This window comes from Tursiops truncatus, chromosome 3 (assembly GCF_011762595.2).
Source record: "Tursiops truncatus isolate mTurTru1 chromosome 3, mTurTru1.mat.Y, whole genome shotgun sequence".
NCBI lineage: Eukaryota > Metazoa > Chordata > Mammalia > Artiodactyla > Delphinidae > Tursiops > Tursiops truncatus.
In genome coordinates, this window is record NC_047036.1 from 43,305,347 (window position 1) to 43,554,606 (window position 249,260).

The 249,260-nt window shown below is 41.5% G+C and overlaps 1 long non-coding RNA gene and 1 other non-coding gene across 3 annotated transcripts; one reads left to right on the forward strand and one right to left on the reverse strand.

Annotated features, from left to right (window-relative positions):
- Positions 1-18,692: 18,692 nt before the first annotated feature.
- Positions 18,693-230,429, reverse strand: LOC141278184 (uncharacterized). Of its 2 annotated transcripts, XR_012330525.1 has the most exons (4): positions 195,540-195,867; positions 151,137-151,228; positions 62,386-62,481; positions 61,887-62,026 (listed from the first exon to the last, which is right to left on the reverse strand). It is a non-coding gene; the product is annotated as an uncharacterized lncRNA (long non-coding RNA). The 2 variants fall into 2 exon arrangements; XR_012330526.1 differs by lacking the exons at positions 61,887-62,026; positions 62,386-62,481; positions 195,540-195,867 and adding exons at positions 18,693-18,704; positions 230,066-230,429.
- On the forward strand, positions 74,401-74,502 carry LOC117311981 (U6 spliceosomal RNA). Its single transcript, XR_004526170.1, has one exon. It is a non-coding gene; the product is annotated as a U6 spliceosomal RNA (small nuclear RNA).
- Positions 230,430-249,260: the final 18,831 nt, after the last annotated feature.

The window sequence follows — 249,260 nt, forward strand, 5'->3', positions numbered from 1 at the left end:
TATCACGAAAAGACTGTCATCAGTCTATGAGATAAGGTGTGCACATGTGCTTTTTAAAATCTAAAGCTCATTAAGTAACCTCAAAAGGGTTATTGTTATTTGATTATTAAGAGCTTCATCAAGTCCCAGCAGAACTGAAGATTCATGGGAGAAAGAGAAGTCTGTTGGAAAGCACAGCCATTGGCAACAGGGACAAATTCCTTGAACTATTAAGTATGCAACTCTAATTCCCTGGCTTCCCTGAAGAGCCTCTTATGAGGAACTTACCTAAGTTTTTGCACCATATCTTAGGGGTACTATAGTGTTGCTACTATGATGTCAAAAATTATTTTGATTATTTAAACAAAAACAATATTTTTAAATCTTCAAGGGATGTTAGAATATTTAGGTTGATGTTTTCTGGTACAAAGAGGTTTCAACCAGAAGAGAAGAGTTGATATCTCCTGACTTGACTCTGGTCTGGCAAGAACTTTTATTGGCAGGACTTTGAGGCTGCTTCCTATTCTGTATCCACAGGGCTAGAGGTGAAAAAAGGTAATATAAGGATGGGACAACCTACCCAGTCTAAGACCAGGTCAGGCCAATTCTAGCCTTAGGTCCAGACAAATCAGAACTAGGTCACTTAAAGGGCAATGGCATGTATTACTTTGGTCAAATTTATTGACTCAGTTGTCTGAAGCTCATTTAAGAGACTTTGGAGCTACCCATATCTGAAGTTTAGACCTGGAAGATAGTCAGAGATCATTTAATCCAAACCCTCATGTTAGAACCTAGGATACTGAGGCCTAGAAAGGTTTTGTGAGATGCCCTCAGAGTGACTTCAGGCCCAGAGTACAGTATCTCTGAGAAGCAGGTAGTCAACCTGTTTTTCCACCACAGCAACAGACATCTGTTTCTTTTTTTTTTTTAAACATCTTTATTGGAGAATAATTGCTTTACAATGTTGAGTTAGTTTCTGCTTTATAACAAAGTGAATCACCTATACATTACATATATCCCCATATCTCTTCCCTCTTGCGTCTCCCTCCCTCCCACCCCTCTAGGTGGTTACAAAGCATGGAGCTGATCCCCCTGTGCTATGCGGCTGCTTCCCACTAGCTATCTATTTTACATTTGGGAGTATACATAAGTCCATGCTACTTGCTCACTTTGTCCCAGCTTACCCTTCCCCCTCCCCGTGTCCTCAAGTCCATTCTCTAGTAGGTCTGCGTCTTTATTCCCGTCCTGCCTGTAGATTCTCCATAACCACTTTTTTTGTTTGTTTTAGATTCCATATATATGTGTTAGCATGTGGTATTTGTTTTTCTCTTTCTGACTTACTTCACTCTGTATGACAGACTCTAGGTCCATCCACCTCACTACAAATAGTTCAATTTCGTTTCTTTTTATGGCTGAGTAATATTCCATTGTATATATGTGCCACATCTTCTTTATCCATTCATCTGTCGATGGACACTTAGGTTGCTTCCATGTCCTGGCTATTGTAAATAGAGCTGCAATGAACATTGTGGTACATGACTCTTTTTGAATTATGGTTTTTTCAGGGTACATGCCCAGTAGTGGGATTGCTGGGTCATATGGTAGTTCTATTTTTCTTTTTCTAAGGAACCTCCATACTGTTCTCCATAGTGGCTGTATCAATTTACATTCCCACCAACAGTGCAAGAGGGTTCCCTTTTCTCCACACCCTCTCCAGCATTTATTGTTTGTACATTTTTTGATGACGGCCATTCTGACTGGTGTGAGGTGATATCTCATTGAAGTTTTGATTTGCATCTCCCTAATGATTAGTGATGTTGAGCATTCTTTCATGTTTTTGTTGGCAATCTGTATATCTTCTTTGGAGAAATGTCTATTTAGATCTTCTGCCCATTTTTGGATTGGATTGTTTGTATTTTTTGATATTGAGCTGCATGAGCTGCTTGTAAATTTTGGAGATGAATCCTTTGTCAGTTGTTTCATTTGCATATATTTTCTCCCATTCTGAGGGTTGTCTTTTCATTTTGTTTATGGTTTCCTTTGCTGTGCAAAAATCTTTTAAGTTTCACTAGGTCCCATTTCCTTATCTTTGTTTTTATTTCCATTTCTCTAGGAGGTGGGTCAAAAAGGATCTTGCTGTGATTTATGTCATAGAGTGTCCTGCCTATGTTTTCCTCTAAGAGGTTTACAGTGCCTGGCCTTACATTTAGGTCTTTAATCAATTATGAATTTATTTTTGTGTATGGTGTTAGAGAGTGCTCTAATTTCATTCTTTTATATGTAGCTGTCCAGTTTTGTCAGCACCACTTGTTGAAGAGGCTGTCTTTTCTTCATTGTATATTCTTGCCTCCTTTATCAAAGATAAGGTGACCATATGTGCGTGGGTTTATCTCTGGGCTTTCTATCCTGTTACACTGATCTCTATTTCTGTTTTTGTGCCAGTACCAGACTGTCTTATTTACTGTAGCTTTGTAGTATAGTCTGAAGTCAGGGAGCCTGATTCCTCCAGTTCCGTTTTTCTTTCTCAAGATTGCTTTGGCTATTCGGGGTCTTTTGTGTTTCCAAACAAATTGTGAAGTTTTTTGTTCTAGTTCTGTGAAAAATGCCAGTCGTCGTTTGATAGGGATTGCATTGAATCTGTAGATTGCTTTAGGTAGTACAGTCATTTTCACAATGTTGATTCTTCCAATCCAAGAACATGGTGTATCTCTCCATCTGTTTGTATCATCTTTAATTTCTTTCAGCAGTGTCTTATAGTTTTCTTCATACAGGTCTTTTGTCTCCTTAGGTAGGTTTATTCCTAGGTATTTTATTCTTTTTGTTGCAATGGTAAATGGGAGTGTTTCCTTAATTTCTCTTTCAGATTTTTCATCATTAGTGTATAGGAATGCAAGATATTGCTGTGCATTAATTTTGTATCCTGCTACTTTACCAAATTCATTGATTAGCTCTAGTAGTTTTCTGGTAGCATCTTCAGGATTCTCTATGTATAGTATCATGTAATCTGCGAACAGTGACCATTTTACTTCTTCTTTTCCGATTTGTATTCCTTTTATTTCTTTTTCTTCTCTGTTGTGGCTAAAAATTCCAAAACTATGTTGAATAATAGTGGTGAGAGTGGGCAACCTTGTCTTCTTCCTGATCTTAGTGGAAATGGTTTCAGTTTTTCACCATTGAGAATGATGTTGGCTGTGGGTTTGTCGAATATGGCCTTTATTATGTCAAGATAAGTTCCCTCTATGCCTACTTTCTGAAGGATTTTAATCATAAATGGGTGTTGAATTTTGTCCAAAGCTTTTTCTGCATCTATTGATATGACTGTATGGTTTTTATTCTTCAATTTGTTAATATGGTGTATCACATTGATTGATTTGCGTATACTGAAGAATCCTGGCATTCCTGGGATAAACCCCACTTGATCATGGTGTATGATGCTTTTAATGTGCTGTTGGATTCTGTTTGCTAGTAATTTGTTGAGGATTTTTGTGTCTATGTTCATCAGTGATATTGGTCTGTAGTTTTCTTTCTTTCTGACACCTTTCTCTGGTTTTGGTATCAGAGTGATGGTGGCCTCATAGAATGAGTTTGGGAGTGTTCCTCCCTCTGCTACATTTTGGAAGAGTTTGAGAAGGATAGCTCTTCTCTAAATGTTTGATAGAATTCGCCTGTGAAGCCATCTGGTCCTGGGCTTTTGTTTGTTGGACGATTTTTATTTATGTATGTATGTATGTATGTATGTATGTATGTATGTATATTTCTGTACGTGGGCCTCTCACTGTGTGGCCTCTCCCGTTGTGGAGCACAGGCTCCAGACACGCAGGCCCAGTGGCCACGGCTCACGGGTCCAGCCACTCTGCGGCATGTGGGATCCTCCCAGACCGGGGCACGAACCCACGTCCCCTGCATCGGCAGGCGGACTCCCAACCACTGCGCCACCAGGGAAGCCCTCTAATTCTATTTTTTTTTTTTTTAAGAAGATGTTGGGGTAGGAGTTTATTAATTAATTATTTTTGCTGTGTTTCATCTTTGTTTCTGTGCGAGGGCTTTCTCTAGTTGTGGCAACCCGGGGCCACTCTTCATCGCGGTACGCAGGCCTCTCACTATCGCGGCCTCTCTTGTTGTGGAGCACAGGCTCCAGATGCACAGGCTCAATAGTTGTGGCGCACTGGCTTAGTCACTCCACGGCATGTGGGATCCTCCCAGACCAGGGCTCGAACCCATGTCCCCTGCATTAGCAGGCAGATTCTCAACCACTGCACCACCAGGGAAGCCCCCTCTAATTCTATTGATTTGAGTCTTCTCCCTTTTTTTCTTGATGAATCTGGCTACTGGTTTATCAATTTTGTTTATCTTCTGAAAGAACCAGCTTTTAGTTTTACTGATGTTTGCTTTTCTTTCCTTCATTTCTTTTTCATTTATTTCTGATCTGATCTTCATGATTTCTTTCCTTCTGCTAACTTTAGGGTTTTTTTGTTCTTCTTTCTCTAATTGCTTTAGGTGTAAGGTTAAGTTGTTTATTTGAGAGGTTTCTTGTTTCTGAAGGTAGGATTGTATTGCTATAAACCTCCCTCTTAGAAATGCTGTTTCTGCATCCCATAGGCTTTGGGTCGTCGTGTTTTCATTGTCATTTGTTTCTAGGTAATTTTTGATTTCCTCTTTGATTTCTTCAGTGATCACTTGGTTATTAAGTAGTGTATTGTTTAGCCTCCATGTACTTGTACTTTTTACAGATTTTTTCTTGTAACTGGTATCTAGTCTCATAGAGTTATGGTCAGAAAAGATACTTGATATGATTTCAATTTTCTTAAATTTACCAAGGCTTGATTTGTGAACCAAGATATGGTCTATCCTGGAGAATGTTACATGAGCACTTGAGAAGAAAGTGTAATCTGCTGGTTTTGGATGGAAGGTCCTATAAATATCAACTAAATCTATCTGGTCTATTGTGTCATTTAAAGCTTGTGTTTCCTTATTAATTTTCTGTTTGGATGATCTGTCCATTGGTGTAAGTGAGGTGTTAAAGTCCCCCACTATTATTGTGTTACTGTTGATTTCTTCTTTTATAGCCTTTAGCATTTGCCTTATGTATTGAGGTGCTCCTATGTTGGGTGCATAAATATTTACATTTGTTATAACTTCTTCTTGGTGTGATCCTTTGATCATTATGTAGTGTCTTTCTTTTTCTCTTGTGATAGACTTTATTTTAAAGTCTATTTTGTCTGATATGAGAATTGCTACTCCAACTTTCTTTTGATTTCCATTTGCATGGAATATCTTTTTCCATCCCCTCACTTTCAGTCTGTATGTGTCCCTAGGTTAGAAGTGGGTCTCTTGTAGACAGCATATATACGGGTCTTGCTTTTGTATCCATTCAGCCAGTCTATGTCTTATGGTTGTAGCATTTAATCCATTTACATTTAAGGTAATTATTGATATGTATTTTCCTATTACCATTTTCTTAATTGTTTTGGGTTTGTTATTGTAGGTCTTTTCCTTCTCTTGTGTTTCCTGCCTAGAGAAGTTCCTTTAGCATTTGTTGTAAAGCTGGTTTTGTGGTGCTGAATTCCCTTAGCTTTTGCTTGTCTGTAAAGGTTTTAATTTCTCCATTGAATTTGAATGAGAACCTTGCTGGGTAGAGTAATCTTGCTTGCAGGTTTTTCCCTTTCATCATTTAAAATATGTCCTGCCACTCGCTTCTGGCTTGCAGAGTTTCTGCTGAAAGATGAGCTGTTAACCTTATGGGGATTCTCTTGTATGTTATTTGTTGCTTTTCCCTTGCTGCTTTTAATATTTTTTCTTTGTATTTAATTTTTGATAGTTTGATTAATATGTGTCTTGGCAGGTTTCTCCTTGGATTTATCCTGTATGGGACTCTCTGCACTGCCTGGACTTGATTATTTCCTTTCCCATATTAGGGAAGTTTTCAACTATAACCTCTTCAAATATTTTCTCATTCCCTTTCATTTTCTCTTCTTTTGAGACCCTTATAATTCGAATGTTGGTGTGTTTCATGTTGTCCTAGAGGTCTCTGAGACTGTCCTCAATTCTTTTAATTCTTTTTTCTTTATTCTGCTCTGTAGTAGTTATTTCCATTATTTTATCTTCCAGGTCACTTCTCCATTCTTCTGCCTCAGTTATTCTGGTATTGATTCCTTCTAGAGAATTTTTAACTTCATTTATTGTGTTATTCATCATTGTTTCTTTGCTCTGTAGTTCTTCTAGGCCCTTGTTAAACGTTTCTTGTATTTTCTCCATTCTATTTCCAAGATTTGGGTCATCTTTACTATCATTACTCTGAATTCTTTTTCAGGTAGACTGCCTATTTCCTCTTCATTTGTTTGGTCTGGTGGGTTTTTACCTTGCTCCTTCATCTGCTGTGTGTTTCTCTGTCTTCTCATTTTGCTTATCTTACTGTGTTTGGGGTCTCCTTTTTGCAGGCTGCACGTTCGTAGTTCCCGTTGTTTTTGGTGTGTGTCCCCAGTGGCTAAGGTTGGTTCAGTGGGTTGTGTAGGCTTCCTGGTGGAGGGCCCTAGTGCCTGTGTTCTGGTGGACAAGGCTGGATCTTGTCTTTCTGGTGGGCAGGTCCGCATCTGGTGGTGTGTTTTGGGGTGTCTGTGACTTTATTATGATTTTACGCAGCCTTTCTGCTAGTAGGTGGGGTTGTGTTCCTGTCTTGCTAGTTGTTTGGTATAGGGTGTCTAGCACTGTAGCTTGCTGGTCGTTGAGTGGAGCTGGGTCTTGGCGTTTAGATGGAGATCTCTGGGAGATTTTTGCGGTTTGATATTACGTGTAGCCTGGAGGTCTCTGGTGGACCAATGTCCTGACCTTGGCTCTCCCACCTCAGAGGCAGAGGTCTGACACCCAGCTGGGCCACCAAGACCCTGTCATCCACACGCCTCAGAATAAAAGGGTGAAAAGAAGAAAGAAAGGAAATAAAGGAAAGAAAGAAAGAAAGAAAGAAAAGTACATAAATAAAATAAGTTGTTAAAATAAATTTAATTATTAAAAATTTAAAATAATTTTTAAAAAAAGAAAGAAGAGAGCAACCAAACCAAAAAACAAATCCACCAATGATAACAAGCACTAAAAATTATACAAAAACAAAAACAAAACAAAAAAAAAAACGGACAGACAGAACCCTAGGACAAATGGTAAAAGCAAAGCTATACAGACAAAATCACAAACGGAAGCATACACATACACACTCACAAAAAGAGAAAAAGGAAAAAATATATATATATCTTTGCTCCCAAAGTCCACCGCCTCAATTTGGGATGATTTGTTGTCTATTCAGGTATTCCACAGATGCAGGTGCATCAAGTTGATTATGGAGATTTAATCTGCTGCTCCTAAGGCTGCTGGGAGAGATTTCCCTTTCTCTTCTTTGTTCACACAGCTCCCGGGGTTTAGCTTTGGATTTGGCCCCACCTCTGCGTGTAGGGCACCTGAGTGCATCTGTTCTTTGCTCAGACAGAACGGGGTTAAAGGAGCAGCTGATTAGGGGTCTCTGGCTCACTCAGTCTGGGGGGAGGGAGGGGTACGGATGCGGGGTGAGCCTGTGGGGGCAGAGGCCAGCGGGACGTTGCACCAGCCTGAGGCGCGCAGCGCGTTCTCCTGGGGAAGTTGTCCCTGGATCACGGGAACCTGGCAGTGGCGGGCTGCACAGGCTCCTGGGAGGGCAGGTGTGGATACTGACCTGTGCTTGCACACAGGCTTCTTGGTGACTGCAGCAGCAGACTTAGCATGTCATGCCCATCTCTGAGGTCCTCGCTGATAGCCACAGCTCGCACCCGTCTCTGGAGCTCGTTTAGGCGGTGCTCTGAATCCCCTCTCCTCGCGCACCGCGAAACAAAGGTCTCTTGACTCTTCAGCAGTTCCAGACTTTTCCCTGGACACCCTGCTGGTTAGCTGTGGCACACTAGCCCCCTCCAGGCTGTGTTCACGTAGCCAACCCCAGTCCTCTCCCTGGGATCTGACCTCCGAAGCCTGAGCCTCAGCTCCCAGCCACCAAGCGTCCTGGTGGGTGAGCAGAGAAGCCTCTCAGGCTGGTGAGTGCCGGTTGGCACCGATCCTCTGTGCAGGAGTCTCTCCGCTTTGCCCTCTGCACCCCTGTTGCTGCACTCTCCTCCGTGGCTCCGAAGCTTCCCCCCCCACCACCTGCCATCTCCGCCAGTGAAGGGGCTTCCTAGCGTGTGGAAACTTTTACTCCTTCACAGCTCCCTCCCAGAGGTGCAGGTCCTGTTCCTATTCTTGTCTCCGTGTTTTCTTTTTTCTTTTGCCCTACCCAGGTACGTGGGGGAGTTTCTTGCCTTTTGGGAGGTATAAGGTCTTCTGCCAGCGTTCAGTAGGTGTTCTGTAGTTGTTCCATAGATGTATTTCTGATGTATTTGTGGGGAGGAAGGTGATCTCCACATCTTACTCTTCCACCGTCTTGAAGGTCTCTAGACATCTGTTTCTGATATAGCAGAAACACTGCTTTGCAGATTTCCTATAGGCTTTTATAAATAGAGAAACCTACATACTTACTATAAATCATCTTGTTTTAAAAATCATAAAATGGCAGGACTTCCCTGGTGGTCCAGTGGCTAAGACTCCACACTCCCAACACAGGGGTCCCAGGTTTGATCCCTGGTCAGGGAACTAGATTCCACATGCCACAACTAAGAGTTCACATGCCACAACTAAGAGTTCGTATGCTACAACTAAAGACCCTGCATGCTGCAACTAAAGATTCTGCACACCACAAGTAAAAGATCCCGCACGCCGCAACAAAGACCAGTCACAGCCAAATAAATAAATAAATATTTTTTAAAAAATCAGAGAATGGCTTGATGAAGGAAAAATACAGAAAGATACAAAAGGTAGCTTTGGCCAGAGATGCAAACCAGACAGAAGAAAGCTTGAGGTAATACTCTAATCTGTACACAGATAAGATAGCTCCCTGCTGAGAGTAGACAGACTTCTCAAACGAGCCGCCTCTCAGACACCTGGATCACAGAGTGACGTGCCAGTCCAGAACAATCAGTTTAAGTAACAGGCTACTTCTTTTGAGACTTCTGCTTCTGGTCAAGATGTGGAAGGATAGTAAAAACCATCACCCCATTAGTAACAACTAAATAACCCAGACAAAATGAAAGTTTTTCTACAGGGCAGGGGAAGAGAGGTGAATACAGTGATGAACTTACTTCCAAGAGAAATAAGCTTTTCATAGGCAAGCAGGGGGTTGTGACAGCTTCCACACCTTGGGCATGTACCCGTTGTGGGTACAGGCAGAATCTGGGTAGAGACGGAGAGACTTTTCACGGATGGAGGGACATTGGCCAAGCCTTTTAGGACAGTGTGGTCTGGCTAAAAGGACTGGAGTCTGGAAGTGTCCCAAATGTAAGGACAGAGCACTTGGACCAACAATTCTCCTCCCGACACTCCCCTCATTATGAGGCTTGCTGAGAAAAACAGCAGTTGTGGGAATGATTGATAAGCAGAGGGAAACTGTATAACTTTGCACATTCTGGATCTCTGCCAGAGTTTAATACAAAGGCAAACTAAAAACATCTGAAACTTCAGCCAATTCTCATCCAACTCATCTACTGACAAGGTCAAATAGCGATGAGATGAGGGAAGTTGGGCTAAACACAGGTGAACTCAATATAATATTAAACCTTTGCAAACACAACCCAAGAAGAAATCTGAATTACCAACTCATGGTTACCATCAGAGAGGAAATTCTTGCACTCTTTGGGAAATAAAACAAAATTATACTTTGGTATCCACTGTACATTCAAATATAATAGCCAAAAGAATCAATTAGAAAATTACATTACACGGAAAGAAGCAAAAAAATATATATAACGCATATTTAAGAAAAACAGTCATTAGAAACAGATTTGCAGATAACCCAGTTATTAGAATAAGCAATGACTTTAAAACAAATATTATGAATATATTCAACCGTTTACTAAAAAAAGGTGATTATATTGTGTAAAGAGATGGAAAATCTTTAGAAATAGAAATAAAATTCTAAAAAAGAACAAAATGGACTTCTAGAGGGCTTCCCTGGTGGCGCAGTGGTTGAGAATCTGCCTGCCAATGCAGGGGACACGGGTTCGAGCCCTGGTCTGGGAAGATCCCACATGCCGCGGAGCAACTAGGCCCGTGAGCCACAACTACTGAGCCTGCGCGTCTGGAGCTTGTGCTCCGCAACAAGAGAGGCCGCAGATAGTGAGAGGCCCATGCACCACAATGAAGAGTGGCCCCCACTTGCCACAGCTAGAAGAAAGCCCATGCACAGAAACGAAGACCCAACACAGCCAAAAAAAAAAAAAAAAAAAGGACTTTTAGAGTCAAAAACCTACAATCTCTGAAAGTTAAAGATCACTGCATAAAATTAACACTAAATGTGACACTGCCCGAGACAGAATAAACTTGGAAACTTGTCAACAGAAATAATTTTAAGTAAAAATGAAAGAGGAAACCAGTTGGAAAAAAGAATGTCAATAACCTGTGGAATAATATCAAGAGATCTAATATACTGTAATTAGAGTACCAGCAAATATGGAGACAAATAATTGAACAGAAAAGATATTTGAAGAAATAATGGCTGATGGCAGCAACATGGATAGACTTGGAGAGCATTATGCTAAGTGAAATAAGTCAGACAGAGAAAGACAAATATGGTATGATAATACATCACTTATATGTGGAATCTAAAAAGTACACCAAACTAGTGAGTATAACGTAAAATAAGCAGATTCATAGATATAGAGAACAAACCAGTGGTTACCAGTGGGGACAGGGGGAGGGGCAATATAGGGGTAGGGGAGTGGGAGGTACAAACTATTGGGTGTAAGATAGGCTCAAGGATGTATTGTACAACACAGGGGAATATGGCCAATATTTTGTAACAACTGTAAATGGAAAGTGACCTTTAAAATTGTATAAAAATAAAAATTTGTTTAAAAAAGAATGGCTAAAAAGTCTTTACATTTTGAAAAATACCAACCCACAGATCCAAGAATGGAATCCAAGAAATTCAACAACTCTCTAATGGGATGATACAAAGAAAACTATACCGAGGTATGTTATAGCCAGATTGCTGGAAACCAAAGAAAAAGAGAAAACATTAGGAAAAAAAAGATATTATGTACAGGGTAATAGCAATACAAATGACAGTTAATGCCTCATTACAAAAAAATGCAACTCAGAATACAGTGAAAGTATACCTTTAAAGTGCTGAAAAGAAAGAAGCAAAACAAAATCTGTCAACCCAAAATTTTATATCTAGTGAGTATATCGTTTAGATGTGAGGGTAAAATTGAAGATATTTTTGGATAAATGAAATCTGAGATAATTTGTCACAGCGTACCTGCACTATTAAAAAATACTAAATAAAGGTGTTTAGGCTAAAGGGAAATGATACCAGGTAAAAACTCAGATCTATAGAAAGGAGTGAAAATTGCCAGAAATGATGATTATGTGGGTAAATATAAATTATGCTTTTTCTCTTGATCTATTTGAAAGACAATTAACTGTTTTTGAAAGCAAAAATAATAAAAATGTATTGTGGGGTTTATAAAGTATAAGGGAAATATATGACAACAATAGCATAAAGAATGTGAAAGAATAAATAGAAGTAAATTCTTATATGTGAAGTAACATATATTAATTCAAGGCAGACAGATGACACGTTATTTTGTATTCTTAATTTTTTAAAAAATTTATTTTATTTATTTATTTTTGTCTGCGTTGGGTCTTCTTTGCTGCGCGCAGGCTTTCTCCAGTTGTGGCGAGCGGGGGCTACTCTTGGTTACGGTGCACAGGCTTCTCATTGTGGTGGCTTCTCTCGTTGCGGAGCACGGGCTCTAGGCACGTGGGTTTCAGTAGTTGTGGCTCGCAGGCTCTAGAGCGCAGACTCAGTAGTTGTGGCGCATGGGCTTAGTTGCTCCACGGCATGTGGGATCTTCCCGGATCAGGGCTCGAACTCATGTCTCCTGCATTGGCAGGCGGATTCTTAACCACTGCACCACCAGGGAAGCTTGACATGTTATTTTTTCTGTTACATACAAAGGGAAGCTGAAGCTCAAAGAGGCTCTTTGACTTGATCAAGGTAATAAAGCAAGTTAGTGGTCAAGCTTAGGCTAGGAACTTGGTCCTTAGATTCTGGCCTATTGCTCTTAAAGCAAAGTTGGGATTAAGTAAAATATATTGCATGGATGCCTAATGGTTAATCCAAGGCTTTACATAACTAAATGGATCTTATTTCTTAGTCTACAAGGTATTCTTTATGATGAATCATTTTATTTATCTAAGAGTCCCCATTTCCCCCTATGGGTTGGCATATTATTTATAAAGTGTACAAGGGAAAGGGAAACATGCATGATTCTGCTTCATTTACAGCTTCCTTTTTCTGTTGTTTCTCCTGAAATCAATTTATCTCCCTCCACTGACTACATCTGGTTATTAATCAAGAACAAATGAAGAAAAGTAATGTGAGGAGAGGGGAGTTTAAGTAGAGGGTCTTTGGAGGGGTGTGCATTTAACCAGGTGTTATAAAAAGAAATGAAAGTCCATTAAGTATAAGAAAATTGTGTCTCTGTTTTTCACTGACTGTAATATGAGCTTTTCACCTTTTGGTTTGCATCTAGTGTATCTTGACTATGAAGGAGGATTATGTCATCCAGTCTCGTTGAGTCAGATTTTAGCATAGAACAGGATGACCTTCAATAATCATTGGCAAAGAATAATTCATGCCATCCCTGCTGCTATTTCAGAAGCTCTCTGCCTGTCAGTCAGCAAACAGCACTCCATCCGATAGCCCATTTCCAAAACAAAGAACATGGTAGTACCATTCTTATCAGTTCTCAGCTTTGCATGGGCCAAGAGGAATCCTTTGAAACTTAGGCTTTAAGTAAAGGCAACTGGGATCTCTAATCCACCCATATCAAATGGCAACCCGACATAACCAGGGCTTCTAGGGCAGAACAATTGTAAATAGCTGCTGCAAGCTGGAGGAAAAGCAGCTCCATTTTTGTCTTGGCGTACAATGCACTTCCTTTGTGGGTCATTTAGAGGCAGTGCAACCTTGCAAACAGATCAGTCCTTCTGGCTGGACCAACATAAGAATACAGGAGGCAATGGTGGGGAAACATTTCAGACGTGTTAATGGACTGTGCCCAAGAACCGGGGGTTAGGCAACTCCCATGTCTGTAGAAGATCATGGGAAAGAACCATAAAATTTTCCTGGTTCATCTTGATTTAAGAATCAGGGCATCATTCAAAAAAGACTGTGATAGAGTAGTCAGATTCATAGAGACAGAAAGTAGAATGGTGGTTGCCAGGGATTGGGCCAGAGGGAAATGGGAATTATTATTTAACGGGGATGGAGTTTTAGTTTGGGAAGATGAAAAAAGATCTGGAGATAAACGGTGGTGACAGTTGCACAACAATGCAAATGTACTTAATGTCACTGAACTATAACAAAAAGAGTTAAAATGGTAAATTTTATGTTATATGTATTTCACTACAATTTATTTTTTAAAAGGAAAAAAAACTGTAAGTAAGTTCATTAGTAGTTGGCCCCAGTTAGCTTGGAGAAATTGATAGTTCAATATTGTTTTTAGCACCTGGCAAACTTTGTACACTTCCTCACTGCATCTCTCAGATTCTCTCAGCTACTGTAAATATACAGGATCCAGTTCTGTTTCGGAGGGGAGAAGGTAAGATTGGGAGATAAAGATATCCAAAAATAAAACTAAATATGATATTAGCATTAATATTCTGTGCCAGGCATCATGTTGCCAATTTATCTATAGTTTCTTCAACCCAGGACTGAGCAGATACCTATTGGTCTGATTTTAATAAGAATTCTTACATAATACCTGAAGTCCTTGCAATTAACCCGATTAACGTACTTCAGGAGTAGCAGATGTGTTGCTGGTGAGATTGAAGGTCAGCTGGTTGTGAAACAGGTATTAACGTCCTTGTAGGTCACTTTTTCAAAATTTGAACTACAAGATTCTTTTTTAAAGAAATAAAACTTTTCTCCTACCCCTGAGAATAAATCCATAGACCCTTGTTTGAGAAACATTGACTTAAACAACTGAAGCCTTCCTCTATGAAACTGCCTTGCAGTTGTGAATTACCACTGCAGAAAGAAGTTTTGTCCTTCTAATTGCTAAAAAATTTAAGATCATCATTGTAAGAAAAACATCAAATTAAAAATTTTTAATTTTTCTTATAATTTCTGGGCCTCCCTCACCCTTCAAGAACTTGCTCAAGGACCTACCTCTGTTTGAGAAATACTTTCATTAAAAAGTTCTGGGAGCCTCCGACAGCCATTACTAATGGGGAAAAAAAGCAGGGAAAATAAAAAGGTTTTGTTGGTGGTGGCGATTGTTGGCAAAAACATTTTTTAAAATGAATTTACTTCCTAAAATGGGACGTAGGGTTAGGAAATAAATGTGTGTCTATATGGAGGGAGAAATGCTTTGTAAGTAGTTATTTTATTTTCAGTAGATAGTAGGTGGCTTGATTGGGCACGTTCAACTATTTTAGAAAATGGTGCCTAGTGAAAATAGTCTTCTGCAACAAGACTTGGGGTACCTCCATTTCAGCACCCCCATTCTTCTCAAGCAATTTGATAAGGGTGACTTATTTGGAAATTTAGAGAAAACTGCCTTGATAGTATTTGTATGAGTTGATTTGGTTTTTCCCTTGGGCTGTACAGCTGCTAGCCATTTATTGCCTGCTTGGTCTAGGGGTAGGTTTTTTTTTGTTTGTTTTTTTGATTTTTGTTTTTTTTCCCTTTCCTCTCTGTGGTTCCTACAATAGAAATAATCATTTTTTAAAATGGGAAAGAACTCACTCCCTTTTCATAATCTCAGCTACAAATCTGCTTTTGATTCTGCATGTTTCATTTTGTTCCCTGAAGGATAATTTGGAGATTTGAGTAATTATCCCAAGACTCATAGGAGACTCTTTTGAAGGCGGGCAATTCTGCTGTGGTGGAGTCGGCCGCTGTCAAGCATTAACTTCTTAATAATGAAGTCTTTCAGGCCCTCGGCTATCGCACAAAGATGCACTTGAAGCTAGTGGCTGGGCGGAGTGTAAGCGGACCACTTCTATTCTTTCCTTAGACAAAATAGTCCTCTTGATCTCTGGGTTGGAGCTATTTTTATTTTAGTTCACTCCTTTTTTGCTTTTTAACTTGGTGGGCAAGTCTTTCACTTATATTTTGATCCACTGCTTAATCTGTTGCCTTTTTTTCAAACAGACCTGCAAAAAGACACCCACCCTTCCCCATATCCAGCAACTAGCTCCCCCTTTCAGTATATTTAGAATCCTCCCTTTTTGAAAGAGCAGTGACTCAACTTCTGAACTAAATGCGCATTTGCTCCTCTGATCACAGTACACTTCCTGCTATTAACATGTAATGTCCCTGGCACAGCACTGGGGACAATCACACCTGCAATTAACAGCCAAATTAGAGTGTATCTTTTCTTGGCAAGCAGGGTCCACCAGAAGTTCAAGAACAGCTGCTGCCCTCCCCTCCAATTCTCTCTGCTTTTCAAGTTCACAGCAGCAAAATGAACTAGAAATTTTTGTTTCCTGTTTGATAAATCAGCGTATTTTAACTAATTCAGCAAATACTTACTGAGTGCTTAGTATGTAACAGACACAGAGGTAGACAGTGCTCTTTTTCCCACTTGTCACCAGAAGTACTGTGCCTAGGGCCTATGAGTTTGAAAAGGTTTATGAAAATACTAGACCTGATATATTTATATTATAATATAATGTAGCAATTATATACATATGTATATATTACAATCCTGTGTAAGCACAAAACTAATAAATGGTTAATTAAATCAACAGTCAACCAGCAACATATCAACTTAACTAATTGCAGACATTAAAAAAACCTCATTACATTTAGAAGCAATTTATAGGTAGATTTTTCTCACTTTTCAAAGATTCCCAAGTATTCTGCTTGTGAACAAAATTAATTTTTCATAGCCAGATAATTTCAAAAGCAAATTTATTTCATTTTAAAAACTATCTCAATTGCTTTCAAAAATTATACTTAATGGGAGATGTATAAGTATCAAAATGCTTAATATTATAAGAGCCTCTGCAGGCCTTAAAGCATCCCAGTGAGAGCAGATGAGACGTGCAGAGATATCAAAGAGGAGGCCCCTGCCTTCCGGAGCCTTACAATCCCTGGGGACAGATGTGGCTACCTAGAAGGCTAGTACACTAGTAAAGAAAATGCAAAAGATGTGTTTAGGAACCTGCTGTGTTCCTGTTAATACTTTGCTTTTATAAAGCACACATCACTCCCAAATAGGGCTTAGTATGTATAGTCTCTGCAACTTAATGCCCTTTGGAATGTTTGAAGACAACTCTCATGCCAACCCAGAACTCCTTTCTTTTCTGCTTCTTTCTGCTCCTTATATAATATCATTCTAATCATTTTCTTTTGACCATATCTCAGTTTGTGTCTTATAATGTCTGGTGCCCAAAAAGGAAAATTACGCTCCAGATGTGGTGTAACAAGTACAAAATATGTAAGAGTCCTGTCACGCCACTAGAATTTTATTCTTATTATTAATTCAGCTGCATCATGACTATTGGGCATGTCCTCAACCAAAACACAGATTGCCCTCAACAAGTGAAGGTGGCTTTCTAAATATCTTCACATTTATATTTGTTAAAGGTAGTTTTGCAATTCCCCCTCCCCTCAAAAAACAAAAACAAACTTGATTTTGTTATTTGGCTTAGTTATTATCTCTCCCAGTTTTGTGCCACCTTAAATGTGATAAAGCATGCCTTCTGCATTGGGGGTGGGCAGAGATGAGCAAGTACTAAATAGAATGGGGGCCTGCACCCCAGGGATTACCCCCAAATTATGTCAGTCCCTGTGGGTAGCTTGTTCCATCAGGCATAAGAATCCAACAATGGTATGATTTTCTATTTTGTCAATGGAGATATCGTAAATTGTTTCTTTAATACTTTACTGAAACAATGACATTCTGATTTTCAAAAACCACCCAGCAGAAACGATGCTTCTGTAGTTTCCACTTACAGTTTAATATTACATGTCACATATAATTTTAACATTACATGACCCAGGATTCATATGTACTAACTCATTATTACATTTCTTGTAGAGGCAAAATATCTGAGTCTAGGGTGATGAAGTTAAATTTACATGATACTGTAGAATCAGTAAAGATAATGGTAATACACAGGTCGTGGTAAAGCTATAAATTTGGATGGGACCCGAACAGGTCATTTCTTCAACCCTCTGCCTCCAATTAAGTCATGCCTCAAATCTGTCTCAGTTTCCCTTAGGTCTTCCTTTATCTGTCTCCTTTGAAATTCTGCATAAAGGACACAATTTTTTGAGTTGTCATGGACATTTTAATTTTTAAAGTTTCAAGAACAGTGTCCAATTCAATGTTCCTCATCTGGCTTTGCCTTTTGGCCCAGATCTAAAGTAACCGGACCTCTGGTAAGTACGTAATGGCCTAGGGGACGCACGGTGTGGGTCCTGCTCTGGATTAAAGGGCTCAGGAACTCAGCGAAGGCGCCACATTCCCTGGCCCTGTTAATTAGCCATGCCTGTTGCTAATAAGTCTCTGGAGATATTTTATCAGGATCACAGAAGCAATTTGTGATGCCCAGAGTGGAAGAAAAAAAACAACAGCCCGGCTTTATAAATCTCATAGAAAAGAACTTTGCCTTCTTTACAGACTCATTCTCCTTATAATTTGATTTTTTTCAAAACCAGAACAACAGAACATAGAAATAAAACCTCAGTAATTCAAAGTGAATTATGGAAATGTATTTCTCTTTTCCCAGTTGTGTAATTCAATTCAGCGGTCTTATCCTTCAACAAAACCCTTACTATTATTAGCTGAAAGCATGAGTTTATAATCATTTTTTAAAATTCTATGGATCTCATCCATGGAATTTGTTTGCTCTTCAATACTATCTCTCCCCCCAGGGACTCATTACTCATTTACACATCTAGAAAGTAAATAATGTGCCATTAACTGGAAAAAATGCAGCCTCCAATTCAGGGCACCAGGATGTGCTTTTTTTTTTCTTTCTCTCTCTCTCTTTTTAAACAAGACAAGCATTTGGAAACAGAATACTTTAAAAGGAAAAGATCAGAACTTGTTTTTCAATGAGTTGAGAACAACAGGCACCATTGTAGCCCAAAGCAAGGGTCTTACATACAGTTCAGGGACTGAAAATCCATAACGGACTATTATATGTAAGCTCAAGATTTAGATTAAATATTCTTAGGTTCCAGATGGATTCCAATTTCTTTCTTAAAGTGTATATCTATTTCCAAATTTAATTATGGCTGTTTTTTAAAGACCTCTGTATTCTTATAAATGAAAAACATTGGTAGTGATCATTTTAACTAGAAATGGGGGTGTATTTCCACAGCAGCTATTCATCTGTGACCCAGTTGGCACCATAGGGAACCTTCTTCCCGGCATTCTCTGAGCTGGGGGACTAGGACACAATCTGCTTTCATCAAAAGAGTATGGGTCAGGATCTAGCTCATCATAAAGGGCAGCATGAACCCTGTCTGTGTATGGCATCTATATCAAAGGACAGGCATTCCCAGATGTAAACTCACTAATCTTGTAAGCATCTCAGGAGGGCAGATGACTGATTCCATCTGTGTTGACTGAAGCTGGCTACACTGGGCTTCCCTGGAAACAAGAGTAGAAGAAGAGCTACTGAAGCTGTCAAGTTCTTGACTCATAGAAGACTAGGGATGAAGTTACGAAGAGTAACACTAACATTGAGGGAATATTTATTTCATGCTAAGCACTGTTTTCCACACTTTATGTATATGAATGCATTAATTCCTAACAACAATATCAGGGAGGTACATGAATATTCCTATTTTACAGAGGAGAGAACTGAGACACAAAGAAGTTAAGCAATTAGCTTGAACCCAGGTGGTCTGACTTTAGAGCAGCTTTAAGATGAATATAATGTGAGGCACATAAGGAATTTGAAATTATCCATAGCCACATCTAGCAAACTAAACCAAAATAGATGAAATTAATTTTAATCATATATTTTCTTTAGTTCCATGTATCCCAGATATTAGTATTTCAACATGTTAACAACATAAAAATCATGACCTTTTGAAATTAACTCTTTGACTCCACTATGTATTTTACACTTACAGCGCATCTCAGTTTGGACTAGGCATGTTTCAAGTGCTTGATGCCACATGTGGCCAGGGTCTACTGTTCTTAAGTCAACTTTCTAAATATTCTTGTTTTATCAGTGATGTGCCCTGCCCTGCAGTATTATTACTACTCTCTGTGATTGGAGACAACTTCTAAGTGCAGAAATGTAGTGGAGAAGGGGATTGGCGTGTGGTCTCTGGAAGAAGTGGAAGAATCAGACCTATCCCATCCATTTGGAGCTTCGGTGGATGTTAGAATAAAGGCCAGCTCTGGGATGACTCAGCTTGACAGAAGCAGCCCACACCACACGCAGGGGCCCTGCATCTTCTTCTCAAGCACAGAGATGTGGGCTCATTGAGAAGACTATGCATAAGACAGGGGACACAGAAGAGGCTGCCCCTACGGACAGTTCTTGGTGTGGGCACTTGGTGAAGTTAGGCAGGCCCACCCTGGGTGTTTCTGTCGGGAGGGAAGTGAGAACAGGACCTTCAGGAGGCATGTCACAGAGTGTCCCTGTGCCAGTGGGAGACTGTTCTGGACAGAGAAGGATGTTCCATGGGCTCATCACTGATGGCGTGAAAAAGGCAGAGAGGCAGTCTCCAGACCTCAGCTCCCTGGGCCATGTGACTTATGTATATTTACTCTGTCTCTCCCTCTTTCTGAAGACAGTCCTCTCTGGGGCTACAGGCTCAGTTATCTCTCTTATTTTATTAATAAATATCATGAAAAACTCACTCATTACTCTGCCTTCCAGGTGGATTGTAGATGGCCGTCTCTCCTACCTGAAGTCTTAACCTCTGGAAGGAGAGGACTGCAGGGAAGCAGATGCTCTAATGGACCAGGTGGGCTTCAGAAGGCTAAGGTAGTAGCCAGGGGACCATGGTGGTCTCCCTAGTGTCCTGGGTGGCCAAGGGTTGTCTAATGGGGGAAGTGTCACAGGGCTGTTGAGAGGGTTCCTTCCAGTCGTAGAGAGTAGGACCTGTTACTGGGCAACCAGCTGTTTCATAGCCAACAGGCACATTCCTTTTCTGCTCTGAAGTTGTTTCAGAAACTGCAGTCTCTCCCCGCACAGCCCACCTCCTCAGCCTTGCTCAGGTTTATAGATGGAGGGTCAGAGCAGGAAGGAAAAGAGCACCAGGGGGTAGATGTATGCATACATAAACATTTCTGTACTCTGAAGAAAGCATTTTCCCATAGAAATCACAAATCAGTATTTTTCAAACTTCTTTGATCATAATTCACTGCAAGAAAAACATTTAAATTGGTACAACTACTTTGAAAAAAAACGTTTGGTGGTACCTACTAAGGTTGAACTTCTAAGTACCCAATGACCCAGCAATTCCACTCCTCGGTATATACCCAGTGGGTATATGTACGTGTGTCTACCAAAAGACACATAAAAGAAAGTTCATAGCAGTACTATCTGTAAGAGTAAAAAAATGGAAACAGCCCAAATATTATCCACAGGAAACTGGTTTAAAAAGTTATGTGTGGTCATACAACACAGAGTATGTGTATTATATACGATACAATAATAAGAATGAGCAAACTACAGCCACATTGATGGTTCTCTCAAAAATAATGTTGAGTAAAAAAAGCCAGACACAAAGACTCAAAAGAATACATGCTACATCGTTTCATTTACACAAAGTTCAAAAGCAGGCAAAACTAATCTGTGATGGCAGGTATCAGGCTACTACATTTTATGTTGCAACCGACAACATGCGCACATATAACTGAATTGATAAGAAACAATTCTTACTTTTACTATATGTAGTGCACTGATTTTTTTTTTCCTATTCTGTTTTTCTAAAGCCTAGTTGCCACTCACTAAATGGATTTTATAATCTTTTATGGATCCTGACCTGTAGCTGGGAAAACACTGTTATTAATGCAGGTTAGGCTCTCAGAATAGCCCACAGGCTATCTAATCTCTCTAAACCTATTTCCTCCTCCATAAAAAGAGGATAATAATGGTACCCATCTCATAGGGTGGCTGTGAGGATAGGGTGAGTCAATGCACATTAAGCGCTTAATGTAATGCCTGGCACATGTTCACACACATGCACACACACACACACACACACACACACACACGTGCTCATATTAGTATTTTTATTCCCAAATACTGCCAGGTCTTTCCTTGGGCAAATAAACCTTTTAAATCCCTGCTCAATACCTACTGATAATGCGAACTAATCTTCTATCAAAGACATAGAGGTGACTCATTGTTCCAAGGAAGCCAGGTTCCTTGTGATTAGGACTTCTGGCATTTCCACTAGAAGTGAGCTTCTTTAAATTGTTTCTGTGTTGCCGCGCCATGTTCCACCGGGCTGTTCTCTTGTCTGCTGTGGTCCTTTAGGCACAGCCTGAGATCATTTGGGCATGTACAGTGTCACTGTATTTGTACATTCCTTCTTTTTAAAAAGTCATTTTAGCTTGGGAAGTGCTGGCCTCTGCAAAGAGCAACACTCCTATTTGGCCAGGGGGTCTGACCAGCCCCCATCACTTCCTCCAACAACAAAGGCTTTATGCTCTCATGCCAAAGACCAGCTGTCAGCTTAAATTTCCCTAATCCAGCCAGATCTCAACTCGGCCAATCAACAGTCCCTATCTGGGGGAAGCCCATCTGTGAAATGCAGCAGCGCTCTTACTGGAATGACATGTCATAAAAATTAGTTTGGGCACTAATCTAAGGAAGCTTTGTGCTGAGTCGAGGGACTGTGAGGTCCCGGTTGGTGTCCTTCTCTTTGCCAAAGAGCTGGACCAGATGAGCAGTGCAGAGCCTGAAAAGACAGCAAGGACCCCCACCTCCGGCCCTCTCCTATGTGATGCTGTCCTTGGGGATGAGGGAGGAAGTGATCCACTCCCTAGTGTCCTCTCCTCCAGGCAGCTGGTCGCTGTGTCACGCAAGGGGACCAGAAGAACGGGTGCCTGGAAATCTGTCATGTGGCTGGTGGGTTCTGTATGGATGGCTGTTCCGGCTGCTGTTCTCTGCAAGATTACGTTACTCGTGTTGGCTAGATTTGTTTAAAAAGGACACACAAACTCATCTTACTAAGCAAGAATCTTCTGCTGTGAGTTGCCCCCTCACCTCTGGAAGAACAGTAGCTCACAAAACATGTTCTCTGAACTACTGAGAAAAATTTAAAATGCAGACTTTCATTTTGCTTTATTTTAATGGCAGAGGTGACATTCTTTTCCCTTGGCCCTCCCATCCTGGCCTGTTTGCTTCCTCTCATTGTATACCACACTCTCCCCCAAACTTTCTTTTTTTTACCCTAGACTCTTTCCTCCTTTCAGCCCCCATCACAGAACCATGGAGAGACTCAAGATGGGTGGCTAACAGCTGGGCAGGGGACAGAACCAAACCTGGCATGCAGGGGGGTGCCAGCTCTCCTCTCAGGCTTGCTAGGTGTGGGCAGAAATGGGGGGAGACCTGAATACGGACATGCAAGGATCCTGCAAGGTGGGGTAGGAAATTGTTTGCCCAACGTGTAAAAATTGCTAACCATTCACAGCAGAGCATGAACGCACACAGAAAGCACGAGCATAGCAAGGGTGTGGGACTGCCTGCCCAATCCACCTACAGTGTCTGGCAATCTTACTTCCACTACTTCTCCATGTTTGAGTCACATTTATTCAGTTTTCCAATAATTTTTATCGAGGGCGTCCTGTGTACTCTGCATTGTTCCAGGTGCCTAAAGAAATGTTTAATCAGAGACAATTCACGAGTCAGGCTGCCTGAAAGTGTGTACTAGGCTGACTTTGACCAATTAAAATGTAAACTTTAGAGACAGGAGCTCAAAGGATCTGGAGCAGGCCTCTTTACATCCTTAATTGACTGAATAATGTGCTTCATCTGTGCCATTTTAAAAAAATCACCATGCCGTGGATCACAAATTTTGAATTATATTTTCAGACAATCGCATGGGCATTTTCATACTTAACCATTTTTACGTAGTTTAACTCCTGCTTAAAAATATTTTGGAACTTTTCTTGAGAGTATAGATCTTATCCTAGAAGTTTAAATGTGTGAATTCTACAGCAAAGTTGGAAAAAAAAATCCGTCACATTCTTATATTTTAAAAAACTATAGTTTTTTTTTAAAATGTCTTTTTCTCATACTACTTAGGAATATTTTCTGACCTATTATTAATTTTTTTAATTTTAAACTAATCTCTGGGATAAAGGGAACTAATCAATGTTTTGGCTGCGTCTTTCCTCCAAGGCCACGTAATTTATCAGATTGCCAGTTTAGGTTAGCACTGCGCACAGGGCAGCCAGCTTTACAGCTTGAGGGATCTAGAGGGTATTTACTTAGGACTCCGTATACACACTATGTTAGATCAGAAGAAAAGCAATCAATCTGTTAGTTAAACCACATGCTTATGCAATTTTACATGGTGAAATTTGTCTATTATACTATTTAACAGTAAGTCATAAAGACTTGCTGGTAGATGAATACATGAAGAGAGATTATAACATCCCTAAAGCAAGATTGAAATGAATTAAACCCAACAGAAAAGGGGTTGAGGAAGAGGAGAGAGCATGACAGAACGGCACAGTGTTAAATCTCAGGGTGGAAATCATAGTGAGCTTGGGGGGAATTAAAAGAACATTTTCTTCATTCACTCACGTATGTATTTGCTTCTTCGTTAAACACCACTAAGGGCTCATTAATACAGTACCAGGCACTGTAAGACCAAATTAAGTCTAATATTTCTCCCAAGTTCATGTGATCCCTTTAAAACTACCCTTCCACTCTTCTCCACTACATGGAACTCTCTTTCCTTCTCAGTGAACCTTTCCTCCACATTCCACACAGTCACTCCTAATCTCCTCCTTTGCTTTATCTCTCTGCCTTTGCTTCATTAATGTTCAGTCCATTTTTCCAAACCTCATCCTTCTTTTCCTGATATCACAGCCCAGTCCTAGGCTTAAATTAATAAACAATTTGTACTGAGCTCCAACATGGAGCTGTGAGGGTTACTGTACAAAGAAGAAGTACAAGATGCGACAAGGAGCTATTATTCATGCTTACAACATACAGAATGAGGACAGCACGTCACATGAGCCCAGTACCAGCTGGCTGCTCCATGCAATGAGCGCTACAGGAGTTTGTGGGCTGGAAAACCACTGGAAGTTTCTCAAGGAACGGAGACCGAAGTCTTGAAAATAAGATTCAGTGGTTGTAAAAGATAGCAAAGACATCCCCAGGGAGTGTGAAAAGCTGCCCACCCCAAAAAAGTCAACCCCTGTGGCCATCCACTGCTTGCCGCTCTGTGAGCAAGCGCATCCTGGGTTTAAATCTTCTCTCTGCCAGTGACTTGAATGCATATTCTTTAGCACAGGCTTGAAAAAACAAAGGTGGGTCAGTATATCTCTCTGGCTTTTCTACATTTCTTCGTCCTATTTATTTTAAACCCCTTGAGAAGAGGCTCATATCTGATCTTTAGTTTGAAGGGACCAGTGTACTCTGCCTCACTGATAGACCATGAAAGGACTAGCAGCTTATAAGAATTTAAGGTCCCGGGAATATATCTGTGACAATCAGATCAGTCCCTGTGAATAGAGAAATAAAGAGATGAAAGAACTGCGACTGGGCGTTGTATAAAGAAAGTGTTCAAAACACACCGAGTCAATAAGTATTGATTTATTATACTGGCCATAATGTAGTATAATGTAGCCACAAAATGAGAGGGAAACAGCAAAACAGGGTCGGGATATGCAGTGAGGGTAAATCAGGTAATTCAGAAGAAGAAAGCTGACTGGGTCCTAGAAGGAGGGGCTGGAGCCACTGGAGCCTGTGTTGTGACAGGGGCATGAATGGAAGAAGAAACACCAGGAAGGGAGTGTGCTGTCGAGGCAGGACTCCAAATAACAATGAGCGATGTCACCGGCAGGACATCTGAAAAGAGCCTAGGGCTGCAAGGATGGCTGGGTTCAATTTCCTGTTTAATTTTAGGACAGATGACTTTGTGTTAATATCTACATTTAGGCAGCTTCTGTGAAGCCATGGAATTCTCAATGAAATTTTCCTATTTTTATTGTATTTATCCTGAGTCTGAATCTCAATCATGAAAATAAAAATGCCAGCTAAGCCAGCTTAATAAAGATAGAAATACAGGGCTCTTGCTAGGAAATTCTGGGCTTTCCTGAATCTTTCTCTAAGATTCATCAAGAAAAATTATCCAATTTTTAAAAATAAATAAAAAAGATTATTGTGTCTCTTTTTAATATGCTTGCCTAAGAGTCATCTTACACCCTAGGGGAAGGTAACACTATCTGTCATAATTAGGGCCCAGACCCTGTAAAATTAGATGATATAGAAAACTGATACACTGCAAATGGTTTTTGTCTAGAGAAAAAGGTAACCCCCATGGTTATGGGTTTATTGCCCCATAGGACATTAACCAGTTTGGTGTCTAAATTTGCAATCTTATTCCAGAATTTTCCTTTCCACATATCAGTTCTCATATTCCCCTTTGGGTCAGCTTTGTCATTTCTCTACTTCTATCATTAACAAGTTTAATAAATCAAAACATGCTCACAATTTGTATATTTGTAGATTTTTTAAAAAATAAATTTACTTATTTATTTATTTTTGGATGTGTTGGGTCTCTGTTGCTGCACACGCGCTTCCTCTAGTTATAGCGAGCAGGGGCTACTCTTCGTTGGGATGTGCAGGCTTCTCACTATGCTGGCTTCTCTTGTTGCGGAGCACGGGCTCTAGGTGCGTGGGCTTCAGTAGTTGTGGCACGTGGGCTTCAGCAGTTGTGCCTCACAGGCTCTAGAGCGCAGGCGCAGTAGTTGTGGTGCACAGGCTCAGCTGCTCTGCAACATGTGGGATCTTCCTGGACCAGGGATCGAACCCGTGTCCCCTGCATTGGTAGGTGGATTCTTAACCACTGCGCCACCAGGAAAGTCCCAAGAAATATGTTTTTAACTTTTTAAAAATTATAACTCGACAACTCTTAGAAGTCTGAATTGATATCACAGGTTGAATTTATTGATTAACAAACACCTGGATTATGATGTGTCTCTGGTAATATTAAGGACCCCCAAATCTTATAATTAGCATAAATAATTTTATACAGTGTATTTTATCCATGTCTATGAGCAGAACATTGGAAACAGATAGGCAAGAGGAGTAGCACTTGCAAACCACTGAGCAAGTACTGGATAGGGTCAGCAACAGAAGCAAATAATTTTCTAATTTCCAAGAAAGGTTCCTCCACTACTGCAGAACTGATCGTCTGCAGAATCACAAACCCATGAGATTGTGAAATTTTGGCAAGCTGTCAAGTCAGAAAGCATTTCAAATAGAAAGAGGAACTTAAAAAAAAATGTATCCCTGGGGAAAGGTTTCTTCCCTTCCCTTGCTCCAAAAGGACTCATAATTCATTTCAGCTGCTTTGGATTTCCATGGCATCATCTTTTTTAAAAAATGAAAAATTGAGACCTTATGGAGAGGCATCAAATATAGGAACAAATGTAATTTTCTTTTAGTGAGGCCTAGCTTACTACCTTCATTGTTTAAGATATACAAGATTTTATTACTGTGGGAGTCCTGAAACATCTGAATTAGTCTTTTTCTTAAAATTAACTTTAAATCAGCCAAAGGACCAATCCCAACTACTTTAAGAGATCTATGATAGAACTGAGTTAAGCTCCCCAAATGTCCTATTTCCAATTTTTTTAGAACATGGTACATTTCTTATGGTGTGAAATTACTGCATAATACAAATTTGAATTTGCCATGCATACACACACACAAAGATTATTGAGTTCCTACTGTATACAAGACATCAGATAGAAAGGTATAAGTTAGTTTCCACCTGAAAGGAGGTTACAGTTCAGTTGGAGAGGCAATAACCAAGTAGCATCCCTTTGTAAAAGGACATTAAGGTATACTTTTGATATGGTTAGAATTTAATTTCTCTTTTAATAGACCTTGATCATCTTTGGGCTGTTACCAGTTAAACTATGGTATTGCCTCTCTAATTAGAGTAAGGCATAGTATAGTAGTGCATATGCGTGTGTGTGTGTGTGTGTGTGTGTGTGTGTTCTACTGTAGGACTGATTTTTCATAGGGACTATTTGGAAGATAAACAGAAAAAGGGCCAAAGGAAAGAGGCTAAGATTGGTCAATAACCTCACTTGTTTATTCATTTAGTAACCGTATCCCAGGAACTAATAGGTCTTATGAAGGAGGCAAAGCACCAGCCAAGCACCTGGCACACAGTAGGTACTGAATAAACATTCACTGAACTAAGTTAAAGATATATCAGAAGTGAACTTTGACTTCAGTGAGTTTATAATGTAGGAGAGAAGCTGCATTTTCTACCGAGTCAAATAATTATAATACAAAGGAGAAAGTGGATTCCATGAAAGAGATATGGATGAAAAGCCTGGAGTGCACAGGGAAAGCAGAGTCATTTGGTGTACCAGATTACACTTTGGGGACAAAGTGGTATGTAATTTGGACAAGGATGGGTTGGATGCTGACTTACGGTGACAAATGGAGGGACTCTGTAGGTAGAGGAAGAGCATGAGTCAAGGCTCAGGGGTAGAACAGTGTGAGACTGGAATAGGGAAACTCAGTTTGGGCATTAAAAGATGGTAGAAAAAGAGCCTGAGAAGGTGCAATAGGTTTAAATAGTGATGCTGCCTAAAACCACACGAAGAGTTTGAACCTAGAGCTGAGAACAAAGAAACATTACTGAAGATCTTTTCTCGTTTTTGAATAATAGGCTGCTGCTCCTAGCAGAGAAAAAGTTTGTATTCTATGTTGGATTCCTTTAAACATCCCTTTAAGAAATCTCAGTATGCTTGGTGATATTGGTTTATTTTGGAATAATCATGTCTTAGAATCCTGTGGTTTCTTTGTTCGCTTAGAATCACCTTCGGCCCACAGGATTCTCTGCTCCAGAATGCCCTGCCTACGAGGGACCTACCACGTATCCTTACAAGAAAGTTGCTGCTGATGTTTTGACTCTAAAAGATGGGAGTGGGGGGTATCACTCATCATTCCTAGTCTCTCCATGGATGAGACACTTCACCTCTAGCCTGACTCCTCATACTGCGTTCTCTGACCAGAAGCAGTTCTTCAGTGATGAAGGTCAATTGCCTTTCACCATGCCTGGCTCACTGTGGACCTCTGCCAGCAGTGCTATTGGAGAGCCTTTGGTGCCCTTCAGTCGCTGTGCCACTCGATTTACTCTCTTGCTGACTCTCCTCAAACCCACACTAATGAAATGTTGATTAAAAATATCTGATTGAGTGGTGGCAGCAGCTGCATCAATATTAAATAACTACTGTTTACTGAGCACTCACCATGTTCTAGGTTGCTGACAGGATGTAATCACCCAACAAAACTGAGACAAGGATTGTAATCAGAATCCCCAAGTTCTGATTTGGGGAGAAAAGTAAGGCTCTGAGATTGATGAACCTTGCCCACAGTAGTAGAGAGGGAGCAGTAATTGGACCATGGCATTCTGATGTGAGAGCCTGGACAGGTTGCCGCTCTATAGACAGAGAGTTCTTCTAATTGTTGCCTCTAACCTATACTGCCCCCCCAATTTCATTTCACAGGAAAGTATATTGCACAACTAGAACACTGGCCTGGGCCTTGGGTCCCATGTCTTATCTGATGGCCAGTTATCACCTGCTTCTCAGGAATGTCTTTCTAGGCCATTGTTTGCATCATTTCAAAAACAGAGAGCTATGGATTTTCTGTGGGCCTCATTCCCGGGAGCTAGAGATTGCAATTCAAGGCTGAAATATGCCTTGATGGTCACTGTCAACTCATTGTTCCCTTTATTATCTATTAGCTTTGGGGGACTTTTAAATTGTAAGATATATCTTAACCCTCTTTCCAAAGCATTTAATCTTTTCAGATCTTGAATAGTTTTGTTTTTTCCTTGTCCTTGATTATCTAAATTTGTACAACTAGAAATGTTTTCTCACACTAAATCCTTATCCTTCCAGGGATTTCATTGTTTAGTGGTTATTTTCTGATTTCATCTAATCTTTTCATGTATCCCTGGAATTTAGGAGATTGATGCCCAGTAATGACTATAACTATTCTAGTGGAAACTCCAGCAAGTATGTCCAAAGAAGGAGCTCTGTGTTTAGAACTAAATTCCTTAGATATGGCACTACACGGTAAATCCAACTTTTCTTGCAGCCCCTCCTAGCATCATTACCCTTAGGATTCATTGTCATTCTCACCTTTCTTCTTTTGCCAAAATATTTCTCTAGATTTATTCATTGAACTAATTAAATGTATCCATGCCCCTAGAGTAGCACATAACCATACACAAGGAAAAGCCCATTGAATTAGGCATCTATGACTCCACAACTAAAAAAAAAAAGGAAAGAAGGAAGAAAAAATTAGAGGTATTTCCTTTAAGAGAAGGTCAGATGGAAAAGTTGTCTTATATCAGTCCTGAAGGGTTTGCAAGCTCCCAGTCTGTACCATAAAGTCTCTATTTGATGCATAACACATTTGGAGCAGTCAGGATGGGGCTTAGTTTGGTCATGAGATTATAGCCCCAAGAACTCAGGAAAACCACTGCCATGCATATTTATAGTCACTGAAACTCCGCTGCCACAGCCTGCCTTCTTGTATCCCATCCCATCTGTTTATTAGTCAAATTCCTTCCTTCACTCATTTAATAAAATTTTTTGAGTGGATATTATCTTCCAGAAACTGTATGCTAATCTCTGGTACTACGCTAACAATTCAAGCTGGCCACTTTTCCATTGGGTAGACAGACCCTCATAGGATCTCAGTAATCTGAAACCTCTTCTAGATAGCATTAAGGAAAAAGACCAGAAAAAAGTTTTTGATTAATAAAGAGGTTTTTAAAAAATGTCTCATGGTGGTTTTCCATTCATTATAGTATTTTAAATGCCTTAATATTTAGCTAGCATTTTTACAGGTTTCAAAGGACTTTCACAAACACTCTGTAGTTAAAGGTTCACTTCCAGGGTTTGCATAGTTTGAGAAGATCTTCCTCACTATGAACTCCTTGAGTGCAGAGACTGCATTTTAGTATTGCTTATATATCCAGAATCTCACCCAGAGCTAGGTATGGAATTGACAACCAGTAAGTGATTTTTGAATGAATGTCTTCACATTACATGTTTGTAAGTTATTTTCCCTACTGGTTTGTAATGGGAGGCTGTTTCCACTATTTCCTTTTCATGTGCCCAGTACTCTTCTCATCAGATAAGACACTTGGCTGGATCTCACCCAGGAAAAATGTCAAGCTGGACATGCAGCATGAATAGGAAAATGCCATGTTATCTAGCCACATCATTGCTCCTTGAAGCCAAAATCAAGGAGGTTTTTGTGTCATCCATTATGAAAAGTTTGACAAAGACACAAAGTTGCAAGGTGGGGCAAATTGGAGAACTAAGTTCTATATTGAGGGTGGTAGTTTCACAATGGCAATGATTAAGGTTTCAGAAATATGAAGACAGATTTGAACAAACTTAAGACAGATTTGAGCAGTAAGATGGCATCTGAAGCAAGTACATCATTAATATGCCTTCTTCAACTCTCTCCTTTCACAGGGGACTTGGGAATTATTTCCTCATATTATATATGCCAACTGCATGGGCCACTGGTTAAAAACACTAAGCCATCCAATGAGCAGAATGTAAGAAATGACAGGAATAGCTGTCTGGCATTTTGGTCTCTGGAAGAAAGCAAGATAACAAGCCTGTAAAGTAGTCATCTTAGAAAGAAGAGGTAGATATGAATTTCAAGAGGGTTAACATCTTGCTATTTCCATCTTTCCCCATCAGAAATCTTAAGTAGACTAACTTTCAATTTCCCTAATTATCTGTGAAAACATTTTTAGGAGATAACCCAAGACTTAGAGGTTAAAAATATGTTTTGTCAATGGAATGTGTATTAGCAGAAAAATGTTAGGAGATAATTTTAGGTCCTGGAGCTTAGGTATTATCCTGTGTGATCTTGGAAAAGTCATCTAACCTCTCTGGACTTCCATTTTCTAACTTCAATAGTAATATTTTTAAATTGGCCCATTTATCTCTTCATATAGATGACATAGGGGTAGAGTTAATAGAGATAAAATATTTAAAAATTAAGAGACCTATTTAAATGTAAACTATTTTATTTAAATAGTTTATTTTTCCTTTTTTGACCCTAACTCAGCTCTGAGTAGAAAAAGTGGTCAATAAGAAAGGATTGAAAAAGTCAGTTATGGAAAAGTTGGTTCCAGATCTAAGAGAAGTCTGACTCATTCAACAGTTAAGCAGCAAGTCTAAGACAAATTAACCACACATCCCCAGCTTCTTATTCCTTTTTCTGTTTGATTTTGATGGACATCTGTGTGGGTGAGGTAATGTAAGCGTTTGCTGTGGTAAAAACATTGTGAAAATACTGTGTTCTTTTACCCTGCCAACATGAGAACCAGAAGGAGGAAGTGAAGATAAGCTACAATGACTTGTATCAGTAAATGTGAGCTGAGCTACTCAGAATCTCCCCAGTAATTCCTGAAACCTTCAGTACGTTTTACACACACACACACACACACACACACACACACACACTCTACATCTAGCTATCTATGTATCTTCACCTCCCACTATGTGCCAGACACTTTTTGAAGCATTCAGGTTATGTTATTGAATGAGAAATCATGCTTCCTGCTTTCAAAATGCTTACATTCCAATATGTGAATAAAATAGTGAAGTCAGAAAGTAAATTATTAAGATAAATTCAAATAATTATCTTTGCTATAAAAAAATCCATAATAATAAAATGTAGAGTAATAGGCAGGTGAGAACTGGGGCTGAGGTTTGACAACTTTAGATACAATAGTCAGACAAGATCTCTCTGAGAAGCTGACATCTGAACTAAAATGTGAATATGCAGATGATGTACCAGCCAGGGGAAAATCTGGAAGAAGAACTGAGAGAGCAGTTGGAGTGACTTAGATGAGGAAAATCTGCATGAAGATAAAGTTGGAGAGGTAAGCAAGAGCCTGACTATGTACTCTGTGAACTTGGGGTTTATTCTAGAGGGAATAGGAAACTCTTGGATAGTTTTGAGAGCTTCTTTGATGTGTGGGGCAATATCTTTCATCAACTTTGGACAATTCTTACTCCTATCTCTACAAGTGTTTCTTCTGCCCCATTCTCTTCCTCCTATCCAACTGTGACACCAGCTAAATGTATATTAGACCATCTGATACTGTCTCACATATCTAGAACTTTCTATTCAGTGTTGTTTTTTTTTCCCCCCTTCATTTCTTTTCCTCTTTGTGGTTCAGTTTGGATAATCTCTATTGACCTGTCTTCAAATTCACTGATCCTTTCTTCTCCTGTGTCCAGCCATGTAGTTAAACACATTAAATGAATTCTTTATTTCTGATATTGTAGTTTTCAGCTCTATAATTTCCACTTAATCCTTTTATAGAATTTTTATTTCTATGCTGAAGTTTCCCATCTGGCATAAAGTACTTTCCTAAAAAATGTTTGTTGAATGAATGAACTGGTTTTGATGCCCTGTCAATAAGAAGGTATTTTTAAATACAGAAAACAAATTTATATTTTGAACATTCAGTTTATCACAAATTAGGTATCTTTCACTAAGACTTAATAATTTCTGGTATAAGCAGGTGACAGACATTCTCATCTGCATACTTTGCAAATTTAGTCTTATTTTGGGGACAGCTAATGTTACAAATCACTTTCATATTATTGGTATATTTTTTTAAATGGAGTATAGTTAATTTACAATGTTGTGTTAGTTTCAGGTGTACATATATGTGTGTGTGTGTTAGTTTCAGGTGTACATATATGTGTGTGTGTGTATATATGAATATATATATTCTTTCTCAGATTCTTTTCTATTATAGGTTATTACAAGATACTGAATATAGTTCCCTGTGCTATACCATAGGTCCTTCTTTTTTATCTATTTTATGTAAAGTAGTATGTATCTGTTAACCCCAAACTCCTAATTTATCCCTGCCCCACCCCACCCCCCATTCACCTTTGGTAACCATAAGTTTGTTTACTATGTCTGTTAGAAAACAGAGAGCAATCAGAATGGGACTTAGCTTGTTCATGAGATTACAGCCCCAAGAACGCAGGAAAACCTCTGCCATGCATATTTATAGTCACTGAAATTCTGTTGCCACAGCCTGCCTTCTTGATCCCATCACATCTGTTTATTAATCAAATTCTATTTCTATTTTTCAAATTCTATTTCTATTTTTTTAATTTTTATTTTATATTGGAGCATAATTGATTTAGAATGTTGTGTTAGTTTTAGGTGTACAGCAAAGTGATTTATTTATACATACACATATATCTATTCTATTTCAGATTCTTTTCCCATATAGCTTATTACAAAGTATTGAGAAGAGTTCCCTGTTCTATACATAGGTCCTTGTTGATTGCCTATTTTATATTTAGTAGTGTCCATATGTTAATCCCAAACTCCTAATTTATCCCTCCTCACCTTTCCCCTTTGGTAACCATAAGTTTGTTTCCAAAGTCTGTGAGCTTGCTTTGTAAACAAATTCATTTGTATCACGTTGTCCAACATAGAAGTGATATCATATTATACTTATCTTTCTCTGTCTGACTGACTTCACTTAGTATGATAATCTCTAGGTCCATCCATGTTGCTGCAAATGACATTATTTCATTCTTTTTTATGGCTGAGTAATACTCTATTGTACATATGTACCATATCTTCTTTATCCATTCCTCTGTCAATGGACATTTAGGTTGCTTCCATGTCTTGGCTATTGTAAATAGTGCTGCAATGACACTGGGGTCCACGTATCTTTTCGAATTAGAGTTTTTGTCTTTTCTAGATATATGTCCAGGAGTGGGATTGCTGGATCACATGGTAGCTCTTTTTTTAGTTTTTTAAGGAACCTACATACAGTTCTCCATAGTGGCTATACCAATTTACATTCCCACCAATAGTGTAGGAGGGTTACCTTTTCTCCACACCCTCTCCAGCATTTATTATTTATAGACTTTTTGATGATGGCCATTCTGACTGGTGTGAGGTGATACGTTACTGTAGTTTTGATTTGCATTTCTCTAATAATTAGTGACATTGAGTACCTTTTCATGTTCAACATCTGGAGGTCGTTTTTGGAGAAATGTCTGTTTAGGTCTTCTGCCCATTTTTTGACTGGGTTGTTTGATTTTTTGACATTGAGCTGCATGAGCTCTTTGTATATTTTGGAAATTAATCCCTTGTCAGTCACATCATTTGCAAAATTTTCTTCCAGTCTGTAAGTTGTCTTTTAATTTTGTTTATGGTTTCCTTTGCTTTGCAAAACCTTGTAAGTTTAATTAGGTACCATTTGTTTATTTTTGTTTTTATTTCTATTACTCTAGGAGATGGATCCAAAAAAATACTGCTGTGGTTTATGTCAAAGAGTGTTTTACCTATGTTTTCCTCTAGGAGTTTTATAGTATCCGGTTTTACATTTAGGCCTTTAATCCATTTTGAGTTTATTTTTTATATGGTGTTAGAGAAGGTTCTAATTTCATTCTTTTACATGTAGCTGTCCAGTTTTCCCAGCACGACTTACTGAAGAGACTGTCTTTTCTCCACTGTGTTGTATATTCTCACCTCCTTTGTTGAAGATTAATTGACTGTAGGTGTGTGGGTTTATTTCTGGGCTCTCTATTCTGTTCCACTTATCTATATGTCTGTTTCTGTGCCAATACCATGCTGTTTTGATTATTGTAGCTTTGTAGTATTGTCTGAAGTCTGGGACGGTTATGCCTCCAGCTTTGTTCTTTTTCCTCAGGATTGCTTTTGCAATTCTGGGTCTTTTATGGTTCCATATATGTTTTAGGACTATTTATTTTAGTTCTGTGGAAAATTTCATGGGTAATTTGATAGGGATCACATTAAATCTGTAGATTGCTTTGGGTAGTATGGCCATATTAACTATATTAATCCTTCCAATCCAAGAGCATAAGATACCTTTCCATTTCTTTGAATCACCTTTAATTTCCTTTATCGATGTTTTATCGTTCTCAACATATAAGTCTTTCACCTCCTTGGTCAGGTGTATTCTTAGGTCAGGTGTATTCTTATTTTATTTTTTATTGTTTTTAATGTGATTTTAAAAGGGATTTTTTTAACTTTCTCTTTCTGATATTCCATTGTTAGTGTAAAGAAATGCAACATATTTCTGTATGTTACTCTTGTATTCTGTTACCTTGCTGAATTCATTTATTAGTTTTTGTGTGATTAGTATTTTTATGTTTGATCAGCTCCCTCTGGAAGCTCACTAGACCCACAGGTATATGAACTTTGCTTAATAGTGCAGACCTATAGCAACCATAATTAATGTCTCCCTTTTGTGAATGCTTTGAATAAAGCCAGAATGTCTTTGGGTTCAGTTTTATCCCTGGTAAAAAAGACAAGTCATTCTATTGGTAAGACACAGAATATGAACAGATAACTCATGCCTTAAATTGTTTCTCTCTAGAGAAGAGCTATCGCAAGTCTCTCCAAATGCAAAGGTAAAAGGGAGATATGATTTTCACCTGAAAAAGAATTAATTCGAGAAGAATTTCTTAAGGTGAGAGATGCATACTGACATGTATTACAGCTCTGTAACAATGCTCATACGTGCACATGTGCACACATGCACATGCACACATGCATATACACAGACTCACAGGGGTACAGCATTTTATTCTCTCAGTAGAAACTTAGACTCTTTCATATTCATCTGTACTTTCTAGACATTGTATGGAAAGAAAGACAGACATCTGAATTTGGCTGGTGGGAGAGTTGCCCAGTGATTAATTAGATCAGTGCACGGGCTGGGATATGCTGACCTTTTCTGTCCCTGCTAAGCTGAAGACCTCTGCTTCTTAGTGCTTCCCTCTTTGCAAACTGTAACAACAAGCGTTCTTTTCAAAGTATTTCACAAACTTTACTTCTCATTGCCCTGAGGAGAGGCCCTTATTAGTCTCTCCATTTTGCTGACTGCAGTGAACTGACCTGCTTGGGGTCCAGTGGGAATTAGTGCCCAAACTAGAATTACAACTTCAGGGCCTTTGGACCCAGTCCAGAGCAATGGCCACTTAGGACAAGTCTGTCTTGGCTCTTTTTTCCTCCTGCTCTGTCTCTGCAGGGGTAACCCACCCCAAGGATGCATTCTTATCAGTCTGTGAATTTTGGTTTCAACATACTTATGGTATTTTTGATGTTGTCAAGTGTACTTGTGCTATTTATGATGTTGACAAACGCTCACTGTTGATTAAAGTTAAGGAGCTAGTCTGTGCCTGGATTTATACACCCCAGAACTTGTAAAAGTCAGACAGCTGGATAATGCTAGGTGTTAGGGAGTAGGATGTGAAGATTGAAAACATCCTTGTGCATGGCTGGAGAAATACTGTTTCTCCTCACACCTCACTGACTAGAACTTAGTCCCATGGCTACATCTAACTGCAAGGGGGTCTTCGAATGACATCTTTATTCCAGACAGCCACATGTCCAGCTATAATACAGGATACTTTTACTATAGAAGAAGGAGTAAGTAATACTGGAAGATAGCTAGGAATCGCTGTCTCCCAAATTAGTTTTTTTCAAATTATTACTAATAAGGAAGCAAAGAACCAGAGAGAAAAAGCGGGGTGGGGGGGGGCATCAAATGAACCCGTCATCAAATATTTACTTTTTCTGCAGTCCTTAGAATTAAAGGGAACATTTAAGATCTTTCAATGGCTTTGTTTTTACTTATTTTATGTTACTTTATTTTATATTATTTCATTTTACATATTTATGTTTGACCTCAGATATTGAGGGTTGATTGAATCATCAGCCTCATTTCATGACATTAACATCATCACTCACACCATGCCTCAATCTTGTTTCATTTTTAAACATATTCCAAGTGGTCTTTAACAACTACCACCATCCTCTTCCCCATTTTAGGCTACGCCCTGAATGTGTTTGACACCTATCTTTGAAATTGTATGTTTCTTTGTAAATTGTCTGGCATTTTTTACATGTATGTTTTTTCACTTTACATAAATTATAGTGTGCAAAGAAAAACTTTGTCCTTTTCCTCATTTTTCTCATGCATCATTATGATTTTAAGATTTGTGTGTGTATCTAGTTTATTGCTTCTGACTACATCATATTCCACTTTTTCCCTGTCAGTTTCCCTAGTTATGGACTCCTAATTTGCCCTTCAACTTTCCACTGCCAAAAAAAGAAAAAGCAATGATACACATGTGTACCTGTACTCTTAAGGGTCTGTGCAGGAACCCCTCAGGAGTGGTATTACTGCACAAAGTAAGATTCATGCACATTAGTGGACTAAATACTACCACATTGCTCTCCAGAATGTCTATACCCAGTTACAGATCTACCAGGAGCACATACAAGTTTGTTTCACCATCTACTCCCCCTGCCACACACACACTTGACATTATCAAGTTTCTAATTTTATGAATTTGAGGGGAATAAACCCATATGTCATTTCTTTGATTACTATTCATTTTATCATGTCTTCATATATGTGTTAGCCATTTAGATTTCCTCTTATGTAATCTGCCTTTTTATACCTTGCCCATTTTTGCATTGAATATTTTGTCTTTTTTCTCATTGATTTGTAGGAATTCTGTATAAACCCTTTACCAGTTAAGTCATAAATATTTGGTTTGTGGTGGAAATCCTTCCCCCAATCTGCCATCCATCTCTGTCTATCATGGTAGAGGGTTTTGGGTCTTTTCAGAATGCCCTTCCCCACTCTGAGCCATACAAAAAAAATTATTTTACATTTTATTCTACTAGATATAGGGTTTCATCTTCACATTTAGGTCTCTCATCCAACTGGAGTCTCGCTTTGTATTGGTATAAAGAATGGATCCTGTTTTGCTTTTTAATATAGTGACCCCAATTTCCTAACACTGTCACTAAACAGTTTTTCTCCCTATTGATTAATATATAACCATTGTCATAGATCAAGTTCCCTGATATACTCTCTGTGGTCTTTCTCTCTCTCTCTTAGATCTCCATTCCATTCCATTTGCCTATTTGTCCTGAACTCTTGAACTAGTTTCATATTTTTAAGAGTATATAGAGTATACACACACACACACAACATTATATGTGTGCAGTGAAGTGTCGTCTTAATGACTGATTTAACTAGACTGACCTGGGAAATGTGGAATTTGATAAGTGATTCTGTGTGCCATATAAATAGCAAGAAAATGGGAAACCAAAAGTAAACTAGGGCTTCAGCATCTATCTTTGCCCCCAAGGGTGATGTGTACGATGACTACATGCAGCTTCCATGCAGAGAGGGAGTTGCCTCTCTGTCCTTCTATATTTCTTCTTGCTCTTTGTCCACAAATGTATTTTTCTTTCTCATATTTGCTTATTCAAACTTGTTTCATAAAAGATTTAGAATGTCTTACAAAAAATGCAATTAACCAAGCAAAATATAATAACACTGAAAGAGGTGAGAGAAACAAGCCAAGGGAAACATTAAAATTGTGCCTATTTTATTTGGAGCCCAGGTTAGTTTATAGTACCCTCAATTGACCCTGATCTTTCTTCCATTTGTAGTTTCTCTCTTTCTGGGTTTCACAAGGTTATTCAACTTTTGGGTTTTTTCATTGTGGTATTTAGGAAAGGAAAGGAAAACCTCTGGACAAGAGGAAAAAGGAGGTTGGAAAAAGGAGTTCTGTGTGGGGGGATTTCCTAGACCCTGTGCAATTACCTGATACAGGTAGAAAAAGTTTGATAGAAAGAGTAGAGACTGGGACCCAGAAGGCCCAGACTCTTGTCCCTGCTCTGCCACTGACTGCCTATGACCTTGACTCAAACACAAATCTCTCCCTGGTTTACTGTCCTCAGCTGCCAGGGAAGGAGGCTGCCCTAGGTGGTCCCAAGGTTCCATCCATTGCCAACATTCTCTGACCCTGCATGCGTTTTTCCTCTAGGGGCATCAATCATCAGCTCTCTCTGGAGACATTTTACAATATGCATACCGGGCCAGCTGCTAGTCCTGTAACTGAGAAAGGTCACTCCCAGAAGGCTATTAGCCTCCTCCCTTGGTTCAGAATAATTGCTCCACAGCATTCACATCACTTTTTTACACCAGGAATTCCTATCCTGTGGAAGGCCAAACAGATGCTGTCTTCCGCATCAAAGAGAAGAAATAATAAATGCATTCCACAGCTGAGAGGAAATAACTCCTACACACTGTATTTTCCAGCAAATAGCCAAAGAAGCTAGTCACAGAATCAGAGAAAACAAACCGTTGTCATCCAACTGTCCTCTGGTGCTCCAGCCTTCTTGTGTCACCCCTTTTGTCAACAACCGAATTCACTAACTCAGGTCCCCATTCTGCATTGACTGCTGGCATTCAGGCACCTCCCAGTTACATCTGAGACCCATCGGGGAAGAGATTCTGATTATCCCCTAACATTGCTCCAGCTCCTGCCCCTGGCTCCTCATCACCCCACCTACCTCACCACCCACACTCCCACGCGTTCTAGCTTCACTCAAGGTGATCTTCATGCAAGGTGATCTCAGAGTCTTATCATGGCTGGGCTGTGCTAGAAGGGGATTCGTGCCCAGCACACAGGAAATGATTCAAAATCGGGTTTCAGGACTACAACTACTTTGAGAAGCCACTGGCCAGGTACCATCATAGAGATTCACTTACTGGCTGTTAGGGACTGAATTGTGTCCTCTCAAAATTCATATGTTGAAGCCCTAACCCCAAAATGTGACTAGGAGATAGGGCATTTAAGGAAATAATGATAGTTAGTGAGATCATCAGGGTGGGAGTCCTAATCTGATAGGATTAGTGTCTTTATATGAAGAGACAACAGAGAGTTCACTCTCTCTCATTCTCTCTCTTTCACTTCCTCTCTACTTCTATTTCTCTCCTTCTTCAGCAAGAAGGAGGCCATCTGCAAGCCAGGAAGAGGCTCTCACCATAAACCAAATTGGCTGGCACCTTGATCTTGGACTTCCCAACCTCCAGAGCTATGAGGAGATAAATTTCTACTGTTTAAGCCACCAGTCCAAGGTTATTTTGTTCTGGTGGCCTGAACAGACTAAGATACTGGCTTTCTGTCTTCTTGGCCTAGGCCTGTTGAACCCATCCTCAGAGGAGTCCTTTCTCCCATCACTCCTGGTCCTCTGCTTCTCTCAATGTGGCCTCCAAGTCTCATATGGTCTGATCCCTGCTCTCCTCTGCAGCTTCATCTCCCCTCTTCTTTCTCCTCAATCCAGGCCCTGCAAGCCACCCAGGCCTTAGGTAGTTCCTGGAGAAGCACTCTGGCCCCTCCCACCGCAGGATGGGTATTCCCTCTGACTGCAGTGCCCTCCTCCTCCAAGTCACCCATCACCTGCTTAACTCCTCTACTTCCTTTAGATCTTACCTCAGTTACGACTTCCCAGGGAAAGCCTGCCTCGTCCCTGGGTTTAGGTCAGCTTCTTTTGTTACATGCTTGCACAGAATGATGTTCTTTTTCTTTATTCCTTTAGCAACACACAGAACTAGCAGGAAGTGTGTTTTCTTTAATGACCTCACAGGTCTCAGGTGAAATTCTAAACCAGACCTTGGGAGTTGGATTCCTGCACTTCCTCCAACGCGAGCTATCTGAAAGGGTAGTAAATATTTTTGCCATTCTTCTGCCTTATGGTATTTCTCTGCATAACCCACTGCTCCAAATGATCACATTTCAATCAATTTGTAGATTTCTGAATTACTACAGTTCCTAGTTATCTAATATTTATGCTCCTAAAGCTATAAAATAAATGGAAATTATAAGAAAATCTTTGCACATCTGGAGAATTTGTTTTTACTTTCCAGTGCTTCTTTCAAACTCTAAATCTTTCATTTTATATATTGAAGAGTTTGTATACCAGTATGGAAAATGTGCATAAATCATTTAACATTTTTATTACTATCATTAATTTTTTTTTAACATCTTTATTGGGGTATAATTGCTTTACAATGGTGTGTTAGTTTCTGCTATATAACAAAGTGAATCAGTTATACATATACATATGTTCCCATATCTCTTCCCTCTTGCATCTACTATCACTAATTTTTAAAAATCCTTTTTATTTATATTTTTGCTTTTTATATGAAAGATAGACGAATATACTGAATCTCCATATACTGTTACCCCCATGTACCCACCAAAATCAATCAACTCATGGCCAGTGTTGTTTCATCTATACTCCAACAAAATACTGTTTTCAAATAGCCTATTTATCTTTAAAACAGGCTGTTTTGCTATTTTAGAGCATACTGGAGACATTTACATTTGCCATCAGTTTGAGTTCCTTCATCCACATCCTCCTACAGAATTTAGATTGGCATAACAAAATTGTACTGTAAAAACTATAGGCTCAAATATTAAAGATCTGATATCAGTCAAAATGTCACGTACTCCCATGTATATGGATTAAGTATAGCTCAGAGTAAAGTTTGTGTTATTTCTCCTTTACGAGGAGAAGTATATCTGGGTGGGATTTTTAACCTCGTGAAAACATTTAAGACAATTTCCCATAAAATAAAATCACTCTGTGGCAGGGTAGTTTAACTCTCCCTGAAAATTCTGAAAAGGCACGAATTTAAAATAATAATACAGTCCTGGGTCTCTTAAAGTCTCCTCTTTCTCTATTAACTGGTTATCTGCCCTGGGAAGTAGACAACTTAGACTTATATCTGTAGGTCGAAAGCCTGAGCAGACTGTTGTCATGATGGAGATTGAGTCTGGGCTGACACTCTTGGTTGTTTACCAGAGCATTCCCCCTTTGTCCACTCTGCTCAGGTGTTGGGGTCAATGTGGCTAGGGAAGAGAAACTGCTCCCCTGGGTAAGAGACGCCTCAGATTGTGGAAGCCTTTGAGAGTGATTCCACTCCTCTGCACCATGATTAGTGTAAGAGGGACTATGTGATCCACTTTGGGCCGATGAGATGTAAGGGGAAGTATCCTGAGGCTTCTGGAGAAGATTTCCTCTTGATGAAGGATAGAGAGAAAGTCAGAGAGACTACCCTGATCCTTGCTTTCTGCCTTGCATGCAACTGCTGAGGAGGTAGCTCTTGGAGCTGTGGCAGCCATGCTGGGACTAGAAGAGGAGACGACGCTGACCCACTGAGGAATGAGCAGTGGAATAAGGGAAAGACCTGACTCCCCCATGTCCTCATCAGGCCTCAGAACAGACCCTACCTCTGGACTTCTTGTGTGGAGAGAAAATAAACCTCTCTACTTAAGTAACTTTTAGGTAGGTATTCTGCTGCTTGTACTCAAGAGCAAACAAACTGATAATGAACCAACACCAGTCTGTTTTGCTCATGCAGATTCCGGGCAAATACAGCATCTGCTCTAAAGTGAACAAGGGATAGTCATACTGGTATCAATGGAAAAAAATGTTGCCTGCCATATCCGTAAACAAAGGATGTTGCAGCCTTCAAGCCACTACATCTACCCTGGATGGTGAGCCCTGAGGGAACTCAGGATGGAAACGAATGGGCTGCTGGCTGCCAAGCCCTCAGTCCTGCAGCCACCGGCCATGATGCACCCTGAGGAGACTTGGGATGGGAAAGCACAGGATACTGGCCCCAGATAGCTGAGGTGCATATCAAAGGAATAATTTCCGTAAGCCCAGGCTCTTGCATCTTCCCATACAAAGACAAGCACTAAATTCCTTGAGATATCTGGTTTTCTTTAATTAACTGTATCCTTTGAAGTTCTGACTACCTGGTCTTTGTTGCAAAACCTCCTATGTATCCTGCCCTCTCCCTTACCTCTTCGGAGCCATGTCTCAGGGCTATCGGAGAGGCTGTGTCCTGGGCTTAAGTCCTCAGTTTTGTCAGCCAAATAAAATATTTTTAATTCTCAACTTTTAGGTTGTACATTTTTTCCATTAGATACTGGTATGGTTAGAGTCACTTCAACTCAACTTACTAAACATTTACTGAGCACCTAACATGAGCCAGGGACTGTACTCAGTACTGGGAACTTGAATATAAACAAGACATGGTCTCTGCTCTGAAAAACTCTTGTTTAGTAAAAATTCTCAAAAAGGCCCAAAACTTCCAGGGGCTATTGTATTTTCTTGGGGAAATAAGACTGCCCTGCCCCAGACTGCTGGATTTAGGGTTGGGAAGGATGCTTGAGAAGCCATCTGACCCAGAAATAATAAAAATCACACACAGGGACATTCCATAAGGAGAGCTGGTCTCAGGAATAGGCTGATTGACAGATACATACATGGTATGATTTCAGAAACTCTGGAAAAGGCTCTTACCGCAGAAAAATCCCTCCTGGCACCTAAATCCCACACCTTGAGACTCATTCCCTGGGCTTAAAGATTTGTCCCTTTCTAAATTGTAAGTACCCCTAATAACTGACACATTACTTTTTTTCCATCACTTAAGAGGAAAATTAGAGCCATCATGAAGGTTCCAGGGACCTGAAGAAAGAAGAGTGGAAGTGGAGGGAGGAGAAATGGGCCCCTATAAGGAGTTTGGGGAACACTGAGGTGACTCACATTTTAGCTCAGGGTCAGTTCTGAGCCAGCTGAAATAATCCCTGAAAAGGCAGGTGATCTGAGATTTTTCTGACCATTCTTTCTTTGGCTTGGATTTTCATTAGAAAAGCTTTATGGAAAATTGAGACTCCATCCCAGAAAGTATGGAAGTTTTCAGATAAAGATCCCATTGGCCACTCTAGCATGGAAATGAAGTAAGGGAGGGTCAGGAGAGAGAAGGCCTGTCCTGCTATTCATAGCTCTTCCAAACAAACCCCCAGGGAAACAATGGGGAGAAGAGAAGGCCTCTGCATTACTTCCTCTAAACTGGAAATGCCTAATTATGCAAAAAATGTAAACAAAAAGTAGCCAACTGATAGGGAGGCTGAAGAGTGTTTTCTCTGTGGCTTGAAGATTCTGTTTGGACACTTCTAAATGTCTCAAGACTGCTTGTAGAGCACTGCAAGACTGACCCCCCCCATCCCTCCCCCACCCCATTTCTTCCTCCCCGACCCTCCCCCTTGTTTGCAGCCCTCACTTCCTGGCACTTCCCCTTGTTTCCCACAGAAGCTCTGCCCAGTGTCTCTACCGCAACCTCTGGCTTCCTCCTAGACCGTCTGGTCTACAAAGGGGTTCAGTTCTAAAGGCCTCATAATCACGGTCAAACTGAAGTAGAGAGGAGAAGAAATGTCCACATGGGTGGATAAGAACAGCACTGACCTGCCTGTGCAAAAGTGAAGTTTTGTCTTAAATACCTGAATAGTGAATTTTCCTTCTTTTGCTAGTCAGGAAGCTCTAACCCCTGGTTATTTATTTTCTACTGTAAGCATCTCCCCTGGGCTCCTACTATGTGCCAGGCAGCAAGGTGGGCATGGAGGGCACAGTGGTGACCCCTATAGACACAGTTCCCCCTTCTAGAGCAATTTTCATTCTATTGGGGAGGCCACTAAAAAAGAGGAGAGAGTTAGAAATGAAGATCCTTGGGATGTACATCAGGGAAACCCCACAGAATGTGTGATGCGGAGTTCCCCAAAGAAGGAAGAGGTGACATCGTCAGGAGAAGATGGAAAGAGAGATGGGACAGCAGGCAGTAGCTGTCTACTGTACTGAGGGGTTGAGATTGTAAATGTGGACAGATTTAGCTAAGAGCCCATCCAACAGGGGAAATGACCCCAGTGAAGCGGATTGGACCTAAGGCAGGGCTTGGCTTCACCAGAGGGGTAGAGAGAGGATGGGGGTGCTCATTCCAGGTAGGAGGGAGAAGTTAGCATAAGGGAAGGCAGAGATAGGAACTAGTGCATCACAGTGGTGGATAGTGAAGAGGCCTGCACAAGAGAACCCCAGGGCTGGCACTGGGAAGCCGCGGGAAATAATGTGGCCTGGTAAGTGCAGTCTGTAAGAAATGTTTCTAATTCAATTCTCTGTAAAAATTATATTACTCTTCTCAATTGGAAAACAATCTATTTGTGAGCCACAATATCTTAATTGTTGTGTATAGGAGTATTTGCTTTTTACCTATGATGACTGTCTAACAGTATTTATCAATGATTTCATTCCCACCTGCCATAGATTGGCAAATAGATAAATAATCTCACACTTCCTATCCTTCCTCTTTGGGACAGCAGAGGGAGAGAGGGGTGGGCGATCCCAGGAGGAGCAACGGGAGAGCTGCTCCAGCCTGGTCTCTGGCTCTAATTACAAACCCTATCTTCGAGAGATCTGCCTTTTAAAAGAACATAAACAACACTGCCCAAGACCCCTAAAGGCCATTAATGCATTTTTTTAAGCTGAAAACACATAAAATCTGCACATTTTATAAACACTGAGAAAAACATGATGAGAATCAGAATTTTCAGCAAGAAATTCCATTCCAACCCAATGCTAAGCTGCCTAAGAGTTCCTGGATCCCAGCCTCCCCAGTGGAAGTGTCTGTGAAGTCTGAGTGTATTTTCCTGCAATATACCTAGAGGTCTACTCTGGCTGCAGGAGTTCATGAGCTGAAGTGCCTTAACTATGCCTGGGAGGTACCAGGTAAGAGGGGAAAACTGGCTTTCAAAAAAAAGGAATAACCTATCTCTCTGTTTCAGTCACAAAGGGTATTTTTGTAATTAAACTGCACAGAGATGTAACTTTGCTACCTAGAGTGCCAGGTCTATGGGTACTTGGTTTTGTTCCTGCACAGGACTTTTTCATGGCCTAGGGATTTGCTAGGTCTCTTGTTGTGCAGGATTTAAAGTCAGTGGTATTCTTTAATAGGTTGGAAATGGCTTGGGGCATTGCAAGGTGGTGTGGACAGTGGAGGTGATGAGAACCTGAGAGGGAGGACAAGGATTTCTCCAAGACTCAGGATACCTTTCATCCCTGGACACTGGGGACCCAGTATAAGACTGAGTCTACACAGCTATTTCTGAAGCTGACACTTCCAGTGACTAGCTTAGCAAGTCACTTCACCTCTCTGGGCCTTGTTTCCTCATTTAAAAAGTTTTCTTTAGACCAAAGAATGCTATGTTTCCTTCCAGTTCTAACGCTCTGATACTGTGACCTTGAGACAAATCCTAGAGATACTGGTGAGAGAAGGGGCAGGCCATATCCACCACGAGTGTGCTCACAGGGCTTAGAACATGAGGCATTACCAACAGAGAGGCATTTTCAGGCAGTGGGAGTTGATGAGGCTACGAAGCATCTGTAAAGTATTATTAGATGGTAAAGACTTAAGAGGGTACATTGCTCCCCTCCTTAGAATGCCTACCCGAGCCTTTGTGTGCTGAGACCAACCTGGGCACATCCAGGGTCCAAAGCAGACATTCCTGCTGAAGTGGGCATCAGAGGTATCTTTTATAGTGCTAGGACTCCTGAAAGTGTGCCTCTGTTTCCCACCAGCCTGAAGAGCTTGACTTGAAAAGCTCTTTTCAAGGGCCCGTGAACATCTTCTACCTCTCCCTAGGCCTGACATTATTATAATAATAAGCCTCCCTTTTTCTAATTATCTCCTCCTTGTCCTCTCTGAAAACCAGGGAAATGCTGAAGAACAGGGTCTGAAAGGGCAGCTGTCACCTCGCTGTCACTCTAAGACCTCAACCCCATTTAATTTAGACTAGAATAGGGCAATCATTTTCATCAGGCGTCAAGTTGAGGAAAAAGAGAGTCCACTCCCCACTCCACCCACAAATTGCTTAAGAAACACTGCAAGTAGAGGAATTAATCATAAACCCTGGGCAAACTTTCCCACAGCACTCGCGATTTCCTTATTTAATACTTTTAACCTTCTTACCTGATCAAATAAGGCCTCAGGTTAGGTCTTGGCTCTGGGGGGTAGAGAAGGCCCCTTACCCTGGGGTCATGCGTTCCCAGAGTGAAAGCTGGTGAAGGATCTCCAGTTAGCCACACAGACCAGACATGCCTTCATTCAAAGGTATACATGTGTACAGGTTTAACGCAGTAAAGAAACAGTTGTCCTTTGTTCATTCCTCAAAATCACTAGGGTGAGTTTTTATTTTCTATGTGCCTATAATGATTGGGCTTAAAAACAGGCAAATCCATGGCAGCCTGCAGTATCACGGTGGCTGGATGCTGGGGAGACCCTTTTGAGACTTAACGAAAACGCCACTGCCGAAATGGATTAAAGATCTAAATGTAAGGCCAGACACTATAAAACTCTTAGAGGAAAACATAGGCAGAACACTCTATGACATAAATCACAGCAAGATCCTTTCTGACCCACCTCCTAGAGAAAGGGAAATAAAAACAAAAATAAACAAATGGGACCTAATGAAACTTAAAAGCTTTTGCACAGCAAAGGAAACCATAAAGAAGACGAAAAGACAAGTCTCAGAATGGGAGAAAATATTTGCAAACGGAACAACTGACCAAGGATTAATCTCCAAAATTTACAAGCAGCTCATGCAGCTCAATATAAAAAAAACAAACAACCCAATCCAAAAATGGGCAGAAGATCTAAACAGACATTTCTCCAAAGAAGATATACAGATTGCCAACAAACACATGAAAGGATGCTCAACATCACTAATCATTAGAGAAATGCAAATCAAAACTACAATGAGGTATCACCTCACACCAGTCAGAATGGCCATCATCAAAAAATCTACAAACAATAAATGTTGGAGAGGGTTTGGAGAAAAGGGAACCCTCATTGCACTGTTGGTGGGAATGTAAATTGATACAGCCACTATGGAGAACAGTATGGAGGTTCCTTAGAAAAATAAAAATAGAATTACCATATGACCCAGCAATCCCACTACTGGGCATATACCCTGAGAAAACCATAATTCAAAAAGAGTCATGTACCACAATGTTCATTGCAGCTCTATTTACAATAGCCAGGACATGGAAGCAACCTAAGTGTCCATCAACAGATGAATGGATAAAGAAGATGTGGCACATATATACAATGGAATATTACTCAGCCATAAAAAGAAACGAAATTTTTTGTAGAGAGGTGGATGGACCTAGAGTCTGTCACACAGAGTGAAGTCAGAAAGAGAAAAACAAATACTGTATGCTAACACATATATATGGAATCTAAAAAAAAAAAAAAGGTTATGAAGAACCTAGGGGCAGGATGGGAATAAAGACGCACACCTACTAGAGAATGGACTTGAGGACATGGGGAGGGGGAAGGGTAAGCTGTGACAAAGTGAGAGAGTGGCATGGACATATATACACAACCAAATGTAAAACAGATAGCTAGTGGGAAGCAGCCACATAGCACAGGGAGATCAGCTCAGTGCTTTGTGACCACCTAGAGGGGTGGGATAGGGAGGATGGAGGCAGGGAGATGCAAGAGGGAAGAGATATGGGGATATATGTATGCGTATAGCTGATTCACTTTGTTATAAAGCAGAAATTAACACACCATTGTAAAGCAATTATACTCCAATAAAGATGTTAAAAAAAAAAAATAAAGGCCACAGCTCCTGAAAATATTCTGACTGCCTTCAACATGGCTGGGTTGGATGAATCCCCTCCCTTGTAGCCTTTGTTCCTCATTACAACACACAGTTAGGGCAGTGTTGAACAAACCTCTGCACAAGGGCCTATTCAAGGAAAATAAGATGCTTAAGGTACAAATATATTTGTATTTAAAAACACAAACACACAACCGAAACAGAACTTTAAGAAAAATCAGGAAATATAATAGCTGCAACTCTATGTAAGCATTTGAGTTTCATCTCATAGCTAAAATCTTAAGAACCACATGATTAGCCTGCACTACAGAATCTGACTTCAATATTGCACCTTTGAACAAATTTGACTGCTGAGTAAGACATTTTTGGAGCTGGTTTATTTTGTCTTTCTATATTGACTTCATAAACTACTTGCCTCCTCTCTTCGTGCCTGTAAAGTTTGTTGTCTTTATCTGTTAAACCCAAAGCAACGTCTTCATTTTCAAAGAAGTTCTCATGCCCACTTATTCTGAAATGCATAATTTTAATTAGTTGCTTTTCTCTTCTTGTTGGCAGGCATAGCAGGTATTTTAAAAGTTATTCAGAAAAACAATCCTCTCCACGCACATCAACGTACACATCTTCTTTCAATTTCTCAGATTGAGTCAACTGGTTTTCACCACCTGTCTCCTTGTGGACAGGTGGGAGAGACGGTGTGTACCTCTTCAGCTTCATTAGATTCTGCCTAATTTCTCTCCACAATGGTGGTTCCAAAATACGCCTGGCCTGCATGCATAAGTGTTCCTGTTTCCTCACATCCTGTCACCTTTTCTTATTGTTTGTAACTCCCTGAGTACTTGTAAACTGAAGCACCTTTTCATGTTTACTGACCATTTATATTGCCTCTTCTGTGAACTGTTAATATCCTTTTCAATTAGATTGACTATCTTTTTCTTATTAAATTGGAGAGTTTCTTTTTATATAGGGTGCAAGTATCTTCCTCAGACCACATTTTTCTTTTTCCTTTATTAATAGTATCTTTTTTTCCACAGAAGTTTTTCATTTTCATAAAGTTCAAGGGTATCCATATTTTCCTATGGTTTATGATTTTTGTGTCTCATATAAGAAATTTTCCCCTATTTTAATATAATAATACCATTCTCCTATGTTTTCTTCTAAAAGTTTTCCTTTTTCAAATTTAAACCCTAATATAGCTGGTATTTATTTTGTATACAGGGTGAAGTAGGGATCTAATTTTATCTTTTCCATCTTGTTCACTCTTTTTTTTTTTTTAAGTGTCTTTTCTTGTGGTTAGGATTTTTTCTCTTTATGTCCTTAATCACAAAATTATTCATGTTAATCAAGTTATTCATCAAATTATTAAGTTATTTAGAGTTCTTAGGTCTTAATCCTGTCATTTGTTTTGTGTCTAATTCTACCTCTTGGAGGACTGTTTCCTTAACAGTTGGTAATTTTAGATTGTGAGTTCATCTTCAGCAGAACTTTACTTGTGGATCTGTGTAGACTGGCTTTCCTTTTACTTCTATGAGGTACCCCTGGTGTACCACAGGCCCAAGGCTAACCTTTAACATAATTTCTCATCCAGGGTTTCTAAGCCTATATAGATATAAAAATAGTCAGACTCATGCTTGTGAGTGCAAATTATCAGGGAAACTTTTGTCCCTCCACGGAGCTCTGGCAGAGACAGACAAGCTTCCCTATGCTGATTGGTGGGATTTTTTTCTGGTTCATTCTTTCACTGAGGTACAGCCCTTTGGAGTTCAGACAACTCAAAACTGAGAATATACAGGAAAAAGACAACGACTTGGTAAAGTGATGGGCACATAATTAAAGTTACTCAAGGGCAACCTTGATTTACGTGCAATGAACTAAACAAAGATTTTTTGTCTCATAAATTAAGAACTAGTAATTGCACTGTCAACAGCCTCATCCCATGGCTTACTGCTAAATTCAGAGAATGCTTGTCTTTTAGTTTAAAATGATACCAACATCCACTTTATTGCTTGAAGATTATGTATTTTATGGGAAGGGAGACGTTGGCACTTCTTTTGCCATCCTCCAACCTCTCCCCATCCTCCAGGAACCTTCCATCCCACCTGCCTTGCCATGATGCAAATGCTGCAGGAAACACTCAGCAAGAGGCTGCTTAGGATAAACCTGTGTGAGAACATGTGCCCTTGTTTGGGTATGAGAGAGTGTACACAAGCAGGGATACCCATCCAACAGTCTCTTCTGGAGGCACACTCCCTGCTGTTTTAGGAGCATATTAATCACTTTTACACTCTCCTAACTCCTAATCACAGGCGTTTCCAGTGTTGTCAAAATAGTGCCTGCCTACATCTGTTTTGACTATTGGCTTGGGTTCCAGGGAACGTTTGTGAGAGAGGGAGAGAACAAGAGATTGACAGTCTTGTGTTGACACTGTGAGGCTGTTTGGAAATTAGAACGATCCAGGTCTGATGTTGTAATTTCTCCTTTTATGGGCAAAAAAGCAACGTCTCAACATGAATGAGTATAACTAAACACACTGGGACACACCCCAGACACAGTGTGCACTCCTTGGACACTCACCATGCTTTTTGTTGTTGTCATTGTAGGACAAAAGGCAGAAGACAATTTTTGCTTCCTTCTCCCAAATCTACTACCCCTAATGAAATGAATAAAACATAAGACTTAGAGAAAAAAATTCCCAACTTAGGTATATCTTTCTTTCCTTTTTTCCCACTTCTTTTCATGTTATAATCCTAATTAACATTCTTAATAATAATGAATTAATTTTTAATTATATAATAGATTCTCATTGATAAAAATTAAAACAATACAGACAAATCAAAGCTTCTCTTTGTCTATTCGCCTAGTCCTACACTGCTCCCACACTGTGTATCCTTGTTATTTATATACTATGTATCCTTTTAGACTTTTTCTAAAGCATATACATTCACATATATATTCACATGTAAGAAAGCATATATTTTGTTTGGTGGGAGTTTTTGTTTAATGCATAAATTGTGCCATATTCTGTATATTATGCTACCACCAGCTTTTCTCACTTAAGAATATACTGATATGTTGCACACATATTTTAATATCAGTGCCTATTTATTGATCTCATTCTTTTTACTGGAAGCATAATCTTCCACAGAATGGATGTATAGTAGTTTATTTGATTATTTTCAAAAGATGGAAATTTGGATTATTTAAAATTTTTTCACTATTACAAATAATGCTATGAGGAATTCCCTTGTACATATCTTTTTGGGCACATGTGCCAGTGTTTTGTCTAGCACAGGTTCTGAGAAGTGAAATTTCTGGTTTTAAGGGTAACATTTTCTTCTTCAAAGCAATAGTAAAAACTATGTACGCATGCATGTATGCATGCATGTATGTATGTATGTATCTATCTATCTAGTCAGCTTGGGCTGCCATAACCAAGTACCATAGACTGAGTGGCTTAAAAAAAATTTATTTCTCACAGTTCTGAAGGCTGGGAAGTCCAAGATCAAGGTGCTGGTAGATTCAGTTCCTGATGGGGTCCCTCTTTCTGGTTTGCAGACTGCTGTCTTCTTGCTATGTCCTCACACAGTGGAGAAAGAATGATCTCTGGCCTCGCTTCCTCTTCTTATAAGGACATTAATTCCATCATGGATACCCCATCCTCATGACCTCATCTAAACCTAATTATCTCCCCAAGGCCCCACCCTCAAATACCATCACATTGGGGGTTAGAGTTTCAACATAGGAATTGCGGTGGGGGGGACACAAATATTCATTCCATTATCTATCTATCTATCTAGAAAATAAATTCCTATGATAAAAACAATTTCAAAGTCAGGATAAAGTAGAGTTATAAATCCAAAAGCAGCCATATAAAAGACAATGGAGGGCTTCCCTGGTGGCGCAGTGGTTGAGAGTCCGCCTGCTGATGCAGGGGACATGGGTTCGTGCCCCGGTCCGGGAAGATCTCACATGCAGAGGAGCGGCTGGGCCCATGAGCCATGGCTGCTGAGCCTGCGTGTCCGGAGCCTGTGTTCCACAACAAGAGAGGCCACAACAGTGAGAGGCCTGCATACCACAAAAAAAAAAAAGGCAATGGAGTTTAATTCAAACATATCAATAAGAACATTAGATGTGAGTGGTCTAAACACACTACTTAAAAAATAGTGATTGTCAGATTGGATTAAAAGAAAAAAGCAGGACTTCCCTGGTGGCGCAGTGGTTAAGAATCCACCTGCCAACGCAGGGGACACAGGTTCGATCCCTGGTCCAGGAAGATCCCATATGCCGTGGAGCAACTAAGCCCATGTGCCACAACTACTGAGCCTGCTCTCTAGAACCTGAAAGCCACAACTACTGAAGCCCACGTGCTACAACTACTGAAGCCCATGCGCCTAGAGCCTATGCTCCACAACAAGAGAAGCCACCGCAATGAGAAGCCGACGCACCGCAACAGAGTAGCCTCTGCTTGTTGCAACTAGAGAAAGCCCGCATGCAGCAATGAAGACCCAACACAGCCAATAAATAAATTAATTAATTCATTTTTAAAAAAAAGAAAAAAGCAAGATTCAACCATATGCTACCTACAAGAAACCTGTTTTAAATCTAAAGACATGTATAAGTTAAAAGTAAAGGAAGAGAAACAAACATTTATCAAACACTAATAAAAAGAAAGCCAAAGTGCCTATATTAATATCATGCAAAGTAAACCTAAGAACAAGGAATTATTACCAGGGATGAATGGACATTACATTATGAGAAAGAGGTTGATTTGTAAAGAAGATATCACAATCCTAAATGTGTATGCATCTTATAAGACCGCTTCAAAATACATGAAGCAAAAACTGACAAAGCTGAAAGGAGAAATAGACACATCCACAGTTATAGTTGGGATCTTTAGCACTTTTCTCTCAGTAATCAATAGAACAAACAGAGAGAAAATTAGTAAGGATGCCGATGACCTAAGCAATACTATCCACCAATCTGGTCTAATTGACATTTATATAACACTTCACCTAAAACAGCAGTACCTGAAAATGGTTAAAAAATTGAAATCATCCAAGGTATGTTCTCTGACCATGATAGAGAAGAAATCAATTACAGAAAAATATCCTTAGAATCCCCAAATATGTGGAAATTAAACAATATGTTCTAAGTAACACATGAGTCAAAGAAAAAGTTACAAGGGAAACTGAAAAGTATCTTGAATTGAATGAAAATTAAATGCAGTAAATCAAAATTTGTAGGGTGCAGCTAAAGTAGTCTTAGAGGAAAATGTATAGTGTTAAATTCTTGTATCAGAAAGGTTATTGGGAAACTCACAGAAGTGAAAGGAAGACTGGAGAAACACAACAGGCAAGAGCAAGGGAGGAGACAGTATCTAGGCCCAGAGCCAATATCACACCTCCCACCCATCTTGTGAGAGCACCATTGCATGAGTTGTAGGCCACTGACCACCATAGGCTGCCTGGAAGTTTCTATTGGCTCTAGAAATTGGCTCTTATCACCCCAGCTGTTGCCACTCATAACCAGAATGTCTTGTTTCTACTTCTTATTATCACCAACTCTCTCATCATACTCTAGAGCTTGTGGGTCTAACTGGCTGAGCCCAGATCGTATGCCTCTATCCTAGCTGCAAAAGCAGTTGGGAGAGTGAGTGGCTTAAGTGTTCAGTTTCTACGACAGGAGTCAGGCTATATCTGCCATAAAAACTTCTAACCAGAAACTATTAGGATGTTGAGTGAGACTTTTCCTGACACCAAACAGCTAGTCAAAAAGACCCAGACCTGAGAACTAATTGTACCCTGTATTTTCAAGAGGATTTCTAGACACCTCTCTCAGGATTTTTCAAGAGGCTAAAGCACTGGATCTTCTACCCCAGCCATCATCCTAGCTTCACTCTTTCCAGTCTATATGGCACAGTCAGTTAGGAAAGAGGTCAGAGTTATCAGGCGTGCAGTGTTCATGTTGCAAGGGTTATTTCTGGGCCCTACCCAACAACTCCATACCCTTCATCCATCCTCATTCAGGCAGGGCTTCTATCAAACCTTCTAACTAACAAATGAGGGAAGCAGACACTTAGGGAATCATTGGTAGTAGACTTTGAGGGTATCTGCAAGAAAGAGTGACTAACGTCTCACTCCCTGCCTGGCTGCCTGCCTGATGTGGGTAGACAACTGGATATAAGATTTAAAAAGGACACAATGGAAATTCTAAGGTAAATTAGATTTAATTTTTAATTATAACTATGAGACCTGCCCGAGGTATCATTAAATAACGGTGGAGGAGAATCTGACAGAGTAGGGTGAAAGTATTTGTATTGGTGATGGTGCTTAGTTGCAGGTCAACGGAATCAACTCTAGCTGATAAAGGGATTTCTGATAAATCCCTTTGTCAAAAAGGGGTTCATCTGGGGGATACAGCAAATTCATTGAACCTCTGATAGGACTGATGAAACAGACCCCAGGCTGAGCTCCAAGGAACTCACCTCAGGAATTTTATTGTCACGATAAAAAATAAAAACAAAACCCAAAGTCAGAAAGCTACCACAACTTCTGGCTCCAACACACTGCTTCTGCTGAGAGGGGACAGATGGATGCTCCTTTTTAAACAAAAGTTAGTTCTAAGTTAAAATCTTTTGTAAGTATATCTTATTTATGGAACCTAAATTATATGTCCTCAAACTTGGGGCATGCGAAATGGCAGTTAGGGTTGTTGTTGTTTATTCTACATTGGAAAACTGGAATTTAAATTGTGGGAAAGTATTAAAATATGGAAAAGATATATAATAGATCTGGGACAACAAAAATGATAGTATCTACTATAGCTATCATTGGGAAAAATTATTTTATGTTAACTCACATTGAGCTGAGACTGTAAAAAACTTGTTGAAGGGATATATAACATTGATCTACACCTCAATTTTCTCACCTAAAATACATCTACATCAATTACACATAGATCTGCCTCATTTTGTTCATGGCTGTATAATATTTCAATGTGTGGATTAATCCTAATATATTCAGTCCACGGATGATAGAAATTCAAGTTGCTTCCTATATGTTACTATTATTTAAAAAACGCTGCAATGAAGATCCAGGCATATGCCTAACGACTCTCCATGATCAGTCTCTCCCAAATGACAGGCTGAGATCTTTTTGGTTTGTTGGTGTTTTTTCCTGAGTTAAATAGAAGATTCTCTTTTTTCTCCGTCTCAAGTGAATGTACTACATATTTTTAAATTAAATATTAAATAAAAATAACAGCAATACAAGCAGCTCATGGCAGAGGTAGCGCTCACATCAGCTATCTTTCTGACCTCAGGCAATCACAAACACCTTTGGGTTTAATTCCATTATCTGTGAACTGTAAAGTTTGGACAAAGTGGTCTCTAAGGCCCAGCTATTAAACTCTGTGGTCCTGAGTAGTATCCTTGAGATACCTGTTACTGCTTTAACCTTTGAGGGCATTGATAACTGTCTTTCACTTCTCCTGAAAGTCTCAAGAGGGACCATGACTTTGACTTTTTTTTGTATCTCCATTTCTTTTCACCTTCCCAGTACCAAAAGCAGTGTTCCAAATAGAGTAGATGATTAGTAGACTAATTACTGAGTAGCGATGGGACACCACCACTGAATAAAATCTGAACTCACCCATCCATCATCCCCAGTAATCACTGTCAGGTCCTGCCCACATTTAGGTTCTAGAATGTTTATTCCTAAAGAAGCTCTACACATCCTTAGGGTTAAGGAATTGAAGCATCCCTCCTGATTCCATTCTCTCTGAAAGAGTTACGTAATTTTTATTAATCACCTGGACCATTTTGTATTGTAAAGTATGATTTATCAGAATAAGTAATTTTTTCCTTAAATTTTTTTGTTAGTACACAGTCTTTAGTCCTTTAAAAGCTTTGGAACCCTGAAACCCAAACCCCTTCATGGAAATCAGGCAAAACCCACTTTTGTATATTTTTGAAAGTATTTTGTATATAACACACTTTTACTGGGCTCTGTCACTGAGGACAAAATACAGAGCCCAGGGTCGTGACTGGACAATGGGTTATAATGGTGGATAACCCTGAAGTATAGTGAAAACAGCAAAGGCTTTTTCAGGAGGCCCAGGGTGCAAATCACATTCTGCCTCACTAGCTGTGTAGCCTTAGGGTACCTCTTGGGCCTCAAGTTAATAACAGTTTCTTTGCAGGGCTATTAAGAAATTTTAAAAGTGTATGTAACACTTCTGTCATATGGTAGTCTCCCAACGATGGTAGCTGTTAATACTATTGCCCATGTAGAATGATGTTGATGAATACAAAAGACATTCTAGAGTAATTGGTATTCAAACAGGGGGCTGAACACAAAGGCACATTGAAGAAGGCAAGAAAGGCCTGGACTAGGTGTAAGAAACTAGTCTCTGGTTTCCACAAAGCTGACTGAATGGAATCTCCTGGTGTCAGTTCACCAGACACGATCTCCATGGGCTTTTATCAAAGCCAGTCATGCTTTACTGTAGTCCACTAAAAAAACTGTTCACTGCCTCTTGGCATGACCTCTATGCCAAAAATATTATCTGTCTATTCATGCAAAGGTACATGCAATGTGCCAGATCCTCCTGGAATGTCTCCTTGTCTTTTACTCCAAACACACCACTAATTCTGCAGCCCTTCCTCTCTATCCCATCTGCCTTGGCTCAGGTTGTTATCCCCTGTTTCCGGGATTCTTGCTTTGACCTTATCCCCAGTCTTACTCCCTTACAAGCCATCTTTAATCTTGCTGCCAGGATGCGCACTCCACTGCCTCCCTATCACCTAAAGGATACATCATATTCATCTGTAGCACATATGAAACCCTCTATCATCTCTCCTGCCCACATCCTGCCTAAATTCCCATTGCTTCTTGCCATCCTCCTCCAACTCCCCCAGTCAAACTCTACTCTCCCAAGAATACTGACCTATTTACGTGTCCTGGAACACCCCATGTTCCTTCACTTATTCTAGCTCTCACCTTGCTTCCATGATGATACGCATCACTTTGCTCCTCACTAGGTGAGGGCAGTGGCTGTGCACCCATCATCTTTTTGTACCCCTAGCACTTAGCACACTGTCTAGGGTATAGTAGGTGCTCAATAAATGGGCACTGAATGAATGAATGAAAGGTTCTCTGAAAACAGGATGTGACAGAAATGTGGGAGGGAGAGGCCAGAGGGAATCCAATGTACCCTGTGGGTTGCACAATCCTTCTCCATAGCCTTTGCATCACAATCTAAAGGTTTTAACCAACTTCAAAGCTTAAATACTTAGATATTCTTTTCTAATTTTGGTGTCACTGAACAAAAAGAGGGAAAAAGTGCAAGCTTGTCTATGGGATTTAAAAAGTTATCAAATAGTTTAATATCAAGATAGACCACTAACAGCTAAAAAATTCCATGATCTGTGATTCCTCCTCAGCTCTTTAATGTGAGAAATTTACCACCAAAGGGATAACCCTGATCCAAGGAAGTTTGTTAATGTAATCCCCAAATATTTCTCATCGAACATGATTACTTTTAAAAATTAAATGCAACATCTTCAGTAGCTAATCTTCCTCTTATTTAATCAAAATATCTGTCATCTCAGATGTGGCATCCAGAGGCTGAAAGTCCCAAAATGAAAAGAAGGCGGGACTTCCCTGGTGGTCCAGTGGGTAAGACTCCACACTCCCAATGCAGGGGGCCTGGGTTCGATACCTGGTTGGGGAACTAGATCCCACATGCATGCTGCAACAAAGAGTTCGCATGCTGCAACTAAGAAGTCTACATTCTGCAACTAAGAGGTCTGCATGCCGCAAGTAAGAAGTCCGTGTGCTGCAACTAAGAAGTCCACATGCCACAACTGAGTCCACATGCCGCAAGTAAGAAGTTCGCATGCCGCAGCTAAACATGCTGCAACGAAAATCCCACGTGCCGCACCTAAGACACGGAGCAGCCAAAATTAATTAATTAATTAATTAATTTAATTAAGTTACATTAAATTTAAAAAAAAAGAAAGAAGGCATTTTCCCAACATCATGTCCTGGAGTATTTCCAGGGCTTATAATGGTGGAAAAGCAATCCTCTCTTATCTCCTAGGCCAGCCAGCAGCATTCTGTCCAGACTGTTCCCACATACTCCCACCCAGATGAATTGTATTTAAAGAGAATAGGTCCTTAACCTGTACACCATCTGATTTAGAACGCTGGCTTTTCCTGGCCCAAGAATTCAGAAAGGAAAGAAGAAAGAAGAGCTATAATTATAATCCCTCCCCCTGCCCTCAATCGTGAGCATCCATAGGCTTGGGCAGTTTGTCAATGTGGTGGAAGAAGACAGTTGCTTCTCAATAGCTGTCACGTCAGATATCCATGTGGCCACTGTTTCTGCTATTGTTCCTTTCTGCCATAAGGAAGAGGTGCATATGAAATCACTGGCTACACAGGACTGTCCTATATGATGCAATGCCACGATGTGGCCGTCTCTTACAGTGCGGCTTTTCATTCCAGGAGCGTCCATTGTGCCGCTGTTTTGGACGCAGCTTGGCATGAGCACAGAAAGTCCATACAGCCGCCCACAACTTGATCTACTAGTTGTGAACGGAAACTTTTGAATACGTTCCACCAGCTGCACAATGGTACCATTTATTACTTTATTCTCAGGGGAAAACGTTTGCTGTGTGAATAATACCAGGGACTTATGTAAGCCTCTTCATTTTCAGGGAGCTTTACGGGTGTCAGCAAATTCACACAACACCCTGGTAAGGTAGCAAGGCATTGTCGTACCTTCTTTACAGAGAGAGAACCCAGATCACAACATCAGATTTTCCCAAGGCCAAATGGACAATAGTGGCAATGGACTTGTTTCCGGAGAGACCCATACTCCTCTGCTAGAGAGCACAAACAATTTCCCACCTACAGAAAGACTCCACAGGGTTCTGTCCTAGACTTAACACTTGAGGATAACTACCCTGATTGTTGACACACCTAATGTTGCCCTAACTTGGGTTTTGTCCAAATGGATGAAAAGGACAAGAGAGGGTGGGGACACCCATATAGGACAGTGGCGAAGGTTTTGGCATCTCTCACAGGCCTTGCCATTGAGGAATTGTCCCATCTATATTCACAGGATCGTGATGAGAGGAGCTGAGTATTCATTAAGCCCCATGAGAAAAAGCAAAACAATTCTTCCTACTATATAGGACAGATTTATTGATTTTAATTGGTAGTTAGGAAATTGAGAAAAAGTTTTTGCTATCAGCTACAGGAACATGCAAATACTTTCTGTAGTGAGTTGAATTGGGGCCTCCAAAAAGATATACCCAAGTTTTAACCCTCAAGACCTGGATTGTGACCTTATTTGGCAAACCAGTCTTCGTACGTATAATCAAGGATCTCAAGATGAGATCATCCTGCATTTAGGGTCGCCTAAATCCAATGACAGGTGTCCTTAAAAGAGAAAGGCAGAGACAGACTTGAGACGCAGACACAGGAAGAGGAAGACCACGTGAAAATGGAGGCAGAGACTGGAGTTATTCAGCTATAGGCCAACGGAACTCCAAGGATTGCTAGCAGCCATCAGAAGTTAGGAGAGAGGCATGGAATGGATTCTCCCTCAGACCCTCCAGAAGGAGCCAACTCTGAAAACACCTTGATTTCAGTCTTTTGGCCTCCAAAACTGTGAGAGAATAAACGTATGTTGTTTTATGCCACCCAGTTTGTGGTAATTGGTTATCACAGCCTGAGGGTACCAATATAACTCTTCAACTCTTTCTTCCAATCTTCAGAATCATATGAATTTTAATTCAACTTAGCTAAATACATACCATGCCAAATCTTGTGTGTGTGTGTGTGTGTGTGTGTGTGTCTGTGTCTGTGTCTGTGTCTGTGTGTGTGTGTCTAGAGGGCACTGTAACTCTAAAATGGTTGATAATTACTCTTCTAGATAAACAACAATGGTGAATGAAGAATTGCATCACCCTGACTTGTCCCACTACGAAGGTAGAAGGGGCTCCATGAAGGGAGGAAAAGTCAAGAATCAGTGGAGTGAATTCAAGTTCTGATCACAAAGCAATAGGTTTCATACCTTCTCTTCCTCCAGGCCACTGCTCCAAGGAGCACACAGTGGGGCACAATGTACCCTTTAATAAATGTACCCTTTAATAATCATATGGTTATAATTATTATTAATTTAGTACAAATTTGTTACACAAAATTTAACTACTATAAAAATTCATAATGTGGAAAATGACAATCTCCAATATGCAGATGGTACACATCGCTCTGAGTTCTTTCCTCTGAATGTATGAATGAACTCCCTCCCTCTCTCTCTCTCTCTCTCTCCCCCCAGCCTTTTAAAAACTGGAATGGAGAATGGGTCTGCAGGACAGCCTCGTATCTACTAGTTTTTTTGGCCTGTTTCAGTTTGATGAAAGGCATATTTGCTGAGCGTTCCTAGATGTCAGTCCTGTTTCTTGCAGGCCTTGGGTCGGGCATAAAACTCTCACTAAACATATCTGAGGTGAGGTTACGTTTTTGATTAAAGCACAGATTAGTAAACTTTTTCTGTTAAGAGCCAGATAGTAAATATTTTAGGTTTTGCAGGCCACGAGGTCTCCGTTGTTACTACTTAACTCTGCGGGTGTATTGTAAAAGCAGTTACAAATGATACACACATGAATGAGCATGGCGGCTGTATTACTATTCTATTGTTGCACAGCAAATGACCAAAAACTTAGTGGCTTAACACACTCACATATCATTTCCACTTCTACAGGTTAGAAGTCTGAGTGGGCTTAGCTGAGTTCTCCATTTAGGGTCTCACAGGCCAACAGGAAAGTGCTGGCTAGCTGGGCTCTTATCTGCAGGCTCTGGGGAAGAATTCACTTCCAAGCTCATTCAGGGTGCTGGAAGAATCCAGTTCCTTGGGGTTAGAAGACTGAAGTCCCGGTTTCCTTGCTGCACGTTGGCTGGCGCCATGCTCAGCTCCTAGAGCCCTCTCTCAGGCCCATCCTGTTCTGCAGCTTGGTTTCCCCTGGTGCTGCTTGCTATGCGTCCCTAGCATGACAGGGAGGTTATCCTTTCGCCAAAACAGTGTCCCACCAGCTCTTCCACAAAACTGTGTCCCAGTTGTCCTCACCTGCCCCATCTACAGCTGTGGGACGTGGGGAGTTTTGTGGCATTTGGTGCTCACTGGGCTTTCTCTTCTTTTCACCGTTAACTCACTTATTAGATCTGCTTGCTATGATTCTGATGTTGTCCCCTGTGTCGCCACTCTTATCCAACTCACTCTCTTTGTGCCCCAGAGCCATTGCGCATGAAGACTGTGGGACTAACACACCTGGGTAGGTTCAGAAGGCCCTGCAGAAGCGACACCATGAAGTCACCTGCAGAGAGCTGCCTCCCCGCTAAGAATTTCAGGAATTAACTTTGCTGTCTGCTCTGCTCAGGTGGGGCCTCTGCTCCCACCCCCTGCCCAGGGCACCATCAGTGAAGATTAGGAAGGAGCCTCTGTCCCTCTTCCTCCCCATATGCTTCACAAGGAAAGCTACTGCAGCCTCCTGGCTGCCAGCTCTGCAGGCCCCATTCTGAGGCCCCTTGCTGGACTCACTGCCCTCAATCCTCTTTCTCTTTCCATTTGCCTAGGGCAACCATGTCCACGCAATGAAGGCAAAGCCTGTGTTGTTGAAGCCACGGCTGTCTTCACACACAACACTTACCTTTCTCATCGTGATCCTGGACCAAAGGCCCCGAATATGTGGCTCCTACCTTGGCACGGGGACTCCTGTCTCAGTTCAGTCACCTCAAGTTTGATCCTACAGGAAAGATACAGGTGTTTCCTGTTATCTTTGCCTAGAATTGTTTTGAACCTTAAAAATGTTTTTCTTTTCCTATTTTATAAACAAAAATGTTATGCTCGACCACCCAAGAAGATCTTGACGTGACCCACCTAGGAAGATGAGACTGCACCCCCAGCAGGTGCCCCTTTGAAGACTCATGCTGCAGATTCCCTCCAGCAAAGAGAACTTGTCAAACTTTACTTTCTTTGCTTATATTATGAGAACAGTAGTCTTTTATTGGTTCCCAAATTATGGAATTCTGTTATAATATGACATATTTTTTTAAAGTATACATAGAAATGCTGATACACATCCCTAGGAACTTTCTTTCCCCCGTTAGAAAAGCAATGCTATAAAACATAAGGGGGAACAAAAGAGAAGGGGTGGAGGCCACGCAAAGAACAACTCTGTGGGGACTTCCCTGGTGGTACAGTGGATAAGACTCTGTGCTCCCAATGCAGGGGGCCCAGGTTGGATCTCTGGTCAGGGAACTAGATTCCACATGCATGCCACAACCAAGAGTTCACATGCCACAATTAAGGAGCCTGTGAGCCACAACTAAGGACCCCACCTGCCGCAACTAAGGAGACCACGTGCCGCAACTAAGGAGCCTGCCTGCTGCTACTAAGGAGCCGGCGAGCTGCAACTAAGACCCAGCATAAACAAATAAAAAATAAATAAATAAAAAGAACAACTCTGTGGGACCCAGAGAGAAACAGAGAAGAGTCCCACTATGAAGCTGCCTTTTCAGATGCTTTCCAAGCTGAACAATGTTCTCAGAAATGGGTATGTGTTCTGTCTTAACATGTACACGTGCCCATTATATTTGAAACAGCACACCTCTGTGTATTATGCCGTATATTTCGCAAATGAAAAAATGTTCACCTCAACACCAGAAAAGCCCTGCTTTATAAATTTCTTGTTTCTCATGCAAGGAGTTCAATATGACTCTCTCCTGCACCAGCTGGTCAGTTTTGTCATTTGCCATTAGTGGATCCTTGAGAAGCAATGTGAAGACCTCCAGTCCACAGAGCCAATTGCAGGCATGTGTATAAATTCAGATATCCCCAGCCAGGGCCAGGGGACGGCTGAGCGTGTGCATTTTAGGTGTAGGAATGGGGCTGGTGGAATTCTGCTAGCGAAACAGAGATCAGAGCTAGCAGCACTCTCCTTTGAACTTGACCATTTAAAAATTTTGCCCTTCCCTGAGCAGTAATGAGGGCTGATGAGATGTATCATAATCCCAGAGTGTGAACAGACATGAGACTCCGATCACTCCAGCCAGGCAAAGGCAAGGAAAAAAATATCAACATGAGAACCCAACAGACATATGATAACAGGGATCATTTCCCAGGCCAGTCAACTCTGCATGGTCTTGTCTGCCTTGGTCCCGCAAAACACTACTGTCCAGCTTAACACAGCTGGACTGGCCTTTCAGAGGCACAGACAAAAAGGCTGTGCCCACCAGGACTGACCTGAAAGAAAGGGAGGGGAAAAGATGGTATTAATGGCTCCCTTTCATGTCCACAGAGTTCTGTGAAAAAGGAGCGGAGGGCTTAGTCATTGTTTAACGCCCCTGAACATCACTATGTATCCAGGATGTTTTGGGCTCTGCTTAGTATTTGATTTGAGTTTCAAGTATTTTAGCAGTAGACAAAGTAAATGCTGAGCGAATCACATGCATTAAAATCCTGAAAGCCTTTCCAAACCTAAAGATAGCTAATAACTTTTTAGTCTACATTTTATATGAGGAAAAACAAATGTTTCAATAAAGTGTCCAAAATTCTTAGAAGAATCAGAGGTAAGATGTTCCCACCAGCGACTTCAGTGTTGCTGGCCCAATTGAGCAGTTTGGGCCTTGGGAGCAGTCCCACTGACAGGACAGAGGGCTCTTTGGGAAGACAGGCCATTTGAACGGCAAATGTTATTTATAAATTATCTCCAAGTGGTCCAGTTCCTACAATTCCCAAGTTGCTTAGATTTTCAGAGTGGAAATTTAAATCATAGACCATTTGAGGTTGATATGGTCTAAGCTGGGGACAATTTTGAGAATTCAAATGACAAAAAGAAGTCAAAACAGTCTCTCTTGGGACTGCTGAGGAGACTCGTCCTTGCTTGTGATGCCTTAGTTAATCACCATCTGCATTCTGCTTTATAATTCACAAAGCCCTTTTCTCAGACTTGCAGAGAGGCCCCATGCTTTGCACCAGGGAGGAGCTGCTGAAAACATCCTCCAGGGGGAGGGAACCAAATGGAACAGTTAATTTACTGTTAGAGCATATCTATCTACCTGTCTGTCTATCTGTCTGTCTATCTATCTATCTATCTATCTACCTACCTACCTACCTACCTACCTACCTACGTATCTGGCACAGGTTAGGTATTGGAGTTCCAATTCTACCTGTCTCCCATAAGCATTTCCCCACATCAGAAGCTGTGTCTGATCTACCCTTAGCCATCTCCCTGCCTCCTTCTCTCTTCCTTCCTCCCTCCCTCCCTCCTTCCCTTCCTTCCTTCCTTCTCTTTCCGTCCTCCCTCTCTCTCTCTCCCTTTCTTCCTTCTATCCTTCTGTCCATCCATCGTTCCTTCCATTATTTCTTCCATTTATTCAATAGTTGTTTAGTAGGCCTTTACTCTGTGCCAGCCATGGGGTTAGGTGTTGATCAGAGGTCAAAACACACTTCCTTCAGATGGCAGCGGAGAAAAAAGTAGGACCTGAGCCCTCCCTCACCACAGAGCTCTATGGAAGCTCATAAATTCCAGCCCATGAGAGTCCATATATACAAAGGAAAAAACCCTTACCATCTCTACTTCCACCAACGATGAATGTAAGACTCTGGGGAAAGATGATCTTCCCAAGGTCTTAAAACTACAAGTATATTTGGTGGAGGGTTCTCTTGGGCCTTTAGACACACTGGCCATAATTCTTCTGGGTATGTTTTCGGTTTAGCTGAGGAAAAAGGGAGAGATGGAGGGATGGTCCTGTATTACCAGGCCTATTCAATGAACTATGGCTGAAGGAACGGCTTTGAATCATAGACAATGCCTGGCTCAAAGCAGGCATTCAATGATTTTAGAATAAGTGATTCAGAGGATCATTAAGAAAAGGTGTTCATTCTTGCCCTGGTTCATTGACTTGTATGCATAAAATACATTAAAACAGCATAAGAAATACTTACCTAAAGGAAAAATGACTGATATAGCAAGAAAATCATAGGAATACAGGTATGTTATTCATTTGGAAGGCCGATGGCTGGCACAATATATGCTTATAAAATTGATTTACAAATTAATTCTCTAGGAAGAATAATACAGTGGTTATTCTAGCAATGTTGATAGCTACAGATGTAAGAATGCAATAATAAAGAAAGTAGGACAAAGAGAGCTAACCCAGAGCCTCTCAAACACTTGCATATATTGAAATTACCTAGAGGGTTTGTTAACTTATGCGTCTGTAGGCTCACCCCCAGAGTTTCTGATTCAGTAGGTCTAGGATGGGGCCTGAGAATTTGCATTTCTAATAGGATCCTTGGGGAAGCTGAGCTGCTCCTCCATCTGGGAGCACAGTGAGAACCCCTGAGTGAGAAATCATCTTGGGGAAGGGTGTAAAAGGGCATGGCAGAGCAAGAAGTACATGACTGAATGTAGTGGGCATCTGGTGTCAGGGACTTTGAAAAAGAATTTGGACGAGGTAGTGAGAGCTCTGAGTGCGAAAGTTAAAAAAGAAAAGACACTTTCTAAAGCAACAGAAAGACATTAAATGTTTTTGATGAGAAACATGATGGATCTCACAACCTGTGTTTCAGAAAGATTACTGACAAGGTAAGCGTTCTAGGTCTTTTTGAAAGCAGAAGAAATTGGGTAGAATCTGTGACTATTCTGTGTAATTTCATGTTATGGTAAACTAAATGAGATAGAGAAATTAAGTGACATGATACAAATTAAACTGATATTATCTTTAAAAATATTCTAGATTCAGCTTCCGGGAAGATGGCGGAAGAGTAAGACGCAGAGATCACTTTCCTCCCCACAGATACACCAGAAATACATCTACACGTGGAACAACAACTACAGAACACCTACTGAACGCTGGCAGAAGACCTCAGACCTCCCAAAAGGCAAGAAACCCCCCCTACGTACCTGGGTAGGGCAAAAGAAAAAAGAATAAACAGAGACAAAAGGATAGGGACGGGACCTGCACCAGTGGGAGGGAGCTGTGAAGGAGGAAAGGTTTCCACGCACTAGGAAGCCCCTTCGCAGGCGGAGACTGCGGGTGGCGGAGGGGGAAGCTTCGGAGCCGCGAAGGAGAGCACAGCAACAGGGGTGCGGGGGTCAAAGCGGGGAGATTCCTGCACAGAGGATCAGGGGCAACCAACACTCACCAGCCCAACAGGCTTGTCTGCTCACCCGCTGGGGAAGGCAGGGCTGGGAGCTGAGGCTCGGGCTTCGGTCGGAGCACCGGGAGAGGACTGGCGTTGGCTGCGTGAACACAGCCTGCAGGGGGTTAGTGCACCACGGCTAGTCGGGAGGGAGTCCGGGGAAAAGTCTGGACCTGCCGAAGAGGCAAGAGACTTTTTCTTCCCTCTTTGTTTCCTGGTGCGCGAGGAGAGGGGATTAAGAGTGCTGCTTAAAGGAGCTCCAGAAACGGGCACGAGCCGCGGCTAAAAGCGCGGACCCCAGAGACGGGAATGAGACGCTAAGGCTGCTGCTGCCGCCACCAAGAAGCCTGTGTGCGAGCACAGGTCACTATCCACACACCCCCTTCCGGGGAGCCTGTACGGCCCGCCACTGCCAGGGTCCCGGGATCCAGGGACAACTCCCCCGGGAGAACACACAGCGCACCTCACGCTGGTGCAACATCATGGTGGCATCCGCCGCCGCAGGCTCGCCCTGCACTCCTTGCCCCTCCCTCCCCCCAGCCTGAGTGAGCCAGAGCCCCCGAATCAGCGGCTCCTTTAACCCCGTCCTGTCTGAGCAAAGAACAGACGCCCTCCAGCGACCTACATGAAGAGGCGGGGCCAAATCCAAAGCTGAGCCCCTGGGAGCTGTGAGAACAAAGAAGACAAAGGGAAATCTCTCCCAGCAGCCTCAGAAGCAGTGGATTAAAGCTCCACAATCAACTTGATGTACCCTGCATCTGTGGAATACATGAATAGACAGCGAATCATCCCAAATTGAGGAGGTGGACTTTGAGAGCAAGATTTATGATTTTTTCCCCTTTTCCACTTTTTGTGAGTGTGTATGTGTATGCTTCTGTGTGAGATTTTGTCTGTATAGCTTTGCTTTCACCATTTGTCCTAGGGTTCTATCCGTTCCTTTTTTTTTGTTTTTTCTCTTAATAACTATTTTTTATTTTAATAACTTTCTATTTTATCTTACTTTATTTTATTTTACTTTATCTTCTTTCTTTTTTTCCTTCCTTCACTCCTTCCTTCCTTCTTTCCTTCCTCCCTCCCTCCCTCCCTCTCTTTCTTTCTTTCTTTCTACTTCTACTAATTCTTTCTTTCTACTTTTTCTCCCTTTTATTCTGAGCCGTCTGGATGAAAGGTTCTTGGTGCGGCAGCCAGGAGTCAGTGCTGTGCCTCTGAGGTGGGAGAGCCAACTTCAGGACACTGGTCCACAAGAGACCGCCCAGCTCCATATATTATCAAACAGCGAAAATCTACCAGAGATTTACGTCTCAACACCAGCACCCAGCTTCACTCAACGACCAGCAAGCTACAGTGCTGGACATCCTATGCCAAACAACTAGAAAGACAGGAACACAACCCCACCCATTAGCAGAGAGGCTGCCTAAAATCATAATAAGTCCACAGACACCCCAAAACACACCACCAGATGTGGACCTGCCCACCAGAAAGACAAAATCCAGCCTCATCCACCACAACACAGGCACTAGTCCCCTCCACCAGGAAGCCTACACAACCCACTGAACCAACCTTAGCCACTGGGAACAGACACCAAAAACAACAGGAACTACGAACCTGCAGCCTGCAAAAAGGAGACCCCAAACACAGTAAGATAAGCAAAATGAGAAGACAGAAAAACAGACAGCAGTTGAAGGAGCAAGATAAAAACCCACCAGACCAAACAAATGAAGAGGAAATAGGCAGTCTACCTGAAAAAGAATTCAGAATAATGATAGTAAAGATGATCCAAAATCTTGGAAATAGAATAGACACAATGCAAGAAACATTTAACGAGGACCTAGAAAAACTAAAGATGAAACAAACAACAATGAACAATACAATATATGAAATTAAAAATACTCTAGATGGGATCAATAGCAGAATAACTGAGGCAGAAGAACAGATAAGTGACCTGGAAGTTAAAATAGTGGAAATAACTACAGCAGAGCAGAATAAAGAAAAAAGAATGAAAAGAACTGAGGACAGTCTCAGAGACCTCTGGGACAACATTAAACGCAGCAACATTCGAATTATAGGGGTTCCAGAAGAAGAAGAAAAAAGAAAGGGACTGAGAAAATATTTGAAGAGATTATAGTTGAAAGCTTCCCTAATATGGGAAAGGAAATAGTTAATCAAGTCCAGGAAGCACAGAGACTCCCATACAGGATAAATACAAGGAGAAATACACCAAGACACATATTAACCAAACTGTCAAAAATTAATTACAAAGAAAACATATTAAAAGCAGCAAGGGAAAAACAACAAATAACACACAAGGGAGTCCCCATAAGGTTAACAGCTGACCTTTCAGCAGAAACTCTGCAAGCCAGAAGGAACTGGCAGGACATATTTAAAGTGATGAAGGAGAAAAACCTGCAACCAAGATTACTCTACCCAGCAAGGATCTCATTCAGATTTGATGGAGAAATTAAACCTTTAGAGACAAGCAAAAGCTGAGAGAGTTCAGCACCATCAAACCAGCTTTACAACAAATGCTAAAGGAACTCTTCTAGGCAAGAAACACAAGAGAAGGAAAAGACCTACAATAACAAACCCAAAACAATTAAGAAAATGGGAATAGGAACATACATATCGATAATTACCTTAAATGTAAATGGATTAAATCCCCCCACCAAAAGACACAGACTGGCTGAATGGATACAAAAACAAGACACGTATATATGCTGTCTACAAGAGACCCACTTCAGACCTAGGGACACATACAGACTGAAAGTAAGGGGATGGAAAAAGATATTCCATGCAAATGGAAAGCTGGAGTAGCAATTCTCATATCAGACAAAACAGACTTCAAAATAAAGACTATTAGAAGAGACAAAGAAGGACACTACATAATGATCAAGGGATCGATCCAAGAATAAGATATAACAATTGTAAATATTTATGCACCCAACATAGGAGCACCTCAATACATAAGGCAAATACTAACAGCCATAAAAGGGGAAATCGACAATAACACATTCATAGTAGGGAACTTTAAGACCCCACTTTCACCAATGGACACATCATCCAAAATGAAAACAAATAAGGAAACACAAGCTTTAAATGATACATTAAACAAGATGGACTTAATTGATATTTATAGGACATTCCATCCAAAAACAACAGAATACACATTTTTCTCAAGTGCTCATGGAACATTATCCAGGACAGATCATATCTTGGGTCACAAATCAAGCCTTGGTAAATTTAAGAAAATTGAAATTGTATCAACTATCTTTTCCGACCACATTGCTATGAGACTAGATATCAATTACAGGAAGAGATCTGTAAAAAATACAAACACATGGAGGCTAAACAATACACTACTTAATAAAGAAGTGATCACTGAAGAAATCAAAGAGGAAATCAAAAAATACCTAGAAACAAATAACAATGGAGACATGACGACCCAAAATCTATGGGATGCAGCAAAAGCAGTTCTAAGAGGGAAGTTTATAGCAATACAGTCCTACCTTAAGAAACAGGAAACATCTCGAATAAACAACCTAAACTTGCACCTAAAGTAGTTAGAGAAAGAAGAACAAAAAAACCCCAAAGTTAGCAGAAGGAAAGAAATCATAAATATCAGATCATAAATAAATGAAACAGAAATGAAGGAAATGATAGCAAGGATCAATAAAACTAAAAGCTGGTTCTTTGAGAAGATAAACAAAATTGATAAACCATTAGCTAGACTCATCAAGAAAAAAAGGGAGAAGACTCAAATCAATAGAATTAGAAATGAAAAAGGAGAAGTAACAACTGACACTGCAGAAATACAATAGATCATGAGAGATTACTACAAGCAACTCTATGCCAATAAAATGGACAACCTGGAAGAAATGGACAAATTCTTAGAAATGCACAACCTGCCAAGACTGAATCAGGAAGAAATAGAAAATATGAACAGACCAATCACAAGCACTGAAATTGAAACTGTGATTAAAAATCTTCCAACAAACAAAAGCCCAGGACCAGATGGCTTCACAGGCGAATTCTATCAAACATTTAGAGAAGAGCTAACACCTATCATTCTCAAACTCTTCCAAAATATAGCAGAGGGAGGAGCACTCCCAAACTCATTCTACAAGGCCACCATCATCCTGATACCAAAACCAGACAAGGATGTCACAAAGAAAGAAAACTACAGGCCAATATCACTGATGAACATAGATGCAAAAATCCTCAACAAAATACTAGGAAACAGAATCCAACAGCACATTAAACGGATCATACACGTGATCAAGTGGGGTTTATCCCAGGAATGCAAGGATTCTTCAATATACGTAAATCAATCAACGTGATACACCATATTAACAAACTGAAGGAAAAAACCATATGATCATCTCAATAGATGCAGAGAAAGCTTTTGACAAAATTCAACACCCATTTATGACAAAAACCCTCCAGAAAGTAGGCATAGAGGGAACTTTCCTCAACATAATAAAGGCCATATATGACAAACCCACAGCCAACATCGTCCTCAATGGTGAAAAACTGAAAGCATTTCCACTAAGATCAGGAACAAGGCTGCCCACTCTCACCACTCTTATTCAACATAGTTTTGGAAGTTTTAGCCACAGCAATCAGAGAAGAAAAGGAAATAAAAGGAATACAAATCGGAAAAGAAGAAGTAAAGCTGTCACTGTCTGCAGATGACATGAAACTATACATAGAAAATCCTGAAGATGCTACCAGAAAACTACTAGAGCTAATCAATGAATTTGGTAAAGTAGCAGGATACAAAATTAATGCACAGAAATCTCTGGCATTCCTATATACTAATGATGAAAAACCTGAAAGTGAAATCAAGAAAACACTCCCATTTACCACTGCAACAAAAAGAATAAAATATCTAGGAATAAACCTAACTAAGGAGAAAAAGACCTGTATGCAGAAAATTATAAGACACTGATGAAAGAAATTAAAGATGATACAAATAGATGGAGAGATACACCATGTTCTTAGATTGGAAGAATCAACATTGTGAAAATGACTCTACTACCCAAAGCAATCTACAGATTCAATGCAATCCCTATCAAACTACCACTGGCATTTTTCACAGAAGTAGAACAAAAAATTTCACAATTTGTATGGAAACACAAAAGACCCCGAATAGCCAAAGCAATCTTGAGAACGAGAAAAGGAGCTGGAGGAATCAGGCTCCCTGACTTCAGACTATACTACAAAGCTACAGTAGTCAAGACAGTATGGTACTGACACAAAAACAGATAGATCAGTGGAACAGGATAGAAAGCCCAGAGATAAACCCATGCACATATGGTCACCTTATCTTTGATAAAGGCGGCAGGAATGTACAGTGGAGAAAGGACAGCCTCTTCAATAAGTGGTGCTGGGAAAACTGGACAGGTACATGTAAAAGTATGAGATTAGATCTCTCCCTAACACCATACACAAAAATAAGCTCAAAATGGATTAAAGACCTAAATGTAAGGCCAGAAACTATCAAACTCTTAGAGAAAACATAGGCAAAACAGTCTATGACATAAATCACAGCAAGGTCCTTTTTGACCCACCTCCTAGAGAAATGGAAATAAAAACAAAAGTAAACAAATGGGACCTAATGAAACTTAAAAGCTTTTGCGCAGCAAAGGAAACCATAAACAAGACCAAAAGACAACCCTCAGAATGGGAGAAAATATTTGCAAATGAAGCAACTGACAAAGGATTAATCTCCAAAATTTATAAGCAGCCCATGCAGCTTAATAACAAAAAAACAAACAACCCAATCCAAAAATGGGCAGAAGACCTAAACAGACGTTTCTCCAAAGAAGAGATACAGACTGCCAACAAACACATGAAAGAATGCTCAACATCATTAATCATTAGAGAAATGCAAATCAAAACTACAATGAGATATCATCTCACACCGGTCAGAATGGCCATCATCAAAAAATCTACAAACAATAAATGCTGGAGAGGGTGCGGAGAAAAGGGAACCCTCTTGCACTGTTGGTGGGAATGTAAATTGACACAGCCACTGTGGAGAACAGTATGGAGGTTCCTTAAAAAACTACAAATAGAACTACCATATTTCCCAGCAATCCCACTAATGGGCATATACCCTGAGAAAACCATAATTCAAAAAGAGTCATGTACCACAATGTTCATTGCAGCTCTATTTACAATAGCCAGGACATGGAAGCAACCTAAATGTCCATCACTGGATGAATGGATAAAGAAGATGTGGCACACATATACAATGGAATATTACTCAGCCATAAAAAGAAATGAAATTGAGCTATTTGTAATGAGGTGGATAGACCTAGAGTCTGTCATACAGAGTGAAGTAAGTCAGAAAGAGAAAGACAAATACCGTATGCTAACACATATATATGGAATTTAAGGGAAAAAAATGTCATGAAGAACCTAGGGGTAAGACAGGAATAAAGACACAGACCTACTAGAGAACGGACTTGAGGATATGGGGAGGGGGAAGGGTAAGTTAAGCTGTGACAAAGCGAGAGAGAGGCATGGACATATATACACTACCAAACGTAAGGTAGATAGCTTGTGGGAAGCAGCCGCATAGCACAGGGAGATCAGTTCCGTGCTTTGTGACTGCCTGGAGGGGTGGGATAGGGAGGGTGGGAGGGAGGGAGACGCAAGAGGGAAGAGATATGGGAACATATCTATATGTATAACTGATTCACTTTGTTATAAAGGAGAAACTAACACACCATTGTAAAGCAATTATACTCCAATACAGATGTAGAAAACAAATACTCTAGTATTATCATCTAACAATATAATGCTATTGATTTATTATTTTAATTTAAGCAACGTATATACTTTTCATAAACATTTTGGAAAATACAAAAAAGGAGAGAAAAGAAAGTCAATAACCCAAATTCCCACCACCTCCAGAAAACCACTAGTAACTTTTTTAGTGTATTGTCTCCATTTTTTTTATGCACAGGAGTATTTCACTCTCTGTGTTGTGACCATACTATAGATAAAACATTTTTCCTATTACTTTATAAAAATTATTTTCTTAAGTAATTGTGTGCTCTTGCTAAACACAATAGTTGCATACAAGTATGCTATAGCAGATACTGATGTTTGCCTATCTAACAGTCATATTCCAGATTTTTCCATGCCTGCTGAATTTCAACGTTTTTAGGCCGACATCTCCCTTATTTGACTTAAATAAATCTTAATTAATATAAAAAAATCATGGTAGTTCCCTCTTGCTGGTAGTTGATTTAATGGCTGTCTATTACTTTAAAAAAAGTCAAAGTTTTTTACTTTGACAATCAAAGTTCTCCATGACAGTAGCAGGTTGAATAATGGTCCCCAAAGTTATAAGATCCTAACACCCAGACCTGTAAATGTTACATTATTTGGACGATGGCTCTTTCCACGTGTCATTAAGTTAAGCATCTTGAGATAAGTCAGGTACACTGAATTATCTGGGTGAGCCCTAAATGCCATCACAAGTGTCCTTATAAGAGAGAGACATTGCTTGCTTCCACAGCACATGTACTAAAATGGGAACAATAAAGAGAGATTAGCATGGCCCCTGCAGAAGAGTGACATGCAAATTTGTGAAGCATTCCATATTTTAAACAAAAGAGAGAGAGAGAAAGGGAGAGGCAAAGGGAGATTTCACACAGACACACAGAGGAGAAGGTAATATGAAAATAGAACAGAGAGATTTGAGCATTCCGTGGCCACAAGCCAAGGAATGCTAGCAGCCATCAGAAGGTGGAAGAGGCAAGGAATGAATTTTCCCCTAGAACCTCCAGAGGGAGCACGGCCCTACTGACACCTTGATTTTGACCCAGTGATACTACTTTTGGACTTCTGGCCTCCAGAACTACTGTGACAGAATAATTTTCCATTGTTTTATGTCACCATGTTGGTGTCATGGAAGCTGTAGGCAAATACTGTTCAAACCCTTCTTGAAATGTTCTGTCCAATTCTGGTCGATAAGACATGGTCTATGGAATGGAAGGGTCTTCTTGGAAAGACTGTCTTGCTCTTAAAAAGAAATACATGGGGAGAAAGTCTTATTTCTTCTGCCAGATGTTGTTGCACCTACATGTAACATTAGAACTGTGGAAGCCATGTCAGCCTGAGGACAAGCCAATGAGCCAAGGATGGGAGAGGAGAAAGATGAAAGATGGAACAAACTTGGGCCTTGGATGACATCATCAAACTGCTTTAATTAACTAGCCCTGGGACTTCCCTATAATGAGACTTCTTACATGAGATAATCTTCTTATGTGAATTAACATGATTCTTAAGCTGTCTTTAGTTGGGTTTTCCCTTACTTTCAGCTGAAAGCAACATACCAAATGCATGCATCAAATGGATTATACCATAATTCAGAAATTGGCAAACTGTCCCCCGCAAATAGCCGCCTGGTTTTGTAAATAAAGTTTTATTGGATCACAGCCTCACCCACAGACCATTATCTGTGCTTTTTAGCATCACAACAGCAAAGTTAAGTGGTTGTGATAGAGACCAAATGGCTCACGAACCTAAAATTAGGCTATCTGATCCTGAAAGAAAAGGTTCACAAGCTTTTGCCATCCTTGAACACAGCCATTTTTTTTATTGTTGGATATTGTTTTTCTAGTTTCTCCAAAAGTTGTCTTCTTTACACAAGTTTTTAAACCTGTCATTTGGCCATATTCCTACACATAACACAGAGTGCTATCCATTGGGAAAGCGTCCAATAAGAACATAAATAAGCATGCATGGAAACAATTTACAATCATCTCCTAGATCATCTGGGATCTTATCAAAGTCTGCCAAAGATTGTAGTCAATGCATGAGATTGCGTTTTCCACTTATAAATAAGTACAGGTGATTATAACAACTTAATTTAAAACTGCATCCTAGTCTAGAAGAAGAACAAGAAAACAAGCTTTTCTTTCCCTATTTTAAGTTTAAATCAGCCAAACCAAACTTCCTCCCGGGCTGAAAGATGTTGGTGGAACTTACATCACAGTGAATGTTATTACAGCTGAGAGAGAAAGGACCCTGAACGGTTTCCAGTAGGCAAGCTTGAAGCACCCATACTTCACAGTTGAAACCTGTGCTGGGGAGATAACTACTATTCAGTGTAAAAGGCAGGACTCAAAGTGTGTCATGTAAATGGAACCAATTGTGTATTTATTGATGTCTGACTCCATGCCAATTTTCTTTCTCTCTTAAAGAAAAAAAAGGTCAATTCTTCTTAGAAAGTTACCCCAAGCTGAGCTGTGCTCTGAAGGCACCTTCCTTTAAGGGATCTGGGTGGCAGGCAGTCCTATAGTTAGAACTGTGGCCGCACAAAAGCAGGCTTTGGGAGGGAGTCACTGGCCAAATAACCCTTTGAACTTTATAGGAAAGTCGAGGTGCAGCTGACCCAGCCAAACATTTCTACTTGCTTTCCTAGAAGCTGTTCAGGAGTCTCTTTTGGTGCAGAAACAACAAGATGGTTGCATCTCCCAAATTTCTGCAGGCACTTCCAGATTGCCCAGGGACAAAACCCAGATAAACTGATGAGGTTCACAGGGGATCTGAATCATCCTTGAGGATGAGCCGCACCTTGTCCTTTTTTCAGGAAGAGTCATCTAGGACGATCCTGGCAGCCTGGAGAGAGTCCAGAGTTAACAGCCCTGAAGGTAACGCTCCATAAGTGCTTAGGATCTGGTGATGCTCTTCTCACACTCACACACACACACACACACACACACACACACACACATACACAGCCAAAAGCAGCAAAAACATCACCACTAAATCCTCAGAAAAACAGCTAGATAACCACTGACAGCAATGTGTCAGACTCAGAATATGAAAAATAGAGACAGAGATTTTCAACTCCATGAGTACTCAACAAGAATCAATAAAAGTGCTTTGGGAAAGCTCCTGTCTGGAACTTCCAGCCTATTCCGCAGTTACTTTCTTTCCAAAACATCTGATACAGGAGCCTTCTATTTCCTTTCCCAAAGAATGCTAGATGTATGTTAGGTTTTCCATATCAACTCTGCAAAACAATGACTACCGCCCCCCCCCCTTTCTTAACTGAGATAGACGTTAAAATCTGTAAGTGAGGAAGCACTCATTTTATTGCAGGTTTTCAACCCTTGTAATATTTAAAGTAAAAATGATAACTCATAAATAACTGAAGTAGATAAAACTTTCGATTTAAGATGTTAGGAAAAGAGCAGTTAAAACTAACACCTTTCCTTTAATAACACCTTTCCAGTTAACACCTTTCCTTTAATAACTTGGAAGTGTTTTGTACACGTTATCTGCTATCTCACTTTAATTTTGATATACAGCCCTATAAAATGAGCTATCCAATAGCTACAGAGGCTCAGAGTGATTAAATGACTTATTAAGTTTGCATTGTTTTCTTGTTAACCATGATCATTATTAAAGTAGTCTATGCTTCTAAATATTTTAAAACACAGAAACTTAGAAAATTATTCATTAGTTCATAACTTGAAAAAACAACCTCAACCAAATAAAGGAGACTGATTTGGCAAGGAGGCACAGATTTTACTATAAAACAGATGTACAAAAGTAGCTGGAGCTTCAGAAAAGTTACTTGGCCCTCTGAGCCTCATTTTCTCATCTGTAAAATGGGCATAACAATATCTAACAAGCAGGATTGTTATAAGAATTAGAAATAAAATATGCAAAGGTTCTGGAAAATGGTAAAATCACAATAAATGGTAGTTATTCACATTTTCTTCCAGGAAGGCATTTAGATATCAGTTGTTTGCATTTTGTATGTAATTTAAAATATTCATTATATACAATGTTATATCACAGTCACAAATATTTTGACATATACTCTTTATACACGAACTCTTTACAGATATTACTGCTTAATAAAAAGTGTATATAGGGGCTTCCCTGGTGGCGCAGTGGTTGCGAGTCTGCCTGCCGATGCAGGGGACATGGGTTCGTGCCCCGGTCTCGGAAGATCCCACATGCCGCGAAGCGGCTGGGCCCATGAGCCATGGCCACTGAGCCTGCACGTCCGGAGCCTGTGCTCCGCAATGGGAGAGGCCACAACAGTGAGAGGCCCGCATACCGCAAAAAAAAAAAAAAAAGTGTATATACCATCTTCCACATAAAAGTCCCTATTGTTGGGCATATAGGTAGTTTTCCATCTTCACTCTTAAAAATAACACTGTGATGAAAACCTTTACGCAAAAGCTTCATCCACATTGAATGCTCAGGATCAGTCTCCAGAAGTAAAATTACTGGGTTAAAGGTCCATGGTCCTTGTGTTCTAATTGCTTTCTAAAAGGATTATACCAATTCTGACAAGCAAAGCCGTTGAGAAGACAGTCTTCTTACCTCACTATCACTAGTCTCTGTCTCCATCACTCTGGAAATCTGTGACCACAAAGAGAACATCTCTCAGGTTTTGATTTATATTTCCTTGGTTGTGAAGTGAGGCTGAATTTGTCTAAATATTTGTTAAGTTTGTTTGCAAATTGTTTTTTTCTTTTCCCATCTTCGAAGACTTAATGTTTTTCCTATAGATTTGTATGAGTTCATTATTTATGTGAAAAATGTTAACCTTGCTGAGTGACCTGCCACCTAAATCAAACGGGCTGGGACAAACAAGACAGCACTGACTGCAAGGGAAGGACACTGAAGAACCTCCTGGGTTCTCAGAAAAACTGGTCACATGATCTCAACTCCCTGAAAGTGTACAGCTCTGAGAAAGCAAGAAAAGAAAAGAGGAAGAGAATCAGGTCACTAACATTTGTTGAACATTAAACACAACTATTCAACATTTTACACCAAATATTTATTGAGCAACTATTCTATATCAGGCTTTGTTCTAGATGGGATATTACAATGGAGAAAAGTGACAGGGTCTCCACTCTCACAGAGCTTATTTATTGAATGCTTCCTGAATGTCAGGTGCATTTCCAGAGGCCTCCTCGTCTGCTACCTCAAGAACTCTACGTGGTAATTATTATTGTTTCTATGTTTTTCAAATATGAAAACTGAGTCTCGGATAAGTTGGTTTAGTTGGTCAGCAGCAGACAGCAAGCAGTTCAGTGCTGGGGTCAGGACTTGAAACCAGGCACCCAGGCTCCAAAGCCCACATGTTCTTACTATCCTAATAGATAAGGTAAAACTTCAAATACAAGCAGTCTTTGTGCTGTAGTGCAGTACTGTAAAACTAACCATGCAGGCTGAAACTGTACAAAGTGATCTTAATGATCACTGGGAAAAATTACAATTGTTCGGTGACCTTTAGAAATTTTTGTCAAAATAGTAAAAACTCTGTCAGTTATAAATGTATAATGAAAAAAATAATAAAGCAAATATTTATTTAGCACACTGTAGTTTAACATATTATTTAGTATTAAAGTGTTTTATTTCTTTGTAAAAACGTTATCTAGAGTGATTAGGACTGTGCTTGCCTTCTTGTCATATAACTTACAATACAGAGTAAGTATCTTTAATATGCCTTGGTAAATTGTCAGTCTCTTCTCTAAATTTGGATGTTTCCACCATTTTATCCTTTGCACTTTTAATACCATGAAGTACTTGAGAGTCCCTTTAATGTGTGTATGTGGTAGGGGGTGCTGGTGTTATTTCCTCTGAGACATCATCTCTTTGTCATTTTCCACATTTACAGAAATAAATTCCTAAATTCCTTTGGTCGCTTACCTTGAGTCTCTAGAATGGCTCCAGTGTCAACATGCCCATGCTCAGCTGTATTTTCTAAACTCAATTTACATCCAATTTGAATTTTACTTCCTGAATTATCACTTTTGGTTTCTTTCTTCGCTTTCATTTTTGTTGACAGTTCATCCCATTGATTATCCATTTGTGTAAAATGTCACATAGGTTATCACTGCAAGACTAGGAGGCAACCCAACTGCACACTTTGCTGTTTGTGTGTAAACTGAATAACAGACGCACAGAGACCAATCACCAACAGACTTTGAAAGAAGTGGCAATGGTTGTGATGTTGAGGCGCATATTTCAGAAGTGATGAGCTTCCTAAATATGTGCACTGATGAGCAGGTAGCGTTTGTACTTCATGCAAGTACTCACGGTTCATATACCAGGGTGACTGAAATCTAAACCATGTTGCAGGAGGGGACTGGTTTTATTTAACTAAACTAACTAAACTGTGGTGACTGAAATTCACGCATATTGGAATCCTACAAAATGAGGACTACCTGTATTATCTTTGGGTTTCTTGGCACTCGGTCTTGCACACCTGTAACAGTGAAATGATAGCACATTTTAAAGAAGGCAGCATTGATTTTATTTTGCCAGGTTGTTTTTTTCCGTTGTGTAAAATAGTAGGGTGTGGCCACAGAGAGCACTATTGTTTAATCATTTCGTTAACAATCCAGCCCACATAAATTTCTCCTCACCCCTATGGACCTGCTCTTTTAGGATAATTCCATCTAGCTCACAATATAGTAGTGAAGATATTTCCTGTCTTCATGAAAAACACTTCCATCCTCTCCCTGCCCTGGGGAGGAAATGGAAAGAGTGCTTATCCATCACAACAGGATGTAGAGCTGTGTACCTGAGTCCTCCCCCATGTCTCAGCTTTAATGCAGTCATAACCCAGGCACAAATCTAAGTAATATGCCATATGTGCAGTCCCCAAGAGAAATCAAAAGAAACCTGCAGGAAGTTAGGCAGGAGAGCAAGCCCCAAAGACATTGAATATTCCTTGCCAAAATATTCCATTTCCTTTGTGGCCTGGTTTTCATGGGACTCAGTATGTACATCAGTGCAGGGGGTGGGTTTGAGGAGTATGGAATCTGCATTTGTCTCACCCTGGTGCGGATGTTATTGTTAAAGTGAGAAAAGGAACACCAGAAGGTAGAGGTGCATGAAAAGGGAAGAGCCAGGGCTGCCGGGATCAGAGTGCATCCTAAGATCATCATGGTTGGACAAAAGTGTATAGTAAGGGGAGCGTGTCTTAGCTGGCATATCCCAGAGGCTGACCCTGAATGTGAGTAGTTAATTTGGGTGGTAATGCCAGGAAGACCAGGAGGATGGGGAAATGAACCGTGGAAAGCAAGGAAGCAATACAGAAGATGCCAATGAGCAGGTTTCTAGTGTAGGCAACCAGGGCTCAGTCACCCTGGGGACCTCTGTGGAATGATATAGAACACATCTCAGAATTGTCTCACTCAAGAGACAAGGAAGCTGTTGAAGGGAGCTCAGCCTCCTGGTTGAGAATGACTTGATATCTTAAATTCTCAGCACTTAGGATCTGCCCTGCATGTAGCAGAACACACCCTCAGAGGCCAGAGGGAGCCTGGAGGCAAGAGTCACAAATTCTTGCAGTAAATACCCTACTGAAGTTTACAAAACAGTGAGTATCAATGGATAAAGGTAGGGCATCAACAGTATCCACTCTTGGGCTCTAACTATGGTCTAGGCACTGTTCTAAGCACTTTGCATGTATTAAATCATTAATATATGGAAACCTACAACAAACCTCAAGGTAGGTACTATTATCATCCTTTTATAAATTAGGCACAGAGAAGTTAAGGAACTTGCCCAAGCTCACAGGCTAGGAAGTGGCAGAGGAAAAACGATAAGCAATGTGAGAAGGCTCCATGTAATCTCTGTACCATGTTGCCAACACTCTGCAATGCATGCTTGATTGTCTCTATTTCCTTTGTTTTTCCACAAACTGTCTTAGATTTTTAAGGCTTACCGTATAGCTGTGGAACAGCTTCATTTTTAAACAGGATAAATGAAGAACACTTAGGGGAGCAAGGCACTTTATGAGCAGGGTCCCCAACAGCACAAGGTACCAGCTGACTCTGGACAGGATACCTGAGCCTATACATAAGAAAGAAATACTCTTTTCTTATTTAAGCCACTGTGTTTGGGAATCTTGTCATTAGAATGACCCAATCTGTATCCTAACTAATTCACAGGATAATGTTGGGAGTTTTAGTTACGGCTCCCAGACACCAAACACAAAAGAAGATATGTCGACCCAGCCCTGCCTGAGACCTTACACAGGAGGTGCTGAGCTAGCATCCGTGTACCTGCATTCCTGCCCCAGTTGGGTTGGTCATGGATGTTTCTTCTCCTGCTTTGACTAACAGAGGACTCAGCCTCTTCTAGAATTTCCTTTCCTTGTGCAGGGAGCTGGTACAAGAGACAACATGATCAAGTCCTCTTCGGCTCCCCCACAAGTTACTGCTTGATTTCGAGGCTGCCTCACCAAACCAGTCCTGAGGTTTATGTGCCCAGAGCTGTCAGCAAACTTCCCACGCCCTGTTTGTGTTGGCTTGTATCACCATGCCACGCTGGAGGTGTCAGTTAAAGCTGTTTACTGGCTTCATTTAGAAACACCTTGAGGTGTTCTTAAAATTCTGCTTTGAGCAGCAATATGGACAGGGTTGGCAATGAGGCAAGAAAGTAATGGATATAAGCAGAACAGAACAAAATTGTAATGAAGTCACACAGAAGAACACGAAGGAACTTTTGAAAAAGTGGTATGTTATTTAAATCCAATATTACACAAACACACACATACACACATATGTATACGTATACATATATGCACACGTATAAATGTATATGTACACCTATGTGTCATTTCAGGAGATCTTATCATTTTTATGAAGCTCACCCACAGGCCATGTCCTAGGCTAAGTGCAACTCTACAGCCTATTCTTCTAGGCTAAAACAACAACTGAAAAATAATAGACAAAATATTACTTTAATATGCTTCAAAAATAATAGCATCTAAAATCATATTCTTATTGCAAAAGCCACACATGAGCTTCCCTGCTGACTTCTGTAGGGTCACGGAACATATGACAGTGAGATGTGGGCAGAATCAGACCATACAAAGCAAAGGGCTCAAAATCAGCTCACATAGAATTAGCAAATACTCAAGTTTAAAAAGCACTTGTCCAGGGACTTCCCTGGTGGCGCAGTGGTTAAGAATCCGCCTGCCAAAGCAGGGGACACCGGTTTGAGCCCTGGTCCGGGAAGATCCCACATGCCACGGAGCAACTAAGCCCGTGCGCCACAACTACTGAGTCTGCGCTCTAGAGCCCGCAAGCCACAACTACTGAGCCCGCGTGCCACAACTACTGAAACCCATGCGCCTAGAGCCCGTGCTCCACAACAAGAGAAGCCACCACAATGAGAAGCCCGCACAGTGCAACAAAGAGTAGCGCCCACTCGCCGCAACTAGAGAAAGTCTGGGCACAGCAACAAAGACCCAACGCAGCCAAAAATAAATAAATTAAAATAAAATAAAATAAAAAGCACTTGTCCAATCTCCAGGAAACAAAGAGTCAAAGAGGAGATCACAGAGCTAGTCAGTGGGAGAATCAGGGCCCATTTCTCCTGTCTTTTACACTCAACAGCACTCAGTGGTCTCCCTCCGTCAGTATTCTTACCTTATGATGGTATACTGCAACCCTGCATTAGAGGGAGACTCCTGAGACCTCTACTCCCTCACTGTGCACCACCCCCTTATTTCCTAGAGTCATGCCACCCTGCCACCTGCCTTACCCAACTCTGACCCACAGGGCCTGGCCACCTGCCTGCCCCAATGTGGGCAGGGATTCATCAGAAGGGAGCGGTTAAGAGGGAAGTCAGGAGAAGAGGGGGCATGCTCCTCTCCGCAAGTGGGGAAGCTGAAGCAGCAACGACAGGAGAATGCAGCACTGCCTGCCTTCCACAGCCCAGGACAACATCCAGGCATCCGCATCTCTGCCTCCCGTGGGCCAACACACAGCCTCTTTGTCTTGGCTTGAAACCATCAGCACTAGAACCCACTGTCTACGTCTTCTTTCTCCCAAGAGTTAAATGAATTCAGGAAGTGTTCCTTGAAGTCACTTGAACGGGGGGCTTGTGACCCAAGCAGAAGAGTGCTGTGTGGGTTTTGCTCTTCCTCTGGAGTGACTCTATAGGAAAGCAGCTTGCTGGAACCAAGACCCTAACACTCTCCAGTCCCTAGATAGGCACAAATTCTCTTATCAGAGTGACCCAGAAAAAGCCAATATTGATGGGGCATGAGTTCCTTCTACCTGGAAAAGAAGGGTCTTACTCCTGATGAGCTGGGAGGGGACAAGGCAGGATTGTAAGCAGTCCTTGGTTTGTGTTCAAGTCAATAAAGCCATCTATTCCCAACCCTCACCCTAGCAGCATTTCTTAATGTGACATGTGATCATTGCTTAAACAGATTATTAATTCCAAAAAACATTTAGGAGCTTGTGATCATGATTACCATTAGGTGTTAGTTCTAGCTGATAACTTTAAAATGCAACCACACTGAAGTAAACACCGCAAAAGACAAGAAATGGAGGAAATTAACATGTGGTATGTTAGTACTGGTCTTTGTCTAGTTTTGGTTAATCTATATATGTTCTCAAAGCACTTTTTGGGGGGAACCAAAGACATGTGAAATGTCTAATGTACCGCAGCCCTAAATTCTCTGACTCTTGGCTCTGGGTCAGTAGGTTGATATTACTCAACCCAGGCATACTTGAAAAATGTAGCGAAAGGATTGATAAACATGGAGATCTAAAATGGATATTACATCTGTGCAAGTCTGAATTTCATTAAATGACTATAAAAGGGGGAAGAGTAGAGAAATAAATAAAGTATATTGGGTAGTTATTATGTGTTAGGCAGTGTCCTGGGTGCTTTATATATAAAACTTATTTAAGCATCATAACAATTCCACGCACTTGGTACTCTTACTAATCCCATTTTACAAGTGGGGAAACTGATGTCCAGCATGGTTTGGTGATAGGCTCAAGGCCACCGAGCTACTTAAGTGGCAGAGTCAGGAATTAAGCCAAGAAAGTGTGACTCTAGATTCATATGCTCTTAACCAGTATGTCCTATTGCCTCTCAATGTCTAGAATACAAGTGTCATTCCTAAAACAAAGTACAACATTTTCGAGATGTGTTCATCATTTAATATATATTTACTTCACACTGGGAGCTGAGGATACAGACAGTTGAAAATGACTAGGTTCCTGCCCCCTGGAGTCTACAAACTAATTGTATGGATGAGTTGCATAGAGCAAAAAATAACCATAGAAATAAATAAAAGTAATGTAAGCTGTGATAAGTGCTATGAGAGAAATGAAGATCCTAAGATATTAAATAAGGGAGAGGACTCTCTTCACCTAGGTTCTCCAAGGAAAGTTTGGCAAAATATTGCATGTAGGTAGTTTATTTGGGGAAGCAACCCTAGGGAAGAGGAGTGAGGACTGGGGAAAGGAAAAGTAAAAGGAGGAAAAGCTGAAACTAGGGTACAGTCTCAAGTTGGTCACTGCTGTGGTCCATGGTAGTGATCCTGTCGGGGCACTGAGGAACCATATAGCATGCACCTCAAAACAGTCCATCCGAGGGACTAAAGAGAGGAGCATTGGCCTACCAGCTTCCACGGGTCATGTGTCATCAATTCCCTCCCATTCCCAGGCTGTACATGTGAAGTTCCCACTGCAGCATTGGAGAAACCCTCAAGCAGTGACCAAAGGAAGCCAGGAACAGCCGAGATAAGGTCCTGGCAGGTGACACGTGGACAAGGCTCTTGCTGTCACAATGACTGGAATTAGGAGTTGAGCTGAGAGGGTTTGAGGAAGGGGCAAGAGATGACCCTCTTAGGTGGTTGGTCAGAGAAGGCTTCTCTGTGGAGGTGGCTTCTAGGCTTAGACCTAGGGAAAAAAGAAGCAGGACAGCAAAAACTGGGAGGAGAGCATTTTCAGGCACAGGAAACAGCATGTTGGAAGGCCCTGCAAAAGAGCTTGCATTGTTGAGGAACTGAAAAATCAGGGTAGCTATGGTGAGTAGGTGGGGGGAAGGCAGTCCAAGATGTTAGAGTGAGAAGGGCAGAGCCCAGATCATGCAGAGCCTTGAAGGGCATGATAAAGATTTATTTTAAGTGAGTGTGAACTCATTGAAGGGTCCTACAAATGTACCCTACTAACCTCCAAGAACTATGTATGAAGCTGAGTGGTCGTTCTACACTGGGAAGCACCATCCGGTTGAGAGTACCATTGACCAAAGTATACCATGGACTGTACTGGGGCCAAGAGTGAGGGCTTCCCTCCAAGTCAGGGCAGGGCAGATGGCTTGTCCTGGGCTTCAGAGCTGGGGTCAACAGGCAGGAATCCAGTCTCCAACAAACTGTCCATGAGAACAACTTAGAACAAAGGCTGGGATGGGACCAGAGGCAGGACTGGATAGATACTGCTTGGAGAACTCCTGAGAGTGAGGGGACCTTAACGTCCTTTGTCTGGTGTCAGCATTAATTTTTTTTTTTTTTTTTTGCGGTACGCGGGCCTCTCACCGTTGTGGCCTCTCCCGTTGCGGAGCACAGGCTCCGGATGCCCAGGCTCAGTGGCCATGGCTCACGGGCCCAGCCACTCCGCGGCATGTGGGATCCTCCCGGACCGGGGCACGAACCCATGTCCCCTGCATCGGCAGGCGGACTCTCAACCACTGCGCCACCAGGGAAGCCCAGCATTAATCTTCGTTGTAGAAAAACATCTTAAATCCCCAAGATTTGGGAGAGCAGGAACTCTGAAAGGAACTCTTGTACTGAGGGCTCCTGACTCTCTCTCCTTGAGTTGCATTTTCATTTTTCCCTGGGAACTCTTTTTCTTTGATTTCTGTCACAACTGCTGTGCTAGGCCCAAAGGAAGGCGTTAACATTCTGGTCCAAGCCTCAGCAAAACCCCTTTCCCTTGAGATATTTGTTGAACAGGAAGTGCCTGTCTATGTTTATTTAAACATATTTGCCACATGATTAATGAGCAACACTTAACACCTGGGAATCATTAAACAGGTAATCTCCATTTCCCTTGCCTACCTGACCTTTCCTTAGCCTACAGGTTCATCAATATACATCCTGTGTCTGTAATACCTTTTATGGTTGTGTTAGTCAGAGAACGCTAACTGCTTAACAAGAGTAAAATTCCAATGGCTTAACGCAATATAAGTTTGTTCTTATTCCTGTCGCAGTCCCATGCAAGGCTGCAGTAAAACTCTGTTCCACACAGTCACTTGGGGATCCAGGCTCATTCCTTCTTATAGTCCACCTTCTTCTCAGTCTTTAAAAACATCTTAATTTGGTCAGCAGAGGAACAAAGAGAGTGCATGCAAAAGGTGCCACACTCCTAAGTAAGGCATGTTCACTCTGCTGAGAACCAGTCTCGAGGACCATCTGGTGCACAGGATTGAGAAGTGGCATCAACCGGAAACCCAAGAAGAAGAGGGGACCTTGCATGTCAGCACCAACACCCTCCATCACAGTGGTGAAGGGTAACAAAGCACCTTTCTAACTCTCCATGAAAGATATGGAAACTGCAGATGCACTTCATCATGTAATAAAGGGCAGGGACAAAGAAGTACACTTGGCTTCCTAAAATGCATAGAGTAATCGAGTACTTGGGTACATTTAGGTGTCTTTTTCTTAGTTGAAAAACTTCCAAGCTTGCAAAGGCCCTTTTTTTCCCCCTTTCTTTTTAAATTGTAGTAAAATAAACATAACATTAAAATTTACCATCTTAGCCATTCTTAAGCGTACAGTTCAGTGTGTTAACTACATTGACATTGTGCTACTAATACCAAGAACTCTTTTTGTAACCTCAGAGTAATAAGTTAACATTCAAGGAAATAAAATCTGTGTTCACAATTCCCCACATAAAGAAACACAACAAACATTTTTAAGAGTACTGTGACAGTAGTAATGTTATTTTGGTTTTAGATCAATTTTCAGTATACTGATCATTATTGAGGAATATTACCTATTCTTCTGGTTGTTTGTTTTAATTGTGGTAAAATATATAACTCTGGAACCAGAGTCAGGCGAGCCTGAGAGGGTCTGCATAAATGGGAGAGGCTGTGGAGAGGTGCATAATCAAATTGATATCTGATACACGCCTTGAATAAATTCTTCCCTGATTTTCCATAGTTCTTGTTTCATAAAATCATAAACTCTGAATTCAAAGGGAACTTCAGTCATCTAGTTCCCGCAAAGCCCACCCTGGTTTCTCTGGCATTGCCTTGAATTAGAGTCTTCCGTATATAATTCTTCACTGGGCCTCACCAGCCTGCAGATACAGTGCAATCACCCTCACTACAATAATCGCAATTAATAGGCACCCCCGTTTCAGCTCACTTTCAAGTCTCATCCAGTGGTAAGTCAATAAACAGCATCCCACGTGGGCGTGCTGTCCTGCTCTTCTCCTGTTCTAGATCTCCATCAAGGGGTCTCTTCTGGAGCCTCTCACCACTGCCCCTGCTGCTGCTACCTGGTCCCATGGACAATGCCGAGATCCACACCCTGGGGGCCATCACCTAGGAAATGCGTCCCAGGCTGTGACCTCTCCTGATGTGTGATCCAGGCAGAACTACAGAGCAGGGCTCCCCTCCATATTTCCTGGAAGCTGGAGAGCCCTCTCCCTGTAGGACGCATCCCCACCCCACGCAGCAAGAGGGGAGAATAGTCACTGGCTTGACCTCTTTAGCCCTCCCTCACACCCAAGAACCCCCCAGTACTGAACACAAACCTCACCCTTGCTGACTCTTTTCCCCCAAAGCAAAGAAGCTCAGGGAGAGAGTTGTTTACGCTCCCAGCCCCATCAGTCCCTCATGCAGCCTCCAATATGTCTGAGTCTCATGTTCATGTACTTTTCCTTTTTGATCTTCCCTGGGCATCAAAAGCTCACTGAGGACAGATGAGTTTGTGTCTTTTTTGTCCATAGCACAGAGACCCACAGCTATTCACTGCCTGACAAAGAATGAATTAAAGAACAAAGACACCCACTACACGGTTTCCCTGGTTACCTAGCCATTCCAAGACAGGTAGCAGAAAGTTATCATATTGTTTCCAAAACAACTGTTTTGATACATGTAGGGGTTTTATTTATACAACTTACCTTGTTTCTGATCTCTCCAAATCTGACACTTTCCACTTAACAGCTAGAGGTTAATAGTCACCAGCCACGTAGGATAAAAAACGTTATCAGATTCCACTGGAATGATCGTTTATGTTTTCTACTCAGATAATAATAACACTCTTTTTAAAAAGTCCAACCATGTGCTGGGGCCCAAGCAACAATGGAGAGCCTGGTAATCAGATACCTGAGCTCTTCACAGTGTTGCAATGAATGATTCTTTTCTTTCTCTGCTGGTCTTTTCTAGTCTTGCTTTGCATTTCACAGCTTTGTTAAACATTCAGGTCAAGGTCAGAGCAAGGGACTATCTCAGGGTGGGCAGAACTGAATTTAGCTACACAGGGCCTCTCCTCAGTGAAAACATTTATCACCCAGCCAAGGAGTCTGTCTTTAGATTCCAGCAGAAAAGAAAGGAAAAAAAAAAAAAAAAATCTCCCTTAAGATGTCAATTTTGCTTTGCTTCGCCCCAAGCTAACCCTGTTTCAGGTTACAAGGACCAGTCTCCCGCAGAGGGGAAAGTGCTAGACCTGATTCTATTTCTAGCACTCACTGTGACTCTCCGTGACCTTATCCCGGCCACTTCTTCAGCTTTGCCCTGCCCTCAGCCCCATCCCGGCTCTAAACTGCCACCCTCTCCTTACTGCAGTGCTGTGTGTAAGGCCAGAAAGATTCTCCAAAGTCTCAAACTCAAGCAGGCTTTAGGAGCCACTAGTGCCAACCAGCCTAAACGGATTTCTGGAAATGAGCCTCAAAAGGCTGGCTTCCTCTACTTCTGACATGAAAAGTCTAAAACTGACCACTAAGGTATAGACATGGAGATACAATCTTCCATGGGGGTGGAATCCACCCGTTTCCTGGAGGTATCTGAATGGCCACAAAATCCCCTCCTAAAGGAATGGCAAACTGCTCTGCGTCCAGCCCACATTTTAGGAATTTAGTCTCATCTCGTGGGAGCCATTTTTATCACTGGCACTCATATGTTGTCGAAGCAAAAAAGCATGATCTTACTGGTAAGGAGAGAACAAAGCACTCCCTTTTGGAGGTGCTAGTCCCAGTGTATTTTATGAAAAGGAAGGTGATCGTGTGAAATAGTAGATGACATTTTTCTGATACTCTGTACAAACCGTGATGACACATGGTGCTGCAGCTCTGTTGTTAGAGGCAGGGTAGCCTCCCTTGAAAAGGTACACTTTGGAGGAGATTAGCTGTATCAATTCCCCATGTGGCCTTGAGCGATTTACTTCATGTCCCAGCCTTAGTTCTTCTATACAATGGGGTTTCTGAATGAACTAATTCATCATATTTTGAGACAACTGAGAAAATGCCTGTACAATGCTTAGCACATGTCAATTACTTTATGTTGTTGTCTATTAACAACAGTAATAATATTGAGGTTCGTGAAGAAAAATACCATACTCATGAATGGTGAGCAATGGAACTGATTCTAGTAACCCCTTTGTGGCCCTAAGTTATCCTGATAAATACTGCTATCATAGCACCTGTAACACGTCATTGTACTCTGTTTACTTGCGTATGGTCTCACTATTCTGAACCCCCTTCTCTTTCATTGTTGAATCACAATAGGTTTTCTAGTACAAGTCCTATAGAATCTTTGTTTAGTGAATGAAAAGTAAAGTCATAAATTAATGAGAAGGAGTGAGCAAATGAATGAATATACTCTGGAAGGGAATATTTGTCTCATTAAGCCAAGACAATTGTTTCTTACACAAATTATTTCTAGAAAAATAGCATTTTGCTTCTTTATTATGAATCCCACCCCCGTCTCTCAGGGGGGCCACGTCCCAGATTCGGAGTATTTTCCCAAGAGTCGTTTAGGTGCTGAAAGTGTTAAACACAGTCTCCAAAACTGTGGGAGATTTTTGATAGGACGAGTCCATTTCCAATGCTGCTCTGACTTCCAGATGTGGAAGCCAGGCATTTCAGAGTGGATGAAAGGAAAGAGAAGTGATAACTGCGCAAATGAGCATCTGATTATGGAAATCACTAGGTTTTTGAGGAGTGTGCTTTCTAAGCTTCCTAAAGTAAGAACTGAGAGCAGGCAGATTGACGCAAGTCTTGCCTGGATGCACTTTCTTGTTCCTGCGGTAGGCAGGCACAGCTCCCTGCAGATGCCACGATGTCAGGGGGCCCAGTTCTCTAATCCAACAGAACAGTGGCAGTAGATATTTTGAAAACTAAGAGAATCACCTTCAGCATTTTATCTCAAATGGGAACTTACTCAAACCATTATTCAAGCTTATTCAAATAAATGAAATTGATCTCCTACTTATAGGACTTATTAAGCTTTTCAAGATGATGACAGCAGAACATTAAACCAAGCATAGGTCCCCCTCTGAGCAAGGGACCTTGTGCAGCCACACAGGTCATAGGCCCTAAAACCAGCTCTGGTGGCTAATGATTACCTAATAAGTCAAGCACTAGGGATCTCCAACCCCTCTGCAGTCAGGCCAGCTGCTGCAGCATTGAAACAGAAAACGGACACCATCAACACCTCAGCATTAGCCCTCTTCAGACTATCACACTTCCTCACAGCCTCCGTCAGATAACTAGTTTCCACTAGTGTTTATTCTCCTAAATCCTCAGTGTCTATGAAGCAGTTCAAGGCTATCTAAAAATAAAAATAAATAAGTAAAATCCACAAAACCCCAAACCAACAAGAAGAAAAGCCTCACTGGGTCTAAGGCCCTACAGACACCGTCTCCCTAGGACTTGCAGTTGGTGCTGAACGATGTGCCTGTGCGGTGAGTGAGGAAGTAGAAACAGCACATACTGAAGCCAAAGAAGCTAAATCCAAGGTTGCAAACCAAAACCCCAGGGAAAACGCGCTTAGGAGGCATGCCCCCGGAGTCCTGGCCTCAGGCAGTATGCACGAGCAAGTCGCTTTCTGGACAGTCCCTTCAAAACGGGGGGCCGTGCGGGAGGGGAGCCCCAAACCACCAGCAGCATCAACTGAAACGGCTGTAACTGCAGACAGAGAAAACAGACGCTGAGATGACAGGCAGTAGGGGCGGAATGTCCTTCTCGCTGGTGGATAATGTGATAAGGAACCTGGATTCTGAGCGGCCTCACAATGGCCTATTTATCCGGCTTCTCACGCACCCCCGGCAGCCCCAGCTGGGAATCACGGGGGTGGCAGCCGTCCCCGGAAAACGGAGGCGCTCCGGCACAGGAAAGCCGGCTGATACACTGATCTGCAGACAACGCTTCTTCCTTCCTGGGAAGCGGCCACAAAGGCAGCCAGCTGACCTCGGCTGAGCGCCGTTCCCCAGCCGAGAAGGGCAAGAGAGCAGGGGGGGGGGAGGGGGATGGAAAGAAGGAGGGAGAGGGAGGGAGGGAATCGCTGGACACCGCGCCCCGCTCCTCCCCCCCCCCCCCACACCCACACACACCCACACACCCCCACACCCACACACACACACACACACACACACACATTAGGCAAAAGCCTCACACGGAGTGACTGAGGCAGAGGCCACGCTAGCAAAGCCCGGGCTCATATCTCTCCGAGCCGGGCGGGCCAGGGCCGGGAGTCCCCGTACCCGCTCCCACCCCTCCTCGGCCCCTCCGCAGCTCGGCCAGAGCCCACGGCCCTTCCGGCCCGGCCTTGGGCTGGGAACCGGTCTGGTGGGAGACTGAACCCATTGGCAAGGCCCTCCCCTACTGTCCCCTGGGGTGGCCCCTCCCTACAGCTTTTGGTCAAAAGCGAAAAGAAACACAGACATTTGTGTCACCCTATTAAGCACACAAGGCTTTGAATCGCGCATGAGGCGCAAAGACTTCTCATCCTCCTCTTGGCAGGGTGGCTGGGTAAATACAATAAAAAGCTTTCAGGGAGTTCCGAAAACTTATCCCCTAACATCCCTGGCCACAGAGAACCTTAATAGTTAATTTCTTTCTCTCTTTTTCTCTTCCTCTCTCTCTCTCCCCCTTTCTGTCAAATGAAAATATCTTATTTTCTTGTTATCATTTTTTAAAAGACAGTTAGAAACATTGGCAGGACGTCAGATGGAGGATTCTGAGATGCTCCAGGCGCTCCCCAGGAAGCTCTGTTTTCAGAAGACTTGACCCAGCAGCTGGTCCCTGCTGCCCTAAGATGTATGCTTTCACTTTTTCACTCCCCCAAAACTTGGATTGGAGTCTTGAGAGAGCCCTGGAAAGGGCTGCCTATGGAGGAAAAGGTCTGGAAAGGGCAGTCCACAAGACAGCAGAAACCCAGGGCAAGGGGAGCTAGCTCTGTGAACTTGGGGACCTCTGCCTGCTGGCTGGGGAGGGGGTGGCCTCTAGGCTGCAGGTGGGGCAGTCAGCTGGGAGCCAGGATGTCCTTGATCTGCTTTCCAAGTCGTACACAACTCCCACAAAGGAAAAAAGGGTGGAGGGGGTCAAATCTTCAGCTGTTTGTATGCCCTGGTACAGGAGACACTGTCTATGGTCAGTTCACTGACCCCAGAGGGCTCCAAGGAGCCTACATCTCTTGATCCTGGACCCCACATTCCCATCTCCAAACCTCTCCTACTCAACACACTGCCATTAACAGCATAGCCAGAGCTATGAGCTTCTGGCTTGAGCTCCAGAAGAAATTTCCTCCAGTGCAGCACCTACAGAGAAGTACTTTGGAGAGCTGGATGAGGTATGGCTAAGGGCACAAGGTCTCTGAGTTGACTCTTCTATAAGCATTGCTCTATTCCAGGGAACGGAGTTGTTTCTTAACCTAGAGGAATGAAGAAGTTGCAGGAAGACCTCTTGTGCTCTGTGGCAGTTTGGCAACCTAAGTACATTAGCCCTGCTGAGGAAGACTTCCTTCCGTGACCTAATGGGAACTGCCCCCCCGCCCCGGTCATCCCAGAGATCCCCAGTCAGGCACTGGGACCCTTCCAAGCCCCCATAAGATTTCCTATACCTTGGGGTTTAGGTGGAGTTCCCAGAAGAAAAAGATGTGAGGGCAGCAAGCAGTAGTTACCTTTGGCCTGAAATGAACTTCTTGGGGTTTTTAGATCCGTCTACCCACTATGGGACATTGTTTGCTACAGTGCTTCAGGAAAATGAGAAGTAGCTCCTTCTTAGGAATAAATTGAAGAGCTGTTTGAGATCCAGTTATTCTTATTATGGTTTTGAACAACATGGAAAAGAATATGAGCTATGGTGACTATTTTCAGATGAAGGAGACTTTGCATTTGCAAAGTCACAAGTTTTACAATCTAATCTTGGCATCAATATCTTTGCAAAGACATCTGGGTAAAGTGCAGTCATTCCCTAACACTTGTTTAATAAGCTCTCACAGGAACCTGTTGAGAAAGGCTGTTCATTGCCTGCCCAGGTTTTGTCTTTGACTCTGACTGTCCCCAAACTCAATGGAAAAACCCCTGAGAAGAATGAACTTGGAGAAACCCAACCCCATCCACAGTTAATGCCTCATCCAGAATCCTTTGTCTCTGCCTTATTAGATTGTAGACCTGCCCCCTGCCCCCTGAGGGCCTGCTCCTTCTCCCACCTCCACTCTGCCCTTACCCCTCAGATCTAATGGCAGACAGGGAGCTTCCCTGGCCCTGACCCTCCAAACTCTCCCTCAAGTCCTGCTCTTCCAGCTACTAGAGCAACTTCCTTGCCCCACCCACTGACCTCTATGGCAGGTGCTCCTGATACACGCTGCCCTTCAAGCTGCTTTTAATACAACTTCTGACGACAAATACCCAAAAGACCTCAAGAACATGATCAATTACTACCATGAATAAATACACAAAGATACTTTGCCGAGAAAGCAATTAGGATTCAAAACCATGTACACATAATGGTCTATAGAATGGCCTCTTGTTTAGACCAGTGTTCATAGCAACACCATTCACAGTACCTAAAAGGTGAAAAGAACCAAATGTCCATCAACTGACAGATGGATAAACAAAATGCGGTGTATACATACAACGGAATATAATTCAGCCACAAAAAGAAATGAAATACATGCTACAACATGAATAAACTTCCAAAATTTTATGCTAAGTGGAAGCAGACAGACACAAAATGCCATATATTCTATGATTCCATTTATATGAAATATTCAGAATAGGTAAATCAATAGCGACAGAAAGCAGATTAATGGTTGCCAGGGGCTGAGGAGGAGGGAGGAATGGGAAGTGACTACTTAATGGGTATGGGGTCTCCTTTGGGGGTGATGAAACTGTTTTGGAACTAGATAGAGGTGATGGTTGTATAACATGTAAATGTCCTAGATGCCATTGAACTGATCACTTTAAAATGGCTAATTTTGGGCTTCCCTGGTGGCGCAGTGGTTGAGAGTCCACCTGCTGATGCAGGGGACACGGGTTCGTGCCCCGGTCTGGGAAGATCCCACATGCCGTGGAGTGGCTGGGCCCGTGAGCCATGGCCGCTGAGCCTGCGCATCCGGAGCCTGTGCTCCGCAATGGGAGAGGCCACAACAGTGAGAGGCCCGCGTACCGCAAAAAAGAAAAAAAAAAAAAAAAAAGGCTAATTTTATGTTATATGAATTTCACCTCAATAAAAAGAAAATCCTTCTACATCTTTGAAAAATCAATTTATTCAGGTCCTTCCAACCCTAATGGTCACTCTTTGGGCAATGGAAGACTGGATGGGGAGGAGTTAGGAGGATGAAAATGACAAATGTCCACTTTTCTTCTAACTGGTTGATCACAGTAATGATGATGATGATGATTGTGATGATGATGGAGGAAAGAGGCTGAAAAGGGGTCCCACAGGTCAGGACAATACAGTATTCACAGAACACCTGAAGCAGGACCATATTCCTCAGAAACCTTAAACTTTGACCCACTGTGACCCCACTGTTTCTGCAGCTTTGCCCAGAATGAGGGCTGGTAAGTGATGGGACCAGGATCCCCATCCGTGTTTGTCCAGTAGCAGAACGAACACTAGTTTGACTGTACCACACAGTCTCCCTAAAATGGTGGTGGATGTTTATAATCATAGCTCTTGGATCATAAGACATTCTCCATAGACCTACATGTAATAAGAATATTAGCTAATAGTCAGTATAATATTTAGCACATTCCAGGCACAGTTCTTTGTGATTTACATATATTAATTGGTTAATTTCCACCACAGCCCTGTGAGCTAAGCACTATATTTATCCCCATTTCATAGATGAAGAAACTGAGGAACAGAGAGATGACAACTGTGTCCAAGATCCCACAGCTGTCAGGCAGTGGCTTCTGCACTGACAATCAAAGAGAAGGCTGTTGGCTACATAGCCTCTATTAGAGCTTGCTTCGTGGGCACCTGAGTGATTAATCACAACTCTTCCCCCCCGCCCCCCCGCCGTCCCCTTGTGGAATTCAACATGTTTCTCCTTTGTTCTTTGAGGGGGATCATGTCCTCCAACATCTGGCCCTGCTGCCTTTGGCACCAAAAGTGTATACATACCCTGGAGCAGAGACTTACTGAGTTTCCTTAACAATATTTTCATGCTGTTTCCTACATTAGGGATATAAATACAACAAAACAATAGCTTGTCTTTCGTTTGCCTTTGCTATTGTTTTTGCGATGAGCTCGGAGACAGTATACAAATAGCTTTGCCTCTGAAATTAAAGGCTTTTCTTTGCTGCTGCAGGAAGTCCAAAAGAGATTCATTCTTTTTCCTAGGTAGAGAGACTGACTCATAATTCTGTTTTATCTTGGAGGGCCATTTTGCTTTTCTCTTCCTCCCTCTTCACTCTCCAGAAAACCTGGTAATGCTGAGCCATAAAGCCATGATGCTCCTCAGTCAGTGAATTCGGGCTGTTGGGGACCTAGCTGGGGAAAGCGGTCACTAGTCTGAGGAGGGGTTGGAAGTGGCCTCAGCGATGGCTTCTCTAATACAGCCACCTCACCGCGCTACAGATGAGGTACTTGAGCTGCAAATGGCAAAGACATGGTTACATTCCTAGCTCATTGTAGATGCAGAGCTTAAGGCCTGGCCAGACTTTTAGTTCCATATCCAAACTTTTCCCCTCCCAGGCCACCTTCTTCTCCAAGCTGCCCCTGAAGGCAGGAGAGCGCTGTTTGAGGAGTTGGTGGTTGCCAGGCCTGCCCGGCAGAGGTTTGGCCAACAGCAGATATCAGAGGTGGTAGAAGCCAGAAGGTCTAGGTTGTGACAAGGTTCAAGGCAGGAGTAATCTGGAGCAAAAAAAGGAGCAAAGTGTCTGATCTTCTTCTATCCAATAGGTTCTGCCACTTTCAGAGACAGACGGTCCAAAATTGTTCTGGAAGTTGTGCAAGATGGCTGAAGGCACAGAGTATGATGTTCCTTCACTGAAAATCCACGGTAATCTTGGCACCATACAGGGAGCTTTCTGTGCGTCATCTCATTTCATTGCTAGAACAATGCAAGTTCTGTAGTAATTCTGTGATCTGATGTAAGTTTTATTAATCTCCTTTCACAGAGAGGTCACGCAGCCAAAAATGATCATATATCCATAGAGTTTGTTTACTCTAAGGTTAAGAGGCTTTCCACTAAGCCACACGGCCTCCCCAAGAACGAGACAGGGAGCTCTTACCTCAGAACCCTGGACTTCCACAGTGGGCTCTTCTTTCTACTTCCAAAAATAATTTTAAAACCGTCAGTGGTATAGTATCCATTTTTGCTAGACTTAGTCCCGAGAGGACCAACGGGAAGTCCCTGTGCGAGGGTATCCTTCTTGTTCTGATTCCATTTAAGACATCTGGGGGCAAGGTCTAGGCCCCTAGGCCATTCAGAAAGCCACCTGGAGTAGAAGATTGTGGCTTGTCCTCTCCTCCATCACTAGGTGAGTCGTCCAAAAGAGGTACCCTGGTAGACCGGCCAAGAGCAGGAACTCTGACATCACACTGAATGAAAAAATATCTGCTGACATTTACCAGCTATGGGGTCTTGGAGAAGACATTTAGCCTTTCTATGCCTCATTTCCCTCATCTGAAAAGTCAGGTAATAATATCACCTGCCTCATAGGGTTGTTGAGAGAACTAAACTAGCTAATATATATAAAGGGCCTAGAGGATTGCTTGGCATACCATAAGCACATTGGAGTCTTAGCTATTAATATGCTTTGGGAAGCCATTTATCCTAAGTCTTGCATAGGACTGAAAAGCAACGAGAAACCTGGAACCAGCTACCACTTTTATTGAGCACCTAATCTCTGTAGTAGGTATGCCTTATGTATACTCTTTCTAACCTTTACAAAAACCTTGTTAGGTAAGCATTGTTATCTCCATTTTACAAATGAGGAAACACGAAAAGCAACTTGCACCAGGTCACACAACCAGAAAGTGGCCAAACTGGTGTCTGAATCTGTGTCAGGCAGGCTGCAGGGTCTCTTTACTGGCTCAGCTGCTTCCCAAACACTGGGTTAGTGGTTACAAGCAAAAGCCATCTTTAAACATAATGTTGTCTATTACTTTTCATTTTATTTTTTGATGATGGTAGGGGGAGGATGGGATTGGAAAAAAGTAAACAGTGTGACTGTGATTGAATGTTCCCTAATGTGCTCCTTTGAAAACAAAATTAGGGAAGAAAACCTTGCACTTACCAGAGCTGCTGAAGCCACAGTGTCCATGCTGGGCTGCACACTCCAGTTTTTTTTTTTTTTTTTTTTTGCGTTACGCGGGCCTCTCACTGCTGCGGCGTCTCTCGCTGCGGAGCACAGGCTCCGGACGCGCAGGCTCAGCGGCCATGGCTCCCGAGCCCAGCCGCTCCGCGGCATGCGGGATCCTCCCGGTCCGGGGCACGAACCCGCGTCCCCTGCACCGGCAGGCAGACTCTCAACCACTGCGCCACCAGGGAAGGCCCACACTCCAGTTTTGAGAGCTTATCCTTGACTGCCCTAACCTCAGCCCACATCTATGATAACTAAGTGGATTGAGGTCCATGACCAAGTACGTACATTTTCATGGATTCAGGACGCACCCGCTCAGAAAAGAGGTTCAAAGTGGTTGTTATCAAGATCTCTTTGTTCCACAATGTTCTGGTATGGGGAACTGATGATGATGATAATGATGGTGATAATAATAACAAGAAACAGCTACCATTTACAGAGTTTATGAAGTGCCAGGCACTATGCTGAGTGCTTTAAATATATTTCCCATTTAATCCTTGCAACCATCTTTTACATCCCCCCCTTTTATAAATGAGGAAATGAAGATTTAGAAAAGCAGAGTCTGTAGTTCAAGGTCACTCAAGGAATCAGGATTCAATTCCTGCCTGACTCCTATCCTAAAATGCTGACAATAGGTCATATGCCTCGGTGCTCTTTTGGAAGGGCCTGACCACTGAAGGGCCTATTAACCAGAGGCTGGGTATGAGAGGGGTCTCGCACCTAGATCTAAAAAGACAGGCCAGATATACAATGGAGAAAAGACAGACTCATTAGTAAGTGGTGCTGAGAAAACTGGACACCTACATGTAAAAGAATGAAATTAGAACACTCCCTAACACCATACACAAAAATAAACTCAAAATGGATTAAAGACCTAAATGTAAGACCAGACACTATAAAACTCTTAGAGGAAAACACAGGAAGAACACTCTTTGACATAAATCACAGCAAGATCTTTTTTGACACACCTCCTAGAGTAATGGAAATAAAAACAAAAATAAACAAATGGGACCAAATGAAACTTAAAAGCTTTTGCACAGCAGAGAAAACTATAAACAAGATGAAAAGACAACCCTCAGAATGGGAGAAAATATTTGCCAACGAATCAGCGGACAAAGGATTAATCTCCAAAATATATAAACAGCTCACGCAGCTGAATATTAAAAAAACAAACAACCCAATCCAAAAATGGACAGAAGACCTAAATAGACATTTCTCCAAAGAAGACATACAGATGGGCAAGAAGCACATGGAAAGCTGCACAGCATCATTAATCATTAGAGAAATGAAAATCAAAACTACAATGAGGTATCACCTCACATCAGTCAGAATGGCCATCATCAGAAAATCTACAAACAACAAATGCTGGAGAGGGTGTGGAGAAAAGGGAACCCTCTTGCACTGTTGGTGGGAATGTAATTTGATACAGCCACTATGGAGAACAGTATGGAGGTTCCTTAAAAAATTAAAAATAGAATTACCATATGACCCAGCAATCCCACTACTGGGCATATACCCAGAGAAAACCATAATTCAAAAAGACACATGCACCCCAATGTTCATTGCAGCACTGTTTACAATAGTCAGGTCATAGAAGCAACCTAAATGCCCATCGACAGACAAATGGATAAAGAAGATGTGGTACATATATACAATGGAATATTACTCAGCCATAAAAAGCAATGAAATTGGGTCATTTGTAGAGACGTGGATGGACCTAGAGACTGTCATACAGAGTGAAGTAAGTCAGAAAGAGAAAAACAAATATCATATATTAACGCATATATGTGGAATCTAGAAAAATGGTACAGATGAACCAGTTTGCAAGGCAGAAATAGAGACACAGATGGAGAGAACAAACATATGGACACCAAGGGGGGAAAGCAGGGGTGTGGGGGCTGGCGGTGGTGGGATGAACTGGGAGATTGGGGTTGACATGTATACATTAATATGTATAAAATAGGTAACTAATAAAACCTGCTATATAAAATAAATAAATAAAACAAAATAAAATAAAATAAATCAACAGGTCCCATGTCAGGCCTTTTGCCACCCTGAATCACATGATGGCTTACATTTGTACAGGGGTTTTCCAGATTATTCTTAGAGAAATAAATCTGACCACTCAAGGGCAGTCTAAATCTGTACTTCTAGATTTTAACATTTGTAATATGAGTACAATACTGAATGTTTCCACCACAGCTTTTTTTTCTTAATTAAAAGGAACAGATCAAATAAAAATAAATAAATAAAAAGATAGGCCAGACTCTAGTTCTTCCAAAAGGAGATGCAGTCATGTATCCCTTTAATTCCAGAAACCATTTGAATTCTGCCCTGAATTCTTAAACTTTGGTGGAGATGACAGTTTCTACCTGAATCTCCCAAACTCTTTTGAGAGTGGAAGAATTAAGACTTTAATTACTGACAACTGTTTAGTTGTATTTGAATGCTCTTCAGATGATAAATAAGTCCCACCTAAATAAGGGGTTGGCCAAAAAGTTTGTTTTTTTCATAAGGTGGCTCCAGTAGTGCTTAGTTGTCTTTAATTTCATTCGAAACAATTTTGTTAGACTGTATTGTGACAGCTGTCGTATCGGCATGCATTTTTTTAAAAACTTATCAAAATTGGTGAATTTTTGTGTAGCCATTTTAATATTGAAGATGGAAGGAAAAGAGTGACATTTTCGGCATATTACGCTTCATTATTTCAAGAACGGTAAAAACACAATCGAAACACACAAAAAAGATTTGTTTTGTGTGGTGTATAGAGAAGGTGCTGTGACTGATCAAATATGTCAAAAGTGGTTTGCGAAGTTTCATGCTGGAGATTTCTCGCTGGATGATGCTACAGGGTTGGGTAGAGCAGCTGAAGTTGATAGTGATCAAATCGAGACATTAACTGAGAACAATCAATGTTATTACGACGCAGGAGATAGCCGACATACTCAAAATGTCCAAATCAAGCTTGGAAATCACTTGCACCAGCTTGATTATGTTAATCACTTTGATGTTTGGGTTCCACATAAGTTAAGCGAAAAAAACCTTGACCGTATTTCTGCAGGCGATTCTCAACTTAAACGTAAGGAAAATGTTCTGTTTTTAAGACAAATTGTGACGGCCGATGAAAAGTGGATACTGAACAATAACGTGGAGCAGAAGAGACGTGGGGCAAGCGAAATGAACCACCACCAACCACACCAAAGGCCGGTCTTCATCCAAAGAAGGTGATGTTGTGTATATGGTGGGATTGGAAGGGCATCCTCTATTATGAGCTTTTTTTGGAAAACCAAACGATTAATTCCAACAAGTACTGCTCTCGTACAACTGAAAGCAGCACTCGAAGAAAAGTGCCTGAAATTAGTCAACAGAAAACATAATCTTCCATCAGGATAATGCAAGACTGCATGTTTCTTTGCTGATCAGGCAAAAACTGTTACAGCTTGGCTGGGAAGTTCTGATTCATCCGCCATATTCACCAGACATTGCACCTTCAGATTTCCATTTATTTCGCTCTTTACAAAATTCTCTTAATGGAAAAAATTTCAATTCCCTGGAAGACTGTATAAAGGCACCTGGAATAGTTCTTTGCTCAAAAAGATTAAAAGTTTTGGGAAGATGGAATTATGAAGCTGCCTGAAAAATGGCAGAAGGTAGTGGAACAAAAGGGTGAATACGTTGTTCAATAAAGTTCTTGGCGAAAATGAAAAATGTGTCTTTTATTTTTACTTTAAAAACCAAAGGAACCTTTTGGCCAACCCAACAGCTCCCCTCCATCTTAATGGAACCCAGTTTAGGTGTTAAGCATTCTCACTTGTTCCTTTGTACTGAGTTAGCTTAAAATATTGCTACTGGTATTAGAAACAAGAAGAATAAATGTATATGCATAAGCACTTTTACCCCCCTAAACTGCAGGGTACTATTCAAATGAGACAGCAAATGTATCCATCCATTTATTCATTCAATCATATGACAAACATTTACAGAGCACCTTGCATTTTTCTAGTACTGTGCTAGGAGGTGCTAGGAAGGGAGAGAGAGAGAAGTAAATGACACTCTCCTGTCCTCAAGTTGCTTGCAAATACAGGTCATAGTTCAGATTCTGTCAAATCCAAGGAAATGATTCTTCAACTTGGTCCCTTTAAGCAAGATGAGGAGAAATTCAAAGGCATGATCCTTTTATTTGTATAGCTTTCTGGGTATGAAAAACAGGAAGAATAATCACCACAACTGTAGGGTCCTTTTAAGGCATGAATCATAAACCAGACCAGCAGGTATGGTGAAGGGCCTGTCAGTTTAGCAGCTGTCTCTATACAAGGAGACAAGGGGTTGGTCGGAAGGAAATGCCAGCGCTCTCCCCACCACAGCCTCCCTCCCACATGAAGCCATTTTGCACACAGTTTTGCCTTTTCTGCTGTTTATTTTGTTAAGACTCTTAAACCTGTCAGCGAAGCGGTTTCCAGCCCAGTCTGTGTGGTAATAATCTCCCTTTCTAAGAGATAAGCACCCTGAGTGAGGCCAGATTGGAAGACAAACTAACACACCAAAGTTGCTGAGTACACACAACTCTTTGCTCAGGCTTTATTTGCTTCAGGAAAAAAGAAAAGAAACATGTCCAGCTTGGAGGTTTCAGAAACTCACTTAGATATTACTAGAAACGCCTTGGTGAAAAATGCCAGTGCATGTGTGCATGCCCCAGCTAACATACACTTCTTGCAGCAGAAGGGCAAATGGAAAAAAATGAGCAGGGAGGACCTGCTGGAGACTTCCAGAGGAAAGACCTTTCTGGCAAGCCTGGAGTTTACTCAAATGTCCCAGGTTCTGGGAGAGAAATCAAATTTCTACCTTTACGGCAAGGCAGGAATTTTACTTCCAGACAATGAAACGAAACAGTCAGATGAGAAATGCTGCTTTTTTATTTTCTAAAATCAAATGAACTCCTTTTCCCTAGGGCAGGACATTCATCCTTGGCCGTTAGGAAGGAACTCCCTACCAAAGATAATGCACGATCCTTCTGGCTGGGATCTTGCCTACTCTCCATGGCCTGTTCAGCAGCTACTCCCCTCTTCTCTGCTGACAGAGCCCTAATTCTATTCAGGGGCTGCCTCTAGGAGCCTATAGGAAGCTCCTGAGTAGCGGTAATGCTGCAGTGAACTTGCTTCCAAGACTCCCAAGGTTTTAGTAATAGGCAGCTCTGATCTGTGACTGGATTCTCTTCCCAATTCATTTACTCAGAGGTGAGAAACTGGGTTCTAAGGTAACAGGCTGGACAGACTTTAAAATGACATCAGGAAACGTGAAGGAATGGTTCGGCTGAACAATTTCCTACAAGCCTCCGTTCACCCTCTCCAGTTCCTGCGCCCACCCTACTCCTTTCAGTATCTGCACAGCCACACGTGTTATACTGATGCATTCTCAGTGTTCCCTCATCCTATCATAAGACATCTGCCCTCCAAGGACACTCCTAGGGGACAAGGACTTTTTTTTTTTTAACTGAATAAAGTGCCTATTTATTTTGAAAAACTAGCCAGCAAGTAGATTGAAAGGAAGTCAAAAAAAAAAAAAAAAAAAAAACAACCTGGAAAGGTGGATCACAGAGTGAAGGTTCTGTCCCCTCCAGAAGTTTTTCATGTTACAGCTTGGTTGTCCACGACCCAGTGAGCGCATTTCTAGGTCCTCGAAATGGTGTTTTTGGAAGCAGACTTGTCCCATGTCAATAAGTATAACATTTCACCTGCAAAGTTTTTTTGTGGCTACACTTTTTGTTTTGTTGGTCTCTTTTTAGCATATTTCTGGAGCCCGACTTCTTGCAATTCTAATTCTTCAGACCTGGCGTAGGGCCTGGGGAACTTCCTCTGTGCTCAGCCCAAGAGATTCTGACCTTGGAAGTTTCCGGACCCACTCAGAGATACACTGCTCGACTCAGAGGCAGGCATTTCACCTCGTCAAAAGCACCCTCCACCTTCTTATTATAAGTAGCCTTTTTTTAAAATTAGAGTTAAAATTGCTCAGTCAGAGGTTTTGGCAAAGCACTCAGCAAAAGTATTTGCATTTGCATTTTGTTGATTCCAGAATCTGAAGCATTAAACAAAGTTTCGAAAAGGAACCTAATATTACTTTTGAGAGGAGATTTTCTATAGCTGCTCCTTATTGTGTAGAAGCTAAACAGGGCTGCTATTCTCTAGAAGACGTTTTTTGGCAGCTTTATAAACAGTCTGACGTTTCACTGCTTCTCCCTAAAGCCCGGGGAATGACTCAGGGGAGCTCTTCTATGCAAATGAATAAGTTGCCTTATCGGGTGTTCAGAAGTTCCCTTTCCAGTGAAAACCACTCTGAAGTTGGTTACAGACCAGGGTCTGGATTAGAGGCCCCAGTCCGGCAAGCACTTCTAAATAAACAGAAAGGGTCACATGATTTATCGGGTGATGAGTGTTTGCTGGAAGGCATGTGGCGAGAGGTTACTGTCCAGTCAGAGGGAGAGAAGAGGGGGGAAAAAAATAAAAACCAACAGAAAAGTCCTACTTGCTTTTGTTTTTAAAGGAAACTCCCCTCCTGTGTGTATCCTCCCTGGGAAGCACTTTCTGAACGAGCACCTCCAGGCAAAGAGTGATGCTGTTGCTTGCTGTGGCAGCTCGGGGATGGGGTACCCTGGAAGAACCCTGGTCAGCTGCTCGTTCATGATTGGGCACCTCTCTTCTGCAAGAGGCTTCTTGCCAAATGTTTCCTGACAGTCTTCTCCGATACTGCTGTTTAACAGGTCTTTTCCTTGACCAGGTTGGGTTTTCAACTGGTTACCTGAAAAACATTTGCTCGATGCTTGAGGATAAATCACCCACTTGACAGAAGAACCCACTTGCTCCAGGCTTTTTTGGGGAGTGGGGAAGGATGGGGTGGGGACAGCTGGGCTTGCAAGTTAAACAAAAGAGAGGCAATGGGCTGCTGAGACGCTGGTCCAGGGTAGAAGACTCCTTTGGCTGATTATACCAGTTATTGAGTTGTGTTACTCTTTACTGGCTTTCTGGAGTTCCAAAGGCTAAATGTCCACTCTCAGGGGTCAACCACAGTTGAAAATTCCAGCATAATGCTCACATCTTTTCTACTGTGGACTGAAAGTTCCTTATCACTTCCACAAATCAAGGAGAGAAACACCAACAGCCTAATCTAAAAATGGACAAGAGATATGAACACACAGTTCAGAGAAAAAGAAGTGTAAGTGGCTCTTATGCACACGAAATGATGCTTAACTTCTGTTAAGACAAGTTCAACTTATTTCAAAATAAAAAGACATAGTTTTAAAAAGATGGTTACTTTCACTAAAGATAAGAGAAAAGCAAAAACTACACAAATTGGAAGAAAGTATAAGGGGGGTTTCTGGACTGTAGGTTCTGTGCTGTTTCTTGAACAGGGTGTTCGTTATACAATGTGTTTAATTTGTGAAGATTTACTCAGCTGTGCACTGATGATAAATGTACTTTTATGAATATATCATATTTCAATTAAAATTTTTTAAAATTACATTGCTATTCCACTTTTTACCTAATAGAATGGCAAAGATAAAAACGTTTGATAACATACTGTGTTGAAAAGATGTGGCGAAATAGATATTCTCATACATTGCTAACAGGAATATAAAATCGCACAGTTCCTATGGAGGACAAATAGGCAATATCTGTCAAATATACATATGCACAGACTTTCTGACACAGCAATTTTACTTCTAAAATTGAGCCAATTCACATATGCACTTAATGACATGAATACAATGTCATTCTCTACAGCAGTGTTTGTTATAGCAAAAGATTAGAAGCAACCTAGGTGTTCTCCTTAGGGAACAGGCTAAATTAATCATTGTATACCTATAAAATGGAATATTACTCAGCTATAAAGGAGGGACTGGAAGTTCTTGATGTTCTGCAATCGAATAATATCCAAGATATATCCTTGCACAGAAAGAAAAGCAAGGAATAGGAAAAAAAAAAGTGTGTATAGTATTCTATTATTTGAATAAGGGGATAACTACATATATCCTTCCTGACATATAAATAAACTATCTCTGGAAGAATAAACAAGAAAATGCTAACACAGCTTCCAAGTGGGAGAACTGAGCAGCTGGGGCACAGAATCCAAAGGAAGAATTTTGCTATATCCCAATTGTACCTTTTGAATTATGAAGTGTATGAAGGTATAATCTAGAAAAAATAAATGACATTTAAAATCTTAAGCCTGCATTTTCTGTTGTATGTAATATATTGACATTTTTATTATTACTTGGACTCCACTTTCATATTTTCTCTCTCATGTATTTTCAGTTATAGTACCAGCAAGTCAATGACCTCTTGGGGAGCAGGGACAATTCTATCACATTAGCTCTATACATCAATCATTAAAGGACACATCCTGACTTCAGAAATGCTCAAATGGGAAAAACATGTGGCATCCAGAATGGAGGAAATCTGTTAATCTGCTTTGCTGATTACTCACTTATCAGGTCCCAGACCATGAACTACCATCAAATGGCAATCACTGGCATTTTTTTCACATTAAAAAAGTGTTGCCATTTTCAAAAACATTAGGAAACACCAAGTATGGCTTGTGAATTCCCAGGAAGGAACGTCTACCTGGAGAGGTGCTGAACAACCAAGAGTGAGAGTTGGCTCCAGAGAGGAGAGGTCACCAGAAAGGTAGATGCAGGGGGAACCTCGTGTGTCCCAGTTTGGCTGAAGGCCAGCTGTAAAGGAGCCACCTCCAGAAATAGGACCAAAGGAACCATTCTAGGACTTTGAGGGTTTAGATGATTTCCTTTTCTCTTAGTTTAGCATAAACCCTGCAGAGCCATTTCAAAGAACAGCTCCCACAGACCCAACTCCACTCTTGGCTGTACATTTTTTTCTTATCAGTGGCTGATGGAGGCTTATGCCTGGCACCTTCCTCATGTTGAAATAGGGCAGCAACAAGGGATTTTCCTCTCCTGCTGCTTTTTTAAACAAGTAATTGCTGCAGAGTAGGATTCTATCCAGTAGATAGAAAGCCAGCTGAGGTGTCCCCTCCACTGGCCACCCTCTGAACACCCCGGCTCAGCTATTAGGCGGGAGGACCACAGATACTGACCCTACTGCTTACCAGCTTCTTGTAACACGTGACCACACCTGGCAATGTAAAAACACAGCACCATTCAAACTTAGAGCCTTGTTTTGGCTAGGTTTCTCTTTGTACTGTGAAAGAACTTCAATTTAAAATGGAACCAGAGGATATGAAGTGGAGACTCTCACACATGTACCCTCAGAAGAATGGAATTAAAGAACTGAGAGACTGATTTCTGGTAAATGCCTGGTTTACAGAAGACCTACATTTATCTCCTGACCAATGAACATGCACCAAAAGTCTCTCGCCATCCTCAAGCCAATGAACTTACTGCTTGGACTCTGGCTGGACTTCCCCCTTTTTGCACTACTTACCCATAAATACAGCCCACTCTAAACCCTCAGTGGCTTCGCCTATAGCTTGTATAGCATTCATTTCCTGAACTTCAATTCCTTTGCTATCCCCAATTCGATGGCTGGTTATTTGAGCTTCTTTTTGTTACAGGGACAATACATCAACAATTTTCGATTTGGATTTTGTTTCCCTCCTTTTAGGGGCTGGTCATTGCGAAAGTCTCCTTTAAAAGACAATAATAAAATATTTTTACATTGTTTGATGGCTAGAAGAAACCTCAAACATGTCTCCTGGTCTGTCTCTTAAACTTTTATCTAATGGATTCTATCTGAATTTTAAAGACCAACCAAGGATCTTTCCAGTTTCCAAAATTTCATAAATAATTATTCTGGAAATTTATTCAAGTAAATAATTATCCATCCTTAAGTTAATCCTTATGTTAAGCTTTTTATGTACTAGAACTTTCTGGATTATGATGATGAAGCATCATTGCACAATATTTTTCTAAAATATTGTTTTAGCAACAGTCATCTTAATCCAAACTGTTCATTTTATGGGCAAGCACACTGAGGCTCAGAGCAGAAGGCCAGAGCAGACCCAGGTCTAGACCCTTGGTTTCCTGACTTCCACTCAGTCCAGCACTCTTACAACTATACTGGGCTGTTTTTTTTATACATATAAGGTGTCAAATCCCTACTTAGTTGTTAAGTTCCTATTCTCTTCTCCAGACTAAAATCCTTTATCTCCTAAACTACCCCCCTTCGTTTTTTCCTCCTCAGTATCACTTACTAAGAAGTACCATATAGCTGTCCCACTAGCTTTTGTTCTACTATGACTACCATATCATTTTCTGCTATTTCCCCTTGCTTCCTGAATTGGCTCTCATTTCCTTGTTTCAGGGTAATCTGTTTATTCTCCCCTCTATTGTATTATCTCCTGCGTCCCACTAATGAGCTTCATCCTGTTTTTGACAGACCATTCTCTGTTTAGACAAGGTAAAATTGATCAGTGAATTAAACCCACGTGAAACATCTCTAAATACAAACTCACTACAGGGAAAGATTTAAATGCGGCTGGCTTCCTTGCAGATAAAAACTTGGAAGGCAATTTTAATAGCCAGATGAATTCTGAATGGAGAGCTCTGTTTAAACTTTGTGTTCCATAAATAGAAACAAAGTGCAGACATCCTGCCTCTTGACTTGACTTCTTTTGTCATTTAAAGCTTTCAGTATTATGCTTTTGTTTTCTTGATTTCTCTTTTCTTCTTTTCCATGTGAGACAGTGGCTGCGGAGTGTCCACAGCACACCAAGAGCTGGAGTGATCCCTCACTTCCCTGCTGCAGGTAGATGCCCCCCGGAGACCTTGGTCGACCCCTCACTGCCTTTTAAAGATGGGCCCAGTGAGCCTTCACTTCCAATCACCCACACAATCGTGGATTTGATCACTTGACTCCAAAATGAGACATTCCTTTTGACCAAACAGACATTCTCTATGAACCAGGTAGGAGTTCAGGTGATTTAAGAATCTGAAATTGCATTTTTAAGTTTGTCTCATAGACTCTTTGGCTTTCAGAAATAGAAAGACTTAAGATATTATTTAGACTTGGGATTGGTAACATGGGCACACAGAAAACTCCAGGGTTCATGGATGGATTCAGGAGTTGTATCAGTCAGGATGGGTTAAATTATGCTATGAAAACAGTTCCAAAAATCTCACTAGCTTAAAGCAACAAAAAGCTTAAACAATAAACGCTTACTTATGCCTCATGATAATCCAAGGTTGATCGGGGACTTTACACCTAGACCATTGTCATCCGCATTCCTGGACCTGATGGGGAAGCCACCATCAGGAATATTACAGGCTTCAATGCAGAAGGAAAAAAGACCACTGCTCTTAATTCTTCAACCCAGAAGTGTTACCCAGAACTTCTGCTCACATTTCATTGGCTGGTGCCCGAGTTGAATGGGGTGAAGAAGTGTAATCCTCTGCAAGGAGGAAAACTACACTGGAGAACTGTTCACTGCAGGGTCCATGAGCTCTTGAAGTTGCATGCAAAAGGATATGTGAACAGGCATAAGCGCCTGTTTCTGGAGAGCAGCTGTGTCGTTTTCAGCCTATTCTAAAAAGGGTCTTTGGCCACCAGCCCCACCCCCGCCAAAATGAAAGTTAACCAATGATTCTAGTCCAAACTCCTTGTTTTACAGATGGAAGAACCCGAAAGCCAAATCTTTAAACAACTTGCCGAAAACCACAACAGCTTCCTTGAACTTGCCAAAACAACAGTTAATTGGGAGCAGAACCACCCCTAAGACTGCACCAGGGAGAGGCCACAATTCCAGGCACAGCAAAAGGCTCCAGACTCTGTATAACCAGCTCTCTGCATTCAGATTTAATTTAGAAAGGAAGAAAGAGGTCATGGGAAGGGGTTTGTTTCCTGTAGGTTTCAAATCCCAAATGGAGGTTGGAAACTGGTAGAGGATCCTCCTTGGAAACTTTTGAAAAATAACTCATTTGAAAAGATTTCAATGCCAAGAAAAACGTGACCCCTTGTCCTCCCCCACTGTTTGCCTTTCCTTCAGCCCTCTTTCCTCTTGTCAGGTAACCTGGGCGTCCATCATATCCTTCCAGCTTCCTCATGTCTCAGCTGAGCTTCCCGCTGGGGCCCAACAAAAGGTATTATCCTGGAAGAACTGGTTTTTCCATCTCTTTTCATAACTCTGTTTCCTTTACGGAAGACCATGTGTTTTCCTTAATTCATTTTAACTCGCCATCCTGTCACCTCCCTTTACTTTACCCCTATTTTCATCTCAGGCCGGAATATTGCTTAGCTTCCCAACAAACAGGGTAATGTAGGATACAGAAGAAAACTTGGCAATTTACCTAAATTCTCAGTTCTCCTTCTCTTCCTCTTCACTCAACTCACTATTTTCTCATTTTCCCAATTTTCTATCCCTTTTCGCGTTGGATTTGTATCAGGCCATGATGGGGGATCAGGAAAATGAGGTGTCGTATGGAACCTAGAAGTTATTGAATATCAGGATAGAAGGGAAATAAGAAATGAGATTAAGAGTTATGTGAGAGTTAATTGCAGGAGGCCTAGAATCTAGGGACACCTGCCTTCAGTTTTCATGGAGCCTGAAGAATTTGGGGGACCTCAATAAGAAAAATAATTTAAAATGCAAATATATAGTTAGGTGTCAAAGCAAATACTAATTTAGATGTGGATTCAATCACAAGTGAATATTTATTTAGAATTCCCCAACCTCGCCTCCATCTCAATCCCCTGCGGGAGAAAAATTATAAGGGAGCAGATATTAGAATGGAAACAGACAGTCATATCAACCAATTAAAGTAGAAATATTTTACACTTGTAAATTTTTCAAAAACACACAAATATGTGATTGCATTGCTAGGGCCCCTACCAAGCAGGAGGCCCCAGCAAGTGAGGGGACACAAAGGGTAAGTTTCATTCTCTCTGAGAATCAGCCTTATTAGAGATTGATGTAGCCATAGTATCTGAAAGGTGAGTCAGGTGAAGGAACCAGCAGTCAGTACCGAAAGTCTGAAGCAAGTTCTAATACACATACGTTTTAAGAAGAATAAATTTTAAGAAGACTCCACTAGGTTTTTTCTACTTCCTTCTCAAAAAAAAAAAAAAATTCTGCTTATGGCTCAATGCCCTGGATTTTAAAGATTTACATTTTGATGAGAGCTAATCCAACTGAAAGGAATAATCTCCAAAAAAGTGATTTTAGTTTCGTTTTCTCCGAGAATCAGCCTTATTAGAGACTGATGTAGCCATAGTATCTGTAAGGTGAGTCAGGTACGGGGGGCGGATTTGGGGGCACTGGGACTTGGGAGTCTTTTCCAGAGTTCCTCCAATCACACTATGGTGATTTGGAGGTAGAAAGAAGAGGGTTAATGAGATTCTCAGCACAGAGCCTTGGACAGCCATTAGGTGAATTAAGAGCATGGAGGTCTCCTTGGGAACAGGGGAAGGAAGGGCAGGACAAATTCCACTCTTTGCCTGTTGGCTGAGGGATGCCCCCAAAACATCTTTACTGATGCTTCCTCCCTACCACATATTCTGACTTATTCTACTTTGAATCATTAGATGCATCTTCCTATTCGATTAGACAAAGGGATGCCCTCTTCCTTCCGCACAAGAATGGTTGAGAGTGGGAAGGCTCTTGCTGGATGAATTGTCCACTGAAAAGGGTATAAAGAAGGAAAAAACTTTAATCCCTCAAAGCCACAAGGGAAGATATGAAAATGGTGTGTTTGGGTTAGATATCCAATTAGAACCCATGATTCTTTCTAATTCGTGGATTATTTCCTAAATCTGATACCAGGCATTGATTCTTATTTAGGACAGAAATCCTTTGGCACCTGCTCTAAAGAACTGTATTTATCAACATTCTTCCTGATTAAAATGGACCTGTGTTCTTATTAGGACAGAACAGCTGTGCTTGCTCCTACATTGGTGCACCTAAGCCCTGCCCTTGCCCCACTCCTACAGCCTGACCAATACATACGAAGGCACAAGTGGTCATAGGTCTGTGATACGACTATCAAAACCATGGTCATTCAATTAGAAAGCAACTTCCATACTTCATAAAATTTAGCACATATTCCTTTATAGCAACAAGCTATCAACTACATTTGGAATTCCCCAGTAAGAAGTTCATTAACTGACTTCAAAACAGTCTCTTTTTCTTGGGCAAAAGAAAGAGATTTTCCCCTCCAGTCTAAATATAAACACAAATGAGAATTGAAACTGTGGGACTGATGACAATACTGTGGTCCATTCTCTTAAAGACCAATGGGAGTATCCAGTGGGGTGGGGGTGAGGTGCAGGAAGAGGAGCAGAGAATCAAGGAAGTAGCCATGTCCCAAAGCTGGAGGCATTATTTGGCATTAATCCAGTTCTGGAGACTCCAGTTGAGTTCTACATAAGGTCTGTTTTTATTCTGGAAGAAAATCACTTTTGTTCCTCTGGAAAAATATTTTTATAAATTGGTTAATTCAAACAACCAGTTCTGAATAATCCTAAAATTTGAGGTACTTTGGTGCCTTATGAGCACCAAAGTACCTCCACACAGGTGGAGAGTGTGTTAAAACAGAAGATCTAAATTCTGGACTAAAGGTCACTCAGGACTTGGCCAGTGGATAAAAAGTCACTCAGGACTTTCCTTTTCCTGACACAGACTTGTCCTTTACATTAACTTGAGCCAACCTTTTGTGGGTAGCTGAGTCCTATTGGCTGCAAAGACTGCCAGATAAGGGGTCTTTCTAGTATCCTGGGATTGATAACAAAATCAGAGAAGAGGGGATAAAAAATAGACCCCAAGACAACGGACAAGTCCCACTTTCAACCACTCATCCTGAGGTGGCTCTGATCAAATTGGCTAGTTCATGCTGTCAATATGGCTACAAAGGCAAGACCTGAGACAATCAGATGAGAATGTGTGGACATGACCTGGGGGTGGCCAGGGGTGGGCTGACCTCACAGAACAGAGGCCCGTACAGGGTCTTGGGCAAGTGTCAGGGTTTGGGAGTTTGGGTACAGACTCTGCTTTTACTAGCTGTGACACCTGGGACAACCACTGCATTGTACTTGACTTTAATTTCCTCACTTTCAGAGTAGTACTGATGGGCTAGATGATTTTGAAAGGACCCTTCCAGCTCTAAGGCTCTGACTCTAATCAGATGGAAAGACATTTAATCCTGGAGGTACTTGTGTTGGGACTATAAGACACAACTTGGCTGAGATATTGTAGAAAATAATTAAATAGTAGATTGCTAGTTGGGAGCTATTGTTACTGTAATTCCAACCGTAAATCCTTTCAGAACCCCCAGTGGGTATAAGTGCATCATGATGATGATGACTATTATTGATATGGCCCCAGTAAATGTTAGGAGCATTGAACTGAAAGGATGGTTGGACCAGGCCACCTTGGTGGCTCTTTCTAAACAAAGATTCCCCATGATTTCAGGATTCTCTATGGGAAACTATAAACAAGGTAAGGTCCAGGGTCTTTAGGAAGGAGGTACCTGTCTTTGCTTCCCTTTCACTTTTTTTTTTTCCCATTGTTAAAACTTAGATTCTCTTGGGGATTTTTATTCTACTGGGGATCACAGTCCTTTCAGATTAGGGTCCTACCCTTATGACCTCAGTTAACCTAATTACCTCTTTGAAGGCTCTATCTCCAAATAGAGTCACATTGCCGATTAGGGCTTCAACGTATGAATTTTAAAGGGACACAATTCAGTCCATAATACACCCTAACTCCTTAGTCTAAGGTACCCTCCATAATAACACGCTGCATGCCAACATCAATGTTTTTGGAGAGATTTCAAATAATCATGATAGTCTTGGGTACTCAAAGGCATTTAATATAAGGTAATAAATAAAAAGATACAATGTTCTTCCTTGCTCTGATTTTAAGCCCATTTCAAGAATGCCTTGAGGGCCCATCTTTTGGCAGCTTACAGAATTAACAGAGTTTCTACCAGGTGTTTTGGCCTGGAAGAGAGGAGGCCGAGATAGGAAAATGCCTATTTCATTGGATATTTGAAGGACTGTCATGAGAAAATAGAATCGGAGCACAAATCACAAATGTCTGGCATATGTGACATCATTTACCTTTTTTCTACCCTTGTCAGACATTATTTATCAATCATGGCTTTCACCAAAGCCTCAGAATACACTCAGTACAGTACTCTAAATAGCACTCTTTTCTGACAAGAAGTGGTATATAAGGTGAAATAATAAAAATAACACTGTCAATAGGTAGCATTCATTGAGTGCCTGCCAAGCACCAGACATTGCTCTCAATTCTTTCACATATAAACCCATTTCTTCCTCGGAACCACCCTATGAAGTAGGCACTGATGGAATTCACATCTTCCAGGTGAAGACACCGAGACACACGTACTCAGTGAAGCAGGGGCAGAGGAACATGGATCTGAACCCAGGCCATGTGGCTCCAGAGCCATGATCATCATTACTCTACTGTAGTGTCCACTCTGCTTGGGTAGGATTTATCCCCCATAATTCCACAGGCAGAACTAAAGCCAATGGGGGATGCTGCAGAATCAAATTTGTTCAACGAAAGAACAAAACTTTCTAGCAATTAAATTGTTCTAATAATGGCATGATAGCCACCTGCTATATTGGGTGTCCTATCATTGGAGACATCCAAGCACAGTTGTAGAACTATGTGTCAGGGTTGTTGGGCAATGGATTCCTGAACTGGATAAAGGAAGGGGTAGGTTGGATACATACCCTCAACTTCCCATCTGGCTCTAAAATTCAAGAATTCCTTGACTTAGGCAGTGTCAGCAAAACTAGGCGAAACCCACAAGTGACGTCCTTCCTGATTCTTTCTTTTTTGCCATTTCCCTTAACTCCCAGCACTGTCAAGCAGAAAGAATGTCCAGGATTTGAAAAAATCACACTGAATTTTAAAAATAGACACTTGCTAGATGGCATATAAAACACACTAGCCCCCAAATACAAACAGTAGTCTTGAAAAGACTAGATTGAACTCTATAAAACCATTGTTCTTTAATTGTCTAAGCAGGTTTATTCCACTTCTATTATCACCTTTCTGGGAAAGAGGTCAAAGTTACAGCAACAGTGAAAGATAGGTAAGTTTGCTATTTGTTAATGAAGTTGACAATGTCTTCAAACATTAACTCTCTATCTCTCCCCAGGAATGGTATGCTTTGCAAAGCAAGCATCCTTTGCTGGAATGTGACCTTGGCCATTTCTAGCAGCAGCAGAGAGAAATGCCATCCCTATGAGGTTACCACTTACTGATGGGAAAGAGAATTAATGGCAGGTGCCAAATCATTGGAGATGAAAACCCACATATGTGAATACTAAGGAATCTTGTAATATTTTATGTGTCATTTCTTCCAAAATTTTTACCTGGAAGACTCTTCTCTACTTCTGAAAGTCTGGCATTACACCCTAAGCCAGGTGTCATTTTTGCCAGTGAATGGCCAGTGTCATTTTTGCACAGCTCCAGAGACCTCCTGTTTTAAGACAGAGCCTGACACTTTTCTTGGCCTAGCTCCAATCCAGACTACAGATTTACTTCCTGAAACTTAGAGAACAAAACTCACAGAGGAGTCCCTTCTCGCTGACTAGCCAGTGTATTTCAGAGGACTGGCCGCTAGGATCAGCTTTAATCCAGCTCCAGTATTGAATCAAGATATATGACCTTGGGCAAATCACTTATGACCTCAATCTCTCTGTCTCTTATTTTTGGATCTATAAATTCAGTGCAATCCCAATTTAAAAAACCCAGCAAGTTATTTTGTAGATATTGACAAACTGACCCAAAGGTTTATATGCAGAGGCAGAAGATCCAGAAGAGCCAACACAATACTAAAGAAGAAGAACAAAGTTGGAAGATTGATGCTACCTAACTTCAAGATTTACTATAAAGCCACAATAATCAAGACAGTGCAGTACTGGCAAAAGACTAGACAAATAGATCAATGGAATAGACTAGAGAGCCCAGAAATAGACCCACATAAATATAGTCAACTGATCTTTGACAAAGGAGCAAAGGCAATATAATGGAGCAAAGATAGTCTTTTCAACAAGTGGTGCTGGAATAACTGGCATCTATGTGGGAAAAAAAAAATGAAACCTAGACACAGAACTTACACCCTTTACAAAAATTAACTCAAAATGGGTCACAGTTAAAAATAAAACTCAAAACTATACAACTCCTAGAAGATAACAGAAGAAAACCTAGATGACCTTCCTGATTCTTATCAGTATTCTTATCAGTATGGTGATGACTTTTTAGATAACACACCAAAGGCCCAATCTGTGAAAGAAATAATTGATAAACTGGACTCCATTAAAATTAAAGCTTCAGCTCTGCAAAAGACAAGTCAAGAGGAGGAGAAGCAAGCCACAGACCGGGAGAAAATATCTGTAAACAACACTTCTGATAAAGGACTGTTATGCAAAATACATACGCCATCAAGGAAATGCAAATTAAAACAAGACACCACTGAACACCTATTAAAATGGCCAAAACCCAGAACACTGACACCACCAAATGCTGGGGATGTGGGGCAACAGGGACTCTGGTTCATCGCTGGTGGGAATTTGGAAGACAGTTTGGTGATTTCTTACAAACTAAAATTACTCTTACCATACAATCCAGCATTCGGGCTCTCTGGTATTTACCCAAAGGAATGGAAAACGTGTGTTCACACAAAAATCTACACACAGATGTTTATAGCATTTTTTTTTCATAATTGCCCAAAGCTGGAAGCAACCAAGATGTCCCACAGTAGATGAATGGATAAACTGTGGTACATCCAGGCAGTGGTATATTATTCAGCATTAAAAAGAAATAAGCTACCAAACCATGAAAAGACATGGAAGAGCCTTAAATGAATATTACTAAGTGAAAGAAGCCAATCTGAAAAGGCTACATACTGTATGATTCCAACTATATGACATTCTGGAAAAGGCAAAACTATGGAGATGGTAAAAAGTTCAGTGTTTTTTCCCAGGGGTTGAGGGTGGGGGAAGACATAAGTAGCCAGAACACAGAGAATTTCTAGCACAGTGAAAATGCTCTGTATGATACGACAGTAGTGGATACATGCCATTACACATTTCTTCAAACACCAAAAGTGAACCATTATATAAACTATGGACGTTGGGTGATTACAACATGTGAATGGAGGTTCATCGATGTACCACTCTGGTGGGGGATATTTAAAATGGAGGAGGCTATGCAGGTGTGGAGACAGGGAATACATGGGAAATCTCTGTACCTTCCCCTCAATTTTGCTATGAATAAAACTGTTCTAAAAAAATAAAGTCTAAAAAGCATGTATAATTATGCTCAGAGCCTTGCCAAACTTCTTCCTTTATTAAAGCCAGTAGCTGACCACTGCGTATTCCTGGGACAGTCACTGTGATAGGGTGTCAACCTTGAGGTCACAAAGCACTTGGGAACAGTTACATTAAAACTAAAGAGGGACACAGCGTGAAGCCAGGATGGGGCCACAAGAAGCAGCAATGATCAGGTCTTACAGTTTTATTCATTCTGATTAAATGTTCTTCATTTGGATTGATTTACTGAAATTTCTTTCAAATAAGCAACTTGATTGATAATGGAAACCAGGATAATTTCCCTGGGTGGGGTCTCTTTCCCATCAATATTTTTAGGTGAGTGAAATTCATATCCAATAAGTTTGAGAAGTGCTGCTTACTGAATGGTTCCTCTTGGAAACTCATCTTATGAGGAGCAGAGAAATCTTCCAAATTTTAATTGATCTACTAGTTCCCAAACATCCGTGACTACAGCTCCCTTATTCTTTGTTAATATTTTCTATATGTAGATTCTACACATAATATTTTGGGAATATTGTGCTAAAGACACTCTGGAGTAAATGACAGCCACTACTCCAAACTTCCTATTTTTGCACACACACCCCCAAACCTGGAGACAAATTCCAAACTCTTTAGCCTTGCTTTTTAAGGTACTCCACAGTATCTCCCCGCCTAGTTTTGCAGCCTCAATTCCCATTACTCTTCTATGTGAATTTGCTGCTCTAACAAATCTCTCCTGTTCTTTGTTCCCTAAATACTTTACATCCATTTCCATCCCTATTTGTGTTGGTATTCTTTAGGAGGGTGTTCAATTTCATTAGGACTGGGGAAAATATCAGAAGTTCTTAATTAGTCATTTAACAAATATTTATTGAGTGTTTCCTTTTAACATTGTATCTCTTGGGATGCTTTGTTGCAAGCAACAGAAATAGGCTCTAGCTAATTTAAGAAGAGGAATTTATTGAAAGGACATTGGGTAACTCAAAGAATGTCTAGGCCTCTAGAGAACAGTCTTGAAGACTGTGCAGCCAGGAATGCTACTGTAAACTCCACTTCAGGGTTCATCCAGTGAAAATAGCAAAGTCACCACCCTGTGCCTGGACGTTGCAGGCCTGTGCTGCCAGCACTGGTTCTTAGATGCTGATGCTAGAACCACTGACTCTACTGCCTCCAAGAACTGGAGTAGCTGCCACAGTATCCAAAGCTCACCACCGGCATGGGTTCTGCATGTTCCCTTCTTCATGACAATGGTAGTTGCAAGGACCAGCTGATGGGTAGTACCTGGATCATATGTCCATGCCCTAACTGTAAGGGAGACTAGGAAATTCAGTGACTGGAATTTTCAGCTTCAATAGGAGGAACTGGGTTCTGTCTCATAAGATAGGGGTTTTCTAAAAGAGAGGAGGAGCTTCAGATGAAGGGTGGTCAAAAAGAATAATTATCTACTACAGTTATGTGATGGATTACTGGAAAACAAGAGAGAGACTCTTCCATACTCCCCAAAGAGTTAACCTAAGTAGACAAGATAAACTGGTAAGATTATTGGAAAATAAGATAGTTTATAACAATATAATAAACTGTACTGCTTAATTAAAAAATACTAATATGACGTTGAACATGATCAACAGAGTTAAAGAAAAGTATACTTTACAGCTCCAAGCCATTGCTTTCCCAACAGATTTTCTTCTAGGACAAAATTTATATAAACAAACTCTGTTTCCACCTGGAATATTTTCACACAGCCTCCCAGCTCCACTTTCTAAGTTTATCTGAACAGAGACAAGCTCTTTGGTCACCTAACAGGTGCACTGTGCCAGGACTGAGCCATCTGTAAATATACATATGTGGTTAAGCAAAAATGCCAGCTCTCTTTCCCTCCCCTGGGAAGAAAGACAGACCTTAAGGCTGAAGGATCAGAAAACAATAGCATGAACTTGGGAATGGATGTGAATTCTTGACCTCTAGTCAGCTAGGTAGAGAACATGCCCGATGTCCTGGGAAACCTAATAGCACTCTTCTGCATTGTGTGTTTACCACCTTCCATGGGGAAGGGCAGTGCTAGGCTGCACTGGGGGAAAACCACCACACAGAGCTGAGAGCTGAGAGCTGAGTGCCTTTCCTGTGCTGTGTCAAGGTCACTGCTGCACAGAACATTTGGAGCTCTGCTCCTGCGGTCAGCCAATGTCCACTCGAGATTAACAATGGAAGTCACGTGGGGAAAAACGACTGGCTGCTTACGGGACATCCAAGGTCAGCAGCCAGGGCCTCCACCCGTAGCAGCCACCCGGCCACGGGTCTTGCTGCTCCTCCAACTTTCTCTTTGATGCCACGCTGTTCTCTGCCTCATATTCTTCACCTTTCTAAGAGTCAGTTTGGCTTCCAGAAAGAGGGTGGAAGTGAAAACAAACATAGAGTGAAGGAATTAGGTGACAACTTCACTCCTCCAAAAAAGGGAAGATGTGTGCAATATAGTAGGAAGAAAACTGACTGAATAGCTCTCTCCAGTTACTGGCTGGGTGACCTTTGGCAAGTTGTTCTTCCTCCATATCATCATCAGTAAAATGGGATTATGTGAGAAAATTGGTACGAAATTACAACAAACTATAAAGAACAATAGCTATCCCTGTACCTGCAACTAGGTTAGTTCAGAAACTATGTTCTTCAGTCCTAAGGGACACTTAGGAGAGACTGCAGCTGGAGCTGCCAGCGATGGACAGCCAATGGCCTTCTGCTTTGGCTCTTGGCTTTGTTTGCACCCATGATTATGGAAAAGCTCTTCTATATTCACATTGGTGGGTGTGGCCAGAGCGCGGGCAGCAAGAGAAGTTCTCATGCAGTCTGGGTGCCCACCCCACTCACTCAGATTCCGTCCTTTCCACACCACCCACACACACTCCTACCCACACATCCCTGAGAAATATATAAAGTGTGAGGATAAATGACTAACGTTCTAACAAGTGCAGTATAATGTTGTTCCAAGAAGAGAGACTCTGGACCTAGATTCCCAGGTTTAGAAACCCTAACACTGCAGTTGGTTTGCTCTATGACCTTAGACACATTATCTTTCAGTGCCTCAGTTTCCACATCTATAAACTAGGATAATATAGGGAGGGCTATTGTGAGGATTAAATAAATTAATACACATAAAGCACTTATAACAGGATCCAGTATATAGCTGTTATTCAACATTAATGTTATTATTAATATTATGTTCATACATATAGGTGACTACAGTTGTACTGGAAGTCTCAATAATAATAAGTTACTGTGCACATGTGTGCCGAGTGCTGTGTACACATGATTTTATTGAGTCCTCACCTGAACCTCAAGCTCGATAGATACTATTACTGACTGATGGTCAGACAGGTTAAGTAACATGTCCAAGAGCTAGAAAGTGAGGACCTGGGATTCAAACTCAGGTCCTTCTGGCCCACAATCCCTCCCCCACCCCCCATAATTCATGCTTTCTCTCCCCTGGGAAGTTGCCACCATTACTCAAAATATTCAGAATTCCTCTTTGGGAATTTCCTTCAGAGCTTGGTGACCTTGTTTAGAATTTCCTCAGCACTGGAAACACTTCTTTCACAAATAGGTTACCAGAAATTCTCAAAAGTCATTTATTGTCAAGGTGAATAACCCAACTGGGTGATGATATTTTGAGCTAAAAATAAGGTGTGATTAATGTCCTTAGGTGGCTGGTAAATCGGTGCTAGAGACAATCCCCAGAGAAAAGTTCTAAAGTGTTTTTGAAAAATTCAGCATCACAGGAAAACTGCATTTCCCAACCCTCATTTGGTTACTTTGGTTCTGATAGGCTTCCACAGATGCAGTTTTTAACAGCTTGATTGTAACTTCCTGTATGTGAGAGAACACTGATTAAGACAGTCTTACCACAATTATGAGTGAGATTTGGGGTCTGTCTTTGCACAGTGATGTCCTCCTCTATGGTCCCTGGAATATTCCTGTGTCCCCAGGCTCTGCAAGGCCCAGGAACATTGCGGAGGCCAGCCGGACAGGGGAAGAGGGATAACACTGAGCTAGGCACTTTCCCAAGCAACATTCGAGCTAGGTGTTGTTTCATTTACTCCTCAGAGCATCTTGATTCTCTGGGAGGACGCTGAGGCCTACAGTGGGTCCCTAACCTACTGCGAGTCACACAGCTAGTCAGACAGAGCAGAGGAGGGATGGCTCATGAATCCAGGTTCCCCTTCACCCCTTCCTGTGGCCAAAGTATGCTCCCGCCAGCTCAGCCCCAAACGCTTCCATGCTGGGCCCTTGGAAGCAGCCTAGATTTAGAGGCAGAACAATGCAGGCAGGGGTGTAATTAAGTAATTATTGAAGCTGCTCAGGGCAGGGCCAGGCCATCTGGCCCACTTGTTCCTGGCTCCTGCAACATGTGAGATACCAGGAGATCATCCCTTTTCTAGCAGTGGTTTCCTCAGAGGCCTGTACTCCAATTAGATGGAGCTCTCTGTCACCTCATCCAGCCTCTAGGGTTTCTGCTTCGGAGACTGTCCCCACACACCACTCCTCCAGAGGAGGCAGCCTTGGAGAAGCTGCTTGTTGTGTCCATGCCCTTGAGATGGTGCTGCATATTAACTTCAAGCCCAACCAAACAGGCAGATTAAACAGGGAACAGTACCCTTCTCAGGTTCCATTTTATCTCACATCTCATCTACCCCAGATGAACTATCTACAGAGAAATGGGGAAAGACAGGTGTGGGAAGAAAAATGGAGAAAAAAGGTAGCTGAGTCTGTACTTTCATTGGAAAAAGTCACAACTGCTCCAAGGAAAAAATACTTGTAGACAAGAGCACGTGTTCAAGAAATTAGGTGATCCAAACCACGTTAACTATTATATTTGTTCTCTGATCACATAACCTTCAGATTCTTGACTTGCTCCATTCTGCTGGTTCTTTTCACATTGTACCTATTATAATTTACCTGTTCAAAAAATAGCTTTGAAGTCCTGTTAATATGTGACTCCACAAAAATCCAAGGCAGGGAGAAAAATTCAACTCCTCAACCACTCTGGGGAATTTGGCTCTCTAAGGAGGCATTGTTTTAAAACCAAGAAGAAGCCAGAGATTTACCAAGATTAGGTTTCACTCTTTGCTTCCCAAATCCTGATCCCTTATCCTTTAGAGCTAATTTTGCACGATCCCTTTTCTGTATACTCTGCAGCTTGGGGTGGGTTTCTTAGATGAAGGAAGAGTCCGGATATGCATCGCAGGGAAGGAGAAGGGGACTAACTTCAACAAGCCGCCAAAAATAAGTTCGTACAAGTAACAGCATGTATGATACGAACCTGCTCCTACACGCTGAATAACCGTATGTATGGGAAGTTGCTTATAAAGATGATGACATTTAGAGTTTTACTTTGGACCTTGGAAAACTGCCCAAAGTAACCAAATCATCTACAATCTGGTTTGCCTGCCATTATAATTATTTTGAGGGTTGGGAGCCACTCTGTCGCCTAATTTTGCTGTACCAGAGGCCTACTTTCTGATCTAAAATGAGCAATGTGGACGGACCTCAACATCTGTGATCAAACAGCAACAGTGTAAACTTCATTATGCGGTGATCTTATTTATACTTCAAATCCCAGCCTGCAGCAGATCACGTTTAACAAATTTTAAACCTCTTAAAATGAAGTCTGAAACAGAAATTCGATAGGCTTTTAATTCCATTTGCCCCAGAGGTAACAAGGAGCACGGCTCCACTCCTTGTGGGCCTCCAGTCAAAGCTGGATTCTCACGACGCTCCGTCGTTTGGCCCCTGGATGGGGGCTGGCCTGCCTCTCAGGTCTCCTCTCACCTCCCTCGGAGGCTCTAACGGTGAGCTGAGGACAGAAGGAAATGGGCCTGGAGTCCTAAAGCAGCAGTTCCAGTGGGGGAATAGGGCTCCTTTGTTCTGGGTGGTCAAGATTGGTGATGGGAGTGCAGAAGGGGAAGCCAGGGAGCCAGGACAGGTGGAGATTGGGAAGTTAGGAGGATTGGAAGGAGACAGTATGAGGGCCACTAAGTGTTTCTTCTGCTCCTGAGGAAAAGGAAGCAACGGGTGGATGTTGCTCCCTGAGGACAGACAGGCATTGTTCATCCAGGCTTTGGGAGTGACACTGCCACTATGGCTCCACCTATCATGAGGCCAAATACAGACCCTTAACAGAAGACTGAAGATCATACCACTTCTTTCACTGATATGAAAATAAATTTTTAATTTTTTTTTTTTTAGCGGTACGCAGGCCTCTCACTGTTGTGGCCTCTCCCGTTGCGGAGCACAGGCTCCGGACGCGCAGGCTCAGCGGCCATGGCTCACGGGCCCAGCCGCTCCGCGGCATGTGGGATCCTCCCAGACTGGGGCACGAACCCGCGTCCCCTGCATCGGCAGGCGGACTCCCGACCACTGCACCAACAGGGAAGCCCTGAAAATTTAAAATTTTTGACGCAACTTTTTTTTTAAATTTCCTAAAATTGCTGGAGAGCCTTGGTACCGCAAGTTCGAAAAGCACAGCTTTAGTTTTCTGCCACCAGCGAGCGGATGTCTGAGAAAGCACTCACCCAGCTCGAGGCCACCCTGTGCACATGAAGGGGCTGCTTGACTTGTTGATACGACACACCCACCACCAAGGGTGAACTGACCACGTGGGAATAAGCACTGAGGCAGAGCTGGCTCCCGGACGGCGGGGAGTGACACTGATTTCGGCAGTATTGATACCTGTGTGGCTTTAGCACAGGTTCGTAGCTGGCATCTGTTGTCGCTGGCTAGGGCCATAGCGGTTCCTGTTGCTAAATACTTTGAATATCATCCCTCATTGAGAGTCTGTTACAAAAATCAGAATATGTTCATATTTTGGCCATTCCATGCATAAGTGATCATAGTCACACATTTGAAAGATAGTGCTTAGATACAGAAAAGGCTTTTTTTGCACAACACCAAAAAAATGAGTGAGTCCCACTGAACTACAGTTGTGCATACAAGAGAAATTAAATTTTATTTACTCATTTCTGCCTTCCAACTTTTGAAAACTTTAGTGGATACCATGATAGTGAGGTGGTCTTTTAATATGTCTATCTGACCAGCCTGGTATCCCCAGTTATTCAGTCAAACACTAATATCAGTGTTGCTGTGAATGTATTCCGTAGATGTGATTGAAGTCCAGAATCTGTTAACTTTAAGTAAGGGAGATTACTCTAGATAATCTGGGTGGGCCTGATCCAATCAGTTGAAAGGCCGTAAGAGTGGACCTGAGGCTTCCCTGAAGTTTTTTCTTCCTCTTGTGGACAGCAACTTCAGCCTATGCCTTAGAGTTCTAGTCTGTCCTTTCTGATGGCCTGCCCTATGGATTTTGGACTTGCCTAGTCAGCCCCATAATTTGTAAATCAATTCCTTGCAAAAAATCTCTTAGTATTTATCTCCTACGGGTTTTGCTTCTTAGCTGAACCCTGTCTGATACAGATATGCAGCCTGAATGTGGGAGTGCTGCTGGCAGAAACCCTCAGCTATCAGCCATCTTCAGGGATTGCTTTGACTGACAAGAGTCACCTTGCCCTAGGCTACATTCCCTTCCCAGAGAATCTTGCATCCAATGGTAGGTTGACGTGGGGGTATGAAGGGCTGCCCCAGCTTCTGAGCTCCCCATGAGCTTGGCCGAGACCTTCACTATGGCTGCATCACAGCCCACCTTCTCCTTCTACCCCAGCCTCCTTCCTTCACTTCCTTACTAGGCACTGACTCCAAGAGCAATGCCTAATAAACCTCCTGCCTGTGAATCCTTGTCTACTTCCCAGGGAATCCCACCTGCACAGGGACCTTCTTCACTGAGTTCCCCTCTAGTTGCTACATCTTTGACCTTCCCTTCTCATTTCTCTCCTTCCCCTCAGCATATACATATACTCTAGGCTCTCCCACATTTAAAAGAAAACACAACCCCAAACCATAATAACCATTCCTAAATTCTGTGTCATTTTCAGTTTATGGCTGTTTTCTCCCCACACCCAAACTTCTTGAAGAACTAAGTTGACAGTTTCTCCACTTTGCCCTCTAAATACAACATAAGTGTGCCTTCAGCCAACATCCCTCCTCTGAAACTGATTTCACTGAGGTCATCAATGACCTCTGATTTATTAAAACACCATGGGTGCTCTTCAGCCTTCCCATATCTGACTTGGCAGTTAGCAGCCCTTCTCCATCGTTTTTTAAACTTCTGCCCATGTCTAATAGCCTCCATGACTCCCTATGCCCTGGATTTCCCTGCATCTCTCTGGCTACTCCTTTTCAGTCTTCTTCGTGACTCCCTTTGTCAGCTATTGAAGTCTCTTCTCAGTCTACACTCTCTCCTTGGGCAATTTGGCCATACCTATAGTTCCAACTGCCACCTATGTGCTGGTGACTACCAAGTCTATATTTCCAAACTTTACCTCTGTCTTGGGCTCTAAATGCGACATTCCCAACTATCAAACATTTCCTCTGAGTATCCTGCCTTATCTGACACTAAACTCCCCTCCATACCTCTTCCTACTTTCTGACTAGAGCACAATACCACTCTTCCCACAATAGAATCTGTGATGAGCTTCCACTCCTTTTTCTCTCCCCACACAGCCTACTGGTCATTAGGACTTGTGGTTTCTTCCTCTTAAAGAGTGGATTCTCAAAAGTAGCCCTACTCCCATCTTACTATTTTATTTCAGATCTTTACTCTCTCACATACTTCACAGAATGATGAACAGTACCTCCCCGGAAACTGAACAAACTGGGCTCCGTACTCTAAAGGGCTCTGATCTATCCTTTCTCTGGTCACAACCCCAACCACATGTCAAGGAGTCGATGGGGCCAAAGAGACATTGCCACTATGGGCCCACATACCCTCTTTCTAGGCCCTGTTTCTGTACCCAGGACTGCAGATTCCCTGTCCAAATGGCCCAAGTCTGCCTCTGAAGGACTCTCCCCTAAATCTCCTCCCAAGACTATACTGCATCACTGGAGTACATATATGTAGGCTTGAAGGTGGCTAAGAGGTGGCTGTTAACAGTGGGGAAGGGTATGGATGGAGGTTGAACATAGGGGCTGGATTGTCCATATACAAACATGTGCAAGATTCGTTGTGGTTCTAGATGGAGCTGGGGTGTCAGACTGAGAGAGAATAGAGGTGGGATATTGGCTTGAGGCCTCTAATTGTATTCTTTCCTCCAAATGTTGGGAGCAGGGTGCTGGTTTTGAAGCATCTTTTACATGCCAAGTACCAAGTTAAATCATGAAAATCTAAGATGAACCAGACATAATCATTGCCCTCAAGAAGCTCAGAAACAGAAAAGAAGGGAAACATTATAAAACCAGATGAAGGCCATTTTAATAAAGGCAAGTTTACAGAGCTGTGTGAGGAGGGAGAGTCAAGCCCTGCCAGGTAATATGGGAAGTCTTCCCATGTGGGATAACATTTGAACTGGAATTTGAAGTTTGAGAATAAGTTTGCCAAGCGTGAGGAAACCACTGTAAGCAAAGAAAGCGGCAAGTATTCAAGGAACCATGGGTACTGAGTGAGCTGGGAGCCCAGCGGGAGGTGGTTAGAAAGGTAGCAGGGACTGTCATGAAAGGCCTTGTGGGATTTTTCCAAGGAGCTTCTACTTTATCGGGGAGGCAAGGGGGAATCTAAGGATTTAAGGCAGAGGATCAATATGGTCTTAACAGCATGTCTGAAAGATTTCTTCTCTAGACTAACCTCTTAAGGGGTCTCCTGTTCTCTCCCACCTCCACTCCTCCTTGAGAATCCAGCCACAACCCTGCTGCTGAAATGATCCTATTAAAACACAAATTGGATGCTGTCACCCTTTTACGTCTTCTCATTGCCTACAGGTCAGCGTCCAAACTCTTTAGCACAGTTTCCAAGGCGCTTTATGTCCTGAGTCTGCCTGCCTTCTAAGTCTAATCTCACATCACTCTCCCACATGTATCTTCTATCACAGACATATCCATTGACTTGCCCCAGCCAGAAGGCATCATGCTCTCCCTTATCCTACACCCCAACTTGTCAGCCTGAACCACTGCTTATCTTTCAAGCAGCATGGTGTAGAGAAAAGAGCACAGAATTTACATCCAGATTGATCACGGTGATACCCCTGGCTCTGCCACTTCCTGGCTCCAGAATCTTGGGCAGGTCACTTAAATTCTCTGAGCTTGGCTGCTTCACCACTTTCAGGGACATAACACCCACTTTTGGTACCCATTGTGAATACTAAATGCAGTAACATAAGTGTCCGGCAGAAACACAGCAGGCTCCTCCTGGAGAGAGCTCTCTGGACCCACATGCCCATGGAACTGAGGCTTTCCCCACAGCTAACCCAGCCGTACTTGCCCACTTTGTATATCTGAGTGTGCCTAGATTCTTTGCTCTTAACCCTGACCTGGTTCCTGTCAATATTCTTTACACCAAGGGAAGTCTTGCTCCCTAAATCCCTAGCCACTGGCTGATGTCCTGCTCCAAATCCAGGGCATCCTTGAAATTACCAAGTTGCCATTTGCCCACTGACCAGACAGACCTTGCTACTGCCCCTGTCTGGAGGCTGATGTTAACACCAATGGAACTGAGCTTATTGCATCCTTTGGGTATAATTTTGACTCGACTGTTATTCACCTAAGAAGTTGTATTAGCTCCTAATCCCAAGTTCTGCCTATTTCTACCTTATTTCCACTTCCTCACCAACCAGCAAAGACCATAAACTCCATGATTTATGACTGATAACTAAGGTATAACTTATCATCTAAGTCCAATGCTTTAAGACAGAAAGGGCACAACAGGAGTTAATTGGATGTGTGGGCAACCAACACGTAACCCAAATAGCCTTGGTTGAGACGCAAGAGTGAGACCAAGAAAGAACGTTTTCCTCCTTCCCTCCATCTCCTCCATGGGCTGTGGCCATGTTGCCTTCAGCTGCAGCAATGTCTATCCTCATTTTAGTTTCTTCTAGTCATCTCAACCTGTTGTTATAGTTCACTCAGAGAAGCATCCAGTCACTAAAAGAAAGAAAGAAGAACAGTGTTCTGCTGCCTGGAATGCCCACGGCAAAGAGCGGCTCCTGGCTGCTCGGCCAGGGAGCTCTGCTGTGACATGGTACCAACGCTAGATGTGGGTGGGAGGTGAGGCAGCGGCATTTTGTGGTGCTTGTCATTTTTACTTGACAATTGTTTGGGTTTTAGAAACTCTTGGCATTGGGTTATAACACCCCACCCACACTCCATCTTGGTAACCACCACTTGCCCTCCCTAGAAAAGGTCCTGCCAACACTGAGATGAGGCAAGGCCACACTCAGCAGCCCTGGCTGGCTCCTGCTCTGGCACTTGAAGGGCTTTCTCTTGCATCTGGTCAGACCTGCAACTTCCTGTGGCCCTCAGAATCAAGTACTTATGAGGGGGTTCAGGGGTCAGAATGCTGCTTCCCCAGAGACAGGCAATAGGGATTAAAAACTCCCTTTTGCTTTTAATAAGCATACTGAATGCTGAGATCTCCTTAGTCATGTGCACTGCTGTGGGAGTCCGTGGTGTGCACTAGACAGTGTGAACACATTTCTTCTGGCATTTGATAATGCATCAGCTCTCAAAGGAAATTCCCTTCAGCCCTTTTATTTCATCATCATACATGGCCATAAGCCAGCCCACCACATGAAACTCCTATGAGCAGGGCGAAAGAGAAAAAAGAAACCAGGCCCACTTTGCCCTATAAGCATGAGAAAGATCAGGGAAGAGGGACACAACAGGGCCCTGAGGGGTCGAATATCCCCATGAACAAGTCTCCCTGTATTTTGCCTCCATCTCAAATTTGAGAATTATCCATATTACTTGTTTAACTTCTCCTAAAAAAATTGTAATCACTGAGCAGCTGCTGTGTGCCAGTGTTTCTAATGCACAGAGTCACCTATGAGCAGGCACTATTGCCCTAACTTCACAGACATGGATACTAAGGCCCAGAGCCAGAGTAAGTGGTAAGAGACAGGACTCAAAGCCACGACTCTCGGCTTAGAAACCCGAGCCTTGTACACTGTCCAGTTTTATGCTACAAACCTCTGGCACAATAGAGGGATTCAGCCTTCCATATAGTTACTCTACTATAATGAGTGTCATTCCGAACAGAATGGGCAAGGACAAAATCTCTACTCCAATCTTTTTTTTTTTTTAAAGTACACTTGTCTTGGGAGGAGGAATGGGAAAGAGTAGAATTGTTCAAATGGAATTAGAAGGATGTGAAAAACTGAGTAAAAGACACTCCAAATCTTCTGGATTTATTAGTTTATTTAGATTATTATTGAATTTGCTGGTACCCCAAAACATGCTTAGGGTTAATCTTTAAAAATCTGCATTCAGAAACATGGCCTCCGAATGCAATTAATGGAATGAAAACTTCTAACTTATCATTAAAAATTCTCAATTTGCTTCAAAGACATATTATTTTAGACCAATTTGATATATAGGCGTTTGAAATTATAGAATTTATAAAACAAGGCATTAAGTCTGGAATCTGGAATTTTTCCAATAGAACACACCTGCATTGGATGATTATACCCACATTAAAGTGTGATATTGCAGCCGCTGCTCCAGCAGTCAACCTTGTAAAGAGTCAGAATAGATGGAATCATAAGAAACAGTGCTAAGAGCTACTATAGTCAGAGACCCTCACAAGTTTGATGAAAGGCAAGGAAAAGAGGAAGAGAAGGAAGGGAGCTCCCGTTGGAACGGAGATGCCAGGGTCAAGAGAGGACGGCTTAACTTTCTGAGCTATGCCCTCCCATGGGCCAGGCCAGGTCAGTTTTTGCCAAATGTTTTCAACCCAGTGAATGGACGACTGGCCTTTTCCGTTCCAGCCTGTGGGAATGTGCCTCTGATTTTATAACTGAAGTTAGTAGAACAATGGGATTTGCTTTTTGAAAATTTGCTTTTCACACACTAGTGCTGCAAACACCTATTTCTACTGGTTTGCCAGTGGAGCTCCTAAAATCGATTTTTTTTTTAAACACTGAATTTTTGGTAAATAACACGTCCAACCTCTCCCTATAACTGGAACCAAGGTTGACACACCTTTCCTTGCCTCGTTCGTCATTCGTAGCAGAGCCACCGCTCCCAGCCTGACAATGGCCCGGAACAGTGCACAGTCACCGGGGGCTCATATTAAAATCCTGATTCCAATTCAGTGGGTCCGGAGGGAGACCTGAGATTCTGCATTCTGACTGCTCCCAGCCGATGGCTTCTGGTCCATGACCACATTTAGAGTAGGAAGGACCTGGAAAGCTTTGTTCATTTCAATTAGATATTTATTTGCTTCTAAGTGCTGAATTCTGTGCTAGGCTTTGGGAATACTAAGATGCACGGGAAACAATCACTTTCCCCAGAGAACTCACCATTTAATAGAGGAAGCAGATACATAACTATCTAGCTATGATATACACACCATCCTTACAATAAGAATAAAGTCCTCCAGAAATCAAAGAAGAGAGTGAAATAAAATGATAACTTATAATCAATGTACAAATACTTCGATCTCTTTGGATTTCCCTTTCTTTTTTCCCTGTGCATGCTCCATCAGGAAAAACAGACCTATGACATGGAACCCAGATCAGATCCCCCTTAAACTGATATTCCCAAAAGGCCAAGTTTTAGACAAGGTGCATATAAGCAGATACTTTCAAAATGATAATTTTCAAAAAAGGTAAAATCACAATTCTCATGCAAATACAAATTAATGCACGTCAAATATTTTAGCCAAGTAACACTGTTCAAAGAGCATTTGAGAACCTATGTATATACAGGCAACACTGGGATGAGATTGCTGGGTCAGATACAAAACTGGTTAACGTCAAATAGGCCCATAAACTGTAAACTTTTAGGTTATTTGTTCTTTTGGACAGAAATTACTTGTACCTCTAGCAGATGAAAACCTACACATTAGCAGCTGCTTCTCTAGAGCTGTAACATAGCCCAGACCATAGACAGCCAACCCAGCTCTGAAAGAATTCATGGTATTTTCTTTTTCTTATTTTCAAGTTTCAGATACATTTTCTGATTGTACACTCAGCCCCTAGCCCCTCAAAAATTATCACGAGGAGGAAGAAGACCCCTCCTTACCTCAATCACCTCTAAAGATGCTCGAGGATCTGAAGCTTCCTTTAGTTTATCTGATTGGATTTCATTCCCAGATGAAATGATCTACAATGATAATACTTGTCATTCACTGAGGTACTAAACTATGTATTTGAGTTACAGTACCTCTCTAATTTTCACAACAGCTCTTAAAGTAGTAGAACTATCCCTATTTAACAGTTGGAGAAATAGTCTCAGGGAGGTTAGATGATTTGCTCGAAGACACTCAACTAATGGCAGAACCAGGGTTCAAACACAAACATATTGTTACAAAAACAATAAATACTTAGGAAACAAATGTGAGGCTATAATGCTCGATAAGAATAGGTTGGCTTTGGGACCAACGTGACCTTAAAGTTTTTTTTACAATGCTTAAAATTTCCAGCATTAAAGTTAATCCTTTGGGTAAAGGCATTGTCTTCAGAACTCATGTCAAAAATCAAATAATACTTGATAGAAAATGAATGGGGGAGTGTGGAGAAAGCAGTGCCCTAGGGGACAGATACTGTGGCATTCTGCCCCAGAGGGAACTGGTATATCAGACTCCAGGACCTGGAACAGCAGAAGCCTTAACAGGACTGGGTTAAAATCCCAGGTGATTTTAATGTGAAGTCAGGGTAAGAACTAGTGATCTGGGACAAGAGGTTTTCAGAATGAATGACCAGGAGAGGTTGTTAAAAATTGGTAATTTCTGGGCTCCATCCCAGAGTTTCTGATTCAGTAAGTCAGGATGGGGTCTGGGAAGATGCATTTTTAACAAGTGTCTAAGGGAAGTCTAATAACACAAGTGACCGTTCAGATGGTGGTCCCTTGTCTGCCTGGCCCGTGCAGCTCTGCTGTGATAGAGGCTGCCTTTTCTCTCTCCAATCTGCCCCATCCAGCATTTGATCATTATTTATGCCTTCTTTACCGACTCTATGCAAACTTAAGAGTTATTCAAATCATCCAGGAATCTCGCTAAAACATAGATTTTGCTGCAGCAGGTCTGGGGTGGGGCCTAAGACTCTGCATTTCTAGTAAATTCGCTGGGGATGCAGATGCTGCTGGTCCTTGACCACACTTTGAGCAGCAAGGTTCTCCATGATTGATTCTTCACTTTGGCTGATCATTAGAATCATCTACAGAGATTGTATTAGTTTCCTATGGCTTCTCAAACAAATTACCACAAACTTGCCAGCTTAAAACAACATGAATTTATTCTCTTATCATTCTGGAGGGCAGAAGCCCAAAGTCAGTTTCACTGGATCAAAATGCAATTGTCTGCAGGGCTGTGTTCCTCCTGGAGGCCCAAGGGGAAAACCTGTTTCCTTGTCTTTTCTAGCTTCTACAGGCTGTCCACATTCCTTGGCTTGTAGCCCCTTCCTCCACTTTCAAAGTCATTCCAATCTCTGTTTTCATTGTCATCTGGCCTTCTCTCTGCCTCTGACACTTCCTCTTACAAGGAAATTTGTGATTACATCAGATAATCCAGGATAATCTCCTCCTCTCAAAATCCTTAATTTAATCACACCCGCAAAGTCTGTTTTGCCATGCAAAATAACATTCACGGGTGCCAGGGAATAGTATGTGGACATCTTTTAGGGGTGGGGGGGCATTACTCAGCCTACCACAGAGGTTTTTAAATTTTACTTCTGAAGCTTGGGGCCCACAGTAAAGATGCTGATGTGGCTGGCCAACAGGCACATGAAAAGATGGTCAACATCACTAATTATTAGAGCATTGCAAATCAAAACTACAATGAGGTACTACCTCACACCTGTCAGAATGGCCATCGTTAAAAAAATCTACAAATAGCAAATGCTGGAGAGGGTATGGAGAAAAGGAAACCCTGCTACATTGTTGGTGGGAATGTACATTGGTGCAGCCACTATGGAAAACAGTATAAAGGTTCCTCAAAAAACTAAAAATACAGTTGCCATATGATCCAGCAATCCTACTCCTGGGCATACATCCAGACAAAACTCTAATTCAAAAAGATACATGCATGCCTATGTCATAGCAGCACTATTCACAATAGCCAAGACGCAGAAACAATCTAAATGTCCATCGACAGATGAATGGCTAAAGAAGATGTGGTACATATATACAAATGGAATATTACTCAGCCATAAAAAGGATGAAATAATGCCATTTGCAGCAACATGGACGGACCTAGAGATTATTATACTAAATCAAGTCACAAAGAGAAAGGCAAATACCATATGATACTGCTTATATGTAGAATCTAAAATATGACACAAATGAACTTATCTACAAAACAGAAACAGACTCACAGACATAGAGAACAGATTTGTGGTTGCTAAAGGGGAGGTGGGGAGGGAGAGGGATGCACTGGGATTTTAGGATTAGCACATGCAAACTATTACATATAGAATGGATAACAACAAGGTCCTACTGTATAGCACTGGAAACTATATTCAATATCCTGTGATAAACCATAACGGAAGAGTATGAAAAAGAATGTATATGTATAACTGAATCACTTTTCTCTACAGCACAAATTAATACAACATTATAAGTCAACTATACTTCAGTAAAATAAATTAAAAAAAAAAAAAGATTCTGATGTGTTTGCTTCAGGGATATGGTCGGGGCATAGACATTACTAAAAACTCCATGGTGGCGAAGGTGACACACAGGGGACTTAAGAAACACTGCTCCAGGTGGACCAGGGCACACTGGTGCTGCATCTCCCACCTCCATTTCCCACCAATTTCTCCCTGGATTTCCACTCAAAGACCCTGGCACACAAACCTGGGCCTTGCAGGAGAGGCAAGGAAGGCCTTTGCAACTAGCAATCTGGTTCCTGCCCTTTGTCCCGGGAAGTCAAAGACCAGGGCAGCAGGCATAGGGTTGACTTAGCACTTCTCCCTGAGCAGGCCTTGGATGTTGGTGAGCTTGATCTGGCATTTGCAGTATTCCCAGCCACTCCTCCACCCTTATAATTATATCCCAGATCTCACTCAGACTCCTTCAGCTAGGGTTTTAAAGCTAACCGCTTTCTTGAAGAAGCCAACTATTAAAACTTCATGGGCTTTTACAAAATATCAGTTGACAGAGGTATTATGAAAAACTGCCTGGTGTAATTAAATTACACTGCAATTGTCAACACCCATGAATCAAGCACACTGTGTGAAGTGATAGCCAGGACTGCACAGTCTGTTCCCTAGCTAGCTAACCAGGCCTGGGGCTTTCCTAATCCATCCCCAAAGCCTGGGGACCTTACCATCAGCTACGAGCTGCAAAGGCCAGCCACTTAACTAGAAGTTGACCAGCCCTGCTAGTGACTTCTGCTCTCATCTTCATCTCCTACAGGAATGCTGGCTTCCTACTACACCTTCCTGAAGGACTTCAGGAACAGCTGGACCAGGCCAGGTGTTCCATTTCTCCTTTATGACTCCGGCTACACTGATATAAACAAGCCTTGGTTTGCGACTCTCAGCATGACTACCTAAGTACCTGAGATGAGCATGGTCTTGGATGGCATCCTTGAGAATGTCCTGTCTCCTTGCTTCCTATTACCTCCAAACTTCTCCAAGAAAAGGTCTCCAGATGCTTCAAACCCCCCAATACTGCAAACTAACTTCACCATCTCTCTCCTCTGCTCCCTTGAATATCACCAATCCCATCCCTGTAGCAAAATCCAATGTTCTCTCAATCCTCACTCTCTTTAAACTCTTTTTGGTTTCATGCTGTTGACCTTTGCTCCTATTCTAAAGTTCAAATTTCATTCCCGGGTCTACATCACCTGGCTCCTGCCTACCCTTCTGTTTTTATCTCATGTCGCCTTCTTCCTCATTCTCCAGGCTCCAGTCACTCTGGCCATCTGCCATCACCTGCACCCTGCCAAGCTCTTTCCTATTTCAGTATCTTTGCCATGTTCTTCCCTCTGCCAGGAAGCTCGCCCAACTGCTCTTCCATAGCCAGGTTCCATGGCGAGCTGAAATGACACCTGCTGAAAGAGTTCTTCCCTAACCACCCTTCTGAAAGCACATGCCGTCCTCTCTTAATATCCTCTATCACAGCATCCAGCTTATTTCCTTCATCACTTGTATTATTTGTAATTACTGATGAGTTTCTTTGCTTACTTGATTCATCTGTCTTTGCCAGTGGATGGTAATCTCCATGAAGATAAGGACCATGTCTGTCTTGTTTATCAGTGAATCTCCAGCAACAGGAGCTGAATACATAAACTTTTGACTAATCCATCCTGTATCACTTCTCATCCCTTGGCTCTGAAGTGTGCTTGCACTGAACTAACTTCTTTTCCTTCATCTGTCTCCTCCACCACTTCTTAAGAGTTATCCTCGGCCCTCATGTCTTCTCAGGAACTTGGTTAGTTCATGAACAACCTCTCCTTCAGATCTAAGAGCTACATCTCCATCCCACTCTTCCCTAGAGCCTGCCATCCACCTTTGATGCCTGTCTTCTATTTTGTTGTGTTTGCTAGACATTTCTATCAAGATGGTCTGCTTCTCCCCTAAACCAGCCTTTTCTCTTGACTTCCTTATTTCTCTTGATGCTATCTCCACCTCTTTGATCATTTAGGCTTGGAATCTCAGCATCATTTTTGACTCTTATCCTCTCCCTTCAATCAGATTAAGAGCTACACAGTAACTATCCATTTGCTTCTGCCACCGCTCTTGTTCGGACCCACACAACCTCTTCCCTGGACTACAGAAATCACCTCTTAACTGATTCCCAAGGTCAGCTTCTCCCCGCTGTGATTCATCCTTCTGTCACTAGACTGACATTGATTCAGCTTCATTGTATTATGTCAGGGCCCAAACACCTTCAGTGTCTCCCTACTGACTACAAGGTAAAGTCCAAATTCCTTAACCTGACAATCAGGCCCCAAGTTACCTTTCTTTTTGGCTCTCTATTACCACCCAATCTGCAGTTTCCATGTTCTAATCAAACAATATATCTTCCTATTCCTTGTTTTCTGAGCTCTCTCACTTCTGATTCTTTGCTTCTGCCATTTTTGCCACCTGAAATGCCCTCCTCCATCTTCACCTGACAGACTATTTCAAGGGCTACCTCCAAGGCTACCTTGTCAGTATTTTTTTTTTTCTGATTCTGTCCAACAAGAGTGAATTCTTCCTCATCCTGAATGGTCTGTCTACTTCTTATGACACTTTTCTTTGAATTTTAGTATTTGTATACTTGTGTCCTTTTCAGACTATATTTAAGTTCTATGAGAATGAAAAAGAAAAACTTGTCTTAACCATCACTACTCTCCTGATGTGCATACACACATATATACACACACATGCACAAAGGCATGTTAAGAGTCCTGAATAAAGACTACAAATAATGACTATGCTCAAGGTAGTCTATAGAGAACTCATTGTCACCCATGAAAGGATGAAACACGTTTACATTACTCAGACGCCAGAGTAATGCTGTGGCTTATTCTCTGTAGAGCTTAGACTTTAATCCTAAACTAAACTAAAACAACCCATGTGATTATCCTCCCAGCTGTGATTTTACTACATCCTCCTGCCTGAACTCATGGAAAGAAATCAGTCTAGATCTAGGAGAAACCATGCCGTTTGCCCGAAAGCCTGTATGCAGAGCCATCAGTACTGACCCAGTGAGGTTGTACAGGCAGGTGTTTCTGCAACATGACATGGAGTGTTTGCCAAAGGAAGCTGAGGACTTTTCACCAGCAAAAAATGGTTCTCTCACCTCTGAGTCCATGTGGCACTTTTTATCATTCATCTTTAGGAAACCTAGTCAGGCAATGTATCAAGTAACCACTGTAAGTCCCCAGTGGTTAGCACTCAACCTGACACACAGTGGCAGGTGAACTTCTCTATTCCCCTCACACCTGGGAAAGCCTATACATTCTAACACTAGGAAGATGTATCTTCTTCCCTACTAGTGACACCTCACAGGATACCTCCAACCACTCCTGCCCACCCAGAAGCTTTGTCCAGGAACATCATAAGTCTCCTGCTTATGACGCATCATAAGGTGCATCTCCAGCATCATAAGTCTGCTCCACCAAAAAAGTCCCCCTCAACCTAGAGCTCCATGTGGGAGTGGTGAAAAAAGAAAGATTTAAAATCAAAGGGACCTAGTGTTACATCCCAGCTCTGTGACCTTAGGCCTGTGTTGTCCAGTATGGCAGGCACCAGCCCCATGTGGCTATTTAAATCTAAATTAAATAAAATTAGAAAACATTAAAAATTTAGTTCCTCAGTAACACTGGCCACAATTTAGGTGTCCAGTAGCCACGTGGGGCTAGTGGTTTCCATACTGGACAGTGCAGAGATAAAATGTTCCCAACACAGCTGAAAGTTCTATTGGACAGCACTGCTGTAGACAAGTCACTTAACCTCTTTGAAGCCTCAATTTACTCATTAGTGAACAGCAAGTCAGTTGGACTAGATGGTACCTAAGGTTCTTTCCTCCTCTGAAAATTTTGGAAAGTGGAGAATCTATGCCTGTTCCCGTTAGACCTCTAGAACATGACTGGTTTACTAGTCATTAGAATAGAAAATGGCCTGAGAAAAAGGACTACAGAAGTTTAACCACTCAATAAGCTCAGGAAAGGGAGGAAGTTGGCTTTGGCACAGTGCCATGCAGGTTCTGGCTGTGCTAAAGACACATCTGCCCCTTCCCTGCAGCTATACTCCCCTCTCAAACCTTTCCCCAGCTTCAGAAAAAATATTCAGCTCTTTGAGCCTGCTCTCTGCTAGGAGACAGCTGGCTAATATGATCAACTAAATACCATTTCATTTTAGCATTGATGCCTAAAGGGTCCAACATCACAGCTCAGCCTGCTGTAGGGCAAGAGCACAAGGCAGGATTTAGCAGAGCTCAGAGCTAGCCCCTGACCTGTCACTGCCTGGAACCTTTGGCAAGTCACCTGCTGGGGCACAGTTTCCTCATGTGTAACATGATGTAAGTCTTGGACTCCAAGGACATCTCTGACTCCAAGATTCTAGATTGTAGCATTAGGTTTTCCAAACCAACAACAGGCCTGTGGGGAAGTTGCATTTTCAAGGTAGAAGAAGAAGTTTGCATTGGCCTTTGGAGGGACTGACTAGACTGTCCCTGGAGAGATGGGGAGGGTCTCGTGGAAGAGGGGCATTGCCCTCCTCGAAGCCTTAGGCTAGGTAGCACAGAACAATCTTCCCTGTTCTGACTGAGTTCCCTCCTGGTGGTGAGTCACATGGCAGAAAAGGCGTGCCGGTACCTGCCTGCCATGTCTGGGAAATGCAATTCCTTATATGGCATTTGTTTTCCTGACAGGTGATATGTTCCTGGACATAAGCTCATTTTAAGTCGGTTCTTCAGGTGACTTGCGGACAATGTTTGTTTTGTTTTGTTTCACAAAATATTGCCTCAAAGGTTACAGCCTTTTCACTGGGAAGTTTCTGGACACATCCAGCTGCCACAGCTTCTAATGCCATAGAAATCACTCAGATTGAGGGACCAAAGCTAGGGTCACAAAGTCCCCTTCCCCTCCCACAAATATCCCCATGTTTTCTGAGAAGAGGGCATCATCAAGAGCAGGAGGGTAGACAACCAAAGCCCTACTGTAGCCAATGACTTAGCATTCTGTGGCCAGGGTTGTGTGGATACAGAGCCTCACATGTGGTCTTCCCACCCTTACGTCCCTCTTCTCACGGCACATGGGCTGCTGCAGTGCAGAAAGACTTGGCATCTCCATGCTGGGTGAGCAAATACAAAGATTGGATGGCATCCTGGTAGGGAGACTGGGGTAAGCATGGCCCTGGATCATGAGGGCAGTTCACTCTGCCACGGACCATACACCAGGCCTTCTGCCTGCATGCCCCCCAGCAGAGAATACTAGCCTATGTCAACTGAAGTCCAAGATGCTCCAGCCCCTGGTAATAAAGACTGTTAACCTGCTTGCCTGATCCTGGAGTTTCCCCATACCCTGTGTGAGGGCCAGTTATATGTCAGGGCCATGATATGTGCCTTCCCACATTGTCTCTAAGCCTTACAACCACCCTGCAAGGTAGGTATTATTATCTTCCCTACTTTACAGAAGAGGAGAGTGAGGGTCAATGACTGACCCAAGGCTACCAAGCAGGCAGGTGGCTGAGCTGGGACTACAGCCAATTCTGGGAGGCTTCAATACCCACACTCTGGTTCCCCAAAGACTGAAGTCCTCCTAATAATGGATGAGTTTAAGGGGCAGTGATTGAGAAGTCTGAGGAAAAGCCTTAAGAGACGGTATATATTAATTTCTTAGCCGCTGTAAAAAATTACCACAAACTTAGTGGCTTAAAACAACACACATTGGGACTTCCCTGGTGGCACAGTGGTTAAGAATCCGCCTGCCAATTCAGGGGACACAGGTTCAAGCCCTGGTCTGGGAAGATCCCACATGCCTCAGAGCAAGGAAGCCTGTGTGCAGCTACTGAGCCTGCGCTCTAGAGCCCACGAGCCACAACTACTGAGCCCGCATGCCACAACTACTGAAGCCCACGCGCCTAAAGCCCATGCTCCACAACAAGAGAAGCCACCGCAATGAGAAGCCTGCACAGTGCAACAAAGAGTAGACCCCGCTCGCCACAACTAGAGAAAGCCCGTGTGCAGCAACAAAGACCCAACACGACAAAAAAAATTAATTAATTAATTTTTAAAACCCCACATATTTATTCCTTTAGAGTTCTGGAAGCCAGACGTCTGAAATCAATTTCACTCGGCTAAGGTCAAGGTGTCAGCAGAGCTGGTTCCTTCTGGCGGTTCTAGGGAAGAATCCATTTCCTTGCCTTTTCTAGTTTCTAAAGACCACCTTCATTCTTTCTTCGCATCATGCCAACCTCTTGCTTCAGTCCTCAACATCTCCTACGTCCTCCTTTGACCTTCTTGACTTCCTCTGATAAGCACCCTTGTGATTATTACATTAAGGGGGCACTCAAGTAATCCAGGATAATCTCCCCCTCTCAAAGTCCTTAACTTAATCACACTTCCAAAGTCTCTTCTGCCAGATAAGGGAACCTATTCACAGGTTCCAGGGATCAGGACATTGCGAGGGGGAGACATTTATTCACTAACACAGAGGATTTCTCACTTCCCTTGAGAACTTGGAATAGCTCTGAGAAGTATGTTTGGGTTTCCTCCTTTACCTCTTCTCAGCTCTTCTCTCCTCCCCTTGGATACAAAGCAGGTCTGCAGAGATCCCAGGGGTCATGAAGGGGTAAGAGGAGAAGACCCCAGCTTAGAGGCTCTGGGCACATGCAGCCACGTCTCTCCTTGCCCCTTCATACCACATCTCCCCCGTGGCGGTGGTGGTAGGAGAGTGAAAGGACAATGTTATCATGTAGCTGGTGGCCAGAGGGTTGCTACATTGGCTTTGTCGACCTGGCGAGGCTTCTCACATGGAGGAGTCCCCCATTCTTTCCAAACTGCCTCCCACCCTGACACTCCTGCCGGGAAAAGAGCACCTATTTGCTTTAACTACTTAGTGCCCCACTGTACTTGGACAGTGTCCTGTGTCCCTTCATGATCTACACAAAGCCCTGCAAGATGAAATTCCTGCACATATTTCCCACCTCAATTCATGCCACTCCCCTCATGTGTTCTAGCCACATTGATATGGTTGACAAAAGGGAATGTTTGTGGTTTCAGCAGAACCTTTTTAATTTTTTTCCCTGGTACTGTGTGATGTCTGCAGTGGCTCAAGCAGTAAACTTATGTTAGAGTCAGGGTTTCTACAATGCACAGGCTTTCTTTGAAAACACAGACCAGCCCCCTTACAGAGTTTATATATATATATATATATATATATATATATATATATATATATAATCTATACGCTAATATATAAGCTAGTATCTTTAGGTCACTCAATGTTGCAGCTGGAGACCATTAGAACGGCTTCTTCCTTCAAAGACTAATATATATTTTGCACAATTGCTTTTGCACCACTATCCAAAAAACTGTGTGTGGTCAGAGGGTGGTTAATATTATCTTCACTTTGTAGATGGGAAGACAGTCTCACAAAAGAAAGTCAAATGACTTTTAAACGATAGTCCCAAGACAGAACTCAGTCTTTCTGATTCAGAGTAGACTACTTACTCCTCTCTCTGTGTGTGAGTCTTAGGGCCTTGAAGATAAATTGGTAAGGTACCTTGTAAAGGAAGAAAGCAAACAGAGAGGTCTGTAAAATGACGAGTAGCACAAATTGCCCGCTGTGAACTGGATGCTAATTGAACACAATTTAAAAAATATATCACTGCAGGGCTTAGCCTGGCTGAAGGAGGTAAAATGTCAGAGGGTGAGCGCTTCCGGGGAACTCCAGCCCACCTGGCTTACTGCTTTCTGCGCACATGTGCTCTGTACCCTTCACCCCCTTCCAGGCACTTTACCTGCTTGCCCCTCCAACTCCACACTCTGATCCAGAGGTCAGGAGGCAACAGCTGAGGCCCCTGGAAGATGGGAAGGGCAGAAAGGTACCTGAAACATCTCCTCTCCATCCCCCACCCAGTCCTCACAGCCCTTCTGCAAGTACTTGATTAACCTTGCCCAGGTAGTCTCTGGATTTTCAGTAAACTTGGGCCAGTAGCTGAATGCTATGTTTTCTGTCTGTGCTTTTCCTTGTTTCTAATGCCTAGATCATAGACGGGAGAATGGGCGCTGCTCTCTGATAGATGGGCTCCAACCCTCCCATCATCTTGGGCCGGTCAAAAATTTTCTGAGCCTTAGTTTTCTCATCTGAACAACTGAAATAATGATGGTACCCACGTTTCAGGGCTCATAAAGAGGATGAGTTAAGATAATGTGTAATTCAGAGTAGTTTCTCAATAAAGTAGAGGTATCATTGAGTTCATTATGCCTGCCATCTCAAATATAGTAATGCTCACTAGATATCTGTTCAATAATTGAATGAATGATACATAAAGTCAAGATAAATCATGGCATCCACGTTGCACACATGAACCAGAGCTCTGGAACTCAAGTCCTGGCATACTACTCTCCCTTCTCAGGGAGAATTTTAATCCTCAGGACCCACATATAATGGTCATTGCAGGGCAAATGTGGATTGGCAGTAATGACTCATTAAGCCTCTGCCCTTGTGTATGGCACAGGCTGGACTTTAGGGAAAGATCACAGAACACAGTGTTCTCCTAAATTTCTTGCCCTGAAAACCATATCTCCAACTCAGCTCCTGACATTTACTGAGTTGTGTGGGAGCACTTGCTGTACACAGGGAAAAACTCTGAGCAGGAAAAGGAACCCTGTGGGGAGCTAAGAAACATGCGAGCATCCTTACAGGAAATCAATTACCTCTCCTAGCAATGTCAACAATCATTCCATGCAGTACCCCAATTCAGAGATAAGGACTCATGCTGGTTTGCGTTAGACAGAACCTAAGGGAATAATAATAATACCACCTTTCAGGGATCATAGAGAGCACTCACTACGTTAATATGAAATACAGGGTAGGTGATGATGAGAAATGGTGAAGGCAGCTTTCTCAGTGCAAAGCAGTATGATGCTGTGGAAAGAGCAGTGGCCCAGGAGTTAGAATGCCTGGCCTGCAGTTCTAACTCCACCACTAACCAGCTGGGTCTCCTTGACACACCATAACCTCTCTGGGCTTCAGCTTCCTCATCTGTGAAATGAAAGACTTAGTATAGATCATGGGGTAAAGTGAGGACCCCATGATCTATACAACATCATTATTTAAATCAGATAACTGTTTATTCATTGAAAAACTTACAAGAAAGCTCCACCTAGATTACTCGTATGGTAAGCAGAATTCTAAGATGGGCCCCAAGATTCCCAGTCCCAGTGTACACACACTTTCTCCTAGTTACTCAATCAGACACTAACCTGAGTACTGCTGTGGAGGAATTTTGGAAATGTATTTAAGATTCCAAATCCACTGAACTCAAGATAGGGATATTATCTGGGTGGGCCTGACCTAATCGTATGAGCCCTTTAAGAGTGAGTTTTTTCTGGCTGATGGTCAAAGATGACAGCAGAGATTTGAAGCACAAAAAAGATTCCACACATAATTGATGGCTTGAAGATGAAGACGACTACCTTCTTCAAGGAATGTAGGTGGTCTCTAGGAGCCAAGAGCAGCCCCTCTAACAGCCAGCAAGGAAACAGGGACTTCGATCCTATGACTACAACGGGAGTGAACTTGGAGGTGGACTTTTCCCCAGAGCCTCTGGATGAGAACTCAGCCCAACCAACACCCAGAGTCCAGCCCTGAGCAGAGAACTCAGTCATGCTATGCCAGACTTCTGACCTACAGAACTGTGAGCTACTAAAATAGATGACATTTTAAGCTGCTAAATTTATGGTGATTTGTTACGCACCACAGAATACCAATACACTCCCCTCATCCTATGGTGACTGGCAAGGACCTCCGCAGAACACCATCTTCTGAGGAGCCCTTTGGAGACCTCAGAACTGGATTGTCCTGCCATCCCTCTTGGCTCCAAGTTCCTATATTTCCCCATTCTACTTCTCTGAGAGCACCTATATGAAAATCATATTTGAAGCTATGAGCTATAGGAAGTCTTCATATTTTTTGGTCTAGTGACCTAGGGACTGTAAAAAAAAGAAGTGAGAACTGCTAAGCAATAACTGTGTAAACACGGAGCAGGGAAATAAACATTTTCAGGTTTTGAGTAGTCTGATGAAATTGAAAACTTATTGGTACTCAGTAGAAGCAAGTTATGTATTACACCTGGGCAGGCAGCTGACTGGATGAGGTAGTTTACCTTCCTCCTAGAGCTCTGAGACTTGTCAGAGTCTCGCTTGTTCTTCTGGTCACCGAACGAGGAAGTTATAGCGAAGGTATTACATTCAGAGCAGCCAGCCCACCTAGGCCACTCACAACAAGTAAAGAACGAGAAGAACTTGGCCTAGGAAACTGGTGGAGTCCATCTGTATCCGTTGGGTTGTTCCCTTTGAATGTTCTCTGACGCAAAGGAGGAAATTCACGAGTGACTCTAAATCTCACCAGTGTTCCAATGAAAACAGGAATATTGCCTGTGGAAACACTTCCTGACTCGGAAAAACAGTTATGACCTCTAAGACCCTAGTTATCCCCATCATGTCCCCATGCTCCCTTGGTGAAATTCCTTTTTCAATACGGAGAGATCGCATAACAGAGTCTTAGCGCTGCACTTATTTGCTGTATGTCTTAGGTAAGTTGCACAACTTCTTTGAGCCTCTGTTTCCTTATCCACAGGGGTTAATAAGCGTGCCTTACTAAATAATAGTGCTTACTTCATAGAGTTCTGTTGAAAATTACACAAGATACTGTACACAAAAGATCTCGTACAATACTTATTAACGATCAATATAGTAGTAGTAGTTATATTTTTATTATCATTTGTCCTTAACAGTTTCCAAATGTAAGCTCTATTGGAATTATTTCTTCCCTTCTGGGGAAACTTAAAAATCCTGCCTCTGGCCTGGTACTTATTCCTGCAGAATTCATGGAGTACCTATATTATGGCCAGGGCTCTCCTAGTAACCAATGCCAACGACCTGCAAGAAATAACCTTTATTCTCTAGAGATTATATTTTTATATCAAAAAGATATTTAGATAATATAAGCATAATGGGATAAGTTAAAGTCCGTAACAAACTACAAATTGCTATGCAATCTTTAGTATCATTATTATTATTGATATTATTATCATTGTTTGTACTATGAGCATCAACAGAGTAACCACAGGATTAGATGTTGAATAAGTATTCTTAGAACTTAGAACGGGTAAAGTTCAATGTGAACCTGTAGAGTCAGAAAGATCCTGTGTAGGGTGGGCAGGCAAGGATAGTGCCTGAATTGCTCCTTGGAGGGGTGGGCGGAATTGGGTAGACAGAGGGAAGAACAGCTCGATAAGATCCTTGAAGTTGAGACTGACCACAGTGTGATCAGGGTGACTGAGAGGTCTGGCATGTCAGAAACTGAAAGCTTTTGCTGGAGTATTGAAATTGAGAAGCTTCTGTAGGTAAAGGAGAGGTTGTTTTAGAAAGCTTGAGTATCACATTTGAATGATGGGGACTTAGCATTCAAACAGTCAATAGGAAACCATTTATGCTGTATAATAAATGGAGCATGGCAGGTGGGGATTAGCATTTGATGCCTAATCTCAGGACTAAACAGCAGTATGCAGGCTGGGTGCTCTGCAGGGAGGACTGGAGGCAAGAAGTTAGCAGGAAGCTGCTCTCAATTGCCTCCCTCCAGAAGTGAAGAGCTTTTCTAGGACCGCTCTTCTCAAACTACAGTGTCCACTCAACCCCCCTGGGGATTTTGTTAAAATGCAGATCGTGATTGAGTGTCTGCATAGAGTATCTCCCAGGTGATGCTGATGCAACTGGTCCAGTCTGTACTACAATTTGAGTAACAAGGACCTAGACTAAAAGAGTCACAGCAGAAATGGAGAGAAAGAGGTGCATGCATCAAAGGAAGATTTGGTAGAAGTCAGATGAAGTACTGATACGTGCTACAACATGGATGAAACTCCAAAGCAGCGTGCTCAATGAAAGAAGTCAGACACAAAAGAACACATACTGCATGATTCCATAATGTCCAGTAAAGGCAAATGTATAGAGACAGAAAGTAGATTAGTGGTTGCCTAGGGCAGCGTGGAAAAAGACGTGCCTGTACATGGGCATGGGGATTTTTCGGGGATGATAAAAATGTTCTAAAATTAGATAGTGGTGATAGTTCTGAAACTATATAAATATACTAAAATTAATTGAATTGTTTCTTAGAGTAGATGAAATTGATGGTGTACAAATAAAGCTATTAATTTTTTTTTAAGAAAGTTTCAGTAGAAGTTTGTGTTTGAAACATAGGAGATAAGAGACGGGAAACAATACAAGAAAAAGCTAGTATGTTACACCTGTGCCACAGATACGCCGGCCCTTGCTCCCTCTTGATCCCTCCACCTGCAAGCAGTGAGCCTGGAGGGACTGAGATCTGAGCTCAGAGCTACCCTAGGCATTTTAGACACATGCCAAACTAGAAAAAGCCCTTTTAGTAACTCAAATCCCAGCTTGGTTATAACTACCTTCACGGCAGGGTCAATCAGGTTAGTAATCTAAACAACGTATCAAGGGAAAAGATAGAAATCATTAGAAAATAGATAATGTAATAATATAAAGACTCATCCATTAAGTTTTAAATACTTATTCTCTATTCAGACCACAGTAATATCTCTCAGATTGAAAAACTATTTATCTTTAGGTTTCTGAGCACAAAATTGCACCTAGAAATCGCATTGCTTTTTACCACAATCTATCTGTATACAGCACTAGAACCTGAAGATTCTAGGTCAGTGTGCTTCCAGACCAGCAGCATCAGTACCATCTGAGAACTTGTTAGAGACACAACATCTTAGGCTCCACTCCAGACTTAAAGAATCAGAAACAGAGGGTGGAGCCCAGCAATCTAAGCCCTCCAGGTGATTATGTGCACGATAATGTTTAAGCAACACTGCTCTAGGTCATGCCCTATATGTATTTACCAGCCTCAGTTGGGAAATGATGTCAATTCAAAGACAAGAGCTACTGTGCTGTGAAGGCAGAAGTTATGATGGCAAATACAGAGCACAAGGGCAACCACTTGCATCTTCCCCATCTATGCCAATAACCACTAATTAATTACTGCATTTTTCACAATGAGCCTTAGTAGCAAGGGCTTTTAGTCAGTTTCCTATTTAGAAATCTGAGAGGAAACAACCTTACCAAAGTCCTGAACTAATGTGGAGTTGGGTAGAGAAGGCTGAAGTAGATTAGAAACTGTAACATGGAAGAATTTGGCAAAGAGTGAGAACCCAATACAGTATCACTGATTCCCCAAGGTTTTGGGTGGCATGGAGGAAATACAGAAGTTCCTATTCCCCAAGCTGAAGAACATATACTGAAAGACTGGTAGATCAAACATGGCCTGGAGTTCAAACAAATAAATCCACAAAGTGTCCATACTTTAAATCCAAAATTAATGGCAAAGTACCAGATGTTAACATGAGGTCCCAAAAGTCCAGGTGGGATCAGCCACATCTGATAGAAACCAATACACGTTGCCTGTGACCAGGTGGGATAAACACAACTCAGCAGAGGTCAGAGAGGATCCTGAGGACAGCTCAGTCCAAGGACCCCTCTCCCAACTGCCATGTTCAAGAAAAATAAGCTTCCCCCTACCAGAAGAGAAGGGAGGAAGGGGAGGTAGAAGGGGGTTTCCTTGAGGAAAGAAATATGGTCCTGATAGGGAGTTTGAACTCTGATATTACCTAGTATTTACTCAAAGAAGACAATTTTAAATTGGGAGATTGGGTCATCTTTGAGACTTGTGAGCTAGACAGCAATCTTAAAACAGTTACAGGAAATAAAGTTTAAATTTGGGGCAAGCATCTGATTTATAACTGTTCATAAAGCTTTCAAAATATATCGATTCAGATTTTTTTTATCCTTAGGTGAGTCCCTTCTGGTTCAGCTAAAACAAGTGGGGGTAGGAGGCAGAAGCAAAGGTTGGCCCAGCCTTGGAGAGTTGACTGGCTCCAGGTTGCAACACGAGGTGCCCTTGTCCCACTTCAGAATGCTTCCCCTTCAGCCCAAAATGTTTCGACAGTTAGTGCCATTTGTTCCAGTCACATCTCACAGCTGGTAACTGGAGAAGGTGAACATGTGCTTCCAATATTCACTTTTCGTAGACTCATTAGGTCAAAGATAGTCTGGCCAAACCCTCTCATTTTACAGATGAGGAAACCAAGGTCAAAGAAGCTAAACTAAATGACTCATGAGCTGTAGACAAGGCTGGACCTGGAATCCAAATTGCTCCACCTCCCTGTCCATTGCTCTTTCTAACACACCAAGCTGTTCATAAACCAGAAGTGATCAATTCCACACATGGTAGCCATATATCAAAACCCAAAGATTCAAAGCACCCATTTATGTTTGCTTCCCTTTTTCCTGCATTTGTTTTGAGAGATGTGAAGAGTTTCCTGATGAAAAGCTATTCTGAGAGAAGCAGAGATGAAGCCTTCATGATCTATGGATGCCAAAGTTAGCTTCTTCACAGTTGTACCAGCACATTTGAGGCTGTGTGGCAGCCAAGCTGTCTTTGGTGTTGTATTAAGAGGTGTAAGTGTCTAGAATTCTGCAATTCAAAAGGACCTTCTGGAATGGCAGCTGCCTCCTCTGAGTCTTTGAAGGACCACCCCGGTTTGACTGAAGGAGAACTTTGCATGTGTCATGGGGCATGAATTTCAAGGAGGGCCAGAATCCAAAGTCTTGACTGGTCCAGGAGAATGTCAACGCATCTCAGACGGGATTTGGTACACATCTTATTTCTTCCATCCCCTAAAGAATTTTGTCTTAATTGGTATGAGAAGTAACATGGAAATCAAAGCAACTACCTGGATAATTTGATCCAAACGCACGTGCTTGCTTTAAGTCTCCTGGAATGACTAGTAGTGAATTGACTCAACTGTGAGTGTTATCTGTTCCTGTGAAATACATCTCATGGGAGCTGTGCCTGGCTCAGGGTTCAGATTTGGAAGCCTACCTGCAACTCACATACAAAGTGACAAGAACCTTGCCAGTCACTCAGAACAAAGGATCTCCCAAACCCCTTCTTTGTCAGAGACACTGAGAGAACCATCTCCTTAAATTGCATTTGCAACACTGATTTTATTGTGGGTTGCTACTTTTATATGTTTTTAAAACTTTCTCTCCATGCATAGGGTCTCCTCCTCCATAATAATAGCTGGAAGAATAACAAACATGGATAATTTTCTCTTTTAATTCTTGGGATATGTGCCTGACTCCTACTGGCTCTAACATGAGGCAATCAAATAAATTCAATAAAGTTTACAGCAAGTCTTGCTTGTTATCTGCTATTAACTATTTAATTTATGATTATTTTTGACATAGAGACAATGTGTATCTAGCTGTGGTATAAACGGTGATTCTAAAGACATCTTTGCTATCAATTAACATGTTCCACCATTTCCAGAACTTGAAGAGTTGTACAATGTTATATCTGTCTAATGGTAAAGTCTGTAGGTATTTCAACATCAAAAGTTCCTCAGCAAATGGTAATACTGCCTTGCTGATGCCTAGCATTTCAATTTCAAATTCTCAGATTGGTCTAAATAAAACTTTCAAACCTTTCTCTCCCCTGACCTATATATTCCTCCTTGTTTTGTAGAAATGAGAAAAAAAATACACACATATGCAGATCTCATCTCCTTCCTTTGTCTCTCCTACTGCTTATGCCTTTACTCTACCCATGTAACGCTGGGTGAGCTAGTTGTCTTTACTCTCATCTTTCTCCAAGGCCTTGGAAGGCAGTTTGAGAAGGTTGATCTGGAGGTCACAGGGAGGCAAGCAGTATACATTTGCTCTAGAGGGCAGATTTCCTAGATACAAGTAACCTCATCTGCTCACTTGGATCATCCTTCCAAAAACACAGTCAAGGTTTTGGATGGGTATTGTGGAGCAGTTGTTAGCTCACAGCCACTAGCAGATGGGCTTCCTGGCACCTTTGTGCCTGGTGGGCTGAGTCCTTGGAAGAGATAGCACCATGAAAGAGAGAAGAGAGAAGAAAAACCATCCTAGGATATCAGCTCCGACCCCCCATGGTGAAGGGTTACATACCACCATCTGCACTGGTGGCAAATAAGCAGGTGCATTTTATATAAAAATACTTTCTACCAGATTTTTCATGGATGACATTATTTGCACAACTGAAGCTTTTAAAAAAATCTCGACTCTGAATGAGTTTTCACACGAGAACCATATACTTACAGAATTTAGAGCTAGGAAGGATCTTGCTCTTATCTAGCTGAGCACTCTCATTTTAGCAAAATGGAAACTAAGTCCCAAAAGTTTAAGTGGTTTCCCCAAGTTCCTAGACTAGAGGAGCCACGGTTAGAACTAACTGAGCCTTATAAGCATAATTCTTTAAAAAAAAACAAACAAAAACAAAACCCATTGTTTTAATTATTTGTAAAGCAATACATGTTGAGAGAGAGGCAGTATTTGATAGCACACAATAGAGGCAGTCTATCATAATGGTGTTAAAAGAAAAGACAACAGGCCCAAATGGAATTGCTTATGCTAAGCCCCACATCACCAAATCAAGACTTAATTATAGTTTCGGCTCCCCCAGAAATGGACTCTTAAACCAGTCAACCAGGAATCACCTGATCAGCACTAGCCAGGTACTCTGAGTGACAGAGCCCTTCTATCCCCTAAAGGAAAGTAACACTGCAATAACCAACTCACTTTTGCCGAGTATAACTTCCTTGTTCCTGCTTCCTTCTCTCATTCTGTACGGCTCTTTGGAGTTTTTGTCTGTCTGCTAGATTGGATGCTACCTGAAACATGAATCATTGAATAAAGCCAATAAGATCCTTTTACTGAAAAGCATCGATAGGCTTTGGGGTAAGCATACCTAATTTCAAGGCTCAGCTCTACTATGCTTTAACCATGTGTCCTTGGGGAACTTACCAGACCTCTCTTACCCTCAGTTTCCTCATCTGTAAACATTTGGCTAATAGTAGCATAGCAGACAGTTAGTAATGTAACCCATCCCTTCCTTATTTGTAACAGAATTCTGATCCTGATGACAAGAGGGGACAATTCCTACTGTCCATAAGGAAGCCTGGGGCAATTCTGATGCATATCAATGCAAATTCCTTATAAATACTTTTAGTGGTAGCAATGTCTGGATGGGGGCTTGAAAATGTTTTTTCTCTGGCTCAAATCTGCTCTCACAACCCGATTTTTTTAAGTTCTCTACCTTCTTTCTCCATATGCTCCAGGGAAGCAACGAAGTTTGAAGGCAATGAAGCCAACCATGGTGGTCCCTTTCTCCTCTCAATGGATGGTTGGCGTAGGCGTGGGCATGTGAAGCAATTGTGTGTACTGTCTTGGGAAGTGTGAGGCTTCTGGGAAAGGTTTACAACAAGAGATACATTGGGAAAGAGACAGGATGTTGCCACTTGTGGATGTGATAGGCAGTCATCTTGGGGCTATGAGGGGAGCTTGCTTAAGGACCACCTGCCATGCTGACAATGGCAGAGCAAAAAGACTGAAATACCAGATCCTGAGGTTTCTGAGTTTATCATCCATGGAGCCATTCTACCATGGAATTTCTTATAATCTAAGGTAATAAAGCTCTGTTGTTTAAGCCAGTCTTGTGTTCCTTATAGCTGAATGCATCCCAACTAGAACAGTAGTTCTTATAAGGTTATTCTGAATAGTAAATGATAAATGCAGTATGGGAACTAGCATATGATCAAGCACAAAGAAAGAAATATTACTTGTCACTATTGTGGTAGTTATTTTTATAGGAGAATATGAAGTGAAAATAAATATCTCCCACACTTCCTCATCCTATTCTCTAGTAATAAAAACTTAATAATGTCTTATGTATCCTTACATCAATTTTCTTTTTTTTGTGGTATGCGGGCCTCTCACTGTTGTGGTCTCCGGACACGCAGGCTCAGCGGCCATGGCTCACGGGCCCAGCCGCTCCGCGGCATGTGGGATCTTCCCAGACCGGGGCACGAACCCGTGTCCCCTGCATCGGCAGGCGGGCTCTCAACCACTGCACCACCAGGGAAGCCCCTTACATCAATTTTAAAAAACAAAAATAAAACACTACGTATACTGTTTTTTCAATTTCAAGAGTTTTCCTAAAAGATACGTTGATGCCCAAAGTAACTTGCTAACCCAGCTGGAAGTTACCTTTAATCCCCAAGAGTGTGTTTCACTGAATAATCTTCCAAAGATTTGGAAATATTGCCTTCTAGCTAAAAACATTCGGTTTTTCAAAAGTTTCCTTTTAAATGTAGAAAAAAAGAAAATTCTTAGAAATGGCAAAGGACATAAAGAACCAGCACAGACTGCCCTTGCGCACATTAAGGGCTAGTTCCTAAGAGCCATGGCCTGACACCCTGACAGGAGATTTTTGTTGGAACCGAGTTTTACAGTATCTGTGGAAGTAGAGCGGCAGTTACGCTATGGGACTGTGTCAATGACTGGATCTGTTTCCAAGGGCATGTCATGCTAAGTCAAAAGACCATCCAGACACATCCTGCAGCTCTTGTCCTCTAAGGACCATATACTGTTCCCTGTGGTAACCACATGGACCACAGAAATTCAACCGAAGTTCAGGAGACCCAAGAGGAAATCACCAAGCAAAGTGGGTGAGAAGAGGCTGAATGTCAGCCAAAATCTCCTCCAGAAATGATGGGCAGTCAGGGAGCATTTCTGACTGATGAATGAGATGCAGAACAACGAGGATCCAAGATCTTTTCAGATCTCTTTCTTCCCTTGGAATTTGTAATAACTATTCCTTCTGAGCTCTATGGGCCACGGAAGCATAAAAATGCTTATCCACTGACAGGAGTAACGGAAGTGATTAAAAATTCCCCAAAAGTTCAGACCTGTCCAGAAACTTCCTGTTTCTAAAATATGGTTGGGGAAGCACTTCTTGACACTTTAATTGGGGGAAAATCTGTTATTTGGGTAGAAACGTGGTGTAGTGTGACTTTGGAGTTAAGCCAAAGGTTCTCACCCCAGCTGCATTTTAGAATCATACAAGAAGGTTTGTTTAAATGCTGACACCAGAACCCTACCCCAGGCTACCAATTAAATCAGGATCTGTGGGACTGGGGTTTAGGCATATGTAAGTAGGTAGGTATTTAAGCATGTGTACATGAGTTTTCTAAGTTTCCCAACTGAGTCCAGGGGTGAGAATTTACTGAGTTAGGCCTGGAATTAAATCCTGGCTCCCCACCTTCTAAACTATGTGACCATAGACACATTATTTCCTCTCTAGGCCTCAGTTTCCTCATTTGTAAAGTGGGGATTACAATAGTATGATAGATTAAATAATGCATGTAAAGGACTTAGCCTAAAACTCGATAGGCCACATCAGGTTCATCCTCTCTATACGGGACTGTCACTGCATCCCCCTGCAGAGTGAGGTCTGCACTAGCAGAAAGAACCAGTAGGTGCAGCAAGTGCTGGGAGAGTTCATTAAGAAAAGAAAGCGCCACTTTCTCTTATCTGGCCCATCTGCTGAGCTTGTGAATTCCTGCAAGAAGGCAAGTGTCTTGAAATTGCCACTTAAAATGAGTGCATTAAAAAGGATTCCACAATGAGGCCAAAAAATCCTTCTCCACCTCTTCTCTCCACTGGCAGTCAAACGGGAAGATGATGAAAAGGCGACCACGCCCTACTGTGGACATTGGCCAACCTGTTACAAACGTTCATAGGCAGTAAACAACCATCGTGTTGACCCCGACACAAAAGATGCAGAAAAGCAAGGACCAGTATTCACCTGACACCAAGCATGACCAGTGAGGCTCCACTGAAAACAGGCCAGGATTTCCATAAGATTACAACTCTGTATGTTGTCGCCACCACTATACTTAGGATCCCTGGAGCTGGGGACTGTATTTTTAAACACTAGCTACCACTTATTGAATGCCTTCCAAGTACTAGGCGTGCATATATATATATAATTTATCTCATTTAATATTTATAATATTTAAGGGAGGCAATGCTATCCCCCACTGTGAAGAGGAGAAACCTAAGGCTTAGGAAGAGGAAAAACTTGCCAAATTCACGTAAATCAAGAGGATGACCAGATTTGAACCCAAGTCTGTGTCTGGCTCTAAAGATTCTATATCTCAGGCCTAAAAAACTGTCTGGCATATGGTACACCTTAATGTTTGATGAACGAAGCAAGTTGTTTTTTCCCAGAAGAAAAGCAAAAGAACTCAATGTCAGCATCAATATCATCTTCATAATCTCTACCAGCCTTCAGTGATTTCTTCTGAACCACAGTCAGGAATAAACCCACCTAAGGGCAGCAGAGGTCTCCCCAAGTTTGCTATGGATTTTTTTAATCAACCTGAAAAAAACTAGGCTTAGTGACTCATAATTTTGTTTGAAACATGAAGGTGAAACTAATACATGTGTACCTGTCTTATCTCCCCAACTTGACTGTAAGCCCCCGAAAACAGAATTAGGCATAATACATCATACATTATCCCATAAGCCTAAGAAGAAATACGTGTCATACTTGAGAAATGCTCAAGGGCTGTCTAAAATCCTACTGTGAACTCGGCCTCCTCTCAACATTTTTATCCATGTGGAATAAAATTAGAATGAACACTCAGGATAGACTAGAAGGGGAGAAGAAGTCACAAATGGCAGCATGAGGTGTGGATGTAAAAGGGCAGAGCAGCCCTTCCTGCCTCTAAGCTGTGATGGTGGTGGAAATCTTAATTAATTCCATGTCTAAATGTCTACTCATCTCTAGCACACCTCACAGACCCCGCACCTTCTCATTTGCTGTCTCCAAAAATACACCTTTGGTTAAGTAAGTTCTACAACAGTGGGAGGGACAGGAAAAGGAAGCAGGCTATAGTCCACGAACACAGACAAACTTGGAAGCATTGGATCACAGGAAATTTAAACTTAAAGCTCCTTAGAAAGTACAGAGTTAAGCCTCTCAGTTTCACAGACAAATGAACTAAGACATCACATCAAGAATTGATGGCCATACAACCAACTAGTGCCAAGGCGAGAACTTGAGCCCTGGCTCCTGGCTCCCAATCCTCTGCTGTTTTGACTTCCTTAGGCTGCCTCTTTAAAGAATCAGTAAGGGAAGAGCCTACAGCCTGCCTGGGAAAAGTCGGGAGGCTGCCCAGAAGTTGGGTTGGTGAGGGCAGTGCGGACAAAGAAGCCAAGCGCAGGCTTGCCTAAGATACTACACAAGTGGGTCCAGTCTGGCCCTCCTGGGGCCATGATTTCCCCTGCACACACAGTCAGAGCAAGGGCCATTCAACGGCTCACTTCAAGCAGAGGTATTTCTGACCATGTGACCTTGGCTTTGTTAGCTACTGCAAGGATGCAGTAAGCTGACCAATCACAGTCACGAAAACCTAAGAATTCAAGTTTTCAGAAATCAAAGGCCTCCTATTTCCATATAATCAGATCTAGAGAGAAAAGAATGGTTTTTGGATTCTGAACTTTTCAAATTGATCAGGAAAAGACATTTATGATGCCAACACACATGTAACTAGTCTTCTTTACAGCCTGATAGCAAGAAAAGGAAAAGAAGACCAGATTACTCATGTGAAAGTGTGAAATTAATAGCTTCATAAACCTGAAAAAAACAATAGCTGCACAGATTATCCAGAAGAAAAGGAAGGTTTTCTTCCTTAAGCCTCAAATACTTAAATCTTTTCGTTATGAAATCATGTTCAATTTAAATTTCTTACGTTGTCCCAGAATAGCCCTCCTTGGCAACCTGTGCCAATCTTGGATGAGTCTTACTTTAACAAATTTCTCTTATTAGCTAACACACGTCTCAAGCTAGTTCAAAGCCAACACTCTCCTCTCTCAAAGAGTGGATGGATAGTAGGTCCTCACCCTCTTCACAGGCACTGTTTCTCATGGTGTGCTGCCTTGCTGATGAGCCATCAGCCTTCTGATAAGCTAGGCCCGAAGGCACCTGAAAACCAAGCATGTGGCCAGAGATGGTTGGCCTGATTTGCTGCTGTAAGTGTGCCTAACTGCTGCTGTTTTGGAGGGGAATGAACATCCAAGATGAAGCCATTGTCAGTACCTGCCTGATCTTGAAAGATCTTGGCCAGCCATGTGTTCTCCTGTTTTTCCAGCAAGACCAGCTCTCATAAATGATCTTGTAATTTTATCTTCTGGCGCCACCGCTGTCAAACTTTGCAGCATGAATCCATTCATGTTGCAAGATCCGTAACACACCCAGTGAAGCTGGCATTGACCCCTGAACCAATCCATCACATGTGAACTTTATGCCTTGGCGTTCAGTTACAGCACACGCACTCAAATCAAATCCTTTTGGCATCTCTTCAGAATCATCCAGTGAAAAGTCAGCTTGTGCAGTGGTCACAAATACCCTAAAGGGGCCCTGTTCCTAGCCCACACAGACCATTCCTACTAGAGTGGAAAGGTAGGGACTGTCCCTCAAATCATGTTCACAGAGGTGTTCTTTAGTTGATAAGAAAGAGCCACATCTGGAAGGAGGGAAGCTGGTTCCTTTAGCTAATGGAATTTTTATAACCTCAAGAGAAGGTAGACTGTTATGGGTCTGAGACCAGACACTTTAAATACTAGACTTTTTCTGTACATACTTTCACTTATGTTCATTTTTGATAGGCACTTTTGTTGTGGTTTGAGTTTAAGCCATGATAAATGATGCTCCTTGTGTTTTTCTTCCCCAGATTACATCAATATTAGGCATTTACTATGTGTGGGGCTTTTTTTGCTCAGAGTTTTAAAAACAAAAATTTATCTTTTGGGATCAGACTCTTGGTCTTTCTAAGCAAGTGCTCTGTCTTTAATGGCACCTCCAAAGGGGCAAAGAGTGTGGGCAGGGAGGGGTGGGGCTGAGGGAAGGGAGGTAGTGCAGGATGACCTTAGAGACAGCATTCTCAGAGAAAGAGCTGGGAACTCAGGGTCTTCATTTCCCTTTAGAGAACCCTATGCTTTTATTGGCCTATCTTGTTTTTATTCAACAACCCTGGTGGTACCATTGATACTGAGCTCCTCCATGTGCCCTCACCTGCCTCTTTACTGTGCACAGAAATAAATGTCATAGGTTTTACAGTCCTATTCAAACTGCCACCAAGCACGGTATGCCTTGTACTGTCATTTATCTTTTGTATGGATGTCCTCCATCTCTGACTAGATTGGGGAGATGAACCAACATTCCCAGTTTCACAGAAGATAGTCCAGTTCTTCTACCTTTCTGAATACTTGTTCTGTAACTCAGAGCCCAGATGCCACTTTTTTTTTAATAGGTCTTTATTTGCGTATAATTGCTTCACGATACTGTGTTAGTTTATGTTGCACAACAAAGCAAATCATCCATATGCATATACGTGTCCCCACCTCCCCTCCCTCTTGAGCCTCCCTCCCCTCCTCCCTATCCCACCCCTCTAGGTCATTGCAAAGCACAGAGCCAATCTCCTTATGCTATGCAGCTGCTTCCCACCAGCCAACTATTCTACATTCAGTAGTGTGTATATGTCGATGCTACTCTCACTTGACTCCGGCTTCGCCCTCCCACCCCATGTCCTCAAGTCCATTCTCTATGTCTACCTCTTTATTCCTGCAACTAGACTCATTAGTACCATTTTCTTTGTTTTTTAGATTCCATATATATGTGTTAGCATATGGTACTTGTTTTTCTCTGACTTAGTCTGTATGAAAGACTCTGGGTCCATCCACCTCACTACAAATAATTTTGTTTCACTTTATGGCTGAGTAATATTCCACTGTATATATGTGCCACATCTTCTTTACCCATTGATCTGTTGCTTTGACATTTAGGTTGGTTCTACGTCCTGGTTATTGTAAATACTGCTGCAGTGAACATTGTGGTACATGACTCTTTTTGAATTATGGTTTTCTCAGGGTATTTGCCCAGTAGTGGGATTGTTCGGTCGTATGTAGTTCTATTTTTAGTTTTTTAAGGAACTTCCATACTGTTTTCCATAGTGGTTGTATCAATTTACATTCCCACCAACAGTGCAGGAGGGTTCCCTTTTCATCACACCCTTTCCAGCATTTGTTTCTAGATTTTTTTCATAATGGCCATTCTGACTGGCATGAGGTGACATCTCCTTGCATTTTTTTTTTTTTTTTTTGGCAGTACACGGGCCTCTCACTGTTGTGGCCTCTCCCATTGCGGAGCACAGGCTCAGGACACGCAGGCTCAGCGGCCACGGCTCACGGGCCCAGCCGCTCCGCGGCATGTGGCATCTTCCTGGACCGGGGCGCGAACCTGTGTCCCCTGCATCGGCAGGCGGACTCTCAACCACTGTGCCACCAGGGAAGCCCCTCCTTGTAGTTTTGATTTGCATTTTTCTAATAATTGTGATGTTGAACATCTTTCCATGTGCCTCTTGGCCATCCATACGTCTTCCTTGGTGAAATGTCTATATACGTCTTCCACCCATTTTTTAACTGGATTGTTTGTTTTTTTTTGATATTGAGTCCATGAGCTGTTTATATATTTTGGAGATTAATCCTCTGTCTGTTGTTTCATTTGCAAATATTTTCTCTCATTCTGAGGGTTGTCTTTTTGTCTTGTTTATGGTCTCCTTTGCTGTGCAAAAGCTTTTAAGTTTCATTAGGTCCCATTTATTTATTTTTGTTTTATTATTCTAGGAGGTGGGTCAAAAAAGATTATTATTACTATTCCATTATTCTAGGAGGTGGGTCAAAAAAGATCTTGCTGTGATTTATGTCAAAGAGTGTTCTTCCTATGTTTTCCTCTAAGAGTTTTAGAGCTTCTGGTTTTACATTTAGGGCTTTAATCCATTTTGAGTTTATTTTTGTGTATAGTGTTAGGGAGTGTTCCAATTTCATTCTTTTACATGTAGCTGTCCAGTTCTCCCAGCACCACTTATTGAAGAGATGTATTTTCTCCATTGTATATCCTTGCGTCCTTTGTTATAGATTAGTTGACCATAGGTGCATGGGTTTATCTCTGGGCTTTCTATCCTGTTCCATTGATATTTCTGTTTTTGTGCCAGTACCAGACTGTCTTAATTACTGTAACTCTGTGGTATAGTTTGAAGTCAGGGAGCCTGATTCCTCCAGCTCTGTTTTTCTTTCTGAAGATTGCTTTGGCTATTTGGGGTCTTTTGTGTTTCCATACGAATTGTAAAAATTTTTGTTCTAATTCTGTGAAGAATGCCATTGGTAGTCTGACAGGGATTGCATTGAATCTGTAGATTGCTTTGGGTAGTATAGTCATTTTCACAACACTAATTCTTCCAATCCAAGAACACGGTATATTTCTCCATCTGTTTATGTCATCTTTGATTTCTTTCATCAGTGTTTTTTAGTTTTCTGAGTACAAGTCTTTTGCCTCCTTAGGCAGGTTTATTCCTAGGTATTTTATTCTTTTTCTTGCAATGGTAAATGGGAGTATTTCCTTAATTTCTCTTTCTGATTTTTCACTGTTGGTGTATAGCAATGCCAGAGATTTCTGTGCATTAATTTTGTATCCTGCAACCTTACCAAATTCATTGATTAGTTCTAGTATTTTTCTGGTGGCATCTTTAGGATTTCCTATGTATAGCATGTCATTAGAAAACAGTGACAGTTTTACTCCTTCTTTTCCAATTTGCATTCCTTTTATTTCTTCTTCTTCTTCTCTGATTGCTGTGGCTAGGACTTCCAAAACTATGTTGAATAAGAGTGGCAAGAGTGGACATCCTTGCCTTTTTCCTGATCCTAGTGGAAATGCTTTCAGTTTTTCACCACTGAGTATGATGCTTGCTGTGGGTCTGCCATACACAGCCTTTATTATGTTGAGGTAGGCTCCCTCTATGCCCATTTTCTGGAGAGTTTTTATCATAAATGGGTGTTGAATTTTTTCAAAAGCTTCTTCTGCATCTATTGAGATGATCATATGGCTTTTATTCCTTAATTTGTTAATGTAGTGTATCACACCGATTGATTTGCATATATTGAAGAATCCTTGCATCCCTGGGATAAATCCCACTTGATCATGGTGTATGATCCTTTTAATGTGCTGTTGGATTCTGTTTGCTCGTATTTTGTTCAGGATTTTTGCATCTATGTTCATCAATGATATTGGTCCATAATTTTCTTTTTTTGTGATATCTTTTTCTGGTTTTGGTATCAGGGTAATGGTGGCTTTGTAGAATGAATTTGGGAGTGTTTCTCCCTCTGCAATTTTTTGGAAGAGTTTGAGAAGGATCAGTGTTAGCTGTTCTCTAAATGTTTGATAGAATTCACCTGTGAAACCATCTGGTCCTGGACTTTTGTTTGTTGAAGGATATTTAATTACGGTTTCAATTTCATTCCTTGTGATAGGTCTGTTTATATTTTCTAATTCTTCCTGGTTCAGCCTTGGAAAATTGTACCTTTCCAAGAATTTGTCCATTTCTCTGTGGTTGTCCATTTTATTGGCATATAGTTGTTTGTAGTAGTCTCTTATAATCCTTTGTATTTTTGCAATGTCAGTTGTGATTTCTCCTTTTTCATTTCTAATTTTAGTGATTCGTGTCCTCTCACTTTTTTTCTTGATGAGTCTGGCTAAGGGTTTATCAATTTTGTTTATCTTCTCAAAGAACCAGCTTTTAGTTTTATTGATCTTTGCTATTGTTTTCTTCATTTCTACTTCATTTATTTCTGCTCTGATCTTTATGATTTCTTTCCTTCTACTGACTTTGGGTTTTCTTTGTTCTTCTTTCTCTAGTTGTTTTAAGTATAGGGTTAGTTTGTTTCCTTGAGATTTTTCTTGAGGTGAGAGTGAATTGCTATAAACTTCCCCCTTAGAACTGCTTTTGCTGCGTCCCATAGGTTTTGGGTCCTCGTGTTTTCATTGTCATTTGTTTCAATGTATTTTTTAATTTCTCCTTTGATTTCTTGCATTTCATGCTTAGAGAAGTTTCTTTAGCATTTGTTGTAAAGCTGGTTTGGTGGTGCTGAATTCTCTTAGCTTTTGCTTATCTGAAAAGCTTTTGACTTCTCCATTGAATCTGAATGAGATCCTTGCTGGGTAGAGTAATCTTCATTGTAGGTTTTTCTCTTTCATCACTTTAAGTATATCCCTTCAGGCCTGCAGAGTTTCCATTGAAAAATCAGCTGATAACCTTATGGGGATTCCTTTGTATGTCATTTTTTGTTTTTCCCTTGCTGCTTTTAATGTTTTTTCTTTGAATTTAATTTTTGTTAGTTTAATATGTGTCTTGGTGTGTTTTTCCTAGGGTTTATCCTATATGGGACTCTCTGTGCTTCCTGGATTTGGGTGACTTTTTCCTTTCCCATGTAGGGAAGTTTTCCACTATAAGCTCTTCAAATATTTTCTCAGACCGTTTCTTTTTCTCTTCTTCTTCTGGGACCCCTATAATTCGAATGTTGGTATGTTTATTGTTGTCCCAGAGGTCTCTGAGATTGTCTTCAATTCATTTCATTCTTTGTTCTTTATTCTGCTCCTCAGCAGTTATTTCCACCATTTTGTCTTCCAGCTCACTTATTCATTCTCTGCCTCAGTTATTGTTATTGATTCCTTCTAGTGTATTTTTCATTTCACTTATTGTGTTGTTCATCTCTGTTTGTTTGTTCTTTAGTTCTTCTAGATCTTTGTTAAACATTTCTTGTACTTTCTCAATCCGTGCCTCCATTCTATTTCTGGGATTCTGGATCATCTTTACTATCATTATTCTGAATTCTTTTTCAGGCAGATTGCCTATTTCCTCTTCATTTATTTGGTCTTATAGGTTTTTACCTTGTTCCTCCATCTGTGACATATTTTTTTGCCATCTCATTTTTTTTTTTTTTATTTTTTATGAGTGGCATTGTGTTCCTGTCTTACTGGTTGTTTGGCCTGAGGCTTCCAACACTGGAGTTTGTAGGCTATTGGGTAGAGCTGGGTCTTGATGCTGAGACGAGAAACTCCATGAGACCTCACTCTGATGAATATTCCCTGGGGTCTGAGGTTCTCTGCTAGTCCAGTGGTTCAGACTCAGAGCTCCCACCACAGGAGCTTTGGCCAAACCCTGGGCTCGTGAACCAAGATTCCTCAAGCCACGTGGGGTGGAAAAAATAAAAACAATAACAAAGTAAAAAATAAAATTAGACTAGGAACTAACAGATATGTAAGAAAGAATATAAAAATAAAAATATAGATGAATCAACAACTGGAAGGTACATCAGTACCACAATAGTAAAAAAAGAGGAGGAGGGAAAAGAAAGAAAAAATAAAGGGCCCAGGATAGGCCTTGGCTGTGGAGGGTGGGGCCTAAGCAAGGGTGAGGTTTGGGCAGTGGGAGGGACCAATGCTCAGGACCCACAGGGCTGGAAAAGGTCCTGGGGGCTGTGGGGAGTGGGGCTTAGGCTCAAGGAACAGAAGACGCCCAGGCGTGCCCCCCCACCCCTGATCTCAGAGGGCAGGGGACCTCACCTGGGAGCCCAGCAGGCTTCCTGGGCTCGAGTGGGTGGGGGAAAGTCCCTCCTTTCCTCTCCTGCTCCTCTGGTTTGGGAGGGCCCCTCCCACCTGCCTCTCCTGATCCCCCCGGCCTCCTTCCTATGCCCCCAGACCAATGTGGCGGGAGTGGGGGGTCCTGGAGGGCAGGGGACCACCCTGGGAGCTCAGCAGGCTCCCTGGGCCCAAGTGGGCAGGGCAATCACCCTCCGCTCCTCTCCCGCTCCTCCTGGATGGCTCCTGCCTCCTGCCTCTCCTGATCTCCCCGGCCTCCCTCCTATGCCCCCAAGACCCACACAGCCTGGATGGGGCTTTGGAGGGGGTGGTACTGGCTTGGGAGCTCAACAGGGTCCCCGGCCCGAGTGGGTCAGGCGATCACCCTCCGCTCCTCTCCTGCTTTCCTGGAGAGTACCTCTGGCCTGCCTCTCCTGATCTCCCCACCCTCAGGGGCACCGATCCTGTCTGGCCTCCACTTCTCCTCCCCCCTCAGTCCCCCTACGTCCTACTGGTTCACTTTGAGGTTCCTCCTGTCTCCTTGGGCATCAGAGTTCCCCACCAGTAGCCGGCAGGCGCCCTAGTTGTGGAGACGCTAACTCTGCGTCTTCCCCCACCACCATCTTGACTCCACCTCTGATGCCATTGTTCTTGATGGTCAAGATGCTAAGTAAAACAAGTGTTTTCCAGACTTGGACTGCATTGTCCTCTCTCAAATACTGTATGTCTAACTCTCAAAACTATTGTAAAACCTCCAGAAATATCCCCTTTAGAAAAACAGTTGAAGGCCTAGAATATTATTATCATTGAAAGGAACCTAAATGTTCATCTGAGCCATCAGCTTCATCTTGTATATGAGGACACTGACGTCTTCCTGAAAGGAACTTGAATAATATCACCAGTGAGAATGTTTGGAAATGGCTATTTATCTTAGATGGACTTAACTACCTTGGCAAAAATGTTGGGGAATGAAAAAAATTCTAGGCCTTTTTCCATGCCTAAGACTCCATTGGATTATAACAGCAATAAATAAAACCACTATTTATACGGATGGATTGTTCTTCCAAGGATCTCAAAGTGGAATGCTATTAGGGGATATTTTTTTTTTCTAGCCTTTTAATTTGGGAGCTAATACCATCTCTACAATGACTGGAGGGAAAGAAATAAATATGACTGCAATGTCCCTAACACTGTACAGCGGACCAAACAGCTTCACTGTCCTTTTTCTTATAAACTCAAGTATTTGATAAACTTATCAACCAACATGGGAAATTCCTCCCTTTTAAATTCAGTACAATGGATGGGAAAAAAGCAGATGATTAATTAACTAAATAGCTAACTAATGGGCTTCAGAAACAGAATCTTATTAGAAGGATTCAGGACAGAGTTCTTGCCTATGAAGTTGCACTCTGCAATTTTATAATGAGAGTCCAGTGTGATTTTTCAAAACCTCTACATATCATGGTAGTTTTAGAATATGTTTTGGTTAGCAGCAATAAAATTTGGCACAAACATTTTGGAAAGCAATTTAGAAATATGTATCAAGAGCCCTAAAAATATTCACACAACCTGACTCAGCAATTTTACTTCTGAGAATCCATCATCAGAAAATTAAGCAAAACTACAAACAAAGTTTAAGGCACAAAATTTTTCGTGACAGCATTATTTATGACAGCCAAAAATTAGAAAAGTTCTCAATGTCTATTAACAAGGAAATGCCAGTAATTATTGTATATGTACTCAATGGTCATCACTAAATGTGATGTGTATAAAATTTTTAATGACATGTAAAAATCTTTATGATAATATGTTAAGTAAAAAGAGCAGGGTACAAAATATGTGTGTGTGTATCTGTGTGTGTGTGTATTGTCCAAACATTGCATGTGCATATAAAGAGACTTGAAAAAAATATAACAAACTAAACAATATTTATAGGTAGGATTCCTTTTATCTTTATTTTCATTGTGCATTTTCTAAATATTCTACCATTAAAGTGTGATACTCCTAAAAATGAAAAATAACTTTAATTTTAAAAATCAAAGAAAAGAGTAAATTCAAATACATGATAAATGTATGCAAAGATGAGTCACAGCTATATTGCTTCTTGATTCTGCACTTATTTTAACAAATGCATAAATAAATGTAACCATGAAGGAATGTCTGTGCCTGATTTTCAGAATACACTTGAAGCTATCCCCAGGGGATTATAGAAGATGTTAATGAATCGGTTGTCCTTCATATACTGTGATGACAATTATCACTATGCTATGCCTGGAACAGCAAGTCTGGTTGTCCAACATCAGGAGCAGACCATGCTGTCCACCTGAGCTAATGAACCACAGTATTAAAGTGGCTCATTAAAGAGAAGTTATTGCTTCAGTTCAGTAAACCTTAACAAGCATCTACTGTGCATATATTAGACTGGACTACCTGCTACTGAGACTATAGGAGAGAGCAGACATGATTCCAGCTCTCAATATTATGCAGGTGAGACAGACCTACATAGGTAACCATAACTCAATACAGGTGTGCTAAGAGTACTGGGGGCAGCAACTGGGGAAATGATGTGGAAATACAGAGAAGAAATAAATTGATACTCTTAGATGGCAGTGTTTTTTGTCCATGCCTAGACATCTAGCTAAAAACAACCCACTTTATTCAGTGAAATATTTTTTTGCAATTTATGGAAACTAATATTCTGTAGCCATGAGAATATTTTGCTTTTACAGTGTTCCATGATATTTTTCTAACATTTTTCTAGGTTCTACAAGGACTTACTTTACCTACATATTCACATATATCCTCAACAGATTCCTTTTTTAAAAAATTAAAAAAATTTTTTTGGCCGCACCATGCAGCTTGTGGGATTTTAGTTCCCCGACCAGGGATCGAACCCGGGCCCTCCTCAGTGAGAGCACAGAGTCCTAACCATTGGACAGCCAGGGAATTCCCAACAACAGATTCCTTTTAATAAAGGTGAGAATATGTCCCATATCACCAACTGAGGGACAAGGAAAAGAAGACTAAGACAAGGTTTCTGTTGAGTCATTTTTCTTCTCACTGCTTAATGCCTATCTGGAAAATGGAGACAGAATGGGAGCCTGTTCAAAAGTTTGAATACTTTTCATTCAGGGAAATTTTCTACTGAGACAGTGAGTTATAAAATCTATAAAGCAACTTCTGAGTCTTGATGAAAAAATAAATACAGCCAGCGTTGGGGACAGTGGGGAAGAACCGGAAGGCTTTTCTAACCAACTGACACCCCGCATCTTGAAATTCTATTTCCTCTGTTCCCTGATAGTCTCCAGCCTGATAAAGTGTGGAAGGGGAGGGAACTTGGGAAAGCTGATCTTTATCTGTTTAAGGAGCAGGAGAAGAGCAATAAAGGCTGTCAAAGACCTGGAGCCTCATATTCATTTGCCACCTTCTTTTCCCACTTACCCCTCCTTCTTCATTAAGATAACTTTCAGTGTAGACACAAAGGAAAGAAAAGGCTCCAGTCCCTTAAGGAGCTGACATTCTAATAAGACAAATCTCAGTTTGTGTAAAAAGCCTTGTAAATCTGTAAGCACAAGTACAACAGGACACGACGAAGACTTCTAAGACTCCCACATGTTTACTATTTATGGATAGGGGTAGTGATAGTTAATCCATAAAGGCTTTTGAAAAGGACGGTAAATCTGGTTTGAGCAGAGGCAAAACAGCATGTTTACATTAAGTGGAAGTTAAAAATGCTTTATTCAACTCTGATTGAAAATCAAAGATTCTAAAGGTCTAGCCTTGGTTTCAAGCTAAGCCAAGTTCTGTCATTTTAATGATGCATTTTAGGAAACGGGGGAAATGGAGTAAAAAGGAGGTCTTTGGTCAGTATAAACTAAACACAAGTAAGATTGTGATGCTCGAACATGATTCACTGTGTCAAAATCTGCCCTAAATATTTTAATTCTCTGTGTGCTTGAAAGTCTGGGTGGTCTGAGCTCGTAAAGTGGCCTCGGTGAAGACACAGTCCCCCTTCCGTTTCTCAGAGCTGTGAGCTGCCACTCACTAGCCATGCTGTATGAATGACATAATGGCCAGATAAACCTTAGTGATACTGCAGAGTAATTACTTTAAAACAGCCCAATTAGCTTTAGTCTCTTGTTTAGTTAAAATCATGCCCTTGGAAAGGTCATGTGAAAGACTCAGAAGAAATTAGCAGAGCATTTGATGAAGCCCCAGTTCCCAGAAAGCCATTAAGCCTCAGGAGCTGAAACCACTCCTCCTCTCTCAAAACCATGAGTGGAGCTTTATCCACCAAAGCATGGCTACCTTGGTCAGCCCAGGAACTAACACAGCATTGTGGAAGGAGGTTTAATGACCAGAAAACCCAGAGAGCAAGCATTAAGCCTGTATTTTGCCTACAAAACAGTCACCCTTGCCTGAGTATCACTCCACATCAGAGAGGGCCAAGGATTTTCACATCCTGCCAAGGCACCAGCATCTGCATCAGCCTCTGCAACTGTTTATTTCTGAGCTTCATTTCCAGCCTAGGACCTCACTCAGTACCTTCTTTCTTCACCTACATGTCTGGTGCTCTTCCACACCATACCCTCCATCTGGGCAAGGAAAGCATGTCCATTCCTCCTCTATGCCTGCTTGATCTTTCCCTCCAGTTTCTCCCATTCCCACTCCTGTTAACTGCCCTTTTCTATAATGAGTCACCCTTGCAAGCCTGAGGGCTTACTTTCTATTCTGTTGAGAAAGATAGGTGTTTTCCTTTATGGTTCTCTCGCCAAGAAGAATTCCATTAGCCCAGTCAGGGACTGGAAGGTAAAACATAAATTCCCAACAGTGCCCATGGTTACTCTTTGGTAGGATACTATGAGATAAGGTGATAAGAAAGTAGAAACGCACAGTTTGCAAAACAATATGGCTGATAACAGACTAACTGCAGAGGGCCAGAATCATCTGTAGATACAAGTCTTCAAAATATTTTAATTATAGTCTTAATGGATAAGTCTAAAGTGAATTTTTCATATTTTCTCTACCACCAGTAAAACCATTAGAACACATTAGCACCCAAGGCAAAGAACAGTTAATAAAATAATAAATAAATAACTTTGTTCCTATTTCTATTGAAAAAGCTAATCATTGACTTAAATTACGCTTTTTTACAGTTTACAGTAGGGAAAAAGCATTGTTTGAGCCTAGGTCCCTAGTGTGAAATTATCATCAGTAAAATTTCACCTGGCTCATATTCAGGTAACTATGTTAAAAGCTAAAGGGTAGAAGTCACAGGTAGGTAGAAACTCACACCCTACTATATACTTGAGAAATTAGTGATTTTGATAAAGCTTTATTATCTAAGCTCTATTAGATATCTCTATAATCTGATGTTTAACTTCAGTTAGAGAAATACAAATGAGAATGATTTGCTAGTGGCTAAGCGCAGAATTTGTTCAGAAGGGGATATTGGACTTATATTGGTGCCTCTCTTTTCTTCTTTACATTCCTTAGATATTTAGTTCTAAGAAAAAGTGATTTTTCTAGCATAGTCTCCTGTATCAGAACTATGAGGTACCACAAAATCATGGAACTAATACTGCCATCCCAACTTCTAGTTTGTACTCCTACCACAAAAAAAAATTAATTATACAGAAGCTGTAATTACCTTGCAATTCAATCGTTTAATTGTCCCTACCTCACCTGGGGAGGCTCAAGAGGAAGGGATAGTACCCCTGGGCTTGATTCCTTCTGGCCTCTGCTTGATGCTCTACCCAGAGGCACTCCCAGCTCTCTTATCCCTCTGGGGACTCATCTATGGGGTTTTAACTCAAGCCTTTTTAAGACCTTTGGGCAGATTTTCTTTCTGGGACAATTTCTCAGTTATGTGTTTAGATGCCTGTTTATTATGAAATCCAAACCTTAACAAAGGTGAAGGACCAAACTTTGGTTTCTTTGTCTCTGCATCATCATTTTCCCTGCCCCCTGTTTTCTCCCCTGGAAACTCCTGTTCTCCATGTTTGTGAAGATTCTCTCTCCTCTGAACATCTGTAGGACTGAACACTATACCCCCACTACGGCACTTTCTGTGGCCTAAACCTCAAAACAGTGGACACAACACCAAGCCATCAGCCTGCTGCTTCAGGCCAACCTACATGCATCTTGGAAACATCCTGACAAGCACACCCTAAATGGCATCCTAATGTGGGTCCTGGAGGCCAATGTGCTAGCTCACGCTGTTCAGCCTTTCCCATGTGGAACATCCCCTGCAAAGGGCATTCCAACCAGACACTCCAGTTATAAACTTAGTTCCAAATCACGTGCCTTGAGCCAGTTTTGGTACTTCATCCCATTGTCTCTGAATTCTTGCAACTACCATCCTTCCTACCAACACTCTTACTTGTATCCTCTGTCTTCCTTTAGAGCTGATGCCCAACACCATCTTCCTGACTACAACACTGGCTCAGCCTGACAATAGGCTGATTAGCCTAATTAGCCACACTGCTTGGGTAATGACTATCCTGCTTCTCCTGGTAGCCTGGGGCTTTCCAAGGTTGGTGGCACTTTCTAGGCCCAACAGGTTTCTCCCTGACACAGCAAGTGAAACGGAGTAAGAATTAAAAAAAGGATTATGAATTTACAAGAGAGCAGATGGGGTTCTCTTATTTAGCACAATCAGGATCAGGTAATTAGTTGGTTAATTAAATCTCAGTGGCAGCAGAAGTACTGAGCACCCCAGAGAGCAGACTTCTAGCTGCTAGAAAGTAGGAGATAGTATCCTGTTCAGAGGGAGGGTGAGTGTCAGGTAAGCTGGTGAGTTGGTTAAGTGGAGGTCAATTGCTAAAGCCTCTCCTCTAATCCTCAGTTTCTTTATAATAACCAGCAAGATTTAGCTCCTAGCTTAAGAAAAGACGAGGAAAGAAAAAACAATATATGTTAAACAATCCATTTAACCTTGTGATATTCCCTGGAGCCACAGGTCCAGGGAAGTAGCTTCTTCAGAAGCTCTGTTCCACTCACCCATGACCCAGATACCTTCTGAGAATTATCAGTAACCTGGGCTGAGGCTTTTCCCCAAATGCAGAAGATGTTAGCACAAACAATATAAATGCAAATCTCAAAGTAAATGGAATGTGAATGATAAAAGTCATATCCTACTAGTAACTTGATAATGGCATTATATGAGTGGACCAATTCACAGTGGTAATTGCAACTTGGTACGTTATTCGTTCATCTATTTGAAATCTTGGAAGAGACCCTGCACAGCACAGTCAGGAGGCTTTGAGAGGCTAAAGCCCTTTCTGTTGTTGTTTCAATGGTGCCAGCCACAGCATGTTTAAACACTGCTGTTTTAGCTGGGTGCCAATGTGGTTTCACTAGCAAGTGTGGGCAAGGATATTTTTTAGAAATTGAAAATGATTGCTGCCAACTGTGAAACCAACTGCTAAATCTATCTACTCTTTTTTAAAAAAATCCTCTATTCATGTTTAGTGAATCTGTGCAAAGATCCTTCTTGTCACAAACATACTTAACTCAAGGGCCTTCCTAAGAAACCCCTGGTGGGGAACTTAAATGACAACCAAAGCATTAAGTGATCTCTCCACTCCCCTCCCCTCATTCACCTCCCGCCCTGGCAAATCAACAAGACGAATTCACAGGAGCACATCCAGATGAATCAGAGTCCCTGAGAGAAGACTTAAGTAAAGGTGGCCTTCCTGGGAACAACTGTCAACTGTTTGAAGGGCACTTATCATTGAAGATGTTTGCTTTGGGGGTTTTGTTTTTGCACAAAAAGGAAAAGAAGAAAGCGAGTGAATTTAGACATGCAGAAAGCCAAATCCACAAGTATTTGTGTAGCTATAAACATTAACAAGTATACATAAATCATGTGCATGGCTGTGCTACGCTCTTCTCCTACTCCCAGCCCATAACTGGATTACTGATTTCTGGAGAGCTAGGACATTGCCATCATGCTCAGCTTTCATCAAGGCTTTGTATAACGCTCTGCACAGGTCAGCTGTTCAGTAAGTGCAGTGGGTAAGGGCAGGGGCTCTAGGGAACACCGCCTGGGGTTCAAATCTCAAGCCTACCACTTGCTACCTGTGACCCTGGGCATACAACATAATCTTTCATTTACATTCCTCAACTGAATGTGAAGCATTTAGAGGAAATGACTGGTGCATAATAAATGCTCAGTAAATATTGGTGATTATTAACTAACTACAGCTTGCTACGCTTTACGTGTGAGTGACTGTATGCTCCACTGATTCTTAGAAGAAAAGAGTCTAGAATGGAAATAGCTCCCAATTAGGAAAATAGAGACACAGTATTTCTTCAGACTCAGGGACATGGTAACAAAGTGTGGTTAATCTGGAGTCACCAAAATTATGTCCCAGAAATAACAGATAGATATGGTATACCTCCTACAAACTAACCACCAGAGGGGAAGCCCTGTGGAGCTGCAGGTGGCTTTGTGGCCAAATAGAAGATACCTTGGCACAGAAATCAAGAAATCTAAATTGTAGTCTAAATCTGTCCTTAACTAGCGGTGTGACTTTGGTATAACCATCTTACCGCTCTAGACGTCAATGCTTTCATGTGTATAATGAGAAAATTGACCTAGCAGTGTTATCCGATAGAACATTCTGCTATGATGGAAATGTTCTGTATCTGCACTGTCACGTGTGGTAGCCACATGTGGCTATTGAGTACTTAAAGTATAGCGAGTGCAACTGAGGACCTGAGTTTTTAATTTTCATTTTATTTATTGATAAGTAATTTAGATTTAAATTTACATAGCCACATATAGCTAGTGACTACCATATTGGACAGCACAGATAGAGTACTTTCTAAGACCTTTTCTGGTTCTACCATTCTGTGATTCATACAGCTTCTCTAGGTAAAAAATGTGGAAAACAAGTATTATTATAGTGGATCATAAAGCTTATTCACTCTAGAATCTGTTTACTTGGAAGGTGACTAAAAGCAGATATATGAAAAGAAACCATTAGGAAGTACATAGATCATGAGAAATTAGAAGTGGTCCGGCCTGGAGGGAGAGGAGTTACTCTAATTGACACCCAATGATATTTTCCAAGTCTCTGATTGTACCAGGTTTGAAATATCTCACCTCCTGAAAAATAATAGTCAATAACAATTGACATTTATTGAATACTATGGATTAACTCATTTAATTCACAACAACCCTGTGATATAGACATATCATTATTCCTGATTTATGGATGAAGAAAGTGAGATACAGAAATATTACACAACTTGTGCCAGGCTATCCAGCTGCAGAATGAATGGAGGAGCCAGGATATGAACTTCGACAATTAGCTCCAAAGTCTATCTTTATAAAAAAAGAAAACAAACTTCTTAATGAAGAATAACACACATACAGAACAGTGTTCAAATCGAGAGTGTATGCTTGATGAATTTTCACAAAGCACACACACCCAGATCATTTCCAGAAAATTACCATTATTATGGCCCCATTCAGTCACTGCTCACTCTACCCCAACTGATGTCTAACACCATAGATTAGCAGAGCTTGTACTTTAACCACTATGTTGTTCATCCCTGAAGACGGTATTAGAAGATCACATCCTTGTAACGAAGAGAAACAAATCCACACATACAGCAAGAGCAACAGCTATTAATGATCTCAAATCCATCAGTAATAAAAATGGGCAGTTCATAGATAGAGCTACTCATTCACTCAATATGTATTTATTGAGCACCTACTATATGGCAACCACTGTGCTAAACACTGGGTATTCAACACTGATCAAAATAGACAGGGTTCCTGCCTCATACAACATTTACTCTTTGATCCAGCTCTTTAACCAATAGGTGGCTCTTTAACCAATAGGTGGCTCAGAGTGGAAAAGGCTCAGTGGTCTTGGTGGTGGCCAACAGGCTCAGTGGCAGTGCCAAAGGCAGTGCTAGCATCCCAGAGAAGAGTTGCCCTGACTCTGGTCCCTACAATTTTAGCAGAATGCGCTTCGAGCCTCCTGGAATTTTGGAAAGGTGACAGTTGAAGCTCATTGCATGACTTCCCACTAAAAATAACTTTAAAAACAATTTCTAAATACTGTCTTTATAAGCAAGAACTTAAGAAAAGTCTGCAGGCTTAATGTAACCAGAGAGATTACAACATGAGATGGGAGATGTGGGAATATTGTGTGGACAGGAAAAAAAAATAAAACGGCCACCAGGGAACTCCACCCCAGCTGATGAGGAATGATTGCTCTCTACCGACAAGCAACTGAGCAACTCTCGCTAATATATTCCAAAGCAAGAAAGAGGCTGATGCAAGACAGTAAACAGTCCAGGGATATTTCCAACAAACATATTCTAAACCAAAACAACAACAATAAAAACAGCTTCTATGTGCTACTAAGAGTTGAGCTGCTTCCATCACTGTGACCCATGCATATCTTAACTGTGCCTGGGGAGACATCAGCAACTGTTCTCCTTTGGCTCAGGGAGAATGCACATGCAAGTCAAGTCTTAAATGCACTCAAGTCTTGTTTATTTCAAAGTCAGCTTGATCTCCCCCTTGAAATGCATATGTTAACATGACTCTTGGGAATTGTGCAAACCTACCAACACACCATGAGGTCAGTTGTTTAGACATGGTTGAGTTTTCTTAATGCTGAGAAAATAGCATGGGAGCCCTGCAGGAACAGTGCCATCACTGTGTTTTTCTTATCCAGGCTCGGTTCTCACACTAGCTGGAGCTCTTGCATCTACTGTACAATGAAAACATACTGTGGGAACAACCAAAATTGCATCTCAGGGGAGGAGAAGGGGTGCGTTATCTCCTGTTACCGAACTCCATGCTATCCAACCAGTCTCACCCATCCTTGCATCAAATCACATAGCTAATGGAGCATTAGCTGTGGGTCCTGAGGGCCCCAGTCTATTTATTGGCAACAGTGAATGCAAGTAAGCAGTAAATAGGACTTCCAACCACAGAAAGTTGATTGGGGCTGTGCAGAGGGCTTGCAGGGAAACCCAAGTCCAGAGAGGGCAGCTAGTGTGCAGTAAACTGAAAGAGTGGCCCCAGGTTCTTTCCTATAAATGAACAATAGGCAGACTCCCAGGAGCTTTGCAGCGCCAATGAGGAGCAGGCCGACTTAAGCAAGGAATCCTACATGGCTCAGGAAGTTCTAACCTGATGAAGAGTCTGAACAAGATAAAAGCCACCCTTTTGAAAAGAAAGGGTTTGGACATCTAAATCCATTATTCCCAATCTTTCCTTGCATTGACATTGGCTTGAATACAGTGGGACCTGGCAATATTCCCACTCAGGTCTCATGCCTTTGACAAACCATAGTGTGAAAACTGATGCTTCGTTTTAGACTATGTGAAGCACACCCAAGGCTACTTTGTAGAAAGCAAAGGTCTGTGCAATGATCTGCTCCCTGGATCCCTTGCATTACTGGCCAAGAAGTTCCCGGAGACAGCAAATGATCATTTCTGCCTCTGTGGCTAAGGGATGAGGCCGCAAGGCATGTCCTCTTGGCTTCTTTTCCTATAGCCAAGATCTGTCTGCTCTGTACCCTGCTCTTTTCCGCAAGGGGTTGGAGTCTAGACTCATCCATTCATCCATTTATTTATTCATCTATCCACTCAGCAAGTATTTACTGACCTACTATGTGTCAGGCACTGCTCTAGGTGCTGAGGATACAGCAACACAAAAGGCAGACAGTCACTCCCTTCATGAAGCTTACATTCTAACGAAACAGAAAGATGAAAGACAAGTAAGTAAATGCACCATTTAATATCAGGCAGTGATGAGCAGCATATAGAAAAATAAAGCAAGCTAAAAGGATGGAGAGTTATTGCAGTTAGGGTGCTTAGAGAAAGTCCATCTCAGGAAATGGCATTTGAGCCAAGACTTAATGATATGTGCAAGCCATGTGGACACCTAGGAGAAAAACAGTCCAGGAATAGAGCAGTAGTAGAAATAGAAAGTGCATAAGCTAGAAGGTGGGAACATGCCTGGCATGCGGGAGGAACAGCAACGGGACCAGTGTGGTTGGAATACAAAAAGGAAGAGGGAAAGTAATAAAAGATGACATCAGAGAGGAAGGCAAGTGCCTTATCACGTTAGACTCTGGCAAGGACCTTGCATTTCATTCTAGGGGGATGGGAAGCTGTCTGAACATGGCTGAGATATGATCTTTATTGTTAAACTTTGTGACTCTCAGTGGCCCCACTCAATCACAGAGTAAGACTGAGAACCAAAGTTCTAGCTGGAGAACAGACAACCAGTGAGAAGTAGGAAAAGACATAATGGCTATAGCAATTCCAATGGATCAATGGTCATGTGACAGCAAGACCAGGATCCTTTGATATAATTTCCTATCCTCTGTCCCTTCTCTTTGGAAAGGGCCCCATTGCTACTGTTGGGATATGGAGACATGTTGGGTTCATCAGATCTGTGCCCCGACTGGCTACAGCTCCCTCTGTGGCATGCACATGTGGCCTGTGCCCACCTCTCTGTTTCCATCACCTGCTATTCCCACATACACCCAAGGCTCCTGTCACAGTAACAGGTAACCTCCTCTACTGCGTTATGCCTCTATGCCTGGAATGTGCTTGTTATTCTGCTACAAGTGATAGTCTCTGCTTTGCATGCCTGAGGAAACACCCACTCATCTTTTAAATAGTATCTCCTCTGTGAAGGATAGACTGTGTTTCTGTTAACATGGATCACACTGTATTGGAATATAAACAAGTAACTGTGGATAAGAATAAATAGTAATCCAGACTTGGGGGAAAATGGACCAATTTCAAAAGATATTGCTCTTGCTGGTTGGAGTAGGGGAGATATCACACCCCTGTGGTGGAAAACGTAGGTCATTCTGAAGGGAATAGATGTCATTCATCAGGAAGTAGGTAACTTCTGGAGTAAGAAGAGGCAAACCAGAAGGGAAAAGGATTTCTTAGGGACTGGGGAAATTGAGCTAGACACTCAAGAACAGAGAGGTCTAAACTGGTTCCACTAGATAGGGCCAGGCTGACACTGGCCATTGGGGTTAGGCAGGGAGCTGACCCAGGAAGAAAATGTGCATCTGGGTTTGTGTACCAGTTCTGTCTCTGCTTAGAGTGAAACTGGTGGAAGGAACAAAGTGGCTTCTCTTCGGAGATGAGGATTACAAGGAGGGCTGCTCTATCATTGAGCAAGGCACAGAGACAGCAGAAGTGGACGGCTGTCTGTTTCAGGGTTGTTTGTTTGGCAACAGCAACAACAGAGCACAGAAAGTGGCCTGTTTCTTGGGTATGTAGCTTCCAATCCAACATCCACAGATTTCTTATACATAGGGAAACTAAGTTCTAGATTTATTAGAAAGACATGAGAGCACCCTGTACTATCTAACCCTTTTGATACAAATAAAGACTCTGGAGATTCTTGGGCATTTCAGGGGGAAGGAAATGCTGGCAAAGGCTGGACTTCCCACTCTGGTGGACAATGGAGGTTTAGGGTTGTTCAACATTAGGCCACAGATGTAACGTCAGCAGCACCCAATACCTCACACATTATTTAAGTTTTGGTTTCTCTGCCTCATTCCTCAAGAACAGAGAAGCCATGTTATCTACCTTTGTTCTCCTTCAATAATCAAGGTGCCTGGCACATAGTAGATGTTCAACAGATGTACAATGAATAAATAGATGAATGAAGAAGGGGAATTGAGATGGTGGGCATTGGCGAGGGTGGGGGGTGGTGGAGGAGGAGAAAGCCAGGCAGAATTGGCCATATGGGAAGGCATGTGTTCAGACCAAACAGCTGTGTGCTTTCCAATACTCTTGACTCTATAAAGGCAGATGCTTCACCTGTAAAATCATACGCCAACTTTGATCTTCCAAGGTAGGTCTTTCTACATCATTAATAGAGGAAATGCTTGACAACCTGTTCTACCACTATAGAAACACAATAGACAGTCACCCACTAAAGAATGTGGGATTCCATTGGATGAGTATGTTAAATAAAGGAGCTACCTGCATTATAGACAGTCTTCACTCAGGAAGAGGACAGCAATCATAGCCTAACATATGGTAATCCACTGTTTCTCATGACCAAATTGAGGTTAAAACCTAAGAAGCTGCTTGTGTAAGATCAAGTCACTTGGTACTATATTTCTGTTATTAGAATTATAATGGGATAAGCCATTATATTTATGTACAACCAATTTACTTCATTATTATTACTGAAGAATGTAGCCAAGGAGAAACACTGAACTTTATGTAGGTATGTGTATTCTAGTCAACATATATGACAGTTCTTGAGGTGTTTTCTTTAATGTCACTAATCAGAGTTATGGCAAATGAAGAAGTCCCTGGGGGAAACATGAAGCCTGTAAGAGTAAAGATTATTTTTATAATTTATTGTCTTTCACATTTTGTTTTCCAAATCCACCTCAAAATGTTGGTTCCTTATGGTTATCCAGACTTTGTAAAATACGGCCAGAAGGAAACACCTTTCTAGGCGTAACAAGGTCAGAAACTGTAAATATATAGATGGATAGAGTTGATGACATAAAAATTCTAAATGTCAATAGAGCAAGAAACCATACAACTAAATTAAAACAGTTGAAAGACAGATTAAAAACTGGGGGAAATGTAGCATACAGAAAAGAGAAAGTGCTAATTTCCTGCATTTATAAAAATTTTAATTAAAAAATTATAACAAGACAATGGAGAAAATGGTCAAATGGCATATAAAGATAATTCATAAGCGAAGAAACACAAACAACCAATAAGAAAGAATGCCTAATTTGCCTAGTAGTTAAAGGAGTGCAAACTAAAACAAGATGTTGTTTTTCACTTACCAGATGGGCAAAGGTTTAAAAGAATGTTAATACTCATTGCTGGTGAGTATGTAGGAAGTGGGCACTCTCATTAACTGTTGGTAGGAATTAATTTTGGTACAATCTTTCTGGAAGGCAATTTGGCAAGACCTATAAAAATCTAAAATATGCAAACTCTTTGACCCAATACTTTCACATCTAGAAATTTATTCTAGAGACAAACACATAAGATGTCTGTACAAAGTTATCACTCACCAAGTTGTTTATTACAGAAAACTGGAAGCAACTTAAATACCCAGGGGATTATTTTTAATAAATAATGGAACATATGTATGGCAGAACATTAAAAAAAAATGACGTCGGTCTAGTCACTGACATGAAAAGATATCCATAATTAAGAGATGAAACACATTACGAAACAGTAAAAACTATCAATCGGGTTACTGCTGCTGGGTGGGATTAGGGGTAATATTCACTCCATAATTTTCTCAATTGTTCTACTCATGTTTTTATTATATCAAGCATGTAATAACTACTTTTATATTAAAAGAGATAAAATCTATTTCCAAAATAGTTTTATTTTAAAGCAATATAGCTATTCTCACAATAATTGCTTTACATCACAACATTTTTTTTAAATTTTATTTATTTATTTTATTTTTGGCTGCGTTGGGTCTTCATTGCGGTGCGTGGGCTTCTCACTGCGGTGGCTTCTATTGTTGCAGAGCATGGTCTCTAGGCACGTGGGCTTCAGTAGTTATGGTGCGCAGGCTCAGTAGTTGTGGCTCACGGGCTCTAGAGCGCAGGCTGCGTAGTTGTGGCGCACAGGCTTAGTTGCTCCACGGCATGTGGGATCTTCCCGGACCAGGGCTCGAATCCATGTCCCCTGCATTGGCAAGTAGATTCTTAACCACTGTGCCACCAGGGAAGCCCTACATCACAACATTTTAAATGTGACTTTCTGTTTCTTAGTAGGTCCCAACTGAGACGTATTTGAGACAACACAATACTCTCTCTGGAAGTACTTAATTTGTTTTCATCCTCACTATCTGATATGCCAACATAAAAGCCAAAAAAATTAAAAAAAAAATCCAGAAGGACTTCCCTGGTGGCACAGTGGTTGAGAGTCCGCCTGCCGATGCAGGGGACACGGGTTCGTGCCCTGGTCCGGGAAGATCCCACATGCCGTGGAGCGGCTGGGCCGGTGAGCCATGGCCGCTGGGCCTGCGCATCCGGAGCCTGTGCTCTGCAACGGGAGAGGCCACAGCAGTGACAGGCCCGCGTACCACGAAAGAAAAAAAGCTAAAATAATGAATTGTCTTCCTTCCCCAACCCTTCTCTAGGAATGTTTGCTTCCTTTCCTACTACTAAGACAAATCACAGCTCCAAATCAAAGAATCCAACTATATGGAGCATGCTTTTCACACAAGGCTGCTGGTCCCTTCTCTGGCTTTTGCCTGCCTATCTCCAAGGTGACCACTGGCCCAGGTTTAGAGCTACTTTATTCAAAAACAGCAAAGTAATTCCACTTATAAAAGCAGTCAGGTCCGTGGAAAATGTATTCAGGATGAAAAAGATAAGCTGATATAGCAAACAGAGCATACTGTTTAAGCATTCAGGTTCTAGAATAAGACTACACAGATTTAAATTCTGATTTACTAGCTCTGTAACTTTGGCAAAGTTTCCCCATCTATAAAATGAGCATATGAATATCTTCTTCATAGGATTATTGTGAAGATAAAAAGAGAAATCAGAACCAAAACACTTAGTGCGTGACATGTAGTTAACACTCAAGAATGCTAGTCATTAATATTATCATTTGTCTTAAGTATCTGTTGTTATATAATTATTCCAGTTGCTGTAGGTCAGGAATCTGGGGGTGGCTTAGCTGAGTCCTCTGGCTCTGGGTCTCTCACAAGACTGCAATCAAGGTGTCAGCTGGACTACAGTCATCTCACAGGTAAATGGGGGAGGATCCACTTCCAAGTTCAATCAAGTTATTGAATTAGCAGGATTCAGTTCCTCATGGGCTAGTGGGCTAAAGGCCTTAGTTTCTCAGTGAGGTGGTCTTCAGCTCTTCATCCTTGTCAGAACATGGCAGCTTGCTTCATCACAGTGAGCAGGTCAGAGAGAAGAGACAGTGACAGCATGAGGGACAGTCACAGTTTTTGATCACCCAATCCTGGATGTGACTGCCCTTCACTTTTGCCACATTCTATTCCTGAGAAATAAGGCACTGGGCTCAAGGGGAAGTGATTATACAGGGGAGTGTATAAGGAGGCAGGGATGAATGAGAGCCATTTTGGAAAAAGCCTACCACACCATTGCGCAAGTTTTTCCAAGAAAATACTAACTTTTGAGATCTATATTGTGTGGCTTTTGTAAACTTTTGTAAACCCAGACAAATTGCAAAGTGTCCAATCTGAGTAAATGGGTCATCCGCATCTGAATTATTATCTATGTTCACATGATTATGAGGTAGTTCACAGAGAGTTCCCACCTTAAAGGAAAGATGGGTGCTATAGAGGTCCTCTTTGGTATTTATGTTACAAAAATGATAGGGATTTGTTTGTTTGTTTGTTTTCCAAATAACCCAACTCTCTACCCTCTAAGACATTCTTTAACCAACTTTTAAAGATATTAGACACTACCTCAGCACTTGGGATGATTTTCCTCTTAGTGCAAAAAATGGTGGCCCCACATTCAGAGTCCATTTAAGTCACAGCCTGCCTCTTACTGTCTTCTGGTTCCTAATAGTTCTGGGGCTTTTGTTTTACTTTTATAGTTTATCCCAGGTTGGGAGTACCCCCATTCTCTTCAGTCCTCACAGTACCAGAGAGATTTTCTGTTACTTGACTCGAAGGGCAATTTAGTTCTTTTTGAGTCTTTTGATTCTCTTTCCAGATCATGTCCCATATTATTAAAAAAAAAAAAAAGAAGGCGGCAATCCTCTCCCTAAAAAGAGTTCCAGCCTCTGAGTAAGGCAGCCAATTTTTAAAACTGTGTGATGTTCTTTCTCATTACACAAATTATATTTAAATATTAAATTAATATTTTTAAATAAATTTATTCATTTATTTATTGGCTGTGTTTGGTCTTCCTTGCTGCGCGTGGGCTTTCTCTCGTTGCAGAGAGCGGGGGCTACTCTTCATTGTGGTGCATGGACTTCTCATTGCAGTGCCTTCTCTTGTTGCAGAGCACAGGTTCTAGGCTGCAGGCTTCAGTAGTTGTGGCATGTGGGCTCAGTAGTTGTGGCTCATGGGCTCTAGAGTGCAGGCTCAGTAGTTGTGGCGCATGGGCTTAGTTGCTCCGCACATGTGGGATCTTCCTGGACCAGGGCTTGAACCTGTGTCCCCTGCATTGGCAGGCAGGTTCTTAACTACTGCACCACCAGGGAAGCCCTTAAATTAATATTTAAAGGATATCAGCTGACTTTTCCACAGAAACTCTGTAGGCCAGAAGGGAGTCACATGATATACTTAAAGTGATAAAAAGTAAAAAAACTTACAAACAAGAATACTCTACCTGGCAAGGCTTTCATTCAGATTAGATGGAGAGATCAAAAGTTTTACAGACAAGCAAAAGCTAAAAAAGTTCAACACCACCAAACCAGCTTTACAAGAAATGTCAAAGAAACTTCTCTAAGCAAAAAAGAAAAGGCCACAACTAGAAACATGAAAATTACAAAAGGAAATAGCTCATCGATAAAGGCAAATATACAGGAAAGGTAATAAATTAACCACATACAAAGCTAGTAGGAAGATTAAAAGACAGAAGTAGTAAAATCACCTATATCTTCAATAAGGAGTTAAGAGATACACAAAACAAAAAGATGTAAAATATGATGTAAAAAACAGGGGAGGAGGGGGGTTAAAAATGCAGGGCTGTTAAAATGTGTCTAAAATTAAGAAAGCAGCAACTTAAAATAGTCACATATATATAGGGATTGCTATTTATAAATGTCATGGTAACCACAAACCAAAAATCTTTAAGAGATACACACACAAAAATAAGAAAGGAATCCAAACAGAACACTAAAGACAGTCATTAAATCACAATGGAAGAGAACAAAAGAGGAAGAAAGGAACAAAAGAGAATTACAAATAAACCCAAAAAACAATTAGCAAAATGTCAATAAGTATATACCTACTAATAATTTCTTTAAATGTAAATAAACTAAATTCTCCTATCAAAAGAAAAAGAGTGACTGAATGGATACAAAAACAAGACCCATATAGAGCTTGCTATAAGAGACTCACTTCAGATCTAAAGACACACACAGACAGAAAGTGAGGGGATAGAAAAAGCTATTCCATGAAAATGGAACTCAAAAGAAAGGCAGGGTAGCAATACTTATATCAAACCAAATAGACTTTAAGACAAAGACTGTAACAAGAGACAAAGAACATTACATCATGATAAAGGGATCAATCCAAGAAGAAGATGTAGCACTTGTAAATATATATGCACCAACTTAGGAGCACCTAAATACATAAAGCAAATATTAACAGACATAAAGGGAGAAATTGAAATTAATACAATAATAGTAGGGGACATTAACACCCCACTTACATCAATAGACAGATCATCCAGACAGAAAATAAATTAGGAAACACTGGCCTAAAATGACACATAAGACCAAGTAGACTTAATACATATTTATACAACATTCCATCCAATGGCAGCAGAATACACATTCTTTTGAAGTGCACATGGAATATTCTCCAGGATAGATCATATGCTAGGCCAGAAAACAAGTCTCAGTAAATTTAAGAAAACTGAAATAAAATCAAGCATTTTTTCTGACCACAACTCTATAAGACTAGAAATAAAAAGGAAAAAAAAACTGAAAAAAACACAAACACAAATTTTCTACTAAAATCCAATGGGTCACTGAAGAAAATTTTTTTTAATTTGGAGACATGAAGCAAACCAAATTTGGAGCAAACCAAATTCAACAATATGTTAAAAGGATCATACACCATGATCAAGTGGGATTTATTCCAGTGATGTAAGGATGGTTCAATATTCGCAAATCAATGTCATACGTCACATTAACAAATTGAGGAATAAAAATCTTATGATTATCCCAATAGATGTAAAAAAAGCTTTTGACAAAATTCAACAACTATTTACGATAAAAACTCTCCAGAAAGTTGGTACAGAGGGAACATACCCCAACATAATAAATAAATATACGATAAGCCCACAGCTAACACTACACTCAATGGTGAAAAGCTGAAAACATTTCCTCTAACGTCAGGAGCAAGACAAGGTTGCCCACTCTCACCACTTTTATTCAACACAGTATTGGAAGTCCTAGTCACAACAATCAGACAAGAAAAAGAAATAAAAGGAATACAAATTAAAAAGGAAAAAGTAAAACTATCACTGTTTGCATATGACATGATACTATACATAATATCCTCAAGACATCACCAAAGAACTACTAGAATTCATCAGTGAATTAGGTAAAGTTGCAGAATACAAAATTAATATACAGAAATATGTTGCATTTTTATACACTAACAATGAACTATCAGAAAGAGAAATTAAGAAAATAATGCCATTTACCATGGCATGAAAAAGAATAAAATACCCAGAAATAAATCTAAGGAGGAAAGGAAAAAAAACTTGTACTCAGAAAACTGTAAGACACTGATGAAAGAAACTGAAGATGACACAAACAGTTGGAAATATATACTATGTTCATGGATTGGAAGAATTAATATTGTTAAAATAACCATACTACCCAAGGAAATCTACAGATTCAGTGCAATTCCTATCAAAATACAAATGACATTTTTCACAGAACAAGAGCAAATAACTCTTTAAAAATTTGTATGGAAACATAAAAGACCTTGAATAGTCAAAGTAATCTTGAGAAAGAAGAATAGAGTTGGAGGGATCATGCTCCATGACTTCAGACTATACTACTAAGCTATGATAACCAAAACAGGTATGGTTACTGGCACAAAACAGACATATAGATCAATGGAACAGAATTGAGAGCCCAGAAATAAACCCATGCACTTATGGTCAATTAATTTATGGCAAAGGAAGCAAGAATATATAATCAGGAAAAGATAGCCTCTTCAGTAAGTGGTGCTAGGAAAACTGGACAGCTATGTGTAAAAGAATAAAATTAGAATGTATTCTAACACCATGTACAAAAAATAAATTCAAAATGGATCAAAGACCTAAATGTAAGAACTGAAACCATAAAACTAGAGGAAAACATAAGTGGAACACTCTTTGGCATATATTGTAATAATATTTTTTTGGATCCCTCTCCTAAAGCAAAGGAAACAAAAACAAAAATAAACAAATAGGATCTAATTAAACTTAAAAGTTTTGCACAGCAAAGGGAACCATCGACAAAACAAAAAGACATCCTACTGAATTGAAGAAAATATTTGTGAATGATGTGACTGATAAGAGGTTAATGTCCAAAATATATTAACAGCTCATACAACTCCATATCAAAAAAACAAACAAACAAATTAAAAAATGGGCAGAAGACCTGAATAGAAACTTTTCCAAAGACATACAGATGGCCAACAGTCACATGAAAAGATGATTAGTGATGTTGAGCATCAGAGAAATACAAATCAAAACTACAATGAGATATCACTGCACAACTGTCAGAATGACCATAATCAAAAAAGATCACAAATAACAAATGTTGGCAAGAATGTGGAGAAAAGGGAATTCTTGTGCAGTGTTGGTAGGAATGTAAATTGGTGCAGCCACTATGAAAAACAGTATGGAGCTTCCTCATAAAAACTAAAACTAGAACTACCATATGATCCAGCAATTCCACTCCTAGGTATATATTTGAAGAAAACAAAAACACTAATTTGAAAAGATACATACACCCCAATGTTCATAGCAGTATTATTTACAATAGCCAAGATCTGGAAGCAACCTAAGTGCCCATCAACAGGTGAATGGATAAGGATGTGACACACACACACACACACACACACGCACACACACACTGGAATACTACTTGACCATAAAATAGAATGGAATTTTGCCATTTGCAACAACATGGCTGGACCTGGAGGGTACTATGCTTAGTGAAATAAGTCAGACAGAAAAAGACAAATATTGTATCACTTATATGTGGAACCTAAAAACTAAACAAACAAATTAATATAACAAAATAGAAACAAATTCACAGATATAGAGAACAAATTAGTGGTTACCAACGGGGAGAAGGAAGGCAGAAGAAGCAAGATAGGGGTAGAAAATTAATAGGTACAAACTACTCTTTGTAAAATAAATAAGCTACAAGGATATATTATACAGTGCAGGGAATATAGCCAAAATTTTAGAATTAGTACAACTTTAGAATTCTATGACTTTCAAGAATAGGCCAAACTAAGGGAACTTCCCTGGTGGTCCAGCGGTTAAGACTCACACTTCCAATGCAGGGGACGCAGGTTCGATCCCTGGTCAGAGAACTAAGATCCCACATGCCTCGCAGAGCAGCAAAGCAAAGAAAAAAAGAGTACGCAAAACTAGTCCATGGAGATGAAAATAAGAATAAATGTTACCCTGGGCTGGGAAGGTTGGGTGGGAACCTTCTAGGGTGCTAAAAATATTTTAGATCTTGATTTAATGATGGTCACATGGGTATATAAATATGTAAAAAGTCTTTGAGATGTACATTTAAAATGCCTGCAATTTATAATATAGAAATTATATCTCAATACGTGCTGAAAAAATCAAAATAATACTGAAAATGTTTTTCAATATTGAAAATAATTTTTCTAATTAGTCAGAATCTCCGACTCTACTTCCATAGAACCCCCAGAAAAACTTCAACATTGTACCATGTGCTGTTTGTATAAGTATATCTTCCCACCTTTCCCTCAAAATTCATTTATTCAACTGTTATTTGTGGAGCATTTATTATATCCTCCAAAGAGCAAAACTGTATTAGTGGAGCCACAGATGGGAAAACAAACAATTTATCCCTAGAGTACACTTGCTCCATGATTGGGTAGCAGCCTGGACTCCTGAGTGAAATAGGAGGAGAACCAACTCTCAGTCATACATGCAAACTTCTGGTTTAACTAGAAATTCAGGGGTATGCACCTCACCTACAGACAGGTGAGTGTGGAGATGGGAGCTCCTTGCCTCCATTTAATCCCCTGTCCTTTTTCTAATGAGCTTGTCTGACAGAACATGTGGTGGAGGATTGGGAGGGGGGTTCATCTTGACCAACAAAAGGTTGCCAAACCACCTTCAAAGGTGTTGAGACAGGAATCATTTCTTCCCTGCAGAGTACCAAAGAACTGATGGCATCTAGGGTGGTTGTCTAGTTGAGAGTGGGATCAGAGCCAGTGTGGTGGATAAAGGGAGGAAGGTTAGTACGACAGGTTTTCCAAGCACATGGGAACATGGGGTGGGGAGGGGGCTTGGTGTGTTCCCAGAGTCTGTGTCAGCTGAGGGTACCTGGTACCACAGTCTTCAGGAAAATTCTAAATACCTTCCAAGTTTTCTATTCTATGAAAAACAATTATATCCAGGCTCTGTTGCTAAAGGCACAATCAGCCTATCACTGGTGTTTACCAAGGATTGAACTTATGGGCTCTAAATAAGCCAACAACCAAGCTTCCTTTTTCAGGAATTTCAGGCTTCAATGCAGAGAAGCAGTGTTATGTGTAAAACTTGGGTGAATCCCACTCTAATGTTCTTTGTTCACCGTCTCACAGCTTCTAAAGATGATGATATCTTCTCTTACCTCAAACATTTATAACCTTTCACCAAGAAATACCAAACTTTAAAAATATGTACTTATGTCATTATTATAACTATACATTTTGCTATTTAAGACTTATGAGAAAACACACAGATGCACGCACGCGCACACACACACACACACACACACACACGTTTTCATCAGCTTGTGGTACAAACCCTTAAAAGAATGTATATAGAATACCCTAGAGTTTGTTTAAAAAAAAAGACATTAAATTAAATACATATCAATTTTAAATGAATACTGATTCCTTTAAAACAGTAACTAGGAAGATACTTTTTCCAACAAAAACTCCTCTTTGAAATTATCCCTAGAGCTACTTCATCAGCGGCACATAACGCAGTGACAGATAAAATGAAACTCATTATTTTATAATTACAACTCTCTTTAATTAAGATGTTGGCAAGCTTACAAAATCAAAGCCACCCTTAAAAAGAATGATTAAAAAATATCTGCAATTCAAAAGTGTTTTTTTAAAAAAGCATGGTAAGCAATGGCAGCATTACAGAAATACATGACAAGCCTCCCAAGCAATGCTTTAAAGGAGACAAAAGTCACTTTTTTTTTTTTTTATAATAAGACCTTTTCTGTGAAATTTTTTTTAAAAAGAGGGAATTCCCTGGCGGTCCAGTGGTTGGGACTCAGCGCTTTCACTGCTATGGCCCAGGTTCAATCCCTGGTCGGGGAAGTAAGATCCCAAAAGCTATGTGGCATAGCCAAAAAAAAAAAAAAGGAGAGAGCAAGAGAGAGAAAACAACCTAATCTCCAATCTCATTATAATGTTATCATTCTTCTTTCAGTTGAGTACACACACACATTTATACCCTATATCATCACTCTTTGAATAAGTCGTTTTTATTTTTTAAAAGATAATTTGTAAATTTTTCTTATTAATAAACTAATACAAATTAATTGAAGAGGTCAGAAAACTCAGAGTATAAAGAATAAATTATAACCACTTATTGTCCCACCAATGAGATTAATTATTTTAAAAACAAGTTTTGTATATTACCTTAAAAAGGATTAGAATGAAGCTGAGATGGCCCAGACGGTTGAGAAATAACATCCAAGAAAATCTGTATTTACCTTGTAGAAACTGAATACTTGGAGAGAAAATCAAGTTACAGCATTTTGTCTACAAGTCAGATCTCAAGTTACCAACGCCAAACATGTAAGTGCCTTTGGCATTAGGGATTCTTAGCATATCATCTGAGAAGTAGTGCCTTTCCCAGCTCAGAAAGCTGTGTCCCACAGAACAGAGCAAGCCAAGGGCTGTTTGTCTTTCCAGGCAAGTTAACCTGAGTAAAACAGAACAGAAGGTGCTATCAGCTTTCCCCTCTGGACTATAGAATGGGAGCCACTGAAAACTTTCATCTGCTAGCCATGGCCAAATCCAACCAATCCTGCCAACACTCCAGAAAAAAAGAACTCTACTCTTCTTAAGGGCACCAACGTTTACCTGTGAAGGCTGAGGTAAGGAAAAAAGCATTCTTGACAAATACCTTAGAGACTCCTGGAGCCTAAACTTAAGTGGACTCACTAATGATTGTACTTGTGAGCCAACAAAGGTATGTGGTGTCTGAATTCCTCCATCTATATTACCAGAAATCTCTATAATATCAACTGAATGGGCATTTCCTCTCTACCACCTTCCTGCGTCCCTTTGGCCAGGCTGATGCCTCTCCCCGGTGTCTCAGTCACTGAGCTGGGCACTGACTCTATGGACCTGGAGCAGAATAGAACCCGTCTGGGTTGGAGAAGCAGGCTCGGGAGATATTAGCGTATAAAGCAGGCTGAAGTAGTAGACTGGATCATGTCCTCAAGGAACAGCACATAGAGTAAAAAGAGGAAAAGACAGAGATCTGAGGAAGCCTTAAAGTCTGGCAGGACACGGTGACCGACAGAATGTAGGGGACAAGGAACTGGGACATGCACGATGGTACCCATATTTTGAATGCATACTATATTATCATTATTTGTTATAAAGTTCTATTTTATATTGAGTATCTCAATGGCAGGAATTTTGTCATATCTTTGGGTCTTTCTTAGTACCCGGCAGGTGCTTAATTGATATCTACAGAAGAGAGAATAGAGAAGAAGGAGAAAATGGAAGAGATGGAGTGGGAACTAGGAAGACAGGAAGGAGGAAAGCAGACAAAGAGGCAATATTTCCACAAAGGTTCCAAGTCCACCCTGCTTGTGATAAACTTAGAACACTGGTGACCAAGTCAAGCTCTGAACCAGAAGAGACATAGCAAAAAGCCTGGATATAGAACATTTGAATGCATGTCCTGCAGAACATACTGCTGGAGAAACTCAAGGCCAGCTCCAGGCAATCAGCCCCCAGAGCAAAGATGAGGAGCCCTGCTCCCACTCAGAAAGTACCCAGTGTTTCTAGATCTACAAGAGAAAACAGCGGTAACTTCAGCCAAGTCAAGGTTGCTGAAGGCTTCTTCATGGGTTCCTTCGGCTGTTTAAAGAGGAAAGCAGTACAACAGATCTCAGAAACTCAGTTGGCCCAATACAAGGCACAAAAGACTTGGTAGCAGCCACATAATATGTGTTTATAATAACCTGTTCACACTCTTGCATTGGCTTCCAGGAGATATGACCGTGAGGCGGCAGAATGACGCTGGTTCACATGGCATTCATACTGCACTGATGGTTGGCTCCCCGCAATGATGCCAAATGGCACTTCCCCAAATGACTGTGGTCTGCATCTTTAAGAAACCCCTATTTATTTTCTCCCAATGCAAGTTTATCTCCATTTGACTTTGTAGGTCCTTGAAGCTAATAAATTATGGAACTGCTTGCCTAGAAAAATATTTTTCATGGAAAGAATCAATTGTAATCTAGAGGAAACACTCACTGTCTGAATTCCAACAAACCTGTTCCATGATCTGGTTGAGTTCTTGCACTCTGCCCAAAGCCAAGAGACATACCACGAATAGAAACAGTTCAAGGCCCTTAGTCCAACATGCCTGCACTATATTGCAAATTCAGCCCTCTAATAGGAAGGTGGGGTGAGAGACAGGGAGGGTCAGAAAAATCTTTTTATCTGACCATACTTGGAACTTTTTGTTTAGTCTGGAGAAACCCAAACGATACAGTTCTTAAGATTCTGTACTTTTTCACTTTGGCTGTTTGTATATGCTACATGCACCAAAAAATATGTCCAAGCGCAAAACCCATTTCTAGAGCAATTTAAAGTTGGCTCATGCTAAACATTGAATTAAAATAATGTATTGCTTTTCTGCAGTTCCTTTCGAGTACAACATTAAGTCTCTGGGTACTTACAGGAATTTCCTTGACAACACAGTCAGATAATACTCACCCCATTTTCCAAATGAAAAAATATTTGATAAACAGCCTAGAATAAGCCTATTCCTTTTGAGGGAGTCCTCACTACCTGTCCAATTTCCCCCTCCAATTTCCATTCCATTCCTCCCCCTCCCAAGAAGGGCCCTAAACACCACTCATTTCTTTGCAGCATTCATACACACATACACACACAAGCATGGATACCCGCTGTATTGACTACATTTTCTTATTTTCTACAATCTTGATGCTCTGGTATTTGGGACACTAATCCTGGAGAGACTGCCCCTTCTAGCATTAGCTAATTCCCAAAGACAGCAAATGACTTCCCTGGAAGCAAGCCTTTAAAAAACAAACCAACCAATTCAGAGCCTACACCCCTAACCATCTCCTTTATCAAATTCTCACACACCAAGCCAATATCCCCCCTGCCCAAAATCACCCCAAGGCCAGGTACCAGAAAATCAGGGACACTCCTACAGCCCAGAGTCTACCTAAATTGTTCAAATTATTCAATGTACCTTCCCTGCCTCATCCATTCCTTCCCAGAAAAAAACCAGTAAAGGCTTTGGGCCATGCTCTGCCCTCCCCTCTCTTCCTCCTGATCAACCCTGTTGCTTCCCTCTCTGTGGCCCTGCATGGCCTGGTGTGCTGTGCCTCATGTTTCTACAGATCTGCAAGTACAAAATTCTTTCTTTGTGACAATCATTTGTGTCTGTCTGTCTTACCATACCTGATTAGAAAAAAACCCAGGTACGTTTTTAACACACCCACATTCTGAGAAAATCCAATAATCTAGGTGCTTTAGAATTCACTCACTTTTACTAGGCCACCTAAAAATAGAGGGACAATGATGAAGAATTCTAGTTGAAGGTTCTGATCCCTAGGGAAGAAGGTATCCTCTAAGTCTCAAATCTCATTCTATCTGAAAATAAGAGTCCTTACTTTGAGTATGACGCATGTGAACACAATTGTGTTTTTATGTAACTATTTATGCAATGGGTTTACCTGTGTTTACGAGCTTCCCCAAACCAGGCATGATAACTCACACTTTTTTGCTTCTGCTATTGCTCCAAGCACAGGGGAAGATCACAATGCATGAACAATATGTGACAGTGATTAAGACATGGCCACTGACGTTGGCCATGGACCAAGCTGTGGATCTGTCACTTACTACCTTGAGCAACATATTACTTAAGGCTCAATTTCCTCAACTGTAAAACGAGCATAATGATATGACATACCTCATAGAGATGCTGAACAATTAAATGAGAATATACGTAATAAATTTAGCAAAATTCCTAGAAAATAGTAAGCCTTCAATAAATATTTTCTACTATCATCATTGTGATGGGTGCTTTAGAGTGATAGTTAAATAGCATTTAAGACAAAGTCTCTTCTTTTTTTTTTTTTTTTTTGCGGTACACGGGCCTCTCACTGCTGTGCGGAGCACAGGCTCTGGATGCGCAGGCTCAGCGGCCATGGCTCATGGGCCCAGCCGCTCCTCGGCATGTGGGATCCTCCCGGACCGGGGCACAAACCCACGTCCCCTGCATCGGCAGGCGGACTCTCAACCACTGCGCCACCAGGGAAGCCCCAAAGTCTCTTCTTGTTATGGTAAAATAGCTTGTACCTATCCATCAGTTTAATTAGAAAAAAACAAAACAGAAAGGGAACATTTATTAAGCACCTTATGTAAGGCAGACTCTGAGCTAGACCCTTTACGTTATTTATTTTATCTAATCCTCACAACAGCCCTATGAAGTAATACCATATCTGTTTTACAGATGACGTGACTGAGGCTCAGAGAGACCAATACCCTCAAGATAACCCAACTTGTAAGTAGCAGAGTCTGGATTTGGCCAAAAATCTGCCCAGCTCCCAAGCCTACTGGTCCTTGTTGCTTCCTGAGTAGAACTTGAATCCAACATCCTTGGGAAGTTCAACTATTACAGGGATTCCTGGGAACTGGTAGAAAACAGAGATGATACAGTGATGTGCTCCTTAGCAAAGAGAAAATATCCAGGATTGCCACTGCAAACCAAGAACACAGAACAGAGACACAAGCACTGAGGGAAAGGATGAAAAGACAGAAGTAGATGAAACAGGAACTGACAGAATTTAGAAAAGAAGTGGAAGAAAAAAATTATAGCATCACAAGAATGAAGTTCACATTGAATGTACGTTAAGGAGATGAGTCCCTGATGCAAATACAGTAAAATAAATGGAGGATGTGGTAAGAAAAGTGAGTAAAACAAAATGGAAGTAAGCAGATGGTTAAAAAAAAAAGTTTAGAAAAGAAAGATGATGAATATGGAAGAGATTAAGGGAGAAGAAGAGAACCTGAAGAGAACCTGAAGAAGAGAACCCAAATAATGGAACAGTAAAATATTTCAAGATACAATTGAAAGTGACTTCTGCTCAGGTGGCAGCCCCCCAAGACAAGGCAGTCCTTGCAAGGAGGTCTGCCATTCTCTAGAGAGTTATATCAAACACAACTCTTCAAATCCAGCCCCATCAGCCAATCCTAGGAGTGCAACGTTTTGAATAATAAAATTGATTCTTTGGATATAGAAGCTATATATTTTCCCCAAAGAAAGGAAATATTTAAATTTACAAATTGAAAGGTACATCTTGCCCCTAGGAAAAAAATATCACAGCACAATTGTTCAACTACAAAGATAAGAAAAAAAAAAAAAAGAATCATTTTAGTATCATGAAAAAAACTATCAAGTCACTTACAGAAGGTGAAAACAAAAAATCAGTGCTAGAAAACAGTAAAGCAAGGCCAACAAAGTCCTCAAGAACAAGGTGTGACCTAAGAATTTTATTATCCACCAATAGAAATGTAAAAACAATGGGTAAACTTTCCAAAAATGTAAGAGGTCAGGAGCTACAGCTTTTCATTTGTGGAAGCTACAAGAAACAAATATTACCCAACCAAAAGAACAGAAAGTCCTCATTAAAGAATGGCTGGTTATTTGTGTATTTGATCCAATTAACTGAAGGAGAACAACTAGAAAAAATGTGGGTACTTATTTACACAATAGAAGGTATATATAATTAATAACATTTTTAAGGTGAAGAAGAAAATATGTGTGATGACTTAACACTGAGTTTTGCTCTTTTTATCCAGAGTTAAAGACCCCAACCAAGAGTCCAAGGGATGGACCCTGGAAGCCAGGACCTGAGGGGAGAGTTGTAGGTAGCCCTTTCCCAGCAGGCTTTGGCCAAGACAAGAGAACTGTGGTTGGAGGGGCCTTATCAGTATTTGGATAATTGCTGTCTTAGGTTAGTTCCTGAGAAGCAGACCCTGAAATGAGGGTTCCTGTGCAAGTTAGTGATTTCTTAAGGAAGTGTACTCAGAAAATCTGGTAAGAGGTGAGGGGAAACATAACAGGGAGGGAGAAGCCAAGGGAGGATGAGATTTCCAGCACAGCCCTAGCCTCAGGCTGACCCCACAGGGAGCTCTAGAATATAAATTATATCTCGGAGTTTGTCCATTTTGCAGCAAGGGGGCTAGACTTTCATTATCCCATTCCATTCAGGCGTTGGCTCCCTGGCAAAGGGGAACGATATAAACCCCCAGATTTCCAGGCACACCCAGATCTCTACACCCATGGGTGAAGAGGCTTCAGCAGCCCAAGGGTGTTTCTCAAAGGAAAGCTGCAGGTGCAATCCACCCAGCCCACCAACCCTGGAAGAGTCAGAGATAGCAGGGTGAGTACAGAAGAGCAGCAGAAGAGCAGGGCTGGGAGCTGGTGGGGAGGCAGGCTGAGCCTCTGGGCACATGCGAGCCACAGCCAGGCCCCAGCCAGAGAAGGGGAGATGTTTTTATTGCCAACAGAGACTGATGTTTTGATTCTATATAAGTCCAGACTTTTTAATGAAAGTGAGGCATCTGTTAATACCAGAAAGTGACTAGAAAAACTAAGGGATTTACCAGAGAATTCATCCACGGGCAGGCAAGAAAACAACAGAGTAAATTTCAAGAATCCTGGAATGAGCAGAAATAAAGTTACTTTCTGTTTATACCCTATAAACTCCAACTCATTCAACAAACTGCTTACAAATATGTGCTACCCACCCCATAAATACACTTACATTCACACAGATTATCTCAGGAAAGACATGCAACAAAACAGTAACAGCAGTTGCCCCTGGGGAAAGGAACCAGGCTTTGAGGCAGGAGTGAGAGAAGACTTAATTTATGCCTTTAAATTCTGATTATAAACATGTATCTTTAAGAAATAAAATCATTTAAAGTCTTTTAACTAGTAAGGAAAATAAAGCGAATAGAAAATCAAATAGGAAGGTAAGCTGGAGCCAGGCAAGAGTTAGTTTGGAAAACATATAATATAAATCTTATCTACTTGCTATGGAAGAGAAAACAAATCAGGCTCTGAGTTCTTGGCTACCAGTATGAAGAAAGTAACACCACTATTCCCAGCATCCATCAGATGAAAACAAACCATTTGTTCAGGAAAAACAAAGCTATTCCTAGAACTAAGATTAGAATTAAATTTCTCCTGTGGGTCCTATAAAGGAGTGAACATTTTCACCAACCTCACTATTATAAACACAGGGGCAAACTTAATAGAGTTGCCAATCTTATGATGTTTGTTATTATCAGCAATAAGTGCTAAAGGTGATACTGACCAGGATTATTATTGGTTTCATAGGCGAAGTAATGAAATCACAGCAATTATTTGGCTTTAGTAGGAGAGATGGGAAGAAAATTAAGGGGTCTACAGCACTGAATCATTAGGCTGCTGCTGCTTGAAATTCACTTAATCTTCTGAGTCAGATGCAACCAACTGTGCGCCAGGGATTAAATGTCACCAGTGTTTGTCTTCAGATAATATCTGAGCTTTATGGCCTATTCAGTATGCAGTGAATGAACGGTATGAATTCAATGAATGAATGACACAGAATGCTCACCTAAATATTTTCACTGCAACTCAAAGTAAATGTGAATCACTTACCACTACACACCTATTAGAGTGGATAAAATTAGAAAGACCGACCATACCAAGTGTTAGCAAGATTGTGGAGCAACTAAAACTCTCATACACTGCGGGTGAGAATGTAAAATGGTGCAACCACTTCGGAAAGTAGTTTGACATTTTCTTAAAAAGTTATATCAACACATACACCTACTGTATGATCTAGCCATTCTACTCCTAAGTATTTTACCCAAGAGAAAAGGGAAACTATGTCCATACAAGACTCGTACACAAATAGTAGCAGCTTTATCTGTAATAGCCAAAAACTGGGAGCAACGCAAATGTCAAATCAACAGCTGAATGGATAAACGAATTGCGGTAGAGCCACAATAGAGTCCTACTTAACAGTAAGAAGAAATGAACTCTTGATACGTGCAACATCGGTGGTTAGGTGGTTCTTATGTGGAAGGCACTTTACACTGTTTCATTTTAGCCTCACAGGCACCCTATAAGGTAAATACTATTCTGCTTTTAGAGTTGAGAAAACCGAAGCTTAGAGGTGAACAACTCATCTGGGTTCACTCAGCTGGTGAGTGGCAGAGGCAGGACACAGACCAAGCCAGTCTGATGAAGAGTCCTCACACACACTTTGCTCAACAGGGAATGCTCTGGGTTCCTTAGACCCACCAGCCTCTTCAAGGTGAGGCAGTACCATCCAGGAGATGACCTCCAAAAACAAGAAGGGGTTCCGAGTTGGTGGGGAGACGGTAAACTTAAAGGAGGAGGAAACTTTTTCCTTTTTCAGATGATGCCCAGATGACTCACCCTTTCTTGTCACTCTGCTCCAAATCCTCAGGTCTTAATCTTGATACGTCAGATTTGGGGACCCACTGGAATGCTCTCCAGGGAGGCTGCCCTTCTGTCTCAAGGCACAGGGCTGTACCACCAGCAGCTCCACCTGGGCACCTATACCAAAGCAAGCAGCAATTTGGTATTCTGTTACTGTTTACTTCTGCCTTAATTACAAGGTGGGGGAAAGAGTGCCTAAGGTTTGCCAAAAACTGGGTGATTTTTTTTTTTTTTTTAAGTTCCTTCCTTTCTTTCTAGTTGTTCAAGTCTGTTGGGAAAGGCAAGAGGAACGATTTTGGAACTGAACTTGCTGCTGAGTTGCCAGGGTTTAGAGATCTCTGCAAAGGTCATTGTTTTCTGTAAAGGTCATTGTCTTTTCATGAAAACCCCGGCAAAGCATGCCAATGGAGGAAAGCCACCAGCTTGCCAAACGTCCGGTGTCCCAGTCACCTGCTCTTCCTGCCCTAGGAAGGATGTGGACGATCTCTGGAGTAAAGACATCAGATCGGTTTTGTTCCTTTCTTGCTCTTAAATCAGCTGCAAAATGCATGAACAAAGCACACACAGGACTATTCTCAGAGCCCTGTGCCGCCTCCTCGTTAAACGCCAGCAGCTGCTGGGTGTTGCACAGAGCAAGATAAGCAACATGACATTCGCGGCCATTTACATCCTGAGTGTAGATCATTGTGATCTCAGCAGAATTTCTGAGGTTTCAAGCCCTGAAGAATACCCCACCAGTGAAAATGCGCAGAGGGGGTGAGGTCTGGGCAGGGGGTCCTGGGTGGGGTGAGGGGCTCGCAGCAGGAGTGGCCAGCAGAATCAAGCAACCAAATCACGAGTTACTTGCTCTTGGGAAAAGCAGCTCTGCTGACAAGAGAATTAGGGCAGGATGATTTTGGCAAGCCGCGTGTTGTGTTAGCTGCACAAACTTTTTCTTTCCTCTTAGGCAGCCTCTTAATAATTGGGTGGGAGCTTCTTTTCACATTTCGTGAAGAGGCAATTCCTGTCAGATGTTTTTCAGAGGGGTTTCACCTCACGTTTGCCAAGCACACACAATTCCAGATGCAACTCTGAGTCTATTCAGTTTGAGAAGATTAGAGTTCGCAGCCATTGGCAGGATTTTTACTTTCCTGCTGGCCTCATAGTTCCTCACATTACTTTAAGTGAATCTTACTCTTATCTCTACATCAAGTCTTAATGAAAAATATGAGGGAGAGGAAAGGACCCAGAGAGTCACTGGGGCAACTGGCATCTCACTGGAGGCTGCCAAACCATGTGAGTCCTAATTGGAGACATTTCCCTTCTCCCAGTAGGTGCCTCCAATTTACCTCTTTACGGGCAGAGATTAATTTTCATTCCTATGTGAGGCTTGTGGGAGGAAATTATTTCAATTACTTCCCTTCCATCTTCCTGCCTGTTCCAATAACCTCTACGTCTCATTATTGCAACTGCAATAATCCAGGCAAGAGATAATGGTGCTGGGCCAAGGTGGTAACAGTGGAGGTGGCAGGAGGAGAGTTTCTGGATATGAGTAGAGAGAGTTGCAGGATGGGGTTGGCTGAATGCTCTCGGTCTTGAAACTTCTGGTAAGGGAGTGGTCGCAGCAGTAAGCTCAGAGAGGCAGAAATGCATCTTAAATTCTGGCCCTTAGGCAAGGAGTAAAGGTCCCATTTATTGAGTACCTGCTGTGTGCCAGGTGCGAAACTTCCTCCTCACAAGTCTTTGTAGTAGGTTTGACTATTTCCACCTCACAGAACCTGTGTCTGTCAGACCCTAGAGGCTGTCACCCTGAGCCCCTTACGAGGGACAGCCCCTGGGGGTATGGTATGCACAGCAGAGTGGCTCGGGGAGGATCCATGAGCACAGGAGGGCAGGCACCAGAGTGAGGGGGCCCCGACACCCTCCCTTCTGCCGCAGCTTCTCAGCAGAGCTCCAGGGTGGAGCTGCAAGACCTGGGTCTGACCCCGCACTAAGCTTCCTCAACGGGATGCAGGATGCAACTGCTGCAGCTGCAGCTGCCAGAGGCAGGAAAGCCAAGCAGGGAAAGGCAGGAGATCCCGCTGACCCTTCCAAACCCCGGACCCAGCTTTCCGGTGCTGACAGGGAGGGCACCACCCAGGCACTGCCGGCAACCCCCGTAGGCAAAGCCCCTGAATTCATGTTTTGGTCTCCACAGCCGGAAACCTTCAGCTAGCCATCCTGGAGGAGTTCCGAGGTCTCTGTCTCCAGGCTGGCCAGGACTGCTGGAGGAAATGGGCCCCTTCAACCCCAGTGCACCTGCACTGGGCGTAGTCTATTTCTCCTCTGGCTGCCAGAGCAACGGAAACAACAGTGACCGCCGAAACCCCCTTAACACCACAGCCCAGGCTGACCCTGACCAATGGAAGCCAGACTTTGCATCTTGGTTTCTCCCCTTTTTTTCCCACATACCTAAAAGTATCTTCTCTGAAACCAAGAACTTACCCAGTCCTCATACTGAGCCGAAACTGTTCTCAAAGCCTGATCCGCTGAGCTCTTCCTGGCATGCCTGGGTTTCACTGAATCCCAGACTCCAGGGAGAGGGTGGGAAGCCTGCTTTCAGGCTTGCAGCAGAATATCCATCTGGGGGAGCGTGCCCTGGAGGCTCCTCTTCGGAACCGCTGTGCAAGCTGCTTTACTCCAAACCCAAGTGAAGTGTGCAGCTTCCCAAGGTGTGGCCACAGCAACTGACCCCAGAGTTTGTACCCCAACACATGTGGGTCTGACTACTGCCCTGACTAACAAATCCCATCCCATGAGAGGGCACTTCCACAGAAAATGCCTCCTCAGAAGTCAGTCCAGCCCTTCTTGAGAGCATTAGTGTCCTCATTCCACATAAGAAAGGACCCACTTTGAGAGGACAAATGATATATAATAATTTATGACACCAACTGACTTCTGTGAAAGTGACTGGGAAATGGACAACTTGTCCTGCCTGTTAATTCACAAATGGACATGACGAGCCCAAGACACACTTGCACTGAAGCAGAATGTACGGCCCCAGCCTTGAAACCTGTGTGTAAGGGGCGTGACGGGCTCATGTGTCCTCTCTCAGGCTGCAGCAAGAGGATGGAGACAGGACGCCAGGGTCCTTTCCCCCTGTTCTGTTAGCATCCACCACAAGAAATACCCTGGACAGGGAGGAGGAAAAGCACCGCTGTGCTATTTCTTTAGTTCTCTCTGAAGTCCCGCAAGTTAGACAGAGCACTTGCCACACGTTACAAATAAGAAAATCCAAATTCAGAGAGGTCAAGTGACTTGTCTAAGCTCATACAGCAGGCACATAGCAGAACCAGGACTTGAATCCAGATTTCCTATTCCACATTATTCTCCAGTGGCTTATTGAAAGGCTTACATAAGGGGCTCCGTTCCTTGGTTATTCCATGCAATAAACCAGGGCATATACGCCAAGCCTTATCTTTTCAATTCTATTTTTAGCTCTCATTATAATGTACTCTGCACTTTAATAGGTACTTGAATAGGTGACAAAATGAGAGATTTTTACAGAAGATCAACTTTCAGTTTCTAGTCTGCTCACAAATTTTTTCAGAGAGCAGCTCCCGTACACAAAACACTTTGGATATTACAATACTATATGATACATACTTCCTCTACTCATCAAACTTGCAATGGGGCTGGGAAGATAAGACATGGACCCAAATAACCACCATACCAAAGCAGATACGATCCGTGTGTGCCCCAAGAATGGTGCCCTGCAGAGTACTGGGAGGTCCAAGGGCATGAGACATAACGTCTGTTTGACATAATCAAGGAAGGCTTCCTGGAGGGGGTGACTTTGAAGCTGAGCTTTAACTGTCACATAGGATTTTAGTAGACAGAAGGTGATGATTTTAGCTTTTAAAAAATCTGATTGGACCTTGTATTTAAATTTTTATGCCTCCCAAATTTGCTCTAAGTAAAATAAGAATATTTCCCATATCATTCTGCAACATGTCCTTTGACAAGGAGCATCTCCCAGAAGAGAAAAAGGGCAGTGTCCAGAGAAATGGAACCCAGAAGCTCAATTCATCTGACTCTATCTATCCTAAGTCCATGCAGAAATGGGTGGCAGGTCTCCCTGTACACTGTGCCACCCTCTCTTCCCTCACTGTGGTTCCTGCCCACCTGCAGCAGCCAGCAACAAGCTTGGCACTGTTGTGGCAGGGAAGGGCGGTGGTGGGGGGGGTGTCCTTTGTTCATCCCTATTTCTCATTCTCCATTCAGAAATCAGCAGGACACTTATTTCCCAAGATAGAGGAAGACAGGTCTTGTGCAAACAGGTGGTTCCAGGAACATTTCCCACAAGAACAGGGTTTTTCTTCTATTATAGCCTTGAAACTCTGACCCTTTTTTTTTCATTGCTCTCCTGTATTTTTCTTTAATAGAGCAGATGACCAATGAATCCACAAAAGCAGTGTGCTACACTGCGGGAAATCTCAGGTTACTAACCAAGCATGGGATGTGTCTGGCTTGTACTTAGTTCTCCCTGCTAGGAGAGCACTTCTCCCTGTCTCCATTCAACCTAGTTACCTCCTACCCAGCCCTTGAAACCCCATTCAAAGGGCACCCCTTCAGGGAAACCATTTCCCCTCCACACATCTATATCGAGGCCAGGCTTCCCTGTTACATATTCTCATTCTAGCTCTCCTCCCTAGTTTGTGGTTACTTTAGTGGGTATCTCCTATAGCAGATCTTAACCTCCATGAAGGCAGGTATCGCCTAGGATTATCGTCATGTCTCACACATAGAAGGTACTCTGTAAATAATTGTGGACCAAATGTCCTGATGTAGTGATAAATAGAGTCAGACAGCCCTTCGCTGGAATGCTAGTCCAACACTTACTAATTATACTCCCCATAGCTCAGCTTCCCCTTCTGCAAAATGAGGATAACAACATCTATTTCACAAGATTACGATGAGAAAAATATAGATAAGAGCATCTAGCTGGCACTTGTGAATGCTCACTCAGTAATATTCATTTCTTCACCTGCCTTGTCACCTAACCGCCTCACCAGGGTGCCTTTGACCTTGACCCTCAAGCCACACAAACCTTCCTTCACAAACCCCAAAGTTCACCCTAGAATTCAGATTAAAAATGCTCTCTGGGGCTATCTGAGGCTGAGTTGAAAACTTCCATCCATCCTCTATGTCTGTCAGGATTCTAAGCGGCAAGCAACAGAAATCAACTCTTGTTCATTTAAGCAGAAAAGGAAGCTACGAGAAGCAAATGGGAAGCTTGCAGTTCCTAGGATGATGCGGAACCAGGCTCAGGCTCTCCACGAAGAACAATGCCCCAAATTGGGCCACTGGGCTGGCCCAGGGAGGCACTGCTGCCACCCACACAGGGCACAGACCCTGAACCTGGTACTATGTACTATGTGTGGTACTAGGTATGTGGCCAGCACTGGACACTAGCTACAGAATCACAGCCCCTGTTGCCTCTAGAAACTAAACGTTCTGTGATTGTTGTCCCATCCTCATCAGAATGGAGTCCACCAGGTGCCTGTTTTTGCTCTGAGCGGAAGTCTAGGACAGGAACTTCTGATCAGGGGAGCACAGGTCAATGTGCCTGGAATCTAGCTGCAAAATAGGCTAAGAAAACATGATGTGTCATGTTCAGCTTCTCTATGAGAGAATACTCTGTCTTGTCAGGTCGGGAATTCCCCCCAAAAGGAGACAGGCTCAATCTCTGAACATAAAAAAAATGACAATTGCCTGGAACCTGCCCACCACCTGTATTCTGGATTTCTCCATACTCTACCCTAGCTAGCCTCGTGGATTAAGCTCCCCACAAACAAGCATTTTCTAGTTTTCTCCCTCTTGCCACACATCCCTGTTGATCTAAAATACTTCCATTTTCTTAACTCCTTCCTCATCCATTTATATCAGTCCTCTCTCTCCAAAGTCATAGGCCCAGCATTCTACATGCACGGAAGCCACAGTCAATCCATCCCCCAGCTCAATTCATCTTTATTTCTAGAGTTTAATTTATTTTAGAGTTACTCTTAGCCTATAGGGGATAAGGGCAATTTCATGTTTACATAGTATCTTAGGCAAGAGTTCCTCCTCTCGTGTGGTCACCTATGACAATGTCTGAAACAGCCAGTCTTGGTCAACATTATGCTCTTAATATGGTCCCCAAAAAAGTATTCTTTGGGCCAATGAATTTGAGAAAAATTCCCCTATGAAAGTCACAAGGCACACTAGCCTATTAAAGGCTCCAAGAAGTCATGAAATAAAGAAATCTGTTGAACTTTTCCACCCAATACTTCTGAAGTTTATTTGACTACTGCCACGTTTTTACTGTTATCCTCACAACATCTCTTCACATCTATAATATGCTGCAATAGAGATTCCTTGAGATCTACTCAGAAGATTCTGCAAGCTTCCTTTTTCTTGTCTGTCCTGCCTCCCTAAATAAAATTATCCCAAAGTAAGTGAATCTTGACTGAGCTTAGAGAAGGGGAATAAGGACGATGCAGGGAGGCATAACACTTGCTGCTCAGAGTGTGGTCCTTGGACCAGCGGTACCAGCATCACCTGGGAGGTCTGGGAAATGAAGATCTCAGGCCCCATCCCAGGCCCAGGAAAACAGAATCTGCATTTTAACAAGATCCCCAGGTGATTCCTTTGCACAGTAAACCTTGACCGATATTGGCATAGGTAACTTCTACACCTGCAAACTCCAATTCCAAGTAATGAACATTTAAGGAATTCCACTACCACCCAGATTCCCTCACGTAGATTAATGTGTCTATACCCCCAGGGGATCTGGTTCCTCCCTTTAGCATTTTACAGAGCTCAGCATTCTTTCACAGGGATTGCCTACACCCTTTGGGATTCCGGGACTTTAAGGAAAACAACATTTTGTGGTTTGGCCACAGAGAAACTGAGCTGCCTTCTATGATCTTCTTTAAAATTCCCTGTGAGAGGCCCTGGCCCCAGCACTGAGGGCTGTGCCACCCACACCACCGTCTCCGAGGGTTGCTGTTGTAGCTAGCTGCACACCACATGACGTTTAGAAATTCAATTCTGCAGAGCACAAAAGGAATTATAAAAAGGTACTCCACTAGTATTCTGCAAAAACTAGAGTCTCTCAACCACCAGCAGGTGTGTTAAGATACGGTGGATTTTTTAAAAATGTAAACTATAAACAGAACCAGTTTTGGCATCTGGACCTTAGACTGCCTGACACCTCATTCACCTGCCTTAAGTTACACAAGGTCTTACTACTTCCCATAAGGCCCTGCTTTCCAAAGTAGGATTCCAAGGGATTTAGAGTAAGGCAGACCTGGGTTCAAACACTGGCTCTGCTACGTACCAGTTCAGTGGCTTTACCTCCCTCAGCTGTGGATTCCTCCCTGTAAAGTGGAGCCATGAAGACAAGCTTCATGGAGCTGTGTAATGAGAACTCCATCAGGTAAGTGTGGAAAGCACCAGCACAGTGGCTTGCTTGTGTCAAGTGCTCCAACCGCACTGGACCCACACACGCCCTCTCTCCAAGCCCACTCACGAGTGTCAACCCAAAGCTTCCCTGCCCGCAGTCCTCCAGCCTGAGGGGACCACCCTCCTAACTCCACAAGCTGTGGAAATGACAGCGTGGATCCTCCCCCACTCCCCAAACGCCCTGCCTTCCTTTACCCTCCCGCTTACCACGGACCACAAACTCTACAAGCTGCCTAGAGCTTCAGCAAATTTCTCTCTTCACCTTCCCAGCAGCCTGCAGGGCCTCTCCAACCTGTGAAGGGCTTGGGCAAGGAGGCAGATGAAGGGACCTTGGGAGGAAATGGGAGAGGAAGGGCTGGAGGATTCGCTCCTCCAGGGACCTACAATCTGGAGTCTATCCCCACTGCTCCTGAGGATAAGGAAGGAAAAGGAAAACTCTGCATGCTTTCCTCTTAAGTCATGGGAATAAGGTAAATAATGAACCTGCTTTCCTCTGTTTAAACTTGAGGCTGGTAGAAGTGGATTCTACTAACCAATCCTCATACAGAATACAGATTCCATCTTTGGGGGGGGCGGTCATATTACGATTTATAATAAATATATATTTGATCTTCTTCCGCTGTTCCTGGCACAGAGTTCCTAAAATGTTTCAAATCTCCTAAGTGATGAGAGCTTAAATGATATCGTTTGTTATGTTACGAGGTGACGCAGTAAGGACCTCACCTAAGGATGGGGGCTGGTTGCCAGGAGAACCAACCAAGTGATTAGAGGGTTGAAACTTTCAGCTCTAGCCTCCCTGACCTCCAGGAAATTTAAAGTTTAATTTATTTTAGAGTTACTCTAAAGGGGTGGACTCGAGGCAGGAACAATCAACTCACATGCCTATATACCCATGGATCCACACGGCCCTACAAGCAGCCTACAATTGTGTTCTAGGGCTCACAAGGCCTGTGAGGTAAACTTGCCTTGTTCTTTATGGCCACACTCATTAACCTTCAACCATCAGCTGAATCATAACATGGATGTGCTGGAAAATGCAATGATAACCGATTGTGCAACATCAGTGAAATGGAATCATGGGATGAAAAACAGAGGAGGGAAGAGGAAGGGGTATTTTACAACTTCTGTAGGAATCAGGACCAGTAAGATGTGTGGAGTTTCAGGCTTGAGGAAGGGATGGAAAAAAGTAGAGAGGGGTTAACAACAAAAACTGGCCTCTGGCTTTTATTGAATAAATTCAAATGTGTTCTTAAAGCCCTTTGACTTTCTGAATATTTCTGACAATTTCTGTTTAGAGTGTTTGATGAAGTAGTTTAGACTAAGCAGAAGAATGTCTATACCAGAACATTTTTATCAGATTTTTAAAAATGCACCCAAAGCTTGTGTTGCAACATATTAAAATTGGCATATTTATTTATAATGTGAAAGCAGACCAGCTCAATCTGTGTCACCAACAGTCTGCCTCCAGCTGTGCTTCTCTGCCCCCATTTTGCCACTTTGACAACAGCTAGAAAAATTACAGTAGTGCATTAGCAGGGTTCTACTTCCAAATCCTGCAGTGAGAAAGATAGCTAAACTTCACAGAAATATGGGAAAAGACGGAAAATTCCCTTTTAGAAAGGCTGATGATGGTTTCTAACTTTTTGAGGAGTTTATTTACATGGGAAGAAGGACTTTAAGGCATTAAAAAAAACCTCAGTGGTACTTATCCAAATTTTATCTTCCATCTGCATTCACATATCTTCCACTTTAAAATCCTCTCCTAAAATTTCCAGAAGAAAATCTAATCTCCGATTCTGCTTCACCCCCACTGGAAGAAAAAGCAGGCTTTTAGGGCAACAGCCTTGAAAGGCCCCTGACTTGGGTAAGAGGAAATAAACAACGTAGAGTAACCTATACCATTTATATGGCCCTTCTCCTTTATGAAGTCCTCTAACATACATCATCTGAAGCCTCTGAAGAGGTATGAACTGTGTTTAATTAAAGCCTGGGTGATGGAAGTGAATAGAAAGTTATTTTGAGGTTGTTCACACATCTTCAGCCCCTGTTATCAAGCTTTCAGAGCTCTATTCTAAAAAGTTAGGGGGTGGTAGGAGACAATGTTTCTTCTCTAGCAGCTGCCAGAGATTACTGCCATCAGAGTAATTATCACCAGATAATTGTCCCCTTTCTTCCTTGCTGATGGGGCAGAATGGGAACAGAGACTCATCTGAAATAGATTTTATACTTCCTGAATACAAGCTGGATAGCTCAGGTCAGTGGGCACCCACTGAAGGATTTCCACATCATGCCTTAGAGGAAATTAAAATCCGTCTCATACAAAAGGAAAAACCATCAAATGTCACCTACTTGAGGTTAACCAGATTTCTTGAAGTTGAGCAATTGTGGTTTCAGACTGGAATAAGTGCCTACTTTAGCCTAAAAATCCTCTGCTGCGAATGATTTCTGAAGATGGTAACAAGAGGAGCATTTTCTGGTGCCCTGAACTTTGAGGCAAGCACCTGGCTTACCTCTGTAGTGGTATTTGTGAAAAGACAGTGCTAACAACCCCTACCCCTCCCTGCCTTTATGACATTCACAGGGAGGTTATTAAAATTGTTTATTTGGCTGGTCTCTGGAGCAGTCACGAAGTCCAAATTCTTTAAGGGAGTCCTCAAAGTTGTCATAGGACTGAAGATAAGATAGGCTACAGCGTGAGCGGACAGTTCTGCAAATTCGATAGTGTTACTTTCAGGCTCCCGTCTACCCAGGAATGCCCTAGACTGCTGGGTGATGAAATGTTCCATACAAACAAATATTTATGGGCAATGCAATGCAGGTTGGTGGGCAAGAACAAAGTAGAATAGATTATCATCAGAATCTTTACAGTCTGGTAATGTGAAGGTGGCCATCTCTTTATTCTCTCTCATTGATGGGCTTTAATCTCACTCAATAAACCTGCACTATTGCCTGATTATACCAGACAATGTGCTAGGGGCTAGGGGTAGGGAGGACCTTCAGGGAAGCAAGATAATCTCTCTGCCCTCAGTGGGCTCACAGCGCTGTTCCTCATTCTTTCCTAAAGGAGGCGGAATGGCAATAAGACTTCTGAATTAGCAGAGTCACAAGATCAGAGTTCGAGATTTGGTTTCACCACTTGCTAGCTATTGACCTTGGGCAGGTCACTGACCTTTTCCTGCCTCAGGTTCTTCCTCTGTAAATTAAAGGTAATGATACTCTGGCAACCTGCCTCACAGAATTCTTGTGAAGAGCAAATGAAATTAAATATGAAAAATCTTTGCAAAGCATTATGCAAACGTCAGCATTATTATAATCATGGGTCACAGTGAAAGAGCTATTAGATTCCTAAAAACAATGCCACCTTCTACACGGACAGTAACCCCCCAGCAACTCCTATTTTGTAAATCACCTAAAGTCAACACATGGGAAAAGTAAGTCTGCTTTCCTTCAAAGGCAAGGGTGTATCATAAGTATTTGTATTTATGTTTGTGTTTCAAAACCTAGTGTCAAGAGTAAAGTAGGTGCTCAGAAAATATTGAAAAAACAAAAGTGCTGTGTGGCTCCATAGTTAGATTAGACAAAAGGAACTAAAGAGGCCACTCTGGCCGCTACTGGTAGGAAAACGGGGCTCAGAGCTATACATCTTAATGGTCATAATTGGTCAACTTGTCTTCTTATATAATCATGTAAATATGTCAATAGTAATAGTAAATTTGAAATTGTTTACTATAGACCAACCATAAGGTAAGGGGTTCTTCCCCTCCTCTCTCACCATAACAAGACTCCTTGCTAGGAGCTTTGGTTGCTGCTTACCTTTCACCTAGATTGTAAAATCATAGTCTGTAGCCTATAGAAAGGGTTTGAGAAAAGTACAGAACCATGAAGTCTTAGATAATTGGAAGCCAATTTCATAGGTATAAAGTTTAAGTAGGAAAAGGATTCAGTGTCAGAGTCTAGCTGGCCTAGAATAAAATTCCCTGCATGTAACTGTGAAACATATACCTCTAGTTGGGGGATTGAGCTCAAGAGACCAAGTGCTCCTTATAATAAGCCTGTCCACCCTTCTACGGCCAACAGCCCAGTTACATGTGTGAGAGGATCAAGCATGCCCTGCCATCTTAGCACTAAAATTTATGACAGCATCTGAGCAGAACTCCCAAAGTGCAGAAACCCAGAGCATGGCTGCGGGTCAGACAAAACATGTGGCCCACACAGGCCCCTCACTCCCCTTGCTCAAACCCAGCTTACTTTTCCCCTCCGCCACTCTCCACAGGACAGGTTTAAAAAGGAAAACTTATCTTGAAATCAAAAATACTCATTTAGACTTCAACAAAAGTAGCTGTTTTTGAGGCGACACAGAAAAAGAAACAGCTTAGGACAAGGGAAAGAGAGCATATAAACAGAACTTAGACCCAAAATAGTTTCAATTAAAAGGATTTTCAGAAAGGCTCTTACCTTCTCCTCTCTGTAGAGGCCAAAGCAACCAAATGTGCTGAATCAAAGCTCGCCCTGAAGAATATATTCACATAGGCAGGCCCTTCTGGCCAGCCCTGAAAACAGCCTCTCCAGACCCAATCATCTCACCTGGGATCACAGAACTCCAGGAGCTATTCAGGATGGCTTGTCACCCCCCTGGTTTTATAGGTGAGGAAAGAGGCATATGCTGAAGACCTGCCCAAGGTCCCAGAAATGGTGAGTTAGAACTGAGATCTTCCAATACAGTCCACCTACTTCTGCAGGCAAAAAATCAGTGGAAAATGTTTTGTTTTATTTTATTTTTGCCTTAGGAGGGAACTGGCCTCCAAAGAAACCACCTCACCAATTACCAAACTGTCAAACCCAGAGGAGGGATTTGCCATTATTTTTCAATCTGTGCACCAAAAGTGCACCTAATAGAATACCTTAGAATTGATTCCAGGAATAGATCTCGTAACCAAATAAAGCACATTCATAAAGCAACACATAACAGATCCCTTCCATTCTCCCTGTTGGCCTTCTCCCTTCTCTTTATCACAGGTCTCTGGCTTTGGGAGAGTGCCACGCCCAGTCACAAGACTAAGGATGTGCTAAGACTTTGTGTTGACAGATATTTAGAAGAACACTAGTTTCACAGTTTTGCCCTGTGTTTCAGTTGAGACAAGTAACACATACACACTCTTACTAAGAAATGAATATAAAGCAGCTAAAACCACACAAGTTCTAATCACTGGGGCTTGAGACCCAAGCCTAAGACGGTGTTCCTAATTGGCATGGAGTCCCAGATCCTCTCCTACCCTTTGACCCCCCTCTCTTGCATTCTGCCCAGATATGGACCAAGTGCCCCCACCAATCCAGGCTTTAAATTCTCCTGTGCCAGGTGATAAATGCCTCTTCCTCACCCCTCTCCTGAAGATTTCTGTGGCTGTGAGTTCGGAAGCCCTTTCTTCCACTATATCACGTTCCTGTTCTGGTCATTTGGTCTGAAACAGAGCCTCGTTCTAGTCCTCAGTGAGTTCCTTCTCCTACTGGTCTAAGCTTGAATTTCTATTTCTCTACTCTGAGCCTCTCTATAAGGCATCAACTCCATTTCTTGTCCAGAAGTAGAATTTCACTCTCCCCTTGTTCAAAAGCTCCACAGAGCTTCAGACTCATCCACAGAATCCTGTTTTATGTGCCTCTCCAGCTCATTCATTTGAAGAGCAAAGGCAACAGGTTCTGTTTATTGATCCTTGTTCTCACTGATGGCCTAGTCATGGTCTCTAATGCTTTTTAATTTTTAATAGGCTCTGTTTGGTTTCCCCTGTAGCACTTCACTATAGCAAGGATTTGGGTGAAGTTGTTTATTTGGCTGTTGATCCCAGTAAAGCATAGTGAGGGAATGTGAAACACGGAAGGGAAGAAAGTTAATAGAGTGTGTTAAGAAGCTGTAGTTACCCCAAATAGCCAAAGCAATCTTGAGAAAAAAGAACAAAGCCAGAGGCATCATGCTCCTTGATTTCAAACCATATTACAAAGCTATAGTAATCAAAACAGTATGGAAGGAACACTTCCGAATTCATTCTTTGAGGCCACCATCATTCTGATACCAAAACCAGACAAAGATATCACACAAAAAAGAAAAATACAGGCCAATAGCACTGATGAATATAGATGCAAAAATCCTCAACAAAACACTAGTAGGGGCTTCCCTGGTGGCACAGTGGTTGAGAGTCTGCCTGCTAATGCAGGGGACACGGGTTCGAGCCCTGATCTGGGAAGATCCCACATGCCGCGGAGCAACTAGGCCCATGAGCCACAACTACTGAGCCTGCGCATCTGGAGCCTGTGCTCCGCAACAAGAGAGGCCGCAATAGTGAGAGGCCCGTGCACCATGATGAAGAGTGGCCCCTACTTGCCACAACCAGAGAAAGCCCTTGCACAGAAATGAAGACCCAACACAGCAAAAATAAAATAATTAATAAACCCCTACCCCCAACATCTTCTTTAAAAAAAGAAATACTAGCAAACTGAATCCAACAATGTATTTAAAGGATCATACACCATGATCAAGTGGGATTTACCCCAGAGATGCAAGGATTTTTCAATATCTGCAAATCAATCAATGTGATACACCACATTAACAAATTGAAGAATAAAAACCATATGATCATCTCAATAGATACAGAAAAAGCTTCTGGTAAAATTCAACATCAATTTATGATTAAAAAAAAAAAAACTCTCCAGAAAATGGGCAAAGAGGGAACATACCTCAACATAATAAAGGCCATATGTGACAAACCCACAGCTAACATCTTACTCTACAGTGAAAAACTGAAAGCATTTCCTCTAAGAAAAGGAACAAGACAAGGATTTCCACTCTCACCTCTTTTATTCAACATAGTTTTGGAAGTCCTAGTCACAGGAATAAGAGAAGAAAAAGAAATAAAAGGAATCCAAATTGGAAAAGAAGAAGTAAAACTGTCACTGTTTGCAGATGACATGATGCTATACACAGAAAATCCTAAAGACACCTACCAGAAAACTACTAGAGCTCATCAATGAATTCAGGAAAGTTGCAGGATACAAAATTAATATACAGAAATCTGTTGTATTTCTATACACTAACAATGAAATATCATAAAGAATAATTAAGAAAACAATCCCATTTACCATTGTACCAAAAAAAAAAAATACCTAGGAATAAACCTACCTACAGAGGCAAAAGACCTGAAATCTGAAAACTATAGGATGCTGATGAAAGAAATTGAAGACCACACAAATAGATGGAAAGATATACCATGTTCTTGGACTGGAAGAATCAATATTGTTAAAATGACCATAGTACCCAAGGCAAACTACAGATTCAATGTAATCCCTACCAAATTACCAATGGCATTTTTCACAGAAATGGAAGAAAAATTTTTTTAATTTGTATGGAAATACAAAAGACCCTGTATAGCCAAAACAATCCTGAGAAAGAACGGAGCTGGAGGAATCAGGGGCGCTGACTTCAGACTATACTACAAAGCTATAGTAATCAAAACAGTATGGTACTGGCACAACAACAGACGCACAGATCCATGGAACAGGATAGAAAGCCCAGAAATAAACCCATGCACTAATCTATGACAGAAGAGGCAAGAATATACAATGGAGAAAAGATAGCCTCTTCAATAATTCGTGCTGGGCAAACTGTAGAGCTACATGCAAAAGAATGAAATTAGAACATTCACTAACACCATACACAAAAATAAACTCAAAATGGAATAAAGACCTAAATGTAAGACCAGTTACTATAAAACTCCTGGAGGAAAACATAGGCAGAACACTCTTTGACATAAATTGCTGCAATATTTTTTTTGGATCTGTCTCCTAGATTACTGGAAACAAAAGCAAAAATAAACAAATGGGACCTGATTAAACTTAAAAGTTTTTGCAGAGCAAAGGAAACCATCAACAAAATGAAAAGACAACCAACAGAATGGGAGAAAATATTTGCAAACAATGTGACTGACAGGGGATTAATCTCCAAAATATACAAACAGTTCATGGAGCTCAATATCCAATAAACAACCCAATCAAAAAATGGGTAGAAGAGCTAAACAGACATTTCTCCAAAGGAGACATACAGATGGCCAACAGGCATATGAAAAGATGCTCAACATCGCTAATTACTAGAGAAATGCAAATCAAAACTGCAATGAGGTACCACTTCACACAAGTCAGAATGGCCATTATCAAAAAGTTTACAAATAATAAATGCTGGAGAGGGTGTGGAGAAAAGGGAGCCCTCCTACACTGTTGGTGTGAATGTAAATTGGTGCAGCCACTGTGGAGAACAGTATGGAGGTTCCTTTAAAAACTAAAAATAGAGTTATCATATAATCCTGCAATCCCACTTCTGGGCATATATCCAGAGAAAACCACAATTTGAAAAGATATTTACATGCACTTCAATGTTCATTGCAGCACTATTTACAATAGCCAAGACATGGAAACAACCTAAATGTCCATCACAGATGAATAAAGAAAATATGATATATATATATATGATATATATATGTATATATATCATATATATATATACACACACATCTACATTCACATATACACAATGGAATATTAGCCATAAAAAAGAGTGAAATAATTCCATTTGCAGAAACATGGATGGATCTAGAGATTATCATTAAGTGATGTAAATCAGAGAGAGACAAATATATGATGTCACTTATATCTGGTCTAAAAAAATGATACAAATGAACTTATTTACAAAACAGAAGCAGACTCACAGGCCTAGGAAACAAACTTATGGTTACCAAAGGGGGAAGGGGAGGGGAGGGATAGATTAGGAGTTTGGCATTGACATATACACACTACTATATATAAAATAGATAAATAACAAGGACCTACTGTGTAGCACAGGGAACTATATTCAGTATCTTGTAATAACTTACAGTGGAAAAGAATCTGAAAAAGAATATACATAATATATATACGTATTACTGAATCACTTTGCTGTATCCCTGAAGCACTGTAAATCAACTACGCTTCAGTTAAAAAAATACGTAAGGTAATTCCCTGGCGGTCCAGTGGTTAGGACTCCGTGCTTTCACTGCTGAGGGAGCAGGTTCAATCCCTGGTTGGGGAGCTAAGATCCTCCAAGCCATGCGGTGTGGCAAAAAAAAAAATTGAAAAAATTGAAAAAAAAATTTTTTAACATGAAAAAAAAACAGTATGGTACTAGCATCAAAGCAAATAAACAGATCAATGGAACAGAATAGGAAGCCCAGAAATAAACTCATGCATGTATGGTCAACTTATTTATGACAAGGGAGCCAAAAATATAAAATGCGGAGAGGACAGTCTCTTCAAAAAATAGTGTTGGGACAACTGGACAACAAAAGAATGCAACTGGACCACCATACACAAAAGTTAACTTCAAGTGAATTAAAGATTTGAATGTAAGACCCAAAACCATAGAACTCTAGAAGAAAACATGGGTGGTAAGCTCCTTAACATTCGTTTAGGCAATGATTTTTTTGGATTTGACATGGAAAACAAAGACAACAAAAGCAAAAATAAACAAGCGGGACTATATCAAACTAAAAAGCTTCTGCACAGGAAAGGAAACCATCAACAAAATGAAAAGGAGAAAATATTTGCAAATCACATATTTGATAAGCGGTTAATATCCAAAATATCTAAAGAACTTATGCAACTGAACGGCAAAAGATCTGAACAGACATTTTTCCAAAGACATTCAGATGGCCAACAGGTACATGAAAAAATGCTCAGCATCGCTAATCGTCAGAGAAATGCAAATCAAAATCATGAGACATTACCTCACACTTGTTAGAATGGCTATTATCAAAAAGACGAAATAACAAGTATTGGCCAGGATATAGAGAAAAGAGAATCCTTGTGTGCTGTTAGTGAGAATCTAAATTGGTGCACCCACTATGGAAAACAGTATTTTTTTCAAAAAAAAAAATAAAAATAGAGCTACAATTTGATCCAGCAATTCCATTCTGGGTATTTATCTAAAGAAAATAAAAACACTAACTCAAAAAGATATATATATATACCCCCATGTTCATTGCAGCATTATCTACAATAGCCAAGATATGGAAGCAACCTATGTGTCCATCAACAAATGAATGGATAAAGAAAATGTAGTGTGTGTGTGTGTGTGTGTGTGTGTGTGTGTGTGTGTGTGTAAGAGCTGTTGAACTCGTGCCATTTGCAAACTCATGGATGGAATTCAAGGGCACCATGCTAAGTGAAATCAGTCAGACAGAGCAAAACAAATACTGTATGATATCACTTATATGTGGAATCTAAAAACAAACAAACGAAGCTCATAGATATAAACAACAGATGGGTGGTTGTCAGAGGAGAAAGATGGGGTGTGGATGAAATGAGTAAAGAGAGGCAAAAGGTACAGACTTCTAGTTATAAAATAAGCAAGTCATGGGGATATAACGTACAGCATTGCAACTCTAGTTAATGACACTGTAGTGCATATTTGAAAGTTGCTAGGAGAGTAGATCTTAAAAGTTCTCACAAGAAAAATTCTGTAGCTATGTGTGGTGACGGATGTTATCTAGACTTACTGTGGTGATCATTTTACAATATATACAAGTATCAAATCATTATGTTGTATACCTGAAACTAATACAAAGTTGTATGTCCATTATACTCAATGAAAAAAAAAAAAGCAGCAGCAGCAGCAGCTGTTGGGTAACCAGGACTTCCTGATATAGTAACCATCTAGGAAACTGTGTAGAACATTCCTCAGAATGAGGGTAGAGAAGCAAACTTATTTAACCACCCAGGCCGGTCCCTCCTCGGCTGAGGGTTGCTCCTCAGGCAATACTCGTGGCACTTGCAGCCTAACCTGTCTGCTTCCAAGCTCACATTTGTGGCCAGAGAATATCCTCAGGCAGAGAGAAGCAAGACCTGTCTATGTGTACAGGCTGTCCACAGTTGAACCCTGCGGCATCTGCTACAAAGATGATTGTTACAGTCGCTTGGAGCCCCCCTTCTCTGGGTGATCTTTCAGAATTCAATTTAATTTAACACATATTGAATGCCTATGCTATATAATGTGCTAGACTAGGCTCAGGTGTATGTGTGTGTGTGTGTGTATATATATACCTGAGTATATATAATGTACTAGACTAGACTCAGGTAAATACAAAGATGTGTAAGACATGGTTCTTCCCCATGTAGAACTGCAGATCTGATGTAGGAGAGAAACAGAAATATAAGTCACCATAGAATAAAGTAGAATATGAGAAGTGCTAATATTGGAGCCACAACCTATGAGAGCTGTAGGAAGATGAGATTAAATTTGACTAGAGTGGGCTTCCTTGGTGGCGCAGCGGTTGAGAGTCCGCCTGCCGATGCAGGGGACACGGGTTCGTGCCCTGGTCCGGGAAGATCCCGCATGCCGCGGACCGGCTGGGCCCGTGAGCCATGGCCGCTGAGCCTGCGCGTCCGGAGCCTGTGCTCCGCAGCGGGAGAGGCCACAACAGTGAGAGACCCGCGTCCGGCAAAAAAAAAAAAAAAAAAAAAATTTGACTAGAGGGAAACAGCTATCAGTGCAGCTTCCCAAAGCCAAAATATTTTAAACATAATCAACAAACATCCAATTCCCACCAAAAGCCAAAGAAGAAACATTCTTTCACAGGGCCCTAAAGCCAGAAAACAGCAAGAAAATTAGAACCATTTTATCTCAACTCATAGAAGGAAATAAGTCACATATTTCAATATCACCCAGTCTTCTAGATACATTTAAAATGAAATCACAGGAGTAAGATATTCCTTCTGCTTCATATTTAATTGTGCATTTTTAGTCTGTTCTCATTAGTAGGAACAAGGTATTAACAGTCTTTGGGAGACTCCCAAACTCAAGGAATGTGCCCTTAACCTGTTTTCCCTGCGACAGGCAGTTACTTTCTGCTATTGATGGACAACTTTGGAATGAAGCTGAACCAGACCTCAGCAGTTTTCCAAATCCAGGTGAAGAAAGTGGATGACTTCAGCATGAAAGGGCTGTGGAGAAGATGGATGGATGAGTCAGCCCCCATTTGTGGAAAGCAGAGGTTTTGTTAGGAAAATCTCAAGCTTTCATTTTGTGGTGTTTGGGAGCTTAATTCCTTGCTTCTAATTAAATGTATAAACTGTAATCACAAAGGTATTTCACAATTAGTTTCTTAGATCTGGAAGAGGCTCTACGAACAACTTAAGTCAGGGGAAGAAGGGGAGTGGTGTGGGGAACGAGCAGAAGGGCTGAACATCTTGGTTTCAGGAAGCTGCCTGCTGACTAGATGTTGGGGATTCCATACTCCAGTTCCAATACTGGAAAACTGTGGATAGAGAAGAGTGGGAATGAAGGCATGACTCTTCTGGCTTCCCCACTCCAAACCAGACTTTAGCTGTGCAGCTGGAATTCTGGGGACAGAGCTAGAAGCATCAATTGCACTGTCACAACTCAAGTTCTATGTGGCCAAGCCCCTGCCACCATCTCAGAAGGAGATGCCAGTGGGCAACAATAGGGAAGCCAAGGTTGTGTGGGTCTGTGGAAAAATGGCAGAATGAAGCTGCCCTCTCTAGCTGTTACTCCTTCAGCTGTCAGCTGAGAACACTGGGGGATATTTCTCGGACTTCTCTCCTTTGATCCCCTGCAGAGAGACTCAGCATTATTATGCCCAAACCAGCCAAAATCCAACCACTCTACAGCCAAAAGGAGATTTTGCCTAATACCACCATGTACTAACCAGGGGTGCTGAGGACTGTATGTTTTCTGGAGTGGAGAAGAATGCCATATTCAGAAGTTCAAGTCCAAAAGAAACTGGGGTCCTGAGCATTTCCCCAGGGTTGCTCTGTGACTCGGCTGCACAGTGTTGCTTAAGAACAACAGAATAATTCCCTAGTAGAGACAAGTTCTAAATCATTGGAGCTTGATCCCCAAAACAGAAAAGTTCTAGATTACTGGAGCTTGAGGTCCAATTGGCCTGTCTCCTTTTCTTTGCTCTCAAAATATTTTCAGGTGAAGAGTAGGAATGGAAATGATAATATGTATGATTTTTAGGGCCTCCATTGTGCCAGCTGCTTCAAAGTCATTACCTCATATCACAACAACCCTAAAAGGTAAATATTATTATCCTCTATTTTATAAGCGGATTCAGGAGGTTAAGATTAAGGAACTTGGCCCAAATCACACACCTAATGAATGGGAGAAGCCAGCTCTGACTGACTGCAAAGCTCTTTCTACTCCAACTTGCCATCTCTTCCCGCTCAGAGCACACCTTATTAAATATTTGGACATTTATGTCTGGGAAGCGGGAGTGAGTTGGTTGTCCAGCAGACCTGAATCTGGTCCCATAGTCTGCCATGGGAATTTGGGCAAGCATTTAGCTACTCTGGGACTCAGTTTCTTCATTTGTAAAATGGGAAAGAGAATATTAGTACTTAGACCTCATCAGGTTGCTAAGAGGACTAAATGAGATATTGTTTGTAAGCCACTTAGCATAGTGCCAGGCACATGGTCATACTTGATAAATCTTGATTACTGTATTTAGTGTCTGGATTCAGAGCTCCCCAAAGGACTTTAACTTTTTTAACTTGGATGCACAGAACTGGATTAGCTATAATCTTTGGTTTATGATACATTCTCATCATTAATCCATGAGTGGTCCTCTTTATTAATTAATGTATTTATTTAATACTAAATACCCACAAAACTACCACTTAACATAAGAACTATACAATTGACATAACTTACACCTTTTATGCATACAAGGGACTTCATAGTTATACAATATGTACACTGACATATAGCCATATCTATATTCTAAATGTAACAGCATGATGAAAGTACTCAGTGTTCATTGAATAAATGATGGAATCAATAAATGTAACGTTTCTTCATTGATCTCTGGCACAATCTGATGGAGTGTTAAGACAGAAGTCTTTTAGTCTCATTGGACTGAGGAACCAGATCATAGATACCGCACTCCGAAAGAGATGTGACACTCAAAATAGAGTTTGCAAAGACAGTATCTACAAACCAGTTTTAAAAAATTATTAGCCCCTTCTTACATTAAGACCACACCCCACTAAATTAAAAGGTGAATGGGCATTTAAGAGAGGAGGATTTGGGGAGAGAACTATGGATGTGCGCTGGGTCTCAGGTCCATCTCATGTGGGAGGGGTTGGAGGTGATTTCCCTTTACCTGAAGTCAAAGAGAGCCATAACTGGTCCACTCTAAGAGACTGATCCATGTGCCCTGAATATGGCTGTCACAGGGGACAGGTGTCTGTCTCAGGGCTGAGACATGTAGAGGGCAAGTAGTAAGGGCTGGCAGGCCGCTGTCACAAGGAATAAAAGAGGATGGCTGCATCATGATGGAACAGTGCTCCCAGACACTCAGAGTAGAAGTGACATGAGTGTTCCTCTTGGATCAGATATCAGCCGCACAGAAGAGAGAGCTGGCCTGAGATCATCTTAGATCCTAAACAAGAGGACTGTCTGTAGGGGCAAAGTAATACCATTGGAAGGTATGCCATCAGAGTCCCAAGGTGAAAAACTGTAAGCCACCAGCAAGAGAACTGCATACACTATCCCCAGAATGCATAGACCGTAACTGCAGGACTCACAAAGTTCCCCCCAGAAGACTGGCTACAACCACCTGCAGGCTCTGATACACCTCCCGGTGTTAGTTAAGTAAGAACTTTCCTGCTTCCTTCCCTCTTCTCCTTTCCCTGTCTCCAACCCAGGAAGACCAGAGGCAGCCTAGAGAGTAGATGAGACGGGGTGAGAAACTCAAGGAGCACAATGGAGAAGCAACAGTCCTCCTCTTCCACTGCAGGTCTAAGTTCGGGGTGGGGTGGCAGTGGTAGGGAGAAGCTTTAACTTTGAAGGAAGTGTACATTTTTCCTTATTACATTGGACTGGGCATAATAATTACTAAACTGAGACTGTTTATCTGACTAGGAATGACCAGAGTACTTGTCTGAGAGGGTGCAGCCTTCAGGATGGGCCTGAAGGGACACTGGGAAGAAATGAAATTAGCTATGTTCTATATAAACTCTGTAAGTCCCACTTGCTGAAAGTAATGGTTGTAGGGGCTCAACTGAGATTCTCTAGGAATCAATGTACAGTGCTACAGACATACGCTGGGCTCATCAAAAATTCTCAGACAGAAAATGGGATCAGGAGCCCTATTTTGGATCTCTCCCTCTCCATCCAGGGCAATCAGGAGCTTGATTCATGCCCAGAAAATGCTGGAAGAGCCTCCAGATTTTCTCCATTGTGGTCAGCTCTGAGATGCTAATTAACCATCGAAAACAAGTGGCTGTCCTGCTTCTGTGTCAAGGCTGCAGCCTTAATGAAAACTGGCAGCCTTTCCCTTAGTGGTCCTACCACCTCTCTGACCTTCCAGGAATGAGCAAAGCACTGGTCCTCCTACTCTGGAGATGTACTCCAAACCCTGTTGCCTTCATGATGTGAGGCGCTCTCCACCATTTTTCATGCTTCCAAGCACATTTATCTATTCCTCCCCTTCCAGAACTCTCCTGGTATATCCCCCCTCCATGAGCCTTTAGGAATACACCTGCCATCTTCCTCCCAAGTCCATGCTTGAAGGAATAAGGTCTATAGCAAATTCTGCTGTGCTCCACTTGGGACTATGTGCTTGTCACCAAGCTCTGCATGCTTCACCGCTACTGCTGTCACTTGCAATCTTCTCCAGAGGCCTTCCTTGAGCTGTCAGTATCACCTGGCCTGGAAACACCCAGAGCCGGAAGTGCCTGGGAGTCTACATTTCTGCCACCCAGGGCTCATGGCTGCCTGATGCGGGAAAGTGAAAGCCCAGCTCTCTTGCCAGGAGCTAGGACAAACTCTGAAGTATAGTTTAGACTTCAGCACTCCTCCTGGGACCAGGCTAAGGATGGGTCCTCACCTGAAGTCACACACTTGCTTAGCTTTTCTGCCTTACCTGTCCTGCTCCCCGCCCCGCTCTTTCCCCACCCCCCTTCCTGGTTTCTCCTTAGAGCAGTTTATTACTAAACCATTTACAGGGGAATCCTCTTCTCAGGGTCTGTTTCCCAAACTCACCTAAGACAAGGGGGTAGACCCACTCAGTTTTCTCAAACCTGCTAACTTTATGCTGCAAAAAGAACTGATCTCTAAGCAGGACAAGAATGCAGGTCCCAGGCGAGAGCAGCTTGGTGACCCAGAGCACAATCTCACCCTAAACCTCCCCCCTACCCCCATCTCAAACAGAAAATCTCTTAAGAAGTCAGAGTGACTTCTTAAGCACTCTTTGAGTGCCTAAACTCAAAGACATTAGTCACAAACATTTATTCAAATTTGTTTTGACTCTCCCTCTTTGTTTTTAAATCTATTTGGACTGCCAGATCTTTCCTTTAGTACCTGAGGAGACTGAATAAACATTCCACTTAAAAGCATGCATTTTAAATGCTGAATACCTATTGAAAGTTAAGAGACCGTAGGATAAGGGTCAAGATAAGCCTAAAATGGAAGTCTGAGTGAAATTCAATACCTGTTTCTTTCTATGGAATGGTGCAAAGCTAAGTTGACTGAACTGGATGAAAGAGCAACAGTCAACAGAAAAGTCAATAAAGGTACACTGTGCACCTATTTAAAGGACATTAGCCCATTAAAAAGACCTATGCAGCAGCACTCATAGTGGTAAAACAGATGGGGAAAGGCAGCTCCTTAGAAGTCTGGAAGTGGAGGCCTCTGACTCCGGGGTGGGCCTCGCTAATGCGGATATACCTGTTATTTGCTGATTCCCCACTTAGAGAACACTGATGAGTCACAAAGAACTTAACAGGCCCCTCCCTGACCACCTGGGACAAGTCAGCCATAATTGTCTTCAGACTGTGCATAAGGGCAGTGTGAGCCCCACCACTCCAAGCAACTTTATAGGGAGAAGAGAGTCAATGAGAAAAATGATGACCACATCTCACAGTTCCCCATTTAGTCCTGACCTCCTTCTCCCAAGACTGCAATCAGAATCCACATCAGTAAGTACCCAAATGTGCTTTGTTTCACCCCTTCCCTGCACCATCTGGGTTAGAATTAATGGTGGGGCAAGTGTTGATGGAGACTTTGGTTCTAAGAGATTAGTGCTGGAGCCAGACAGCCAGTTCAAATCCAACAGCAAAGCACATCAGCTGTGCATCCTTGACCAGAGTTCTTTGACTCTACATGCTTGTTTCCTCAATTATCAAATTAGAATGATAATATGAGTCCTTACCTCATAACGATAGTAAGCATTAAGTGAGTTCATACTTGAAAAGTAACTAACACATAGTGAACACTCACTAAACAGAACCTGTGACTGTTGTTACAGGTGCTATTATTTATTTCATCATCATCATCCCTGTCATCAGCCAAACCTTCCTTAAGAAAATTCACAAACTTGAAGCAATTTCTATTGTCTATTAGGAATAGAAGATAAAGAAATATTTGCCCTACCACTTAAGTCCCCAGTATCTGAATAAGTCTCTCAGATTTTCTCTGTATGTATCTTGATCTAAAAGACTATTCTGTAGACCTCTTAAGCCAAATATCTTTTGCATTCCATTCTGTGCGACTCCTCTGATACTGCGGAAATTCAAGGGATTCAGGATAAGAAGTCTCTATTTACAATGGATCTTGAACACACCGTAAGAAAAGCATAGGTCAAATAAATCAATGCAGTGCTTTTCTCTTGTCCCTATACAGAGACTTACTGCTACACCCTGTTAAGTTTAAACAAAACCAGTAATTGAGTACTTTTAGTACTTTCCCTCCTTTTATTCCACCAAGCTAAGGTTATTTTGTGTCAGCTGAGTATAAGAAAAATGTGTCCCTCTTCTCTCTTTCATCCTTGCCTTCTCCAGTTGATCCAACATACAGCCTCAAGGGTTTCAGTGGTCTAGCTCTCGCTAATTTTCAATCCTGGTCTAATACTCAAACTGGCTTAATACTCAATAATACTAATACTGGTCTAATACTCAAACACTGAAGCAGCATAAACAATGAAGTAGAACACCTGGTCAGGACAGGCTACATAATTTGCAGGGCTCAGTACAAAATGAAAATGTTGGGCCCCTTATTCAAAAAGTATTAAGAATTTCAAGATGGTGACAGCAGAGCATCAAACCTAAGTGCTATCTGCACAAGTCATATGCCCATGAAGCCAGCCCTGATCCTGGTCACAGAGCTGTCAACACCAGCACTACCACTCTGGCCCAATACTCCTACAACTGCCCCCATCTCTTGCTTCAATCCAGCTCTCTGCCGAAGACAAGAAAATCATTTGCCATTGTCCTCCTGTGAGACTTTAGGTCTCCCATGCCATTCACTTCCTCTGCAGTATCCTGCTCACCTAGACTGCCGTCTCTTCAAAGCTCTGCTCAATGCAGTGAAGATGGAGCATGGCAAGGGCAAAAGGGGACACTCTCCCTGCCGATGTCAGGATACTGGAGGTATGAGGGGAAATAAGGAGGTAGCAGAGGCATGGAATATGCTCTGGGGTGAAGCCTTCAAGGACTCCCATCACCCCAGTGTTCTCCCTGTTTATTTGCACTTCTCACTGCCCAGAAGATCAACTCTGGTGTGTGTAGCTCTGAACAGACTGGTGACGTGCAGCTGTGGTTGCTTTGTTTTCACAAGCCTATTTGCATTTTCTCCATTTCCTTACCATTGAGACTTCAATATGCAAGGAAGAAAAACTAGGCTTTGAGTCAGAGCTTTGACTCCTCACCTTGGCTCTCACTAGCTATGTGACCCCAAGCAAGTCAATTAACCTCTCCAAGCTTCATTCTTCACCTGTAAAATGGGATAATGAACACCAGCCCTGCATACCTCACTGAATTACAGTAATTCTCAAATAAGACATGATATGTGAGTGACCCCTTCAAGCAGGATCTTTGCCCCACTCACTCTTCTTTACTCTCTCATCTTTCTAAACATAGCACAGTGTATTCAACAAATGTTGGATGAGTGAATAAAAACCCCAAACCACTATAACATAAACAAATCAATTTTGTGAGGGCAAAAAACCATTGATTCCATTTTTAATTCCCATATCAAAAGGTTACCTAGTACCTTCCAAAGAGTATTCCATCATTAACACAAATAATGGTTCCTCTTTTCTTCCCTTGGTTTCAGAACTGTAATGTGAGTACAATCACTTTAAAATTCTTTCCTGTTTTCCACTCTAATTACATGGTATCAGGAGCCAAAAGATAGACCATGAGATCCTGATGTTGCTACAACTTGCAAGTGATGCAAATTATCATTAGCAAATTGCATCTGAAACTGCATCTGACACTTCACCCAAAATGATCCCAGGAGAAACAGCTCACTGTAATGACAGTAAGGCTGAATTCACAGTTTAAGGAAAACATCGTGACCAACCTGCAGCTGTTTTAAAAGCACTCATTGCTACAGCAGGTTGTAGGGAGACTAAACCAACTGCCCTTATCTGTAATGATTAAAAAAAAAGAAAGAAAAAGAAAAAACTGCTACCAACACATTTCGCACATGCTGAAAACTCCAAGCTAAATTGGTTGCAAGACTAAGTGCATTCAAAGAAATTGTCTCTGCAATTATCACTAATTAACCAGCCCTAACAGCTGGGAGCCAGTTGGAGAGGTTTACCCTTGAATGTAAATGAGGGAGGAGGGACCTGGGTAAGGACATGGGGAACATATTTGTTTTGTTTTGACTTCTTCCCAGACATATTTCAGTTTACATAAATATTTGAAGGTTAGATCAGACAGGATTTACAGCACAATGGTATTAGGAATGTCTTTATAAAAACTTGGATATTGTCTAAATTAGGTTTCAAGAAGGAGGACTAGGGGTGAGAGCAGGAGTCTTTTTCAATATTTAACTTAATGCCCTGACCAGAACGTCATACCACTTAATAAATAGCTCTGACTTAGAATGAGTGAGCAGTGTTTCCATGGCTTCGATTTTAGCTATAGATTTCAGAAGGAACAGACACTGCCTGGAGAGCCTGCCAACCTTCTGGCTTAAGCACTGCATGTGTGACCTTTGGTTGACCTTGGGTTCTGGGATTTGAGGGTTAGTCTTTTGGCATTTGAGCCTGATTTTTTTTTTTTCTCCAAAAGTGTTTAGAGAAGTAAGAGAGGGCTCCACCCTATGCAACAGGGCAAGCTGTTTCCTGTAGGAGCAAGGGTTAGTGGCTAGCTCAGCGCCTTGTGGAAAACACTTCTTCACGAGAGAAGCTCTTTCTCAAAGAATCTGTTCCTCTTCTATTTCTCTTTCAGCATCTAATTTTGCAAAGAGCTCTTTTAGGAGTAGCACGTTCTTCTGCCTAAAAGCAGATAAAGCGAAGGCAATGCATGAAATACCAAGTCTATGTGTTCTCAAGGCGAGAGTTGGACCAAAACAGGAATCTGACAGGTTGAACCAAACAAAAAGTCCTCACCTGGGTGTTCTTAGTTCATAGTTTCCTCCTGAAGGTGGATGGTTCGGGGGCAGGTGGCCTATGGGAACTTAAACTACATAATCATCTCTTTAATAAACACACATTTTTATTGAGCCTGATGTATCTGATTACAGGTACACATGAAATATATTAGCCTATTTCTGGGTGAAGCAGGAAAGCCTTCATAAAGAGGTTTTATTGTTTACATTCAATGAAAGGAAAGGTCTGACTCAAAGTCCTCAGATTTAATCTCTCTCTGAATTAAAACGGTTCTATTTTACTCTAACTGCTGGTGCTGTTAGGAGAGGTGAATCCAGGATTTTTGCCCAGCCATGGAATCTCTTTATACAAGGGAGCTAGATACGTGGCCACAAACAGACAAGCATGCCTGGTTTACTGGCAGCTGTCCTCAGTGCAAGAAGAGGAAGAGTTTATTTTCCTTTAGGAACCCACAGTTGAATAGTGTTCTGGTGCCCTGTTTCATAACTCTCCGTGTAATGAAGCAGTTGGCATGACCTTCCAAGGCAAGATAATAACAGGAGTAAGCAAAGGCAGGGCTTGTACACAAGGACACTCTGGACCGCTCAACCTCACAAATAAAAGCTTTCAAATACATACAAAACTGTCAAATGCAAAGTGCCTTCCCAGTGTAGTGAAGTGACAGACCTTCAACCACCCACTCACACCCTGCATGTGAACATGGTGAAATCTTCTGTAATTCAAGAACAGCAAGGTACAATGCAAAAGGGCGTTGGGGGCTGGGGGTGGGAACAGGCGCTGGTACCATTTCTCCAATGCCACCTTCCCTGTTCAGATGAGTTTAAGGATGAATATCAAAGCCAGTCATTTGCAAAAGGTAATCACTATAGATTGCCAGAAGTAAGCTGGCTTTGAAAAAGAAGTTATGATTAAAAAAAAAAATGGTCAGAAGCACAAATTACATGACCACTGAACACCAAGTGGGTTAAGGTCAAGATCCAATAGAACAGATTTGCACCCTTCCTGGGGACAGGAAATCTGAGCCCTGCTGTCCCCTGAGTGGCTCAATAAGCAGGCAACAGGTAGGTGGGAGTGGCAAATGCTCTCCAAAGATGGAAGGTGGCTGCCACCAACGCCTTCCCTTCCTACACACACTTGCTGCTTCTCCCACCAAGCTGTGTGTGCCAGTTCTCTCTCTGAATCTGAGCTGGCTTTAGTGACTGGCTATACAATAAATATGGCAGAAATGAAGCTGTGTGACTTTTGAGGCTAGTCCACTAGAACCTGGCAGTATCCCGAGTCTTATGGAACACTCATTGGTGGAATGCTTCTTCTCAAAACCAGCCTCCACGCTAAGAGAAGCCCAGACCTCACGAGAAGTCACATGTCGGCACCCTGGTAGACAGCCCCAGCTGGACTCCCCAACAATAGTCAGTAGCAGCTGCTGACCACACAGGACAGCCACCCTGAATGCGCAGCTGCAGCCAACATCTACCTGCAACTGCATGAAAGACCCCAAGCAAGAACTGCTTAGCTGAGCCCGCTTAGCCCACAGATGTAGATAGATAGATGACAGATAGACAGATAGATAGAAAGAAATGTAGATAGAGACACATATAAATATATATACAAATTTATATATGTGAAAAATAATAAAATGACACCTATGCCCCCTCCACTACACTCTGACCTTTCATGACCCTGTATCCCCTTCCTGGTCTGTCCTCCTCAGTGCCGAGGTAATCCTATACTGAATAAGCCTTAAACATTCCTTTGCTTTTCTTTATAGTTTTATCACATGTGTATTTTCCTAAACAATATGTAATTATATAATATGTATTTAATATAATGATGTTAAATTATATACAAATTATAATAATTATATACATTAATCTTTTTCTTTATTGTTAGTTTCTTGTCTTGTATGTGAAACCTTTCCCTATTCTGAAATCACAGAGATAGTCTCTGTTTTTACTGAGATAGTCTCTTTTTACTGAAAGCTTTAAAATTTTGACTTTTAATTTCTAAGTCATGAATTTATTTGGAATTGATTTTCATGTAAGATATGAAGAGGAAACCATTTTCTATTTTTCATCAGGACACCCAATTTCCCCCCCGAATTTTAACTGGATAGTCTTTCCTTGCCTCATTGATCTTATACCTAATGAAGGTGACATCTTTTAGGAGTCCCAAATTTAGGCAGAACTCTTCAATTTACCCTCACCTTGATTAAGCTCCAGTTTTTGCTCCTATCCCTTGAGAATGTCTGATCCATTAAAATCCAGGCACAATCCACTAGGGATCAGCACGAGGAGATGTTGCATCAGGCAGACGCCACTCCAAGGCCACATCCTCCTGTGGAATCATTCTTTCTTCTGTTTCTGGCCTCTAATTGTTCTTCGAACCTTACCACCAGCTCAATCATACTTTATAAATATTTATTTCAGGTGTCAGTATAAAAGATTTTCTATACTTTCAATTTAAAATATTGCCCTTACTTTTTTTTTTTCCCCCCCGGTACGCGGGCCTCTCACTGCTGTGGCCTCTCCCGTTGCGGAGCACAGGCTCCGGACGCGCAGGCTCAGCGGCCATGGTTCACGGGCCCAGCCGTTCCGCGGCATGTGGGATCTTCCCGGACCGGGGCATGAACCCGTGTCCCCTGCATCAGCAGGCGGACCCTCAACCACTGCACCACCAGGGAAGCCCCTGCCCTTACTTTTAAAGCTAAATCAGTTCTATGGTTTTTCTCCAGTTTTTTGATTTCTTTTATAAATTTGGTTTTTTTCTTTTTACACTACTGTTATTAGTTTTATCCTGATTGGCTGAGTTTATGTTTTCAAGAAATTTTCCAGGAAGAGTTTGTGAATAATTCCATTCCTGAGAATATTTTAGTATTGGCCTCACATGAGAATGACACCTTGGCTGGGTGACACTCTTTCCCCCTTAACATTCTACAGATGTTATTCCATTGTCTTCCATCAGAAAATGCTCCTGAAGAGTCAGAGATCAGTCTGAACTGCTTGGTGCTTTTGTTTTTGTGGTTAGAAGTTTATGATGGTAGGGAGAGAACAGGAGTAATAGTGACCTGTTCTGTTTGTGGACATTGTAGAATTTTTTTTTTCCTTTACTTAACTTCACCAGAATGTATCTTGAAATGTAAGCTGTTATTTATTAAATTTTCCTGGGCCACCATAAATCCTTTTAATCTAAAGATTCAGATCTTCTTTAATTTTAGGAACGTTTTCCTCTACTGTATCGTTGAATCTTTAAATTTCTTTTCTCTTTTCTTGTCCATGAATAGCTCTCTTCTGTGTCTTGGATCTCCACTGGCTATTCTTCATATCTATAATTTCATTCCTAATCTATTGCAACTCAGGCCTTTTCCTTAGCCACTTTTGTGATTTTTCTCAGTCCTATCCTTAGCTCACTAATTTTGGTGCTTCACAGTATCAATATTTATTGTTCTTTTACTGCCTCTAATGTATTTTAAATTTCTGTAACAAAACAGCAGTGCTAGTCAGGCTGCAGTCATGAATGCTCTATAGCATATCAGATTTAAGATGGCCTTAATCTCACAGTTTTTGAAAACTTCTATCAGGAGTGAAAAGAAAAAACATACTTGACTTTACTATGAAGTGGGGAAAAGTGTAAATACAAAGGAATAAATTGGCATTTGTAATGTCTCTTTTCCTCAAATGTACATTCCATTTTGAGAAATAATTTAGGAAAATAGCCAAATATGAGTAAGTCTGGCCACACCCAGAGTGAGACGACAAATTCCCTTCATATTCTAAAATTCTATAACATAAACTGTTCAGATTGTTTCAAAAGTCCCATCAACTCCTCTGACATACTGAGGATGTATTTGTACCTCTTTTTTTTTTCTTTTTTAATGAAAGAAGCACTGTTCACTATCAAAGTCAAGAGCCCTCACATAGAATCGTGCACAAAGAATCAAAAGAAAGATAAGGCAATCATAGTGCTTTCCATCCTTAGGGTCTAAATGAAACACAAAGAAACCCCAGAAAACAAGAACTGTCTGCATATGCTAAAAGACCCAGACCAGATCACTTCTAAGTTCCCTTTGGAATATAACAGTACTTACTGTGGATATGAAATAGTTTCACAGATTCTAATTTCAGTCATTATGGCCCTCTCATGACTGGGGAAGCTAAGGTGTAGTGGAAGGAGCTCTCTAAAAATAGCTCCTGAACTGAGAGTTGAATAAAGACCAAACCCCTTATTTATCTTACTTGTATTTTTCAAAGTGCATATGAGAATGTCTATTCAAGAAACTCTTGCCTCTTAAGAGTAGGTGGAACTACTATTGCAAAGTTGTCATTTTCAAGGGAAAATTGTGTGGGTAGCTTCCTTTATGTCTGAAAAAATTAGAGCTGTACAGGAATTTTCTAATTGGTATGTGGTGACGGCTCCATTCAGTAGCCCTGGTGCAGGACTCCAACAGGGATAACATAAGAAATTTTTAAAGTCACTTCTCCAAGTATAAGAAAAGAGGAACAGAATTAGAATTATTTAACTTAATAAGAAGGAATTATTTAACTTAAGAAGAGAATGCCAAGGGCTAAACTTGCTATCTTCTAATATCTCAGAAGAATAACTCTCTGTGGCCCAGAAAGAGGAAAATTAGATAACTATGGGAGAAAGAGTTGGATTACATCAAAAAATGAACTTCCCAATTATAAAGACTGCATGGGGGGGTAAGGGAATCACCAAAAAAATTACAAAATATAATTACAACAACAATAGTAGTTATCACTTATTGAGTGTATTATATATCACTTTTCTATTTTAAGCACTTTATAGACGTTATCTTATTTAATCCTCATAATGGTGTTCTATGACCTTATTGTTACCTCCACTGAACATTATTTAACATTTTTAGAGGGCCTTCTATGTGCCAGGCACTGTACTAGGCAGTAGGATTAGAGATTCATAAGACTAGACAAAGTCCCTATAACCATGAAGCTTTTATTCTGGTGGGGGGGGGGAGATTGGCAATAAATAAATAAGCAAGAAAAGTAAATTAGAGTGTAAAGTATTATGCAGAGAATTAAAAATAGAGGGATAAGATGGTTACCAGGTAAACTAGGCAATAAGAGGAGGTACCTCTGAGGAGGTAAAATCTGATTGAAAGAAGGAGCCAGCTAGGAAAAGGGAAGCAGCAAAAACACTGCTGACAGAAAGCAGGTAGAGACAAGGACCTAAGGCAGGAACAAGATCACTCTGGAAGCCAAAGGAAGGCCACTGAGACTACAGCAGAGCGCATAAAAGGAAACAGCGTAAGAAGATGACCGAGTGGAGGACAAAGAATGGGTTACGGGGTTTTCTGAGGGTTAGGGTAAAGACTCTGGATTTTAATCTAAGTATTGTGGGAAGCCCTGGGAGAGTTTTAGACAGGGGAGTGAAATAATCGGATTTATGTCTTAAACCTCACTCTGCCTTCTGTGTAGAGAATGGACTACAGGAAGGCAAGAATGGAAGCAGGGAGATTTCTGCAGAGAGATAATCCAGCCTTTCCTTGGAAGCAGGAAGAAGCTTCCCCCAGGAAAAATGGATGCAGGGGACCTGGTCACTTATCCGTTCTATGATTCAGTCACAGCTAGAGCATATTAAATTCTCCCACTCCACAGTGACATTAGAGCACCGATCTGCTGTAAACTCCCCTGGTGATAATACTGTTTTTCTTTTTAAACTTTTAAGTTTTGGCAGCAAACTTACCTGCCAACATCCCACAATTCCTACCAAAAAGCAAATAAAGTGAAAAAAATGCATTTTTGCACCGTCTTAGTCATGTAGAAATGTCTTCTAATGGAATGTGTCTGACTTGGGCCAACTCTTATCTGTGATGCAAGGCTGACTCTACCCAGAAAATTTTTTCCTGTGTTTCTAATAGTATGTCCCAGAAGAATCAATGTACAGTAATTCTTAAGGGACACTTCAAAGTTATTTAAAAAACAAAACAGGTTTTGAGGAGGTTATTCCTCAAATTTTGTTGCATAAGGGGAAATTAACAATGTGGCATACAGGATTCTATCCCTTGATGAAGGGAAAAAGATCAAAGGAATCATGAACATCATCTCCATGCATCTCTCATCTTCCTCCTACAATATTCTCAAGTCAAATGATGTCTAAAGTCTATGTCCATCCGGTATATGAAACATAATGGAAACACAGGTTCCTGTTCAAGAGGGCGACCTAGGAGGATCCTGGGCTCACCTCCTCCCACGCACACACTAAATTTGCAGCTAAATATGGAACATCTTCCTCTGGAGAAAAAACTAAAAACTGAGTGACTCTATGCATCAGGCAAACAAAGGAGAGGAAGCCCACATCAAAGGGGTTGAAAAGTCTGGGATACAATCTCACCAGAAACCCCACCCACTGCAAGGCAACCCAGAGTCAGGAGGGAACTCAAAACGCGGAGCTTCTCCCTGAGGAGGGAAGGGTTTGAACCCCACATTGGGGACTCCCAGCTTTTAAGACAAGCACCCGAGAGACAAGCCCCCAAACATCTAGCTTTGAATACCAAAGGCGTCTGGAGGCCCACCAAGTTGCTAACAATCTGAGAAATGACCCTTAAAGGGCTGGTTGTGGACTTACCTGCCCCAGGGCTCCGCAGCTGATGGAGAGGCACCCAGATTGTTGGGAACGAGGCTCATTTGCTAATCCTGAACGTTGGCCTGAGGGGCAAGCATCGAATTCAGCACACCCCTGGGCCCTGCTGGCTGCGGGCGCCATCTTCAATCCTCGCTCTAGTCAGTGGACGCCGTCTTTTTTTATCTTCTTTAATACGAGTTTGTGGTTTTTTTCCTCTTTCTTTTTGTTCTCTTTTTTCCTTGGGCGCCATCTGTACACGCTCCCTCTGCCTCATTCCAGGTTCCAGCTGGTAGGCGCCATCTCCACGCTCCAGGGCGCCAGTAGCTCCGGGAGGGGAGGTTTTAGGCGTCTGGTGGCCAGTGTTTTGGGACTGCAGAGCAGGGGATGCCCCTGACTTCCTGGCTTTGTTGACCAGGGGGGCTTGCGTTCCTGGGTCTCAGAGGATTGCAACAATTGGAAAGACAGTTCTTGGCAGGCTACCACCCCAGGGCACTGCACAGACTGCGAACAGTAACACAGCCCAGTGTTTCTGTGAGGGAGGCCCATTTGCTCAGCCTGGAGCCTTGACCTGAGGGTCAGGCTTCCGGCTGCCACACAACTAGAGGAGCGGCTGTCGCAGAGCAGAGGCTGGTGGGAGCCATCTTTGCTCTCCCTCTGCCTGCCTACAGCCTGCTGGGATCTTCCTGAAAGAAGCTTATACACTCCACTCACCTGGAGGCCCCTGGAGGCACCTTCAGATCGCCTGACGCAGGTGGCCAGGGGGTTTATGCTCGTGGGCCCACAGTATTGGCATACTTTAAAAGCTGCTGCCCTGGGCTTCCCTGGTGGCGCAGTGGTTGAGAGTCCGCCTGCCGATGCAGGGGACACTGGTTCGTGCCCGGTCCGGGAGAATCCCACATACCGCGGAGCAGCTGGGCCTGTAAGCCATGGCGTCTGAGCCTGCGCGTCCGGAGCCATGGCGTCTGAGCCTGCGCGTCCGGAGCCTGTGCGCCGCAACGGGAGGGGCCACAACAGTGAGAGGGCCGCGTACCGCAAAAAAATAAATAAATAAAATAAAATAGTCTTGGATGATCACAAAGGTTTGAGAGACAACAAAGAGGTAGGGCAGGGTTGAATGATGAGGTTCATCCCCTACACCACGCCACTCCTTCAAGACTGGGAGAGGTAGCTGTTTTATCTAATGTATAGAAACCAACACAGAGAGTCAAGAAAAATGAGGAAACAGAGGAATATGTTCAAACTGAAAAAACAAGGTAAAACCTCAGGGAAAAAAACCCTAATGAAACGAAAATAATTAATTTATCAAAATCTGGAAAAACAAAGGTAAATAAAACCTTGAACTTTAATAATTAAAGAAAAAAGTAATGTAGAAACACTTGATCTGTTTCTTGCAACAAATAGGCTGCCCAAATCACATCTGCTACAGGACATCATGATGGTCCACAGACACAATGATTTAGTAGTAATTAAAAAAAAAAGGTCAGTAATAATAATAGTATTTGTTGAGGACCTCCTCCAGGTCAGACACTGTGTTAGTTGTAGATCGTTCCCTAAAAATGAAAAATGCTTCTAGATCTACTGATGATTTGTACCTCCAGAATAAAAAAAAAAAATCTCTTCAATAGTCTTTGGGACTCGTTAGAAACATTTCTCATTAGGAAACAGTGTTTGGTTTTTCTGTTTTTCCACCCAAGAAAGAGTTGAAGGGATTTAGTCTGGATGGAAAGAAGAGCTTCCTAAGGCTGAAAATATTAAAAGCAAAAACACATACATCATTTAAGTCACACAGAGTTGGCCTCTAACCAAAGAAGAGAGAGGTAAGACATAAACACAGAAAGCATTTAATTCCTTCTTTGTGTATGTAAAAGGTATAAGTGGTGTACTTTGAAAATAGCAACAGGATCCAGAACTGATGAATCATGTGGCTAATGTCATTATGTAAGATAGTTATGAGAACATTTGAAGCAAAAATAGTATGCTTTCTCTCATACTTGTATAAAAATTAAGGGCTTTTGCATGAAGATAATCACTAAAGAAAAATTGCCACTTGTTCTAGTCCTTAGTAAATGTTAAATGTCACATTTACATTATTACCTTTTTTCTTTTTCTGATTTTAAAAGTAATATTTGCTCATTAAAGAAAATCTGGGAAATTAAGAAGGTTAAGAAGATAAGAAGGGAAATCACCCATAATCTCACTACCCAGAATTAATGACCTTAACTTTTTTTTGGTAGATTCATTCCAGCCTTTATCTTAAACAAACGTTATCTTTTTTCAGAGTTAAGAACCAACTATGGGCTTCCCTGGTGGCACAGTGGTTAAGAATCCACCTGCCAATGCAGGGGACACGGGTTCGAGCCCTGGGAAGTCTGGGAAGATCCCACATGCCGTGCAGCAACTAAATAAATAAAAGCTAAAAATAAATAAATAAAAATAAACTTATTAAAAAAAAGAACCAACTATACGTACACTTTTCTTTTTAATTTATTTTTCACCGCGCTGGGTCTTCGTTGCTGCGTGCGGGCTTCTCTAGCTGTGGTGAGCAGGGGCTACTCTTCATTGCAGTGTGCTGGCTTCTCATCGCGGTGGCTTCCCTTGTTGCAGAGCACAGGCTCTAGGCACATGGGCTTTGGTAGTTGCAGCATGCGGGTTCAGTATTTGTGGCTCTCAGGCTCTAGAGCACAGGCTCAATAGTGGTGGTGCACGGGCTTAGTTGTTCCATGGCATATGGGATCTTCCTGGACCAGGGATTGAACCCGTGTCCCCTGCTTTGGCAGGTGGATTCTTAACCACTGTGCCACCAGGGAAGTCTCTGTACACATTTTCGAACTTACTTTTTTCAAGTAACCTTATACAGTGAGTACTTGCCCATGTCATTAATAATTCTTCATACATATTAATAAGTACAAAATATTACATTCGTAATTAAACCTCTATTTTCAAGCATTTAGGCTGCTTCCAATATTTTCCTATTATGAAAAAGCACTAAAAAATATAATATTAATGACATCACGACACAACTGTGAAAACAAAGTAAAATAGCTCCTATTCCATGAATAGGCAAACAGAGGTAGGATTTTTCCCTATACTTTCCTCGCTTAAACTGGGTCATAAAGCGATTGAAAGAAAGTCTAGAGAGAGCTCTCTCTGGTTACAGCACACTGATTAACAGGGTAGAAAACCTCATCACCAACATGAAAGATGTTCAGTACCCCTTTTTGCCCATCTCACTATCTACTACCATTACCCTCCTCTCCGTGAAAACTGGAAGTCTATTGGCCAGAGGTCTGTTGATTATCCAGAAATGACCCAGTGCACTGCAACCTCCAACCAACTTCCCCAAAGTTCCAACGTTGGTCTAGGATATTCTCTCAGTATCAGTGGCTCGCACAACTCCAGAGGTACCATTTGTACTATTTCCTGTGTGATGGTCTCCCCTGGAGTTTTGCAGCATTGCCCCGGACTGTTGCTTCACGTTTATACAAGAGCAAAATGAACAACAGAGACTCTGGCTAGTGAAGAAGTCCTTTTGTTGCTCTGACCCCAATGCTAGTGCTGGAATCTCCTCTGGCTTTAGTGCCCAAGACTTCACTTGTTGAATCAGTTTGGACATATTTTCCACACAGAAAAGCTTTTTTTAGAAGACCCCTCAAGATACAGGGCCACAGGGCTTCTCTAAGACAAAAGCTAAACCAGGACAACAAAGAAATCCCCTGCTCCCACCACCAGGCTAGCAAGCTCCAGATAACAAGAAGAGTCTACTGCTGGGCTTCCCCGGTGGCACACTGGTTGAGAGTCCGTCTGCTAATGCAGGCAACACGGGTTCATGCCCCGGCTCGGGAGGATCCCACATGCCGCGGTGTGGCTGGGCCCGTAAGCCATGGCGTCTGAGCCTGCGCGTCCGGAGCCTGTGCTCCGCAACGGGAGAGGCCACAACAGTGAGAGGCCCGCGTACCGCAAAAAAAAAAAAAAAAAAAAAGAAAATAAAAGAGTCTACTGCTGGTTGAGGATCAGGAGCAGGGAGAAAAACCTCTGAGGTACAGGAAAGGCTTAAAGCTAAAGATGGAAAAAGAACATTGAAAAAACCCTTTCAGTAATTCAACCTCCACCACAAGGTAGTAGAGGAATTTGAAGCCAGTGGTACACTGAAGGTAACTATAGCAAAACAAAGAAACAAATACAAAATCAACTCATTATATTGAACTGACACTATCACCCTCTTCCCCCACTAATGGCCTAGCAGAGGAAGAGACATGTTCATATCTAGGCATAAAAATATTGACCTCAGATCCATTAGATCAGACAATCAATCAAAATTAAAAAATACACACACACAAAAATCAAGGAAAACAACTCATTTTCAAATGACAAAGCAGCCAACAGAAGAGACTTAGAGATGAACCAGATGTTGCAACTATCAGAGGGGTAATGTTAAATAACGAATTAATATCTCTAAAGGTTCTAGTAGAAAAGGTGAACAGCATGCAAAACCAGCTGGAAAATTTCAGCAGAGCAATCCATACTATAGGGGAAAAAATGAAACTGCTAAAAATAAAAAATAATAATAAGAGAAAAAAAGAATGCCTTCAACTTGCTGATCAATAGATTCAACAAGCCAAAGGAAAAAGAAGTGGAAAAAACATTAGTGAACTTGAAAATAGGTCAGTAGAAATTACCCAAATTTATACAATGGAATATTATTCAGCCATTAAAAAAGAATGATATCTAGGGGACTTCCCTGGCAGTCCAGTGGTTAAGACTTCGCCTTCCAATGCAGGGTGTGTGGGTTTGATCCCTGGCTGGGGAACTAAGATTCCCACATGTCTCAGGGCCAAAAACCAAAAAATAAAACAGAAGCAATATTGTAACAAACTCAACAAAGACTTGAAAAATGGTACACACACACTCACACACACACAATAATTTTTATTTTAATTTTGGCTGCATTAGGTCTTCGTTGCTGCCTGTGGGCTCTCTCTAGTTGCAGCGAGCGGGGGCTACTCTTTGTTGCAGTGCGCAGGCTTCAGTAGCTGTGTCGTGGGCTCTAGAGCGCAGGTTCAGTAGTTGTGGTGCATGGGCTTAGTTGCTCCAAGGCATGTGGGATCTTCCCGGACCAGGGCTCAAACCCGTGTCCCCTGCATTGGCAGGTGGATTCTTAACCACTGCACCATGAGGGAAGCCCCCACACACAAAATCTTAAAAAAAACCAAAATGAAATCTTGCCATTTGCAACAATTTGGTTGAAACATAAGGGCATTATGCTAACTGAAGGAAGTCAGACAGAGAAAGGCAAATATATGATCTCTCTTACATGTGAAATCTTAAAAAAAAAAGAAAAAACACGCTCACAGATATAAAACAGACAGCGTGTCAGTTGTAATTAATAATACTTTTTGTAGTATGGTACTGGCACAAAAACAGAAATATAGATCAATATAAGGGGATAGAAAGCCCATAAATAAACCCACGGCCTTATGGTCAATTAATCTATAGCAAAGGAGGCAAGAATATACAATGGAGAAAAGACAGTCTGTTCAATAAGTGGTGCCGGGAAAACTGGACAGGTACATGTAAAAGAATGAAATTAGAACACTCCCTAACACCATACACAAAACTAAACTCAAAGTGGGTAAAAGATCTAAATGTAAGACCAGATACTCTAAAACTCCTAGAGGAAAACATAGGCAGAACACTCCTTGACAAAAATCACAGCAATATTTTTTTGGATCCACCTCCTAGAGTAATGGAAATAGAAACAAAAATAAACAAATGGGGCCTAATTAAATTTAAAAGCTTTTGCACAGCAAAGGAAACCACAAACAAAACAAAAAGACAACCTACAGAATGAGAGAAAATATTTGCAAACGAAGCAACCAAAAAGGAATTAATCTCCAAAATATACAAACAGTTCATGTAGCTCAATATCAAAAAAACAAATAACACAATCCAAAAATGGGCAGAATATCTAAATAGACATTTCTCCAAAGAAGACATACAGATGGCCAAAAGGCACATCAATAGATAATCAATATCACTAATTATTAGAGAATTGCAAATCAAAACTACAACAAGGTATCGCCTCACACTGGTCAGAATGGCCATCATCAAAAAGTCTACAAATAGCAAATGCTGGACAGAGTGTGGAGAAAAGGGAACCCTTCTACACTGTTGGGAATGTAAATTGGTACAGCCACTATGGAGAACAGTATGGAGGTTCCTTAGAAAACTAAAAATACGGGCTTCCCTGGTGGCGTAGTGGTTGAGAGTCCGCCTGCCAATGCAGGGGACATGGGTTCGTGCCCCGGTCCGGGAAGATCCAACGTACCACAGAGCGGCTGGGCCCGTGAGCCATGGCCACTGAGCCTGCGTGTCTGGAGCCTGTGCTCCACAACGGGAGAGGCCACAACAGTGAGAGGCCCGCGTACCGCAAAAAAAAAAAAACTAACTAAAAATAGAGCTACCATATGATCCAGCAATCCTACTCCTGGGCATATATCCAGAGAAAACCACAATTCAAAAAGAGACATGCACCCCAATGTTCGTTGCAGCACTATTTACAATACCAAGACATGAAGGCAACCTAAATGTCCATCAACAGAGGAATGGATAAAGGAGAAGTGGTACGTATATACAATGGAATATTACTCAGCCATAATAAAGAAAGAAGTAATGCCATTTGCAGCAGCAACATGGATGGATCTAGAGATTATCATACTAAGTGAAGTAAGTCAGAAAGAGAAAGACAAATACCATACGATATCACTTATACGTGGGATCTAAAAAATGATACAAATGAAATTATTTACAAAACAGAAGTAGACTCACAGACATAGAAAACAAACTTATGGTTACCAAAGGGGATAGCAGGGGTGGGGGGGAGGGATAAATTAGGAGTTTGGGATTAACATGTACACATTACTGTATATAAAATAAGTAACCAAGAAGGACCTAGTGTATAGCACAGGGAACTCTATACAATATCTTGTAATAACCTATAATGGAAAACAATCTGGAAAAGTATATATATATATGAATCACTTTGCTGTATACTTGAAACTAACACAACATCATCAATCAACTATACTTCAATTTTAAAAAAAAAGAAAAAATAATAATACTGTTTGCACTGAAAGTTGCGAAGAAAGTAGACCTTACAAATTCTCATCACAAGCAAATGCAACACTCTGTAACAACGTGTGGTGGCAGATGCTAACTAGATTATTGTGGTCATCATTTCACAATATATACAAATATCAAACCATTATGTTGTACACCTGAAGCTAATATAATGTTGTATGTCAATTATACTTCAATAAAAAGAATTTTTAACTACCCAAACTAAAACAAAGAGACAAAAAAACAGTGAAGAAAAGCAAAAATTAAACAGAGCCATCAGAACTATGGGTCTAACATGTGTAAGGTATAAAGGCTGAGAATTTCCCCTCAGATCATGAAATATAGTAAGCCACAGGTCTAAGAAGCTCAGAGGATCCCCCTCCCCAACAAACAAACAGATTAAATAACAAAGTAAAGAAGAAGAAGGAGGAGGAGAAGAAAGAGAGGAAAACAAAAGCCACACCACCCATACTCATCTAGAACCAACATAGTCAAGTGGATTAAAAATAAAGAGAACATTTTGAAGACAGTCAAAGAAAAAGGAAACATTACATACAGAGGAACAAAGATAAGAATGACTGTAGGCTTCTTATCTGAAACTATACAAGCCGGAAGACAGATAGCTTTAAAATACTGGGGTGGGGTTAACCCAGAATTTATGCCCAGTGAAAACTTATTTCAAAAATGAAAGAGGAAGACTTTTTTAAACATATAAAAACAAAATTTGTTACCAGCAGACCTACACTACTGAAAATGTTTAGGGAAGTTCTACAGATAGAAAGAAGGAAAATGATACTAGATCAAACCTTGGAGTATAAAACAGGCAGAACCCCAGAAATGGTTAAAATGAAGGTTTTCCTAGCTTTAGGTGAATGAAATTATCTTTAATATAAAAAAGTCAATCTGGTATACTCTGTTGGTGCTCCACACTGACCCCATTAACTGGGCGAGTGCACCTTCACCCACGTGCTGGAGGGGGAAGGGCTGCTATCGGCTCACAGCTGCACTGTACCCCTGAGAATTGCCCTTGACCAGTGGCAGCCACTTGGACACGAACATGTGGGAGGTTATGCCTTGCCCTGCAGGGGGCTGCAGCCAACCACTAACAAATATGGGATACCAAAAAGACCTGCCTCCTCACCTCAATGTAGGATAACTCTGTGGTACTATTCGTGTTTCAGAGTTCCCTGTTCACTAGCTTAGGTTAGCTTTAGCTGAAAACACATCTTTACCTAACCTTTTCCCCTGCCCTATCCTATTTCCTTCCCTTTCTGACAGGTTTCACCAGAAAACTCTCCCTTAAGAGTCCCCTTCCCCATCTCTACTTCTGAGGAGCCTGACCCAAGACACTCAATGTTTCCCCACAAAGCATGATGTTTGCCTTAAGTTTTTGTACACACTGTTTATCATATTAAGGACTTCCCTTCTATTTCTAGTTTCCTAAAGAGTTTATATCAAGAATGGATGCTGGTTTTTTGTCAAGTTTTCCCACATTTATTCATATGACCGTATGGGGTTTCCTCCTTCATTTGGTTAATGTGGTAATTTATGTACAATAAATATGAATTCTTGGAATAAATGCAACTTGGTCATAATGTTTTAAGAAAGAATTTGCTAATCTATTAATTTAGTAATTTTTAAACTGACTGTAAAATACAAGGATTTTCTTCTTTTTTTTTCTTTTTTTACAAGTGTTCGCCTATAAAGATGAAAGGGAAGAAAACTCACTGGGACTAAGCAGGGAAGAGCAGGAGAAATCCCCAATACATTTACACCTTCTGAAGTTGTTAACCACAGAACAACGCTGGCATATTTCATGTTCGGTGAGTGTATACCACTCCAGGTCTGCAAAAGGAACAGGCCTGCCTGCAGGCAAGGGGGCACTGAGAGGGGCTGCAAGTACCCATGAATCATCTGACTTCTAAAAGCAGGTTATGCTCGAAGAGCCAACACAACTCTCTGCTACAGGCCCTGGGCAGAGCCTTTCTGAGCATCGAAACACATGGATCAAAAATCTCATAGGATTATAAGAGCAGAGAGAATAAAAGAAATCCAAAAGCTGGCATACGGCCTTCCACAGAATAGATTTTCAATAAATATTGGCAGATCAACAGATTTCTGTCACCTATACGTCATCGAATCCCTTTCTCATCTTTATTTGGTCATTTTAGAAGTTGGAGGAAATTGAACTCAGTTGCTAGAGTCATTTCATCACTAAATCTTTAACTTTATTAATGAGAAAAGAAATAGCCCTCAACATTCTAACTAGAATATGCATGAGTCTTCACGTATGGAATGATGTCACCAAACACCCTCACCCCTCAAATACACAAGCTCTGGAATGATGATGAGTTTACCGTGATCCAACCAACCCATTCAAACTCTCTTTCCATTCTTGAGATTGCTTATCAGGGCTTGTAACACAGTCTTTAGCTGCAAGGGTAAAAGATTTCCAAGTCTGTTATCCACTATAAGTATGTTTTTGCAGTCTCTTCTAAATTCTACATTCCTCCAAGCCTGTGAATGTATCTTGTCTTTCGTTCTGTCTTTCCTGGCAAAGTCCTAAGGACATAGGAGATTTTGTCAATTATTACTGCATTAGAGATGACTGGCCCATGGAGTTCAACACTGGACCTTGGCTTCACTGACACCATTCTTTAACCAGATGTGCTACTAAAGAACGTACCCATGATGACATTGAAGACAGAAATCCTTATGAACCCTGAAATCATCAGCTTTCTCTAAATTTCTCTCTATGACCCTTCCATTTATTCATGAGATCCAGTGTTTAGTGGACACCTTTAACCTGAAGAGCTAGGCTGCTAAGAGTACTTTTCAAAGAGTCGGTCAGTTGTAAAATAAACACTCCTTGATCATCTGATTGGTGCTGACTTATGACTTGGTTTTTCAGGGAACTCTCCCATGTCTCAGTTTAATCATTTCACCAAAGATCTTGTGCTGTTTGTCAGCAGAAACCACTGCTGTTTGAAGAAACTGGCCTCTCCCTTAACTCTCCCAGACTCGGTCTGTTCTTTCCCACCCTTTATAAAAGTATTTCCCTGAACAATCTTATTGGTGATGCAATTAGTATTGATTTGCCACCAATAGCTTATGGTTTCTTCCCATGACCCTGGAATTGAAACCGTGCACCTCAGATTGGGAGTTGAACCCACGCAGCCAGGACTTAAGCCTGGCCAAAACCCACCATCTTCCAACTGAGATCACACACCTGGTTTCAGGACTTGAAGCTCAGGGTCTCGATGTCTCATCGCAGAAAGAATTCAGTGAGAGACAAAGTGATGTATTGCAATGAGCATATACCGAGGCTCCAGGTCTAGTGAAAGTTGACTTGTCTGCCATCTTGCACCCATTTTGTTCTAATCAGTTTATGTCAAGTCCTTGGGCTGTATCATTCTTTCAAAGGTTGTGCCCTGTCCCCTTCCCTTCTGTTTCAGAATCACTCCAATTTGAGAGGCAACAATCCATGGAAAATGGACCCTATCCCTTGCATTCTTGGTTTCTAACCTTTTACCAGAGTTCTGACCCTAAGCATTTTGGCTTAAATAATATTATATCAAGTTGCACCCATTAATTTTATTTCAGAGATCTCACAGATCATCAGATTTTTGGAGGTAAAAGAAACCTCAATGATTGATTAGTCAACTCCATTTTAACCAAAATTGAGCTCCAGGATAAATGCCTTAGCCTTAATCTAGAGGCAGAACCGAGACAAAACATGAAGTCTAGCCCTCTTCTAGTAAACACACTGTATTACCCTATGTGCACGACCAAATCTAAGAAAATGAGCTTGCAGGTTCATGCTCAGAAAGAAGAAAATGTTCCCAACTCTCTGGAAACAATGTGGTAATTTAAGCAAGCAAGATCTCACTCCAGGTCGCCCCCCCCCACCCCCATCACAAAATGAGGTGGCAGGGCTGCCCTGAACATTGATGCCTCCTGGAGAGTTTCCTGCTATATCCCAAGGGCAAAGACGGTCAGTTACAGATCTTTTTCACATTCTTGATTCACTGACATTCATTAGGGCTCACTGGAATAGGTCTCAAACACCTTATCTCTAACAACATGTTAGAAATCTCTCTGTGCTATTTGTCCTGCTCACCTCAGCCTCATACCTTCTCCTCTGAGGGTGGCTCCACAAAGAGGCGAAGGGGTCACCTCTGGAGTCTGGGAAGGGAGCCTGCTAAAAACTGCCCTCCTTCCAATGAGAAATTGTTTTCTCAGACCTCTGTGTGACTAGAACTTGAAAACTTGAACTTTGAGTTGTGATTTGATACCTGAAATTCCTTTCATTCCACAATTAAAGATAAGGCTTTCAGGGTAAACACAGCACGACTCAGCAATCTCTGGACTAACTAATACACATAAAGGGATAAATGACTGATACGGGTCATTTCCTAGAACAGGTTTTGGAAAAAGAGGAGGGAAAGGAGAGGTCAAGGGCACTGAAGGGAGAAAAAGGAAGACTGGAGACAATGAAGAAAAACTCTGACCCCTTCACGGTCTGCGCTGAACAATGTTATGTTTAATTGCTTCCTGAACCATTCCTCATTTTTTTTTTCTTTAATCACCTTTAACCACAAAGGTAACTGCTATTGGTTTTCTAACGGACAAGGATGTCTTAGCGTGGCATCTACCTAGATGAATATGAATGGGAAATAGTTACTTATAAGCAGGTGTACTAGAAAGAGATTTCAAAACGTGATACGCCTGCATACTGATTATTGTACTACTTAATCAGGATATTTTATATTAGTATGTTCCTTTCTACTGGAGAGCTTAAAGCGGAAAAGGAACCATAGATTTATAAAAAAGAGAAAAAAAATCAGCTTCCTGTGCACCCACTAGAGTGTTGTATGTATTAGAAATCACAGAAAAATGAAAGATAAAATCAATACTCATGTTAAAGGAATTTCCATGTTGGTATGATTGTTTCCATAAATGGAAATGTGGAAGCAGTGATGATGTTGAGAACGTGGTAGGATGCAGTCACTTTTTATTTTCTGGGGGAAAAAAAGGCAGAGAGAGAGGGGGGAAAAAATGGAGTGGTTGTGCTTCTGTTTACCCACTGCCTGGGTTAATATGTAATTGACAAGATTAATGGCTGCATAATAATTGCCTCTATTGTTTACCATCTGGATGGCGGCCAGCCATCTTACCACTCTGCCCACCAGTGGGTTTGGGTTTGTAAGGAATGCAGGGAGCAGATAGGGTCTGTGTGCCAGGTGTTACCTTGCTAAAGAAGACATTCAGGGAGAACTGTACAGGGAGACCTGGTGATGTTCCCTCTGGTGGGGCGTTCCTCTCTGCACTGGGTAAATAGTCCCACTTCAAAACTGCTGTATCCATTGTGGTGGAACAGAGACAGGTGGGCCCAGCCAAACCGCTCTACCTGAGGAAGACAAAACCATTCAGGATCCAGAGAAAGGTCTCCGTTCTGTCCTGTCCAAGGTGTAAAACAAACAGCAGTACTCCTCATGGCTGTTCCTTGCACTGCCCTGGGATGTGCTGGGAAGCACTCGCCTTTCCTCTGCAGATTTACATGGATGTGAAAATACATTCCTCTCCCCTCTTTCCTGATCCGCTTTCAAAGCTCCTGTTTCTAGCCCTTCTCACTGTGAGATGAGCACATAGACCGAGACTTTCAGTCACGAATCGCAGAAAGGATTTCCATGGAAAGGTACCATGAGTCCACCTGCTCTGCTGCTGATCTTGTCTTGTCTTGCCTCTCGCATAGACCAGGATGATTTGATATACAAAAGCAAAGGCTGTGTCATTCCTCCTCACGTGGCCTCGTTCTGGTCTGGGTCACTCACGTTCTCCTTGATTGCCTCAAACTACATGGGTTTCCTTATTTTCCAACAAATCAAGTTCAGATTCCTGACATTCGAGGAGCCTCTCCTGGGGACTGCTACTAATACTTGTCCTACTGTTCGCTTCACCCCAACTTACACTGTTGTATTGTGTAGTTCCATGCTTTCCTCCTTCCACCTAGATGTCTCCCTCGACCCCGTCTCTCTCAGTATATTCAAATCTTATTCCTTTGGTGCAAACCCTGTTGTATAGCTCCCTATTCTACATTCTTATACACCTTGTACTTTTCCTTCATAACATTTATCCCTACTGTCATTACATACTTACAGTGTAGTCACTGTGGCCTGACTTTCCCCCTTACTAGATAATGAGCCCCCTGAAGATAGGGACTGCATGTGTTATGTTCTTTGACATATATCTAGCAGTGGACCAGTAGTAGATTAGTGCTTAGATTAATGGTCAAGTTAATGATGATATTAATGAATGTAAAGACCAGTTAAGATTTTCACTTCCTTCATTAGCTCGACCTTCAGCTTCTCCAGCTGAATATATTGCTAGTCATCTTTTGAAGTGACTTGTGAACTTTGTGCTTCCTGCTGGCACCAATCATTTTCCATGTTTTATCATCATTATCTAAACCTTAGCCTTATCTGTTTTGTTACTCTAAGGTTTCTTGAGAGCAGGGACTCTCATTCATTCTTTAACTTGTTCACAAGTCCAAACAAATTTTATCTAGCTGGGACTCAAAAACTGTTTGCTGAGTGGTGGATTAATTTTTTATTTATCTATCTTTCTGTTTATATAATGCCCATAGTTCCACATTCTGCACACATTACTTTTCCTACATTAGAGGAAAAAATAAATAAGTAACCAGTCAACAAATCTTTTCACCATTTAAGTTTCAGCCATATAGCATATGCTCCTTCAGGGGCATTCCATTCCATTCGGTGAAGACTTGAGTTTAAAGATGTGACAGCAGAGCATGAAAGAGCTCTTAAGTTTTTGCTAGAAACAACAGAAGAGGTAAAAGGCTGGAGCCGTGGGAAAAATGAAGCGAGCAAGGATGAAAAATGAAGACAGTACTGGCAACCGATGGTTTAGGTGGAAAAAACTTAGAGCTCTAAGAAACTCATAGGAGTGATAGGCTTTGAACTTAAGACTTTATTCTGTATAAACTGGAGCCAAGTCTTCAACCTATATGTTCTGTGTGACCTGGGAAAGGTCACTTTTCTCCCTGGATCTGTTTCCACATGGGTGAAATGGCATGAATGATGTATATCTTTCAGATTGTTTGTGAGATTCACATCACCAAATGAAAAATTCTTCTGCAAGTTCAAAAGTGTTTTGCAAGTGGTATTACCTAAATGGTGGCTGAGGACCAAGAACTGGAGTGAGACAGCTTGCAGAGGGTTTGAGAGACCATAGACAGAAACTTACGTTTCATCTGGAGATTAAGGGGAAGCATCAGCCTAAAGCCAATTTGGGGTGATGGTGGGGGGAGTGCTTCCTAATTCCTGTTTATCCAATCTAATTAGCATAATGTCATCAATGTGGTGGCCCAGTGTAATTTTTTATTTATTTATTTATTTTTGGTACAGCAGGTTCTTATTAGTCATCCATTTTATACACATCAGTATATACATGTCAATCCCAATCTCCCAGTTCATCACACCACCATCCCCACCCCTCCACCGCTTTCTCCTCTTGGTGTCCATATGTTTTTTCTCTACATCTGTGTCTCAATTTCTGCCCTGCAAACCAGTTCATCTGTACCATTTTACTAGGTTCCACATATATGCGTTAATATACGATATTTGTTTCTCTCTTTCTGACTTACTTAACTCTGTATGACAGTCTCTAGATCCATCCACGTCTCTACAAATGACCCAATTTCATTCCTTTTTATGGCTGAATAATATTCCATTGTATATATGTACCACATCTTCTTTATCCATTCATCTATTGATGGGCATTTAGGTTGCTTCCATGACCTGGCTATTGTAAATAGTGCTGCAATGAACATTGGGGTGCATGTGTCATTTTGAATTATGGTTTTCCCTGGGTATATGCCCAGTAGTGGGATTGCTGGGTCACATGGTAATTCTATTTTTAGTTTTTTAAGAACCTCCATACTGTTCTCCACAGTGGCTGTATCAATTTACATTCCCACCAACAGTGCAAGAGGGCTCCCTTTCCTCCACACCCTCTCCAGCATTTGTTGCTTGTAGATTTTCTGATGATGCCTATTCTAACTGGTGTAAGGTGATACCTCATTGTAGTTTTGACTTGCATGTCTCATAATTAGTGATGTTGAGCAGCTTTTCATGTGCTTCTTGGCCATCAGTATGTCTTCTTTGGAGAAAAGTCTATTTAGGTCTTCTGCCCATTTTTGGATTGGGTTGTTTGTTTTTTTAATATTGAGCTGCATGAGCTATTTATATATTTTGGAGATTAATCCTTTGTCCATTGATTCGTTTGCAAATATTTTCTCCCATTCTCAGGATTGTCTTTTCATCTTATTTATGGTTTCCTTTGCTGTGCAAAAGCTTTTAAGTTTCATTAGGTCCCATTTGTTTATTTTTGTTTTTATTTCCATTAGTCTAGGAGGTGGGTCAAAAAAGATCTTGCTGTGATTTATGTCAAAGAGTGTTCTTCCTATGTTATCCTCTAAGGGTTTTATAGTGTCCAGTCTTACATTTAGGTTTCTAATCCATTTTGAGCTTATTTTTGTGTATGGTGTTAGGGAGTGCTCTAATTTTATTCTTTTACTCTTTTACATGTAGCTGTCCAGTTTTCCCAGCACCACTTACTGAAGAGACTGTCTTTTCTCCATTGTATATCCTTGCCTCCTTTGTCATAGATTAGTTGACCATAGGTGCATGGGTTTATCTCTGGGCTTTCTATCTTGTTCCATTGATCTATATTTCTGTTTTTGTGTCAGTACCATACTGTCTTGATTACTGTAGCTTTATAGTATAGCCTGAAGTCAGGGAGTCTGGTTCCTCCAGCTCCGTTTTTTTCCCTCAAGACTGCTTTGGCTATTCGGGGTCTTTTGTGTCTCCATACAAATTTTAAGATTTTTTGTTCTAGTTCTGTAAAAAAATGCCATTGGTAATTTGATAGGGATTGCATTGCATCTGTAGATTGCTTTGGGTAATATAGTCATTTTCATCATATTGATTCTTCCAATCCAAGGACATGGTATATCTCTCCATCTGTTGGTATCATCTTTAATTTCTTTCATCAGTGTCATAGTTTTCTGCATAAAGGTTTATTCCTAGGTATTTTATTCTTTTTGTTGCAATGGTAAATGGGAGTGTTTCCTTAATTTCTCTTTCAGATTTTTTTTCATTAGTGTATAGAAATGCAAGAGATCTGTGCATTAATTTTGTATCCTGCAACTTTACCAGATTCATTGATTAGCTCTAGTAGTTTTCTGGTGGCATCTTTAGGATTCTCTATGTATAGTATCACGTCATCTGCAAAGAGTGACAGTTTTACTTCTTCTTTTCCAATTTGGGTTCCTTTTATTTCTTTTTCTTCTCTGATTGCCGTGGTTAGGACTTCCAAAACTACGTTGAATAATAGTGGTGAGAGTGGATATCCTTATCTTGTTCCTGATCTTAGAGGAAATACCATGCTTTCAGTTTTTCACCATTGAGAATGATGTTTGCTGTGAGTTTGTCATATATGGCCTTTGTTATCTTGAGGTAGGTTTTGTAGAATGTTAAGATAAAAAGTCAGTTCATAGAGATGGAAAGGAAAGTGTTGGTTACCAGGGTTTAGGAGGAGGGAGGAAGAGGGAGTTATTGTTTAATGGGTACAGAGTTTTGGTTTTGCAAGATGAAAAAGTTACGGAAATGGATGGTGGTGATGGTTGTATACCACAATTTAATAAGTAAATAAATACTAAATTAATAAATAAGAAAAAAAGTGAATTAAGGAGAGTCGACTGTACTCTCTCCTGAAAGGACATAAGAAGGAGAGGAACAGTAAAGGAATCTCTGCAGAACTGATGAAAAGAAAATGAACCACAGATTCAAAGCTAGAGAAAAGGCCTAAGCCAGGCTGTCTGGTCAGATAACAATCCCGTTTCTTCTTCCTGGACATGCACCCCACTACATTCTCTAGACTCCCTTGCAAAGGGTGTGGCCTTGTGACTGAATTCTAGCAAACTAATGGAAAACAGAATGATGTTGGTCATTCCTAGACCAGGCACATAAAAACCTTCCACCTGTGTTCCTCCATGTTATTTTCCAATCCAGAGGGGGCGTGCTCATGCCCAGAGTGACTTTGGAAGTCACACGTTGAAGATGGTGAAGACAGAAGACAAAGTTGCTCAGGTTCCTGCATCACTACTGGGAAGATGGAACTCTATCAATCAGGACATCTGTTTTAGACTTTACATCAGCAAGGGGAAACAAGTCTACTGTGTTCAAGCCAGTATCCAGTTGGGGGTGAGTTTATTACAGCAGTTATCGTTACCTTAATTAACACAGCATGGATGAGTTGGGGAGGTAACTGAGGAGCCCTCTGTCTGCCTTTTTGAATAATGAAAGTGAGAATTATAAGGAGAGAAAGTGGAAACAGCTGAGAGAAGGAAGAGGTTGGCAGATGGTATCTATGGACAGTCTTTGAAGCCAGTGTCTCAGAATAAGTAATATCAAATTATGGCTTTTAACAAGGCATGTACTATTGCACATCATGACCCAGTCAGTCCATATCTACCCCTATTTAGTGGCTCCCATCTACTCTATGACCTTGACCATGGCACTTGACATGTCCTTGACTTTCTATTTATAGCCACAAAAGAAAAATACCAATCAAATTTCTATAAAAGTTTCTCTAAAACTCCAGGTTCCCTCTCTTGCTTTCTCTCTCTCTTCCCCAACCCCCAAATAATTTTTAATTGTTTAATGTGGGAAAATGCTTTATGAAAATTGCATTCCTTTCTGAGCCACTGCCTGGGTCATTTAAAAATAAACAATAGACAAAGGGACATTAACCTGGGGGGAACTTTATAATAACCTCCAGGGCTGATCCAGGATTGGCTAAGAAGATAAAAGGAGTTGGAAGATTTGTGGCCATCCAAGCTACATAAAAATATATTCAGCTTTTCTCTTCTCCCCAACAGGTATGCTCCAAATGAAGACAATGTCTAATTAATTCTGTGGTCCTGTCATTTCCTATTATTGCTAATGTGTTCTCAGATGTTCAGATAAGTCATAGGCCAATGAACAAATATAGTTACTAAAGGCTAAAGTTTGTAGAGACTCTGAAGCCATTCAAGCAAAGACAAGGAGTAAACAGGATTTATTATAATTACTATTATTGTTTTTATTATTTTAAGCACATAGGTCTATCCAGGACTTAGCTTTTGAGTCTTGGTCATAAACCTTTGGGCACATTGCTAGCCCTTATTATAGCACCAATAAGAGATTAAACTAGAAAACAAATCTACAAATGAGAAGCTATCTCTTAATTAGTAAGCACTCTCCTTCATATAAAATTCCATGCCTGTCTCTAATAGCCACACTTAATACTCACCTAGAGCCTTTCGTCTGAAAATCTCAAGGCACTTCTTGCAATACAAGTGCCAGTTCTCTCAAAATTCCTGTAAGTCAGGGAACTAAAATTCCCATTCATAGGGTATTTTGGCCATTGCTGAGGTCTGAGCTCTTCCGCCTCCATCCCATGTAGCTGTGGGTGACATTCCTTCCCAGATCATAGCTTCACCCCCAATGCAATGAAAGGGAGAAGGATCCTATCAGGACAGGAAATACTGGTTTCATCCCCATGAGAGGCAATAGGATGGAAAGGAAAACTCAGCCTTGGGAGTTAGACCTGACTACAAACTCTGGCTTTAAACAAATAATCTTAACCTCTCTGAGCTTCAGTTTGCTTATTTATAATCAAGAATGTAAGGTAATACTACAGTTCTTGGTACACAGTAGGCACTCAATAATACTTGCTTAGTGGTATAAAGCCATATCTTCCTTTATATCCCTAATTTCAATGGATCTTTGAAACTAACCAATATTTTATCTGATTAATAGTTGGTTGAGAGTCTGCATGAGAATACTGCCCACAGTAGCACTCAGTAAATGTAGTGGAGTTGCCTTGCTATGGAAGAAGTCTATATCCAATGCCCACAGTACCCAAGCCAACTTGGGTTTTCCATAAGAACAAATCCAATATTATCTCACATAAATGCTAATCCCTGGGTATGAAAGCTCTATTTAAGTGCAGT